At 38.9% G+C, this 288,358-nt stretch overlaps 1 protein-coding gene across 4 annotated transcripts; it reads right to left on the reverse strand.

The window, feature by feature from the left end:
- Positions 1-77,612: 77,612 nt before the first annotated feature.
- On the reverse strand, positions 77,613-202,517 carry PIP (proline iminopeptidase). Of its 4 annotated transcripts, XM_090013558.1 has the most exons (12): positions 202,305-202,517; positions 201,510-201,681; positions 200,361-200,566; positions 198,602-198,700; positions 198,402-198,512; positions 198,266-198,328; positions 198,026-198,119; positions 187,643-187,740; positions 139,362-139,463; positions 112,942-113,055; positions 78,354-78,428; positions 77,613-77,832 (listed from the first exon to the last, which is right to left on the reverse strand). In XM_090013558.1, exons 3-12 carry the CDS (start codon positions 200,493-200,495, stop codon positions 77,737-77,739), a joined length of 987 nt encoding a protein of 328 aa, XP_089869684.1. In that variant the 5' UTR covers positions 200,496-200,566; positions 201,510-201,681; positions 202,305-202,517; the 3' UTR covers positions 77,613-77,736. The 4 variants fall into 4 exon arrangements, with proteins under 4 accessions (XP_089869684.1, XP_089869676.1, XP_089869692.1 ...); XM_090013550.1 differs by lacking the exon at positions 201,510-201,681 and having other exon boundaries at positions 202,305-202,516; XM_090013566.1 differs by lacking the exon at positions 202,305-202,517 and having other exon boundaries at positions 200,361-200,469; positions 201,510-201,642.
- Between the last annotated feature and the right edge of the window lie 85,841 nt (positions 202,518-288,358).

Here is a 288,358-nt window from a genome sequence, read left to right on the forward strand (position 1 = left end):
GAATGGAATTGGATTCAAGATTTGGAATCCAATATGGTATTTGAATCTGAGATCCAAGATCCAAGATAGAGTTGGACTCTGGATTCTTAGATGGAATTGGATCTGAAGTCTGAGATCCAAAGTAGAATTGGAGTCTGGATCCTAGAATGGATTTGGATTTGAAGTCTGAGATCCAAAGTAGAATTGGATTCTGGATCCTAAGAATTGGAATTTGGATCTGAAGCCTAAGATCCAAAGTGAATTGGGGTATGGATCCTAAAGAATGGATTTTAGATCTGAATATGAGATCCAATGTAGAATGGGGATCAAAATCCTAAGTGGAATTTAGATCTGTAATTCGAGATCCAAAGTGAATTGAGGATCTGGATCCTAAATGGGATTTGGATCTGTAATCTAAGATCCAAAAGGGGAATTTATACTTGAAAATCCGGATCCAAGTTGATCTAACTTTAGATTTGGGTTTTGAAAGTCCAGATAGAACTTTGGAAGATGGATCTGGGTTTTAGAAACCCAGATTGAATTTAAAATTTAAGAAGAGTCAAGATTCAAAATCAATCTCAAACTTGAATTTGAAGATAAGAAGATAAACTTGATTTTTGAACTTGAAGATGAATCAGAAACTTCAAAGTTAGATTGAACTTTGAAATTGAATTTTGAATTTGAGTTGGAAATTTGAAGTTTGAATATAAAATAATTTTGGAATTTCAAAGTCAGATTGGACTTTGAAATTGAATTTTTGAATCTTTGAAGTGAGATAGAATTGGATTTGAATAAGGTTTGATCTGAGAAAGGAAGAAGACGAATCACTTGGAATTTTGAAAAGGAAGTTTTGAAAATATGATGCAATTCTATCCTATATGATGAATAAATTTGAATAAGTTGAAATTGGATTTGAAAATTATATTTCATTCTTTAAATGAATTTAAATAAGATTAATGATATAATACACTCCTGACTATGGTCATTGAATGTATTATATAATAGTCATATCTAAATTCAAATGAAGGATAAAATACCTTTTTGGTGCTTTTATAGAATTTGAAATGAAATTAACCCTCAATATACCCTGACTATGGCCATTGGTATATATTTTGAGTTAATTTTAAGTTAAATTCTGGTAAAAGAAGAAAATATTTTAGGAAAATGTAATGAATTTTGAAAAATGGATCCAGTGTGGATCCAGTGTTATTTTGTAAAAGATAAAAATGCTAAGTTTTGTCCACACCCTGACTATGGCCATTGATGTGGATCATCAACTTAGTATTTATTATCTCTTACGAAATGGTGCAGGTGCCATTCGTGTTTTACGATTGTGAGGATTTTGAGAAATAAAGAAAAATGCATGAAAACAAACAATTCATGATATTTTACAATGCTCATTCATTCTACCTAGAGCAGAAATGTAAATTTTCATTAAGATCTAGCTATTATATCATGGATATGACTTCTAAAGGGATGAAAAAAAATATCTAACTTGAAAAAGAAAAGAGAAAATCTATAACCCTGCCAAACAGGATTAACAATTTATGATATTTACGAGGCATAGAGATATAGAAGAAAATCATGCTGAAAGTCATACACATATGATCACTATTAAAGAGATGTCTATGCTATATATAATACATGGTGAAGATGTGATGTAGGTGATGGATATAGAAATATACATGTGTCATGCTAAGCTGGTGTATATTATGATATGCATGGTAACATATTAGGCAAATACAAAGGACTTAAATGTATGCTAAGGCTGATGCTAACATATGTTACAACATGCTGAAACTGTTAATGTATATATTTGACGGGAAAACATTAGGAAAAATGTTAAAGACTGATAACATATCTACTATGATGGTCAGCAATCAAAAGGGGATTGAAAATTACTTTTCCACGGTAAGCAAAGCACAACAATATTCAGAGATATCAAGCAGCCGACTCAATATGCCCATATGATCTGAAGTGATAGAAGCCACCGAGCCGTAACTAACCCGGCCACACAACTACCAACGTTGTCTTTGAAAATCTCCAGCCACACAACTACCAACGTTGTCTTTGAAAATCTAGCATGCAATGTATCTGCTCACAAATCCTTGATCTAGACTGATCGTCTATGAGATTTTTGCACAACAAAGAATAGTCTTCAATTCAAGCACCACTACTGAACATTTTTAGGGCATGGAGTAAGCAATCTTCAGGAACCGATAATTTATGACTATGGGCCAGTGAGCCGAATGTTGAAGTGATATTCGGAAGCATGATGTTATATTATAAGGAACACAACAACCGATGGCAGGTAACAGATGTGCTACAGAACTTTCACAAAATAGGATAGGTCACCCTTTTCATCAACGCCTTTGCGCACCAGGCCAAAGCATATTTCACCTGTGTGTTTTGTGCATATATATACTGTGAAAAACAACAAACAGGGTCAAATCATGGTAATTCTTCAAATATGTTCAGGAGATAAACTCTGAAGATGCAAATCCATGTAAAAGCAATGGCATTAAACTCCATAGTAAGACATTCAGAGATCCATTTCTGATTTATTCATAGGGTCTCACCTGAATATTGATAACATCACATCAACAGAAAGATTAAAAACAGATGTTCTTTGGTAATTTTTTGTTCCTTAGATATACATTCTAAAGAGGATGAGAAAATCAAGCCCATAACAGCAGAATCCATCAGATTTTTATACAATGCTCTGGATGCCAACATTCTAAGAAAAATTTAATCCGCGATGGTTAGGCAACAGGCAGTACTAAATATGGGGTGTGGATATAACAAACATGCATTTATGTTGTGTAGTGAAGATATGCAGGGAATGTGTTGTGAGTGATGGTGACAAGGTGCTAACGGGTGCTGTGCAGGGAGTGAGTGAATGAGGGTGTTGTAACTATTGGGATGTGAAAGGTATGAAGAAGATATAACAGTGGATGGAAATTGAAATATTTAGATGCCAAGGGACATAGTGAAACAACCACCTTGAATGTGATAAAATACATACAGTAAATCTAATATACTAACCATGAAAGAAGTGTATAAATAATGACAGATCATGCTACAGAAATTTGCAGATGCATATGAGGCAGTCATAAGGATTACACTTACCTGCAGAGAAATGTATGTTGAAATATAAGTCATTAGACATAGACACCCATAGAAAGAAAAAAAAATGGTGAGAGTGGCTGCCGATAGGTAGACATAAGAGAGTAGCCCTGTTGAACATCACCATAAGCAGCATCTCCAAAGCTCAGGCTAAAATCACGATTTTACAAAAAATGGTTTTCTAGAGCAAGGAGCCTCCGATTGAGGGAAATTGGGCTTCATTCTCCTGGAATTTCCCCTTTATTTTGATCCAATGAAGGTTTAAAACTTGTACCACCATAAGCCTCTGGCCTGGATCTCTGCAGAGTGCTCCTTTGATCAAATGGCGGCAGCATCTACTCAACCCTATGGATCTGGCAAACTGTCTTGGAAGACAAAATTTAGAAATATTGGTACAAATTACATTCCAAGGAAAAGCCATGTAGACCTGATATGTTCGTGTTCAATACCAATACAGAAGAGTCCATCATCTCCCTGACTTTCTAGTCAAATTACATAACTAGTCTAAACATGATACCTGCCCACGATGCTCCAGGTAATCTTAAAATGAAAAAGGGTACTACCTCATTGATGAGAAGCAACAAAACTTAGCTATTCCACCCCAATTCGCTTGGCCTTACTTTGGTACAAAGCAAGTAGGCTGGCATCACTCATACCTTTAATTATCTAACTTTTCATGATACCGGAGATCTGATCACTGATTTATCCACAGCATTAGGAACACTTGCTGCAGCTGTCTCAGGCCTTCGTCATTACACAGTGCCTCTTTTGCAACCGATGGATCTTTTGTTCTCAAGTAATCCAATACCAACTTCATAATCTCCAATAGTTGGGGTCTTTTCAATTTCTTTTCCAGATCCCATTTCTTTTGATGGTTTGAGAAATCTATCTACAGGAAAATAGAAGTAATGCTGCAACAGCAGCGGATGGCGCATTGGGGTTTTTTGTTATATACAGTGTAAAGCTAAAGAAAATAGTGACAACAAAAATAAAGAAACTAATCGTAAAGAGATATTGCAGGTAGTATATGAATATTAAAACAAATATAGCATGATTACATAACAGGCACCACCAACTATCCAACTTATCCAAGGATGGTACAGATAACAAGCCAGACCAAATAATGTATTTAGCCATAATAACAAAAGATCAAAAGAAGACATTGTGTAACAGAGGACATATGGATATGTGGATGCTACAGATAGTATTTGATTCTACATGGAAACATATGAGGTGCTTCACCAGGAACACATATACTTCAGAAATATTAAGAGATTCTCAATGGAATGTGAAAATAATGTTTTAACCATAAGTTAGTAAAATTACAGCAATGAATCGACAGCCAAAACCCAAATATAAAACAAATCCAATCAACAGGGGTGTAAAATGATTTATCATGGAGGAGCCAGGATTCCTTATGTAAATCAGGATGATAGAACGAAAATCTGGAATCGACTCAGCTATGGGTTATCGATCAACATAGACATAGAACCAACAAAAAGAAAAATAAAATCAAAAGAGAGGTATTGGATAAAAACAAGAGAAGGATGTTGGAACATGTTCCATTCATTGTAGCATTAGGTGGATCGGCATTGCTATATGCAAGCCGATCCTACCTATTTTGCTTTTATAATACACAGTAAAGAGAAAAATGATAGGGAAAGAGGAATAGGGTGCTTACCTGGTTGCTATGGGGGAGCAGGTTTCTTTCGAGCAATTGGTAGGAGAGGTACCTTACAGGGAGAGATTCTTCTTCCGCATGACTTTGCAAAAACAGAAAAAGAAGGATGATCAAAGTATGCCGAAGAAAAGTTGCTGCGTGAAGCGGTGGAGGCCTTCTTTTAAAGGAGCAGTGGAAGGTTCGAGTGGAAAACTCGTTGGAGATGGAAGGTGGAGGATGAAGGGGGTTCGAAGATGGGTGGCTCGGGAGAGGTGGTTTTGGTGGGTAATCGAGTAGAGAGAAAGAGAAGGGCGATGAAGAAGGGTGCGGCCATCCTTTTTTCCGAAGTCTCTCCAAGAGAAACCCTAAGAAGGGTTCTTTTGTAAAAAAAATTGGCTTTTCCAAAAAGAGGCTCCGTGTAAAAAGATTTTTCATAAAACGGTTTTAAATTGATTTTTTTAGCAAAATTGATTTTAAAAAGCTTAAACCCATTTGTTTTTCTCATAACTTTCCTAATCTTTTGGTTTTTGCATTATCTTTTTAATTTTTTTGTATTTTTATAATAAAAATCCTAGATTTTTACGAGAAACCAAAAGGTCAAAACCAATTTTTGTGTTTTTATAAAAATAGTGACAAAAAGGGATTTTTTCTGAGAATTTTAAAAGCTATTTTGAGGAAATTTCTTCAGAAATGGGTTTTGATCCGGATTTTTGGAGGAAATATGGATTTAGAACACTGGATTCGGATCCGGAATTGATTTGAATATATCAATGTGGAGTTTAATCCAGAAATCTGAAGAAAGACTGAAATTTAGCTTTGAAATCACTTTGATTTTCTCAAAAAAAATAGAGTCAGGGGAAAAAAGGTCATTTTTACAAAACTTTGAAAAATTTGGGGTGTTCATAATGTGTAATGCATGATTTCTTCTGTTATCTTTCATTTAAGTTTCATCTTTCCATATGCATGCCCTATTAAATGCACACATCTTTAAGTTCCTCTTTTAAACTACCGTGGCCCGCAGATACACCAAACGGGTACAAACCCCGAGGTCAAGTAGGTTCCCAGGGTAGCTTAACACACAATTTGTATTTTATTACTGGGTTCCGACTTAGCCCTCGACCGATATCAAGAAACAACACCATCCATCGAAACATTAGACCTCCACATCTAATGTCGGGGACACAAGGGACACCCCACGCCCACAAGTGCCACTTCCTTGGTACCATAAACTCACAGCTGTGACTAACACACCACTCCCGGGTAAAGTGGCGGGCTCTCCCTAAAACCGTGGCCAGGAGAAGAACCTCAATATCGGGTTCAGGGGCAACAACGCACATGGAGTTTTTGTATCCTCACAGTCTCCCCAAGACCGGATATCCAAGATTCTCATACTCCAGATGAGATATCCCAGAATGTATATTACACTGTTCTTATTTATTATATTTTTAATTAAGTCCATTTCTTTAAGTTTGCCACACATATACAAAAGTAAAGTGAAAACCCCGCATCCTCCCTTGCAGGGACCCATTCGGGACTCCAGCCCGTATAAACCATTAGAACAGTGTAGTAATGTGCCAAACCATCTTATGTGGTTTAAGTGATGCAGTTAAAACATATGTGAAAGAAAACCAAACCCACGGCTCTCCAGGACGATGATGGTCCATTTAGGCCATCGATGCATCGTATGCAAAAATCATAACAACTTGCAATGTATGCAATAATACCAACATAATTCCAAATGCACATTCATTCATACCATTTTAACAATGTGCATGAGCTTCCACAGACCTATGCATGTGTGACCATTCATGTGTAAGTGCTTTTATGTAATCACTTAACACACATGCATTCCTCCATAGTTTCATAAGTATATGAGAATATTTATGCATGATAATTAAACATGCCCCATCATGTAAATACATGAAACCTTTCATTCATAGCATGAGTTATCATCCCCACACAAGCACATGAACCGGATCTAGAAATTTATATGTCAGGGCTGCACGCATTCACATCATGTATGCACCTCCACCATCAAACTTTGTAATCATATTAATAGTACAAGACATTCAAGAGAAGCTATATCAATCATTCATAAGTAAGGAAAAGTAAACGAACTGGTGTAACCTAATACAAAATCCAATAGTCAATGTTATTTAAGTCTAGTGAAGTCAATTCCTACTGTTTTAAGAAAAATCAAAGTTGTGAAAAAAATTCATAATGGTGCAATAAAAATCAGTATGGAGAAAGCAGGCCATACTATTGCAATATTGTTCCACTGCAAAGGATAACAGGGTATGCTAGAAAATGGGGTATGCTAATCAGAATGTCACAGAGTATACAATTCTATTAACTGGTCAGCATACACCAAGGTATTCAATTGACACAAACTGTATAGAGGCATGCTGTTAACATTAAAAGACTGTTCAATTAACACAAATTGTTCATAACATAATAGTGTAGGCAATTAACACTAACCGATATTTATCTTAGCAAATATACTTCTAATGATTACTCAATTTTTGAACCTAACACTATACATGATGAGGTCCCAGATGGTCATACCTTTGCATTAAGAGTTTACAACCCACTGAGTAATTGCATAAACAGATAGAACAAAGTTCAAATGTGCAGATTCAATGTTTTTCATATTAAACCTATATTCGGTATATACATATTAAAGCTCTTTGTGCTATGAAATGAAAACAAAAAAAATGAGCCCTACACCAAGCAACAAGGAACTTGTCGTTCATATTGTCTTGCACAAGGACAATCACATATACATATCACTGGGCAGAACTTATGAGCACATATATTAACCTATCATGGAATGAACCGTATTATGAGCAACATTAGCCATGACGAACATAGGTATGCTATTGAGCGTGTTCCAACACGCATCGGACTGCTGTTATGCCTGTTACAGCATCAATCCAACCAACACACCCCCATAGTTTTATAACAGGAAGTTTATTTTCTGTTTGGCACCAAAAACAACCCACACATATACAGTTTTATAACAGGAATATCATTTTCTGTTCAACACTGGAATAGCCCACAGGAGGTGGGTACTTAACAAGTATTGTTCCAGTCAACATTTAGGTTAATCACTATACAGATTCCCCAAAATCATATGGTTCAGGGAAAACCCAAATCAAGCATCTATCGAACACCCTAAGGTTTCAGACCTGGACTATTTATATGTTTACAGGATATTCTTAAAATATACATGCTTTAATGATATAAAACTGTGTAAGACCATACATGATCGCATGAACTAAATTCTGATAATTAAGAAAATGAATAGAAATCAAGTCTGATAACAGGCAACTAAGACATATGTATTCAGATTAAATATCCATTAATAATCACACATGAATAGATTTGATATAACCAGCACCTTAATGTAGTCTTTTATTATAGCATAAATTTTAGTTTAATGACAAAACACAGTTTCATTGAACATGCAAATTTTGAATTTAAAACAGAATGGAATCTACGATGCATCTAACTCAACATCGATTTAACATACTTTGTTTTTTTTTCTAACATCTTATTAACTTAAACAGGTTGTTCAAACTGGCAGGAGTTAAGTCAATTGAACCCCCCTGTCCGGAATCTGAAACCAGGAGAAAATCCCCTTTTCAATATAGAAATCTGAAAAAAAAAAGGCCTCTACATTCCCTTACCTGAAACTGAAATCCCCAAATCAAATTGGGTTGGATGTGTTTTCGTTTTAGAGTATGGCACAGGAACCCCAACCATAACTAGGGTTTCGAAATGGGGTTGTCTGCTAAACCCCCAAATCGGGTGTCGTTACTACTCAAAACCCCCAAGATTTTCTCCTCTCGAAACCACACGCACGGAATCGAATCCCTATTCGATTCCTCACCCTATTTCCAAGAAGATCCGTACATTTTTTCTGAAGCTTTTTGGCAATCGGAGGCTGAAGTCACGTGGTAAGACCGGCTGGGGTTGCACCTTGCTGCTGCCGTGACAGGGAGCTCGCTGGAGGGCTTTTGATGGCTGCTGGCTGTCGCAGCTTTCCGGCGACCTCCTTTCCTCCGACGTGCGCGCACCGAATGAGAGAGGGAGAGACGAGGGAGAGAGATGAGGCTGAGTGAAGAGGGTGAGACCCCCTCTCCACTCCCTTCCTTTATCGGCCCCAGGCCTCCCCCTTCTTTGACGAGATGGGCGCGGGGTCGTTACGCTCTGCGTAACCCCCCTGCACCCCCCTTTCTGTTTCTGCTAGGGCTTTATCGGGCAACCCTTATCGGGTTGCCCTTTTCATTTAACAGGGCAGAAGAATATGGGGTGAGGCTCGGGTCCGAACCCGAGACCCGCAACCCGTCCCCAAGTCAAAATGGATCCACAAGTTGGATCCGAATGGATCCAACTGTGGATCCTCGGATTAAATTTTAAAAACTTAAAAATTTTATTTATTTTGAATCTCACATTAAACATAAAATTTTAACCCCCAAAATATGGATCCGCAAGTTGGATCCAAGTGGATCCAACTGTGGATCCTCAAATTTGCTTAATATATATATACATATATATGTATATTTCTATTTTATTACTAATATTAATATTATTTTAGTATAACGCAAACATTTAAGCGTAAATACCCCTTTATGGGTCCTAGATCCGAAATATGGATCTAGGCCCAATTTGAATTAATTTATAAAAATTTCGGGTTTTACATCCCTACCCCCTTAAAAGAATTTCGTTTGCGAAATTAGAATGTACTAAATGTGAGTAGTACTAAAATAAGTTATCACACGAGTACTAACGATTTGACAACTAAGAAGATACCTTAGACCAGATCAGTCTGATTGTCCTGAGTAGCAGTCGTAACAGCATAAACTCTCTCATTAGTCTTCCGCTGACCCTGTTGTGGTTGAGGTATCTGTTGTTGCTGATGTAGTGGTTGTTGTCCTACCTGAGCCGCTGGCTTGTTCGGACAAAAAGGAGCAATGTGCCCTGGTTGTTGGCACTGATAGCAATTTCCCTTGAACAACGGGCAAAAACCTAGTGGATGGTTCTTGCCACACCTACGACATGTTGGCGGGGCCTTTTCTTGTTGTTGCCCATTATAAGTTTGTTGCTTCTTGCCACCCTGAGTCTTTTCGCCTATAGGTGGATCCTTCCTCTTTCTGCCTGAAGCATCACCTCCATTTGTGCTTCTTTTTTGCGATGCATTCCTAGACCTCTCCCAGTCCTTGGTCAGAACAGTGGCTGACTCGATCGCATCGGCCAAGGTAGGAGGCCGACCTGACAGTACGCGAGCTCGTAATCCATCCTTTTGTAAGACCCACATTTTTTCAGAAAATATCTGAATAAAATTCATGAGGCATTTACCGGTAAAAATAGCATTTCTTCTCAGAATGCAAAACGAATCAATTCCTGCGAGCCAGCTATACTTAGGATATTCGTCGAATCGCGAATATATGCTCAAACACTCGGGAAGCCATAACTTCCTAACTAAACGAAATCAATAGATTCGTACGAGCCAACTTTCTTAGTTACGTCAATACGAAGAAAATGGCGTACTCAGAATTTTTCGAAAAAAATCGCCGGAAACCCGAAATTCTTGCGGGACCCACGGAAATATTGGTGGGACCCACAGAAATATTCCTCAGAAAATATCTGGTGGGACCCACAAAAATATCCCATGGAATATCCAAGTGGGCCCCACACCAAGGAACCTCTTGGAATTAAAAAGAAGCCAAGGGGGTAGTTTGGGCATGGAAAAACCCAAGAGGAGGTGGGCTTGGGCTATAAATAGCCCTCCCCACTCTCTCTCTTCTCATAAAAAATCGACCCCCCCTCTCTCTCTTGCCTTCTCTCTCTCTCCTAAACCTCCCCTACCTAGCCTAGCCCACCTGAGCCCACCTGACCTGGTCTGAGCCTGCCTGACTTAGCCTGAGCCTGCCTGACCTGGTCCTAACCCACCTGACCTGGGTCTGAACCCACTTGACCTGGTCCAAACCCAGTTGACTTGACTTGAACCTAGTTAGGTTTAAAGTCAAAGTCAAAGTCCTTTTTAGTCCTAATTCCGGTTTGGGTTTCTGAACCCAGACTTAGCCTACTTGAGCTGAGTTCGAACCTGCTGAACCCAGTTGACTTGGATTGAACCCTGTTAGGTTCAAACCACTTAGGTTGAGTAGCTTGACCTGCTCTACCTCTTTCTCAACTAAGTCAGCTTCATCTGACTTAGTCTGACCTCTCGAAGGAAGGCTCGAAGCCAAAGAAGCAACCCGGAGCCGTTTCTTCCACGATTTGAAGTAAGTTCGCTTCGTTGATCCATCTCTCTCAAGTATTTGATTGTTTGTATATAGAATATACTTTCTGAAGTAGTATCTTGCTTTAGTTCTTGGTTGAGCCCTCTAGGACGCTTCGGTGTTCACGCGCTCGCCTCGTAACTATCGTCGGATATATATGTTCGAATGCGCAGTATATGCGTTCTTCAAAAATAGTATCTCACCCTAGTTCTTGGTTGAGCCCTCTAGGACACTTCGGTGTTCACTCGCTCGCCTCGTAACTATCGTTGGATACAGATCTAGGTGTATATCTGCTGATTCTGCCGACGCGTCTTATATCGCACAGGCTATGTAATTTACCTTTGCCGTCGCGTCGTATGATGCCAAGGCTCCCTGTTTTCTGCACTTCCGATTATGCATTTACTTACGCCGTCGCGTCGAACGATGCCAAGGCTCCTGCTTTCTGCAATGTCTTTACTTACGCCGTCGCGTCGAACGATGCCAAGGCTTCTGCTTTGTTATATATGTAGAATATTTCGTTCAGTTACACACCCTGAACAATAGTATATGCATTTCTTTACGCCGCCGCTGTATAAAGCACAGGCTTCTGCTTATACTACATATATAGCGCATAAATGAGCGTTCAAATGGAGATCAAACTCCAAATCGCCCATGCGATTCCTTGACCGCTCCTCGTTCAAGATTCTGCTTGACGAATGAAGCCCCTATTGGAAAGGCTTTGGTTTTTTGGCAAAATGCTCTTTACGTAATGACTAAGCCAATTTCGTATGGCCTGGCTATGGCCAAGGGTTCCTGCAACCTTGATGGATGCAAAGTACGCACAACGGTGCGCATCCATTTCCCGAATTAAGCGTGGCGATTTCCTACCAAAGAGGGGAGATGCCGCTGAAATGGATAAAAGAAACGCACGCTTTCTCCGTAAAAGAGAGGAAGTGCTGCTGAAATTTCTGAAGAAGCTATGAATAGCTCAGAAAGAACGTAGCAGGATACTCTGACATATAGCAGAGTGCTACCCAGTTCATGGTTTGCCCTCTACAACGTAGAAGGGTTTGTCGCACCACTGCCGGTAGAGCAGGGGAGGTGCTGACGAAATGGTTGGCAGAAGAGCTGCCGGAACCAATGGAACGGCATAATGATGTCCGTTGATGGAACGATGCCAGATCGGCTCGTATCCTTGTGCCTGCAAGGGCACCTTGCTCGTAAGGGCCGCTGAGCCGGAGTAGAGGTTGCGCCTTGGCTAGGTTTGGACTCGTTGCGTAAAAATACGCCGAGTAGCCGATCTATTTAGATCGAGTCATATGCATGCTCATTGAGAACGGTTACACAACCAGACTCGTAAGGGCCGAAGAGCCAGAGTGTGTTGTTTCCACCCAAAGAGGTGTGATGCTCGTGGTGGCCGAAGTGCCAAAGAGCGGTGTTCTGCATGCATATGAATAAGACTTAAGGTCGCACATACCCCGCGGTTGAAAATCGTGTTAGGGGTACCCCCTCAGTAATGACTGTGTTGGGGAAGACTGAATGGGGTCGGGTACATACTCCCGTAGTGCTGAAAGCACGGGCTGCCTAAATGGCATGCAGATTCTGTCCAAGTAATTGTAAGACTGGCAGACCCCTTCAGAAATTATGCTCACTGTGGAATGACAGTGATGGTACAGCCTTGAGTGACATGTATTTTACTTTGGACCTGATAGAGTCCACGATGGCCTCAGTCACTCATGGGTTTTGGGGTCGTGGTTATCCTTAAGATCTAAGGATTGAACCCAACTACTGCAAGTAGAGGATGCATCCGAATATGGGCCTAGTAGGATTCTCCCAGTTGAAACACACTGCCCTACTATGGATAGGGTCAACAGGCCTCTGGGGTATCTAAAATACATAGAATAATCAACCCCCAGAACGTCGCGTTGATGCCCGGACAATAGCTCTACCTGCGTACCAAAGGCGGGAGCGGTTAATTATCAAACAATGCATTAGTTCTAGGTACAGCGATGTTTTGAATGTATGAGTGGATGACGTGTTGAGTCAGTCCTGCATAACCTTTGTGAAGGTGTCATGTTCGGTATACTACTGGACCGACTGGGCAAAGACCCGTGTTGTATCCGCACGACTAAGCGAAGCTCGAGGAGTTGTCCTTAGATGCGTGGGATACGGATGTGCCAAGTATGAAGACTTGAGCTAGACATCACTTTGAGACCCGAAAGAGGTCATGGCTAAGTCGTGGAGACTTATGCGACTATTCAAATCACAGCCCGGAAAAGGCTTGCTCTAAGTCATGAAGACTCGAGCGGATGTTCAACTCATAGCCCTGAGGAGGCTCTTGCGATATACGCTAAGTCTTGGAGGCTTGAGCGTCGTTATTGCGCATTGCGACCCTGAGTGGTCATTATTGTATTTGAGTTGAATGGATGTATGACTGCATACTTACCAGACCATCAGTGGTTCTGACCCCGTTTTATGGGGATTTCAGGTGTTGGACCTGCGTGGCGATATACGGAGCAAGGCGGCATCAAGTTCCAGGGTTTCTCTAGACAGAGTTGTACTGCTTCCTTTTATTGAACCTATACTGCTTTTCTAAGCAGTAGTGTTGTAATAAACATATGTTTTCGATAAAATGGAACACTTTGGTGGTCAATGAGTTGCTTGGCCACATACCTGCAACGTGCTTGGAGTTTTCTAAAACTGACGACTCATTATCGTCTGATTCCGCTGCTAAAAGCTTTTCTAAGTTCCGCTGCAAAAGAAAAAAAAAAAAAGAAATTCATGAAAATTTTAACTTAGCTTTGTTTTGGAAATCCGGGGCGTTACAGAATTGGTATCAGAGCATGAGTCTGAGAAACCTGGTTCAAGATCCGTCATGGTACCGATATCGCACTGTAAGTATATGTTTTTTTTCTTTTGTTCTGATCTGGGTGCATCTTTGTATAGATGGCAACTCATGACTCGCGTGGATATTGCTATCGCTGCAAGGTCATGCACGATGAGTGGATATGCCCGTATGAAGTCCAAGACTGCCAATATTGTGGCGAAGATGGGCATTCCGCCAACAAATGCCAAAGGAAATATACCGCCGATATGGGTCGGCGGGCTTCAAAGGGTCTCAGGGATGAGACTTCGCGTGTCAGTGGACCGCATCACTCTAGTGTTGGGAGCAACCATACCCCAACATCTTTTGATGAATTACCAAGGCTGAGGGATTTTGATTTGAACTTCCCTGCGGAGGTCTATCACTCGCCAAGCTACCATCCGGCACCACATATGCCGAGCTTAAATGGCAGGAACAAAAGAGGGGATTCTTTCTGTTCGCCAATCATTATTCCAGACTCCCAGAGTCTTGATCTTGCTGACTGGGAAAGTGGACTGGAGTCTCTCATATATCCCCAGTATTCGCTTGCTAGTGCGGAAGTGCCGCCCAAGCCAAAGCTAGTAGTGCCTGCACCAAGGCCATGTGGCAATAGATGGACCTTTTGGAGTTCGTCTTCATCAAAGAAATCCAAGTCTTAAAGAGACTGGTGATGCTTTGGAGTCAATAGACTCATGTATATAGTTTCTCAACGCCTAAAGTCTGCCAGTGCGGCATGACGTTTTGTTTAAGGCGATGCTTGTGTAAATGTGATGTATATTAAGTAAATAAAGCTTTTACTTCCTCATATACATCGAGAAACTAAAAACAAGTGCTTGTGTGTGCATAGATAAATGGCTCCTACGACGAGGAGAACCATACCAAGCGAGGAGTCTCATACGCAAGGATTCCTGTTGGAGACACTCAACAACCTGGTTACCGCTATCCGTGAAACAAGGCCAGAACCAGTCGCACCACGAAACGAGCACCTGGGAGGAGTGACTTATGAGAAGTTCCTCAAGCTTGACCCGCCAGTTTTCATTGGCAGAGCCGATCCTGAGCTCGCGGAGAGTTGGATCGAAGAGACAGAACGTGCCTTCTTAGTACTGAGAGTACCAGAGGAAAAGAAGACCAACTTTGGCACGTATCGATTAAAAGACAATGCACGGAAGTGGTGGGATACCACTAAACTTATCCAGTTCTCACAAGTCGAAGTCATTCCTTGGACTGACTTTCGGAGGACTTTTATGGATAACTACTTCCCGTTGCATTCCAGAAACAAGAAAAAGATGGAGTTTCTGGAGTTGGAACAAGGCGGTATGAGTCTAATGGACTATACCACCAAATTTCAGAATCTAGAGCGCTACTGCTCTCGATTGTTCGAAACAGACCAAGAAAGGGCCGACAAATATGTGAATGGTCTGCGCGAAGGGCTGCGATCTCGAGTGATAACAAGCATGCCTTCGACCTTTCAGGCTGCGGTAGCAGCAGCTTCAAAAATCCAAGAGGACTGGGCACGATCTAAAGTGATCGTAGCAAAGAAGCCCATAGTGAATGGTGGGAATCGTAAAAGGACATTCCCAAGTGGCCAGGGTTCACGACAACCCTTTCAAAAGAAGAAGTTTCAAGGAGGGAACAACACTCAACAAGTCATGAGGCCAAGACAGAACCCAACTCCGAATGGTCAGCAGTCCAACTTCAGCTGCCCAAGGTGTCGTATGAACCACCCTGGAAAGCCATGTCCTCGTGACATTGGTGGGTGCTTATATTGTGGCAAGATGGGCCACTTTATAAAGGATTGCGCCAAGAAGGCTGCAGATGAACAGAGGGGTAATGCCGGATCTGCCGGACCCTCTCGACCAGCGCCACAACGTTCTCAGTTTCAACGACCTCCACCTAGAGTAGAACAAAGGCCTGCTGCAGGTCGTGTATATGCTGTAACGACTGAACAAGTCGAAAATGGTGACCTGATTGAAGGCACCGTACCTGTTAATGGACATGCAGCTTACGTCTTGTTTGATTGTGGTGCTACTCATACGTTTATCTCTGACGATTTCACCGAACAACTCCACGCTTCGGTGCAACCGATTGATAAAATGATCGAAGTATATAACCCGTTGGGTTCACGCACCAAATGTATCCGGTGTGTGAAAAATTTGGATATTGAGATAGCAGGGCAACACTTGCCTACTGACGCCATCCTGATCGATATGATACAGTACGATGTCATTCTGGGAATGAATTGGTTGGCTCAGAATAATGCCAAGATTCTGTGCCGCGAGGGCAGAGTGATTCTATCTCGACCCGGATTCCCTAAGATGGAGTACCGATTATCCAAACCAGTTCCACAGAAAAGGCTCATATCAGCACTTAAGGTACAAAAATACCTTAGGAAGGGTTGTGTGGCCTTCCTGTTGAGTCTCTCGGTGGAAAAATCCAATGACCAAACCCTTGAGAGTTTGGAAGTGGTGCGGGAGTTTCCCGATGTGTTTCCTGAGGAATTGCCAGGACTTCCGCCACTTCGTGAGGTTGAATTTGGAATTCAATCCTTACCTGGAACAGCGCCGATATCCAAAGCCCCGTATCGAATGGCGCCAGCTGAACTCAGTGAGTTGAAGTGTCAGTTGGAAGAACTGATGGAACAAGGGTTCATCCGTCCTAGTGTGTCACCGTGGGGAGCCCCGGTACTGTTTGTAAAGAAGAAGGATGGATCCCTTCGGTTATGCATCGATTATCGGATGCTTAACCAGGCAACTGTTAAAAATAAGTACCCGTTGCCTCGGATTGAGGACTTATTCGATCAACTCAGAACAGCGAGGGTGTTCTCCAAGATCGACCTCAGGTCTGGGTACCATCAGCTCAGAGTAAAGGAAGAGGATATACCCAAGACTGCCTTCAGAACGAGATACGGCCATTATGAGTTCGTAGTAATGCCCTTCGGACTCACTAATGCGCCTGCTGCCTTTATGGATCTAATGAACCGGATATTCAGACCATATTTGGATAGCTTTGTCATCGTCTTTATTGATGACATTCTCGTATATTCTGAGAACAAGGAACAACACGTGGAGCACTTGAAAATCGTCTTGAAAACCCTTCAAGATAACCAACTCTATGCTAAGTTTTCAAAATGTGAATTCTGGCTAGATAAAGTGATGTTCCTTGGTCATGTGATCTCGAAAGATGGAATCGCAGTAGATCCTGCGAAGGTGGAAGCTGTGATGGACTGGAAGCAGCCAGAAAATATCACTGAGGTCCGTAGCTTCCTTGGACTTGCCGGATATTATCGGAAGTTCATACAAGACTTCTCCCGAATCGCCGTACCGATGACGAAATTGCTGAAAAAGGGAGTCAAGTTTGAATGGACTGACCAGTGTAAGGAGTGCTTTGAGGTTCTCAAACAGAGGCTTACCACTGCCCCTGTCCTTACCTTACCTTCTGGTCAGGGAGGCTTCGTGGCATATACCGATGCCTCAGGAACAGGTCTGGGTTGTGTGTTGATGCAGCATGGCAAAGTAATCGCCTATGCATCACGACAGTTGAGGGTCCATGAGAAAAACTATCCAACCCACGACTTGGAGCTTGCCGCGGTAGTGTTCGCGCTTAAAATCTGGCGACACTACCTGTATGGAGAGAAATTTGAGGTCATGTCGGACCATAAAAGCCTAAAATACCTCTTTTCTCAAAAAGAACTCAATATGCGGCAACGGCGATGGCTGGAATTCCTCAAAGACTATGAATTCACGCTTTCCTATCACCCTGGAAAGGCGAATGTTGTAGCAGATGCCCTTAGTCGCAAGACTGTTGGCACTCTGGCCAGCCTAACCGGACAATGGAAGTTGATGGAGGATTTCGTCAAGTGGAAGCCATTTTTGGCTGATTCAGGTAGAATCCAAATGTCATGTTTGACGATCCACATTGAGTTCCTCGATCGCATCGTAGCCAAACAGTTCAAGGATCCCCAGTACTTGGAATTAAAAGCTCATGCTGAAAAAGATGACACTTTCTTCCATTTGAAAGAAGATGGAGGAATATGGATGGAAGAAAGGATTTGGGTTCCAAATAACCCTGAGCTAAGACAGGAAGTACTCCAGGAGGCCCATAGTAGCAAATATACTATCCACCCTGGGGGTACGAAGATGTTCCGAGATTTGCAGAGAAAGTACTGGTGGAAGGGTATGAAGCGTGATGTGGCTACGTTTGTCTCGAAATGTTTGATCTGCCAGCAAGTTAAGATCGAACATCAGCGCCCTGGTGGAAAGATGCAACGGATCGAGATTCCAGAATGGAAATGGGAAGGCATTACGATGGATTTCATCATTGGATTGCCTCGATCCAAGAGACAGCATGACTCAATCTGGGTGATTGTGGACAGACTCACCAAGTCTGCTCACTTTCTGCCAATCAACACTCGATACTCAACAGAACGATTGGCGGAGATCTACATTCGGGAAATCGTTAGACTCCATGGAGTGCCGATTTCGATCATATCTGATCGTGACCCGAAGTTCACCTCTCACTTTTGGGAGCAGCTTCAGAGAGCCCTGGGGACGAAACTCAAGTTCAGTACAGCATTCCATCCCCAAACAGATGGGCAATCAGAACGAACCATACAGACTCTTGAAGATATGCTCAGAGCCTGTATGCTGGAATGGAAAGGTGATTGGGATTCCCACCTAGCGTTGGCTGAATTTGCTTATAATAATAGCCACCACGCTAGCATTGGGATGGCGCCGTATGAAGCCTTGTATGGACGACCCTGTAGATCACCGATCCATTGGGGTGAGGTGGGTGAGCGAACCTTGGACTCGCCCATTGTGTTGCAGCATTATACTGAGCAAGTCCACATGATCAGAAAGAAGCTACTGACTGCTCAGAGTCGACAGAAGAGCTACGCCGATCAGCGGCGTAGGGAACTCACTTTTGCGGTTGGAGATAAGGTTTTTATCAAGGTCTCTCCAACCAAGAGTGTGTTTCGTTTTGGAAAGAAGGGGAAGCTCAGCCCTAGATTCGTTGGCCCATTCGAAGTTTTGAGCCGGATCGGAGAGACTGCCTACCGAGTAGCATTGCCACCCCAATACGCGCAAATACATGATGTATTTCACGTATCAATGCTTAGAAAGTACGTTCATGATCCTTCTCACGTTATTCAACATGAAGACATTGACATCCGAGAAGATATGACGGTAGAAGAAAGGCCAGTGGAGATCATGGACCGACGGGAGCAAGTGCTAAGAACGAAGGTCATTCCACTTGTTAAAGTGAGGTGGCAGCATCATGGAATCGATGATTGCACTTGGGAGCCCGAATCGGATATGCGGGATAAATATCCTGAACTCTTCACCTTGTACTCTTAGCTGAATTTCGCAGACGAAATTCCTTTAAGGGGGTAATGATGTAAGACCCACATTTTTTCAGAAAATATCTGAATAAAATTCATGAGGCATTTACCGGTAAAAATAGCATTTCTTCTCAGAATGCAAAACGAATCAATTCCTGCGAGCCAGCTATACTTAGGATATTCGTCGAATCGCGAATATATGCTCAAACACTCGGGAAGCCATAACTTCCTAACTAAACGAAATCAATAGATTCGTACGAGCCAACTTTCTTAGTTACGTCAATACGAAGAAAATGGCGTACTCAGAATTTTTCGAAAAAAATCGCCGGAAACCCGAAATTCTTGCGGGACCCACAGAAATATTCCTCAGAAAATATCTGGTGGGACCCACAAAAATATCCCATGGAATATCCAAGTGGGCCCCACACCAAGGAACCTCTTGGAATTAAAAAGAAGCCAAGGGGGTAGTTTGGGCATGGAAAAACCCAAGAGGAGGTGGGCTTGGGCTATAAATAGCCCTCCCCACTCTCTCTCTTCTCATAAAAAATCGACCCCCCCTCTCTCTCTTGCCTTCTCTCTCTCTCCTAAACCTCCCCTACCTAGCCTAGCCCACCTGAGCCCACCTGACCTGGTCTGAGCCTGCCTGACTTAGCCTGAGCCTGCCTGACCTGGTCCTAACCCACCTGACCTGGGTCTGAACCCACTTGACCTGGTCCAAACCCAGTTGACTTGACTTGAACCTAGTTAGGTTTAAAGTCAAAGTCAAAGTCCTTTTTAGTCCTAATTCCGGTTTGGGTTTCTGAACCCAGACTTAGCCTACTTGAGCTGAGTTCGAACCTGCTGAACCCAGTTGACTTGGATTGAACCCTGTTAGGTTCAAACCACTTAGGTTGAGTAGCTTGACCTGCTCTACCTCTTTCTCAACTAAGTCAGCTTCATCTGACTTAGTCTGACCTCTCGAAGGAAGGCTCGAAGCCAAAGAAGCAACCCGGAGCCGTTTCTTCCACGATTTGAAGTAAGTTCGCTTCGTTGATCCATCTCTCTCAAGTATTTGATTGTTTGTATATAGAATATACTTTCTGAAGTAGTATCTTGCTTTAGTTCTTGGTTGAGCCCTCTAGGACGCTTCGGTGTTCACGCGCTCGCCTCGTAACTATCGTCGGATATATATGTTCGAATGCGCAGTATATGCGTTCTTCAAAAATAGTATCTCACCCTAGTTCTTGGTTGAGCCCTCTAGGACACTTCGGTGTTCACTCGCTCGCCTCGTAACTATCGTTGGATACAGATCTAGGTGTATATCTGCTGATTCTGCCGACGCGTCTTATATCGCACAGGCTATGTAATTTACCTTTGCCGTTGCGTCATATGATGCCAAGGCTCCCTGTTTTCTGCACTTCCGATTATGCATTTACTTACGCCGTCGCGTCGAACGATGCCAAGGCTCCTGCTTTCTGCAATGTCTTTACTTACGCCGTCGCGTCGAACGATGCCAAGGCTTCTGCTTTGTTATATATGTAGAATATTTCGTTCAGTTACACACCCTGAACAATAGTATATGCATTTCTTTACGCCGCCGCTGTATAAAGCACAGGCTTCTGCTTATACTACATATATAGCGCATAAATAAGCGTTCAAATGGAGATCAAACTCCAAATCGCCCATGCGATTCCTTGACCGCTCCTCGTTCAAGATTCTGCTTGACGAATGAAGCCCCTATTGGAAAGGCTTTGGTTTTTTGGCAAAATGCTCTTTACGTAATGACTAAGCCAATTTCGTATGGCCTGGCTATGGCCAAGGGTTCCTGCAACCTTGATGGATGCAAAGTACGCACAACGGTGCGCATCCATTTCCCGAATTAAGCGTGGCGATTTCCTACCAAAGAGGGGAGATGCCGCTGAAATGGATAAAAGAAACGCACGCTTTCTCCGTAAAAGAGAGGAAGTGCTGCTGAAATTTCTGAAGAAGCTATGAATAGCTCAGAAAGAACGTAGCAGGATACTCTGACATATAGCAGAGTGCTACCCAGTTCATGGTTTGCCCTCTACAACGTAGAAGGGTTTGTCGCACCACTGCCGGTAGAGCAGGGGAGGTGCTGACGAAATGGTTGGCAGAAGAGCTGCCGGAACCAATGGAACGGCATAATGATGTCCGTTGATGGAACGATGCCAGATCGGCTCGTATCCTTGTGCCTGCAAGGGCACCTTGCTCGTAAGGGCCGCTGAGCCGGAGTAGAGGTTGCGCCTTAGCTAGGTTTGGACTCGTTGCGTAAAAATACGCCGAGTAGCCGATCTATTTAGATCGAGTCATATGCATGCTCATTGAGAACGGTTACACAACCAGACTCGTAAGGGCCGAAGAGCCAGAGTGTGTTGTTTCCACCCAAAGAGGTGTGATGCTCGTGGTGGCCGAAGTGCCAAAGAGCGGTGTTCTGCATGCATATGAATAAGACTTAAGGTCGCACATACCCCGCGGTTGAAAATCGTGTTAGGGGTACCCCCTCAGTAATGACTGTGTTGGGGAAGACTGAATGGGGTCGGGTACATACTCCCGTAGTGCTGAAAGCACGGGCTGCCTAAATGGCATGCAGATTCTGTCCAAGTAATTGTAAGACTGGCAGACCCCTTCAGGAATTATGCTCACTGTGGAATGACAGTGATGGTACAGCCTTGAGTGACATGTATTTTACTTTGGACCTGATAGAGTCCACGATGGCCTCAGTCACTCATGGGTTTTGGGGTCGTGGTTATCCTTAAGATCTAAGGATTGAACCCAACTACTGCAAGTAGAGGATGCATCCGAATATGGGCCTAGTAGGATTCTCCCAGTTGAAACACACTGCCCTACTATGGATAGGGTCAACAGGCCTCTGGGGTATCTAAAATACATAGAATAATCAACCCCCAGAACGTCGCGTTGATGCCCGGACAATAGCTCTACCTGCGTACCAAAGGCGGGAGCGGTTAATTATCAAACAATGCATTAGTTCTAGGTACAGCGATGTTTTGAATGTATGAGTGGATGACGTGTTGAGTCAGTCCTGCATAACCTTTGTGAAGGTGTCATGTTCGGTATACTACTGGACCGACTGGGCAAAGACCCGTGTTGTATCCGCACGACTAAGCGAAGCTCGAGGAGTTGTCCTTAGATGCGTGGGATACGGATGTGCCAAGTATGAAGACTTGAGCTAGACATCACTTTGAGACCCGAAAGAGGTCATGGCTAAGTCGTGGAGACTTATGCGACTATTCAAATCACAGCCCGGAAAAGGCTTGCTCTAAGTCATGAAGACTCGAGCGGATGTTCAACTCATAGCCCTGAGGAGGCTCTTGCGATATACGCTAAGTCTTGGAGGCTTGAGCGTCGTTATTGCGCATTGCGACCCTGAGTGGTCATTATTGTATTTGAGTTGAATGGATGTATGACTGCATACTTACCAGACCATCAGTGGTTCTGACCCCGTTTTATGGGGATTTCAGGTGTTGGACCTGCGTGGCGATATACGGAGCAAGGCGGCATCAAGTTCCAGGGTTTCTCTAGACAGAGTTGTACTGCTTCCTTTTATTGAACCTATACTGCTTTTCTAAGCAGTAGTGTTGTAATAAACATATGTTTTCGATAAAATGGAACACTTTGGTGGTCAATGAGTTGCTTGGCCACATACCTGCAACGTGCTTGGAGTTTTCTAAAACTGACGACTCATTATCGTCTGATTCCGCTGCTAAAAGCTTTTCTAAGTTCCGCTGCAAAAGAAAAAAAAAAAAAGAAATTCATGAAAATTTTAACTTAGCTTTGTTTTGGAAATCCGGGGCGTTACACCTTTAGTCCATGCACGAACTTCGACGCTCTTGCCTTCTCATTTCTGAAGAGATTCGGACAGTACCTCTCGAGGTTCCCGAACTTGGTAGTGTAATCTACCAGACTCATGGTTCCCTGAGTCAAATCAAGGAACTCCCGTTGCATCTGTTCCTCAGCGTACGCGGGGAAATACATGTCTAGAAACTCTTCCCTGAACGTCTCCCAGGGGATCTCATCCCAATCGGCGAACTTCACTCTCCGCAGGGTGTCCCACCACTTCTTGGCATCGCCCTTCAGACGGTACGTGCCAAAAGATGTCTTTCTGTCCTCAGGAACAAACAAGACGTCGAACACCCATTCCAACTCCTCAATCCAGTGCACCGCTGCCTCTGGGTTTGCCTCTCCTGAAAAAGTTGGCGGATCCAACTTCAGGAACTTTTCGAAAGAAATTCCACCCGCGTTTGGAACAATATTGACAAGAGGGTCACGAGTCGATGCCTGCGCGGCTGCCTGTGCAGCCTCTGCCGCTTGGGCCGTTTGTGCAGCCTGTGCCGCCTGGAGGTTCTGGGCCGCTTGCAGCGCCTGCGCTGTTTGTGTTGCTTGAGCCGTCATGGTCTCGGTTAGGGTATGAATGGCCTCCATCATAAAGTCTCTTTGCTCCTGCCAGTTCGCTGGAGCAGCAGTAGAGGACGAAGCACCTCTGCGGGTATAATGCGACATCTACAATGCACATCCTTTCTACAATTTAGACTCCTACTGATCATACCCCCTTAGGGTTGATCACGAACAATAATTGTTCACGTAATCATACCAAGACTTATTAAATTCATACCAATAGACTATTCAACTATAATTTCAATCAATCACATAAAATTCACATGCTTTAAGTAAAAGTATTAAATAGCCATACTAGTGAAGAAGACTGCTTTGGAGGACGAGTCACACTTGTCGATGCTTCAAGACAGGGCTCAATTACCAAAAATAAAAATTTAACACTCAAATTATGACAAGATTGCAAATCTTTGTGGTGGCTCTGATACCAAACCTGTAACGACCCCAATCCAGACCCTTTAAAAATGCGAATATTTTTTTTTTCTAAGAGTGCGGAAACCTTCCCAGAGATTTGGGGTCCTCACAGTTCCACTTTCCATTGGATAGCCCATCCACCACAAACGAAGTTGCAATTATCATCCATATCAACCAACTAAAACTCTTTTATTAATGAGTAAGAAAATTTCAAGGACAAGGTTTTCTTCAACTGAAAGTAAAGTCACAATTGCAGAAATTAAAAGAACTAAAAGACAAAAGAAAGAGCCACTATATCCTCTACTGAAGCTGACAAGCCCAAGTATAACTCATTCATCCCCAGATGCATGTCCAACTTCACTGTTCACCATTACCTATGAAAAACCAACAAAGTAGGGTGTCAGAACTGAAATTCTGAGCACAGCTACTTCTAAAGAAAACAGGTGAGAGAAAGAACATGAATAAGATTTCATGCAGTGATTTGATTGAGTACAGATATAAATTTTGCAACATTCAAATATCTATAACTACCAACAATTGCATATACTCACCAGTCAAGAACAGTAAAGCAATGTCACGTATCAATAACTAAATAATCAAACCCTTCAGCATGATTTCACAAAGTAAAGCATATGCTACCACCAAATGATGTCATGATATCAAGAATGATCCAAACATGCATGATCTAATGCATAACAGAAAAATGCATGATTAAGTGCAATGCATGATTTCTTCTGTTATCTTTCATTTAAGTTTCATCTTTCCATATGCATGCCCTATTAAATGCACACATCTTTAAGTTCCTCTTTTTAATTACCGTGGCCCGCGGATACACCAAACGGGTACAAACCCCGAGGTCAAGTAGGTTCCCAGGGTAGCTTAACACACAATTTGTATTTTATTACTGGGTTCCAACTTAGCCCTCGACCGATATCAGGAAACAGCACCATCCATCGGAACATTAGACCTCCACATCTAATGTCAGGGACACAAGGGACACCCCACGCCCACAAGTGCCACTTCCTTGGTACCATAAACTCACAGTTGTGACTAACACATCACTCCTGGGTAAAGTGGCGGGTTCTCCCTAAAACCGTGGCCAGGAGAAGAACCTCAATATCGGGTTCAGGGACAACAACGCACACAGAGTTTTTGTATCCTCACAGTCTCCCCAAGACCGGATATCCAAGATTCTCATACTCCAGATGAGATATCCCAGAAATATATATTACACTGTTCTTATTCATTATATTTTTAATTAAGTCCATTTCTTTAAGTTGGCCACACATATGCAAAAGTAAAGTGAAAACCCTGCATCCTCCCTTGCAGGGACCCATTCGGGACTCCAGCCCGTATAAACCATTAGAACAGTGTAGTAATGTGTCAAACCATCTTATGTGGTTTAAGTGATGCAGTTAAAACATATGTGAAAGAAAACCAAACCCACGGCTCTCTAGGCCGATGATGGTCCATCTAGGCCATCGATGCATTGTATGCAAAAATCATAACAACTTGCAATGTATGCAATAATACCAACATAATTCCAAATGCACATTCATTCATACCATTTTAACAATGTGCATGAGCTTCCACAGACCTATGCATGTGTGACCATTCATGTGTAAGTGCTTTTATGTAATCACTTAACAAACATGCATTCCTCCATAGTTTCATAAGTATATGAGAATATTTATGCATGATAATTAAACATGTCCCATCATGTAAATACATGAAACCTTTCAGTCATAGCATGAGTTATCATCCACACACAAGCACATGAACCGGATCTAGAAATTTATATGTCAGGGCTGCACGCATTCACATCATGTATGCACCTCCACCATCAAACTTTGTAATCATATTAATAGTACAAGACATTCAAGAGAAGCTATATCAATCATTCATAAGTAAGGAAAAGTAAACGATCTGGTGTAACCTAATACAAAATCCAATAGTCAATGTTATTTAAGTCAAGTGAAGTCAATTCCTACTATTTTAAGAAAATCAAAGTTGTGAAAAAAATTCATAATGGTGCAATAAAAATCAGTATGGAGAAAGCAGGCCATACTATTGCAATATTGTTCCACTGCAAAGGATAACAGGGTATGCTAGAAAATGGGGTATGCTAATTAGAATGTCACAGGGTATACAATTCTATTAACTGGTCAGCATACACCAAGGTATTCAATTGACACAAACTATATAGAGGCATGCTGTTAACATTAAAAGACTGTTCAATTAACACAAATTGTTCATAACATAATAGTGTAGGCAATTAACACTAACCAATATTTATCTTAGCAAATATACTTCTAATGATTACTCAATTTTTGAACCTAACACTATACATGATGAGGTCCCAGATGGTCATACCTTTGCATTAAGAGTTTACAACCCACTGAGTAATTGCATAAACAGATAGAACAAAGTTCAAATGTGCAGATTCAATGTTTTTCATATTAAACCTATATTCGGTATATACATATTAAAGCTCTTTGTGCTATGAAATGAAAACAAAAAAAGTGAGCCCTACACCAAGCAACAAGGAACTTGTCGTTCATACTGTCTTGCACAAGGACAATCACATATACATATCACTGGGCAGAACTTATGAGCACATATATTAACCTATCATGGAATGAACCGTATTATGAGCAGCATTAGCCATGACGAACATAGGTATGCTATTGAGCGTGTTCCAACACGCATCGGACTGCTCTTATGCCTGTTACAGCATCGATCCAACCAACACACCCCCATAGTTTCATAACAGGAAGTTTATTTTCTGTTTGGCACCAAAAACAACCCACACATACACAGTTTTATAATAGGAATATCATTTTTTGTTCAACACTGGAATAGCCCACAGGAGGTGGGTACTTAACAAGTATTGTTCCAGTCAGCATTTAGGTTAATCACTATACAGATTCCCCAAAATCATATGGTTCAGGGAAAACCCAAATCAAGCATCTACCGAACACCCTAAGGTTTCAGACCTGGACTATTTATATGTTTACAGGAAATTCTTAAAATATACATGCTTTAATGATATAAGACTGTGTAAGACCATACATGATCGCATGAAATCGGATGAACTAAATTCTGATAATTAAGAAAATGAATAGAAATCAAGTCTGATAATAGGCAACTAAGACATATGTATTCAGATTAAATATCCATTAATAATCACACAGGAATAGATTTGATATAACCAGCACCTTAATGTAGTCTTTTATTATAGCATAAATTTTGGTTTAATGACAGAACACAGAGTTTCATTGAATATGCAAATTCTGAATTTAAAACAGAATGGAACCTACGATGCATCTAACTCAACATCGATTTAACATACTTTATTTTTTCTGTCTAACATCTTATTAACTTAAACAGGTTGTTCAAACTGGCAGGAGTTAAGTCAATTGAACCCCCCTGTCCGGAATCTGAAACCAGGAGAAAATCCCCTTTTCAATATAGAAATCTGAAATAAAAAAGGCCTCTACATTCCCTTACCTGAAACTGAAATCTCCAAATCAAATTGGGTTGGATGTGTTTTCGTTTTAGAGTTAGGCACAGGAACCCTAACCATAACTAGGGTTCCGAAATGGGGTTGTCAGCTAAACCCCCAAATCGGGTGTCGTTACTACTCAAAACCCCCGAGATTTTCTCCTCTCGAAACCACACGCACGGAATCGAATCCCTATTCGATCCCTCACCCTATTTCCAAGAAGACCCGTACCTTTTTTCTGAAGCTTTTCGGCGATCGGAGGCTGAAGTCACGTGGTAAGACCGACTGGGGTTGCACCTTGCTGCTGCCGTGATAGGGAGCTCGCTGGAGGGCTTTTGATGGCTGCTGGCTGTCGCAGCTTTCCGGCGACCTCCTTTCCTCTGGCATGCGCGCACCGAACGAGAGAGAGAGAGACGAGGGAGAGAGATGAGGCTGAGTGAAGAGGGCGAGACCCCCTCTCCACTCCCCTCCTTTATCGGCCCCAGCCCCCCCCCCCCTTCTTTGCCGAGATGGGCGCGGGGTCGTTACGCTCTGCGTAACCCCCCTGCGCCCCCCTTTCTGTTTCTTCTAGGGCTTTATCGGGCAACCCTTATCGGGTTGCCCTTTTCATTTAACAGGGCAGTAGAATATGGGGTGAGGCTCGGGTCCGAACCCGAGACCCGCAACCCGGCCCCAAGTCAAAATGGATCCACAAGTTGGATCCGAATGGATCCAACTGTGGATCCTCGGATTAAATTTTAAAAACTTAAAAATTTTATTTATTTTGAATCTCACATTAAACATAAAATTTTAACCCCCAAAATATGGATCCGCAAGTTGGATCCAAGTGGATCCAACTGTGGATCCTCGAATTTGCTTAATATATATACATATATATATGTATATTTCTATTTCTATTTTATTACTAATATTAATATTATTTTAGTATAACGCAAACCTTTAAGCGTAAATACCCCTTTATGGGTCCTAGATTCGAAATATGGATCTAGGCCCAATTTGAATTAATTTATAAAAATTTCGGGTTTTACAATTGGTGATTATCTTTCGATTTTGAATCATTAGGAATTGTGATGGGACTGTTTGTTGAAATCCCAATACTGACCGGATTATTGTTAATGCAATTGGATGCAAATTGATGCACATGAATGCACAAGTGCGTGAAATGAGGAATTTGTTTATCCTGCCTGCATACAGGACGAAATTTTAAAAATGCCTCAGTGTAACTGGGAAAGAAAGTTTGATCATTATTTAAAGAAAATAGGAAGATTACAAAGAAAGAATAGAGGTTTCAAGTATAGAACTTTTTCAAGTGTCGAGCATTAATGGGATCTGGTAATTCCACCCCATCGGCGTTGATGAGCCGATATGAATTGCGGGGTAATGCTTCTTTGACGACATATGGGCCTTCCCAATTTGGCGACCATTTACCGCTAGGATGATGCTTGAGATAGGCTGTGGATCGAAGTACTAAATCATTGACTTTGAATCTTCTTTCGATGACAGACTTCGCATATTGCCTGGCTACTCTCTGGCGATAGGATTGAGCATGCTCTGCTGCTTTTAGCCTTCTCTCGTCGAGTAAGTCTAGCTGTACCAGTCGCTGCTGCTGGTATTGATTAAGAGGTAATTGCAGAAGCGATGCGAATTTCAAAGCGAGCTTCTGAACATGTAGCGGCAACACTACTTTTGTTTCGTAGACCAATTCTGATGGAGTAGCATTCGTTGGAGTGCGGATGGTGGTCCGATAGGCCCATAGTGCATCGTGGATCTTCTCATGCCAGTCGCGGCCTGTTTCCACAGTTCGCTCCAAGATGCGAATTAGGATTTTGTTGGTGGCCTCCGCCTGACCATTCCCTTGAGGATAGTATGGAGCAGAAAAATGATGATAAATCTTGAACTTTGAGCAGAATATCTTCATTCTTTCATTCTTAAAATGACTACCATTATCTGACACGATGTCATGCAGGATGCCAAAACGACAAAGGATGCTCTTGTGAATAAAAGATACCACATGTCGGCCTTCTACTATGCGAAGAGTGATAGCTTCTACCCACTTGGTGAAATATTTTGTTGCGGCAAGAAAGTATTTGTTGCCATTTGAAGCAGAGGGAGTGATGGGACCTACGACATCGAAGGCCCACATAGAAAATGGCCATGGAGAGACAACAGATTGCAGATATGCTGCCGGAGCATGAATAGAAGGTGCGTGTATCTGGCATTGCACACTTTTTCACATAATGATAACAATCTTGTTGCATAGTCTTCCAGTAGTAACCTGCTCTGATGATTTGCTTGACAAGGGTTTGGTAGCCGATGTGGCCACCACAAATACCTTCGTGTGCTTCTCGCACGACTTCTTTGGCTTCTTCTTTATCTAAACATCTGGAATACTCTGAGCTGAATCCACGACGATAGAGGACATTGGCCAAAATGAAATATCAAGTGGACATACGCTGGATTGCTCGCTGCTCTTTCTTTGAGAGTTCTGGAGGAAATTCGTCAGTTTCTATGAAAGTTTTGATGTTGTAATACCAAGGCTTTTTCCTTTGCTCAACCTGGTTTACTTGTTCCGCTAGAAGGAAAGCAGGTTGGTCAAGTCTGCCAATTTCAAAAGAGTGACAAGATTCTCCATTTCTGAATGCCATAATAGAGCCTAAACTAGCTAGACTATCGGCCACTTGATTAAAATCTCTCTTGATATGGAAGAGCTAAAATTCTTTAAACTTGCTGACAAGAGCTGCAACAATTTTCTGATAGGGGAATACCTTCTGATCTTTGACCTGCCATTCAGCTCGAACTTGATTGACAACAAGTAGAGAATCGCCATAAACATGCACTCTCTTGACATTGAAGTCTAGTAGAATCTTTAGACCTTGAATCAGGGCTTCATACTCGGCCATGTTGTGGGTGCATCTAAAATCTAACTTGAGAGAAAATTGAATCATCTCCTTCTCAGGAGTGATTAATAAGATTTTAATGCCTATTCCAGCCATATTCTTAGAACCATCGAAAAATAAATTCCAGACTGGAGATTGCTGGATATTGCAAATTTGCTCATCAGGGAAGTCATCTTCGGCTTTCACTTCTTCTGCCAGAGGAAAATCCGCCAATTGATCTGCAATTGCTTGGCCTTTTATTGATTGCTGCGAGACATATTCTAAGTCATACTGCATCAATAAGACTTGCCATTTTGCGACTCGTCCGCTGAGGAAAGGTTGCTCTAAGATGTACTTGAGAGGATTGAGTTTGGACAAGATTTTGACTTCAGATGCCAGCAGGTAGTGTCTTAGCTTCTGACACATCCATACCAGAGCTTGGCAGGTCTTCTCTATTTGAGAGTATTTCTTTTCATAATTTATGAAAGTCTTACTCACATAATAAATGGCATGCTCTATCAAGCTGCCTTCTTTATACTGCGCCAAGAATCCACCGCATGCAACATGATTGATTGAGATGTATAACAAAAGAGGTTTTACCAATTCTGGCGGCTTCAAGATAGGAGGATTGAGAAGATACTTTTTGATTCGATCGAACGATTGCTGACATTCTGGTCCCCATTCGAACTTTACTCCTTTTCTGAGTAAGTGGTTGAAGGGCTCACATCTCATCGCCAAGTTGGAAATAAACCGCCGAATTGATTGCATGCGTCCCTGAAGGCTACGCAACTCTTTGAGATTTTTCGGGGGTGGCATATCAATGATAGCCTTTGCTTTGGCTGGGTCAACTTCAATTCCCTTTTTGCTGACCAGAAAACCCAACAGTTTGCCTGATTCGACTCCAAAGACACATTTTTGCGGGTTAAGCCTTAACTTGTAAAGAATGAGTCGCTTAAACACTTGGTCAAGAGCTTTGCGGTGATCTTCTTTCTCTTTAGATTTCACGAGGATATCATCAACATACGCATCCATGATTTTGCGCATCTGATCGTGAAAGATAACGGTCATTGCCCATTAATATGTTGCTCCAGCATTCTTGAGCCCAAAAGGCATAACTGTATAGCAGAAAGTACCCCAAGGCGTAGTGAAGGAAGTTTTTGACTGATCGCGGGCGGCCAACTTAATCTGGTTGTAGCCGGAATATCCATCCATGAAGGAGAACATGGCATGTCCTCCTGTGTTGTCAATCAGAAGATCAATGCTTGGCAGTGAATAGTCATCCTTCGGAGTTGCCTTGTTGAGGTCTTTGAAGTCTATGCAAATCCTGACTTTGCCACTTTTCTTTGGGACAACGACGATATTGGCTAACCAATCTGGATAGTCAATAGGTCGGATAAATCCTGCTTTGAGCAGATCTTCAAGTCCTTCTTTGACTTGTTGTTCTATTCTGGGATCCATTTTTCTCAGCTTTTGCTTAACTGGCTTTACATCTAGCTTCAAAACGAGTCGGTGTTCGACCAATTTGGGATCTAAGCCCGGCATATCTTCATATGTCCATGCGAACACTTCTTCATGTTGCTTGAGAAAATTTGTAAGCCTTTCTTTCTCTTCCGGACTTAGACTGGTACCGATCTTGAGAATCTTGGGATCTTCCTCTGAGCCGATATTGACATCTTTAGTAGGATCTTGTACTAGAGTAGATGATTCATCTTGCTTTTGAACTGAGGCAAACTCTGGTAATTCCTGAAGAGACGGATCAAATTCTGCATAATCATCTAACTGCTTTGCAACCTTGCTATCTCCTGTGCTTGCTTTGACTCGGTGAATTGCTGCCGATTTCTGGAAAGCCTTGGGATTGAGAATGAGTTTCTTGATTTCTCGGGAAGACATTTCTGAAATTTTGGATAAGAAATGGGATTCAGGAAAAATCGTCATCATACGACAAACAATCATTTAAAAAGAACTATGTATAAAATGACATTGAGTTATAAAATGAGGATATAGAGATAAAAGAGACAGATGGCATCCTGATAGACAAAGAAACTTGACATTTTATTGATTTGACTTTGATAAAAGACATTAAGACATTTATTTTGAAAGAAATAGAAAGGAAAAACAACAATTGATTCTCAATATGCCCCTTTAACAAAAACAGTCTTCTTTGGTGAGCTCCCGCCGGAAAACCCTAATCCTGCCCTATGGGGACGATGCTTTTGGATCATTGGCTCGACACGACCATCTTCATTTTTGCCCAGTCCTTTAAAGGGTTGATAACCATGCTTCGGAAGTAAATCAAATCCCTTTCTTGCTTTCATGAATTGTGGAAACAATGAATGATCTTTGACAGTATCGTAGCTGACACGACCTCTAATCTTGAAGAACTTGGGACCTCTCCATCGGGTCATGGCTACAGTGTGCAGAGATAATTCTGACGTTGCCTAGAGTATTTCTTGACTTTCTCCGAGACTGATTTCTTCACTCTCTCTGATGCTAGGAATATCTGCAGTGAATGATGGTCGAGGGATCATAGGTTGTGGGAGTCTTTCTTCCGGGTCCTCTCCGAGCACTGTTGTAATCATTCCACCTTTGGACCATTTTACGCATTGATGCAAGGTGGAAGGCACTACATTTGCATTATGAATCCACGTTCTTCCGAGCAACAGATTGTAGGTGGGTGGCACATTGACCACATGGAAAAGGATGGAGTGCACCGAATAGTTGATGAATACCTCCAGAAATATCTTCCCTTTTGTCGTTTGACCATGGTTGTCAAATCCGTAGATAGTGATAGGGTCTGGAATGTAATCTTCTTCCTTAATGCCTAGTGCCTTTGCGGTCATTTTGGGACATATATTGAGGTTGTTGCCTCCATCTACTAGCACATGGGGTACTGTCATTCCCCTTACCCGAACGACAATGTAGAGAGCATTATTGTGAAAGGAATGAGGCTTTGGAAGGTTCTCATCCGAGAAAGTGATCGGCGCATTGGTCATACCTGAATTCACAATTTGTGTCATGTCTTCAGGTGTGGTACTGGGTTTAACTTTGATCTTTCTGAGCAGATCATCCAGTACTTGCTGATGCTTGTGGGAACTCCTGGCCAGGTCTAATATTGAAACATTGGATAAAGCAGTCATCGGCTTCTGAGTTTCCTTTTCCGGCATAGGCTTGATGAACTGATTAAGGAAATCAGGAATTCCTTTTAACTTGGGGAATGACTTTACAGGTGCTTCAGAAACTCCCATCTTGCCGAATGCTGAGATCAGGTCCATTTTCTTAAAAGCGGGAGCTGCTTGTCGAAGCACTGACACCTGATGCTGAACTTGTAGATCTTGTGTGGAACATGGTTTGATGTGTTCGTGAGGTAAGAAGGGATGTTCAGATACTACTGCTGTAGTGTGTGAAGGAAAAGGCTGCTTTAAAATATCAATTTTCTCTTCTTCTTCTCCTTCTACCAATAAATTCTTGTCAATAAGATCCTGCACAATGTTCTTGAGAACGAAACAGTTCTCAGTGTTGTGTCCCACTGTTCTATGGAACTTGCAGAATTGATCCTTCCATTTCCCCATAGGCACAGGGGGATCGGCCAGTCTAGGCAACTTGACCATTTCTTTCGACAGCATATACTTTAGCACATCTTCGAGTGATTGGTCGAGAGGAGTGAATTTTCAGTCATAGCTCCATCCCTCATGTTTAACTTTTTCACGCTGTTTCGGCCCTTGATCTTGCTGAGAAGGCCTGCTATATTGAGGAGCAGGCTTCATTTTCTAATCTCCTTTATTATTAGAATTGCTTGTGCCGTAGCAGTAATCTTTCTTTTGCCCTTTGTATTGATTTCGGCTATTGTTGTTGTTGTTATTGGCAGAGAAGGTGAAGTGAGCTTTCTTTTTCTGTTCGCCTTGGGGGTTACTCTTGGAAAAAGTGAAGCCTTCATAGACTCCATTCTCTACGCTCAGCTCGAGCCATTATGCTCGCTCAGTTAATTCAATGAAGGTCTGCGACGGTGCAGTAGAGATTAATCCTCTTAATGGTTGAGAAAAGTTGTTGAGGATCAATGACAAGGCGTGCCTTTCAGATATGGGATCTCTCATTTTGTTGTAGGCTGACCTCCATCTATGAATGAAATCTCGTGCTTTTTCATTCTCATTTTTCCTCAGACTACAGAGATGACTTAATGTCAGGAGCGCTTCTGTGTTGAACAAGAAGCGTTCAATAAATAAATTCACCACTTTATCAAACTCCTTGAGCTCGATGGGATTAATATGCTCAGCATACCATTTAGCTGCAACTCCTTCCAAGCTGCGAGGGAAACATAGGAATAGTGCTCTGTTATCTCTCTTGAATCTTGAACACTCTGCGAAGAAAGTGGCGAGATGGGCTTTCGGGTCGCCAGAACCATCAAACTTGATGAATTTTCGGGGAAGGTTTTCGAGATCGTCATCCCCTTTGAGGCCGTCATAGAAGTCCTCACTGGTGAAGACTTTCTTGCCCTTGTCGCGGGCTTGGAGATCTTTAACCACTCTAGCCATTTCCCTGAATTGTGACTGCAGGGGTTCTTCTGTAACCTGATTCTTTGATTTGCGGCTCTTCCTTTGTTCTCGCCCACGTTTCTGAAATGCTGGAGGCACCTCATATTCTTCCTCAGTGTCTTCCGTTGATTCTGATTCATCTGAGATTTCTTCTGGCTGAACCTGCTTCTTGGAAGCCTTCTTATTCTTGTGCCCGTAGAACTTTTCTCTGAATTGATTTTTCTCTGCACTAGTCCCAGCTTGTTCACTTATCATTTTATTCATCATCTTTCGGAACATGGCATACATTTGCGGGTATATGCCATCATCCTCTTGTTGTTGATCTTGATTCACGGGATGATCCATTTCTCCTTCTGAGGCTTAGGTGATGTGGTTCTTCTTCCTGACCTTGTTCGAACCATCAAATGTTGCGGATGCTCTTTGCAGGGCAAAGACCTGATTAGATTCTGGAGGAATTGGCTTTTGGAAGAAATATGGCAGACAATTTGAAAAAAATTATCCCATTACTAGGGACTGAGTCATCGCATGAATCACGACAATTGTGTTGTTATTCTTAGAAAGAGAAATAAACAACAAAAATGTGCCTTGTTACCTAGGTGAGGTCGTCAAACCACAATAGAAAGAGAGAGAATTTTATTGAAATGAGAAAACATGATTTTATTGATCTTGACAAAGAGGTGGAGGACAGACAATTTGCCACCATTCACGATAATCAGCAGACACTCTAGGACCAGGAAAGATTTTAAGAGAGACAAAGGAATCCCAGCCATAGCGGGCAGAATGATATGCCCTGGACCATTGTGCGGAAGTGAGATCGAATTCCGCCATAGCTCCTGATAACAGTCGGGCTTCGACGTACTGCTGCCTCTGGGAAAACTGTCAAACACATCTCTTTGGTTGGTAGTAAGTGCAGAAGAATGGTCCCAGCAACTTGAACCTCTTGCCATAAGCATATGTGTATCTTGGAGGAGACAGTTGTCGATCAAAGAAATCCCAAATTACGTCATCTTCTTGAATGTTGTTGATCATAGACCGGTATTGTGCCACTGGAAGAAGTTCTTGACCATTGTATCTGAAAGAGCTTGCTCGGGCTGGAACATGCTGGAAGAACGAGGATTGAAGTGCGTAGATGCATCCTTCAACTAAAATGGATTCTCCAAGTGAGAATCGAGTCAAACCACGATATAGGAAGGCGAGCGCTGCCATGGCTATGGAGAGGCGATTGGTCTGTCGACTTCCCCATCTTCTCATAAGCTGGATTATTCTGATGTCCATGTAGTTTTGTCCATCTGGAAAGAGGGATAATCCTACAGTGCACAGGACCATTGCATTCTGAATCCTTTCTTTAGTTGTCCTAGATAGCGAACTGACTTCAACGAAGGTCCCGTACTGGCGATACAACTCTAGCAGATCAACATATTCATTTTCGTCCAACTGGATCAGGGGACAGGATCGGCGGCCTGTCATACGAGCTAATGAATCTTGGGGGTCCAAACCCTTGACATTGATAAGGAATTGATGTTCTAATGGATCGCCTGGTTGACCGGCTGGTTCTGGTAATCCCATGATTTCTGAAAAATCATCCATTAAAACGGTCATCTCTCCCCATGGGAACCAGAATGTACATGTCCGAGGATTCCATCGTTCCGCCATTGCGTGGATCAGGTTGCCGTTGATGGTCTGCTTTCCAACTGCTGACGCCAATTCTAATCTGCACTCGCTCAAATGGTCCGGGAACATTCGGGAAAAGCTTTTGAACCAAGAATAGTACCACCGGAGAATGAAAGTTTCGGTGCTAAGGGCTCGATGTTCAGGATGACCTTGTCGCACCTCGTAGGAGATGTGACCTTCAGGAAAGATAGGATCGACTTGACTGGATGCCATTGGACTGAAAAACTGGGAAAGACTCGGAATCAGACTTTAGGAAAATGTATGAAATTTTGAAAAATTTGCAGGCAGGATATAAAATGTAGCTGGAAATTCGAGATCCAGTAGAGTGATAGAATGGAAAGCCACCTGGAGTTTTGAAAAAAAAAGGATACTTGAGAAAATCATCCAGGGTTTGAAAAAATAAAAGGAAAAGATGAGAAATATGGGTATTTAAAAATATTTTTGGGAAAATATAAGGAAATAGAGGTAACATACAAACAATCACATCCTGCACAAATATTCATTCACATACAGCACTCCCTAAAAGGCTGACTCGAGATGCATTATTTTGAAAATAGTTGTAGGACCCTAATCCTAACTCTAAGTTCAGATCATCTTTGTCCAATCCAGTTATGCCGATATACCCGAACCGAAATTCGAGGTACGTGGCATATAATTTCAACTCTGGTTCTAAGGTAAGGTTTTCCAACATCCTTGAGCGCCTACTGATATACTTCGGACTGTGGCCCGCGGTACGTGGTAGGGGGTGTTAACCCAAATAGGTGGCCCAGTTGTGAGGCTCTGTCCCGAACTTGGGTTCTGGAAGAGAGCCCAGCAACGTGAAGACCGGGTAATGATAGGTAATGGAAATTTTGAAAAATGATCACATGCAAGAAATAGAGGGCTCTAAGTCCTAGAGAGATAGATTTTGAAAACTTTGAAGAAGCATACATTGTTTGCATTCAGATCCTAAATTGAGGAGAGTTGTATTTAGACCTAAGTCTATGTGAACATGAAAATTTCTCCTCAATCTGGTCCTACCAAACCATGCCTAAGCTATATGCATTCAATGTCAGCTAGGTCAGAATCTAGGCTCCTAGGTTCGCATGATATCAAAAGTAAAGAGCTGACATGTTGTGAACATAATTTCGATAATTGAACTAAGTCAAGCATAATTTAGGTCAGACAAGGACAGGTCCCATCACGGTCGCCAAACCTGTTATCGTCGCAAAATTTTTCCCGTCTTCCCTTCCTTGCGGAAGAGTGAGGAAAATGCTTTTGCGATTCAAACTTGATCGGATTTTTGGAAATTGTTTTGAAATACTCGCCTCCGTTTTGAAAATTGCGGGAAAATCCATAGGATGGGGCTCGACCTGTCGGTACGAGGTTCGACCGTTCCTGCCGCCTTTAACAGAGGTAATTGAACCAAGGACCAAAATTGTGCTTGACTTAGTGAAATTACCGAAATTGTGTTCTATCCTAAATGCACAGAGAATTCAGGCATGTGCTATGCAATTTTGTAAAATGCAAGTTGGAAAATATGATGTATGATTAGAAAATATTTGGAGTTGAAAAGCATTTCTCAGGAAAAAGAAGGAAATCAATCACTCAGAAAACTCAGACGAAGAAGATTTGAAATCTCGGGAAAGTTTATAAGATTAGGAAAATCTTGAAGAAGTGAAAATCTTGCGAAAATCTTGAGAAAGTTTATAAAGACTTGGGAAACCATGAAGAACTGAGAATCTCAGGAAAATTTTGAGAAAGTTTATAAAGACTTGGAAAACCATGAAGAGATAAGAATCTCGAGAAAATGGAAAGAATTCTTGAGAAAAGATGAATATTTGAAAAGGAAAACACTTGTCAGAAAACTCGGACTTTGAGAATTTTCTTAGGAAGATGAGGGAAAATCTATAGGAAAACTCATTAGAGAAGGAAATTCAGAACTTAGGAAATTGAAATCCTGAAAATATTGTCCTTGAAATATCTGAAAATCGTTTTTTGATTCTTGAGAAAGATGAAAATTCCTTTTGAAAATGAATCTTAAGAAAATAACATTTTAGGGAAAATCACGGGAAAACTTTGATTTGGGAAATCCAACTCCGAATATCTTCATAGTTTCTTGAGAAATCGATTCCATGAAGTGAAAATCTCTTGAGAAAATCATGGGAAAAACAGATGATGCAGATGATTTGAATGAATGAATGCATTTTGAAAAGATTTCTAAAAATTTGGTTGGAAAAATGTGGATTAAGCCAAAGTAAATCCTTCACATATTCTGACTGTGGCCATGAATATGTTCAGAGTTTACTTGAGTTAATTCACAACATTTTGAAAAATTGGAAATATGATGTGCATTTTTAAAATAGCCTAAGAGTGTAGGCTCAATGTGACTGGTAGAAAGATGATGGATCTGGGTCTCGTCCATATTCCGACTAGGGCCGTAAATATGGACTCCACCAAGTTCATCAACTCTTTAAGAGTTGGTGCACGTGCCATTCGTGTTCATACACGGTGAATTTTGAAAATTGAGATATATGCATCATAGAATCAGGATATTACTGAAATCAAACTATATGAGATGCGGCCTAATCTAAGCAGTAAAAGTAAATCTTATTCCAAGGTTTACATTGGATTGTTACATTGCTAACATAAAGTAAAAAAATGAAATGGAGCCAAGGAATCAGCATCTTCTAGATTTTCCTGCAAAATGAGAGTTAGTACAAGATAACCAAGGAAATGGGTATATATACTATATACAACAAAGATATACATGTAGATATAAAAATACTTGAATTTATGATAAATGATATATGATAATGAAGATATATTTGCAAAAAGTAAAAGAAAAGAAAAATATATGTGATAACAAGTGCACATGAAGGGATATGGGATATATATATATATATATATATATATATATATATATATATATATATATATATATATATATATAGACATATATATACATATAATGAAAAATATATACATATTAATGGAAATTCCATATAATGGGTAAAATCAGAAAATACAGGTATATACAGTTTCTGTAGGCGATTTTACACAGCCGTATTTCTCAAATTATAATGTATTTTTCAATAAAAATGGGTATGGAGCTTCCCTATATATCAATAACAAAACCTGTAAAAGATGGTCAAGAAATCATGAATGGATATTAAAATATCCATTCATGAACGTGGCCGAATATCCAGACTGCAGCAGAAGAGATGGTGAATACATAACATATATGATGTGCAGGAAATGCACTGTTGATGTGTTCCCATGAACAATTTTTATTCTTAAATCTGGAGGTTCTTGGACAAACAATGGGCCTCCTCCATTGAGCGTATGAATGAGAATAGATACAACGGCACCAGAGAGTCCCATGTGAATCAAGTTAAATGTTACAGGAATTCAAAACACTCGAGTTTCTGTGAAAGGAAGAGCTGCAAATCTTTATACCAAGGATCTAGGGGGTTTGACATGCAAAAGATTATGAGTATCAATATTTTCAATATATAGAGTAATTAGCACGATGGCCTGTTTCCAATACTCAGTAGCTTAATTGAACCCAACCCCTGCAATTTCAAAATCTTCCTGTCAAATGGTCTCTTCTGCCCTGTTGTAATCTTGGAGACAATCAAATTTAGAAAGGCTTTAGCCTTTAGTTGATGCTACTGTGAATATTGATCCAATAAAAACAAGGCTCAGGTTTGGGCATCATGTGAAAGATAACCAATTTCATGTATTCCTAAACTTTTGAGATCTGGTCTCTATTTTAGAAACATATGAGATCATGAATTTGAGATAGGACAATGGCAGTAGAAGAGAAAACTAGTGATAAAGATAGACCTGTTCCACCAACTGCAAAGTCATGAGCTGGTCTATTTGTTTATTCCTTTTATACGTCCATGGCCACTCAGATTTGGTTCTGAGTTGGTTCCAACACATGATTCCTGACAGAAAAAAAAAGGTACCAGGCTAGCTGGTTGGGCCCATTGCTGATGATCTGATCAGACAAACCAATCTTGTCTTGTTCAAAGGGCCTGATTTTTCTTTTTTTACAGACAGCAACAATAGTGACTACTTAGTAATACCCTTATCAGAGGCATCAAGCACCTAACAAAAAGATATACATTCATTTTATTTCCTGGATGTCAGGATCAATACTGGCACAGTTATGATACAGAAACCATACATGACTAATATTTACTTAAGGGAAAAAAAATGTCCACGATGAAATGAAATTCAGCAAGTATCTTATATATAGAAATTACATAAGTCTGGAAATTCATCAATGCAGACAGAGACATAATTCAATGGTATGTATGGGATGCTGATTTGAAAGGGAAAGAAGGATACAAAGATGAACTAAAAGTAAGTGCAGAGAAATAAAAAAAAAATTGATAGATTGTGTTCTTTTAAATGGATTCACATTGCCGGACCACAAAAAATGACGATGCAACACAAGATATGACGATTTCATCTGAAACTAACCTTGGCCCAATAGAGGTTAACAAGGGCATTTCCTTCAATGGTGGGTCAGTCCACGAAAGGGGAAAGGAGAACCACGCACTCCTTGGTTGTGCCTTGAAAGCTCTACTTAATCAGCAATAAAAGAGCTGATTCTTTTTTGCTTGGCTGAAGAAGGGTCTGGATAGCAACTGGCTGGGGCTGAAGGCTGAAGGAAAGGTGAAGGATGGTGCTGGTGGTGGCCTCTCTTGCGGCTGGGGCTGAAGAAGGATGAAAGATGGCGTTGGTGGTGGAAGACCTGCGGCTGGGGCTGAAGAAGGATGAAAGATGGCGCTGGTGGTGGAAGACCTGCGGCTGGGGCTGAAGAAGGATGATGCTGGTGGTGGAAGACCTGCGGCTGGGGCTAAAGAAGGATCGGATGGGCAACCTCACGCTTCAGAGCCAATCCCTGCAAAACCCCAAAAGAGAAATTTCAATCTGTCTCCTCCTTTTCTCTCGTGAATGCCCTGCCCCCCTTTTTAAAAACTTTCCCCTCTTTTCCAAAAAAAAAAACACAGATTTCCCTTCCGTTACATTTTCTGTTTTTTGAAAGCTTTTGAAAGTTTTGTAACCGAATTTTTGAAAACTCGCCATCTTAGCGGTGGACGAAATCTTAGGTTTTTAAAGGGATTAGGTTCATTTTCCTAAAGTTTAGGTAAATGAACCTTTTAAGCAGGTTCGGCTGTGCCATTTAAGGTTACTTCTTTCTTAAAAAAAAAATTTATTTAAACAAATCAATAAAAAGGAAAAATAAAAAAAATGAATGTTGAAATAAATGAGAGGCTTTTATGGAAATGCCACCTCAATCCACTTTTAAAATCCTTTTGAAAATAAAGTTTTTTTTTTGTTTGTTTTATTTTTGCAAGTCTTTTATTTTCAATTGGAGTGTCACATGTGTGTGGGCCCGCTCACTAAAAATAAATAAATAAATATTGAGAAATTAAGAAAAATTTGCAAATTGGTATGAACTTCGGGTGGGTCTCGCTTGAGAATAAACAACTTACCTGAGAGTCTGAGTATGATGCTAGTTCAAAGGCAGGTCCCGCTCCATTTATTTAAAAATACGAGATAAAACATTATTTGTTTTCAAGAATTTGGAAAAATTGGTTTTTCAAGGCAAAAATATGGATAAAAGTAAAAAATTTTGTAAAGAGATTTAAAATCTTTTGCAAAAAGTTTTGAGATAAAATCTTTAAAATCACTATCCAAATATCCAGATTGTTTTTCTTGAGAAAATTTTTGTAATTCAAAGTCCTGGGGGTAAAATGGGAAAAATTGGTAATTTTGAATACCCAGGGTTTTAAAAATCAATGTAAAAAAGTTTAAAAATCAAATCTGGATGGACGATTTTGAAAATCAGGAGTTCTGGATCTCAAACTGACATGCTATGCAGTGAAATGATGCTATGCAGTGAAATGATGCAATGCTATGCAAAGACATGTTCTATGAAATGTCACTCTGAGCTCGGACTTGGAAATTCTAGTTTTTTGTCCAGAAAAAGGATTTTGAAATTTTGCAATTTGAAGATGTCTCTGAACCTAAATATAGAAATTTTGGAGCTCAAGAATAAAATTTTGGACTTTCTGCAAGGTTCAATCTTGGAAAATGACCATTTTGCCCTTCATGGGTTCTGGAGAACCGAAATGTGGTGATTGAGGGCGATGTCAGGGAGGTGAGTGAAAAATTGGGGTGTTTACAGCAACAGCCTCAACATATGCCTGGAAATGACAGCCAAAGATTTGAGCATCAATGAGGAAGAATACATCCGAGACCCAATCACCATCTATGGGTTCGATAATCATGGCCAGACAGCGAAAGGAAAAATCTTCTTGGAAATCTCCATTGATTACTCAGTCCACTCAGTTCTCTTCCATGTAGTCAATGTACCGACAATGTACAATTTGTTGTTGGGATGACCATGGATCCACAACACGAACGCGGTGCCATCTACTCTGCATCAGTGTGTCAAGTGGTCAAAAGGTGGGATGATCACAACAGTCTTGGGCGAGGATCCGGAACAGAGGCTCGCACAACCCATGGTTCCTAGACACACTTTCACTACTGATATCCCTAGTATAAGGGGCATTGAAGAGGTCAATTTCGAAGAGAACTCATGAATACTGCAAACGGCTGAACAAATAGTGCATACAGTGGCCATGACTCGATGGAGAGGCCCATAGTTTTTCAAGATTGGAGGACAAATTGACTATAGCATATTCAAGGATCATCCTCTGTTCTCTCAATTTATGAAGGCCAAAAGGGGTTTTGATCTGTTAGTGAAGCATGGCTATCAGCCTTTTTAAGGCCTGAGCAAAAATGGAGATGGTCTTCTCGAGCCTGTAATTCCTCAACACTATCCTAAAAGAGTCGGATTGGGCTTCAATGGCAGAAGATCTCAGAAGGGCACTATTTTTGTCAAAGGAACGCACTAAGTGCATCTACTTGTCTTTTCATTTTTATTCTTTTGTTTTCGCACTGGGAAGATATCCCATTTCATTTTCATCATTGTCATTTGATCAATTCAATTTTTCAATAAAGTTGCAAATTTCTTTCATCTGTCTGGATGCCATTTGTCTCTTTACTTCTCAATATCAAATCTTTGCAAATTTGCCATTATTTTGCTCTCTTATTTTTCCGATTATTTTCTCAATAAAAGCAATTTGTTTTATGATGGGCGATTTCCCTAAATCAATTTATTCTTCAATTTTCAGAATGTCTTCCTGATCTATCAAGAAGCTCGTGCTTAATCCAAATGTCTTTTCAAAGCCGACAGTGATTCATCAGGTCAGGATGAGAGCAGAATGCAGTCAGACTACAAAGCAGTCAGAAGAACCTGCAGAGTTTGATTAAGCTCTTCAAGAATTACCAGAATTTACATCAATTCAAAAACAAGATGAGCCATCATCCTTAGTTCAAGATCCGACTGAGGATATCAATATCAGATCAGAAGACGATCCCAAAATTCTCAAGATTGGCAACAGTTTAAGCCCAGAAGAGAAAGAAAGGCTCACCCATTTTCTCAAGCGGCATGAAGAAGTGTTTGCATGGATGTATGAGGATATGCCAGGTCTGGATACCAAATTGGTTGAGCATCACCTCGTCCTAAAACTAGATGTCAAGCCAGTTAAGCAGAAACTGAGAAAAATGGATCCTCGAGTGGAGCAACAGGTCAAGGAAGGTTTGGAAGACCTACTCAAAGCAGGGTTCATTCGAACCATTGACTATCCAGATTGGCTAGCAAATATTGTCGTTGTTCCCAAGAAGAATGGCAAAGTTCGAATCTGCATCGACTTCAGAGATCTCAATAAAGCGACTCCTAAGGATGATTATCCACTTCCTAATATTGATCTTTTGATTTATAGCACGACGGGTCACGCCATGTTCTCTTTTATTGACGGATATTCCGGATATAATCAGATCAAGTTGGCCGCTCGTGATCAGTCCAAGACATCTTTCACTACTTCTTGGGGCACTTTCTGTTATACAGTAATGCAATTTGGGCTTAAAAATGCTAGAGCTACCTATCAACGTGCTATGGCCATCATTTTTCATGACCAGATACGCAAAATCATTGATGCATATGTCAATGATATTCTAGTAAAATCCAAAGAAGAGGAAGATCACATTGAAGCTCTCAATCAAGTTTTCAAGTGGCTCATTCTTTACAAGCTAAGACTCAATCCACAAAAATGTGTTTTGGAGTCGAATCTGGCAAGTTGTTAGGCTTTCTAGTCAGCAAAAAGGGGATAGAAGTGGATCCTGCTAAGGCCAAAGTCATCATTGACATGCCGCCCCTGACTAATCTCAAAGAATCGCATAGCTTTCAGGGACGTATGCAATCGATCCGGCGATTCATATCTACTTTGGCCATGAGATGTGAGCCTTTCAATCATTTGCTCAGAAAAGGAGTGAAGTTCGAATGGGGACCAGAGTGTCAGCAATCATTTGAGCGTATCAAAAAATATCTTCTAAATCCTTCTGTTTTAAAGCCGCCAGAATTAGGGAAACCCCTACTGCTATACATCTCAGTTAATCAAGTTGCTTGCGGAGGATTCTTGGCGCAATACGAAGAAGGCAGTCTGATAGAGCATGCCATTTACTATGTGAGCAAAACCTTTATTGATTATGAGAAGAAAAACTCTCAGATAGAGAAGACATGTCTAGCTCTGGTTTGGATATGTCAGAAATTAAGACACTATCTGCTGGCATCTGAAGTCAACATTCTATCCAAATTAAATCCTCTCAAATACATTCTCGAGCAACCATTTCTCAATGGACGGATTGCCAAATGGCAAGTCCTATTGATGCAATATGATATGGAGTATGTCTCCCAGCAATCTATCAAAGGCCAAGCAATTGCAGATCAATTGGCAGATTTTCCTCTAGCAGAGGATGTTAAAGCCGAGGATGATTTCCCCGATGAGCGGACCTGCAATATTCAACAATCTCCAATTTGGAATTTATTCTTCGATGGTTCCAAGAATATGACAGTCATAGGAATCGAGATTCTGCTAATCACACGAAAGAAGGAGATGATCCCCTTTTCTCTCAAACTGGATTTTCAGTGCACTCACAATATGGTCGAGTATGAAGCTTTGATACAAGGTCTGAAAATTCTACAGGACTTCAATGTCAGAAGAGTGCATGCTTATGGCGACTCTTTGCTAGTCATCAATCAAGTCCTAGCCGAATGGCAAGTGAAGGATCAGAAATTACTTCCTTATCAGAAGATCGTCTCAGCTCGTGCCAACAATTTCAAAGAATTCCAACTTTTCCATATCAAGAGAGACTTCAATCAAGTTCCAGACAGTTTAGCCAATCTGGGATCCATCATGTCTTTCAAGAGCGAAGAATCTTGTCGCTCCTTTGAAATTGGCAGACTTGATCAACCTGCTTTCGTCCCAGTAGAGCAGATAAACCAGGCTGAGCAAAAGAAAAAGCCTGGGTATCATGACATCAAAATTTTCATAGAAACTGGCGAATTTCCTCCAGGACTCTCAAAAAAAGAGCAGTGAGCAATTCAGCGCATGTCTGCTCGATATTTTATTCTTGCTGATGTTCTTTATCGTCGTGGATTTAGTCTGAGTACTCCAGATGTTTGGATGAAGAAAAAGCCAAAGAAGTTGTGCAAGAAGCACATGAAGGCATTTGCGGTGGTCATGTTGGCTACCAAACTCTTATCAAGCAAATCATTCAAGCAGGATATTACTAGAGAACTATGCAACAAGATTGCTATCATTTTGTGAAGAAGTGCGTTCAATGTCAGATGCATGCACCTTCCATTCATGCGCCAACAACATATTTGCAATATGTTGTCTCGCCATGGCCATTTTCTATGTGGGTTTTTGATGTTGTAGGCCCCATTACTCCTTCTGCTTCAAATAGCCACAAATATTTTCTTGCCGCAACAGAATATTTTACTAAATGGGTAGAAGCAGTCACTCTACGCACGATAGAAGGTCGATATGTGGTCTCATTCATCCACAAGAATATCCTATGTTGTTTCGGCATACCACATGATATTGTGTCAGATAATGGCAGTCATTTCAAGAATGAGAGGATGAGGACTTTTTGCTCAAAATTCAGAATCCATCATCATTTCTCTGCTCCTTATTATCCTCAAGGGAATGGTCAGGCAGAGGCCACCAATAAGATTCTTATTCGAATCCTGGATCGAACTTTGGAGACAGATCGTGACTAGCATGAGAAGATTCATGATGCATTGTGGGCGTATAGAACCACCATTCAAACTCCAACTAATGCTACTCCGTCAGAACTTGTCTACGGAACTGAAGTAGTATTGCCTCTACATGTTCAGAAACCTGCTCTGAAATTTGCATCACTTCTAGAATTACCTCTTGATCGGTATCAACAATAGCGGCTAGTACAGCTTGATTTGCTCGATGAAAGAAGGCTTAGAGCAGCAGAGCATGCTCAATCGTATCGTCAAAGGATAGTCAGACAATATGCAAAATCCGTCATTGAAAGAAAATTTTGAGTCAACGATCTAGTGCTTAGATCAACGACTTATCTCAAGCACTGCCCAGGTGGCAAGTGGTCACCAAATTGGGAAGGTCCCTATGTTGTAAAAGAGGCATTACCTCATAATTCATATCGGCTCATCAATATCGACGGAGTGGAATTACCAGATCCCATCAATGCTCGACATTTGAAAAAATTCTATACTTAAATTGTTCTTTGTAATTCCTCCAAATTTTGTTCAATAATGGTTAAATTCTGTTTTCCCAGTTATACTGGGGCATTTTTAAAATTTTGATTTTATCTACAAATACCCTGTATGCAGGCAGGATAAACAAATCTCACATTTTGCATGCATGTGCACTCGTTTATATCATCTTTATATTTGCATACATATGCATTCATTTGTGTAGATATTCATTGGCATGCATCTGCATCAAGTTCACTACCCATTCAGGATAAGGGATAATCTTGAGACCTCGACAATCATTCTCATTACCATTCCCAAATATTTTAAGAGCATAGGCCTCTTTCAAAAATTCAAGTCTCAAAATCCAGTGCTCGAACTGGTACATTTTTAAAACCAAGTGCTTGAACTGGTACATTCTCAAAATCCAATGTCCATATTGACACATTTTCAAAACCTGGTATTCATACTGGCATTCTTTCAAAATTAAGCACTCATGTTAATGTCTCACTGGTTGGTCATGTCAGTCGACCTCTTCGGTTCAGTCTTCGTGTTGATCATTCATCCAATTTCCAATTCCAATTTCGACCCTAGGGCCACCCAATTTCCAATTTCGACCTCCGGGTCAACCAATTTCCAATTTCGACCTTCGGGTCAGTCAATTTCCAAATTTCCAATTTCGACCTTTGGGTCGATCAATTCCAATTTCGACCTTCGAGTCAATCAATTTCCAATTTCCAATTTCCAATTTTCAATTTCCAAATTTCCAATTTCCAATTTCCAATTTCCAATTTCCAATTTCCAATTTCCAATTTCCAATTTCCATTTTCCAATTTCCAATTTCCAATTTCCAATTTCCAATTTCCAATTTCCAATTTCCAATTTCCAATTTCCAATTTCCAATTTCCAATTTCCAATTTCCAATTTCGACCTTTTGGTCACTGAATACCAATTCCAATCATTTCCTCTTTCGAGAGACCCTTTGTACAGGGAGAGTTCAAGGGAGCCCGTTCTTTTCGCATGCTATCCTTTGTTCACTTAGCCCCTTTTTAGGGAGAGTTTGAAGGGACTCATGTCTTTGTGAACTGTTTGCAAAACAAATTTCCAATTTCACACAAGGAACCCTTAGTTCAGGGAGAACTTCGACGAAAGTTCACTTTCCTTGTAATATCAATTTCATACTAGGCCATTTCATCATGGAGAACCCTCTTTTTCAGGGAGAGTGCGATGGACTCGCTCCTTCATGACCAATTCACCGACCTCACCATTACCGGCCATCTTTCCATAAGAGAAGCCTAATGTTAGGAAGTTTTGATGAAAGCTTAATTTCTCTTTGAAAGTTCGTTTTACAAACACCTTCTCTTTAGGGAAGAGAGGAGTAATTTCTATTTCTCATTTCTGAATCTTCTCCTTTGGGGAAAGGAGAGGAAAATTTTTGTCAGGGATGCGTTGCGTTGTGCTTCAAATGCTCGCTTTCACAAAAGGATTTCAAGAAAATTTTGCCAATTTGTCATTAAATCTTTGTTGATTTCAAAATCTTTATCGCACAAAAACATTACCTCAGAATACCTTCAGTATTATTTCTGAAAGGACAAAGCTTTCGCGAAAAAGGATTCAAAATTCAGAATCTTTCTATTGGCCAACCAAAAGGATGAAGAATAAATCCTTGATATGGCCAGCAAAGGAAATTCAATGTTGTTGCAAAGCCATAAGTGATCAGTATTGATCGTAGTCAATGACACATTTTTAAAGATCATTCTTAGAAAATAAGGCAGTCAAAATATCCTGGGTGGTACACAAAAATCCATTCAATTTCCATATCTCCTCAATCACATAAAGCTGCAATTAAATATCTGCAAAAGGAATCTCTCAATTGTCGTCAAGATGAAGACGAATTATGCGAGTTAGACCCCCGGGGACAAAGAAGATTTGAATCATCTCCAAGATGAAGGAGTTTGTGACAGATCTTTCTAGGGAAAGTTTAGATCATCGTCAAGATGAAGGCGACTGCAATGAGCCTCCCAACAAACCCTAAAAGATATTTAATTTCTGCTATCACCAAGAGATTTTCAACCAATGAGCCAAAACCGTCAATATAATCCCTGAGAGAAAAGAAGGATCGGAACATCTCTGAGATGAAGGAGTTTGTGACATACCCTCCCAAAAAGAGAGAGAAAAGTCAGGGCATCTCCAAAATGAAGGATGATGTAATAAAATCCCCAAAAACACAAGAGAGCTATAATTCTGCCAAAAAAAAAGGTGGGTAGAAAGATCATCATGAGAAAAGAATCCCAGGATATCAGACTGCCGAATCTGCCAAAGAATCCTCTTTAAATTTTGTGAAATTCTACTATCAATATTCTTTCACCAATTGCTTTCACAATATCAAGAATACTCTCTTTTCTATTCATATCAATGAAATTGATAGCTTCCTTGAAATAAAGTCAATCGCAAGCAATTTGAATTCGAATCTTGATTCTACGGAGTTAAGCCCAGTTGAAGGTAATACTTCAGGTAGAACAGAGAGAATATTTTCGCACCAATGTGCATCACTTTCAATCATTTTAAATCAACAATAATTTTCAACATTTTGATAATATTTTCTAGCTATCCAGGCGTGAAGCACGAGTTTTGAGGTTCATCTTTGGCACATCCTGACATCTGTTGTTATCCCTTTTAGGACTTGATAACGAGAGTTTTCAAGATTCCTTCCCTTCTGTTGGTATAATCTGAGCGCCTGGGTTCTCAGATTTGCACACTTCCCTGTGTCCCCACTGTCCCACCATAGACAGTCCAATTTCGGCTTGAGGTTAAGCCACCAATCGTTTTCTCGCAAAAGGTCATTCATTTCAAAAGTTATTTAGTCTCAGCAATGAGGCACCCAAAATCAAACCCCTTTTCAAGCTTTAAGGACCCCAATTTCATCCTTTTGCAAAACCCCTATTGGATTCATTGTGCGGAAGTTCGAAGGTTCCATCATGGGTTCTTCTTTCGAGAATCTCATCATTTTCACTTCCCAGTCAGGTTAAGGGTTAAATCTGAGCCTCATTTTGATGAGGTATTTCATTTCCCGGTCAGGTTAAGGGTTAAACCTGAGCCTCATTTTGATGAGGTATTTCATTTCCTGGTCAGGTTAAGGGTTAAACCTGAGCCTCATTTTGATGAGGTATTTCATTTCCCGGTCAGGTTAAGGGTTAAACCTGAGCCTCATTTTGATGAGGTATTTCATTTCTCGATATGGTTAAGGGTCAAACCTGAGCTTTGTTTCTACACGAGGTATTTCCCGTCCCATCCAGGTTAAAGGCAAAACCTAAATCTCACTTCTTTTGAAACAAATTTGTCTTTTTCATTCTCCATTTCATATCTATCATTCTCATCAGGGCTAATTTTTTCATAGCCAGTCAGATCCTTCTAACTGAGGCATTTTTATAGCCCAAATTTGGTGTGTTTTTCTTTGCCACTAAGCTCGGCCCTAAAACGACATAGTAGCAAAGAGGGGCATATGTAAACACCCCAAATTTTCTTCATCCATTCTCAAATAACCCTTCTCGTGCAATGTCAACCCTGTTAGGTCAGTGTAGGAGCCCAATCCTGAGTCAGTTTCAGAAAACTACTACTTTACCCCCCTTCTCATTAGGAAAATTACCATTTTACCCCTAGGACATCCCAAACCTCAGCCAGTCGGAGTCAACCAAGTTCATTGGTCAGTTCATAACATTTAGAATATCAGTCATTTCAAGCTCATTTGAACTCATGATAAACAAACCATTTTCATTTCTGACAATTCCTATCAAAATGGGATCATTTCTTCAGAAATGAACTCATTTCTCACTCAAATCCAAGTCAATTGTCTTTGAGTCAGTCATTCATAGTCAGTCATATTTTACAGAGTCTAACTTGAGCTCATCAGGAGTTTAAGCGCTCCAGTTTCAGTTCAAAACCATTTACAAGAGTATAGGAGCCCATTTCAGCTCATTCAGCTGAAATTGAGTTGAATCCAGTCAATTGAGCTAGTGTTCGAGCTTCAAATTTAGTTCATGTCAGTATTATTGACCTTTGTTCTAGCTCAAACCCAGCTCAGATTCATAATTCACTTCACTCCAGTGACCATTCTGTACCATTTCTCTAAAAATAGCAACTTTTCTTGAAAATTTAGTCGGAAAGGTCAGTTGAGTCAGTGTCTGGTCAGCTCAGTTGAGTTCTGAAACTCTAAAACCCAGTTCAATGCAGCTTATTTCAGTTCAATCTAGCTCAAACCCCAATTTTCAGTGTCACTCTAACCTAGTAGAGTCTAAAAACCATTTCTTGAACTATTTTGCAAATTTTATCAATTTTAAAGCTTTTTAAACTGGTGCAGCTGCCAATCGGGGTCTAACATCCAAAATTCTTCATTCAGGGTCTACAATTCGCATGTCAATTCTCATCATTTTATATCATTTCTCAACATTTCATAACATTTCATAACATTTCATCACATTTCATTTCATTTTCGAAGTTGAGAACTCTAGTTTTATAAATTTCAATCCAGATCGAGTTTCAAAAGCTTTCAGAAATCAATTTCAAACCCCGGGTTTTCAAAATTGACATTTTACCCCCGAGATTCTAAATTTGGAAATATTTTCTCGAGAAAAACAATCTGGATTTATTTCAAACTCAAATTTTTAAAATCTATGTTGGATTTGCTTCGCAACGGGGTATTGAACTTCAAAATCCGAGCTCGTTTTAAAAACTGTCCAAAATAGCTCGTTTCGTCTGGAAATTTTCTGAAAAGACTGTTTTACCCCTCTAATCATCAAAATGAATTTCAAAAGTGAAATTTGGACCCGCTCTGAGATGGTCCATCCATTTGCATTTCTCGTTTTAATTTATATAAAAAAAGAAAAAAATCACCTTTTCTTTATTTTCTTCATTTTTTTATTATTATTTTATTGTATTTCGCCTAAGGTGGGACCCACAAGGGGGTCGACCACCCTAGCCCTTCTCTTCTTCTCCATTTCCTTTCTTTCTTCTTCCACTTTCTTTTTTCTTCCTTCTTTTCCTTCCTTCTTTTTTTCTTTTCTTCCTTCTTCTTCTTCTTTCTTTCCTTTTCTTCTTTCTTTCCTCCTTTCTTTCCTCTCCCTCCACTCACGTACAGCCCTTCCAGCCCCCTCTTAATTCTTCTTTCTCTCTCCATTCTTCCCTTTTCTTTCCTTTTCCTTCTTCCCCTCTTCTTTCCTTTTCCTTCCCTTCCTTCTTTCCTCTTTCTTCCTTACTCCCTTTCTATTTCCTCTAAAGCCAAATGGCTGCAGCCATTCAGGTACATTCATTCATGAAATTATATTAGAAACTTAGGTTTTGAATTTATCAAAACCTAAGTTATCATAAAAGGAAGAGAACGGCTGCTCTATGAGGCCTTCTTCATGCCTCTCTCTCTCTCTCTCTCTCTCTCTCTCTCTCTCTCTCTCTCTCTCTCTCTCTCTCTCATATCCTCTCTTCTTTCCAGCTCTCTTTCTCTCCCTCGCATACTTACAGCCAGCCTATCTTCAAGAGGAACCAGCCCCTCAACTCATTCAACACCACCACTTCCAGCCACCAAAGGGGAGCACCCGCTAGCAGCCACCTTCAACACAACTTCAGCTGGACCTCCATCACAGACACCTCTTCACCTTCTTTCCTTCATCAAGGAACTCCTTCCTCCAGCCGTACTAGCTCCTTCAAGCACAGCTTCAATCTGCCACCATTGCAATCACCACACCAACATCTCCATTTCTCTTTCATGCCTAGCAGCATCCACCACCTTGACTCAGCATCTTCAATCATCACAGCACCACCTTGGCTCAACATCTTTGAACCTTGCAGCACCACAAGAGGACTTCCAGCATCTTCAAATCTTGCAGCCACCACGAGAGGAGTTCCAGCAGGTGTTTGCTTCCAGCCACCTCTTCCAAGGGCTCTTTTAGTTGCAGCCTCTTCCGCTTTGTAGCACCAACCATCACAACTCCCCAAGGTAAGCCATTACCTTCTTACTCCATGTATTTCATTAGTTCTTGTTACAGTCCTACGGTGTTCACCTTTGTCGTCAATCGACTTAAGGCCTTTAGGCTTCGGTTTTCATAAAGATGTTATGGAACCGAATCAAAGACTGGACCGAGGGTCATGTGAAGGTCATCTCCATGGTTTAAAATTAATAAATATCACAAGATCTTTATCTTCTATATTGAAGCTCTATAAACAATAGGGTTCATCCATCTCATGGGTTGAATCTTTCATTTTGAATGCAACATCAAAATAGGTCATACGCCTCTCATGATGGTTTTGATTTTATTTTAATGTTCTATATAATTTTACATTTAAAATTTGCATTTAGTTCAATTTCATTATGCATTTTATTCATTTTGTACAGTTTTATTAATAGTTGATTTAGAATCCATAGAATTTCAATTTTGTGCAAAGTCCATGCGTTATTTTAAGTGAGTTTCTGCATTAATAAATTCTGTAAATTTTAAAGTAATTGGGTTTATATGTCTTTGTTTTACTTCCGAAAATTTGATTCAATTCGGGTTTCGGAACTTTTCTAAACCAATCGAATCCCAAACTGGGATTTTACATTTTCAGAACTTTCAGTTTCTGCTTTAGCAAACAAAAACCCATGAAATCACCCTTGTGGGAGATTCAAATCGTCCTCCAAAAATCACAGTGGATTCAAGATGGAATCTACTAAATATCTGGAAATTTTGAGATCTGTATAAGCATATTTACCTTCTGTAAAAAATCAATTTTCCCAGTCCTTTGGGAAAATCTCGATTTTCCTTTGTCAAGGTATAGACAGACCCTAATGCACTGAGTCTGCTTAACCCGTAGCTCGTCTACAAAAACGTTCAACATGAAAGTTGTTTCTAACCCATTTTCCTGTCATTTTCCAAAATGTGGAGATTTTTAAAATTGTCTCAGTATTTTTCCCAAAATTTTCTTTTCTGTCTGATAGATTCCAATACCCAGAAATTCCAGAGATTTAGGTCTTTGATAACAGTGTGCCTTTTTCTAAATCGTAACCCTAATCCCAATGATGTGAAAAAAAAATTTATATCTGTCAGGAACATTTTCCCACAATTTCAGACATTTTCCCATCTATTTGCTATTTTTCCTATATTTGCTCCCGAAACCTGTCTGTTTGCCCTAAATCCTAGAGTCGTCGGATTCTGATCCAACTTGCTGGAGTTGTACAGATCCACCCATAGGTCAAAACCAGAAAGTGTAAAAGGCAACAATCTTTTCCTTATTGTCCTCTATCACCCCATAAAATTTGGGAAATTTTTATGAAAGTTTGATATCCGAAATTCCATTTAGAATCAACATTTTAGGCAAAATTCTGATTTTTTAGGATTTTTAGCTATTTTTCATATTAATAAAATACAAAAAAATAGATTTTCGAGCTTCATTCTGTTCCTAAAGTTATTCTAGGTGTCCATGCCAAATTTGGATTAATTTCAAGTTCATTTGCTTTATATGTTAGTTTATCTTTAAATTTAGAAGCGAAAATCAGGCGAAAATCAAGTTAAATTTGATATTTTATGATATTTCCACCATTTTAGGGTTTAATTCATGTAAATAAGCATATAATATCGTATTAGGGTTAATTTAAATCTCATTTGCATTTCAATTTTTCATTTTTGCAAAACTTATTTTAGAAAACCCTAGTTTCAAGGCCATAGTCTTGTTATCAGGGGTATTTTGGTTATTTTGACCTAAATTTCAAAATTTCAATTTCTAATTCCATAAATTTTCAAGCATATCATCATATTTCATCATATTGTGTTTGATTTATTTCATTTGATTTATTTCATTTGATTTTCAAATTTCCAAAATTTACAAAATTTCTTTCAAAAAACCCTAATTTCAAGGTCATCAGAGGCATTTTGGTCATTTTGACCCCAATTTCGAATTTCCAAGCTTATTTTCAAAATTTATTCATTATTTATCATGTTTATATCAAAAAGGGTATGAATTTGGGTTTATATCTGAATAATATCCGATAATTTCCTATATTTTCGGATAAATTCAGAAAAACCTACATTTTTATGCTAACACGGTTTTCTAGTTTTGCAGGAACTTCAAGAAGAAGACTTAGCTTTTATTATTTTAATTCAATTTAATGTAACATTAAATGTAATAATTTGGAATAAGAGTTATTTTTCTGCTTAGAATAGGATTGCATTGCATATAGTTTGATTTCTGCAAAATTCCAATGTCTGAATGTATCATTCATACACATTTTTCCAAATCCACTATGGTTGACACGAATGGCACGTGCACAAGCTCTTATAGAGTTTATAAACTTGGTGGAATTTGTATTTTTGGCCATAGTCAGAATACGAATGAAACCTAGATTTATGATCTTCATATTAGCCACATTCAGCATACACTCTTAGGCTAACTTCAAAAATGCACTCCATTTCTCAAATTTTCAAAAGGATTTCTCAATTCCTCAATTGAAATTCCCTTTCAAATTCATATTCATTCATTCATATCATTCAAATTGCATTATTTTCAAATTCATTTTCCAATTTCAATTTCAAAAAAATCAATTTTCTCAAGGATTTACCAAGTCTTTCTCAGAATTAGATTTTCTCAGAATTCTGAGTTTTCAAATGACATTTCAAAGCATTTCCCAAATTCAAATCAATATTTTCCAATGTTTTAAAATTCTCAAATTTCAAAATCCCAAGTTTTCAAAAATTGATTTTCTCAGAGTTCCCATTTTCCTGAGAATCCATTTTCCATTTCAAAAATCATTTTCCAATGAACTTTCTTGATTTTCTCAGAATTCTCAAATCTATTTCCTCAAAAAAGCAATTCAAAGCTCAAAATCGATTTTCCCAAAGTTCAAGTTTTCCTGAGAATTCATTTTCCAATTCAATTTCCGATTTCCGATTTTCGATTTTCAATGAAATTCAATGATTTTCCCAGGAATTCAATTTTCAAGTACTTTTCCAATCACTCTCCAAGCATATCTCAATTTTCCAAAGCAAGCATCATATTTCTCAAACTTGCATCTTTTTAAAATTCCATAGCACATGCCTGATTCTTTGTGCATTCTAGGAAAATAGAGCATAATTTAGATAATTTAACTTAATCAAAGCGCATAATAGATCCTTGGTTCAATTACCCCTGGTAAAGGCGCCAGGAACGGTTGAACCTCGTACCGACAGGCGGATCCCATTCCATGGAATTTTCTTGCAAATTTTCAAAACGGAGACGAGTAATTTTCAAAACCAATTTTCAAAACTTTGGTCGAGTTTGACTCGCAGAATCGTTTCTTTCTCGCAAGAGAGGGGAAAAATTATGCGATGATAACAGATGTGAGCCTTTCAATCATTTGCTCAGAAAAGGAGTGAGGTTCGAATGGGGACTAGAGTGTCAGCAATCGTTCGAACGCATCAAGAAATATTTGCTCAATCCTCCTGTTTTAAAGCCGCCAGAATTAGGGAAACCCCTACTGCTATACATTTCAGTTAATCAAGTTGATTGCGGCGGATTCTTGGCGCAATATGAAGAAGGCAGTCTGATAGAGCATGCCATTTACTATGTGAGCAAAACCTTCATTGATTATAAGAAGAAATTCTCTCAGATAGAAAAGACATGTCTAGCTCTGGTTTGGATGTGTCAGAAATTGAGACACTATCTGCTGGCATCTGAAGTCAACATTCTATCCAAATTAAATCCTCTCAAACACATTCTCGAGCAACCATTTCTCAGTGGACGGATATCCAAATAGCAAGTCCTATTGATGCAGTATGATTTAAAGTATGTCTCCTAGCAATCTATCAAAGGCCAAGCGATCGCAGATCAATTGGCAGATTTTCCTATAGCAGAGGATGTTAAAGCCAAGGATGATTTTTCCAATGAGCGTATTTGCAATGTTCAGTAATCCTCAATTTAGAATTTATTTTTTGACGGTTCCAAGAATATGACAAGCATAGGAATCGGGATTCTACTAATCACACCTGAGAAGAAGATAATCCCCTTTTCTCTCAAACTAGATTTTCAGTGCACTCATAATATGGCCGAGTATGAAGCTTTGATACAAGGTCTGAAAATTCTACAGGACTTCAATGTCAGAAGAGTGCATGCTTATGACAACTCTTTGCTCGTCGTCAATCAAATCCTAGCTGAATGGCAAGTGAAGGATCAGAAATTACTTCCTTATCAGAAGATCATCTCATCTCTTGCCAGCAATTTTGAAGAATTCCAACTTTTCCATATCAAGAGAGACTTCAATCAAATAGCCGTCAGTTTAGCCAATCTGGGTTCAATCATGACTTTCAGGAGCGGAGAATCTTGTCGCTTCTTTGAAATTGGCAGACTTGATCAACCTGCTTTTGTCCTAGTAGAGTAGATAAACCAGGCTGAGCAAAGGAAGAAGCCCTGGTATCATGACATCAAGAGTTTCATCGAAACTGATGAATTTCCCCCAGAACTCTCAAAGAAAGAGCAGCGAGCAATTCAGTGCATGTCTGCTCGATATTTTATTCTTGTCGACGTCCTCTATCGTCGTGGATTCAGTTCTGAATATTCCAGATGTTTGGACGAAGAAGAAGCTAAAGAAGTTGTGCGAGAGGCACACAAAGGCATTTGCGGTGGTCATGTTGGCTATCAAACTCTTGTCAAACAAATCATCCGAGCAGGATATTACTGGAGAACTATGCAACAAGATTGTTATCATTTTGTGAAGAAGTGCGTTCAATGTCAGATGCATGCACCTTTCATTCATCCGCCAGCAACATATCTGCAATATGTCGTCTCTCCATGGCCATTTTCTATGTGGGCCTTTGATATGGTAGGTCCCATCACTCCTTCTGCTTCAAATGGCCACAAATATTTTCTTGCCGCAACAGAGTATTACACTAAATGGGTAGAAGCAGTCACTCTACGCACGGTAGAAGCAGTCACTCTACGCACGGTAGAAGCTCGACACGTGGTCTCATTCATTCACAAGAATATCCTATATCGTTTTGGCATACCGCATGATATTGTGTCAGACAATGACAGTCATTTCAAGAATGAGAGAATGAGGACATTTTGCTCAAAGTTCGGAATCCATCATCATTTCTCCGCTCCTTATTATCCTCAAGGGAATGGTCAGGTAGAGGCCACCAATAAGATTCTGATTTGAATCTTGGAGCGAACTTTGGAGACAGGTCATGACTGGCATGAAAGGATCCATGATGCATTATGAGCATACAGAACCACCATTCGAACTTCAACTAATGCTACTCCGTCAGAACTTGTCTATGGAAGTGAAGTAGTACTGCCTTTATGTGTTCAAAAACCCGCTCTGAAGTTTGCATCACTTCTGGAGTTACCACTTGATCAGTATCAGCAACAGCGGCTAGTACAACTTGATTTGCTAGATGAAAGAAGACTCAGAGTAGCAGAGCACGCTTAATCGTATCGTCAAAGAATTGCCAGGTAGTACGCAAAATCTGTCATTGAAAGAAAATTTCGAGTCAATGATCTAGTGCTCAGATCAACGGCTTATCTCAAGCACCGCCCGGGTGGCAAATGGTCACCAAATTGGGAAGGTTCCTATGTTGTCAAAGAGGCATTACCTCGTAATTCATATCGGCTCATCAATGCCGACAGAGTGGAATTATTAGATCCCATCAATGCTCGGCATTTGAAAAAATTCTATACTTAAATCATGTCTTATTCTTTGTAATTCCTCCAAATTTTCTTTAATAATGGTTAAATTCTCCTTTCCCAGTTATACTGGGGCATTTTCAAAATTTTGTTTTTATCTACAAATACCCTGTATGCAGGTAGGATAAACAAATCCCTTATTTTGCACGCATGTGCACTCATTTATATCATTTTCATATTTGCATATATCTGCATTTATTGGTATCGGTATTCATTGGCATGTATTTGCATCAAGTTCATTACCCATTCAGGATAAGGGATAATCCTGAGACCCCGGCAATCATTCCTGTCATAATGCTCGAATATTTTTAAAGCGCCGGTCTCTTTCAAAAATTCAAGTCTCAATTTAAAAACAAAGTATGTTTTCAAAACCAAGTGTTCGGACTGGTACATTTTCAAAATCCACTGTTCAAACTGGTACATTTTCAAAATCCAATGCCTATATTGACATGTTTTCAAAACCTGGTATTCGTACCAGTGTTCTTTCAAAAGTGAGCACTCATGTTAGTGTTTCACTGGTTGGTCATGTCAGTCAACCTCTTGGGTTCAGTCTTTACGCTGATCATTCATCAAAATTCAAGTTCCAATTACCAATTTTGGCCCTCGAGCCATCCAATTACCAATTTCGGCCCTTGGACCATCAAATTACCAATTTCGGCCCTTGGGCCATCCAATTACCAATTTCGGCCCTCGAGCCACCCCATTTTTAATTCCGACTTCGGGTCACCCAAATTCTAAATTTCCAAGTTTGACCTTCGGTTCAATCAATCTCCAAATTTTCAATTTCGACCTTTGGGTCAATCAATTCCAATTTTGACCTTCGGGTCAATCAATTTCCAATTTCCAATTTCCAATTTCCAATTTTCAATTTCCAATTTCCAATTTCCAATTTCCAATTTCCAATTTCCAATTTCCAATTTCCAATTTTCAATTTTCAATTTTCAATTTCCAATTTCAATTTCCAATCTCCAATTTCCAAATTCCAAATTCCAATCTTGACCTTTTGGTCACCCAATACCAATTTTATTCATTTCCTTTTGCAAGAGACCCTTTTTACAGGGAGAGTTCGAGGGAGCTCGTTCTTTTCGCATGCTATCCTTTGTTCACTTAGCCCCTTTTTAGGGAGAGTTTGATGGGACTCGCATCTTTGTGAATCGTTTGCAAAACAAATTTCCAATTTCACACAAGAAACACTTAGTTCAGGGAGAGCTTCGACTGAAGTTCGCTTTCCTTGTTACCCCAATTTCATACTAGGTCATTTCATCATGGAGGACCCACTTTTCAGGGAGAGTGTGATGGACTCATTCCTTCATTACCAATTCACCGACCTCACCATTACCGGCCCCTTTCCATAAGAGAAGCCTAATGTTAGGAAGTCTTGACAAAAGCTTAATTTCTCTTCGAAAGTTCGTTTTGCAAACACCTCCTCTTCGGGGAAGAGAGGAGTAATTTCTATTTCTCATTTCTGAATCTTTTCCTTTGGGGAAAGGAGAAGAAAAATTTTGTCATGGATGCGTTGAGTCATGCTTCAAATGCTCGCTTTCACAAAGGATTTCAAGAACATTTTGCCAATTTATCATTAAATATTTGTTGATTTCAAAATCTTGATTGCACAAAAAGAATTACCTCAGAATACCTTCAGTATTACTTTCGAAAGAACAAAGCTTTCGCGAAAAAGGATTCAAAACTCAAAATCTTTCTATTGGCCAACCAAAAGGATGAAGAATAAATCCTCGATATGGCCAGCAAAGGAAATTCAATGTTGTTGCAAATCCATAAGTGATCGGTATTGTTCGCAGTCAATGGCATATTTTTAAAGATCATTCTTGGAAAATAAAGCAGTCGAAATATCATGGGTGATATAGAAAAATCCATTCAATTTCCATATCTCCTCAATCACCTAAAACTGCAATTAAATATCTGCAAAAAGGATCTCTCAATTGTCGTCAAGATAAAGACGAATTATGCGAGTTAGACCTCCGGGGCCAAAGAAGATTTGGATCATCTCCAAGATGAAAAAGTTTGTGACGGATCCTTCAAGGGAAAGTTCAGATCACTGTCAAGATGAAGGTGACTGCGATGAGCTTCCCGACAAACCCTAAAGGATATTTAATTTCTGCTATCATCAAGAGATTTTCAACCAAAGAGCCAATAACCATCAATATAATCCCTGAGAGAAAAGAAGGATCATAATATCTTTGAGATGAAGAAGTTTGTGACGTACCCTTCTAAAGAAAAAGAGAGAAAAGTCAGGACATCTCCAAAATGAAGGATGATGTAATCCCTAAAAACCCAAGAGAGCTCCAATTCTGTCAAAAAGAGAGTGCAGAAAGATCAGCATGAGAAAAGAATCTCAGGATATCAAACTACCAAATTTGTCAAGAATCTTCTTTAAATTTTGTGAAATTCTATTATCCATATTCTTTCACCAATTGCTTTCACAATATCAAAAATATTCTCTTTTCTGCTCATATCAAAGAAATTGATAGCTTCCTTGAAAGAAAGCCAATCCCAAGCAATTTGAATTTGAATCTTGATTCTACAAAGTTAAGCCCAGTCGGAGGTAATACTTCAGGTAGAAAAGATGGAATGTTTTCGCACCAATGTGCACCATTTCCAATTATTTTGAATCAACAACAATTTTCAACATTTTGACAATATTTTCTAGCTATCTTGGCGTGAAGCGAGAACTTGAGGTTCATCTTTGGTGCATCCTGATATCATTTGTTATCCCTTTTAGGACTTGATAATGGGAGTTTTCAAGATTCCTTCCCTTCTTTGGTATAATCTGAGCGCCTGGGCTCTCAGATTCGCACACTTCCATGTGTCCCCACTGTCCCACCATAGACAGTTCAATTTTGGCTTGAGGTTGAGCCACCAATCATTTTCTCGCAAAAGGTCATCAATTTTAAAACTTATTTAGTCTCAGCAATGAGGCTCCCAAAATCAAACCCCTTTTTCAAGCTTTAGGGACCCCAATTTCATCCTTTTGCAAAACCCCTATCGGATTCATTATGCGGAAGTCTGAAGGTTCCATCATGGGTTCTTCTTTCGAGAATCCCATCATTTTCATTTCCCGATCAGGTTAAGGGTTGAACCTGAGCCTCATTTTGATGAGGTATTTCATTTCTCGGTCAGGTTAAGGGTCAAACATGAGCTTCGTTTCTACACGAGGTATTTCCCGTCTCATTCAGGTTAAGGGAAAAACCTGAATCTCACTTCTTCGAAGCAAATTTTTCTTCTCTATTCTCTATTTCATATCTATCATTTTCATCAGGGCTAATTTCTTCATACCCAGTCAAGATCCTTCTAACTGGGGCATTTTTATAGCCCAAATTTGGTGTGTTTTTCTTTGCCACTAAGCTCGTCCTCAAGCCGGCTTAGTAGCAAAGAGGGGCATCTGTAAACACTCCAAATTTTTCTTATCCATTTTCAAACAATCCCCTTCGTGCAGTGCCAACCCTGTTAGGTCAGTGTAGGAGTCAAACCCCGGGTCTGTTTCAGAAAACTACCATTTTACCTATTTTTCATTAGGAAAATTACCATTTTACCCCTAGGACATCCCGGTCCTCAGTCAGTCGGAGTCAACCAAGCACATTGATTAGTTCAGAAAAGTCAGAATATCAGTCATTTCAAGCTCATTTAAGCTCAGAGTGAGGTCATTTTCATTTCTGACCATTCTTGCCAAAATGGGATCATCTCTTCAAAAATGAGATCATTTCTCACTCAAATCTAAGTTAATTATCTTCGAGTCAGTCATTCACAGTCAGCCATACTCCCTTGAGTCTAGCCTGAGCTCACCAAGAGTTTAAGCGCTCCAGTTTCTGTTCAAAACCACTTCCAAGTGTCTAGGAGCCCATTTTAGCTCTTTCAGCTGAAATTGAGCTAAGTTCAGTCAATTGAGCTAGTGTTCGAGCTTCGATTTTAGTTCATGTCAGTATTACTGACATTTGTTCTAGCTTAAACCCAGCTCAGATTTGTAATTCACTTCACTCCAATGACCATTCCGTACAATTTCTCTAAAAAATGACAGCTTTTCTTGAAAATTTAGTCGGAAAGGTCAGTTGAGTCAGTGTCAGATCAGTTCATTTGAGTTCTGAAACTCTAAAACCCAGCTCAATCCAGCTCATTTCAGTTTAATTCAGCTTAAACCTTGATTTTCAGTGTCACTCTAGCTCGTTGGAGTCTGAAAACCATTTCTTGAATCATTTCGCAAATCTTATCAATTTTAACACTTTTTGAACTGATACAAGTGCCAATCGGGGTCAAATATCCAAATTTCTTCATTCAGGATTAGCATTTTGCATATCATTTCTCAGCACTTCATAACATTTCATTTCATTTTATTTTTGAAGTTCAGAACTCCAATTTTATAACTTTCAATCCAGATCGAGTTTTAAAAGTTTTCATAAATCAATTTCAAACTCTGGGTTTTCAAAATTGACATTTTTACCCCTAGGAGTCTAAATTTGGAAATATTTTTTCAAGAAAAATAATCTGAATTTCTTTCAAACTCAAATTTTCAAATTCTACACTGGATTTGCTTCGCAACGGGGTATTGAACTTCAAAATCCGAGCTTATTTCAAAAACTGCCAAAAATAGCTCATCTCTTCTGGAAATTTTCTGAAAAGACTCTTTTACCCCTCTAATATTCAAAATGAATTTCAAAATTAGAAGTTGTACCCGCTCCGAGATGGTCCATCCATTTGCAATTTCCTTTTAATATATGTATAAATATATATATATATATAAAAGTTTTACTTTATTTTCTTTTAGTTTTTTTTTCCTTTTCTTTTTTTTTTTACCTAAGGTGGGACCCACAAGGGGGTCGATCAGCAGCCCTGTCCCTTCCTCTTTCTTTCCTTTTTTTTCCTTCCCCCTTTTCCTTTTTCTCCTTCTTCTTTCTTTCCTTTTCTTTTTTTTTCTTTTTCTTCTCTTTCTTCTTCTTTCTTTTCTTTTCTTTTCTTTCTTCTTTTTCTTCCTCTTTCTTCCTTCTTTCCCCTCTCCAGCCCACTCACGTAAGGCTCTTTCCCTATTCTTTCTTCCTCTTTTCCTTCCTTTTCCCTTCTTCTCTTTCTTTTCTTCCCTTTCCTTCCTTCCTTCCCCTATTGGCCAGCCATTACATGCCAGCCCATTTGACGTAAATCCCTCTCTACAACTCCTCTTTCATGGGATCTACCAAAACTTAGATAAGAAAAAGATTTTTCCTAAGTTAAAAAAAACAAAAAAAAAACACCATACGGCTGCCCCCATCCATCTCTCACGCCTCTCTCTCTCATCTCTCTCTCTTTGCTGCCTATTGACTGCAGCCTCTCACCTTCAAACACCCCCATCAACAACCTCCATCTCCAGCCATTGAAGCTCCACCAAGCTTCCACAACTCCAGCCATTGCAGCAGCTTCCTCCATCGGTTCAACGCAGCACCTCCAACACAACTCCAGCCACCCCTTTCACTCCCAGCAGCTGCTCCACAACCATACCAGCTCTGTTGCAGTCTCCCATCCCTTCCAGCCATTTTCTTTCATTTCCCGCAGCCACTTCAATCATCACAGCACCACCACCTCGACTCGGCATCTTCAAGCACAGCCAATCCACCACCTTCTTCCTTCAGCCGGTCTGCTCAGCTCCAACCAACGGCTCCAAGCTATCTGCCTCTTCACCAACTTTCAAGCAACCGTAGTCATTTCCTTCAACCACTATTGCAGCCCACCTTTTACCTTCAAATCCCCTCCATCGGCGGCAGTAGATTAGTTGTGAAAAAAGGGTAATCCAAGGCCCACCTTAGTTGCAAAACTCCTCAACCGATCCAAACACTTTCCCTCCAAGGTGAGAATCTTCATTTATTTTAGAACTTATTCTTCTAAAATCGCATGGTATCACTCATATCATTTTTTTTAGGATATGATCCTTAAACTAAGCTTTCGTGTACATGATGTGAAATCAGTTTCAAATTGGATCTGTGATAGCGTAAGGATTTTTTTGGTGATTTTGAATGATAGAAATAGGAAAACTTATGTCTTATGTATTCGAGCTACTTAAGTGGTGAGATCCATCGATTCAATGGATCGGATCCCACTCACCAATAGCCAACATCAAAATTGATCATACCCCTATCATTTATCATTTTATTTTCGTTATCATGTAGTTTTTATGTTGTATTTAGAGAAATTTTCAATTTCATGAGCATTTAATGTAGTTTTATTGATATTTAATTTAGGTTTGATTTATGCATCTAGTCCAATTACGATCTTATGTATAATTTTCGGTTAAAAAATCCAAAAAAAAATACATAATAGTCTTAGTCATTGGTCTTTGTTTTCATGCCAAAAATCTGGTTAAATTTGGGTTCCAGAACCCTCTCAAACAAATTGAATCCCAAATCGAGATTCTACTCTTTTGGAAATTCCAAATCTCCCTTTAGCAGACAAAAACCTCCAGGATCTCCTAAATGGAAGATTTGAATCTCCCTTTAAAAATTACAGTAGATTCACGGTGGAATCTACTAATTGTATAAAAATTTTGGGATCCTTATAAGTAGATTTGATCTCTGTTAAAAATCAATTTTTTCAGACCTCTGGAAAAACCTTAATTTTTCTTTGTCAGGGTATAGACCGACTTTAATGTGCTGTGTCCGTTCAATCCATAAGTCTTCTGTCAAAACTTCCAACATAAAAGTTGTTTCTAACCCATTCCTCTATCATTTCCCAAAATTTGGGAATTTTTTGGATTGTCCAAGTATTTTTCCTGAAATTATCTTTTCTGTCTGACAGATTCTCATATCCAAAATTTCCAGAGATCTAGGCCTCTGATAACAGTGTGCCCATTTCCAAACCGTAACTCGAATCCCAATACTGTAAAAAGATAAAATTTGACTTTGTTTGTCAGAGACATTTTCTTTAATTCCAGCCATTTTCCCATCTGTCTTCTATTTTTCCCACATTTTCTCCCGAAACCTATATGTTTGTCATAAATCCTAGAGTCGCCGAATTCCGATCCAACTTGTCGGAGCTGTCCAGCTCCGACCATAGGTCAAAACCAAAATCTGTAAAATGAAAAAATCATTGTCTTACTGTTCTATGTCACTCTATAAAATTTGAGAAATTTTTATACAACAACAACAACAACTACGCCTTCATCCCAAAACAACTGGGGTCAGCGATATGAACCAAAAAAAGAAATTCATTTTGGGTCTTCCACATGAATCCTTTTCCTCCAATCATTTCTATCCAATGCCATGTCCTCGGTGAGGTTCAAAGCATTCATATCCTTTCCTATCATCTCCATCCAAGTCTTCCTAGGCCTACCCCGACCTCTTTTAACTAATATATTTTCCCATTTCTCCAACCTTCTAACTGGAGCATCATTAGGCCTTCGCCCAATATGTCCAAACCACCGTAAACGATTCTCTCACATCTTATTTTCAATGGGTGCAACACCTACCTTATTACGTTTCTCCTTGTTCCGAATCTTATTTTTTATTGTATTTCCACACATCCATCTAAGCATCCGCATCTCAGCTACACTCATTTTTTGAATATGATGTCTCTTGGCAGCCCAACATTCCGTACCATATAGTAAAGCAGGCCTAATAGTCATCCTATAAAACTTTCCCTTCAACCGCAATGGCATTCTACGATCGCACAGCACTCCAGTTGCACTTTTCCATTTCATCCACCCAACCTTTATCCTATGATTTACATCTCCATCAATTTCTCCATACTTTTGAATGATGGATCCCAAATATTTGAAATAATCATTCACCGGTATTTCTTGCTCATCAAGCTTCACTACACTCCCATCACTACTTCGTTGCTTAGTAAACCGACATTCCATATATTCAGTCTTACTCTTACTCAACTTAAAACCTCTAGCTTCCAATGTTTGTCTCCATAATTCTAACTTAGCATTAACCCCAGCTCTAGACTCATCAATCAAAACAATATCATCAGCAAACAACATACACCACGGTACATTTTCTTGAATTGATCTCGTAAGCTCATCCATCACTATCGCAAATAGAAAAGGGCTTAAAGCAGATCCTTGATGTAACCCAACTGTTATCGGAAAATTGGTTGTCACCCCTCCACAAGTGCGAACATTGGTTACTACTCCTTCATACATATCTTTAATTATACTAATGTACTTGAGAGAAACACCTCTCTTCATCATTGTCCACCAAAGAACGTCCCTAGGTACTCTAATGTATGCCTTCTCTAAATCAATAAAAACCATATGCAAATCTTTGTTTCTCTCTCTATATCTTTCAATAAGTTGTCTAAGAAGATGTATAGCTTCCATAGTTGATCTTCCAGGCATAAAACCAAATTGATTCTCCGATATCATGACAACCTTCCTCAACCTAGACTCAATCACCCTCTCCCAAAGTTTCATAGTATGACTCATGAGTTTTATACCACGATAGTTTGTGCAATCTTGTATATCACCCTTATTCTTATATAAAGGCACCAAAGTGCTCTTCCTCCACTCATTAGGCATCTTATTTGTTTGCCAAATCAAGTTAAAAAGATTTGTCAACCATTCTAAACCTTTCTCTCCCAAGCATTTCCAAGCCTCGATAGGTATATCATCTGGGCCAACTGCCCTTCTTGATTTCATTTTCTTCAAAGCCTCTGCAATTTCTTTCTTTTTAATCTTACGCATGAAGTCACGATTTATCTCATGAAAAGGAATGGAGAAGTCTCCAAGATCTTGAGCATGACTATCATTAAATAGCTTATCAAAATAATCTTTCCATCTCTCCTTAATCTCCTCATCTTTGACTAAAACCCTTTGCGTTTCATCTTTGATACATCTAACCATACCCAAATCCCTCGATTTCCTATCTCTCATCTTTGCAAGCCTATAAATATCCTTCTCGCCTTCTTTGGTATCCAACTTGTCATAAACCTCCTTATATACCTTAGCCCTCACGTTTCGAACTACTTTTTTAGCTTCCTTCTTTGCTATCATATACTTCTCCAAATTCTCATTATCACGACTCTTACTTAGATTTCCATAACACTCTCTTTTAACCTTAATAGCTAATTTGACATCCTCGTTCCACCATGATGTATCCTTACCTAGTGGTGCACCGCCTTTAGACTCACCCAATACCTCCTTAGCCACTTTTCTCATGCCACCCGCTATCTTATTCCACATTGATTCTGAATCCTCCTCGAGACACCAATCAACTTCCTTAACTACCTGCTCTACAAACATTCCTTGTTTAGCTCCTTTCAGTGCCTACCACTTAATTCTAGGATCTATCCTATGTCTATCCCTTTTGCGGCATTGTCTAATTCTAAGATCTAAAATTAAGACTCTATGTTGTGTAGCTACACTTTCTCCCGGTATAACCTTACAATCGATGCAACAACCCCTATCTCTCTTTCTAAGTAGAAAAAAATTATTTGACTCGTATTAACCCCACTTTTAAATGTTACTAGGTGAGACTCCCTCTTCCTAAACCAAGTGTTTGCTAAGATCATATCATAGGACAAACAAAAATCTAAAATCCTTTCTCCACTTTCATTTCTTTCTCCTATACCATAGCCTCCATGGATACTCTCAAATCCATCCCTACTAATGCCTACATGTCCATTAAGGTCACCGCCGATGAAAAGCTTTTCTCCATAAGATATCCCTTGTACTACTCCATCTAAATCTTCCCAAAATTGATGCTTAATGGAATCATCTAAACCTACTTGAGGTGCATAAACACTAATAATATTAATAATATCCATACCTAATACTAATTTAATAAGTAAAATTCTATCACCCTTCCTACGGACCTCAACTACATTATCTATAAATTGATGACTCATAACAATCCCTACTCCATTCCTATTCCTATTTATTCCTGTATACCAAATCTTATATCCCCAAGGTTCTATCACTTTTGCTTTCTCACCTACCCATTTGGTCTCTTGTAGACATAAAATATCAATCTTTCTCCTACACATAACATCTACTAACTCTACCAACTTACCAGTTAAAGACCCTATGTTCCAAGTGGCTAACCTAATTTTATGGTCTTGGACTAACTTCTTTACCCCCACCCGTCCAACAAAGTGAGGGAACCCTTGCCTATTTGACACCACACCTGGGCGCCGGTGTGACGCGTCGCTTCTGGGCGACGACCTAGCAACCCTTGCCCATTTATCACTGCCTCCGGGCCTAGAGAGTACAGGTGTCGCTCAGTAGGGAACGCCCCAACGAAATTCTCATATTGGTTCATTTTCATAGGGTATGACTAAGTTTTTATGCTGGCTGTCACAGGCCTACCGCAACCCTCCTCCTTTATCCGGGCTTGGGACCGGCAGTGTATAACTAAACAGTTATACACAGGCGGAGTTATTTGAGAAATTTTTATGGAAGTTTGATATTCAAAATCCCATTTAGAATCAACATTTTTGGCAAAATTCTGATTTTTTAGGATTTTTAGCTATTTTCCATATTAAGAAAATAACAAAAAAATAGATTTTAGATTATATTCTATTCCTAGGGTTAGTCTAGGTGTCCAGGCCAAATTTGGCTCAAATCCAAGTTCATTTTCTTTATATGTTAGTTTATCTTTAAATTCAGAAGCGAAAATCAGGCGAAAATCAAGTCAAATTTGAAATTTTATGATATTTTTTCCATTTTAGGATTTTATTTGTATAAATAAGCATGGCATGTCATATTAGAGTTAATTTCAATCTCATTTTCATTTCAATTTCTCATTTTTGCAAAATTTATTTCAGAAAACCCTGGTTTCAAGGTCATAGTCTTGTTATCAGGGGCATTTTGGTCATTTTGACCTAAATTTCGAAATTTCGAAATTCCAAACTTCAATTTTCCAAATTTTTATGCATATCATTATATTTCATAATATTGTGTTTGATTTATTTCATTTGATTTTCAAATTTCCAAATTTTACAAAAATTCTTTCAGAAAACCTTGATTTTAAGGTCATCAGGGGTATTTTGGTCATTTTGACCCCAATTTCAAATTTTCAAGTTTATTTTCAAAATTTATTCATTATTTCTCATGTTTATATCAAAGGGGGTATGAATTTGGGTTTATATCTGAATAATATGCGATAATTTCTAATATTTTCGAATAAATTCAGAAAAACCTACATTTTTGTGCTAACATTGTTTTCTAGTTTTGCAGAAACATTCAAGAAAAAGACTTAGCTTTTATTCTTTTATTTTTATTCAATATAAAGATGTAATAATTTAGAATAAGAATTTACTTTTCAACTTAGAATAGGACTGCATTGCATATAGTTTAATTTCTGAAAAATTCAATGTCTGATGTATGATGCATATGCATATTTTCCAAAATCACTATGGTTGACACGAATGACACATGCATAAGCTCTTATGGAGTTTATAAACTTGGTGGGATTCATATTTATGGCCATAGTCAGAATACGAAGAAAATCAAGATTTATGATCTTCGTATTAGCCACATTCAGTCTACACTCTTAGGCTAACTTGAAAAATGCACTGCATTTCTCAAAAACTCAAAAAGATTTCTCAATTCCTCAATGAAATTCTCTTTCAAATTCATTCATATCATTCAAATTGCATTGTTTTCAAATTCATTCTCCAATTTCAATTTCAGAAAAATCAGTTTTCTAAAAAATTTCCAAGTCTTTCTCAGGATTTGATTTTCTCAGAATTCTGAATTTTCAAAAGAGATTTCAAAGTATTTCCCAAGTTCAAATTATGATTTTTCAAGATTTTTACATTCTCAATTTCATTTTCAAATCCCAAAAATCAATTTTCTCAGAGTTCCCATTTTCCTGAGAATTCATTTCCCAATTCAATTTCTGATTTCCAATAAAATTCAAGGATTTTCCCAGGAATTCTATTTTCAAGCACTTTTCCAATCATTTTCCAAGTACATCTTCAGTTTTCCAAAACAAACATCATATTTCTCAAACTTGCATATTTCAAAAATCCATAGCACATGCCTGATTCTCTGTGCATTCTAGGAAAATAGAGCATAATTTAGAGAATTAAACTTAGTCAAAGCACACAATTGATCCTTGGTTCGATTACCCCTGGTAAAGGTGTCAGGAATGGTTGAACCTCGTACCAACAGGCGGATCCCATTCCACGAAATTTTCCCACAAATTTTTAAAACGGAGGCAAGTAATTTTCAAAACTTTGGCCGAGTTTGACTCGCAAGATCGTTTCTCTCTTGCAAGAGAGGGGGAAATTTTTGCAATGATAACAAAGTGATGCTGCAAGAAGTGCAGCTGGGAGCCTAGAAGGTTTTATATGGTGAATGATGGATGTGAGTTGTGGGGAAATAGCCATGTGTGGCAAGGTGATGTATAATGGGGAAAGTGCCGAAAGATGGTGCACAGTTATATGCTGTGAAGTTAGAGATAGTTGTAAAGGAGGGGGATGGATGCAACAGTGGATTGTGTGCACAATGAATGTGTTGTCATCAGGTAAGGTACTGCTATGTTGTAAAAATGAGTGAAGAAAGATGGGGACAACAAGGGTAGTTTTCTAAGAAGGTCCATTGAAAATTCTCCTAGGGAATCATATCGTATCCAGATAAATGAATTCCCTTGATGGTTTCCCACCATTTTCTAGCATTATCTTTTAACCTATATGTGCCAAAGTCTGTCTTCTTGCTTTCTGGTGCAGACAATACTGAGAAAGCTCATTTAATTCTCTTTACCCAGCTTGCTGTTATTTTTTGGGTCGGCCTTTTCAGCAAACATCAAAGGTTCTAACTTTAGAAATTTCTCGTATATAACCCCCCTGGGTTACAATTCCTGGGTACGACCTCCTGGCCTTGCCTATCACGGGCTTGATCTCGAATAACCATGCCAAGAGTATTGAGGATCTCCATGACAAACCCTCGTTACTCTACCCATTCATTAGGTGGAGTCGGATTCATTCTCGTGTGGCAAGTCATCATTTTTACATTAGAATGACTCGATTATTATATGTAACAGATATAGACACAAAACAACAGGAAATAACATTGATAATATTCGCAATAAATACAAAATTACCAGCAAGGCTGGTTAGTAGAAAAAAAAACCATCTATCTATTTAGAGTTTAACAAGTTGACTCCAAAACAACCACTCCTAAATTCCTCCTATGGGTGTCGGAGAGTACAATTCCATGTATTCTCTTCTATTTCCAATGCGCCTTGCCTTGCGTTGAGGGTAGGACGATGAGGATGGATTATGGACTGGAGATGCCGGTGTATAAATTGGTGTGTTTGGAGAGTACTTAAAATCATCCCGATCATAGATCGATGAGTAGGGAGGTGTTGCAGGTGTATATTCGGGTGATATCAGAGGGTTGACAGGTTCTCCTAGATTTCTCATAGTCACAGATGAATCTGAAGAAATGATTTCTATCTCTAGACCATTGATATGTGATGATACATCAGATAAGTTTTTTGTTGCTTGTTGCCTTCATTCATAACCAGGAAATGTGGCACTCAATGTGAGTATGCCCTTGTTCTCCACAAAATTGGCAGTCTAACTACTCCAGTGGACATATGTGTTTTAGATGCATTATATGGCATCGATTACATTCACCCAATCGCTCGGGGTTGGGTGTCCTACAACGTTGGGTGTCCTACAACGTTGGGTGTCCTACAAACTAACTCTTGGGCTTGTAGTTTCACATTGCAAATATTCGTTCAGTGGTGTTCGACTGCCTCAGTCAGGGCATTCATAGCCTCAATCATGTCATTGTAAGACATCTATTCAAAACAACTTCTTAGCATTTCTAAGTTATGCTAAGTTAGATAATATTAGTAAAATATTAGTGAAGGTATAATACGAGAGATCTGCTTATGCTAAGGGCAAAATTGAGAAATCCTCTAGGTAGAAATATTATATGAATTTTGTATTTAGTGAGATTTAGCTTGATTAGGAAAGTGTTGCGATGTAACATGCGAAAATCGAGAGATTTGCTTGTGCTAAGGGTAAAAAGGTCCTAAAAAGTTAGGAACCTGCAAAATTGGTCTTCGGGCATATTTCAAAATTTTTGAATCATTTGGAAAAATGCATTAAATTTGTCACACAATAAGTCATTTTTCAAAAAGAAAAAATAACAACATATTTACATGGTTCAGCCAAAGGCCTACATCCATGAGAAAAAGCATATGTTTTCTCTTTCTTTCTCATTTTATTCAATCCTTCAAGTCACATATTTATACAGATTTAAGATCTAAATATAAAAAGTTTATCTATAACTTATAGAAACAAATCTAAAATCATAAGGATAATAATGGATGAAATCTCAGCTAATCCATCAAATTTTGAAAAGGTTAAACCAAAAATCTTGCTTTCCGTAGCTTGCAATAGGAGAAGACAACTTACATTCCTCTCATATCTTGGTCATGCCTTCCATCAAACATTAGGCATGTGAAAGCTATCCATATGAAATATTAATGACAAAAGAATGCAGTCATGGTGGAGATTCCTCTATCCATTCTCATCATTAATATTTAAATCAGCAAGAACTTATTTACAGTTGTTTCAATCCGGCTATCATCCATAAAAGTATTCAATGAGGCTTAGATTCCAGAGATTGACACAAACATTCTTCATAGTTCGGTCAGTCATCATGGCAATGATTTCTCCATCATGGTTCTTTGAGGGGAATCCTTTCCTTCTAATCAAAGTAAGCAACTCCTACTTGAGCACTACGGAAACCTATAATGCCCCGAAACTCCCCACCTAAGATTTTTATGTAAAAAATTGAAAATTTTTGTTTCAAACTTTTGAATAGAGAAAAACGGGGTTTTATGACTTGAAGTTCGGATCAGACGATTCCGGTGAGTGACAGATCAAGGAAAAACACTTCTCAGATATCAAAGTACATTCAAAGTTTCATAACAAAATTTGCACATGTATATATATATATATATATATATATATATATATATATATATATCAAAGTTTCAAAAATAGTTTTACATCTTCAAGAAGGCTTAAGATTCAAAATAATACAAAAAAGTTCCTAAGCTAGTCCCAAGATCCTGGAAGTTGTTGGTTCTGAATATTGCTCTTGCCTCACGCCATTTCCTGTTCATTACTCACCTGAAATTTTATAATAATAAGGTCAGACTTGTGATAGCCCGATAGATATATTATCAATTTCAAGTAAAAAACATAACATTTAATATTTATAATTCAGTGTTCATAAATTCAGAGAGTTTGGTTTGTGTTATAACAGTAGTGTGATTCAGATAAACTTATGTTTCGATATTTAAGTCTCATTGTTGATACTCACAAGTAAGACTTTGAGTCAGCTGAGACTGTATGGGATTTTATTATGTTGTGTTTTAATACCTTATAGGACTAATTGGCTATATGACTCTGCAGGGGGCGGTTCAATAACCAAGAGAGAAGTCCACCCTAGGTCATAAACAATGATGCACCCTAACTTTTTGCAGAAGTATAGAAACTACCCACCTAGGATACATTTGTGGTAGATCCGGTCTCATATCTCCGATAGTCGAGGATGTCGAGTCATTATCACTTGAGGGGCATATTAATAACAGTATCCATCAGAGTTTGTACCTCTTACGCTCTCCATGATAGGCCTAGATCTGAATGAGAAACAAAGATTTTTTCTTTCTTAGTAAGTGCTTTACTTTTGTGTTTGCTTCTTATGGACTTTTCAAGGCAATGATGGTCTGCGTACCCCATTTGGGTAGCTAATATTTTATGACACAGTTATGCGTTTCCTCTCATTTAGTGATAGCTTTATATATACAAGCTTGTGCTTGTGAAGGCGGATGTCACTTTAAATGTGTGTATGAATTATCTTATCTTTCAAGTGTTGCTCTAGCACTTTTGGCCTTTCTAAGTACTTTGCCTATCTAGGCGGATCTCGACTATCGTATGTTTCACACACTTCAAGTATTTAGGTTGAATCTCAAAGGTTCCTTGGCTCTTATTCTTAGAGTCGACTGTATGTTTATTAATAGAGGTTGTTACTACGACCTTTAGGGTTTCACAAATCCTAACTTAGTATTATTGAACTATCCAAAAAGACTCTTTGTGATTTCACATGGGATATTTGCCAAATATTTGTTTCCTTAAGGGTTGTTTCCTTTAGAAAACTTTAACTTGTGAAATATTTTTCTAAAAAATCATTTATCCTTTTAAAGGTGAATGCTTTGGAAAGTATTTATCTTTTTTAAAATACTTTACTTTTCTTTGAGAATATCATTTTTTTAAGAAGCATTCTTTACTTGTAAAGTATTTATAAAATATTTGTATTTCTCGAAAAAAAATGCCAATAACTGATTAATAGTTTCAAGAAATCATATGGGAGTAAATATTCAAAGAAAATAATTGTATAAGTCTAATTGCATATATCAAACATTATACTCTTTTCGAGCATTTGACAAGAGAAGATCCTACCTTTGAATGTTTGTTGAGAAAAACAGAAAATTCTAAAAAGAACCCGAGGGAATTCTCCTCCAAAAATATTACAAAGACTTCGATGATTCCTCTGAGGGCGTAACTTCATTGAGGAAGTTTGGCGAAATCGAACCTTGCTGGGCCAAGCTAACTTGAGCAGAACGTAGCTAGGGTGTAGAAAGGTGGAGTCAAACTTAATTGTGTTTTGGTCAAACCGAGTGCACTTAGGAGAACTAGGTAGGTCAAGGCTAAAAAAAAAAAAAAACAGGGCTAGGTCTTAAGAGAAAGTAAGCTAAGTTAGGACTGGGTTCAGACCAAAGGTTTTACTATGCCTGAATCTAAGGGGTGTCGGGTTTAGACTAGTGGTTGTGTTGGATTTAGACTAGTGGCTAGGAGGGAGAGAAGGTGGATAAAAGAGGGAAGGAACCACCAAGGGGGGCTAGAGGAGAGAGAGGAAGAGTGGGAGTGAGGAGCTTGAGCTGAGAATGAGGGAAAAGAGAGGAGGGGTATTTATAGGGGGTAGAGAGGCAGCCAAGTGACAAGAGTCACTTGCCACTTGGCATTGGCTTTAGGGGGGCACCCTTCCCTTTTGAATAACATGGGCATGAGTGGGAAAAAGTGAGTCTCGGCCTTTGGGTAAGGCCTAGATCTAGTCCATCTAGATATTAACTAAGTTAGTTTTAGTTTGGTTAGGTTTTAGTTTAGTTGCTTAGGCTAGTTTAGTTACCTTTTTCTATTAACCTCTATTAATTAAGTTTAATCTTAGTTAAAGGTAAGATTATTAATAAAGCTGGTTGATTTTGCCTGGTCAACGAGGGTTCGACAACTATAACCTTCATGTCATATTTGTCTCCGAAATTTAGTAAAATTATGAACTTGCCGAAAGCACTCCGAATGATTTTTATGAAATCAACAACGTTCTTAAAATTTCAATACGAATGCAATCCCACATTCAAAATTCTAAAAATAGATCAGAAAAATTATGATTTTGCCTTTAACCTCCTTTTTTCTCTAGAATGGCATATATATATATATATATATATATATATATATATATATATATATATATATATATATATATATATATATATATATATATTGACACAAACACATTAAAACAAGAAATTTCTCTTTTATTTATTCAAAAATTGTGGACTAACAGAGGGAATGTGCTGTCTGTGCGTCCAATTCTTTTAAACTCACTGTATAAAGTTAAAACCGAATTATTATTTGTTTTTTTCTATCTCATTTCTAATGCTATTTTTTTCGTCTTTTTGGACTAGAACCTTTTTAATCATAATTGATTCTTCAGCCAGTTTTCGATGTGACACATTGTTAACTATGGTCGTAACTGCTTTTATGTAGAATTATCTTTTGGGCTGTCAGACTTCCGTAATTGCCACACCACAGAAACAAAAGTCTAAAAGAGTCGTTAACTGCAAAATATTCTTTTGAATTTGTCGTAGTTTTTTTAGCAGCGTTTTTAATAAGTTTCAAGTTTATAATTTTTTGAAAAAATGGACATGAGGACACGTTTTCTTTTCTTTGATTCTTAATCAATAAAAGCCTATTTTCTGATATATTAATATATAAAAATGTGTTTTTGGTTGAAATATAATTATTTTTTTTTAAATCGTTAAAAATTTATTAAAATAATGTATCTACATAATCGGGTCATGTCAGGCGTCTTATAGCGTGCCCGATTCTTGCCACTGGTATGCGGCCAAAATAGCATGTACCTATGACAAAGCTTAGGGATGGTGTGCAGGCCAATAGGATGGAAATTTTGTGAAGTCAAATCAGGTTTAAAATTGAATTTGTTGATGTAATTGGGTCAAAAGCTGTATTTTGGCCAAAAAAAGATAATACTCTTTGAAATTGCCGAGTCCATAAGTTTCGGGTATCACCATTGCCAAAAACTGTTATATGCTTGCCCGCACAATCAAGTATACAAGATTAAAGATACGCAAAGTGTCACAGAAAACTATTATTTTACCAATCGCAGTACTATATGAATTTTTTGAATCATGGCAAAAACACAAAGTGAAAAATTCAAGAAAATTGTAGACCATTACCAATGGCCAAAAATTATTATGTTAAGCAATGAAACAGATGCCTTCCATTCTTTTTTCCTTTTTTGAAGACTCTAAAAAGAAGAAAGTTTGAAAGAGAAATATGTTTTGTAAATGTGAAGTACAATAAAATACTGGTCGGGGAACCAAAAGCCAGGAGATATTTGCTGTTTTCTCGTAACATAAAGTTTGAATCTCGTTCCATAGGTCTAATATGGCTCAAACCAGTATCCGAATATCAGAAAATATGCCACTCCATTAACTTCATAGCAGATCATGTAGGCCATAAACTACCACTGAAGAATGCATTTGAGTTTCTCATTGGCTGCCACTAGCTCTGCTGTTATTCCAGGTTCATTCGCAGAGTGTCCAGCATCAGCAACTATCTGCTCAACACATCATTTAGAACATGTTAGTTGTTGAACCAATAATGCACATGCATATGTGTACACACGCACTCACACATCCATGACAGACTTAGGACACATCAGATAGCTGATCTCAATGTCATGGTACAAAGTCGCTTCTAGTTTAACCAAACAGTTCTTTGTTTGTTTTGGTGCCAAGATGCAGAAAAGAAATGGTCACCATGGTGAGAAATTTTGATCATGAGAAGACTTGCCAAGAACACTTTACACCTAGAAAACTAGAGATTGCAAAGTTATCATGTATACAGCAGGATCTTTGAAAACATGTGAAAAGAATCTTTATGAAGTTTAAAAATGATCAAGGTTTCAAATATGAAAAAAGTGCAGGCAAATGCAAGGCAATCTTGATGAACATGATATTAATTCCCTTGTGGTACGTTAGGAAGAGAAACTTTCGGAGAGTATAACCATTAAAACCAATTCTATTGAAGTTTTACGGATAATATGAACATATATAAAATCAGAACGTCTGTTCTAACCTTAAACTCTGCCTCCGGCCATGCTTTATGAAGCTCCCATGCTGACATCATTGGGCAGCAGACATCATACCTTCCCTGTGATTATGCGATCTATGTAACCCTTATCAAGCATACTATCATGATTTAACCAATATCTTCAATGATAAACAGAAGTTGTATATTTAATAAGGAAACTTCTAAAACATAATTTGAAGAAAAATTACTGAAACATTTGCAGCTTCTAGATCCAGACAATATTTGAAGATATCAATTTCTAGGATTAATGCACGAAAATATGACATGGCAGCAAAAGATCGAAATCAACTGAAGCCTCTCACAACATAAACCTTTTTACAAATTATAAACAAGATATTTGAATATAATACAGGTAAAAAGGCATAAAACTAATGCCATTTGAAGATAGAATTGAACTGAAAAAGCAGAAAAACTTGTTAATTGATGATAGAATTCTCTCAACACTCCTCAAACTTGAGATGATGGAAGAGGAATCATCCCAAGTTTGGAAAGGAATGTCTTGAAATGTATAGATGCAAGAATCTTAGTGAACACATCCACAATTTTCTCTTTGGAATTGGCGTGCTCTAAGGAAATAACCCCATCTTTACATGCTCTCCTAGTGACAATCTATCTCAATATGCTTCTTTCATGAAATTCTAGATTTTTTCCAATATGAATAACACTGATATTGTAACAATACAAGAAGGTTCTTCCACGCATAGACACTCCTAGTTCACTTAAAAACCACCTTATCCAGATGATCTTAGTTGTAGCCTATGTCATAACTTTATAAGTTGTTTCAGATGTAGATAAGACAACTCTTTGCTACCTTTTGCTCTTCCATGAACCAAGAAGCTTCCAATAAAGACACAAAACCCCATGATAGAGAGAATTTCGAGTAGATCCTCCAAAATCTACATCACAAAAGGCCTGAAGATCTGTGGTGGAGGATGTTGAGAAGTACCAAATGACTCTCTCACATATCTAATGATCTTGAGAACAACAAGATGAATTGATCTTGGATAGCTCGTGAATTGACTAACCACATGAATTGCCTAGGTAATATATGACCTGCAATAGTCAGATATATCAGGCTGCCAACAAGTTATGTACACACTACTGGATCCTTAAGCTTGACACCATCTGTTGTCCTTAGCTTTGTGTTTGCTTTCATGGGAAACTCGACTCTATTAAAGTCATTTTCTAGCTTTGCTTTCACAATTAGATCAGTTGTATACTTATGTTGTGACAAATATAGTCCTCTTCTTGGGTATGCAATTTTCAAACAAAGGAATACTTAAAATTTTCAGTCTTTCATCTAAAAAATACTTACCAATTTTTTATTAGTATCTTCTACTTTTTGCAAATCATCTATAATAATCATTTCATCCACATATATTCCTCTAGAAGAGGACGATACAAGGTTGAATTATGATAGCGTTGCTAAAATCCAAGAGACCTAACAGTTGTAATATAGTTTTTAAACCAAACTCCTGGTGCCTACTTAAGCCCATATAAGGCTCTTCTCAACCTACATACTTTGAGTCGGTATCTTTGAAGTAACTCCATGTATACCTCATCATCCAAATCACCATTCAAAAAGGCATTCTTCGCATCCAATTGTCACAAGTTTCATTGTCATATGGTAGTCATATGTGTTGTTCGAGCAAATGTCTTAGCAAAGTCAATTTCAAACTGCTAAATGTAATCCTTTGCTATCAACCTTGTCATGTATCTAATTTGGTCTTTATCTTATAAACCCACTTACACCCAACTACATTTTTTTCAAGTGGAGGTTTCACAAGGTTCCATGTATGTGTTCTCTTCACTGCATTTAACTCTTGCCATAACATGTCACTCTTTAGAAGCTACCTCTGCATAAGAATTGGGTTCGACATGGGAATAAATCAGGGCCAAATGCATAATGCTTAGAAAAAAAACTCATGATACAAAGCGAGAAGAAAAATAGATATTCTAAAGCTATGATGTATTTGAAGAAGAGAAGTAGAAGATGGAGATAAACAAAATGACTGCACTCAAGCTCAATTGAAGGAGTGAGGGATCAAAATCAGCCTTTGTATTTCCTATCTCCATCAACTCCATTTGGTCCAAGAATGGTATCGCTATAACATTCTCATATCTTCTAGAATAGATTTGTCCAAACCGATTCTCTCTAGTTTGAACTTGCTCCTCGTGAACCTCCAAATGCTTATCAACTCCCCTTTTCTTACAAAATAGTACCAAGAAAGAAAAATCAATCTCATCTCCTTCCTTATCTTTAACCTCACTTAAGTAAAGTGTATCCTCATGAAAAACATTCCTAGATATTCAAATTCTTCTTTCAATAGGATCATAGCATTTATCGCCCTTTTTCAATTTGAAAATCTCAAGAAACAACATTATATGGCTCTAGGAGAAAGTTCATCTCTATATCTATCAAGCAAAAGTACAAAACAGGTATATCCAAATACTTTCATCCAAGGTTGTAAGTATTGTATCGTTACCCGTATCAGTCATGCCCAAAATAAGATACGTATCGTATTGTAGTGTATCGTAAAAAACCAAATAATTTTTTAATAAATTTTTTATTAAAAAATCTAAAAAATAATGAAAATAAAAACTAGCAAAAATTCTAAAGAATCATAATATATGAAACAATGATGAATTGCACAAAATACAATCATAAAATCACATATGAAGCATTTATGTCTCTATGAGTTGCATAAGATATCAAACATCAACTATTTCACAAGAACAATGCAAAATATTAAATATCTTGCAATTAAGAACATGCCACAAGACTCATACTTTCATATTACATAAACAAAAATATTATGGCAATAGTTGCACTCGATTTTCAATCGGTTTTCACTCATTATTTGAGTATCCCATTGCAATGCCGAATCATCTAATGTCATCTTTGTTGGAGGAGTGTGGAGCATGATTTCTACCTTGATATAAATATCTAATTTTTGTGAAAAGTTGTCGAGGGTTGTAAGGAGTAGAGCCCCTTGAGGCAAAAATTTTTTGGAGGGTAGCATTGTAATTTTATTCATAATAAAGATTTTTTACCTTAACCCACTTCCTTGAGTGTAAAAATGGTGGAAATGCACTTTTACTTTAGAAAACTGCAAAATCCCTCTCTTGCGCACGGATCGGCCCCCAAATCGCTCTCACGAGTCTTAGGGTGCGTGGATACCTCTCTAATGGCTTTTACACAAATGAGGGAGTCGGCCCCCAAGAGGTCGTTAAAATCCAAAATTAAAAAATTATGATTTGGCCCTTTTTTAAGTGTAGCTGAGATGCGGATGCTTAGATGGATGTGTGGAAATACAATAAAAGATAAGATTCGGAACGAAGAGATACGTAAGAAGGTAGGTGTTGCACCCATTGAAAATAAGATGCGAGAGAATCGTTTACGGTGGTTTGGACATATTCGGCGAAGGCCTAATGATGCTCCAGTTAGAAGGTTGGAGAAATGGGAAAATATATTAGTTAAAAGAGGTCGGGGTAGGCCTAGGAAGACTTGGATGGAGATGATAGGAAAGGATATGAATGCTTTGAACCTCACCGAGGACATGGCGTTGGATAGAAATGATTGGAGGAAAAGGATTCATGTGGAAGACCCAAAATGAATTTCTTTTTTGGTTCATATCGCTGACCCCAATTGTTTTGGGATGAAGGCGTAGTTGTTGTTGTTGTTGTTGTTGTTGGCCCTTTTTTAAGTGTACTAACACTATATCGTACGATATGGGCTTGTATCATACGATACATATTGTACAGTTACGATACGTAGTCGTATCATGATACGAGTGTGTATCATATCGATATTTCTTATAGTAACGATATGTATCATACGATACGATACGTGGTGATGATTTTTAAAACAATAATTTTTAAATCAAGAACTGCGTACCAAATAATAAATTAAAAATCAGTTCTTGCACTCGTTGCAGAGTAGCAAGTCGGATCGTCTCCACACAGGGAATGAAACTTAGGCAAAATAAATTCACTGATAACTTTATTAATAACTGAGAAAAAAATTACACTATTTCTTAATTGCAAGCTAATACAAATAAAAAGGGAACAAAAATAATAAAAATCCTAATTATGCTCGGGCCCTCAAATGAATCACAGAGAGTTTTAAGAGAATAGTATGACACGTCCACCTTAGCCCACCCTCGTTCTTATGTTGGCACAGTAGGGACCTGTAATATATAAAAATAAAAAGCCAAGGGAACTACTACCCAAACATATTCAAACTAAATAATAATTGATAGTATAATTAAGAGGGACAATAAATAAAAATGAGACCTACCCTAAAGGTTTACAAAATTAAGGAAACTAAATTACGAAGGGCTCTTAAAGAGGGACATTAATTATTCTAATTCACTACCCTATTGAAATTAACTAAATTAATCAAATAAGTAAAAACGTTAATTTAAAGAATGAATCTAACTACAACTAAAAGACAAAAATTAACTAACTAACAAATCAAGAGAACTAACCTAACTAATCAAGAACAAGAAAATAAGAAATAACTAACTAATTTAACATGAACTTTAACAAGAAAAGTACTAACCGTATAACAAAGATCAAGAATTGAAATAGCTAACAAAGTACTTAACAAACTAACAAATTAACTAATTTAATAACTAACTTATCTAACTCAGCTGTACGGAATCCAAACTATCTAAGAAAATTGATTAACAAACAATAAAAAAGAAAGCTAATCGAATTTACAAGAATTGAACTAATTAATTAATTAACTAACCTTTCTAATAATTATGCTAACATGCTGTACGAATTTTAAAAACTGAATTAATCTAACTACCAAATGAAAATAAGAAAATAACTAAATTGTCTAATCTAATTAATTGAATGAATTAGGAACAAAACAAGAAACCGACTATATGCATTTTATGCTAATTTATATATACAGGATTGAAAATTTCAAAACATGCACTAAACAGTTAAACCTAAAATGACGTAAAGTAATTTAAACTAATGCTAACTTTGACTAACTGGAATAAATTAATATTAAGCTATAGAAACACGTGATTGAAAAAGAATCTAAATTATTCTAAAGAAAATGATAGTTAAGAAAAAGGAAGAAATCGGCTAAATTATTTTTAATATAGACTAATTGTAAATTAAACTAATCTAAACTAATATCATTAAGCTGAACTAACACTAATCTAATTACTGTGAAAATGAACTTTTACATGAATTAAAAACTACAATAAAGAAATTAAATACAACTATCTACTCGGCTAGAATATGTAAGAAGATGCAACCCACAATTCGAATCCTCAAATGATTCTCACAAAAGATCTTCCACAAGAACCATAAAGGTTCATAAGCAAAGCTCACTCACAAGAATCAATAAGATTCATAAAAACACCACCCAAGAAAGAATGCAAATATAATTTCATTCAAGTGGGATATAACCTACACAAAAAGATACAATTACAATGGGGTGAGACCCCACATTTATACAAGTAATAAAGAAGAGGGAGAGGGAGTCGTTGGGCTCCCAACGGCTCTATTTAGAGATGTTGGGAGTCCAACGACTCTCTTAGTGCTTTATGCTTTTTGACTAAGTCAAAAAAGGCATAAAGCCTATTATATGTCCAAAAAGTAAGAAACGATGCTTTATGCTTTTTGACTTAGTCAAAAAGGCATAAAGCCTATTACATGTCCAAAACTGAAAAAAAAGAAAAGCTAACTAAACTAAAAAGATAAACTAAACTAAACAAAGATTACATATGATAGTGGTATATTACATATGAGATTAGCTATGAGATTACAATTTTAACATGTGTGAACGAGTACATGTATTTTAACACCCCTCAAACTTTACAGAGAAATTTATCCCGAAAGCTTGAAAATACCAAAAAGAATCTTGGGAAGAAATCAAATTCTTCAAAAGTCTTTAAGGAAAATCTCCATCTTTATGACATCTCAGCAAATTCTTTCAAATATAAGTCTTCAAAAATATCTTTATTGGTGATCATCCCCAAGTACCTTCATTGGTTGAATCCATGATGTATCTAAGGCACCACATCTTAACAATCCTGTATAGAAAGAACAAACCAAAAGAAGACTCCAAGTACACGAGAAATATTCTAGCCCAAGAATTGCAAAAAAATTTAACCGCAATATATTATAAAGCAAGAATAACATGGTTTAAATAGTAATAACTTTTTGAATCATTAAATATTAAGAAAGACAAGAGGCACATCCCTCAAGGATGAGATTAAATCACAATCAACTTATTTTTAGAACATGATCCATTAAGACAAGATAATTACTTATGCATAAAAAAATGTTTTTAGAAGAAATAGTGGTCTTCTAAGAGTCATACTAATCTCTCGAACGAGTGTCTATTAGAGATATTTCAAACAAATCCTATAAAAGGATATACAAAATGGAAGATCACAATAGACAAATGAATCTTTAGTTATCCCAAAAAAAAAGGTTTAAGCATTTCAAAAATGTGCACTATGTGAAAATGTCTTTAAGATAATCAAACTTAAACACAATTTGATAAATTATCTATATTCTTAACGAAAGATATGTGCACTAAGGCACAAGAAATTGCTCACAAAGTAGATCACATATTATATAGTTAAAGCATGTTCAATAGTCATAAATCAATAATGAAGAGATAATTAATTTTATCAATAAAAGATGAGTTAATAATGACTCGCACATCTTAAAATGAAATATTGGGAAAATACAAAAGCCCACTTAGAAAGCCGAAAAACCACAAGCACTTAATGTGCAAAATACCCAAATTCCCTATAGGATAAATTCCAAAATGTAAAAGTGATTTCCAAATATGCATATCAATGATATGAACTTTTATCGATAAATCTGTTTCTATGCAAGGAAGAAACAAGTAGTAAGGATTAAAATTTAGAAAGAAATCCCATATGATAAATGGAATGATACATCCAAATCAAGACTAGGTTAAGAATTCCCATAAATATGGAATTTTGCAAATCTCAATAATAATTCAACCTATTACAAGCAATCATCTCATTAGACCTCCAAAACCCACAAATCAAGTGTATAAGTGACTAGAACAAAAAAATAAATATAATGCCACTAAAGGGCCAAAAACACACACGAAGGTGTGGATAAACACCTCTTGTCTACATATAATGATACTTGAAATGAGTGTATCAACGACTAGAACAAGAGTACAAAAGCCAACCATGGGCCGAAAACACGAGATCTTACAAGTTTGGCCCCTACCGGTCGAACACGCAAACAAGCAGGGGCGAAGCCCCTGCCTGACGCCCGAGAAGAGGGAGCAGGGAGGGGCTCAGCCCCTCCCCTGCCGTAACAGTAAGCAGGGAGGGGCTCGGCCCCTCCTGCATGCTACGAAGGTAGGGAGGGTCCAGCCCTCCCCTACGAAGATCTAAGGCAGGGAGGGCTCGAGCCCCTCCCCACGATAGACAGAGGCAGGGAGGGTCAGACCCTCCCCTACGCACCTAAACAGGGGAACCGAAAAAGGGGCAGGGGCCTTCAGCCCCTGCTAGAACAATAAAAAGGGCAGGGGCCGATGGCCCCTGCTAGGAAAATTAGCAGAGAGGGAGAGAGACGCAGGAGCCCCCCCCCCCGCTGCGGCTTTTGGAAGAAGAGGCAGGGGCCAAAGGCCCCTGTCGGCTTGCTTAGCAACGAAACAAGACAAGGGCCAAAGGCCCCTGTCGTTTCTAAGAGGAAAAGAAGACGGGGAGCGAGGGGCAGGGGTTGGAAACCCCTGCTGACCAGGCAAAAACAGGCGACAGGGGGGGTGTCGCCCCCTGCCGGCTCTTTGAAAGGTGAGAGGCAGGGGCAAAAGCCCCTGCCAACCAGCCGAACTGGCGGTAGGGGGGGTGTCGCCCCTTGCCGGCCTATCGACTGAAAAGGAGAAGAAAGGGGGAGAGGAGAGAAAACAGGAGAAAGAAAGAGAAGGGGCGTACCTGGTGGTCATCGACGCCGGCGGCAGCGGCGGCGGCGGCGGCGAAAGGAGGTCGCAGGTGGCGGTAGGTTGACCGGGGTCTCCAGCGATAGAGAGGGTGCAGAGACAAGTCGGGGGGAGAAGGGAAGAGAGATGGTGAGGGGGGTTTCGCAGAGACTGAGAGTCGAGAGGGTCGGTCGGGGGAAAGAGAGACCGAGAGACGAGAGGGTCGGTCGGGGGGAAAGAGAGACCGAGAGACGAGAGGGGGAAGGAGGTTTCCAGAACCTCCCCCCCTTCGTCGTTGCGTGCTTTTAAAAGCACGCAGCCGACCTACTTACCCGGGTCGGATCCGGGTCTAAATCCGGCCCGGATCCAATCAAAATTTTTTTTTCCGACTTTTACATTAGATCATGCATATTTACTTATGATATATGAATAAATGCATGATATGTGTTTTCTTTCGCATAATAGCATGTATTTAATGTTTGGTTAATGTTTTCTATTGATATAAGATGTTTTCTCTTCTTTAGCAATTGTTCTATATTAATTACATGTTTGCCTAAATTATAGATCTATCATAAATGCATTTCCTCTAAATTATTGCATGAATTTTTATCTGTTTTCTTTATGCTCATTTATTTCATTAGAGGGATTCGTACACATAATTTTTTGGATTTCTAACACCCCTACTTTTGTAGTTTTCACAGCCGTAGGGGATCAGTGAAATGATTTGCTTCTGAGAGAGCTATAAGCGTTACACGGTTGCTAAACAGCTTCACAGATGGACAACGTGACTCTGTATATGTAACGGCAAAAAAAAAAATGTTTTGATTCGGGCCGGATCCGGACCACTGCCTCTCGCTGTCTTTTAAGACAACGAGGCAGGCGGGAGGAGGGTTACAAAACCCACCTCACCGCCCTTCCACCTTGACCCTCTCATCTCTCTCCCCGACACCCACCGCCTCTCGTCACCCTCGATTCGCCGGAGACCAGCGTTAGCCGATCGCCGTCGGCGACTCTCTCCGACGCCGCCGCCGACCACCAGGTACCTTCTTCTCCCTCTTTCCGTCTCTCTCTCTCTCTCTCATTCCTTCCCCCTCGTTTCTTCGTTACACAGGGAGGGGAGGGCTGAGCCTCCTCCCTGCTTTCGTACGGCAGGCGAGGGGCGGAGCCTCCTCCCTACTTCCGTACGGCAGAGGAGGGGTCGGGCCCCTCTTCCCTGCTCTCTGCTACGGCAGGGGAGGGGTCGAGCCCCTCCTCCCTGCCCCTTTTTGTTGCGCCAGCAGGGGCCTCCTGCCTTTCTTTTGTCAGCAGGGGCATAGGCCCCTGCCTTTCGTTTGCCAGCAGGGGCCTATGGCCCCTGCCTTTCTTTTGTCAGCAGGGGCATAGGCCCCTGCCTTTCGTTTGCCAGCAGGGGCCTATGGCCCCTGCCTTTCTTTTTGTCAGCAGGGGCCAGGCCCTTGCCTTTCTTTTGCCAGCAAGGGCCATCGGCCCCTGCCTTTCTGTTTGCTAACACGGGCCATCGGCCCCTGCCTTTTTGTTTGCCAGCAGGGGCCGATGCCCCCTGCCCCTTTGTGCGCGAGCCTATACCCTTGGTCGACAGGCCCGGGGAATCTTTGGAAGCTACATCGTAATGGGGACAGATCATTACAATTGTTGATCTCCAGCGAGAAATTCCTAGTGAACGTGAGTCATATGCTCGCATTGACTACATCCCTCTTTGGGCGGCAAGGCTCATTTGGCCCTGCCCCATCCTTTTCTTTTGAGAGTCATTTGGGACTGTTGGCCCCAGCTCTAGGTATTGGAGAAGTTGAGTCTTTGCCTTGCTTTTGCTTTTGTCTGGGTTTGCATGTTAATATCGCATATTTGCAGCTACGACGGATCTCACTCGCGCTCCGCGACCCGAGCCGTCAATTGTGTACGTCCGCAGACATCAGCAAGCTCGTAACCCTCCAAGGTAGGGGAAGATTGTACGGAAGACTTGGATAATTGAATTAAGTTCAATTTAACTAAAAACGATCATTAAATGAATATATATATATATACAATATTATATATATATATTTATACGAGTATGCACTTAACTCAAGGACGCGGTTTCGCGATCCTTGCCCTTTACCTTATGTCAGTCTATACTTGCCATCGTGTATCACGTCGAGATCTCGTGTTGCATTCTTGCTTATGGTTTGTATGTGTTGTCACGCATCGTGGCGAGGTTCAGCGTTGTACTTCTGCTTACCGCCTTTACCTTGTCGTCGCGCTTTGCGCCTAGGCTCTTGTTTTTTTATGTATTATTATTGCTTTGCTATTGCAGATGCCGCACAGGTTTTTGCTCCTTGCATATGCCTTAAAAGCATTCTCAGGCATTCACCTCTCTCTCTTGCGACGAGAGTTGAGATAGAAGCTAGCGTTACATCCCCGTCTAAGGAGGGGGATACCTTGCAAGGATCCTGACTCCTTGAGTATGCAATCCTGCAGATGAGTTGGAGGTTCTGTTGAGAAACCTGTATCACGTCTATCGAGGCCGGTGTCGAGTCATGCGAGGCATGTAGATACCCGGATAGCGAATGAGGTTCTAGAAAATCGCAGGCATAATGTTGGCACCAGGTACTGCTGTTTCAAAGGATATAGTAAAGTTGATAAACTTTACATCTTTGTGAAACACTCTTGTTGAGGCTTCTTTTGAGGAGCTATACCCCCTTCATCCTAGAGTACTTGTAGTCGTGCACGACACGTCTAGTACTGCGATGATCGGATGAGACGGTCGTGCGACCTCAAACAGTGCGAAATGCACAATGCTGGAATCACATAAATGGCCTCGCATTCGCCTTCACAGGCAAGATGCTCATGTGGTTTAAAGACCACAGCATAGAATGGGTCGTTAGTTAAGCAACCCCTAACGTACCTATTCGTTTCTAGTGGTCTGTCAAGGGAGAGGACAGAGCGGTACAAACTCCAATGGACAGGTTGTTAACAACCACCCTACGGGCAATGATCTGGCCTCCCCAGTCATTGGAGTTAGGGGAAAGGGGCTACAATAGTTAGCTCAACACTTCTGCAGAAGTTGGATGCATCCGTGGCACTGCCTCCTTTGGGGAATCCTCTCTCGGCTAAAGTCGTCCCTTTGGAGCAGACTCAACTAGCTATTCGGGTTATTCAAAATACATAGAATAACAGACGCCCGAACTAGTCTCAGTTGTTTCTACGTTTTGCCTGCGCGTACCCGTAGGCCAGTAATATCGAAACATAAAGTTTGTTCACACTGGTTGTTGAGTAGTGAGACTCACTTGTACTCGCTTGCACTACTGACTCCCTTGCACTCGCTTGCACCACTGACTCGCTTGCACTACTGACTCGCTTGCACTACCTATTCGTTTGCACTACTGATTCGCTTGCACTACTTACGCGTTTGCACTATTTACCTGCTTGCATTGCTTACCTGTTTAACTGCATATCTGCTTTAAACTGCGTAACCTACTGAATTAAATGTACATAATTCAGTTTCCTTGTAGTCTCTCTTGTGCACCTACTAGTTTTTTGCGAAACTAACCCATTCTATGGGTACAGGTGATGAATAGGTACTCCACGGGCGATGGCGCGATGGCAAGATGGCTTCAAGACTTTCTTCTTCCTGCTCTTAGCTCGCGTCCTGATGTTTTTGGGTCTTGTAACGGATTTTCCTTGGGACATCCGAATTTTGTACTTTTGGAACCTTCTTTTAATGAAAGTGCTTTTTTCAAGTAGCATGGGTTGTATGTTTTGGTTCTTCAGCTAACGTGCCCAAAGTGGTCAGCTTGCCTTTCTAAAATTAACAAAAGGATGGTCTTCCGCTGATTTCATAAACCAACTCTGTAATAAAGAGATTATTTTAGTCTCTTGCCTGTTTTCTGAAAGGTTCGAAAGTTTGAAATTTTGGGGCGTTACAACTTGGTATCAGAGCTAAGGGAAGCAAGGATTCTTGACCATTAAGCATCCGCATCGCGCTGTAAGTATACCTTTCTTTTTGCTTAGTAGGTGTATTTTGCATTGTTAAGCTAAGAGGCTTGACGCGTTCTGCTTATGTACCAGCATTGCTGGGTTTTCCTAAACTACTCATGTTAAACATGAATAGTACTTATGTTTCTGGCCTATTTCGAGCTTCCTGAAAATTCTAATTATTGGTATTCCTTGTTTACTCCAAGGATGGCAAGAAACTCGAATGAAGGGTCTGCTGACGATTGGTCAGATCAGCGGGGATTCGTGTTGGATTCCATAAGTTCCCTAGCAGCGGCTATGCGAGACCAGATTCGTTCTCAAAGGGAACCAGCGCCCGTTCCTGAGCCGAAGCCGCATACCGCAGTGACGTATGAGAAATTCCTGAAGCTTGACCCCCCGACCTTCGACGGCAAGCCCGACCTAGACATGGCCGATAACTGGGTGAAGGAGGTGGAACGAGTGTTTGAGGTCTTGTCAGTGCCCGATGACAAGAAGACGTTATTCGGGACCTTTAGGCTGAAGGAGAATGCCCGCAGTTGGTGGGACATGGCCCAGAGTGTGCAGTTTTCGGGAATTTCGCCCATTCCTTGGGAAACTTTTAGAAAGGCTTTTTTGGAGAACTACTTCCCGCCTCATGCGAGGGAGAAGAAGAAGGTGGAGTTTTTGGAGCTCAGCCAGGGCAATTCGAGTTTGGCGGATTATATCGCCAAATTCCAGCGCTTAGAACCCTATTGTCCCAACCTGTTCGCGGATGATCGCGAGCGAGCAGGAAAGTTTGTTCGGGGGCTGAAGGAGGGGCTCATGCATCGGGTCCTAACCAGCATGCCCTCGACCTTCTCTGCGGCAGTTGCTGTTGTCACCCTCCTGAGTGAGGCCTGGGACCGCACTAAGAGTACACAGGGCAGGAGGCCACCCGCTACGGGTGGTGAGCCGAAGACACCTTCCGGTGACCCAGGCAAACGATCGTTCCTTCCTGTGAAGAGCGAAGGAGGAAGGAAACGATATCCTCCTTCGAAGCGTCAGCGGCCTCAGGGCAACCCTCCAGCCAGGCAGCAGACGGGCAATGTGTGCCCCAGGTGCGATCGATCCCACATTGGGCAGGCGTGCCCGCTCGACACAGGCGGATGCCTGTATTGTGGCAAGATGGGCCACTACGCCCGCGACTATCGCAAAAAGGCGGCTGACGACGCCAGGCAGACCAGCGGAGCACCTCTGCTCCCTCGGCCACCACAGTCGCAACAGCAGTATCAAACGCCGCAACCGCAGGCAAGCGGTCAAAGGAGGGCACCGGGACGCGTCTACTCAGCCAAGGCCGAGCAGCTGACCAAGGGCGACCTAGTGCAAGGTACCCTTTTTGTCGCTAACCAAGCGGCTTTTGTGCTTTTTGATTGTGGTGCCACACACTCTTTTATTTCGGTAAATTTTGTCAAGTTTTTGCGCGTACCTGTAAAACCCTTTCATAATACCCTTGAAGTGTATAACCCGATTGGGAAAAATACTGTTTGTGCGACCTACGTACCAGAGTTGGACGTAGTCCTAGCAGATTGGCATTTACCGACTTGTGCTATCCTGCTAGTGATGACGGAATTTGACGTCATCCTAGGCATGGATTGGCTGCACAAGTATCATGCCAAGATTTTTTGCAGAGATAGCAAGATTGTTTGTCTCCCCCAGGAATGCCCAAGGTGGAATTCAAGATCATGAAACCTGTTCGGGCAAGCAAGTTGATTTCGTCGCTGAAGGCGCAGAGCTACCTCAGGAAGGGATGCACTGCCTTTTTGGTTAGTGTCGTCCAGTCTGAGCCGACGCGAGTCTCGATGGGATACTTGGAGGTTGTTCAAGATTTTCCAAACGTCTTCCCGGAGGAACTGTCAGGCCTTCCTCCACCTCGTGAAGTGCAGTTCAACATCGAGTTGCTACCGGGTACTGCGCCAATTTCTAAGGCTCCATATCGGATGGCACCAGCCGAGCTCGAAGAGCTCAAGAAGCAGTTGATGGATCAGGGATTCATTCGCCCCAGCGTCTCGCCTTGGGAAGCTCCTGTCTTGTTCGTGAAGAAGGACGGATCATTGCGATTGTGCATCGACTATCAGATGCTCAACCAGGCGACAATAAAGAATAAGTACCCGTTGCCACGCATCGAGGATCAGTTTGATCAGTTGCAGAGGGCCAAGATCTTCTCAAAGATCGACCTTAGATCTGGGTATCATCAACTCAGAATTAAGGGAGATGATATCTCCAAGACGGCCTTCCGGACCAGGTATGGGCATTACGAATTTACGGTCATGCCCTTCGGACTCACTAACGCTCCTGCAGCGTTCATGGATCTCATGAATAGGGTGTTCAAACCCTTCTTGGACACCTTCGTGATCGTGTTCATCGACGACATCTTGGTGTATTCCGATAGCTGGGAGCAACATCGTGAGCACTTGAGAGTTATTCTCGAAACTTTGCGAAATGAGCGTTTGTTCGCTAAGTACTCTAAGTGCGAGTTTTGGCTCGAGGAGATCATGTTTTTGGGACATGTCATCTCCAAGGAAGGTGTGTCCGTGGATCCAGCGAAAGTCGAGGCTGTACTCAGTTGGCAGCAACCGAGGAATGTTCGTGACATTCGGAGTTTTCTTGGATTAGCTGGGTATTATCGAAGATTTATCCAGGACTTTTCTAAGATATCTCTACCCTTGACGCAGCTCCTGAAGAAAGAAGCTAAATTCGTGTGGGACGACATGTGCGAGAGCAGTTTTCAGATGTTGAAGGAATGTCTTACGACTGCTCCTATTTTGGCCTTACCTTCGGGTCAAGGCGACTTCGTGATTTACACCGACGCTTCCGGGACAGGCTTGGGTTGCGTCTTAATGCAGAACGATAGAGTGATCGCCTATGCATCGCGCCAACTTAAAATACATGAGAAGAATTATCCGAATCATGATTTGGAGTTAGCAGCGGTGGTCTTCGCATTGAAGATATGGTGGCACTATTTGTATGGGGAGCGGTTCGAGGCTTTTACAGATCATAAGAGCCTAAAATATTTGTTCTCGCAGAATGAGCTGAATATGAGGCAGCGACGTTGGCTGGAATTCCTCATGGATTACGACTTTACCTTGTCCTACCACCCGGGAAAAGCGAACGTTGTGGCCGACGCGCTGAGCCGCAAGTCTCCCAGCGTTTCCGTTAATTTGTTATTTGCGGGGTGGAAGCTGATCGAAGATCTGATATCGTGGGAACCGTTTGCAGTCACTCCAGTTTCGATCAGTCTTTCCAGCATGGTAGCTCAACCTGAGCTATTATCTAGGATCTTTGTTAGTCAAAAGATCGATGAGCGGTACGAAAAGCTGAAGGCTCTAGCGCAGCGGGCCGATACCCCGTTCCATCTGAGTGAGGAAGGAGGTGTATGGCGTAAGGATCGTCTCTGGGTGCCAAAAGACCCTATTTTGAGAGATGAGATTCTCGCTGAAGCCCACAAGTCCAAGTACACGATTCACCCGGGCGGCACAAAGATGTTCAAAGATTTGCAGCGCAGATATTGGTGGAGTGGAATGAAGCGGGACGTAGCCGAGTACGTTTCGAAGTGCTTGACTTGCCAACAGGTTAAGATCGAGCACCAGCGACCAGGCGGAGTGATGCAGCAGATGGAGATTCCACAATGGAAGTGGGAGGACATCACGATGGACTTCATCGTCGGTTCGCCGAGGACGCGGAGGAAACACGATGCGATTTGGGTGATCGTGGATCAACTCACTAAATCGGCGCATTTCCTCCCTATTCGGCTCAGTCAGTCACTGGACAGCTTGGCAGACCTCTATGTCAGGGAGATTGTGAGATTGCACAGTGTTCCTGTGTCAATCATCTCCGATCGTGACCCGAGGTTCACCTCTAGGTTTTGGGGACAACTGCAGTTGGCCTTGGGCACGAAACTGAAATTCAGCACCGCTTTCCACCCTCAGACCGACGGACAATCTGAACGCACGATTCAGACTTTGGAGGACATGCTGCGAGCGTGCATGTTAGACTGGAAGGGAGAATGGGACTCTCATACCGGGTTGGCAGAATTCGCGTACAATAATAGTTATCATGCGAGTATCGGTATGGCCCCGTACGAAGCTTTGTACGGGAAGCCTTGTCGATCACCTGTTTACTGGGATGAGGTTGGTGAACGGATGTTAGATTTGAAAAAAAGTGTTTTCTCTGGTTACGGGTCATGGATCTGAAGATCCAGACCCGTGACACCCACTTCCTCATTAATGGCATTATGTAATATTGATTATTGTAAAAAGGGTATTCTAGTACCCTAATTTTGTTTGTAATCTCATGTTAACATAAAGTAATACACAACAGCCGACCTATGTACAGCAGGGTATCGGTTTTTCCAAAACCTCTCTCTCCCTTCCTCTACCTCTCTCTGTTTTGCAGCTCCAACGTGGAACGGACTGGAGGTTGCAAAACTAACATGGTATCAGAGCCACGCTTCAGCTGAAACTGGGATCGATTCAAAAGACACGTCTGAAGATCCTTTTCTCCTCTAATTCCTCTTCCAAAGTCTGAAAATCAATAATAAAAAAAGGTACGGCTGTTCTTGTTTTCTTTTCTTTTTGGATTCACGACTGACCTAGTCAGTTTCATTCCAAAGTCTGAAGATCCTACACCTGTTTCCTATTTCTTTCTGGAATCACGACTGACCCAATCAGTCTCAGCAGATCCTACACATGTTTCCTATTTCTTTCTGGGTTCACGACTGACCCAGACAACTGAGATTTCTTTTTTGGTTTCTGGGAATCACGACTGACCCAACTAATTCTTATTCACCCCTTCTTTTCTCACCCAGCCAACTTATTCACGTCTTATTCACCCAGCCAACTTTGGATTCACGTCTTATTCATCCTCTTCTTTTCTCAATTTTTCTTCCTACAGTTTCCTTTTCTCCTACGTTGGTGGTGGCCGAACCTTGGTTTCGCCACTGTTTATTTTTATCTCTTGAGTGCTTCAGCCCAGATTCCCTCATTCTGCCATTAACAAGCCGACATTAGGAATACATATGCACATTTTTTTTTTGGATTTTCATATCCGATATTCCATTTCATATACAAATCAGAAATCTGATTGTCTTTAAATTTCTGTTTCGTATCAGCAATCTGAATTAGTTCCTGCAAAAAAAAAAGAAGGAAAAATTATAGAACTGCAGGTGTAAGCAGATTGTGCTGAATACATTCTTCATTCTGTGAAACATGAATTCTCTTCCTAACCAGTCAGTTCTTTCTTCAAGTTTCCTCAGCCAACTTGTGTCTGAAAAATTAAATAATGGTAATTTCTTTACTTGGAAGAGGCAAATCATACCTTTCATTAGGAGTCAGGATCTTTCTGGACATCTGGATGGATCCATTCCAGTTCCTCCTGAGTTCATATCACAAGAAGAAAGGGACAGCAAAGGGGAATCTACTACCGTATATGTTAGAAATCCTGAATTTGTGGCTTGGATAAAAAGAGACCAAGCGCTTGTTGCTTATATTACACCAACACTCTCACAAGAGGTTCTTGTAGCCATTCCAGATGACTGCACTGCCATGCAACTTTGGAACAGACTTGTTCAGACATACTCACAGGTTTCTCAGGCCAGGATTATGTTTCTTAAAAGAGAATCTCAAATGTTAAGGACTCCATGACCATCATGGAATATTTGAACAAAATGAAGGTCATCACAGATCAGTTAGCAGTTGTTGGAAGTACAGTTTCTGATAAAGATTTGGTACAGCAAACCCTCAGTGGATTGGGACACGACTATCATATGATTGTCACTTCTCTGTTATGTTTACCTGAGCTGCCCAATTTTGAAGATCTGCGTGCAAAATTGTTACAATATGAGATGAATCTAAAGGGATTTTCTGAAGAATCATCTATGCATACTGGGGCACAAGAAGTTCTTGCTACAGGGGTTACTTATGCACGAGGACGAGGAAACTATGATATCAAGGGAAAAGGAGCACAAGGTAGAAGTGGTCATGGAGGTTGTGGATTATTGCCTACCCCCAACTCATATACCAACCCACAAAGACAGAGGCCAATCCCTACTTGCTTTCTGTGTAATAAAAGGGGGCATATCAAAGCTAACTGTTGGTTCAATCCCCTAAATAAAGGAAAATCAACACAAACTGAAGCAAAAAGAGGCACAGACAATACAAGGACCAACGGAGAAGTAAAAGAGTTGTTGTTGTCAGCCTTAGCAGAATTGAATATGAAACAAAATGAGCAAGGTACTTGGTATGTGGACTCTCGCGGAACGACTCATGTTACTGGTGATGCAGGTAAGCTCCTAAAACTTGTTCCTTACATTGGTAGAAGTAGTATAGTTACTGGAGATGGATCACACCACTCTGTTTCGCATATTAGAAACTCCATCATACCCTTACCTGAATCCTCCATCAATCTTTCAAATGTTCTTTATGCCCCTAATATCAATAAAAACATTGTTTCAGTTGGGTATGGTCTCATATATAAACGAAAGACAAATGGGCAAAGTGCACATGAGATCACTATTTATTCTGATGCGGACTGGGCGGGAGATCCAGATGAACGCAGATCAGTATCCGGTTATTGTGTATTTATTGGGATGAATTTGGTTTCTTGGAGTAGTAAGAAACAAAAGGCTGTTGCCAGATCCAGTACAGAGGCTGAATACAGGTCAATGGCAGCCACCACTGCTGAGGCTACTTGGGTTAGACATCTACTGACAGAAGTAGGAGAATCGATATCTCGTTTACTTCTTTTGTGTGACAACCAGAGTGCCATTAGTATGTCTTTTTGTAACGCCCCAAAAATCAAGGACTTGTAACTTTTTAGAATAGTTTAGAAAGCTTTGAAATCATACAATTATCAGAGTTTAAATAATACTTCTGCGGAAAATGATATTTTTAAAACCACAAGTCAAAGGACCTTGAGCGCGTTACAACGTAAACTTTCCTTTTGTCAAATCTCGCACAACCATTGAAATCAAATGGTTTAGAAACAGAGTTTCAATAATTGAGAATTCATTTGTTGAAACCAAGAAGAAGCTTACTAAAACAGTTTTATTAACTCACGGTTTAATAAAAGAGAAATTTCGAAACACACTTTATACCAAATTTACCAACATGTCCTCAGGAGCGAAACGTCAGGGAAAGAGCTCTATCTTGATCTCATCACGCCATCATGCCATCGCGACAGTATTACAAATCCATTACCTGCCCATAAAATGGGTCAGTTTCACTAAAAACTGGTAGGTGCACAGACAGGACAATATTGAACATAATTAAGCAGAATAATTTAATATGTCAAATAGACAGGCAATTATATAGCAATTTAATTTCAACAGATTCACAGAGCAACTATCATGAGCACAATGCTAAAATTATTACAAGCATTTTACTAGCACAAGTAGGCTAACTATTACAAGCAAAGCACTGCACAAGAAAGTTAACTAGCAAAACACAATGCTTCATCAACCACACACCCAATTCCATAAGTATTGAACATGTTGTACCCTATAACTTTCATACGTGCATAACTGAACACATTGTGTGATCGGATTTAAATTATGTTTCGATATTAACTGGCCAAGCGGGTACGCACAAGGCACGACTCTAGAAACAGCTTAGACTGATCCGGGGGTTTATTATGCTATGTATTTTATGATAACCCGGATAGCTGACTGAGTCCGCACCTAAGGGGACGGTCGGTGACCAAGAGAGAAATCCCCGAAGCAGCATAAACAATGGATGCATCCCAAACATGGAGAGCTACCACCTAGGATAATTATGGTAGTCTCATTCCCCTAACTCCGATGACTGGGGAAGCCGAGTCTTTTGCTCGTAACTGCCATTAATGGCCTGTCCATCGAAGTTTTGTACCTTCCTGTCCTCTCTCCTGACAGGAGTCAGCGATTCGAATGAGTACATCAGGGGTAGTTAGCTGAAGACCCATTCTACATACTCTAGTCTTTCGACCCACTCGAGTATCTTGCCGGCGAAGGCGAAAACATCACTTATTTAGGTGATCATAACATTTTGTTATTTGCACTCATCGAGGTTGCCACAACCTACTCATCCAATCATCGCAACGTAAGAAGACGTACTTGTCAAAAAGTACGGTCGTACATGTCATAAGTACGACTACGATGAAAGGGATGTGGTTCCACAAAAGAAACCCCAACAGATATTATCTGCAAAAGAATTAATACAACACAGCCTGGCAAGATAAGTTTTGAATTCACTTCAACAACATTTTTCATATTTCATGATGCAAGGTCATCTCGGATCTCTCGTCCGATCAACAAAGTACTTAACATGTTGTGCATGTCTAAAAGTACGCTATATTGAACAAGGGAGGTATGTGGGCTTCTCAGACGGAATACCCAACACCCAACTTCATAACCATTCAAAGAATATAGGAGTGCTCATTTGGCACGATTAATCCTTAAAAGCCATAATGTCACATTACAAGACACAACACTATCAATCTTACATTCAAAATTTATCTTAGTATCGACATGTGACACTAGATTGATACATAAAGAATGGGTCCTTCAATAGAACCCCACTCATTCATATGCTCATGCCTCTAATCGGGGTTATTCGAATTGAGCCGCAACTTGAATCAAGGTTATAAAACATTTCTCCCAAGTGTGTGGACTTGGGAGGACTCAAATGCAACTTCGAAATCCTGCGATGATTAAAACTTAACTTTGCAAAAGTTGTGCCATTTGAAGAGCACTGGGTTCGCAGGAGGAAACCCTCTTTTAAAAGAACTATAGCGCACAAGTGCAACTTCTAATGTTTTGAAAACAAGTGATATCAGGATAGGTACAAGACTACATTTATGTAAGTACATATTTACCATGAGTGTGGGCATATGCAGGTTATAACATGTCAACAAAGAACTCTCTACTTGCGATGCCGCACATCGAGGGAAAAGACATAAGTAATTACACGAGGTACCAAAACCATACATTGACCACTTAGACAGGCAAAACATATAAGGTCATAAGTAATACACAAGATACGAAGTCGTACCACACTCAAAGGAAATGTGCAAGCAAAAATGGTTGCAAGCAAACAAGGGCATATGTATTTCAAGAAATACGAAACCACACCTCAACTCATAAGCAACTATGCAAAATAATGATCGAAGAATGAAATTGTACATCGACCCATAGGAACGTACAGGCAAGTATATATGCAAGCAATTAAGGGCATAAGTATTGCAAAAAGTATGAAACCACCTTCAACCACATAAGCAAATACGCAAATTAATACTCAAAGAGTAAGATCATACATCGACTCATAAATATGCAGACAAGAAAATATGCAATGCAGAAGCAATATAAATCTAAGCATATCTAGCATGGGCATCTTAATTATTTCAACTTAACTAGGTTCATTTATTGCCCTCTGTGCGACTTTACCCTACCTTGGGATGTCGTGCAGCTGCGTACGCCTACGCGAGAGGATAATACGAGGGTTGAGCCGTGGAGCACGATCGGGACCTGTTGCGTAAATAGGCAAGAGTGTTAAATATTCAATTTTTGCTAATATAATTAATAGTGCAACGGGGCAAGGGTAGAATTAGGCGATGGCGGCACCGACGACAACGGGGCGACAGGGAATGAGCCACTGTCAAAAACAGCAAGGCGGCAGGGGGTCAGCCCCTGCCGACAGCAACGAGGCGGCAGGTGCCTACCCCTGCCGACAGCAGCGAAGCGGCAGGGGCTGAGCCCCTGCCGACCGCAACAAAACAGCAGGGGCTGAGCCCCTGCCGACAACCATGAAACGGCAGGGGGGCCAGCCCCTGCCGACAACACGAGACGACAGGGGACCAGCCCCTGCCGACAGCATCGATGCGGCAGGGGAGGCAGCCCCTATCGATAGCCACGAGACGGCAGGGCTAGCCCCTGCCGACAGCAACAAGGAGGCAGGGCCCAGCCCCTGCCGACAGAGAGAGGGAGAGAGCTCGGGACGGGGGGGACAGGGGGACAAGCCCCCTGCGTGCAGAGAATCAAGGGGCAGCAGGGGGGGTTATCCCCTGCCCTCCCAGAAGCCAAGAGGCGGCAGGGGGGTGAGTCCCTGCCAGCCCCACAAAACAAAGGGCGACAGGGGCATTGCCCCTGCCAGCCAAGATAGGAAGGCGACAGGGGCACTACCCCTGCGCGCCAAAACCCCAGAGGCAGCAGGGCGAGCCCCTGCCTGCCGGGAAACATGAAGCGGCAGGGGCATTGCCCCTGCCTACAGGTGATCTAGGGGTGGCAGAGGGACTGACCCCTGCCAGAAGAAGAGGGACCGGGGCGGGGGTGATAGGGAGGGCAACCGACCTTCCGTCGGTTTCCCTATCACCCATAGGGGTGAGGGGGTGTCGCAGGGGCCATTGGTCCCCTGCCGGCACTCCGGCGCACCCCCAGAGGGAAGAGGGGACGACAGGGGCCCATAGGCCACCTATCGGGCCCCCGATGGGCACAGGGAAGGTGGGAGGCCGCCGCAGAGGCTGTGAGCCGCCTGTCGGCCTCCCGACGAGGTGACGGAGAGAGGGGGGTGAGGAAGAGAAGAGGGAGGAGGAGAAGTGGCGTACCTGGGAGGCGAGGTGGCTGGCGATCGCCGGCGTGCGCAGGGAAGGAGGAGGCGTCGGTCGTGGTTGCCGCCTGCAGGGAACGAGAAGGGGGGCGGGGCATCGTTCCTCCCCTCCCGCAATGCTCTTAAAGAGCTCGGGGAGGGCGACAAAAGGGGAAACCCCGATGGGTTTCCCTATAGGGCAGAAGGCGCGATGGGGGGGGGGGGCGGCGCTCGGGAAGAGGATTTAAAATCCTCTTCCTACGTCGGGTTATCTTAAAACCCTATCGCAGGCGGGCCCGGGTCGGGTCCGGACCCGACCCGGCCCGGGTCCGTTAAAAAAAATTTTTTTTTTTATGAAAAACGTGGGTTTTACATCCTACCCCTCTTAAAAGAATTTCGTCCGCGAAATATTTATTAAAAGATTATCTGCGACAATCTGGTTCTTAGATACTCGTTGTTAATGAGGATATACTATATGTGTGAGTGATCTTGAAACACATATGCTTATTAAAGTAATCAGGATAGCACATAGTAAATTCTTGAGAAAGGTTCGAAGCCAACAACTCGATCGAACAAAATGTGAGCAATTTTGTTAATAATTTATGTCTTCGCAAGAGTTTATACGGAGTCCCAAAAAGGGTTTGGCAGAAGACTGTAAGAATGTTTATTCGTCACCTTCTACTAGATTCGATACGAATGAAGAGACACAACAAGACATTGCTCTAGTTTGTTTACGTTCCTTGAACGGAGGTTTCTGTACTTTATCATAATGAGGTTGTCGTTCGTTACCCTTACTATTTCTAACAGACTCTATGTCCGGAGTAGCCTCAACTTATCCCCATAACTCAAGGCCTTACATGGCCAGTTGTCCTATCTTCGCTTAAGTTATCAATCGTAGAATGACCCTAACTTTCATAGAAGACAAAAACATAACCTCGTATCAAGATCTAGAATCAGCAAGGATCCAACTTTCTAATCTAAAACCAATATATAATCATGCTACACAGAAGGTCAAATTTAAAGATTCATAACTAGCTATATCAAATGCTCTCAGAAGAGCATCGAAACACATCATAATTCTCTACGAAATCAAAATTTATAAGTTCCACGCTGGATCACCTGGTCTGGGAAATGTACGACCTCACAAGGAATTACCACCCTAGAAGGTTCACCTGGTCTTGGACAATATACTTCCTCACAGGAATTCACCGTCTTTGTGGCTACCCGATCTTGGACAGTGTACTTCCTCACAGAGATTCACCACTTTAGTCGGATTACCTGATCTTGATCATACATACCCTCACAGAGAATCCTTTGCGGACAAGGTCCTCAACTGGTACCGAAATCAATGATACATGCATCAAAACAAACGACGACTCCCAGGGTCGATAGCCACCAATAATGGGCAAAAGCATCACATCACTTCATCTGGTATTCAATTCATAAAATTACTCATTTCACCAATAAGGTTCCATGAACCATAGCTCACTTAAACATATAACGCATACTTTCAAAAATTTTAAATCACATGTATTTCAATCATATCATGCAAAAGCATATTATCCTATGCATTATACCATTGCCACCAAGAGCATTTCATTATCCAAATCTAACCTCAAAGCATGAGTTTTATACAATGTGATCATGTAATATCAAGAATCTTACTAAACTTCAAGATACGTAACTTGCACACAGGATTCAAATCATATATGCATCTAAGACATCCAAATCATGGCACATCATATGCATATATATTTTTACCTCAAAGCACATTGCATTCGACCATATCAGTGTGAAACACACGCACAGATCTACAAGACATTTTAGTCCAATATGATATCCATCAATCATGTTATACAGGTATGATATATTCTCATAAACAATCATAATGCAACTCCCTGCAACACCGCTATGTAGGCGTGATGTATCATAAAAACTAAGTGTTTGTAGTCGTGTGGTGTCATTCCTCTAAATAGTCTAACTAATGATTTGTAGGCGTATAAGTCAACCACCTAAAAGTTAATCATTTGTAGGCGTAACAAGTCAACTACTCAAAAACTAATCAGTTGTCGGTGTAACATGTCATTTACCTGCATAAGCATCATACTCATAAGGGTCTGGGTTGAACAAACTTGATACGTAATTTCATTAATAAACTTTTACTACAAGATCCGTACTGGAAAATAAAAAGTCTTACCCGAACTTATTAAAGTGTTTATTTGCTAATTCTCTACCTAACCCGTCATGACGAAAATAAAAATGGTTTTCTACTCTAGTTGCTACTAATGGGGCAACTTGGGTTGTTGTTGCTGACTTTCCTTCGCGGTTCGCTTCTTCAGATCTGCTTCCTTCTTGCGACAAACTCTGGCGAAATGTCCCATCTTTCCGCAATAGAAACAACCTCCAGTGTCTCGAGGGCATTGTTGTCCCGGATGACCATAATTACACTTCGAGCATTTACGACTAGACGATCGATGTAGCTTGATTCTTCTGCCTTGCTTTTGTTTCTTAGGTGGGGATCCCTGCATTCTATCATTGGCAAGTCGGCATTTGCTAACTTCCTTACTACCAACTGACTTATTGTTCTGAATATCTTTAACTTGCTTCCGTTGCTCCAAGCCTTGTGTGGCCAGCTGCCACCCGTCGTACTTTCGCTTATGGCAGCATTCTTTCCCTGAATGGTCCACCTTACCACAGAAAGAGCAAACAATAGAATTTCGGGAGTACAATAGATTAGGGGTAACTTGATGGTTATCCATCTGTTTATCGCACTGACCCTTGAAGGTGTTCTCGCAAGCCACACTATGACTCAGGTTCTGAACCATAGATTGGAGATGCATAACGGCTCCAGTCAAAACATTTATTGCCTCGCTCATCTCATTATACGACATCTAAATTGCAGCAAAAATTTTAATCAAATTAAGTACAAAACAACAAAATCAATAGTACTTACTGTGCGATGCAGATGTCGCATGGTCAAGAATCACTATTTTCCCTGTCGCTCTGATACCAAGTTGTAACGCCCCAAAAATCAAGGACTTGTAACTTTTTAGAATAGTTTAGAAAGCTTTGAAATCATACAATTATCAGAGTTTAAATAATACTTCTGCGGAAAATGATATTTTTAAAACCACAAGTCAAAGGACCTTGAGCGCGTTACAACGTAAACTTTCCTTTTGTCAAATCCCGCACAACCATTGAAATCAAATGGTTTAGAAACAGAGTTTCAATAATTGAGAATTCATTTGTTGAAACCAAGAAGAAGCTTACTAAAACAGTTTTATTAACTCACGGTTTAATAAAAGAGAAATTTTGAAACACACTTTATACCAAATTTACCAACATGTCCTCAGGAGCGAAACGTCAGGGAAAGAGCTCTATCTTGATCTCATCACGCCATCATGCCATCGCGACAGTATTACAAATCCATTACCTGCCCATAAAATGGGTCAGTTTCACTAAAAACTGGTAGGTGCACAGACAGGACAATATTGAACATAATTAAGCAGAATAATTTAATATGTCAAATAGACAGGCAATTATATAGCAATTTAATTTCAACAGATTCACAGAGCAACTATCATGAGCACAATGCTAAAATTATTACAAGCATTTTACTAGCACAAGTAGGCTAACTATTACAAGCAAAGCACTGCACAAGAAAGTTAACTAGCAAAACACAATGCTTCATCAACCACACACCCAATTCCATAAGTATTGAACATGTTGTACCCTATAACTTTCATACGTGCATAACTGAACACATTGTGTGATCGGATTTAAATTATGTTTCGATATTAACTGGCCAAGCGGGTACGCACAAGGCACGACTCTAGAAACAGCCTAGACTGATCCGGGGGTTTATTATGCTATGTATTTTATGATAACCCGGATAGCTGACTGAGTCCGCACCTAAGGGGACGGTCGGTGACCAAGAGAGAAATCCCCGAAGCAGCATAAACAATGGATGCATCCCAAACATGGAGAGCTACCACCTAGGATAATTATGGTAGTCTCATTCCCCTAACTCCGATGACTGGGGAAGCCGAGTCTTTTGCTCGTAACTGCCATTAATGGCCTGTCCATCGAAGTTTTGTACCTTCCTGTCCTCTCTCCTGACAGGAGTCAGCGATTCGAATGAGTACATCAGGGGTAGTTAGCTGAAGACCCATTCTACATACTCTAGTCTTTCGACCCACTCGAGTATCTTGCCGGCGAAGGCGAAAACATCACTTATTTAGGTGATCATAACATTTTGTTATTTGCACTCATCGAGGTTGCCACAACCTACTCATCCAATCATCGCAACGTAAGAAGACGTACTTGTCAAAAAGTACGGTCGTACATGTCATAAGTACGACTACGATGAAAGGGATGTGGTTCCACAAAAGAAACCCCAACAGATATTATCTGCAAAAGAATTAATACAACACAGCCTGGCAAGATAAGTTTTGAATTCACTTCAACAACATTTTTCATATTTCATGATGCAAGGTCATCTCGGATCTCTCGTCCGATCAACAAAGTACTTAACATGTTGTGCATGTCTAAAAGTACGCTATATTGAACAAGGGAGGTCTGTGGGCTTCTCAGACGGAATACCCAACACCCAACTTCATAACCATTCAAAGAATATAGGAGTGCTCATTTGGCACGATTAATCCTTAAAAGCCATAATGCCACATTACAAGACACAACACTATCAATCTTACATTCAAAATTTATCTTAGTATCGACATGTGACACTAGATTGATACATAAAGAATGGGTCCTTCAATAGAACCCCACTCATTCATATGCTCATGCCTCTAATCGGGGTTATTCGAATTGAGCCGCAACTTGAATCAAGGTTATAAAACATTTCTCCCAAGTGTGTGGACTTGGGAGGACTCAAATGCAACTTCGAAATCTTGCGATGATTAAAACTTAACTTTGCAAAAGTTGTGCCATTTGAAGAGCACTGGGTTCGCAGGAGGAAACCCTCTTTTAAAAGAACTATAGCGCACAAGTGCAACTTCTAATGTTTTGAAAACAAGTGATATCAGGATAGGTACAAGACTACATTTATGTAAGGACATATTTACCATGAGTGTGGGCATATGCAGGTTATAACATGTCAACAAAGAACTCTCTACTTGCGATGCCGCACATCGAGGGAAAAGACATAAGTAATTACACGAGGTACCAAAACCATACACTGACCACTTAGACAGGCAAAACATATAAGGTCATAAGTAATACACAAGATACGAAGTCGTACCACACTCAAAGGAAATGTGCAAGCAAAAATGGTTGCAAGCAAACAAGGGCATATGTATTTCAAGAAATACGAAACCACACCTCAACTCATAAGCAACTATGCAAAATAATGATCGAAGAATGAAATTGTACATCGACCCATAGGAACGTACAGGCAAATATATATGCAAGCAATTAAGGGCATAAGTATTGCAAAAAGTATGAAACCACCTTCAACCACATAAGCAAATACGCAAATTAATACTCAAAGAGTAAGATCATACATCGACTCATAAATATGCAGACAAGAAAATATGCAATGCAGAAGCAATATAAATCTAAGCATATCTAGCATGGGCATCTTAATTATTTCAACTTAACTAGGTTCATTTATTGCCCTCTGTGCGACTTTACCCTACCTTGGGATGTCGTGCAGCTGCGTACGCCTACGCGAGAGGATAATACGAGGGTTGAGCCGTGGAGCACGATCGGGACCTGTTGCGTAAATAGGCAAGAGTGTTAAATATTCAATTTTTGCTAATATAATTAATGGTGCAACGGGGCAAGGGTAGAATTAGGCGATGGCGGCACCGACGACAACGGGGCGACAGGGAATGAGCCACTGTCAAAAACAGCAAGGCGGCAGGGGGTCAGCCCCTGCCGACAGCAACGAGGCGGCAGGTGCCTACCCCTGCCGACAGCAGCGAAGCGGCAGGGGCTGAGCCCCTGCCGACCGCAACAAAACAACAAGGGCTGAGCCCCTGCCGACAGCCATGAAACGGCAGGGGGGCCAGCCCCTGCCGACAACACGAGACGACAGGGGACCAACCCCTGCCGACAGCATCGATGCGGCAGGGGAGGCAGCCCCTGTCGACAGCCACGAGACGGCAGGGCTAGCCCCTGCCGACAGCAACAAGGAGGCAGGGCCCAGCCCCTGCCGACAGAGAGAGGGAGAGAGCTCGGGACGGGGGGGACAGGGGGACAAGCCCCCTGCGTGCAGAGAATCAAGGGGCAGCAGGGGGGGTTATCCCCTGCCCTCCCAGAAGCCAAGAGGCGGCAGGGGGGTGAGTCCCTGCCAGCCCCACAAAACAAAGGGCGACAGGGGCATTGCCCCTGCCAGCCGAGATAGGAAGGCGACAGGGGCACTACCCCTGCGCGCCAAAACCCCAGAGGCAGCAGGGCGAGCCCCTGCCTGCCGGGAAACATGAAGCGGCAGGGGCATTGCCCCTGCCTACAGGTGATCTAGGGGTGGCAGAGGGACTGACCCCTGCTAGAAGAAGAGGGACCGGGGCGGGGGTGACAGGGAGGGCAACCGACCTTCCGTCGGTTTCCCTATCACCCATTGGGGTGAGGGGGTGTCGCAGGGGCCATTGGTCCCCTGCCGGCACTCCGGCGCACCCCCAGAGGGAAGAGGGGACGACAGGGGCCCATAGGCCACCTATCGGGCCCCCGATGGGCACAGGGAAGGTGGGAGGCCGCGGCAGGGGCTGTGAGCCGCCTATCGGCCTCCCGACGAGGTGACGGAGAGAGGGGGGTGAGGAACAGAAGAGGGAGGAGGAGAAGTGGCGTACCTGGGAGGCGAGATGGCTGGCGATCGCCGGCGTGCGCAGGGAAGGAGGAGGCGTCGGTCGTGGTTGCCGCCTGCAGGGAACGAGAAGGGGGGCGGGGCATCGTTCCTCCCCTCCCGCAATGCTCTTAAAGAGCTCGGGGAGGGCGACAAAAGGGGAAACCCCGATGGGTTTCCCTATCGGGCAGAAGGCGCGATGTGGGGGGCGGCGCTCGGGAAGAGGATTTAAAATCCTCTTCCTACGTCGGGTTATCTTAAAACCCTATCGCAGGCGGGCCCGGGTCGGGTCCGGACCCGACCCGGCCCGGGTCCGTTAAATTTTTTTTTTTTTTTATGAAAAACGTGGGTTTTACACTTTTAATCCGATTCATTACAGTCGTGCCAAGCATATTGAAATAGACCAGCATTTTGTGAGACAAAAGGTAGAAGAGAGAGATTGAGCCTGAATTTGTTAGAACTACAGATCAAGTGGCGGATATATTTACAAAAGGATTGACTAAAGACAGATTTTGGATGTTAAAAGGCAAGTTGTTCATGATTCAAGATCATGCACAACTTGAGGGAGGGTGAAAAGAAGTGTTTTCTCTGGTTACGGGTCATGGATCTGAAGATCCAGACCCGTGACACCCACTTCCTCATTAATGGCATTATGTAATATTGATTATTGTAAAAAGGGTATTCTAGTACCCTAATTTTGTTTGTAATCTCATGTTAACATAAAGTAATACACAGCAGCCGACCCATGTACAGCAGGGTATCGGTTTTCCCCAAACCTCTCTCTCCCTTCCTCTACCTCTCTCTGTTTTGCAGCTCCAACGTGGAACGAACTGGAGGTTGCAAAACTAACAAGATTCACCTATAGTGCTACAGCACTATACTCAGCAAGTGCAGATGATCAGGGAACGTTTGCGTACCGCGCAGAGTCGGCAGAAGTGTTACGTCGATCGTCGACGTAGAGAGCTCGAGTTCTCAACAGGAGATATGGTTTTTGTTAAGGTATCTCCTACAAAGAGCGTTTTCCGTTTTGGGAAGAAAGGAAAGTTGAGTCCCCGGTTCGTCGGACCTTTTGAGATCCTAGATCGGATCGGTGAGGCGGCTTATCGTGTTGCGTTGCCTCCTCAGCACGCTCAGATCCAGGACGTCTTCCACGTATCTATGCTGAGAAGATACGTTCACGACCCATCACACATCATTCATTATGATGATGTGGATATCCAAAAAGACTTGACGTTCGAGGAAAGACCAGTGGCAATCGTTGACCGTCGAGACCAAGTGCTCAGATCGAAGACGATTTCTCTTGTAAAAGTACGTTGGCAACACCATGGAATAAATGAATGTACATGGGAGCCTGAGTCGGATATCAGGGAAAAATACCCTGACTTGTATTTTGACCTTTGCATGGAATAAAAATTTCGCGGACGAAATTATTTTAAGGAGGGTAGGATGTAACGGCAAAAAAAAAATGTTTTGATTCAGGCCGGATCCGGACCCGACCCGGACCACTGCCTCTCGCTGTCTTTTAAGACAACGAGGCAGGCGGGAGGAGGGTTATGAAAGCCTCCTCACCGCCCTTCCACCTCGACCCTCTCATCTCTCTCCCCGACACCCACCGCCTCTCGTCACCCTCGATTCGCCGAAGACCAGCGTCAGCCGATCGCCGCCGGCGACTCTCTCCGACGCCGCCGCCGACCACCAGGTACCTTCTTCTCCCTCTTTTTGTCTCTCTCTCTCTCTCTCATTCCTTCCCCCTCGTTTCTTCGTTACACAGGAAGGGGAGGGTTGAGCCTCCTCCCTGCTTTCGTACGGCAGGCGAGGGGCGGAGCCTCCTCCCTACTTCCGTACGGCAGGGGAGGGGCCGGGCCCCTCTTCCCTGCTCTCTGCTACGGCAGGGGAGGGGTCGAGCCCCTCTTCCCTGCCCCTTTTTGTTGCGCCAGCAGGGGCCATCGGCCCCTGCCTTTCGTTTGCCAGCAGGGGCCTATGGCCCCTGGCTTTCTTTTGTCAGCAGGGGCATAGGCCCCTGCCTTTCGTTTGCCAGCAGGGGCCTATGGCCCCTGCCTTTCTCTTTTGCCAGCAGGGGCCATCGGCCCCTGCCTTTCTGTGTGCCAGCAGGGGCCATTGGCCCCTGCCTTTCTGTTTGCTAACACGGGCCATCGGCCCCTGCCTTTTTGTTTGCCAGCAGGGGCCGATGCCCCCTGCCCCTTTGTGCGCGAGCCTATACCCTTGGTCGACAGGCCCGGGGAATCTTTGGAAGCTACATCGTAATAAGGACAGATCATTACAATTGTTGATCTCCAGCGAGGAATTCCTAGTGAACGTGAGTCATCTGCTCGCATTGACTACATCCCTCTTTGGGCGGCAAGGCTCATTTGGCCCTGCCCCATCCTTTTCTTTTGAGAGTCATTTGGGACTGTTGGCCCCAGCTCTAGGTATTGGAGAAGTTGAGTCTTTGCCTTGCTTTTGCTTTTGTTTGGGTTTGCATGTTAATATCGTATATTTGCAGCTACGACGGATCTCACTCGCGCTCTGCGACCCGAGCCGTCAATTGTGTACGTCCGCAGACGTCAGCAAGCTCGTAACCTTCCAAGGTAGGGGAAGATTGTACGGAAGACTTGGATAATTGAATTAAGTTCAATTAAACTAAAAACGATCATTAAATGAATATATATATATATATATATTTATACGAGTATGCACTTAACTCAAGGACGCGGTTTCGCGATCCTTGCCCTTTACCTTATGTCAGTCTATACTTGCCATCGTGTATCACGTCGAGATCTCGTGTTGCATTCTTGCTTATGGTTTGTATGTGCCGTCACGCATCGTGGCGAGGTTCAGCGTTGTACTTCTGCTTACCGCCTTTACCATGTCGTCGCGCTTTGCGCCTAGGCTCTTGTTTTTGTATGTATTATTACTGCTTTGCTATTGCATATGCCGCACAGGTTTTTGCGCCTTGCATATGCCTTAAAGGCATCCTCAGGCATTCACCTCTCTCTCTTGCGACGAGAGTTGAGATAGGAGCTAGCGTTACATCCCCCGTCTAAGGAGGGGGATACCTTGCAAGGATCCTGACTCCTTGAGTATGCAGTCCTGCAGACGAGTTGGAGGTTCTGTTGAGAAACCTGTATCCCGTCTATCGAGGCCGGTGTCGAGTCATGCGAGGCATGTAGATACCCCGATAGCGGATGAGGTTCTAGAAAATCGCAGGCATAATGTTGGCACCAGGTACTGCTGTTTCAAAGGATATAGTAAAGTTGATAAACTTTACATCTTTGTGAAACACTCCTGTTGAGGCTTCTTTTGAGGAGCTATACCCCCTTCATCCTAGAGTACTTGTAGTCGTGCGCAACACGTCTAGTACTGCGATGATCGGATGAGATGGTCGTGCGACCTCAAACAGTGTGAAATGCACAATGCTGGAATCACATAAATGGCCTCACATTCGCCTTCACAGGCAAGATGCTCAAGTGGTTTAAAGACCACAGCATAGAATGGGTCGTTAGTTAAGCAACCCCTAACGTACTTATTCGTTTCTAGTGGTCTGTCAAGGGAGAGGACAGAGCGGTACAAACTCCAATGGACAGGTTGTTAACAACCACCCTACGGGCAATGATCCGGCCTCCCCAGTCATTGGAGTTAGGGGAAAGGGGCTACAATAGTTAGCTCAACACTTCTGCAGAAGTTGGATGCATCCGTGGCACTGCCTCCTTTGGAGAATCCTCTCTCGGCTAAAGCCGTCCCTTTGGAGCAGACTCAACTAGCTATTCGGGTTATTCAAAATACATAGAATAACAGACGCCCGAACTAGTCTCAGTTGTTTCTACGTTTTGCCTACGCGTACCCGCAGGCCAGTAATATCGAAACATAAAGTTTGTTCACACTGGTTGTTGAGTAGTGAGACTCACTTGTACTCGCTTGCAGTACTGACTCCCTTGCACTCGCTTGCACCACTGACTCGCTTGCACTACTGACTCGCTTGCACTCGCTTGCACTACTGACTCGCTTGCACTCGCTTGCACTATTGACTCGCTTGCACTACCTATTCGTTTGCACTACTGATTCGCTTGCACTACTTACGCGTTTGCACTATTTACCTGCTTGCATTGCTTACCTGTTTAACTGCATATCTGCTTTAAACTGCGTAACCTACTGAATTAAATGTACATATTTCAGTTTCTTTGTAGTCTCTCTTGTGCACCTACTAGTTTTTTGCGAAACTAACCCATTCTATGGGTACAGGTGATGAATAGGTACTCCACGGGCGATGGCGCGATGGCAAGATGGCTTCAAGACTTTCTTCTTCCTGCTCTTAGCTCGCGTCCTGATGTTTTTGGGTCTTGTAACGGATTTTCCTTGGGACATCCGAATTTTGTACTTTTGAAACCTTTTTTTAATGAAAGTGCCTTTTTCAAGTAGCATGGGTTGTATGTTTTGGTTCTTCGGCTAACGTGCCCAAAGTGGTCAGCTTGCCTTTCTAAAATTAACAAAAGGATGGTCTTCCGCTGATTTCATAAACCAACTCTGTAATAAAGAGATTCTTTTAGTCTCTTGCCTGTTTTCTGAAAGGTTCCAAAGTTTGAAATTTTGGGGCGTTACAGTCTATCTTTACTTTTTTTTTACATTTAATTGTTTATGCAGTCTGATTGTCTTATGCAATTGTCTTGAGACCATTATTACTTAATTAATAAAATTTGGCTTACTATGGTGTGGGTGATAAATGTAAGATCTCTAGTGGGTTTTTTAGTTATCCAACTGTGAGTGAAACTGTAAAGGCCCCGAGTCTCTGGAAAGATTTTCACAATAGTTTAAAAAAAAAATCGCATTTTTAAGAGGTATGAGTTGGGGTCGTTACAGCAATATAGAACAAAGTTTATCATGGTTCCCTTCATTGATCACATCCTCATCTCAAAACCATGAGTTAGATGCTAGTTAGTGATACTATGGCTTTTGATCCCCAAAGCGACATCTTAGGGTGAAATGAGAACCTACAACTAGCGACGTTTTAGGGTGAAATGAGAACCTACAACTAAGTAAGAGATGCATTGCATAGGTACATCATGTTCAAGCTGCAACAATAAACTGTATACACAAAAATTCACATGCAATACAAATTTCATGACACAAGAAGTCAGAATATGGACAAATTTAAGGAATCAAGCATAGGTTGGTCAGCATAAAGTAAATTATGCCATCTTATAAATAAAATAAAGATAAACTTCAGTAGGCAATAGAATATCACAACTTATAGGTAAAGTTGAAACAAAAAACTTGATGAGATTAACTGATGCACCATACCTGAACGATCACATTTGGAATATGTCGTATCTTGTCAACATTATCCAATAGGTGTGATTCACAAGGAAGAAATCCTTTATTTACAAAGTAATGATTTTCAATTCGTGCAAATGCCTGTCAATAACAAGATCCAACATAGTCATTCGCTATGAACAGCTGCTAATCATTTAGAAAAGAAAAAGAAATCTGAGAAGGATAAACAACTGCTTTATTGATAATTCCTATAAGATATTTAGTGTTAATAAATAGCTAAGGGTTGTATGAAATGCAACTAACATGATAATACATATAAAAATGCACAAAAAAACTTTTAGAAATTTGTTGACTAGGACCAGTAAAAGATGCTCCCCTCCTGACACTAACAAGCATAAATGCATCCATGATTTCAAGCATCTCCATGCCCAACTACTACTTGGCAAGTAATGCCTATCCAAGTGGTATGATGAATATCTTGTTTGAATCAAGATATTTCAATACTTATATAGTAAAAACTAAAGGTTGCAGATGCAACTGCTCACATACACATGCATGTGCAGGCAGACATCGACATTGATGCATGCACATGAACACACAAACTAATCTAAAGCCTGCACCAAAATAACTTGTTAATTTGACGTTTCACTAAGAGTACAGCAAGGCTTCATTACTTGTTGTGGAAGCCATGTTTTTGTGGTTGTAATCTGGTCATTATCAAGGTTGGCATTGATCAAACAAGAACTTGTTGGAGTTGCAGACTGAATTGAAGTGTTTCAAAATATCCCAGTTATTGCAATTGAATTTCCATGTTTAGATTCCCCATGTTATTGCTGTTTAAGTTTGATAAAGTAACATCTAAATTTTCTGGAGCATGCATGTGATATGCTCCCACCTGGCGAGCGGTGCCAACCGCATGCATTGGCCTAGCCGGCCATGCGCGCAGGTCACTTTCAGGCATGCCTTGAGCCATGCCCCTTGCCAGGGACCAGGAGTAAGCAAGGGGGGGGGGGGGGGGGGGGGGGGGGTCCGGCTAACAGAACCTGCAGTGCAGGGAGACGTGCGCAGGCATCCCAGACCAAAGAAGGCAAGCAAGCCCCCCTGCGGCAGGGGGACAGTTTTGGCAGACAGGCGCCCCGTCCTGGGTGCCTGTGTTCAGACTTCGGCAGGGCAGAGGGCCCGAGTTTTTGACCAAGCAACCCGTTGGGGTTGCTCCCCTTTTTCAGTGTAATGAAGCCCATAGTGGGCACTTTTTGTATTGGCTATAAACGCCTCTTTTGTATCAGGGCTAGGCCCTTATGATGATTTTGGAATAGAACACCCTGAACGGGTTTCTTCTCTCCCTCCTCCTCTCAAATTATTTTGGGTTTGATTCACAGTTGGACCCCCCATTTGGATCCAACCTGTGTATCCACCTTTATAACATGATCGGATCCACGTTAGGTTGGATCCAACGCTATAAAGCCGACCCGGATCCACGTTAGAGTGGATCCGTCATTGCGGGTCACGGTTCGGACCCGGACCCGGGCTTTGTTTTATAAAACACCCGAAAACAAGAATCGTGCCTAGGGCACGATTCTTGCAAGTTCGAAAGGGGAGGGGGAGGTTACAGCCAGCGTAACCGACTCCACCTTTCGTGGAGGAAGGGCCTTCGTTCGATAAAGGGGAAGGGAGAGGGTCTCGCCCTCTTTCTCTCATGCTCTCTCATCTCTCTCTCTCTCTCTCCCACTCTGCTTCTCTTTCTCCTGTTTCATTCTCGGCCACCCGCCGCCGGCAGCGCCGCTGCCGTTCCCTCTCCCCTCACGTTCTCCCTCGACCTCTTCGGCTCGTCGGAGGAGCCGTGGCGCTGGCAAGCCTTAGGTCTCTCCCTCGTTCACGGTTCAAGGAAGGGATTCCTCAGAGTCACGGCTGATCGAGAATACGATGACGGGAAACTCAACACAAAGGGGGAAAAGCTGCGAATAAGGTAGGTTTTCCTGTTTTTTTTTCTTTGGGGTATTCTGTGGGTCAAGCATGGGGTGCGGGTACAGTGAATAGGGATTTAAGGGTGCTGCAAATCCCCAAATCATGGGAAAGGTTTTAATGGCTGCCGTAAACCCCAAATCGACAGATTTAGGGATTTCGGCTGCTATGAAACCCAATTTGAGGAAAGTATGTCGTTTTTACCCTATGTGTTTACCCAAACCTCATTCTGAGTTGGGACCGGATAGTGGTTTCATTCATTTTACCCCGGTGTGTTTTATTTTGTATGTCATTTCCTTTTCGTTCATGATGTTAAGTGAATAATGATATGTGTATATACATTCTAATGCAGCCTGCGTCAGTCTGTGTGTTGAAATTGATGTTCTAAAACCTATTAATCTAGGTTCAACGAGTATGATAATCAACAAGTCACTCGTTCAGAGGGTTCCTATTTGGGAATATATGTTAAACCCCCTTAAACGAGTCCTGACTCGCGTATGTGTAACTCGTTGAAATGAGGCAGAATGGACTGTGGTGGGAAATTATCGAGCTTGGGTTGGGGTCTTGATCCTCGGTTGTACTATCCATCTTCGTTTCTGTTTTGTTAATTCCTGCTAGGACTGACCCTTAATTTACTTTTATGAGCCAACCTTCATCACCCTGTAGAACTCGGGCTTGAGCTCTTGATTTCCACTTATAACTACAGGTCGCATTAACTTTCTGTTTCACAGCCCCTTGCGAGGATCAGTAGCATATACTGCTACTATTATCATGTTTTGGCCTTCATGTCTGCATGAATAAATGCCTTTGCCTATGTGTGTTTATTCACGCACATGTGGTTTTTGTTCCGTATTTCCTATACCTGTTGCTGGATATGTGAAAAGTAATTTCATGCATATTTTAAAAGTTCCTGTCATATTCGTTGAATTGATCTGCTTACTTATGCGTGTATTGGCGGGTGCATTTGAAGAAGACCGATGCAATTATGTTGACCAGTCTGGGTGCTTTCATGTGCTATATGTTGCGTATTTAAGAAAATGTATGAGTGTATATAGTGATGAGTCCGCAATTTTGCATCTTATTTACATCTGAACATGTAAGAGTTATCTATTACTGAGTACGCCTTATTACAGATTTTTGTCATTACAGGAACCCTGAGTAAAATCCTATGTTCAGCTCTTGGGTATTTCCCCAAACCGAAAAAAAAAAAGAAAAAAAAATGATAGAAAAGATGAACTATACCCTTGGGAAGTTTAGTGGTTGATGATAGCCCCCATAAAATAAATAGCAAATGGACTGTATAGGAAATTCATGAATTCAGGGAGGGCATAGAGTGCTATAAGTTATTATCTATGAAACTTTACAAGGTCCTTTATATGATTGACTTGAAAATGTATATTTCCTAGAAGTGAACTAATAACCGAACCTGTAGGTCGATTGCGGTGGGCACTTGAATTGCTATGTCTGGGAATCAGGGGTTCACCTTTTGTACCCTGAGTTAATAAAGTTAATACATAAGTCAATGTAAATTTGATGTTTTTGCCCGACTGGTTTAAAGGTACCGGGGCATCGGTGTTTGTGCTGTAGAAATTGTAACATGAGAAATATTTGATTTTTGTTAATATGTTATTGCTTTGGTACAGGTGCATACATGATATGAATATGTACAACCCTGAAATTTCAAATTCTAGATCCGGGTTATGTTCAAGTGTGTGGATGTTAGCATATGTTATGAATGAAAATTTTCATGTGTCTACATTTATGGGACATGTTTGATTATCGTGCATTTATGCATTGATTTCCAGTACATGTGCATACATGAAATCGATGTGTGTTTGGCATGTACAATCATGAATGAATGCATGTGTGTTAAGTGATTTCATGAAAGCACTTACACATGGATGGTGAACACATGCATATGACTGTGGAAGCTTATGCACATTGTTAAAATGGTATGAATGAATGTGCATTTGTAATCATGTTGGTATTATTGCATACATTGCAAGTTGTTATGATTTTTGCATACGATGCATCGATGGTCTAAATGAATCATCACATGTCTGGAGAGCCTTGAACTTGGGTTTGCTTTTTCTTTAATTGTTTAAATGCATCGCAAAAATCATACTTTATATTATTGTTCTATATTTCACTGTTCGATGTGTTTCCATGGGCTGGAGTCTCGTGATGGTTCTCGCAGGGGTTGATGCGAGCTTTTGCCTTGTTTTTGCATGTGGAACTGCAAAACTCAATAATTGGCTCTTAATAAAAAAATAATGAATAAGAACAGTGTAATATACGTTCTGGGATATCTTATCTGGAGTATGAGAACCTTAGAGTTCCGGTCTTGGGGAGACTGTGAGGATACAAAAACTCTGTGTGCTGTAATTTTGTCCTCTGAACCCGATATTGAGGTTATTTCTCTTGGCCACGGTTTTAGGGAGAGTCCACCACTTTACCCGGGAGTGGTGTGTTGGTCACAACTGTGAGTTTGTTTGGTACCAAGGAAGTGGCACTTGTGGGCGTGGGGTGTTCATTGTGTCCCCGACATTAGATGTGGAGGTCTAATGTTCTGAAGGTGATTCGGTCGAGGGCTAAGTTGGAACCCAGTAATAAAATACAAATTGTGTCTTAAGCTACCCTGGAAACCTAACTTGACCTCGGGGTTTTGTACCCGTTTGATGTATCCGCGGGCAACGGTAATTAAAAAGAGGAACTTAAATTGTATGCATATGGAAAGGGAAACTTAAGAAAAGATAATAAGAGGATTCATGCATTACACATAAGTCATGCATTTTCCTGTTATGCATTAGAACATGCATATGTTATCTATTTTCTTAGTTGTTATATGTTTGATGGATGCGTGATGTTTAACTTTCAATGTATGTTAAATGTCTTGTTGTACCAAAATTGTGCATCATGGTATGGTTTAATATTTCTTTATGCATAATGGATGTATTTTGTGATATGAATGCGTACCTGAATTATGAATTGTCATAATTGCATGCCTTTGGAATTGTTGTATGAATTTATATCTATGGTTATGAGATATTTCAATGCTGCTATTGATGTTACCTGTCAGTTAGTGTCTGATAAATTACTGACTGTCGTAGCGTAAATCTTTACTTATTCTAGTATATGCTGAAAATCATACATGACACCCACATCACATACTTGACACATGATATACCTGGAAGAAGAATTACAGTAATTTCTACTTAGACAGTTGTAGTCTAATTCCTATAAATTTTCAGGTGAAGAGTTGGATTTAAGAGCGGCTGCGGGATGAGGTTTCGATCAGGATTTTGGATTTACTATTCCAATGATAGTGTGAGAACTCTGATCTTAATTTTCATTGATATTGAAATGAAAAGAATGTTTTGGTCTTGCTCCATCTGTAATCTTCTGGAATGCTTAGCCCTACGGTATGACTGGTTTCTGCTGTATTGAAGAAAAAAAATCCTCAAAATTTGGGTTAAGATTTCGAAGCGTTACAAGTCATGTTCTTCCTTTTGATATTATTAATAAAAGAGCTTCAAAGCCATTTGAGATTGTTTGTTCCGATGTGTGGGGACCTGCTCCTATTCCTTCTCTCTCTGGCAGTTGTTACTATGTTATATTTATTGATTCTTATTCCCACTATACTTGGATATATTTCTTGAAGCATAAGCATGAAGTTTTCCAAATATTTCAGGAATTCCATTCGATGGTCAAAACAAAGTTTTCCTGTGATATTGTGCATTTATCGAACGAGTTTATTGTATTTCTTCGGGATAAAAGAATAAGTCGACAGGTTTCTTGCCCCCATACCCCTCAACAAAATGGGGTTGCAGAGAGGAAACACAGGCATATCGTCGAAAGTGTGATGAGCATGTTAAATGACAGCAATGTGCCCATTAGTCTCTGAACATAAGTTTTTCACACATCTGTTCATGTCATAAATCATCTTCCTATGGCACTTCTGGATCAGAAATCCCCTTATACTTTGTTTGGGCAACATCCTTCTTATGATGAGAAGCGTGTTTTTTTTTGTGTATGTTATGTGCATATTTATTCATCTTTGCGAAACAAGTTTCAGGACAAAGCTGCTAAGTGTAGATTTGTTGGGTATGCGGATGAATACAAAGGCTATCGATGCTATGACTCTACTACAAAACGTATTAGGACCTCCAAGAATGTTGTTTTTAATGAGCAGAATTTTCAGATCAATGACTCCGAACAATTGCCATCTCGAAAAGTAGAGGTATATGATCCATGGATGAGCGCAGATCTTTTTGCAAATACAGGAGAGACATGTCAGGCGACTTGTCCTTCCTTCGATTCGAGTAGGGAGTTGGGTGACTCGCAGATGCATGTCGAGCCATCTTCAGTTGAACCACCTCCAGTTGAACGCTTTTCTGGACAGATCTACACTAGAAGGGACAAAAATACAGGGCCGAAGGATGTGAAAATTGTCTCTAGTGATCCGGCTCGAAGGTCGTCACGTATCAGGCATCCTATTCAGCGATGGGTGAGTTATGAGACCTATTCTCTTGATTTACAATTGTTTATGTGTCAGCTCACAAAGCATAATGAACCCACTTGTTTTAATCAAGTTATTCAATCCAGTCATTGGATTGAGGCTATGAATGAAGAAATGGAGGGTCTTCATGAGTGTCATGACTTGAAAAATAGTACCTCGACTAGAAGGAAAGAATGTAGTTGGCTCAAAATGGGTTTATAAAACAAAATATAGGCCCGAAGTATTGACAGATATAAGGAGTGGCTTATTGTTCAAGGATTCACGCAACAATATGGTGAAGATTACAATGAAACATTTAGTCTGGTAGTCAAAATGGGCACAATTAGTGTCATCATATCCTTAACAGTCGACCGAGGATGGAAGCTTAGCCAGATGAATGTTAAAAATGCATTCTTGCATGGGGTTTTAAAGGAGGAAGTATATATGGAGCAACCTCCTGGGTATGCCGAGAAGGATCCTACCGCTTGGGTGTGCAAGCTAAGGAAATCTATATATGGATTGAAACAGGCGTCTTGCTCTTGGTTTGAAAGTTTCTCCATGCAAATTCAAGGCTATGGTTTTAGAAGATTTTCACTGGATCACTTGCTCTTTATTTACCAGAAGACAGACATTGTTACACTTCTTCTTATATATGTTGATGATATTGTGATAACTGGGAGTTCAGATAATCATATGCAAGAAGTAAAGCGGTTTTTTATGAAAACTTTCAAGATGAAAGATTTAGGGGAGTTGAGGTACTTCCTTCGTGTGGAGGTTGATAGACAAAAAGACACACTGGCACTCATGCAAGAGAAGTACACTCTTGATCTTCTGGAACGAGCCGGGATGACGAATTGCAAACTAGTTAACACTCCGAGTGTATTACATCAAAGGCTGAGTTCTAAAGATGGCCACCTTTGCGTCAACCCTACAACATATAGAAGTCTTGTAGGGATGTTGCAGTATTTGACTTTTACCAAACCTGATATAGTTGATGTTGTCAATCAGGTATCTCAGTTTAAGCATGCTCCCAAGGAAGGTTATATGAACTTTGTTAAGCGTATTCTACGCTATTTAAAAGGAACTATAGAAGACGGACTTGTTTATCGCAAGAACGATAACCTACATAAAGGACATGAACTCATCATTGTTAGATTTCACTAGAATTTGTCACATGTGAAATAGAGATGGAAGAGAAAGAAGGAGTTGCGGCTGTCACGGTTTTCAATAATGAAATCGTGACCTAAAACATGTATATATATCATTCGTTTACAGTATGGGTCGGGTATTATATATTATCCAGACCCGGAATACAAAATAACAAATACAAGTAAAGAATAAATAGGCAAATAGACTTTTTCACTCCCCCCCCCCCTTCAAGTTGATCATGGTGTTGAACCATGAAAAACTTGCCTTTAAGCATCCAAAAATGATCCTTGGTCAAGCCTTTTGTGAATATGTCTGAAACTTGTCTTTCAGTGTTAACAAATTCGGGCTCGATCTCCTTTTCTTCAACCTTTTGTCTCACAAAATGTTGATCTATCTCAATGTGCTTGGCATGACTATGATGAACCGGATTGAATGACATGTTGAGAGCACTTTAAATGTCGCACAGCAAGACAGACTGAGATATCACTTCTCACACTTCAGTTAGCAAATGTCGTACCCATGTGACTTCAGCAATAGTGACAGCCATAGAATTGTACTCAGCCTCAGTACTTGATCTAGCAATGGCTTTTTGTTTTCTATTGCTCTAGGATACTAAATTTCTTCCAATAAAGATGCAATATCCTGATGTAGACCTTCATTCATCTGGATCCCCTACCCAGTCCGCATCACAATATACAATAATCTCGCGCATGTCCTTGCCAGATGGTTTTGGAGAATATATCAATTCATCCCCAATTGTTTCTTTCAGATATTTGAGTATCCTTTTAGCAGCCTCCAAATGCCCAGTACGCGGTTCATGCATGAATTGGGACACTTGATTGATTGACTGAATAAACAATATCAGGTCGAGTGAATGTGAGATACTGTAACATCCCTATTAGATTACGGTACCTAGTGGGATCCTCACACAAGTCTCCATCATGAGCGCTCAGTTTTTGGTGAAGAATACTTGGAGTCCCTAGAGGTTTACAATCCTTTGTACCTGCTTTGGTTAGAACGTCCATCGTATACTTGTGTTGGGTGAGAGTCAAACCATCAACTCGGCTATCAACTTCAACTCCAAGAAAATAATGCAGGGCACCAAGGTCTTTCATTTCGAATCTCTGGCTCAGTAGTTTCTTTACTTCTTTGATATGATCCTCAGAGTTTCCTGTGATGACAATATCATCAACATAAATTAGCAATAAGGTGATCACATTTTGCCCTCTAAAGATGAACAATTAGTGATCTAGTGGGGAGTGAGCAAAGCCATGCTTCTGAATCTCAAGAGAAAAGCTATCAAACCAAGAGCGAGATGCTTGCTTTAGGCCATAGATAGCCTTTTTCAGTCTGCATACATTTGTCTTACAATCTTCCTCATAGTATTCAGGTGGTTGTTCCATGTAAACTTTCTCCTTCAAATCTCCATGCAAAAATGTATTCTTAACATCAAGCTGACTCAGTGTTCATTCATGTTCAACAGCTAAGGAAAGAATGATTCGAATCGTTCCCATTCTCACCACTGGACTAAAAGTCTCATCATAGTCTTGTCATGCTTCTTGTGTGAAACCCTTTGCCACGAGTCTTGCCTTGTATCGTTCAATGGTCCCATCTGGTTTATATTTTATTTTGTAAACCCATTTGCATCCTTTGCATCCTACCACATTTCTGTCAGGCAGTCTGGGAATAATTTCCCAAGTTCCACATTCATGCAAGGCTTGTATCTCATCATTCATGGCTTCTACCCATTTCTTAGAAGTGATTGCCTGGTAGTACATAGTAGGTTCATCTTCCTTGTTGAGAGCAGTCAAAAAGAGTTTAAAATCCATGGAGAAATTGTTGTAGCTGACCCACCTATCAATAGGATGCCGCATGCGACTGGATTTCCTGGTGTCAAGGGTGTGTGAGGAGGTAGGTGCAGCCTCTTGAGCCCGATTTAGGAGTCTTGAAGCAGTCGTTCTCTGTCTAGCGTAGGAAATTCCCTTATACCTTCCTGATTCCAATGGTGGTGCTGCTTCACAGTTCTGTGACTCCGATGTACCAACGATCTTGGGACTCTCTTCTTCGTATTGCATACAGTCTGAATGACATTCTTCATTTGAACTATCAAAGAGGTCTGAATTCAGCCAAGGGTAATAAACTTCAACTGAGGTAGAGGACATGTCACCTGTGCCAATTTTATGATCGAAGTTCAGCTCGTCAAAAATGACATTTCTCGAGATTTTGATGCATCTGCTAATGGGATCATAACATCTGTATCCTTTGTAGTCATCCACATATCCCACAAATCTACACTTCTGAGCCTTATCCTGAAACTTGTTTCTCAATGATTGATCAATATGCACATAACAAATACATCCAAAAACATATAAGTCATGATAATCAGGATGAATTCCAAAAAGGCAATGATAAGGAGACTTGTTTTCTAAAACAACCATGGGCAGTCTATTTATCACATGTACAACAGAATGAAAGGCTTTTGTCCACAGATTAATAGGAAGATGATTGTCATGAAGCATACTCATCGCACTTTCAATAATATGCTTATGTTTGCGCTCAGCAATCCCATTCTGTTATGGCGTGTGTTGGCAGGACACTCTTCTTCCTATCCCATTATTTTGAAGAAAGGAAATAAAGTCATTGGATGTGAACTCCCCTCCTCCGTCACATTGGAAAAATTGAATGAACTCGGAGAATTGATTTTTTACTAAAGTCAGGAAATTCTGAAACAAAAGAAAAGCTTCAAGACTTATTTTTCATAAAGTATATCCAGGAATATCGAGAGTAACTGTCAACAAAAATTAGATAGTACTTGCTTTCAGATCCAGAGATGACTGGAGCAGGCCCCCATACATCAAAACATATTATCTCAAAAGGCTTTGAAGCTCTCTTATTAATGGAACGAAAAGGTAATATATGACTCTTGCATAAAAGACAACTGGAACACTTTTAACTTCTCTCTTCCACATTGAGACTTTCTTTTGGAATGAGATTATTAGAAACAAGTTTCTCAATAAAATGACTCCCACAATGCCCTAAACGATTGTGCAATAGAGAAGGCTTATTACATTCAGAAATACTATGAACATTTTCAGAAAGACATAACTCGAATGGAGACTTCAAATCTGGGTGAGCAGGACAAACCGAATGACATGGATCTTCTTGAAAGACATACATATTGTCTTGTCTCTTTCCTTCAGCGAATGTTTCCCTCGTACGAAGGTCCTTGACCTGCACAGAGAAGGGAGTAAATTCGACTGAAGAATGATTATCATCAACAAGTTCAGAAACAGAGACAATATTTTTCTTGATATTGGGAGCATGAAGGACATTGGAGAGTTCAAGAGTACAATGTGACATGGGATGATAGACTTTTCAATGTGAGTAACAGGGTGGTAAGATCCATCTCCGGTGACAATCTTACTTTTTCCAAAATAGGGAATAGGTTTAAAAAGTTTACCTGCATCACCGGTCACGTGAGTTGATGCCCCAGAGTCAACGAACCAAGTTCCTTGTTCATTCTGCTTTAGATTCAATCCCGACAAGGCAGATATTAACAATTCTTTAATCTCTCCAGTGTCTTTGGTGTTGCTGGACTTCCTTTTGAATGTTGCCTAATGAGACTTTCCTTTATTTTCAGGATTATGCCAACAATTTGCCTTGATATGCCCCCTTTTGTTGCAAAAGAAGCATGTGGGAATAGGTCTTGATCCCTGAGTAACGGTGGGAGTGGGAAGTAATCCACGCCCCCGTGTCCATTTTGCCCTTGTCCTCCTCGCCCTCGTCCTCGATCATAAGTCATTCATGTGGCAAAGACCTCTTGGGTATTCATATGAGTGTGATTATCCTCAGAAAAGCCTTTCAGAGTCATTTCATACTGAATTAATTTAGTCTGAAGCTCATCAAAGGTGGGAAGAGCAGGCAAACACAGTAATGAGGTAACAATCATGTTATATTCTGATCACAATCCACTAAAGGTTTGTTGCATCATATCACTGTCACTCACTGCACATCCTATAACCGCAAGTTGATCTGTGATAGTCTTCATCTTGTTTAGATACTCTTGAAAGTTTGAGAAGAACCTGTGAAATGAGAAAAGAGGAGAAAGAAATAGAAGAACAAGGGTGCGACTGTCACGATTTCAATCAATGAAATCGTGATCTAAACATTGTATTAATAGGTTTGAATGAACAGTATGGGTTTGAGTCTGGTGTAATGTCTAGACCCGAAAGACCCAAAAGAAATAAAATGACACACACTGTACATACTTAAGACTCGGGTCCTAATATTCAGACTGTACATACAATGGACCCGGGTCTTAATATCCAGAATATATTCAGAATACACTTTTTCACCCCCCCTCCTCAAGTTAATCATGGTTTTGGACCATGAACAACTTGCCTTTAAGCATCCAAAAACGATCTTTTGTCAAACCCTTTGTAAATATGTCTGCAACTTGTCTTTCAGCATTAACGAACTCAAACTCGATCTCTTTTTCTTCAACCTTTTGTCTTACAAAATGTTGATCGATCTCAATATGCTTAGCACGACTATGATATACTGGATTGAATGACATGTTGAGAGCGCTTTGATTATCACACAGCAAGGTAGAGTGAGATATCTTTTCTCCCACTTCAGTTAGTAGATGACTGATCCACGTGGCTTCGACAATAGCGGCAGCCATGGATCTATACTCAGCCTCAGTGCTTGATCTAGCGACAGCCTTTTGTTTTCTACTACTCCAAGAGACTAAATTTCTACCAATGAAGACACAATATCCTGATGTAGATCTTTGTTCATCAGGATCTCTTGCCCAGTCTACATCACAATATACAGTAAGTTCATGCTCATCCTTGCCAGATGACTGTGGTGAATATATCAATCCATCCCCAATGGTTCCTTTCAGATATCTAAGGATCATCTTAACCGCTTTCATATGTCCAGTACGTGATGCATGCATAAACTGAGACACTTGATTGACTGAATAAACAATATTAGGACGAGTGAATGTGAGATACTGCAACATCCCTATTAGACTGCGATATCTGGTGGGGTCCTCACACAGGTCTCCATCATGAATGCTAAGTTTTTGGTGAATCACACTTGGAGTTCCTAGAGGCTTGCAGTCTTTCATACCTACCTTACTGAGAACATCTATTGTATACTTGTGTTGAGTGAGAGTCAAACCATGAGCCTGGCTGTCAACTTCTACACCAAGAAAGTAGCGCAAGACACCAAGATCTTTCATTTTGAACCTCTGGCCTAGCAAGTTTTTTACTTCTTTGATGTGAGCTTCAGAGTTTCCTGTGATGACAATATCGTCAACATAGATTAACAGTAGGGTCGTCACATTCTGACTTATAAAAATGAATAATGAGTGGTCCAGTAGAGAACGTGAAAATCCATGCTTTTGAATCTCAAGCGAGAAGCTGTCAAACCAAGAACAAGATGCTTGTTTTAGACCATAAATAGCTCTCTATAGCCTGCACACATGGGTTTTACAATTTTGTTCTTGATATCCAGGGGGTTGTTCCATATAGACTTCCTCCAAATCCCCGTGCAAAAATGCAGTTTTTACATCAAGCTGACTCAGCTTCCATCCATGTTCAACAGCCAGGGAAAGAATGATTTGAATCATTCCCATTCTCACCACCGAGCTGAAGGTCTTATCATAATCTTGCCCTGCTTCTTGGGTGAACCCTTTTGCCACCAGTCTTGCCTTGTATCGTTCAATGGTTCCATCTGGTTTATACTTTATTTTGTAGACTCATTTGCATCTGACAACATTTTTCTCAGGTGGTCTGAGAACAATTTCTCAGGTTCCATATTCATGTAAGGCTTGCATTTCATCATTCATGGCTTCTACCCATTTGGTAGAAGTAGCTGCCTGATAGTACATAATAGATTCATCTTCCTTATTGAGGGCCGTTAAAAAGAGCTGAAAATCCAAGAAGTTGTTGTAGCTCACCCACCTATCAATAGGATGTCGTATGCGATTTGATCTCCTAACTTCAAGAGTATGAGAAGAAGTAGGTGAAAGTTTTCCTCTGCACCTGCGTTGAGAAAGAGAAGATAGAGAGAGAGGGAGAGAGAGATCGATACGGCTGTCACGATTTCAGTAAAATGAAATTGTGACCTAACTTGTGTATTTAAGTTACATTACAGTATGGGTCCGAGTCTGGTGTATCCAGACCCGATAAATGTAAAAATAGTTACATGGTTACATGGTCATTACATGGATCGGGTTACATGTTACATGGATCGGGTACATGGATCAGGTCAGATCCTATGCACCTTTTTCACCCCCCCCCTCAAGTTGATTATGGTTTTGAACCATGAACAACTTACATTTAAGCATCCAAAAGCGGTCCTTGGTTAACCCTTTGGTAAATATGTCTGCAACCTGTCTTTCAGTGCTGACAAACTCAGGCTCAATCTCTTTTTCTTCAACCTTCTGTCTCACAAAGTGTTGGTCGATCTCAATGTGCTTGGCACGACTGTGATGTACTGGATTGAAAGACATGTTGATGGTACTTTGATTGTCACAGAGCAAGGTAGTGTGGGAGATCTTTTCTCCTACTTCAGTTAGAAGATGCCTGATCCATGTGACTTCGGCAGTGGCAGCAGCCATGGATCTATATTCAGCCTCAGTGCTTGATCTAGCGATAGCTTTTTGTTTTCTACTGCTCCAAGAGACTAAATTTCTTCCAATGAAGGCACAATATCCTGATGTAGATCTTCGTTCATCAAGATCTCTTGCCCAGTCTGCATCACAATATACAGTAATTTCGTGCTCGTCTTGGCCATATGATTGTGGTAAATATATCAATCCATCCCCAATAGTCCCTTTCAGATATCGAAGGATCCTCTTGACTGCTTCCATATGTCCAGTACGTGGCGCATGCATAAATTGAGATACTTGATTGACTGAATAAACAATATCAGGTCTAGTGAATGTGAGGTATTGTAACATTCCTATTATGCTACGATACCTGGTGGGGTCATCACACAGATCTCCATCATGAGCGCTAAGTTTTTTATGAAGTACACTCGGAGTTCCCAGAGGTTTGCAGTCTTTCATGCCTGCCTTTCTGAGAACGTCTACGGTGTACTTGTGTTGAGTGAGTGTCAAGCCATGAGCCTGGTTATCAACTTCTACACCAAGCAAATAGCGTAGAACTCCAAGATCTTTCATTTTGAACCTTTGACCTAATAAGTCTTTTATTTCTTGGATGTGGTCCGCAGAGTTTCCTGTGATGATAATATCATCAACATAAATTAATAATAGAGTGGTCACAGGCGGGCTTTTAAAAATAAATAATGAGTGGTCCAGCATGGAACGTGAAAATCCATGTTTCTGAATCTCTAGCGAGAAGCTATCAAACCAAGAGCGAGATACTTGCTTCAGGCCGTAGATGGCTCTTTTTAGCTTGCATACATGGGTTTTACAATTTTGTTCTTCATATCTAGGGGGTTGTTCCATGTATACTTCTTCCTTCAAATTCCCATGTAAGAATGCATTTTTTACATCAAGCTGACTCAACTTCCATCCATGTTCAACAGCCAGGGAGATGATGATTCGAATCGTTCCCATTCTTACAACCGGACTAAAAGTCTCATCATAGTCTTGCCCTGCTTCTTGAGTGAATCCTTTTGCTACAAGCCTTGCCTTATATCGTTCAATGGTTCCATCTGGCTTGTACTTGATTTTGTAGACCCATTTGCATCCGACAACATTTTTATCAGGTGGTCTGGGAACAACTTCACATGTTCTACATTCATGCAAGGTTTGCATTTCATCATTCATGGCTTCTACCCATTTCATAGAAGCGGCTGCCTAATAATACATGATGGGCTCTTCGTCCTTATTGATGGCAGTTAAAAACAGTTGAAGATCCAAGGAGAAGTTGTTATAACTGACCCACCTGTCAATAGGATGTCGTATGCGGTTTGATTTTCTAGCTGCAAGAGTATGAGAAGGCGCAGGATTAGCGACTAAGACATGATCTGAATGGCTTGATATTGTCGGTTTTTGTCTAGAATAGACAATACCTTTGTATCTGCCCAGTAATTCCTCTGCATTCTGTGACCCCGACGTCCCAGTGTTCTCAAACACCTCTCCTTGTTGCACACAATCTGAGGAACATGCTTCATTGGAGCCAGCAAAAAGTTCTGAGCTCAGCCAAGGATAGTAAATTTCAGTTGGCATATTCATTGTGTCAGCTCCGTGATCAAAATTTTGTTCATCAAAGACAACGTTTCTTGAGGTTCTGATGCGTTTGTTGGTGGGATCATAACACCTATATCCTTTGTAGTCATCTGCATATCCCACAAATCTGCACTTTTGGGCCTTGTCTTGAAACTTGTTTCTCAGGGACTAATCGATATGCACATAGCAGACACATCCAAAAACACGCAGATCATAATAACTAGGATGAGTTCCAAAAAGACAGTGATAAGGAGACTTATTTTCCAGAACAACCATAGGCAGTCTATTTATCACATGCACGGCAGAATGGAAAGCTTTTGTCCATAGGTTGATGGGAAGATTGTTGTCATGAAGCATACTCATGGCACTTTCAACGATATGCCAGTGTTTTCATTCAGCAATTCCATTTTGTTGAGGGGTGTGAGGACAGAACACCCTTCTTCCTATTCTGTTATTTTGAAGAAAAGAAATAAAATCACAGGATCAGAATTCCCCACCTCCATCACATTGGAAAAATTGAATGGACACAGAAAATTGTTTTTTGACAAGGGAAAGAAAATTTTGAAACAAAGAGAAGACTTCCGACTTATTTTTTATGAAATATATCCAAGTGTATCGAGAATAGTTATCAACAAATATTAGATAGTATTTGCTTCCAGATCCAGAGGCAATTGGGGCGGGTCCCCATACATCAGAACAGATTATCTCAAAAGGTTTTGAAGCTCTCTTATTAATGAAATGAAAAGGCAATACATGACTCTTGTAGGAAAGACAACTGGAACATTTGTGATTGTTCTCATCCCTATTGAGACTTTCTTTTGGAATGAGATTATTAGATACAAGTTTCTCAATAAAATGACTCTCACAATGTGCTAACCGACTATGCCATAAGAATGGCTTATTACATTCAGAAATACTAAAAACATTAGCAGAAGAGGATGAACACGACTCTAATGAGGGCTTTGAATTCAAGTGGACAGGGCGAACAGCATGACAAGGAGCTTCTTCAAAGACATACATATTGTCTCGTCTCTTTCCTTCAGCGAATGTTTCCCTCGTGCGTAGGTCCTTGACCTGCACAGAGAAGGGAGTGAATTCAATTGAAGCATTATTATCATCAATAAGTTTGGAAACAGAGTCAATATTTTTCTTAATGTCAGGAGCATGAAGAACGTCTGAAATAGTAAGAGTGGAATATGACATGGGAATGACAGTTTTTCCAACATGAGAAACAGGATGGTGGGATCCATCTCCAGTGACAATCTTACTTTTTCCAAAATAAGGAATGGGATTAGAAATCTTCCCTGCATCACCTGTCACCTGAGTCGCTGCCCCTGAGTCGACAAACCAAGTGCCTTCATCACTCTGCTTCAATTTCAACTCTGACAAGGCAGATATCAGCAGATCTTTAATCTCTCCACTATTTGATAACTTTTGTTTTTTGTTTGTGGACCCTTTCCTTTATTCTCTGGATTATGCCAACAATTCGCCTTGATATGCCCCTTTTTGTTACAAAGGAAGCAAGTAGCAATGGATCTTGATCCCTGCGCATGAGCTAATGTATTTGGAGTGGGAAGCAGACCACGCCCTCCATGTCCACTGCGCCCTTGTCCTCCTCGTCCTCGTCCTCTACCATAAGTCACTCCTGTGGCAAAAACTTCCTGAGAATTTGTGTGAATGTGAGATTCCTCAGAGAACCCTTTCAGAGTCATCTCATACTGAATCAATTTTGCTCGCAACTCATCAAAGGTAGGAAGGGCAGGGAGACACAATAGTGAAGTGATGATCATATTGTAGTCGGATCCCAATCCACTCAGAGTCTGTTGTACCATATCACTGTCACTCACCGTGCATCCTATAACTGCAAGTTGGTCTGTGATAGTCTTCATCTTGTTCAGATATTCCATGATGGTCATGGAATCTTTTCTCAGCATTTGAAATTCCCTCTTGAGAAAAACCATTCGTGCCTGCGAAACTTGTGAATATGTTTAAACCAATTTTTCCCAAAGTTGCAGAGCAGTACAATTGTCGAGAATTGCAACAAGGACCTCTTGGGACAAGGTGGAAGTGATATATGCAACCACCCACTGATCTTTCCTTTCCCAGTTGAGGTACTCTACATTCTTGACATACACAATTGAACTTACTCCTTTGTCATCTTTTTCCTCTCTCGTAACAAATTCTAGTGGAGCGGGAGTGGTTCCATCAAGGTGACCTAAGAGACCTTGACTCCTTATAAAAGGAATGATTTGTCTCTTCGAAATCAAGAAGTTTGAGATAGTTAACTTTTCATAAACGAGTTGAGTGAGAAAACTTGAAGAAAGATTGAATGAAGAAGAATGAAGATCCATGAAGAAGAGTTTTAACAAGAAAAAGGAACCCCTTTTTGTGTTACCAGAGTATCCACAGAGTGCTCAGTCTGCAGCCAGAGAGGTTTGCTGATCGTTTTTGTTTTGTTTTTTTCCCGGCTGAGAAACTCGAAAATTGGCGACCAGAGGCTGTCAAAAGAAATTCAGACTGTATTCTAAGACTGAAGAAGAAAAGAAGATGGGAGATGAACGAATCCTCAAACCTTTGATCTGTCGCACCTTTGGAATCCTCTTCAACCCCTAGATGGATCTACGCTTTGATACCATGAAAGTTTTCCTCTGCACCTGCGTTGAGAAAGAGAAGATAGAGAGAGAGGGAGAGATCGATTACGGCTGTCACGATTTCAGTAAAATGAAATTGTGACCTAACTTGTGTATTTAAGTTACATTACAGTATGGGTCCGGGTCTGGTGTATCCAGACCCGATAAATGTAAAAATAGTTACATGGTTACATGGTCATTACATGGATCGGGTTACATGTTACATGGATCGGGTACATGGATCGGGTCAGATCCTATGCACCTTTTTCAGTAGGCTCGGTTGCTGAGACGGGATTTAGATGACTTGATGTTGTCGTTCTCTGTCTAGAATAGGAAATGCCCTTGTATCTGCCCGGTACGGATGATGATACTTCTTCCTCATTCTGTGGTCTCGATGTCCCAGTGGTCTCAAACATTTATTCTTCTTGTTGCACACAATTTGGAGGACAAACTCCATTGGAACTAGTAAAAAGTTCTGAATTCAGCCAAGGATAATAAACTTCAGTTGTGTTAGAGGACATGTCCGTTGTGTCGGCTCTGTGATCAAAATTTTGCTCATCAAAGACAACATTCCTTGAGATTCTGATGTGCCTATTGGTTGGATCATAACACCTATATCCTTTGTAGTCGTCTGCGTATCCCACAAATCTACACTTTTGAGCCTTGTCCTGAAACTTATTTCACAGGGACCGATCAATGTGCACATAACAAACACATCTGAAGGCACGCAAATCATGATAACTAGGATAAGCTCCAAAAAGGCAGTAATAAGAGGACTTATTTTCCAGAACCATAGGTAATCTATTTATCACATGTACGGCAGAATGAAAAGCTTCTGTCCACAGATTGATGGGAAGATTACTGTCATGAAGCATACTCATGGCACTTTCAACGATATGCCTATGTTTTTGCTCAGCAATCCCATTTTGTTGAGGGGTATGTGGACAGGACACCCTTCTTCTTATCCCATTATTTTGAAGAAAAGAAATTAAGTCACTAGATGTGAACTCCCCACCTCCATCACATTGGAAAAATTGGATAGACTCAGAGAATTGATTTTTTACTAAGGAAAGAAAAATTCGAAACAAAAAGAAAACTTCCGACTTATTTTTTATGAAATATATCAGGTGTATCGAGAATAGCTATCAACAAAGATTAGGTAGTATCTGCTTCTAGATCCAGAGGCAACTGGGGCGGGTCCCCATACATCAGAACAAATTATCTCAAAAGGTTTTGAAGCTCTCTTATTAATGGAATAAAAAGGCAATACATGACTTTTGCATAAAAAACAACTTGAACAGTTCTGACTTTTCTCATCCCCATTGAGACTTTCTTTTGGGATGAGATTATTAGATACAAGTTTCTCAATAAAATGACTCCCACAATGTCCTAATCGACTATGCCATAAGAAAGGCTTATTACATTCAGAAATACTAAAAACATTTGCAGAAGAAGAACACAACTCTAATGAAGACTTCGAATCCAGATAAGCAAGGCGGACGGAATGACATGGAGCTTCTTCAAAGACATACATATTGCCTCGTCTCTTTCATTCAGCGAATGTTTCTCTCGTACGAAGGTCCTTGACCTGCACAGAGAAGGGAGTGAATTCAACTGAAGCATGATTATCATCAATAAGTTTGGAAACAGAGACAATATTTTTCTTGATGTTGGGAGCATGAAGAACATCAAAAAGTTCAAGGGTAGAATGCGACATGGGAATGACAGTTTCTCTAACATGAGAAACAGGATGGTGGGATCCATCGCAAGTGACAATTTTACTTTTGCCAAAATAAGGAATAGGGTTAGAAAGTTTACCTGCATCACCAGTCACGTGAGTTGCTGCCCCTGAGTCAACAAACCAAGTGCCTTGATCATTCTGCTTCAATTTCAATTCTGACAAGGCGGATATCAACAGATCTTTAATCTCTCCACTGTCTCAGATATTGGTGGACTTTCTTTTGGGTTCTGTCTGTGGAGCCTTTCCTTTATTTTCTAGATTGTGCCAACAATTCGCCTTAATATGCCCCCTTTTGTTACAAAGAAAGCAAGTGGGGATGGATCTTTGTCCCTGTGCATGAGTCATCATGTTCGGAGTGGGGAAAAAACCGCGTCCTCCGTGTCCACTTCGCCCTTGCCCCCCTCGTCCTCTTCCTCGACCGTAAGTCACCCCTGTGGCAAAAATTTCTTGGGAATTTGTATGAACATGAATTTCTTCAGAAAAAACCCTCAGAGTCATTTCGTACTGAATTAATTTAGTTCGTAACTCATCAAAGGTAGGAAGGGCAGGCAAACACAATACTGAAATGACGATCATATTGTAGTCAAATCCCAATCCACTCAGAGTTTGTTGCACCGTATCACTGTCACTCACAGCACATCCTATAACTGCAAGCTGGTCTGTGATAGTCTTCATCTTGTTCAGATATTCCATAATGGTCATGGAATCTTTTCTCAGCAACTGAAATTCCCTCTTGAGAAAAACCATCCTCGCCTGTGAAACCTGTGAATACATCTGAACCAATCTCTCCCAGAGTTGCAGGGTTGTACAATTGTCGGGAATTGCAACAAGAATCTCTTAGGATAGGGTAGAAGTGATATATGCAACTATTGACTGATCTTTCCTTTCCCAGTTGAGATACTCTACATTTTTAACATACACAATTGAACTTGCCCCTTTGTCATCTTTCTCTTCTCTCGTAACAAATTCTAGTGGTACTGGAGTGGTTCCATCTAGGTGGCCTAAGAGTCCTTGGCTCCTTATAAAAGGGATGATTTGTCTTTTACAAATCAAGAAGTTTGAGGTGTTTAGATTTTCAAAAACAAGTTGATTGAGAAAACTCGAAGAAATGCTCGATTGAAAGGAATGAGAATCCATGAAGAGAATGAAGGGAAGAGAAAAATAACAATAATAATCACGAAGTAAAATGCTCAATTTGTTGCCGAGAAGGGTACTGGTCACCCTTTTTTTTTTTGCGGCTGCCACTTTTCAAGAGACTGACGATCTGAGTCTGTCAAATCCAAAAAGTTCCTTTCCTCCTTTTATAAGGCTTATGTTTGAAGCAATAAAAAAAAGTTGAACAAATAGCAGACAAAACACAGATAAAATAACATGGACAGTTAACTGTTTTCTGAATATCAAATGAGACAGCAAGAATAAGGAGACAAAAAATGGAGATGGAGACGCTGATTAGGAATGAATTTATACTTCAATCGAAGAAAAGGAACACGCAGAAGGGAAAATGCCTCAGATCTATTGCAAAGATGCGATCAGATCTGGATATATCAGACGAAGAAGGAGGAGAACTGAATATTGGAGAATATTTGACATATTTCCAAATACCAGACGATCAGACCAAAATAGATCGACTTTAGGGACTCACGTGAAACGTGAGTCCACCAGAAAATAAGGGAGAGAAATGAGGGATGAGAGAACTGGTCCTTTTGGATGTTTCAGAGATTCACGTTATCGTGATGAAATTAGGGATTTCAAGTGAAACTTTCCAGTGGAGCTGAAGCGGTTCCATCCAGATGACCTAAGAGACCTTGACTCCTTATAAAAGGAATGATCTGTCTTTTCCAAATCAAGAAGTTTGAGGTGGTCAACTTTTCAGAAACAAGCTGATTGAGAAAACTCGAAGAGAGACCAGATTGGGAAGAATGGGAGAAGTCCATAGCTTAAAGTTAACAAGGTGTTCACGAGATGCACAGTCAACTGCTTGAGAAACTTGTTGGCCGCCCCTTCCTGCCTTTTTTGTTTTGCTGTGATAAATGCAGGAAAAGGGAGCTGAACAACTCACGCTGAACAGATTTTAATAAATCACAGATGGGAACTATGTTGGTTCAAGAACAAAGGGTTTCGTGAATATGGAATTTGACAACAGGTGTATTTCATGCACAATGATTTGCAGACATAACGATTTACAGGCACAACGATTTGCGGACACAGCGATTTGTTGGCATAACAATTTATAGGCACAACGATTTGTAGGCACAATGATTTGTATGCACAACGATTTGTAGGCACAACGATTTATTGGCACAGCTATTTGTAGGCACAACGATTTGCGTGATTTAGCAATCAAGAAATGTGGTATTCCAGATCTGATATTGATGGATGATCAGATCCGATGGTTTCATACAAGGTTTGGCAATAAAAGGAATTACGAGACCAAGAATATTCATGATCAGATCTGAGTATTTCAAATCTGACAGAATGAGGAAGTACGAGACAGAGAATATTCACAATCAAGAAAATTTGGGATCTGACGCAAGGATTGAATATTTCAGATCTGACGCATGTACACGATCAGATCTGAATATTCAATACGAACCGTGAGACGAGAATAGAAAGAAGAACGGAAGTCTTTCGGGTCTAATGCAAATTCATGTCAAATTTGAATATTCAGGCACGAAGAATAATAGAGGAGTAAATGAAAGAAAGAGAAAGATGTAAGAAAAGTATGAAAGAAGAAAACCTCTTGATTGGATGCAGGTCGATCTCTCAGGTCAGACCTTCTGGAAGCAGCTTCGAAGCCCTAGATGGATCTCTGCTATGATACCATGTTAGATTTCACTAGGATCTGTCACACGTGAAAGAGAGATGGAAGAGAAAGAAGGAGCTACAACTGTCACGATTTCCAATAATGAAATCGTGACCTAAAACATGTATTTATATCCTTCGTTTACAGTATGGGTCGGGTCTAATATATTATCCAGACCTGGAATACAAAATAACAAATACAAGTAAAGAATACATAGACAAATAGACTTTTTCAGGTATGTCTCAAAAGAGTCCAAAGAGGTCAATAAACACTCTTTGGATAGCCCTACACCAAGTTACTTCCCCGATATTATGGCCCATTTCAGATTGAAAAGAAGATTGGCAAGGTGGCTTACTTCCTTGAGTTACCTCAAGAAGTTAAGATCCACCCGATTTTTCATGTATCAAAACTTAAACCCTACTATGGGGCGCCCCCTACCTCCATCGAAGTTCCTCAAGAGGATGATGCCCCCCTTCCCACCAAAATCCTAAAAACTAAGAGGATAAGGTGGGGAGGTGGGAGGTTGGTAAAGAAGCACCTCGTGGAGTGGGACAGCGGAGGCACCAAGACGGCAAGTTGGATGTGGGAGAATGAACTCTGAAGGGACTATCCGGGCTTTCTTTTCTTGAGGGCAAGAAAGGGTAGAAGCATAGTGGGACTTGATACGCTCCCACATGGCGAGCGACACCAACCGCGCCCATTGGCCTAGCCGTCCATGCGCGCAGGTCACTTTCAGGCATGCCTTGAGCTCTGCCCCTGCGAGGGACCAGGAAGAGTAAGCAAGGGCGGTTCCGGCTGACAGAACCTGCACTGCAGGGAGACGTGCACAAGCATCACAGACCAAGGAAGGCAAGCAAGCCCCCTGCAGCAGGCGCATGGCAGGGGGACAGTTTTGGCAGACAGGCGCCCAGTCCTGGGTGCCTGTGTTTAGACTTCGGCAGGGCGGCGGGCCCGGGTTTTTTGACCGAGCAACACGTTGGGGTTGCTCCTCTTTTTCAGTGTAATGAAGCCCATAGTGGGCGCTTTTTGTATAGGCTATAAAAGCCTCTTTTGTATCAGGGCTAAGCCCTTATGATGATTTTGGAATAGAACACCCTGAACGGGTTTCCTCTCTCCCTCCTCTCTTCAGCCCCATTCGGCGCAAGCCCTGGGAAGAACCCACCTCCTACGGCAGGTTACCTGGGGCATGGTTCTCCTCAGGTCGGTTGGCGATTGCGTGGCTCTCGACCCTGGAGTTCCTTCAGCTGCATAGTCAGAGGGGCGTGCACTCAATGTCTTGTCCTCGCGTGCATCAGACTGCCTCGCTCAAACCACAGGCCATCCGCAGGCTCCGCGGCACCTGGTTGCAAGGGTTGTGCGGTCTACCCCTTACACACGCACTGGAAGTGCGTCGCACCGCAAAGTGGCCTCCCTTGGCATCGCCGCATGCCCGCTTATTCCCCGCTTTCTCTCGCGTGCGCAAGGAGTGCACTGCACGAAGAACCTCCCTAGGGGTCGTCGTGCGCCCGCCCGCCGTCCATTCTCTCACTTGCGCAAGGAGTGCGCCGCGTGGGGATCCCCTTCAATGTGAAGCCCGCACAGCGGAAAGCCTCCCTTAGCGTCGAGCGCCCCGAGTCAACAACAAGGCCCCTCCATGCGTGCGCCAAGTGAGCGGTGCGCCATCCGCCATCTCTGCAGCGTGCGGTGACAATGCCCGACGCTCCCTCCTTCAGATCCCTGCCATCATAGGGCGGGGCAGATCCTTTTCGCACGTCCCAAGGGGGCAGCGTTCCGAAGCCAGACCTGTGATGCAGCTGCGACAGATCGGCATTGAGCTACTCCACCCGACGGTTTCTCCTGTGCTCATACCCCCAGACCTGTCGAACGAAGATTTAAGCTCTCCGCCGTGGCCAAAGCTATCACATGTCTCATGTTGGCACATGTTGGACACTTAGTGACTCTTCATGGACACGGTCAGCCTTGTGTTGGACACGGTCAACACCATGTCTTTAATGATATAATATATATAGAGAGAGAGTCATGCGAACATGCTAAATGAAATATGCTAAACAAACATGCAAAATGGGTTTTTTTGGCTTGTCCGGTGCTTTTTCGCGATTCCGACCCTATACATGTGTTTGGCATGGTCGATTTACTAGGAATGGACACCCGGATCATGTGTTTTTGATGAAAAAAACAATATTTGGAACCTCAAAAATTTACAAAGATTTTTTACCTTTGATTTTTCGAACCTTATAAAAACACACCCATGTGTCGAATTGAATGCTCCAAGAGCTTATACATATAAAATGAAGTAGATCACACCTGTATGGTCAGAATTTAAAAGTAAAATGAAAAAAGCCCGAAAAACCCATTTAGCATGTTTCATTTAACATATTTCCATTAAGCATGTGTGCATCAATATATATATATGGGAAAATTTCAAAATACACCTAAGGATTTGGTGATGATAAAAAACATACCTAACTTTTTGATATTGTTAAAAACACAACAAAATTTATGCTTCGTTAATCAAAAACACATTTCCGCCAATTTCACTTGGGTATCTTTAACCCAAGTTGAATTAATAGAATAAAGTCACTGATTTAACCTCAAAACAAAATCCTTCTTTTGGAAAAAATTTCAGAAACACCTAACTTTTGGCAAAAATAAAACCCATACCTACGTTTTGGTAATTGAAGCATTTATTTGATGGCAACCATTAATGGGAGCAAACCCTGAGTTTTTTTTATTAGCCATGAAAAGATTAGGTGTGTTTTTAACAATATCGAAAACTTAGGCATGTTTTTTATTATCACCCAATATATTTTTATTTATTTATTTATTTATTTATTTATTGTATGAATGTGCCCTGTGTCCTAGATTCATAAAACTCTCATGTAGTAACAAGCATGTCCGTATTGTGTTTACTCTTGTCAGTGTCTGTGGCATCATACCAATTCAAACGCCACATGCACACACAACTAAAAATTGCCTTACTAATTTAAAAATATGTTACCATCATAACGTTTTAAACATACATATGCATATAAACAGGTCAATGGCTAGTGCAGAAAAGTACTTTGAGGGACCAGAAATATCAATACTTGAGCCACATAAACCATGACATTTAGAGAGCAACTGCGTGCCACAGAAACTATTATTTCCATGGGAACACATGGAAGTGGGAGTCATTTCCGTCAGCCTCACAAATGCCTATCGTACATGGAATGCCCAAATATCCACGGTAATATTTCCTCTGTGTATGTGTGTGTTGGAGGGGGAGGGGGAGGGGGTGTGGGAGCCAGAATCATAATCTGTGGAGTGGAAGGAGAGAACACTTCCTTGGGACACAAGTATACCCTTAGAGATTCTTATGCCCATGGTTTATATTTACCCTAATCGACTATTTACTCCTTTGTTGTTACGGGGAATATCTTAATAAGAACATGAAGCAAAACAAATATACAACATACCAGTGAAAAACTATCATCTTCTCCCCTTTGGATGTTCTCTTCATTTGGAAGAAGATGTGCTGTCATCAACTCCCATTTAGTCCAGAGTTTAGCAGCCATGTTCTGAAAACAAACATTAGTAGGCATCAAGTAAACTTTAAGGAAGAGAAATCTGCACATAATAAAATAAACGTTTACATGTTGCATGGATATCTAGGGATGATTCTTTCAATTTTACGTTTTTACCATAATTTCTTCCTTTTCCTTTTGAGGGAAGGAAAGCCATTAACCCATAACAAAGTGACAATGAGTAATCAGACAAGAATCATGAAGAAAAAAAGTATTTTGTAGGAAACATAAGTTAGGTCATCAAGAAAATTTTAAGACAAATATTCATAAAGTACATCACATGGTGCTAAAGTATTGGTGCATTCCATGAACTTTGGGGACGATATTACAATTTTACATTTTTATCATCATTTCTTTCAGTTATTTTTTCAAATAAGGAAAATTACTAGATAACTAGTTAATAAACAAAGAAACAAAGGTGACAATGAGTAACAGGACAAGAAATCGTAAACAAAAAAGGGATAGTATCTAGTGGGCTTGCTTTTAAAGCAGTTCTTGCTTCTCAACCAGTCAAAGTTTCATCATTTCCTCCAGCTTTATAGTACCATTTATTATGACTGCTTTTTTATTTTTTTATAATTGTTTACTAATAATAATAATGGTACAATTCAAGACCCACCTTAACATATACAAAAATTACATATATCCATTGTCAAATGTTTTTCTCATATTCAACCTTCATTGGGAACAAGCAACACAACAAATTGATCCTTCTCTCATTCCAAAATTTTAAAACCTACAAAACCCTATTCATCATTCTACATCATCCACTTACAATCAAATAACTTTGCTTCCACTCTCATTCAAGGATGAGCAAAATATCAAGCTTTTGGAGTAATATTTCATTTCAATCTTTTTTCTTCTTTCTTTTTTCAGTTCATTTTTTATTTAGTGTGTTCACTTTATATAATAGAAAACTTTTATTTAGTTTTGGAAAAATATATTATGTATTGAGCAATGTCAAAAAACTAGTGACTCGTGACTTGAATTGACTAGACATGACTCATGAATTGGCTGCGTCAGGTTATGTTAACTTTTTATTACATATATTATGCATTTTATGCACACACAGATATCAATATAAAGTATATATCTCGGTGTGTTTTTTGACATAGAAAGAAATGGTCTTTTTGAGTATTTATTTCACTGAACTAGAAAATAGCCCATTCTTATGAATGTGTAATGTCATGCATTTTCATACTTAGTCAATTTGAAATTTCTGAAAAAATTGTCTAAGTATAAGGGGAAATTGATGAACCTCCAATATTAGGAATGCGTTAATGAAGTCTGGGCTTGGCCCAGATCCCATCGACAAGGTCGATATGAGCCAACAAAATGGTACTAATGAGTTTTATTTTTTACCTTTAAATTCAAGCGAATTTCGAGCGAAATTCAGGTTAAAATTGGGCGAACTTCGAAAGTGAAATTTAAAGTATATGTTGTTGGATGCGTCTCAAAATCCTGAGCCCAACGATATTTTACTTTTGCCAATCCGAGCTACGGTTGACCCGAAAATCATTTTTTTCAAAAAGGGATCCCCTCGACAGACCGGGTCCGGATTTGGATCGGACTGATCCAAATCCATGTGATCAAAATTAATATGGATCTGGACTCAATCCAAGACCCATATTAAATTAAAACTCATCCAGCTTGGGATCCAATTGAATTTTGAATATGAATTTGGATCTTAGATTCGTATCCAGATCCAAAATCCATACCCAACGACAATATAGCTTTAAATTCATTATTATATTCAAATTAAAGGTAAAGGGGCCTCGGGTGAATAAGATACCCTCTGGAAGCTTCTGGATAATTATTTAGTAATAAATAATTAATAAATAATTAAATTATTATTTAATAGGTATTAATTATGAATTTTAAAAGTTACTTTATGGTTAATCTTTAGAAGAATCTACCCCAACGATGAAATGAGGAGAGAAAAAGGTAAGTAAAAGGGTAAAGGACAATAATTAGTGAAAAAAAAGAAAAGTAACAAATGAGGTTTGAAAAAGTTAACAAAAGAGGAGGTTGAGGAAAAATAGGAAAAGTGGGATTTAGCAGCCCACCATATGGGGAAACCCTAGAGGGGCATCACCTTTAGGGCCTTAATAAAACAAAAAAAAATCGTGAACTATAGAAAGGGAGAGAAAGAAGAAAAAGAGGAGAAAAAGAAAGAGAGGGAGAGAGAGAGAGAGACGCATGAAGAAGAGGAAGCAGTCGTCTTCCCCTTTGGGTTCTTTTCCAACTTCAAAAAAAAGAGGTATGGTTCTCTCTCTCAGTTCAAATGAGAAGAAATAGCATGGATTTAGTTTTATGCAATGTTTTTATGGTGAAAAGAGAAGAGGAGGAATGTATGAGACTTCCTGTTTGGAATACGTATCTTTGTACATATATATGTTCATATGATGATGTCCTCTTCCTTTTCGGCTAGAATATATATATGCATGGACCAATCACCAAAATAATAAGTTTCAGAATGGACTGTAAGCACTGTTGATCCTTGAGCACTCAGTGAGATCTGTCCTGCTGTCAAAAGGGACAGATCTGTCCCACGGTGCGTGTACAGATCTGGCCAGATCTGCCAGTTTCGAGGGGGTGCACAAATCGGGTCCAGATATGTGGACTGATGGGTGCATGCAAATCCATCGTTAGATCTCCAGCGTGCGGTGCATGATAGTCGAAAATATATATACATATAAGTGTTGATGTCTCTTTTTTTATTTTGTTGATCTGTCACGTGAATCATGTCAAAAAAAAAATCTAGCCATCGGCTGTGTTCCCTGAGAAATATTATATTGAATACTCCTATTTCTTTTAACAAAGAAAACTGTGTGACCTTATCTAATGCGGATCAGACCCCTGTCATGTACAGGGCTGGGTGCTGATCAGACCCGAGAACTTGACTGATTCCGACCACTGATCAGACCCGAGGTTTATACAAGACCGGGTGCTGATTAGACCCAAGAATGGGTACCGTTCTCGGGTACTAATCAGACCCAGTTTTTTTTTTGGGGCAGACTTAAAAGTTTGTCAGTCCAGCCGACTGAAGATTACGTGTGAAAAATTATTAAAACTGCTTGTTTGTTAGTAGTTTGATTGATTTCAATTAAACTGTAAATTGAGCAAATTGAGCCCTCTTTGAGTCTTTTAGCAAAATTAAATAAGTTTTTATAAAATTCTTTTTGAAAAAGGAGTCTTTTAAAAATTTTGAAAATTCTATGGACTCTTAGAAATTTCTTCTAAAAAAACAGGTTTAACCCTAATAATGGGTTATAAATCACAACATTGAGAGAGAGGAAGACGTTTTTCCCACATTAGATCCATGCCTCCCCCTCTCTTCTACCTCTTCTCTTTCCTCTCTCTCTCCTCTCTTTCTTCTCCAACGGGTTTCCTCTCCTTTTCTTCTCCCTTCTTCTTCTTTTTCTTCTTTTATTCTTGCCCTCATCGTCATCGGTTTCTCGTATCCCCATCATCGGAGAGGGTGGCACACGTGTGATCGCTATGGAAGACCGCTCTTCTTCTCAACCCGTCCGTCGGAGACAAGCCGTTCGGTAAGTCTTCTCCCCCACTTCTTTATTCTTATGCACGTAGTTTAGATTTCAATTTCGTTAAATACATCGAGTCTATCTTAGTATTGTATAATGCATAGCATGATTCATTTTTTCGTTAGCGCATATAGAGTTGAATAGGATTTACGTTCATACAGCATCTAGTTAGTTGTTTTCTTTTTCTTGCGTTTTAGTTTTTGTTATTAGTTGTTTTTTTTAGCAAACACGCAGAGTGAACTCAGTCGGAAGCCATCAAACAGACCTGCGTTTTCACGCAGATCTGTTTGCATTCGTGGATATTTGGAACTTGCGTGAACCAGCGTGTTCACGCAAGCTTTGGTCTGATCACGCCTTTTATTTTGGTATTGCTGATTGACGTGAACAGTGAAGCACATGCACTTGCTCGTTTCATAAATTGCATATTCAGATCTGGGTGGAACCCATAGATCCAATATGCAAATGTAACGTTTCTTTCGGGGATTCAAGTGCAGCAAATCACAGCGGAATCCACCTGAGCTGAGTGCGGTGCTACCAGAACTCACGTGATCTGGTCAGCGCACACAGTGGATTTGTGCACACGGGTTGCCGGTGTTGGCTGTTACTGATCAGCCAATTATTGGCCATAGTGTGACCAGCAACGGATTCGTCTGGTTCATAAGAATATTTCTGTTCGGTCGGTGATCAGTATTTGTTTCAGCAATCCAGCCTGTTTAAGTGTGACCTCATATTCAGCATATCACAAACAACATGAATTGCGGCTGTTGATTTTTCGATTGACAGAACAGCATGGTTGCATTAGGACAATCTTCTTTGGCATCCACCGATTTTTACCAACTGCGTAATTAGTTGGATTTGTTCAGCACTAGTTAGACGTCATAGAGTTCCCTGTTTTCTTTTAATTAATTCACTTATGTTATGTGTAAGTTTTAATCAGGTTATCTAGTTAGAAGTTCTTTTATATTGTTGCATGTTAATCGTGAGCAGTTATAGGTAGCAATTTAGGTGGTTAAACTAATGTTATTAATTAAGGTTTGTTTCTTAGTTTGTTAGCATTAGTTAGGGTTGACGTGTTTTTGAATTGCAAGTAGTGCTTGCTTTGTTCTAGTTAATTCTCCCAAGTAATTAATCTAGAGCAGATAGCTTTAATCTTCGCTTTTATTTCTTTGATATAACTAACCTTGTTTGTTTAGAAAATTGTTCCTTTGCTTTCTTTGTTTTTGTTTTTGTTTTGTTTTTGTGTCTTGCAGGAGGGCTCAACATTGAGGGACAAAAGCGCGATAATGAGGAACCGTGCACGCATTACGAGAAGGCTAAAGCACTTGGGAAAGAAGCTCTGCAATTTTTACTTTTCTTATTTTTATTTTTTTAGGACCAAAGGGTCATTTTAATTAATTGGGTTGTAATAAGGCCATTTTATTCTTTGAGCCCTCTGTAGAGGGTAACTCTTGTAATTAGTTAATTATTCTTTTTATTTTTATTGAAAGGCAACAAAATCCGTCTTGTGTGGGGTACAGAAGTGATTAAACCCGTTCCCTGAGTTCGACCCAAACTTCACCACTAGTATGAGCCGGTTTTTATGATTTGATGCACAGTTTACACGGGCACTTTTATTGAAAATTATCTGTTAAAAATACTTTATTGAAAAAGTTGAATCACCGAATGGGCTCCAGCTGACCATAGTCAGTTGGGCAAGCCTGCCAGCTCAGCCGATTGTCTGGTAGGAGCAGCTAGTGCATGTCACCTGGTGTTGGGACATTGCAGGTTCAAAACCCAATGGTATAGTGTTTAACTAGTAGGGGTCTGCCTAACCCAAGCTTGTTGTCTGCTTATAAAAAAGAATGGTCCAGTTAGTATATGAAGTGGGGTATAGTTTGTGAAATTTCATACCAGTCCTACGTCAGTTTGGTTTAATACCCATAATCTTTATATGTTCTTGGGTCTGTTCACAGCATGCCAGGCCCAACCGACCTGAGTTCGGCACGCCAGACATGTGGCCTTCTAGGTCCAGCCGAGCTAGGCTCTGCCGGACATGGGGGTAGCCTGTTAGGCTTAGCGAACATGCAAATGAAAAAAATAAATAATGAATACAATATAAACAGTACATGGCAAAACAGGAAATTCTGGGTAATGAAAAGAAATCTACATGTACATAACATATTAAACAGAATATATAATGATTTCTGAAAATCTATGAAAGTAGGTATATCTGCCAAAATTCCAGATTTTGAACATGTCAAGCATACAACTAGGTAAAAGTGTTGAATTCCCAAATGTTATATGTTCAAATTTCTCCTTGTTGCTTGTTTAAGATTTGAACCGGGCAAGCATTGGAATTATACATGATTAATGTACAGATTGGGCATGATTAGAATCCAGTTTTGTGTAGCTTTATCCAGTTTTAATAGTGCTGCATCTACTTATGTTCTGAATGCCCAGCATTTAATATGCATTATGTGTTAATTGCATATGTCAGTGATATGTTAATTTCATAATGCTAAAGGGGATTAACATGCATGCATGCCAATCACGTGTCACAAAGTGTCACCATCCATCATTAGTGTCATAAGAGATTCTTCACGGTACAAACATGTACAATTCATGGTTGAATTCTTGACGATGGCTTATAAAACATTAATATGGGCATGTGCAGATTTGAATGAAATGCACGAGACAAATTCTATGAAACAAGAAGTGTGTTTCCAAGCCTATGATCATGTGCTTATAAATTTATTTAAACATGTGCCCTCTTAATGTGTATGAAAGTATATGCATTTGTGAGCATGTTGAATAGTTGCATAAATTACATGTTCACCATGATTTTTGCATTTGATGCATCTATGGTCAAAAGTGAGCAACTGTAGGCGATGTGGGCTTTAACAGGTGTTGCTCCATGTTTAGTGTTATGCATCACAAAAATCAACTTAATGTTTTTAAACTAATTGCACTGTTGCATATGATAATGGGTTGTGGTCCCATGATGAGTTTCGCATGTTGAATTGCGAAACGAATGTTTGGTTTTTGCATGTTGAATTGCAAAACAAAGAATTTAAATAAATAATTATTTTAAAATGAAAAGAAAAACGAGAAAATAGTGTAATTAATGTTCTCCTGGATGTCCCTTCTTTAGTGTGAGAATCCTGGACTACGGTTTTGGGGAACCATGATGATACTAAAACTTCGTATGTGATTATGCCACTGAAGGTAACTAGGTGGTTCATCTCCCGGCCACGGTTTTAGGGAGATTCTGCCACTTTGCCTGTAGGTGTTGTGTAGACACAACTCTTGTTATTGGTATACCAAGAAAGTGTCATTAGTGAATGTTGATTTCCCTAATGTCCCGACATTAGATGCTGAATTTTAATGTTCCGATGAATGGTGTTGAATCCTGAAGTCGGTCGAGAGCGAAGTAGGAAACCCAATATTAAAATACCAATTTGTGTGTTAAGCTATAACTGGAGACCCAACTTGAACTCGGGAATTGTTTAACCATTTTGAGTATCCCAGGGTTATGGTAATAAAAAGAGGAGCAAAAATGTGTGCATTAAATAGGGACATGCATAGAAAAAGAAAACTCTGATAATAACTTAATAAGTTATTCATGCATGTGCATTAAATCCATGTATTTTACTGTTCTACATTAGATCATGCAACTTTATTGTTGTCTGGAATGTGATATCTCCTGTTATATAATTCTTATTCTTAGAATATATAAATGATCAATTGAAGCATGAGATAGTTGTTATATTTCTTCTAAAAATATTGCTTGAATCTAATTTATGTTTTTTCTACTTATTTGAATTTATAGAGAAATTCGTACGCAGGATCTCGCATTCTGATACCCCATTTCTTGTATTTTTCACAGCTGCTGAGACTCAGTGATGGAACTTGCTACTTCGAGGAGCTATGAGGACTACATGACTGCTAAACATTGTTCAGTTTGGACAAAGGGGCTCCACTTTTGAGACTTATTATTTTTATTATTATTATTGCTCATGTTCTTGGTCTCTAGACATTACAAATTCTATTGAATAAAGTTGATTTGCTTTCAGTGATGGTAGTGTAAGATCTCTTATGGTTGGGGATGTGGTTACGATTGTAAGACCCCAGGTTTCTGAGAATGTTTCCGCAATTGTTTTCAAAAAAAAAATTGTCACTTTTTAACGGGTAAGAGTTGGGGTCGTTACAGAATGAGTCACATGCATACGCACACACAGACAAAGATCAAACATGATGAGAAGCAAGTCCAGGTAATAACTTCATGTGTTTGGAGCTACTTAAATAGGTGAATTTTTAGATGTATCCCGTAGACATCCAACTTTGAATAGGTTTCTTATGGTAAGAATAGGATAATGTAAGATTTGTATATAGGATGTTTTCCTGATCTCTATCCCCATATATATAGTTTTGCTAATCTCTCTCTCTGTAAAACCCGGAAAAAATAAATAAATAATTGAACTTGGATTCGGGTTGGATCCGAACCCGAACCTAGACCTGACCCGGACCCAACGGAGGCACCGACTCTCGTGCCTTCTAAAGACAGCGAGGCAGGGGTTTCAAAGAGAACCCCCCCCCCCCTTTTCCTCTCTCGTCTCTCTCTCTCCCTCGACCGCCTCTCCCACTCTCCTTGTGTCTGCCGAGTAGCCGTCTCCGGCGAGCTCTCTCCGGCGACCTCCAGGTACGCGCCGCCCTCTCTTCTCCTTTTCATCTGTCTCTCTCTCTCTCCCTCTTTTTCTGCGTTCACCGGAAGGCTGGCAGGAGGCCAGTGGCCCCTGTCGTGCCTTCCCCTACCTCTCTCTCGCTCTGCTACTCCTTTGACAGGCAGAGGAGCTCCGCCCCTTGCCTTTGCTTCCATTTTTCACAGGGAGGGTTGAGGCTCCTCCATGTTCCTCGGTACCTCGAACAGCAGGGGAGGGGGTCTAGACCCTCCCTGCTCCTTGTTACGACAGGGGAGGGGGGTGAGCCCCTCCCTGCTCCTTGTTACGGCAGGGGAGGGGATCGAGCCCCCCCTACTCCCTGTTACGGCAGGGGAGGGGGTCGAGCCCCTCCCTGCTCCTTTTTACGGTAGGGGAGGGGGTCGAGCCCCTCCTTGCACCCTCGTTGTTCGGGAGAGGGGTTGCGACCCTCCCTGCACCTTCCAGCGATAGGGAAGGGGCGGAGCCCCCTCCCTGTACCCCATGTATGCAAGGGAGGGGTTGAGCCCCTTCCCTGCGTACCATTTGGCAGGGATGGGGCCAAGCCCCTCCCTGTGCACCCGTTTTGCAGGGGAGGGGCCGAGCCCCTCCCTGCACCCTCAGTTTGGCGAGGGAGGGGCCAAGCCCCCTCCCTGCGCCTTCTCCTTCTAGTAGGCAGGGGCATCGCCCCTGCCTTCGCTAAATTCGGCAGGCAGAGGCGAAGCCCCTTGCCGCCCCCTTTATGACTAACGGGCAGGGGCAAGCCTCTTTGCTTTTCGACTGGCAGGGGCAGAGGCTCCTTCCTCTCTCCTGGCATCAGGCAGGGGCTTCGCCGCCTACCTGTTCGCATAATAGCTAGGTAGGGGACAAGTCCCTGCCTCCTTGCATGCTCGACAGATAGGGGCGAAGCCCCCTGCTTCCCCTTCATTGTTGACAGGCAAAGCCCCTGCCTCTCTTCTACTTTGTTAGGCAGGGGAGCAGCCCTACCTGCCCTCGCTTTCTGAGGGCAGGGGTGCACCCCCCTGCCTCCTCGTAGTTTGCTGACAGCAGCAGGTCAGCAGGGGGTCAAAGCCCCAGCCCCTGCTTCTTGCGCTTATAGCAGGTGCGCAAGGGCACGATGCCCCTGTCTTTGTTTCCTTCACGTTAGGTTAGTGGCAGTGCCCCCAACCTTTTGTTTTTGGTGTTAGCTTGCTAAGATTGTCGCTTTTACAGCTCGTACGACGGATCCCGCTCGCGCTCCGCTACCAGAGCCGTCAATCGTTTATACCCGCAGGCGCCAGCAAGCTTACAACTCCCCAAGGTAGGGGAAGATTGCACAGAGGACTTGGACAATTGAATTGAGTTCAATTAACAAAAAAGGACAAATAAATAAATATATATACATATATATATTTATACAAGTACGCATTTAACTCAAGGACGCGGTTTCACGATCTTTGACCTTTACTTTCTATCATATCTTTCATTTGTAGTCGCGCTTTGCACCCAGACTCTTGCTTTTGCAAATGTTTCATTATTGCCTTGTCATTGCAGATGATGCTCAGGTTTTCGCTCATTGTAAGTGTTATAAAGGCATCCTAGTGAAGGATGCAAAGGCATTTATCGCTCTCTCTCTCTCTTACGACAAGAGTTGAGTCGAGAGCTTAGCGATACATCCTTGTCTAAGGAGAGGGATCCCTAGCAGGGATCCTGGCTTTTCGAGTGAGCAATCCTGCAAAGTAGACTTGGGAATTTAGGGAGTTGTGCAAAAGCATCAAAACTGTCCAAATCGAAGTATTTGGAAGGATGTGATTGGTTGGTTCTATTCGTCTATTTGACATATCTCGGGTAACCCCGACCCGAATTGGAGCCTGAGCAAACTTCTGAGCGGGGGTTTTGTTGAAAAACCTGTATCCCGTCTATCGAGACTGGTATCGAGTCATGTGAGGCATGTAGATACCACGATAGCGGATGAGATTTTAGAAAATCGCATGTCAAATGTTGGTTGTTTCAAAAGATAAAGAATGTCAAAAGTAAAGTTTGACAAACATTACATCTTTGTGAAACACTTTTGTTGAGGCTCCTATTGAGGAACTATACCCCTTTCATCCTAGAGTACTTATAGTCGTGCATTACACGTTAGTACTGCAATGATCGGATGAGACGGTCGTGCGACCTCGAACAGTGCCAAGCGCACAATGTTGTAAACACAAAAAAATGAAATCGCCTTCACAGGTGAGATGCTCTGTAAGAACCACAAATTTTACACTAAAACTTAAGAATTATGTGGATTTGGGCCTAGGATCCGTTATTGGACCCAAAAGAAAATTTCGGAAATTAGAATATTTTAGTAATATTATATAAATAAATATTTAAGAAATTAAATATTTCAAATCCTCGGTTCAGACCCAAGTGGATCCAACCCTTGGGTCCACTGCTGTTTAAGCGACCCGGACCCAAATCAAAGTTGGGTCCAGCATTTCGGGTCGTGGTTCGGACCCGGACCCGATCCACCCCCCCTGTTAAAATTAAAGAGGGGTTAATAAAGGGGGCAACCCGATATGGGTTGCCCGATAAAATTCTTTTGAGGGGAAACCCTCTCCCCTGCGATAACGAGTGTTAGGGTTCAGCCGAACCCTAACACCTAAGATGATGGGAGGTGGGGGGGAGCACCCCGCAGCCGCCGGGAGGGGGTGCTTCCCTTCCTTTTCGGGGGGCCACCCACCTACAAAGGGGGACCCCGACCTCTTCCTTCTCCCTCTCTCGCTGTCCCATTCTCTCTCTCTCACCCTTTTCTACCTTTCTAAAACTCGAAGCTCCCCCCAATCCCAAGCCGCAGCTCGAGGCCTTGCAGTGAGGAGCCAACCTCGCCGGTGGTGGTGCTGTCCAGGCCGACCGACCCCTCTCGTAGCTGCCGCAACAACCTCACCGGGAAAATGGTAGGGTTTCTGTGATTGTTTTTCAGGTTAATCATGGGTTTGGTGGGGTACGGGTTGTCTAAAACCCAAATCGACTGATAAAATGAGGGGGTGCGTACAATAAAAGGAAAGGGACTGCGAATGGGATAAAATGTTGGCTGAGTCCTGTCAGGGGATTCTCGAACCCCAAAATAGCTGTATATGTTCCTTGTTGTTCAAGGAGATCCCCAATTTGGGATCGTCTGCCACCTCCAAACCGAAAACCCCAAATCTACGATTTGGGGGTTTTCAGATTGTTATGAAAAAAAAAAAAAGGGAAAATGGTTAATTACATCTGGTATGATTTAGTAGTATATCCTCTTTTGTTAAGCTTAATAGGCCATACAGATGACCCATAGGTTATGTAGTTCCTACATTTTGTTCTTTTGAATGTGAATCCCTTATTTTTTCGCATCTTAGAAATCTGTACATGGAATATTGTTATTACTAAACCAAATGGGTAACTAGTAGGATTATTAGCTTGTTGATAACGTACAGAGAGGGCACTCAATCAGATTACATAGTTTTAATTAGGGTTATGTACTTAATTAATAAGTTTTATTTGGGTTTTCACATATAAACCAGGCTTTGTCTTATTGTATCCCCATTAGTTAACCTTAACTGCATACATCGATATATTCTAATTGGTTAACAACAACTGTTCATATGGATTCGTTCAATTTAGTTAACAATAACTGCTCGCCTTGAGATATTCTAATTAGTTTATGATAACTGCATACATTGGTAGATTCTGATTAGTTAACTTGAAATGCATGCGTAAGTTTGTTGTTTTCAATTGATGAATCATTGTGCGATACTGCAGGCAGTTGTACCAGCCTTGTGACCTTTTGTCATCTGATCGATTAATGTAGAATGCATGCTTAATTCCAGTGTTTTCATTTAATTCATTTTTTTTTATCAAAGTACAGGTCCTGCTCGAGTTCTGGTTATATGTTACTTCATGCCCAACACAGAGTAGAGGTTTTCGGTTATATTCTATTTCATAAATCGCACATATACATGTTTTTTTTTACATTGCGCAGTTATATGTTCAGATTATACCCTATTTGATTATACATGGTATTGCACGAAAACACATATGTAGTTGCTGAATAAGTACAGTAATCAAATTAGCTCCTCTGCTGCTCATTCTTTAGCTATTATTGGATATTGCGTACCTTTATATCAGCATGTTGTTTTGTTAAAAGCAATGACAATTGGAGAGTTGGCATTCAAGATAGTGGCTGAACTTAGCATAGTTTAGGATTAACCGATGTTGATTGTTTTAGTTTGTAAAGCTATGTTGAACTATCATAGTTTATGATTGTCTGATGATGATTACTTTATGCTGTAAAGTTATGCTGAACTTATCATAGTTTATGATCAGCCAATGTTGATTATTTTATTCTGTAAACCTATGTTGAACACAACATAAATTATGTTGACAGATGCTAATGGTTTCATCCTGTAAAACATGGCATGCTTATGATAACTCATGTCAACTATTGAAGATACTGGTAGTTACCAGGTTTGTTGGAAATTGTCATAATGAGACCCTACATGATAATAAATTATGCTGAGCATACATAGAAGTGGTTACATATTAGATGTTGATTCAACACATAACTTGGTGTACACTGAAATCTTTAGACATGTGCCTTGCCTAATGGGCAAGACAGATTGGACTACCCGATCCGGGTTAAGTACCTAATGAAGGTGTGTGGTCTGGTTCAAGTATATTGGTAATGAAACTAAATAATAACTTTTGTGCTCGACTGGTTTAAAGGCACCGGAGCACTTTGGGTGGGTTATGCAATTAATAAGACAAATGATTGGGACTACTCTGCACCTTGGTAAGATGACTAAGGTTGAGGATCCTACTACTATGATAGTAGAAAGAAGTTGGGGAAATGCCCCATACTTCGGGAAATTAATTAAATGAAAAGATTAACCCACTCAGATTCGGGCTTACCTTGGAGAGGGTGGGTGGTACAAAACTCTGGGGACATGTGTTAGTTTCGAGCGTTAAGCGACTCATTGGTCCCAGTCCTCAGAGTCGAGGGACCCGGACTACAAATTTTGTCCTAGGTGGTAGATCCATGTTCTTCTGCAGAAGTTAGGGATGCATCCTGTTTTGGTTTTGGCCTTTGGGAGTTTCTCTCGGTCACTGGCCGCTCCCTTGGGATTTCAGTCACAGTTAGAATGTTCGGGTTAATAAAACAACCCCGAATAATATACCCCCAGACATTTTCTTCTGTGATGGTTGCCTTGGCCCGTGTGTACCCCCGGGATAAGAAAAGATAAACACTAACTAGAACAGTTAGGTATCACTGTGTGGGAGTCATTAAAGAGACAATTGCTTACTCTTTCATCATGTTTTATATTCGGTGCTTATGATGAAACGACATCCTAAATTGTGTATTTATTAGTTAATTGAATTCATATTATGGATGTTGTTCATGTTAGTGTAAGTTCTGCTTTAATTGCTTAATACCTTGCTTAATTGTTGTAGTTGCATAAAATGCTTCTTGTGCTTAAGTATAATTGTTACATAATCTACCTTTCTATTCAGATATATATCTATGATTGTTATTGCATCGAATTCCTTATGTGTTTATGTTTAGACTGTAATTCAAACACGACACCCACATCACACTTGACACATGATCTACTTGCAAGAATAATTACAGTTTTCCTACTTAGACGTGGTAGTCTAATTCCTATAATTTCTATTATTTTCAGAAGAAGAGTAGTTCTATGAGCGATGCGGGATGAGGCGCTGACCGAGACTTGATCTATTTGTTCCCTGGCGGTTCTGCTTACTTTCAGATTGAGATTTTTGTTTTGAGACTCAATGTGAAAACTCTGATGTTGGATTTTATTATTATTGAAGTGGAAATAAATGGTGTGGTTTGCTTTTACTTTCCTGTATCGTTCTGAAATGCTTAACACGAGAATTATTAGTTGTTTCCGCTTTAAAAAAAAAAATTTGGGTTAAATTTCGGGGCGTTACATGCTCATTTGGTCAAAAGACCAGAGCATATAGAATGAGTTGTCAGTTAATTTACCCCTGACGTACTCATTCGGCCCTGTGTTTCTGTCAAGGGAGAGGATGGATCGGTATAAAACTCCAATGGACAGGTTGTTAACAACAACCCCACGGGCAAAGATCTGGCCTCCCAGTCATTGGAGTTAGGGGAAGGGACTACCAGACATTATCCTAGGTGGTAGATCCCTGACTTCTGCAGAAGTTGGATACATCCGTTGCCAAGTACCTGCCTTTGGGAAATCTTTTCTCGGCTAAATTCATCCCCTTAGGAGCGGACTCAACTAGCTATTCAGGTTATTGAAAATACATAGAATAACAAACGCCTGAACTAAACTCCGCCTGTGTAGTTATACACTGCCGGTCCCAAGCCCGGATAAAGGAGGAGGGTTGCGGTAGGCCTGTGACAGCCAGCATAAAAACTTTGTCATATCCTATGAAAATGAACCAATATGAGAATTTCGTTGGGGCGTTCCCTACTGAGCGACGCGCTGTACTCTCTAGGCCCGGAGGCAGTGATAAATGTGCAAGGGTTGCTAGGTCGTCGCCCAGAAGCGACGCGTCACACCGGCGCCCGGGTGTGGTGTCAAATAGGCAAGGGTTCCCTCACTTTGTTGGACGGGTGGGGGTAAAGAAGTTAGTCCAAGACCATAAAATTAGGTTAGCCACTTGGAACATAGGGTCTTTAACTGGTAAGTTGGTAGAGTTAGTAGATGTTATGTGTAGGAGAAAGATTGATATTTTATGTCTTCAAGAGACCAAATGGGTAGGTGAGAAAGCTAAAGTGATAGAACCTTGGGGATATAAGATTTGGTATACAGGAATAAATAGGAATAGGAATGGAGTAGGGATTGCTATGAGTCGTCAGTTTATAGATAATGTAGTTGAGGTCCGTAGGAAGGGTGATAGAATTTTACTTATTAAATTAGTATTAGGTACGGATATTATTAATATTATTAGTGTTTATGCACCTCAAGTAGGTTTAGATGATTCCATTAAGCATCAATTTTGGGAAGATTTAGATGGAGTAGTACAAGAGACATCTTATGGAGAAAAGCTTTTCATCGGCGGTGACCTTAATGGACATGTAGGCATTAGTAGGGATGGATTTGAGAATATCCATGGAGGCTATGGTATAGGAGAAAGAAATGAAAGTGGAGAAAGGATTTTAGATTTTTGTTTGTCCTATGATATGATCTTAGCAAACACTTGGTTTAGGAAGAGGGAGTCTCACCTAGTAACATTTAAAAGTGGGGTTAATACGAGTCAGATAGATTTTTTCCTACTTAGAAAGAGAGATAGGGGTTGTTGCATCGATTGTAAGGTTATACCAGGAGAAAGTGTAGCTACACAACATAGAGTCTTAATTTTAGATCTTAGAATTAGACAATGCCGCAAAAGGGATAGACATAGGATAGATCCTAGAATTAAGTGGTGGGCACTGAAAGGAGCTAAACAAGGAATGTTTGTAGAGCAGGTAGTTAAGGAAGTTGATTGGTGTCTCGAGGAGGATTCAGAATCAATGTGGAATAAGATAGCGGGTGGTATGAGAAAAGTAGCTATGGAGGTATTGGGTGAGTCTAAAGGCGGTGCACCACTAGGTAAGGATACATCATGGTGGAACGAGGATGTCAAATTAGCTATTAAGGTTAAAAGAGAGTGTTATAGAAATCTAAGTAAGAGTCGTGATAATGAGAATTTGGAGAAGTATATGATAGCAAAGAAGGAAGCTAAAAAAGTTGTTCGAAACGCGAGGGCTAAGGTATATAAGGAGGTTTATGACAAGTTGGATACCAAAGAAGGCGAGAAGGATATTTATAGGCTTGCAAAGATGAGAGATAGGAAATCGAAGGATTTGGGTATGGTTAGATGTATCAAAGATGAAACGCAAAGGGTTTTAGTCAAAGATGAGGAGATTAAGGAGAGATGGAAAGATTATTTTGATAAGCTATTTAATGATAGTCATGCTCAAGATCTTGGAGACTTCTCCATTCCTTTTCATGAGATAAATCATGACTTCATGCGCAAGATTCAAAAGAAAGAAATTGCAGAGGCTTTGAAGAAAATGAAATCAAGAAGGGCAGTTGGCCCAGATGGTATACCTATCGAGGCTTGGAAATGCTTGGGAGAGAAAGGTTTAGAATGGTTGACAAATCTTTTTAACTTGATTTGGCGAACAAATAAGATGCCTAATGAGTGGAGGAAGAGTACTTTGGTGCCTTTATATAAGAATATGGGTGATATACAAGATTGCACAAACTATCGTGGTATAAAACTCATGAGTCATACTATGAAACTTTGGGAGAGGGTGATTGAGTCTAGGTTGAGGAAGGTTGTCATGATATCGGAGAATCAATTTGGTTTTATGCCTGGAAGATCAACTATGGAAGCTATACATCTTCTTAGACAACTTATTGAAAGATATAGAGAGAGGAACAAAGATTTGCATATGGTTTTTATTGATTTAGAGAAGGCATACGATAGAGTACCTAGGGACGTTCTCTGGTGGACAATGATGAAGAAAGGTGTTTCTCTCAAGTACATTAGTATAATTAAAGATATGTATGAAGGAGTAGTAACCAATGTCCGCACTTGTGGAGGGGTGACAACCAATTTTCCGATAACGGTTGGGTTACATCAAGGATCTGCTTTAAGCCCTTTCCTATTTGCGATAGTGATGGATGAGCTTACGAGATCAATTCAAGAAAATGTACCGTGGTGTATGTTGTTTGCTGATGATATTGTTTTGATTGATGAGTCTAGAGCTGGGGTTAATGCTAAGTTAGAATTATGGAGACAGACATTGGAAGCTAGAGGTTTTAAGTTGAGTAAGAGTAAGACTGAATATATGGAATGTCGGTTTAGTAAGCAACGAAGTAGTGATGGGAGTGTAGTGAAGCTTGGTGAGCAAGATATACCGGTGAATGATTATTTCAAATATTTGGGATCCATCATTCAAAAGTATGGAGAAATTGATGGAGATGTAAATCATAGGATAAAGGTTGGGTGGATGAAATGGAAAAGTGCTACTGGAGTGCTGTGCGATCGTAGAATGCCATTGCGGTTGAAGGGAAAGTTTTATAGGACGACTATTAGACCCGCTTTACTATATGGTACGGAATGTTGGGCTGCCAAGAGACATCATATTCAAAAAATGAGTGTAGCTGAGATGCGGATGCTTAGATGGATGTGTGGAAATACAATAAAAGATAAGATTCGGAACGAAGAGATAAGTAAGAAGGTAGGTGTTGCACCCATTGAAAATAAGATGCGAGAGAATCGTTTACGGTGGTTTGGACATATTCGGCGAAGGCCTAATGATGCTCCAGTTAGAAGGTTGGAGAAATGGGAAAATATATTAGTTAAAAGAGGTCGGGGTAGGCCTAGGAAGACTTGGATGGAGATGATAGGAAAGGATATGAATGCTTTGAACCTCACCGAGGACATGGCGTTGGATAGAAATGATTGGAGGAAAAGGATTCATGTGGAAGACCCAAAATGAATTTCTTTTTTGGTTCATATCGCTGACCCCAATTGTTTTGGGATGAAGGCGTAGTTGTTGTTGTTTGTTGTAACAAACGCCTGAACTAGTCTCAGTTGTTTCTACGTTTTGTTTGCACGTACCCCAGGCCAGTAATATCGAAACATAAAGTTTGTTCATACTGGTTGATGGGTCATGAGACTTGCTTATTGTGTGGTAGTTCACAACTTACGATCAAATGAATCGTCATGCTGCGTTCGACAGTTGCACTGCCTACTTGCTTTGAACTACTTACTTGCTTGAACTACTTACTTGTTTTGAACGGCTTACATGTTTAATTGTATATCTGCTTTAAACTGCTTAGCATACTGAATTAAATGTACTTAATTCAGTTTCTTGTAGTCTCTCTTGTGCACCTACTAGTTTTTCGTGAAACTAACCCATTTTATGGGTACAGGTAATGATTAGGTACACCACGAGCGATGGCGCGATGCAATATGGCTTCAAGATTTCTTTTGTTCTGCTCTTAGCTCGCGTCCTGGACGTTTGTGGGTTTTGTAATGGATTTTTCTTGGGATATCTGAATTTTGTACTATTTGGGAACTTCTTTTAATGAAAGTAGTTTTTCCAAGTGTTTTGCAAGTAACATGGATTGTGAGTTTTGGTTCTTTTAGCTAACGTGCCCAAAGTTGTCAGCTTGCCTTTCTAAATTTAACAAAAGAATAATCTTTCGTTGATTTCATAAACAAACTCTGAAGGAAAGAGATTTTTTCTAGTCTTTGTTAAAATGTATCATTCAATCTTTGTAATCTTATATATATTTTATATATATAAATGATGATACATATACATATATGGTATATATACATATGTATCTTCTTAATTATATATATAAAATATATATTTCTCTATTATTAGGCATAAGGGTAGTTTAATCATTTCCCCTTTTTACATATATTCCATTTGGAATATGTTTGTTATTTTATTTTTTATTTTTATTTTTTTTTTATTCATTCTTGTGGTTTGCACCACCTAGAGAGGCTCCCCAAAGAGTCGTTGGGGAGCCCCCAACGGTCACAAATGTGACCGTTGGGGGCTCCCAACGACTCCTTTGGGAGCCCCCTATATGGCTCCTCTCTTGTGTTATAAATAGGGGTCTCCCCCTTGTAATTCTGACACTCCTTTGGAGGAGCCTTTGCTCCATGTAATGGGTGTTACACCCTTCCTCTTTTCAATAATATCAACTTATGCCTTATAGGCATTTTTGCCCCTTTGTGGGTTTATGTGTTAGCACATTATGTGCTTGTGTTTTCCCCTTTAGTGGGTATAGTCGCACTTCATGTGCATGTGTATTGGTTCATTATTGAACCTAATATATTCAAAGTTGTTTCCTTACATGGTATCAGAGCAAGGTTGGAATTGAGCTGCTCTTTGTTGCATTGGGAAGCGTGTTATTCAAGAAATTTTAAAGAATGGTGAAGTTCTCGTTTCTCTCTTTTACTTCTTAAAATTATCTGATATGCATTATATTTCTTTAAGTATTATGCATTATGAAGAATTATATGTTCTTTCATATGTGTTTCTCTCTTTTGCTTCTTAAAAATGTTTGGTATGCATTATATTTCTTTAAGTATTGAGCATTATGAAGAATTAGATATGCTTTTGCATTTGTGTTCTTCATGTTATTATGAGTTTGGATTCTTAAACAATTCCATTGAACTTTTTATATTATTCTCTTTCGTATGTCTTTTCTTGAAAAATAAGTTTTTTAAAGAAAGTTATGTTAGAAGTAAAATGTTTGTGAGAGATGTAGCATTGCTCACATACTCTCATCATAATTATTTCATATTAAAGGTATGTGTTTACCCTCTAAAATGTCCTATATGAGGGTTTTTCATAATAACATGTGTCTTTGAAAAATGATGTTTTATTTTCCTACCTAATGAGTTCTTTTTCATACGAGCAATGTTTGATTAAGAAGGCATTTTTATAATATCGGTTGAATTAAGTTTTAAAAATGATCTCATAAAATATGGTTATCCTCTTTTCATTCTTCAATTCAATTTCAAAAATATGTTTTATTATAAGATTTATGGTCTTCATTAATGTTGCATACTTATTACATATGTTTTAAATATTTCATGTTGTGTTTATTTAAAACATATTCATGCCATTGGTTATAATCTATTAAGTCATATAATATTATGAATTTTTGTTTATAGATTTATGCCATAACGCAATCCTAGTATTCTCTTTGGGGATTTTCTCCACTTTAATAAAGTTTTCCCTCTTCCTTTCGTATGTATCCTCATTTGAAAATTTTGTTTGTTCGATCTCTCTTTGAGAGGCCTTTTTATCCTTGTGAATCTTCTTATGAGTATATACTCTTTGAGAAGATTTCATGATTGTTATAAGCTTCTTTTTAATATTGGTTTTTTTATGAGATTTTTTTAATATTACCATCTTTGTGAAAGCTTGAGAGTCTCAAGCATTTGCTCCTTGTTTATACATGCAGTATATACTCTTTGAGAAGATTTCATGATTGTTATAAGCTTCTTTTTAATATTGGTTTTTTTATGAGATTTTTTTAATATTACCATCTTTGTGAAAGCTTGAGAGTCTCAAGCATTTGCTCCTTGTTTATACATGCATTATTGCATGTTTGCTATTATTATGTTTTTTGCGTATTTTGTTCAAATGTTGTGAGAGTGTCTTCGTACACTTCTTTTATAAAGTATTCATGCTTGTATGTGTATTGTCTATTCATAAACATTTTCACATGGTACTCTCTTTTCAATAAAGAGATGATATATATTGCCTTCCTTAGGGCTTGTTTTGTCCCTTAGTGGACTTGTGAGATTGTTCCTTTTATCATTATAAGTGCTTCTGCAATTTCTTGTTACATGTTGTCCTAAATTTGCTCATTTAAGATTAGTCATTCTACATCTTGGTATACATATAATTGCAATTTATAGAGGCTTGATTTGATTCTTGGATTATTCCAAATCCGTCCTCACAACATGACATTGCTTAAATATTTCATGTTGTGTTTATTGAGTCTTTTGATAATGATCATGATTGAACATAATTTCGTATTTATGCAAAATTATTATAAGGATATTGTTGTGATTAATTATGTTGGACCTTTGAATCGGCCCTCTTTGTAAAATCACATATTTGGAAAATGATTTTCCTAAGTGTTCATTGCCTTTTTATGACATTTATCACAAGTTATATGATGCATCAATCCTTTTTGTATGGCCTTATTGTTATATTAGAGATAATTGTTAAGGTGATATAAGGGCACCTTGTGTTATGTCATTTTAGATTGTCCAATTACCATATTAAAGATGGTTGTTGAGGTGTGTTATGGGCACCTTGGGACTCTAGAATGATATCTCTAATTATGAGTGTGTCACTCGTTTTCTTTTGGCCATTGATCTTATGGATGCTCTTATTTATATATAAATGTGATGGATATATGGTGTCTTGGAACCTTTAATGTTTTAAGGTATTTTTAATTCAAGGGTGTTGGGGATTATTGCCCAACCTTTTATTGCTTATGAATCTTATGAGTGCATTTGCACATTTGTGATTTCGTGTTTTGTGCTTTTGTGCACAAGTGTTCCAAGTATTATAGTATCTTGTTAAAGATACTTTTACATGCTTTTGTGCACAAGTGTTCCAAGTGTTATTGTTGTGCGTATGTGCACATATTGATTTTCAAAATATTGTTCAAGATTTTATTTATATGTTTGTCATTACAAAGTTTTATTGCCTCAAAAGTCTTCTCTTATACCTCTTATCTAAGTGTCATCATATGTAATAACCGCATTTTTTTGGGGAATTAATTGGATTTTTATAGATATAATGCGTAAACGGTTTGATTTGGGTTTGGGATCCAAATCTCGGATCCAAGACTCATAAAGGGATATAAAATAAATTAAATATCACACGTGGATCCAATCCGCGGATCCACGCTATTGGAGAACTTCGGACCCAAATCGCGGACCCAGGAAAGCAAAGGATCCGCTGATCCAGATCGCAGCAGGCTCGCGGGTCTCGAATCCGGACCCGGGTCGCGCCCTGCGATACCGATAAGTAATAGAAAAAAAAAACGTAAATTAAAGGGCAGGTGTCTGCTCCGATAAAATGGAGGGAAGACTACAGTTAGGGTTCTGAAAGAACCCTAACACGATGGAAGCAGGGGGCGGGGTCGTGCGAGGCCGCCGAAGGGAAAGGGGGGAAAACCTATCCCCTCCCTTTTCATGGGCTGCCCTCCTGCAAAAAGGGAGTCCTGGATTTCTTGCTCTCCCTCTCCTCTGCCCCTCATCACCCTCTCCACCGGCATCGCGGTTGCGAATCAGCAGCCTCCCAATCGCGCCCTTCACGCCGGCAGGAGCTCTGTCGTCGGCAAGCCTCCCGGCCACCTGCTGCCGCCATCGCCTGCCACCAGAATCGCCGACGGCCTTCTTCTTGCAGCAGCGTCAGCCACCTCCTCCTCCAATCGCCGGAACAGGTAGGATTTCTGCACTTTTTGTTTGGTATTGATTGTATCCTGTGTCTGTGTTGTGGGTCGGTCAAGAAAACAAGGCATTAGGTGCTCGGTCGTTCTTGATAGGGTTCTTGGCTACCGGAAAACGCAGGCCCGTGAGTTGGGGTTTCTGATAGTCGTGATTTTCGATTTGGGGGTTTTCTTGCTTAACCCTAACTTGGAAAATCTCAAATCAAACCGATTTGGGATTTCGGTTGAAGCTTTGGATAGCCCAGCCGTGGGGTTTCGATTTCTTGGATTTGATAACCCCAGATTTGGGGGGGGGGGGGGGTCCTACAATCAGAATGCTACGGTCATGATTATCGCTTCTTTTAATTGTATTCTTGGTTTTTATGTGTAGAATTTGGGGGTTTTTATTTTTGTTCCGATTTCTATTAAGAAATTGGGGGGGGATTTCGGTGGACATTGAAGAAATCCCCAAAATCAACATAAATTGGGGTTTCTTGTCCTAGAAACCAATGATGGTTCTTGCAATGGAATGTGGTTAAGAGAGTGGGGGTGGGTTGCGTGTTTTATAATCGGAATCTTGAAAAAAAAAAAAAAAAAGAAGTGTTGATCGAAGCTTTCCCGTACAATGTTTTTTTTCTCTGGAGGTGTTGATCATGAATATGCACCCGCATAAGTTCTGAAACTGGTTCAGAATGTGAGTTGTAAATGTGGATCTTGGACTGATATAGATAATTACAACATTTCCTTGATTCCTAGTATGTTCTTGAAATACAAAGCATATATCCTATCAGATCCGAAGAAAACAGTGTTATTAAATGTGATTTGAAGCCTTCATTATCAGAAGTCATGGTTAAACTTAGTCACGGGAAGATGGTTATTGTTTTGTTGGTGATCTTGTGGGTTTGACACTATTTGTTCAATACGGTAATGAGCATTTTCATTGTGTATTTGGAGCAACAAAGATGATAGGAATTTCTTATGAATTATGTTCTTTATACGAAATTCTACTTCTTATATTGTGTCATTAGTATTACACTTTAGCGTTGTTCCAATGTGATATTTTCTTCTTTGATATTGCCTGAGTAATGGTAGATGCTTTTATGAGCAAAATGAAAGAACAGAATCAATGTTATCATCTGTTTATACAGTGGCTCATCACTTTTACACACCAGTAATGCTATTGCCCATTACATTGAATGCAGTGCAATTTTACACAGGTTGTATAGTCATTTTTATTAGGAAATGAAGTGACAGATCTGGTCCAGATTTGTCCAGAATTATCGGGTTATGACCAACTGACAGTCAGCAGTCAGAAACCCTGTTATGCAATCTGGTTTCTTAGTCGGCTGGACTGAATTTAGTTGGATGGACTGAATTTAGTCGGGTGGACTGAATTTAGTCGAATGGACTGAATTTAGTCGGTTGGGCTGAATTGATTATTTTTTAGCTAGAAAGATGGGGGTACGGGATTGGTAAGCTCGACCATCTTCCTTAGCCTATGCAAAAACTTATACTTTTGCCCGACGAATACGTGAAATGTTATCTTAGCATTTCATTGTACTGGTTGTGCATTTATGAATGAAATCATGGCTCGGTTAGTGATATTTTTGATGTGCGTGTGTAATTTATGTGCACACTCACACACTCAAAGGAGATATGTATTGGTTAATACACGTATGTGATGTAGGTAACACACATAGTGAGGATGCATATGATTGGGAAATGACATGCTTATGATTGGGTTTGTATGTGCGTGGGTGCACATGTATTTGGCACATGTCAGCATGCTTTATAGTTTGCAACATGTGAGGTATTTGGTGCCTGTTAACATATTATTGCAAAGTTGGCTTTGGAAAGTGCATACATGAAATAAATGTGTGTTTAGCATGTAAAATCATGCATAAATGTTCTAATGTACTTATGAATTATAGATGAATGCATGTGTGTTAAGTGATCACATGAAAGTACTTACACATGGATGGTGAACACATGCATATGACTGTGGAAGCTCATGCACATTGTTAAAATGGTATGAATGAATGCGCATTTAGAATCATGTTGGTATTATTGCATACATTGCAAGTTATTATGATTTTTGCATACGATGCATCGATGGTCTAGATGAATCATCACAGGCCTGGAGAGCCTTAAGCTTGGGTTTGCTTTTTCTTTAATTGGTTAAATGCATCGCAAAAATCATACTTTATATTATTGTTCTATATTGCATTGTTCGATGTGTTTCCACGGGCTGGAGTCTCGTAATTGTTCTCGCAGGGGTTGATGCGAGCTTTTGCCTTGTTTTTGTATGTGGAACTGCAAAACTCATTAATTGGCTCATAATAAAAAGATAATGAATAAGAACAGTGTAATATACGTTCTGGGATATCTCATCTGGAGTATGAGAATCTTAGATATTCGGTCTTGGGGAGACCGTGAGGATACAAAAACTCCGTGTGCTGAAATTTTATCCCCTTAACCCGATATTGAGGTTCTTTCTCCTGGCCACGGTTTTAGGGAGAGTCTGTCACTTTACCCGGGAGTGGTGTGTTGGTCACAGCTGTGAGTTTGTTTGGTACCAAGGAAGTGGCACTTGTGGGCGTGGGTGTCCCTTGTGTCCCCGACATTAGATGTGGAGGTCTAATGTTCCGATGGATGGTGTTGTTTCCTGATATCGGTCGACGGATAAGTTGGAACCTAGTAATAAAATACAAATTGTGTGTTAAGCTACCCTGGGAACCTACTTGACCTTGGGGTTTGTACTCGTGTGGTGTATCCGCAGGCAATGGTAATTAAAAAGAAGAACTTAAATTGTATGCATTTAATAGGGCATGCATATGGAAAGGGAAACTTAAGGAAAGATAATAAGATGATTCATGCATTACACATAAGTCATGCATTTTCCTACTATGCATTAGAACATGCATTTGTTATCTAATTTCTTAATTGTTATATGTTTGGTGGATGCGTGATGTTTAACTTTTAATATATGTTAAATGTCTTGTTGTACTAAAATTGTGCATCATGGTATGGTTTAATATTTCTTTATGCATAATGGATGCACCCTGTGGTATGAATGCGAACTTGAATTATGAATTGTCATAATTGCATTTCTCTGAATAATTGTGTGGATTCATATTGTGGTTGTGGGATATATAAATGTTGCTATTGATGTTACCTGTCAGTTAACTTCTGGTCAATTGTTGACTGTCACAGTATAGACCTTTGTTTATTTTTTGTATATATACTGAACATCATACTTGACACCCATATCACATACTGGATTCATGATGTACCACATTAAAAGTTACAGATTTCCTACTTAGACAGTTGTAGTCTAATTCCTATAAAATTTCAGGTGAAGAGTTGGATTTAGGAGCGACTGCGGGATGAGACTTCGATCGGGATTTTTGGATTTACTGTTCCAAGGATAGTGTGAGAACTCTGATCTTAATTTTTATTGATATTGAAATGAAAAGAATGTTTTGGTCTTGCTCCATCTGTAATGTTCTGGAATGCTTAGCCCCACGGTATGACTTGTTTCCGCTGTATTGAAAAAAAAAATTCCTCAAAATTTGGGTTAAGATTTTGGGGCGTTACATCATATGTAGACAAGACATATTATTACACCATTGTGTATTTGTAGCCCTTTGTTGGCTTTGCTCTCTTGGTCTAGTAGCTGAACACACTTATCTTGAGTGTTATTATATGTAGACAAGGCACGTTGATTCACACCATGGTGTGATTTTAGTTCATGTTGGCATTTGTGTCCTTGTTCTAGTCGCTGAGATGTATGCCCATGGTTGGCTTCTTTCACTCATTTCAAGTGTCATTTTATGTAGACAAGAGATGTATTGTGTTTTAGCCCATGGTTAGCTTGATACTCTTGTTCTAGTAGCTGAACGTATTGGTCTTGAGTGTATTTTTACGTAGACAAGAGATGCTTTTGGTCCATGTTGGCGTGTATTCTCTTGGTCTTATCGTTAATGCACTCATTTCAAGTATTATTACATGTAGACAAGAGGTTCTTTTACACACTGTTGTGTGTGTCCTTGGCCTTTAATGGCATTATTTTTATGTTCTTGATCTAGTAGCTTACACACTTGATTTGTGGGTTTTGGAGGACTAATGAGGTAGTTGCTTGTAATGGATGAATTATTGTTGAAATTTGTGAAATTTCATTCATATTTTGTTTTTTTAAGATACAAGTGAATCATATCATTAATATGCATATTTTAAAATCAAATTGATTTTTTTTTGTCACCTTTTATATTTGATATGCAAAATGAGTTTTTTGTAATTGCAATCATTTGAGTGAGATGTTCTTAAAGGTGTAAGGTTCTCTACTCAAATAACTCTAAATATTTTGCCTCTTAAGTGGACTTAAAACCTTTTTGAACTCTTGTGTTTTATACACTTTTTTGAGTATTTCCCTCTTGAAATCGCAAAACACTTGTCTTTCTATCTTATCGGTTCATATTGAAATGAAATGGGGGATCTTCGAAACACGAGCTTAGATTAACAAGGGCAAGTGTCAAGAATGACACTAAAGCATAACCCTTAAAAAGGGTATAACTGGAAACAAAATAAAAATAAAAATGTATTTTTTATTGATATGAAAAACCAATTGCTTAAGAAGCATTGGAGTAAAATACAAGAGGGGTTGCACCCCTTTATATACACAGCTGAAAGAGGACTCAATAGAGCTGTTGGGCACAGTCCAACAGCTCTATTAAGAGATGTTGGACTGTGTCAGTCCAACAGCTCTATTGTTAGTCAAGTCTGGACAGGACTTGACTAGCAACAGTCATTCTAGTTCAAACTGAACTAGATGACATAAAGACAAAAAATAAAAATAAAGGAAAAAAATTACAGAAATGAAAAATGTATTTATATATATATAATAATATAATATTATTATATATACATATATGTACAGTTTTACATTTTAACACTCCCCCTCGAACTTACGGTACAATGAGCGAAAGTTTGTCTAAGAGAAAGTGAAATCGGGGAGCAGCGAGAGGCTTTGTAAAGAAGTCTGCTAACTGATATTCTGAAGTGACATATGGCAGATCAATTATCCCGTGTAGATATTCCTCTCTGACGTAGTGACAATCCATTTCGATGTGTTTGGTGCGTTCGTGGAATGTTCTGTTACTGGCAATGTAGATCGCACTTTTGTTGTCACAACACATTTGTGAAGCCTTTGTTGCTTCAGCTCCCATGTCAGCAAGCAGTCGTCGGAGCCAAACTACTTCCATGGTCGTGGTTGTCATGGCTCTATATTCAGCTTCGGTGGATGAGAGAGATACCTTCTGCTGCTTTTTACACCTCCACGAGATTAATGATTCCCCTAAAAAGACACAAAAGCCAGTGGTTGAGTGTCTGTTATTGGGATCACCTCCCCAATCAGCATCAGTATATGCAATTAAATCAAGAGAAGAGGAAGAAGATAAGAAAAGTCCTCGTGAAAGAGAAGACTTGATGTATCTGATAATACGCATGACTGCTCCCATATGAACAGAAGTAGGAGCATGTTAAAATTGACTTGCTGTATGAACAGCATGTGCTATATCTGGTCTGGTAATGGATAGATAGGAAAGTGCCCTGACAAGTTGTTTGTAAGGAGTAGGGTCTGCAAGAAGTTCTCCATCATCAATCTTCATTTTAACATTAACAACTTCTGGAGTGTCAACTTTCTTATCATCAGTAATACCAGACCTGAAAACAATATCAAAAGCAAATTTAGTCTGAGATAATAAATATCCTCTAGGAGAATAAGCAACTTCAATGCCTAAAAAGTATCTCAACAAGCCCAAATCAGTCATTTCAAAATGAGATTTAAGAAGTGTTTTGATTGTTTCAACTCCCTGTTTATCGCTTCCGGTGATGATCATATCATCCACATAGAGAAGAAGCACAATGATCCCTGCATCAGAATTCTTAATAAACAAAGCAGTGTCAGTTAAACAGAATTGAAAACCAATATCAATCATAACACGACTAAACCTATCATACCAAGCTTTTGGTGCTTGTTTAAGTCCGTAAAGAGTTTTTTCTAAGCGAAGTACTTTACCCTTAGGAATACTTAGACCAGGAGGGGGTTCCATGTATACTTCTTCAACTAGCTTTCCATTTAAAAAAGCATTTTTGACATCCATTTGAAAAATAAACCATTTTTTGATAGAAGCTAAGGCAATTAAGGTTCGGACAGTAGTCATACGAGCCACCGGAGCAAAGGTTTCTTCATAATCAATCCCATATTCTTGGGCATAACCTTTGGCTACTAAACGGGCTTTATATCTTTCAAGAGTACCATCACTCTTGGTTTTAATTTTATAAACCCATCGACATCCTATAGTTTTCTTCCCTGGAGGAAGATCTTGAATATTCCATGTAGAAGCCTTTTCAAGTGCATCTAATTCAGCTTTCATGGCTTCTATCCATTTGATAGCATTTTTTGCTTGAAAATATGTGGATGGTTCTTCATATGAGTGAATTAATGCAATAATTGCCCTATATGTGGGTGAGAAAGACTCGTATGATACAAACTTTCCTGGAGGCCTCAAGATTCGGGATGATTGTCTAGTTGAAATGTTAGAATATTTCTGAAGTGCACATGGAGGATTAGACTCTTGTCGCCTAGAATATTGAATACTAGTATCTCTATGAACTTCTTCATTTTCAACATTAAGATCAATAATTCTTTGATCATCACCAAAGTTACAGTCGAGGTCATATTCATCAGATGTTGATGTTAGATCTAGCAAAAAGGAGTACTCAGTGACGTCTTTTAATTTTCTAAAATCAAAGAAGCTCTCCTTTGATTGATGAGTCTAGAGCTGGGGTTAATGCTAAGTTAGAATTATGGAGACAGACATTGGAAGCTAGAGGTTTTAAGTTGAGTAAGAGTAAGACTGAATATATGGAATGCCGGTTTAGTAAGCAACGAAGTAGTGATGGGAGTGTAGTGAAGCTTGGTGAGCAAGATATACCGGTGAATGATTATTTCAAATATTTGGGATCCATCATTCAAAAGTATGGAGAAATTGATGGAGATGTAAATCATAGGATAAAGGTTGGGTGGATGAAATGGAAAAGAGTTACTGGAGTGTTGTGCGATCGTAGAATGCCATTGCGGTTGAAGGGAAAGTTTTATAGGACGACTATTAGACCCGCTTTACTATATGGTACGGAATGTTTGGCTGCCAAGAGACATCATATTCAAAAAATGAGTGTAGCTGAGATGCGGATGCTTAGATGGATGTGTGGAAATACAATAAAAGATAAGATTCGGAACGAAGAGATACGTAAGAAGGTAGGTGTTGCACCCATTGAAAATAAGATGCGAGAGAATCGTTTACGGTGGTTTGGACATATTCGGCGAAGGCCTAATGATGCTCCAGTTAGAAGGTTGGAGAAATGGGAAAATATATTAGTTAAAAGAGGTCGGGGTAGGCCTAGGAAGACTTGGATGGAGATGATAGGAAAGGATATGAATGCTTTGAACCTCACCGAGGACATGGCGTTGGATAGAAATGATTGGAGGAAAAGGATTCATGTGGAAGACCCAAAATGAATTTCTGTTTTGGTTCATATCGCTGACCCCAATTGTTTTGGGATGAAGGCGTAGTTGTTGTTGTTGTTGTAAAGAAGCTCTCCTTTTCAAGAAAGGAAACATTTCTAGACACATATAATTTATTATTTTTGAAGTCAAAACATCTATAACCTTTCTGGTTTTCAGCATATCCTAAAAAGGCACAGGGAATCGCACGAGGGGAAAGTTTATCATTTTTGTCAGTAAATATGAAACATTTGCACCCAAATATTCTTAGTCTAAAGTAGTCTAGAGAAATGTTCATAAGTTTTTCAATGGGAGTGATATTTTGTAACGAAGAAGATGGCATCCTATTAATAAGATAGGTGGCAGTTAAGGCAGCTTCTGCCCAAAAGTCTTTCGGGACTTGATTTGCTATTAATAAAGTCCTAGTGGTTTCTATAACATGGCGATGTTTTCGTTCTGCCAGTCCATTTTGTTGAGGTGTATAAGGACAAGATCTTTGATGTGTGATGCCATGCAATTTAAGATAATTTTGAAAATCTGTGGATAAAAACTCTCCCCCTGAATCTGTGCGAAAAATAGTAATATCATTTTGAAACTTGTTTTTAACCATATTATGAAAAGTTTGAAAGTATGAAAATACTTCAGACTTATGTTTGAGAAAGTACATCCACGTATGTCGGGAGAAATCATCGACAAAAATAACATAGTAAACAAATCCTCCTTTAGAAATTACTGGTGCAGGACCCCAAACATCCGAGTGTATTAGTTCAAGTGGTCTTGAAGAGAAAAAGGTTCTGTTCTGAAATGGTAATCTTTTCATTTTGCCGAGAATACAATCTTTACAATCAAATGATTCAGAGTTACAAAATTTCCCTAGATTTGGAAAATGTTGGATTTTGGCTATATGTGGGTGACCAAGTCTCTTATGCCACAGTTTCAACTCTATTTTTTGAATATTATAACAAAAAGCTTTCTTCGGCATTTCCAAGAAATCCATGTAATAGAGTCCTCCTTCTCTATGGCCTTCCCCAATCAGCTTGCCTGACTGGCGATCCTGTACCCAACAACCATGAGAAGAAAAAGAAATATTACACCCATAATCAGAAATTTGAGATACAGATAAAAGATTTAAATTTAATTTGGGAACATGTCTAATTTCTGAAATAAAAAAAAATTTTGTTTTATAAATTTTTTCAAAATTTCCTATTCCTTCTATTTTAAGAGAAGTCTTATCAGCAATAAAGACCTTTGACACACTTGTTTTATTTTTAACACATTTGGATAGACTTTGATTATTTGGGGTCATATGAAAAGATGCACCAGAGTCAAGAAGCCAAGAAATTTTACCTAGATCAGAAAAAGATGAGGCTGTTGCGCCGGTTGAAGCTTCAGATGAGGAAGAGGCACCTTTGATGAGAGGCTGAAGAATCTCCATTAGTTGGGCCAGGGAAACTGGTGCATCCTGATCTTTAGGCTCCGATCCAGCAATTGCAGCTCTTTTTTCTCTCAGCTCCTTAAGTTTGGGACATTGTGGCCTGTAGTGTCCCGGTTTATGACAGTGATGACAAATAACTTTCTTCTTATCATAGTCACCATTTTGTCGGTTAAAGTGAGGAGGCCTATATGATCAAACATGATTCCCTGGTCTAGACACGGCTAAAACGGAATCATCTTCAATTTTTAAAGAACCTTTCCGGAGACGATTTTCTTCCATTGTTAACTCTTCAATAGTTTCAACAATAGAAGGAATTTTTCCCCGGTGAAGTAGGGTCGATTTAGTGGTTTCAAATTCCGGCCTTAATCCAGTGATAAACTGGTAAAAATGTTCAGCATCGAGTTGTTTCTGACGAAGCTCGATGTCTTCGGCACAATGCCACTTTGGTTCTAAAAGGGAAAGTTCTTCCCAAAATTCGGACAACCCATTGTAATATTCACGAATAGTTTTGTCTCCTTGTGTAATCATTCGAACTTTTTCTTGGAGGTTGCACACGTGTCCAATATCTTTCAGGGAATACATATTCTTAAGGTATTCCCATGCCTTATCGGCATGATCAAATTTGGCAAGACTTGAGCATTTTTTAATGTCAACGCTATTGATAAGCCATGACATTATCTTCGCATGAGATATTCTCCATTCTTTCCATTTCTTGTCGTATGAGGCAATAGCCTTGATTTTCTCTTCTTCCGATAGAGGGACCTCTTTATCTCCCTCCTTTTTAGTAAGAGATAGCTTAGGTTCCGAATCGAAACCATCCACAATCCCCCATAAGCCTTTTCCCCATATATGGTGCTTCATGATTGAAGCCCATGTTACATAGTTCGTATCGCTTAGTTTCACAGGCATGATGGTGACTTTATCATTGTCATCCATCGATTACAAGGAGAGAAAGAATAGAGATAGAAGAGAAACAAGAAGGAAAATGAAAAAGAAAGAAAAAAAAACAATACAACAAGATGTGAAATCTTCTCCAATGAAGTGATAAAACACTTCTCTTCAAGTGGCGAACACTTTTGCAAACGGGCACGGAAACCGAGGCAGCTTTTCCTCAAGATTTAGTACTTCTGCGGCTCTGATACCATGAAATGAAATGGGGGATCTTCGAAACACGAGCTTAGATTAACAAGGGCAAGTGTCAAGAATGACACTAAAGCATAACCCTTAAAAAGGGTATAACTGGAAACAAAATAAAAATAAAAATGTATTCTTTATTGATATGAAAAACCAATTGCTTAAGAAGCATTGGAGTAAAATACAAGAGGGGCTGCACCCCTTTATATACACAGCTAAAAGAGGACTCAATAGAGCTGTTGGGCACAGTCCAACAGCTCTATTTAGAGCTGTTGGACTGTGTCAGTCCAACAGCTCTATTGCTAGTCAAGTCTAGACAGGACTTGACTAGCAACAGTCATTCTAGTTCAAACTGAACTAGATGACATAAAGACAAAAAATAAAAATAAAGGAAAAAAATTACAGAAATGAAAAATGTATTTATATATATATATATAATAATATAATATTATTATATATACATATATGTACAGTTTTACATTTTAACACATATTACTTGACTAAAGTATGATTGAAGCATGATCATTAATGACTCTTTTAGGTATTGATTCATTTCATGATATTTTATGCATATGCTCATTATGGCCTTTTGGCCCTCATTCAATAAATTATGTGCAACTTATGCTTCTTCGTGGGCTTCTTGTGGTGTCCCTTGTGGACCATTATGTTATTCCTCGTTATGAGGTTGTGTTTGTCCAATGTTGGACTTTATGAATACATTATGCATTCTTGTAATTTGTTTCCGCGCCCTCTTCAACATGTTATATTATTATAAAAATTTGGTTTTCTAAAATCATTTTGCATACACAAGTAATTATCTTGTTTCATCAAATCCTGTGATGAATTATGCATAGAATATCTTTTTGCACCATTACTTTTGGATGAATTATATGATATGATTTTTTTGGTTAATTCATCTTATTTGAAATATTTCCTTGATTAAAGTGCAAAGATATCTTTTACTTGGACATCTTCTTGATTTGTTCCAGAGGATCTTGAAGATGAGAGGAAAAGAAGTACCTTGGATAGATCATGAAAGGTGCTCATTGTTAAAGACTTTGGAGGAAGACATTTGCAAATTTCAATGGCATTCGGACTGAAGGCTCTTGAAGCCTTGAGATTCTTCCTCTTGCATTCTTCAATCTTTTCGTTACCTCATGCAAAGTTTGAGGGGGGGTGTTAAAATGTATCATTCAATCTTTGTAATCTTATATATATTTTATATATATAAAGGATGATACATATACATATATGGTATATATGCATATGTATCTTCCTAATTATATATATATATATATATAATATATATTTCTCTATTATTAGGCATAAGGGTAGTTTAGTCATTTCCCCTTTTTACGCATATTCCATTTGGAATATGTTTGTAATTTTATTTTTTATTTTTATTTTTTATTTTATTCATTCTTGTGGTTTGCACCACCTAGAGAGGCTCCCCAAAGAGTCGTTGGGGAGCCCCCAACGGTCACAAATGTGACCGTTGGGGGCAACGACTCCTTTGGGAGCCCCCTATATGGCTCATCTCTTGTGTTATAAATAGGGGTCTCCCCCTTGTAATTCTGACACTCCTTTGGAGGAGCCTTTGCTCCATGTAACGGGTGTTACACCCTTCCTCTTTTCAATAATATCAACTTATGCCTTATAGGCATTTTTGCCCCTTTGTGGGTTTATGTGTTAGCACATTATGTGCTTGTGTTTTCCCCTTTAGTGGGTATATTCGCACTTCATGTGCATGTGTATTGGTTCATTATTGAACCTAATATATTCAAAGTCGTTTCCTTACAGTCTCTTGCCCGTTTTCTGAAAGGTTCGCAAGTTTGAAATTTTGGGGAGTTACTCTCTCTCTCTTATATAAATAGGGAAATGGAAACCTACAAAATACAAAACCTACTAAATGAACATGATAGTGGATTTCCAGTGTCTTTCGAAATTTCAACCCCATAGATGTGTTCAGCACGATTGATTTACTAGAAATTGACACTTGGACCATGCATTTTGGATGGATGGTATTTGGAGCTTCAAAAGGCTGTTGATTTTTGAAACCTTATAAAAATCTATCCATGCATCAGAATCAAATATTCCAAGAAGTGATTCAGATAAGAACAAGCACATAGATCACGTATGGCCAGAATTTCGAAAAAACACCGGAAATTCATGAAAATCCAATAGCATGTTTCATTTAGTAGGTTGTGTATTTTGTAGGTTTCCATTTCCCTATATATACATGTGAGTAATGTGTTCCTTAGGCCCCCTTTTTCATTAGGTCGCTTCAAAAATCATAGTTTTAAGTATTTTTTCGCACGTCTAAGACCGTAGATGTGATCTATAGGTTTTGTTTAATGGGAGTTGGCTTTTGAATCGCCAAAATCTGACCTATATACAGGTTTTTCCGGTGATCCAAAATCAATGGCTATGAAGGTATCAGTTTTTCCTGGCTCATAAAAACATGTATTTTCATCGAAAAAACATGATACAAGAGTCGATTCTCACTAAATTGATCATGTTAAACACATCTAACGGTTCAGATCTATCATAAAACACTTAAAACCTATAGGGTAGAACGGGACATAACAAGAAATGGGGCCTAATTAATATGTTCAGATCTCTCTCTCTCTCTCTCTCTCTCTCTCTCTCTCTCTATATATATATATATATATATATACTAAAAGACCTAACCACAAACAGCTTAATAAATGACAATAAAAACCACAAGTCAGACTAGGAAGCGGTAGCGGGAAACAATACAGGAAGCGAAAAAAAAAAGTGATGCATTTTAAAATGTATAGGAAGCGGGAAGCAAGGAATAAAAAAAAAAATATAAGAATTGAATGAGAATCAAATAAAAGTGAAAATATTAAATTTCATGGTTTTTTAGTGTAAGAATTAAATTTTTAACAAAATCTAAAAATGATGACTACCAATTTAGAGAAAGCACAAGTGAGTGAGAAGAGTGAGAGAAAACACATAAAAAACAAGAAAAGTTGAATGAGAGAACATATAAGAAGAATAGATGAAGTGTATGGAAAGCATAGGAGAAGCGTGGGGGAATCAAGGTTCTCATCAAGTTTCGGAAGAGAGTATCACGCTTCCGAAGCGAGTTTCCGAGAAGCGAACTTCCTACCTATCTAAGAAGCTTCTGGTAACTTTGGTATAGCTATAAATGTATAGCCTCTTATTTGTACATAAATAGAAATATAAGAATAACATATGACATTATATATGTTTTGCATAAAAAGATATCCAAATATGCCATGTATTTGTATATTGTTATATTTATGTGCATCCTAAACATACATCTTCATTTGACATATAAAAGAATATGCACACATGCACAAAAAAAAAAGAGTGACCTAGTGGGTCAACCCAGTGACTCAGCTGGGACAAACTGGTAACACGGCTGAGTCAAGCAACTCTTATGTGAGTTTGCCAAAATTCTAGTCAATCCACAAGATATGATGTTGAGTACAACAAGGGAATTTGAATCAATGGTGTTGAGCAATGTTGTGAATAGTGTTGAAGCACAGTGAGGCATAAGACCTGCTCATGAAGGGAGGCGTAAGCCGTAAGCTTCACAAAAAAGATTAAAAAATTGACCAAATTAAAAAGCAAAAATAAAGATGCATAATTTATGTACTATTAATAAATAATTGGATATTAAGTGGAGAATCTAAACTAAATTATAAAATGAATTCCAAGCAATGACTACAACGCAATAATTTAACTGATCCAACAAAGATGTGATTATTTAACCAAGGAACAAGAGACAATTAGTATAAATACAATATAAAAATAATTAATAAACAATATTCAAAAAAATCACAATAACTAGCAAGAATCCATCTACATATTTGTATAAAGGACAACATAATGTTATACAACACATAGTTATACATAGTAAACACAATTACATAATACAAATAACACACTGCTTGTATAAAGCACAAATAAGCAACAAATCAATGAATTATTAAATCAATATATATATATAATTAATTAATTAATTAACAAAAACAAAGTAATTTTCTGATTAACAGGCTCGATTGTTCAAGAAGAACAGGGGAAGAAGAAGAACAAAGTAAGGGAAGAAAGGGGGGAAGAAGAAGATCGGCAGAGGAGAAAGAAGGGAAGAAGAGAGAGAGCCCTAAAAAATCGGGCCTTCCTCGCTTTTTTTAATTTGAGCCTATAAGGAAAAACGAGGGAAGAAGAAGAATAGAGGAAGGGAAGAAGAAAAACGAGGAGGGAAAAAGAAGAAGAAGAAAAGAAAGTAGGAAGGAAGAAAAAGAGGTAAGAGGGAAGAAGAAGAATATCGAAAGAACAAGAAGGCGAAGACCCGATTGGCAAAAGAAGAAGATGAAGTAGAAGATTGGCAGAAGGTAGAAGAAAAATAGAAGAAGATAGGCAGAGAAAGGAGGAGGAGAAGAACATAAGAAGAAGAGACGAAAGAGAGAGAGAGGGGGGGTACGTAGCGAATGGGCCCTTCTTCTTCTTCCTTTCGGTAGAAGCGAAAGAAAGAGAGAGAGAGAGAGAGCTTTGGCTTCTTCCTTCCGGCAGAGGCGAGAGAGAGAGAGAGACCTTGTTCTTCTTCTTCTTCCTTTTGGCAGAGGCGAGAGAGAGAGCCCTAAACAATCAGGCATCCTTCTTTTTCTTTTAAAAATCCCTTTTTTTAACTGAAAACTATAAGACGTGTGCCTCAACCTTGAAACGTGTCTCGCCTTGAGGCGTGCGCCTAAAGGCCTATGAGGCCTGCACACCTCATAGGCACTTACGTTTCATTAATGTGCCTTTTGCCCTTTAAGGTGTGCTTTTCACAACACTGTTGTTGAGCATGGCCAGTTTCTCAACAGCTAGCTAATGCTAGCAAAAAGATAAAAGGATGTCTTAAAAAGAAAAAATCTAACGGTTAATTTTCCAATAGCTGGTCCTAAAAAAGAAAAAAGATAAAAGGTTGTCCTAGAAAAAATAAATACAAAGAAATGGAATCTATATAAGCTATTAAAAGTGCATATAGCATATGACCAGAGGAAAAGAACATTGTACATAAACGCTATTCCAACAAAAAAATATTAGATACTATATATATATATATATATATGTATATATATATATATATATATCATAGTCACCTCCTGTGAAATTGTCTACGAAGAGACAATACATAAACAAGCATAAAAACCTTATAAAAGAAGTGCACGAAAGCACTCTCACAACACTTGAACAAAATACACAAAAAGTGTATAAATAATAAACATGCAATAATGCATGTATTTCAATATATAAAAGCAAATGCTTGAGACTCTCAAGCTTATCCTACAACAAGGGGGAACACCCCTATTTATACAAGAAAGAAGAGGGCAAGAGGGGGCTCCCCAAAGGAGTCGTTGGGGAGCTCCCAACGGTCACAATTGTGACCGTTGGGGGCTCCCCAACGACTCTATTGGGGAGACCCCCAATGCCCCTTTTTGAATGTGCAAAAAGGCAAAAATAAAAGAAAAAAAGAATTACAAAAAATAAAAAGAAAAGGGAAAAAAAGTACAGCATATTCCAAATGGGATATGCGCAAAATGTGGAAAGACAAAAATACCCTTATCGGGTAAAAAGAGAAAAATGTATAAATATATATACTTATATATAGATATACGTATACATATAATATATGTATACGTATCTCTATGTATATAAGTATATATATTTATACTTACAATAATGCTTTTGTGTATACATTTTAACACCCCCCCTTAAACTTACGGTGTGATAACCGCAAGTTTGTCAAGGAGGAAATGAAATCTAGGCGAACAAAGAGCTTTTGTGAAGAAGTCCGCAAGTTGATATTCAGACGTCACGTATGGTAAATCAATGACCTTCTTCAAGTATTCTTCCCTGACATAATGGCAGTCCATCTCAATATGCTTTGTTCGCTCATGAAATGTGTGGTTTTTGGCAATATAGATTGCACTTTTATTGTCGCAGCACAACTTAGTTGGTTCTCTGATAGGCACTCCCATATCTTCCAAGAGGCGTCGAATCCATACAATTTCCATGGTAGTGGATGCCATGGCTCTGTATTCGGCTTCAGTGGATGATAAGGATACCTTCTGTTGCTTCTTACATCGCCACGAGATCAACGATTCTCCTAAGAAAATACAAAAACCAGTGGTGGAGTGACGGTTACTAGGGTCACCTCCCCAATCTGAGTCAGTATAAGCAAGCAATTTTAATTCAGAAGAAGAAGATAGGAATACTCCCTTATTCACCGTTCCCTTTAAATATCTGATGATGCGAAGCACAGCACTCATATGAACGGTTGTAGGAGCATGCTGAAATTGGCTGGCGATGTGTATAGCATGTGACAAATCGGGTCGAGTAATGCTAAGATACATTAAAGAACCTACCAACTGCCTGTAAGGAGTAGGATCCGTTAGAGGAACACCGTCGTCAATCTTCATTTTTGCTCCCACAACTTCAAGAGTTTCGCATACTTTGTCTTCAGAAATCCCTGATCTGTCAATAATCTCACAAGCAAGCTTAGACTGAGATAGAAAATAACCACGTTGCGAATAAGCAACCTCAATTCCAAGAAAATATGTCAGAAAACCCAAGTCTGACATCTCAAATTTTGAAGTCAAGACGGACTTAATACCCTTGACTCCTTGAACATCATCACCTGTAATTAACATGTCATCAACATATAGTAACAATATTACAATCCCTGCCTTAGATTTTCTAGTAAATAGAGCAGTGTCAGTATAACAGGAGGAGAAACCATTTTCCAGCATTACACTGGTAAATCTGTCATACCAAGCTTTGGGGGCCTGTTTCAAACCATAAAGGGCCTTTCGAAGATGAAGAACTTTATCTTTAGGGATCTCCATGCCTGGTGGAGCATCCATATACACTTCTTCGTTAAGATCACCATTTAAAAAAGCATTTTTTACATCCATTTGAAAAATATTCCAAATTTTAATAGATGCAATAGTGATAAGACATCTAACTGTAACCATTCGGGCTACAGGAGCAAAAGTTTCTTCATAATCAATTCCATACTCTTGCCCATATCCTTTTGCAACTAAGCGAGCTTTATACCTTTCAAGGGATCCGTCACTCTTAGTTTTAACCTTAAAAACCCATCGACAACCTATAGTTTTCTTTCCTATGGGTAGAGTTTCGAAATCCCAAGTTTCAGCCTTTTTAAGAGCATTAAGTTCATTTTTCATAGCTTCTTGCCATTCTATACATTTTTTAGCTTCTTCAAAATTTCTAGGTTCAAAATAAGAATGAATGGCACTAAGACAAGCCCTATATCGGGGTGAAAAGGAATCAAAGGAGACAAAACGAGTTTGAGGTCTCCTATTCCTCTCGGATCTACGGTGATCGAGAACAGGAACAAGTTCACTATATTGATCAATAGCACTTCTAAAGGTGTCTTGGTTTCTACGTGAGTATGTTATTGGATCACTTGAAATCCTGCCTTCTTGTTGGTTATGCTCTTCGACATTACCCTCAATGTCCTCATCATGGTTTGATGATACATCATCATCACTAGATATATCATCATTACTAGACAATAAGTCAAAAAGGAAGGAATAATCAAAAGTTTCTTGTTGCGAAACATTTTTTTCAAATCCACTTTCATTTTCCAAAAAAGTTACATTTCTAGAGACATATAACTTATCTTCTCGAAGATCATAACACTGAAATCCCTTTTGAGTTTCAGAATAGCCAAGAAAAGCGCAGGGGATAGCCTTGGGAGAGAGTTTGTCATTCTTATCCGTAAGTATGAAACACTTACACCCGAAGACTCGTAACCTATTATAATCTGGTTCAAGTTTATATAAAATCTCAAAAGGGGATATTTTTCCTAATAATCTAGAAGGCAAACGATTTATCAGATAAACAGAAGCAAGAGCAGCTTCAGCCCAAAAAAATTTTGGTATGTTCTGGGAAATAAGAAGGGTTCTAGTGGTCTCAATAATATGTCTATGTTTTCTTTCGGTCAACCCATTCTGTTGGGGGGTTTTAGGACAAGATCTTTGGTGAATGATTCCTTGATCTTCAAGATATATTTTAAATTGGTTGGAGAGATATTCTCCTCCAGAATCACTTCTAAAAATCTTTATGTTACTATTAAATTGATTCTTGATCATCGAATGGAAAGTTCTAAAGCATGAAAAGACTTCATATTTGAATTTAAGAAAAAAGATCCATGAATATCTAGAGAAATCATCCACAAAAATAACATAATAAGAAAAACCTCCTTTTGAGACAACAGGTGCCGGTCCCCAAACATCGGAATGAACAATTTCAAAGGGTTTTGATGAGAACATAGTTCTTTGCTCAAAAGATAAACTTTTCATTTTTCCGAGAATACAGTCATTACAAGAAAAGGAACTTTTACATAGGTCTTTTGCAAAATGTAAGTAAGACAACTTGGTGATATTAGGATGACCAAGTCTTTTGTGCCACATGTTTATATGTTTGTTTCGGGCAACATTACAAAAAGATTTTGGAACTCGAAGAGATTCCATGTAGTATAAATCGCCTTTTCTAAAGCCTTCCCCAATCAATTTCCCGGACAGGCGATCCTGTATTAAACATTTATCACATGAAAATTTAATATCACAACCATGATCCGAGAGTTGAGAAACAGAAAGAAGATTTAAATTAAGTTTAGGTATAAATCTAATTTTTGGAATAAAAAAATCTTGAGTTTCAAAATTACCTATTCCTTTAATTTCAAGAGAAGTTCCATCCGCAGTGGAAACAAAGGATGGAGAAGCATTTTTTGAATAATCGGAAAGTGAAAACATGTTTAGGGACATATGAAAGGATGCACCTGAGTCCAAAAGCCAAGGGACTTTACCTGGAATGGAAGAAGTAGACACGGCGGCACCGGATGTAGCTCCCTTGAGAAGAGGTTGAAGGGCTTCCATTATTTGGTTCAACGAGAGTGACCCACTTGATGATGCCTCTTCCTTTTGTGGTGCGCCGGTGGTGGCCATAGCAAGGAGCTTCTTCCATTTGGGACATACCGGCTTGATATGCCCCGGTTCTTTACAAAAGTGACATATAGTCTTGCTATAGTCCCGCTTCCCTCTTTGTCCACCATCTCCTCCTTGATTTTGGAATTTAAAGTGAGGAGGACGATAGGTCTTTACATTATTTCCGGGTCTTGATACGGCATTAACCTCATTATTTTCTTCATAATTACAAGGAACCATAAGAACACTTGGTCCTTGTTTACATAAATTCATACGAGTCTCCTCCCCACTTAATTTGGTGAGAACATCTTCAAGAGAGGGAGGAGTAAATGAGGATAGAAGTGATGACCTTATTTGCTCAAATTCCGGTCTCAACCCATTCAAAAAATTGAAGAAACGATCTTCTTCAAGTTGCTTGTGGCGGAGTTCAATTGCCTCTCCACTCCATTTTGGTTCAAGCATAGAGAGCTCATCCCAAATAGAGGAAAGATCGGCAAAATATTCCCTAATAGACATTTCACCTTGAGTAAGGGAGAGGGCCTTCTTTTGAAGGTAATACTTATGAGATAGGTCTCTTGATGTATACATCTTCTCGAGATAATGCCAAGCTTCCGATGCCTCTTTGAATTTGATAATGTTGGCATTAATCTTCGTTTCGACGGATGCGAAGAACCAAGAAAGAATCTTGAAATTCTTCATTTCCCATTCGTCGTGTTTCTTTGAGTATTCTTCAAGAGCTTTGATCCTTTCCTCTCCCTCAAGAATCTTGATTTCACTTCCGTCCATTATGGTTATCTTGGGTTCCGGTTCCGGAATTGTTCCTTGCACATAACCCCACAATCATTTTCCTTTTATGTGGGCCTCCATATTCCCGGCCCAAATATGATAGTTGGACCCATTCAACTTGAAGCCAAGGGCAAAGTGAGACTCTTTCTCACCCATTAAGACGTAGAGAGAAGAAGAAAAAAGACGTACCAATACGATGTTTCAACTTCTTCTTAGCACAAGATCCTTCTAAAATATTTGAGAAGCAAGATCCACCACTTCAATCTCAAAAAATCCGAAGGCACGGTTTTCGAGGCACTCGAACAAAGGCGGATCTCACGATCTCCAATCACCAACCGAGCTCTGATACCATGTGAAATTGTCTACGAAGAGACAATACATAAACAAGCATAAAAACCTTATAAAAGAAGTGCACGAAAGCACTCTCACAACACTTGAACAAAATACACAAAAAGTGTATAAATAATAAACATGCAATAATGCATGTATTTCAATATATAAAAGCAAATGCTTGAGACTCTCAAGCTTATCCTACAACAAGGAGGAACACCCTTATTTATACAAGAAAGAAGAGGGCAAGAGGGGGCTCCCCAAAGGAGTCGTTGGGGAGCTCCCAACGGTCACAATTGTGACCGTTGGGGGCTCCCCAAAGGAGTCGTTGGGGAGCTCCCAACGGTCACAATTGTGACCGTTGGGGGCTCCCCAACGACTCTATTGGGGAGACCCCCAATGCCCCTTTTTTAATGTGCAAAAAGGCAAAAATAAAAGAAAAAAAGAATTACAAAAAATAAAAAGAAAAGGGAAAAAAAGTACAGCATATTCCAAATGGGATATGCGCAAAATGTGGAAAGACAAAAATACCCTTATCGGGTAAAAAGAGAAAAATGTATAAATATATATACTTATATATAGAGATACGTATACATATAATATATGTATACGTATCTCTATGTATATAAGTATATATATTTATACTTACAATAATGCTTTTGTGTATACATTTTAACAACCTCCATCATTCAAGGTAATTTCTCGGTGAGGGTTTTTCTTGGAGATATTTTCAAAAGGTAGAAAATCCAAGAAGCATAAAAAATTGAAAAAAATATAAATAATAGTAAGAAAGAATAGGTTTTCTATTATTTTTCTTAAAAAAATATAAAGAAACAAGTTTTAAAAGTTAAAGTTTTTAAAATACAAAAGAAAACAAAAAATAGAAAATTTGAACTTAAAATATATAAAAATATGATTTAAAAAAATGGCAAAAATCTAGTGAGAATATCGCACTATTTTCATTTTAGCAATGTTTTAAAGATGTCGCCAATATCGCTATGTATATATATAGGGAAGGGGGACTGTGCAACCAAAGGAAGGTGCAATATCTACAATCAATGATGATCGGATGGCGTTTTTGCTCTAACGATCGAGTTTTTTATCGATTGGGCTCTACATATTGCATTTTATCATTTATTTAGTAAGCAATATATTTTAGAATAGGAATTTTGGATATTTAAATGTATGTTAAGCACTAAAATCAACCACCAACAATACTTTGTATTGTATTGTGAGCCATCCGTTTTTCATGTTTCGAAAAACATGTCTAGATGTTATAAAACCTTCATGTAAAGCATATTTCTTATTAAATACATTATAAAAAACAAATATATAAGGTATGATCGATGAAACACTCAATCATCGGAGAAGGAGAGTCGTCTGATCATCATTGGTTATAGATGTTGCACCTTCCTTTGGTTGCACGGTCCCCTTTCTCATATATATAGTAGGCGAGGAAATGATAGACAATCCAATGCCCTAGAAAAATATTTCAATTAGAAGGACAACAACAAAGTGACTTGAGAAAATCTGACAGAATCTCTAGACCTCTTGATAGATTTGTATCATATGAATCATTCTCACCCCAATATAGTGTTTGTCTAGCTACAATTTTGTCTTATTTTGAATTAACCACCTATAACTAAGCCAAAAATTATCTTGAATGGATAGGAGCTATGAATAATGAATTAGAGGCACTTGAGAAATCTAAAACTTGGGAGATAAAAGATTTACTCAGAGGATAGAAAACAATAGGTTGTACATGGGTTTACAAAGTCAAGACTAAAAGTGACGAGACATCAAAAAGGTATAAGGTGAGATTAGTGGCTAAAGGTTATTCATAAGAATATGGTATAGATTATGATGAAACTTTTGCACCTATAACCAGGATGACCTCTAGTAGAACTCTCATAGTTGTAGCGGTTGTTAAGGGATGGGTCATTTATCAAATAGATGTAACAAATGTCTTTTTGGGAACTGAAAGAAGTCTATATATGGATTCACCTCCTGAATGTGAGATTTCATCTAGAAAGGTCCTTCATTTAAGAAAAGCGTTATATGAGTTGAAACAGACACTTAAGGCCTGGTAGATAGATTCAGCTTTGTGATGATTAAACTTAGATTTGACTATTGTTATACTGATATTGCTATGTTTATTAAGAAATTTGATTCAGGTATCGTTAGTTTGCTTCTCTATGTCGATGACATGATCATTACTGGTGGACACAAACAGGGAGTTAGCTATATTAAAAGTATTCTTAAGGAACATTTTGAAATGGCTGACCTTGGTTTTCTTAGATTTTTTTTAGGAATTGAAGTGGTTTATTTCCGCGAGGATTTTTTTTGTTTTTTGAATAAAGACGCTGGGGGTTACCTTGAATTGCTATTAAATATGATAAAGAAAATTACAATCGATCTCCCATCAATGGAAGCCAATCTGGTGGCTTGTCCTCCCATGATAGATTATTACAAGAATGCAACATTAAAAGAACATAACCCATGGACAGCAATGGGCCCCTACATGAAACAATTTCAACTTGAAAATCACATGAAAAACGGGAAGCAAAACGAATAACCAACCTGTCATCACCAACCATCCATGTTTGGTCCGCTACAATACCACTCTTAGCAAAGAAACACACCTGGTCTTGGAACCCTGAAGGTCATTCCAACGAAATGATATGATCAGAACATGCTGCCCAAATAAGCTCAGGGATTACTTGTCTCCCCGGAAGCTCTCCCTCATGAGACAACGAGTTCCGCAATATTTATATCCTCTAGAAAATAATATGAAATATTGTATCCCAGCATGCCTTAAGCCAAGATTTCTCAAAACGAACCGAAGTCCATTTAAGTTCAACCATAAACTCTTGAAGGGGGTCCTACATTTCCCAAACAAACGTATATATAATTCCATATGCTGCTGGACACAGGGCATAAGAACATAAGGTGAGAGTGATTTCTTGGATTTAAAACACAAGGGGCAGCAATTAGGTAGGGAAACTTCACAACCCAAGACGCCCTTGGGGGAACCTTCTTAATCCACACAAGGCTATGCCAAGGAACAGATGCAACACCATGTCGAATTGCAACCCAAATATCACCTCTCAAAAGCTCAGCAGCACTATGAGTCCCTTTCCACCACAATCGATCAGCTCCATGGGACATCTGAGGAACAAACCTACTGCCACAACGGGTCTAAACTTGGAAAAGGGGCATTAGCATGAAAACTAGAAATCCGTAATGCATCATTCACACACTACTTGATGTTGCGGAGCTGCACTTTCTCCCTACGAGAGATAAGAGAAACCAATGGTGGTCCAAACCACGGGTTTGTCCAAAAACGAGTGCACGCACCATCTTGGATTTTACAAGACAGAAATATTTCAATATTCATCCATCCCCAATAAATCCCCTTCCAAGCACCAGAGCCAACATCTGGATTTGCACCCCAAAAACTCCTATTGCATAGGTACTTATTCCTCATGAAACCAGCCCACCACAAATCACTGAAATATATGTCAAGAGATAACTTATCAAGGTATGCAGCGTTCATTTCCTCAATTCTCCTGAGCCAATGCCCCCCTCACTTTTGGGCTTGCATATGACCTCCCAAGCAATAAGGTGTGGTCGCCTCCCAGAGTCATAGTCCTGCCATAGAAAATTACGAAATAAAGTCTCCAATTGAGCAATTAGGATTTTTAAATGAGAGAAGCCAAATTACCGGGATGGATGATAAGGTATTCTTGATAAGAAGAATTCTCCCAGCATAAGAGAGCATTTTCCACGAGGATATTTGCTAACTCAAACCAAGTTTGCTAAAGAAATTATTGATAAGTTAAGGATTATTAATGAGAAAAGGGTGGATACTCTAGAAGTAATTAATGTCAAGATAAAGATAAATGATAGATCACCTCTATAAGATCCCACTCCATACAGCCACATGATTGGAGCAATGACATATTTGACTATTACTCGACCTAATATAGCTCATGCAGTCCATACTACAAGCCAGTTTCAGCACTCAGCTTCCACAGTTTACATGAGTGTTGTGATAAGAATTATTAGAATATTTATAAAATTTTATTTCTAGGGGTATTTTGTTGTCTTCCTCCTCAAATTAATTGCTTATTCTGATTCAAATTGGCGAGGAGATCATGACAGACACTCAACTATTGGTTTCAATGCCTTTTTAAGTGATTCTCTAGGGTCTTGAAAGTGCAAAAAGCAACAAAAAGTATCATTATCATCAACTGAAGCTGAATATCTTGATATGAATACTCCAACACCAAAGATTGTGTGGTTAAGGAGATTACTTAAAGACATAGGGGTTTACTTGCAGACACCCTCGAGACTATGTTGTGACAACAAGAATGCAATATACATAGCTAGCAACCATACATTTTACGAAAGGACTAAACATATCAAAATGGATTGTCACTATGTGCGTGAAGAATTTTTTAAGAAGACTACCACTTTGCCTTATGTCAGTTCTAAATATCAGTTGGCTGATTTCTTCACCAAGACGCTTCTATTACCTCGATTTCACTTACTACTAAGACAAACTTTTGGTTATCACACCGTAAGTTTGAGGGTGAGTGTTAATTTGTATGATAAATAAATATATATATATATATATATTGGTACATATATACATATAATATATGTAATAGGTTATGCCCTTTAGGGGCATTTTTGTCTTTTCTATTATGTAAGAGGCCCTGCCCATTAAGGGTAGTTTTGTAATTTCGTTTTTACTTTTTAATTTTTCTGTTATTATTTTGTAGCAGTTGGGACTAGCCCAATGGCAAGTTGAAGTAGTCTCTTGCTCCTTTCATTTCCTATATATATGGGATCTCTCCTATAGTGTAACGCATGCTTTTCTTGAGCATTTTATGATAAACAAAGATATTTATTTTTATGTTTTTGCAGCCCTTTAGTGGTGTGTGCCTGTGTTATTCTTTGTGAGTTTGTATCTTGCCCATAAGTAGCTTATTGTATTTGTCCACCTTAGAGGTATCTATTTGTGCACTTTTTGTTTCATTACAATATATAGGGTTCATATTTGGTACAATCGATTGTACCAACAATCTAGTTTGAATCTCATGATGTGAGTTATTTTGACATAATCTAACCTCATAGATGTGTTCAGCATGCTTGATTTAGTAGGAATCGACTCTTAGATCATGTTTTTTGGATGAAAAAATATTTTGAAAAACCGATGCCTTCATAGCCATTGATTTTTGGATTGCCAGAAAAAAACTGTATACAGACCAGATTCTGACCGTCCAAAAACTGGTCCCCACTAAACAAAACCTGTAGATCATATCTATGGTGTTAGATGTGAGAAAAATACCAAACAAGGGGGTTCCGCCCCATTTGCTAAGTCGTTTCCGCATACAAACTACCATAGCAAATCTTAACCCATATATATAAAGAGAGAAAGAGGGAGCAAACACTTGAAGGAAACTTCATTAGAACTAACCAAGAAGGAAATAGAAAAAAATAATCATATAATGGGGACGACTCCCCTACTCACAAACAGACAAAAATAGTTTATTTTACAAAAAGCAGAATAAAAGTACAAGAATACGCCTGTAAATAATAAAATGTACAAGAGGAAGGGCTGGCACACTAACTATGGTACATGCATTACATTTCTCAACACATCATTCATAGTAAAAAAAATTAAATGAATCTGAAGGATGTCCGCAAATGAAATTCCAACAACATGAAATGAATTTATGACCTGTATCTCGATATCCTCAGAGTTTAGCCTCTTGTTGTAGGCCTTAATAAAACTATCTCTCTCATCCTCTGGAATAAAATCTCTAAAAGGCTCCCAAGCTGCAGCGCAAAGGTTAACAGACCAAGTACATTTCAAAAAGATAACTAAACAATGTTCATAAAACCATCAAAAATTTATTAAATAAGCACAGATAATTATTTCAAAATACATGGTAACAAGATTTTCACACCACCTATACCTACTCAAGAAATGCAGCAGTGTCAACGCATGTTCTTTAGGTACTTTTGAGAGTATTCTAGAGTTCTTATATATTCTTATCAAAGGTGAAAACAGTACTTAAGATTTTGAGATGTCATTGATATATAGAAAAATGTGGAATTAGACTGGCTGCAGACTGAGATAATGATACTCCTCTTTTTAACCAACAACACAACAGATAATCTCAAGGTTGTAAGTATTGTATTGTTACTCGTATCGGTCGGGTCCAAAATAAGAAAGGTATTGTAACACATTGTATCGTAAAAAATCATAATTTTTTAATAAAAATTTCCAAAAAAATCAGGAAAATTTAGCAAAAATTTGAAAAAAATCATAACACATGAAACAATTGCATAAGACATCATAATCAAGTTCTTTAAAAATAATACATGAAACAATAACCAAGTTTTTTAAAAAATATATTATCAATCATCATCATCATTATCTTCTTCTTTTTCTTTAACCGAGAGATACCACCCGAAAAAATAGTATGGCAATAGTTGCATTTGATTTTTAATCGGTTTACAGTCGTTACTTGAGTGCCCCATTGCCATGTAGGATCATTTAATGTCATCCCCCCCAAAAAAGGTCAATAAGAAGCAAATAATAGGGTTTTTTTACTTTAACCAACTTCCTTGAGTGGAAAATTTGTGAAAATGCACTCTTACTTGAACAAACTGCAAAATCCCTCTTCCTTACACACAGATCGGCCCCAAGTTGCTCTTATGAGTCCAAAGGTGCGTAGATACCTCTCTAATGGCTTCTACACAAATGAAAGAGTGGGCCCTCAAGAGGTCCTTAAAACCCATGGCAAAAAGATGATTCAGCCCTTTTTAAAGTGCATCGATAATGTATCATATGATACACATCGTATCGTACGATACGGGCATGTATCGTACGATACATACAATTAGGGATGGCAGTGGACCGGGGCGGGGGACAAGGTCTCCACCCCTGCCCCGTTACAAAATCTGAACTTTCATCCCCGCCTCCATCCCTGCACGGGGATGGATTTTAACCTCCACCCCCGCCTCCATCCCCGTTTCATGTCCTCCATCCCCGATCCAAACGAGGGTGAGGTGGGGCAAGGCCCCGTTTCCCCTCGGTCTATAGTCATTCCTTAAAGGATTGGGGATGGGGCGGGGAAAGGCGGGGATTGAGATGGGGAGGGGACGGGGCGGGGCGGGGCGGGGGAAAGCGTTATGAGATTCTGTGTGGGGTTCAACCTTCACTGCAGAAAATAAGAAAAGAGAGAGAGAGAGGAGGGAGATTCACAATGGCTGGGGGCGGCGCACGTTAACCCAACCTCCCAGCCCTAAACTTTATAAATAGGTAAAAATACAATAGCTAAGATAACAGAAAATTTACAGGAATGCCATTAATGAAATGGCATTGAGCATGTGTTAAAACATACCATATTTTAACACCCTCCCTCAAGTTGTACGTGGTCTTGGAGCATGTACAACTTGCTCTTCAATAGCCAAAATTGATGTCCTGTTAACCCCTTGGTAAACAAGTCTGCCACTTGATCTTCTGTTCGAACATGACGTAGTTCTATCTCCTTCATCTCGACTTTCTACCGTATAAAATGTTGATCAATCTCAATGTGCTTCGTTCTGCTATGCTGAATAGGATTACATGCAATGTTTATTGCGCTTTGATTGTCACATAGAAGAAATGATCGAATAATTGTCTCTCCAAGATCACTCAATAAGTGTTTAATCCATGTAGCGTCTGCCGTGCCTGCAGCCATCGACCTGTATTCAGCCTCTGTACTCGACCGTGCCACTGCCTTTTTGTTTTCTGCTGCTCCAGGACACTAAATTGTATCCAATATATACACAATATCCAGAGACAAATCGTCTCTCATCTGGATCCCCTGCCCAATCTGCATCTGTATAAGTGATAAGTCCATGCCCTCTATGCAGGTTATTGTTCTTGCGATAAACAAGTTCATCTCCTATAGTTCTTTTTAAATATCGTAGAATGTGTTTCACAGCTTCCATATGACCTTCCGTTGGAGCACGCATAAACTGAGATACCTGATTGACAGCATAAACTATATCAGGTCTGGTAAAGGTCAAGTACTGCAGCATCCCCACAAGACTTCTATACGTTGTTGGGTTGACACAAAGATGGCCATCTTCAGAGCTCAGCCCTTGATGTAATACACTCGGAGTGCTGACTGGTTTGCAATTCGTCATCCCGGCTCTTTCTAGAAGATCAAAAGTGTATTTTTGTTGCATGAGTGTCAATGTGTCTTGTTGCCTGTCAACTTCCACACCAAGGAAGTACCTCAACTCCTCTAAATCTTTCATCTTGAAAGTTTTCATTAAAAACGGTTTCACGTCTTGCACATGATTATCTGAGCTCCCAGTGATCACAATGTCATCAACATATATAAGAAGAAGTATAACGATGTCTGTCTTTTGGTAAATGAAAAGCGAGTGGTCCAGAGAGCATTTTCTAAAACCATAGCTTTGAATTTGCATAGAGAAACTTTCAAACCAAGAACGGGACGCCTGTTTCAACCCATACAGAGATTTCCTTAGTTTGCACACTCAGGCAGTAGGATCCTTTTCGGCATAACTAGGAGGTTGCTCCATATACACTTCTTCCTTTAAGGTTCCATGCAAGAATGCATTTTTAACATCCATCTGGCTAAGCCTCCATCCTCGGTCGACTGCTAGGGATATGATGACACGAATTGTACCCATTTTGACTACTGGACTAAAAGTTTCATCGTAATCTTCACCATATTGTTGTGTGAATCCCCGAACAACAAGTCGCGCTTCATATCTGTCAATACTTCCTTCAGGCTTATACTTTGTTTTATAAACCCATTTTGAGCCAACTACATTATTTCCTTCTGGCTGAGGTACTATTTCCCAAGTTTGGCACTCATGAAGTGCTTCCATTTCTTCATTAATAGCTTCAGTCCAATGACGAGATTGAAGAGCTTGATTAAAACAAGTGGGTTCATCATGTTTTGTGAGCTGAGACATAAACAACTGGAAATCAAGAGAAAAGGTCTCATAACTCACCCATCGTTGAATAGGATGCCTAATGTGTGACGGCCTTTGAGCCGGATCATTAGCGATGCTTTCCACATTCCTCTGCTTTATATTTTTGTCTCGTCTAGTGTATATTTGTCCAGAGAAGCATTCTACTGGGGGTGGTTTTACTGGAGATGGTTCAACACGCATCTGTGAGTCATCCAACCCCCTGCTCAAGCAAAAGAAAGTACAATTCGCATGACATGTTTCTCCTGTATTAGCAAAAAGATATGCGCTCATCCATGGATCATATACCTCTACTTCTCGAGATGGCAACGCTTCAGAGTCATTTACCTGAAAATTTTGTTCATCAAAAACAACATTCCTAGAGGTCCTAATATGTTTTGTAGTAGAATCATAGCATCAATAGCCTTTGTATTCATCTACATACCCAACAAATCTGCACTTAACGGCCTTGTCCTGAAACTTATTTCGCAGAGATGAATCAATATGTAAATAACATACACAACCAAAAACGCGCAACTCATCATAAGAGGGATGTTGCCCAAATAAAGTATAATATGGAGAGTGTTGATCCAGAAGTGCCATAGGAAGACGATTTATGACATGAACAGATGTATGAAAAACTTTAGTCCAGAGACTAACGGGCACATTGCTATCATGTAACACGCTCATCGCACTCTCGACAATATGCCTGTGTTTCCTTTCCGCAACCCCATTTTGTTGAGAGGTATGAGGGCAAGAAACTTGTCGACTTATTCCTTTATCCCGAAGAAAAGCAATAAACTCGTTTGATGAATACTCGCCCCCACCATCACATTGTAAATGCACAATATCACAGGAAAACTTTGTTTTGACCATCGAATGGAATTCTCAAAATAGTTGAAAAACTTCATGCTTATGTTTCAAGAAATATATCCAAGTATAACGGGAATAAGAATCAATAAAGATAACATAGTAACGACTACCGGAAAGAGAAGGAATAGGTGTGGGTCCCCAAACATCAGAACAAATAATCTCAAATGGCTTTGAAGCCCTTTTATTAATAATATAAAACAGAAGAACATGGCTTTTGCAGAGTTCGCATCAGGAACATTTATTATTATCTAAAAATGAACATAAACTAGACTCTAGAAGAAGACCATCAGATATAAGACTTTCAACGAAGCCCCGATTACAATGGCCCAAACGACTGTGCGAAATATCTGGCTTATTACAATGAGATGAATTAAAAACTTCCAACGAAGGGAAAAACAAAGACTCTGAAGGCGAAGACATTGAAGAATGCTTGGACGACTTCAACTGGAGGACTGGGGCTGAAGGTGAAGACATTGAGGGAATCTCCTTGAAGACGTACATGTTTCCTTGTCGCTCCCCCTTAGCAAACGTCTCCTTCGTTCGTAGATCCTTAACATAAACAGAAGAGGGAGTAAATTCGACGGAAGAATTCATATCGTCAACAAGTTTAGATACAGAAACAATGTTCTTTTTAATATTAGGCGCAAGGAAAACATTAGAGAAGTGAAGTGAGGACTCTGACATAGGGATATGTGCACTGCCAGTATGACTAATGGAGTGATAAGTTCCATCTCCCGTAACTATACTACATTTTTCAGAATAAGGCAATAAGTGAGATAACTTATCGACATTACCCGTAACATGAGTGGCAGTGCCGGAATCAACATACCACTCGCCTTGTTCATTTTGCTTGATCGTCATCTGTGATAATGATGATAACAAAAGTTGTTGCATATTTGTAGATGGCGCTTTCGTATCCACAGTAGTAGCTGACTTATTTTCAATTTTGTTTATTTTTCCTCTATTTTGTAGATTAAACCAACAATCAGCTTTCACATGTCCTCTTTTGTTAGATAAGAAACAAGTGGGCACTCTCCTTTGATTCCCTATATTAAAAACACCAGAAATATTAGGTGTAGGCAAGATACCACGACCTCCCTGCCCAAAACGTCTGTGGACTCTGCCTCCTTGATGCCCTCCATTTCCTTGTCCAAAACCGACAGAAGTGTCCATGGCCAAAACTGAATGAGAACGAACTGATTCATTTCCTTCTGCTCTTTGTTTCATAATCATCTTATGCTGGAGAAGTTTCACTTGAAGATCGTCAAAGGTAGGCAAGTGAGGAAGGCATGACAAAGCTGTGGTAAACATGTCAAAATCAGGGCCCAATCCATTGAGGAGTTGTTGAACTTTATCTTTATCTGAAATAGCACTTCCAATAACCGCCAATTGGTCAGTAATACTCTTCAAGCGGCCTATGTATTCCATGACTGACATGGAGCCTTTCTTCAAACTTTGAAACTCATTTTTTAAGTACATAACTCGAGCTTCTGATATCTGAGAGTATGTCTGAGACAACTTACTCCACAGATCCGCCGCAGTGCAATCATCTGAAAGAGTAACCAACACTTCTTGAGATAGTGTTGACGTAATATAAGCAACCAAAGACTGATCCCGCTTCCTCCAGGCTGTATACTCTGGATTCTTAAAGGAAATAGTAATGGTGTCACCCTTCTCATTGGTGGTTTCCTGCAAAATAAACTGTGGTGGTATAGGAACCAAACCATCCAGATGTTCATCGAGATCCTGACTCCGTATAAAAGGAAGTATTTGTCTCTTCCAGGTCAAAAAATTAGATTGAGTAAGTTTTTCTGTAACAAGCTGACTCAAGAAATTTGCAGAGGGACCGGAGGACAAGGTCGATGACGAAGAGTAATCCATATCAATGGAACAACGAATAAACGAACAAGACGAATGAAGAGAAAGAAAAGAAAATTGAAGATCACTTAATCAATCAATAGAACTTTAATAAGGGATGCACCCGTGATACTAATAGACGTAAACCCCTTTTTTTTCTTTTTTTTTAGGGTCGAGATTATAGATTGTTATAACCTGCCTATAGGCGTCGCACAGAAAACATTAAACAGTAATAGAAAAAGGAAACTTTTGTAATCAAAGAGGAAATAAATCAAAAAATACTCAAAAAACTGCAGTAGATTTGATTGCAATCAAAAGGAGACTGCAATCAAAGAGGGAAAACACGAATCAAAGGGATTGCAATCAAAGAGACTGCAATCAAAGAGAGGAAAACTGCAGTCGTTGATGGTGAAGAGGGGCGTTAAATGTGAAAAACTGCAGACGTTAATGATGTTGCAGACGTTAATGATGAAGAAGAGAGATAGATGGTGATGATAACGAGTACTGTGAAGAGAGGAATGAATAAGAATCAGAAAAATGAACGAGTGCAGAAGTTACCAGGAAGAAAGAAGAATGGACGAAGAGGTGAATCAAAAATTGTTCCTTCAGAAATCTTCAGATCTCGCTGAACACACGTCTGGTAGGGTTCCGCAACCTGGCGCTCTGATACCATATGAGATTCTGTGTGGGGTTCAACCTTCACTGCAGAAAATAAGAAATGAGAGAGAGAGAGGAGGGAGATTCACAATGGCTGGGGGCGGCGCACGTTAACCCAACCTCCCAGCCCTAAACTTTATAAATAAGTAAAAATACAATAGCTGAGATAACAGAAAATTTATAGGAATGCCATTAATGAAATGGCATTGAGCATGTGTTAAAACATAACGTGCGTATGGATCTGGACATATTTTAACAAGCGTAAGTCCATCCCCGCCTCTATCCCTGCACGAGGATAGATTTTAACCTCCATCCCTGCCTCCATCCCCGTTTCATGCCCTTCATCCCCGGTCCAAACGGAGCGAGGCGGGGCGGGGCCCCGTTGTCCCCCGGTCAACTGCCATCCCTACATACAATACAGATACAATACGGACTCGTATCGCAATACAAGTGTGTATCACACTGATATTCCTCATAGTAATGACATATACAACATTGGATAATCTAACAATGCTATTGGTTGCAGGCTCCAAGCTTTAACCTTTCCTTATAAATAGTGTTTAAAAACTCACTTGGTGACTCGACCATTCACATAGTCAAATTATTAAATGACCTAGGAATCAACAAAGCTAGGTTGAGTCTGTGGTGCAGACCGGCAGCAGGTCGGTCTACAACGGACACCCTAAATCTACTAAAATGCGAAAGCTTCTTTTGAAAACTGGCATTGCTCACAAACAGAATTTGTTTTTGCTGGATTTCGGCCCAGAAGAACTCAAAATCAGGGAAAACGCCCAACATGGGAAATATGCGAGACACAACGATCTTTCCAATGGATCCTAAATTGCCTAAAACGGATATCTGGTTGCAAAGATATCTATAAAACACTGGGACAGAAAATTCCACGAGAAAATGATCCTGAGGCAGGCAAACAACAGACTGTTCACGACCAGTTTCAGAGATAGTATGGACTGAATCTGCAACTGGTCCAAACACGAAAGTTTTAGACAAATTAGTTATCTTTCCAATAAAATAAAAATCAAAATTTTTTGATTTCGGATGGTTCAGATATGATTTAATCAATGAGGCGGACTGACAAAGGACAGAACAGTCACCCGAGTGGTTGTCCTTCCTGTTTCGAGCTGTTTTCGACAGTGATAATGCCGAAAACAGGGAACAGCCAGAACACGAAGATTGTTGAGAAAGTCGACATCTTTGCGATGAAATAAACCACACAATTTTTGGGTTTTTAAGTTGCAGTATCTCACCGTGAAGAACCTCAATCATACAATCAGGCCTCAAAATCCAACAAATGGATTGTGGGTATAAATGAAGAAATGCAAGCTTTATATGAATGTAAAACATGGGATGTTGTAAAAAGACATGTATAAAAGAATGTAGTTGGATTAAAATAGGTCTTTAAAATAAAATATAAACCAAATGGCAGCATAGAGAGATACAAGGCAAGGCTGGTTGCAAAGGGTTTTACTCAAGAACATGGATTGGACTATGATGAAACATTTGGTCCAGTAGTGAAGATGGGAACTATGAGAGTTGTTCTTTCTCTAGCAGTGGATCATAGTTGGCAGTTAAGTCAACCGAATGTTAAAAATGTGTTCTTGCACGAAGACCTCAAAGAGAAGACGTACATGGAGCAGCCACAAGGAAGGATCCAGACAACTATGTGTGTAGATTGAATAAAGCTCTATATAAGCTAAAACATGCTTCTCGATCATGGTTTGAGAGTTTTCAATTGAAATCCAGGAGCATGGTTTTCTCATATCTCATTTGGATCATTCTTTGTTTATCTACAAAGGTGACAAATGGATTACAATATTACTCATTTATGTTGATGATATCATAGTTGCAGGAAATTTCAAAGACCATATTGATGATGTCAAGAGTGTACCAAATAGTAGATTCAAAATAAAAGACTTGAGAGACCTTAAATATTTTTTGGGCATTGAGGTTGATCGAGGAAAAGACTCATTAGTGTTGACACAACGTAAGTACACTATTGATTTACTCAACTAGGTTGGAATGAAAGATTGCAAGTTGATACTCACTCCAAGTGTTTTGCAGCAGAAACTTGGACATGATAAAGGAGACATTTTTTATGATCCTACTAGGTATAGGAGTATTGTGGGTATGCTCTAATATCTTACTTTTACTCATCCTGATATTGTTTATGCAGTCAATCAAGTTTCTCAGTTTATGCACTACCCTCGTGTGACCCATGTTGAGGTTGTCAAAAGAATCCTTAGATATCTGAAAAGCATTCTTGGTGATGGGCTTTGTTATTGGAGAAATGATACCAATAAAGTTGTTTTATCAGTTATAGCCTTTTCAAATGTTGATTGGGTAGGGGATCCGGATGAAAGAAGGTTTGTCTCCGGGTATTGTGTTTTGATTGAAAAAAACCCGGTCTCATGAAGCAGTAAAAAGCAAAAGGTAGTAGCTCAGTCGAGTACTAAAGCCGAATACAGGTCAATGGCAGCAGCAGCATCTGAAATCATTTGGATCAGATACTTATTATCTGATTTATATCAACAAATTTCAAGTTCTATCTTATTTTGTGATAATCAAAGTGTGATCAAGATATCTCTCAATCCTATTCAACATGAAAGAACGAAGCATATAGAGATAGATCAGCACTTTATTAGAAGCAAAGTTGAAAGTGAGGAGATTTCTACTCAATTCATTGGGACTCATGATCAAGTTGCAGATTTGTTTACAAAAGGATTAACTAAGGAAAGGTTTTGGTACTTGAAGAGCAAGTTGTTTATGGTTCTTACCATGCATAACTTGAGGGAGAGTATTGAGACGTGAGCTTCTGGGTCTAGATTCAGATCCAGATTGATTGACGTGTTTTGAGTATTATGTTTCTGCTTGTAACTGTATTTTAATGTTTCTTTTGTTGCCCCTATTATGTATCTTTTCTATATATTATAACTAAGGGCATTATTGAAATGTAACCTAATGGTTAATATAAAGAAACCCATGACCCATGAGGAAGGGTGTGGAGAATCAGTGCAGCCTTTTCTTCTTTCTTTCTCTCTTCTTTCCTACAAACTGTGTTTCTAGTGCAGATCTGCAGATCTTACAATGATATCATATGCAAGAGAGATAGAACCAATCACAAACTCATCAGTCTGAGCTTCAACATTTCATGATAAAAAGTAGAGCTGTATAAAGTAATCAATGTGCATCTAGAAGCAGAACTGGATTTGACTTGGCTTCCATTTAGATCCAGACTAAAACTCAATTAGTTCCTTTGTGTTCATTCTGACTCCAAGCATGTGATCAAATCAACGAAAATGGTACTTGTATCTAGTTCAGGTCTTCCGAACCAAGTCTGACGAAGAATAGTCTTTTCTTGCTTTAAAAGGTCAAATTACTGTCAGGGTCAAGCATAACAACCTGATTGATAACAAGTTCCATGGGCTATGATTAAGATTTCATGTGGCCAAGTAAAGAAATACTAAAATTTCATGTGATCAAGTTTACATACACATATATATACCTATATCTGAAGTGGTGAATTAGTGGAGGTCTCCACTTCCATGAAATCAAGGCCTTTGAGTTTTTTAATGCTTTTGAAAGTAACATGCATGAAGTTGAATTCACATAAGGATCATCAGTAAGCATGATACAGCCACAAACTTTTACAAAATTAGGCTTTGTAGCCCTTAATGCATGATATATAAGCTTTACAAAACATACACGTGCTCATTCATACCATCCGGAAAAATAGCAGCAGCACCTCCCTCGTAAAACCAGTCCAGCTCTTTCTTCCTTAGCAAAAAAATACCTCGAAGAACAAGGCCAGTGACCTTGAGGAATAATTAGGAACTAAAAGGTTAAAAGAAAAGCAAAAAATACAAGATCAAAGAGACATTTTCTCAAAGTATAGGCCCAATGATATCTCCAAGGTGCCCTGAGAATGAGGGAGAAGCAGAAAGTTAAAAACTTTTCTCACCTTGTCAGGGTGGGATTGGCTGTAAGCCAGTGCTAGTGTACTTCCCCAGGACCCACCAAAAACCTGCAGAGTTTTAATATAGACAGTCAATAAAGAAAATATGTTTGAAATAACATTGAAACAAGCATGAAATTGCCTGCCACTCTGAGATGCTCAAGTATTCCCTCAGCTTTTCAATGTCTGAAACAAGGTCCCACATTGTGTTGTCTTCTAAGCAGGCATGTGGTGTGCTTTTTCCTGCACCACGCTGTAAAGGTAGAGCCATTTCAGAAATGAAGTTAATCTGAATTTATTGGGCACCATGTCGAATCAAGATATTAGTGACAGCTATTGAACCTGATCAAAGAGAATGATTCTGTAATATTCTGGGTCAAAGAATTTCCTATTGCTGGGTGATGTTCCAGCTCCAGGTCCTCCGTGGAGGAAGACAACTGGCTGCATAAAAGAAAATGTAAAATGGAAGAGAATCAATTACATTTGGGAAGTGTAAAAACATATTAACAACTGAAATAACACTCAAAATCTTCTAAGAAGCACGCTACACCCCAAAGCATAAGAAATGGCATTCGAAGGGATCCATTTACGACTACCCTAAGGGGGAATTTGTGTGCCGAAGAAACAATGCCATTTCTGTGGAAACACATGAAAATAGCTGTTGTTTCCAAAGTCTCAGAAGCCATGCACAAACATGGGATTGTCATCCTCATAGTCTGCAATATTTCATCTTCATAAAACTCTCTTTCCTCTCAATCTAAACTTTAACATGTGCATTTACATGCACCCCATCATCCTTGATTTGGCTAACAGGTCCACTGTGTTATGCTAGGTTAAGATAAGCAGATACATTTTCATATCAATACCTAGGAAATATTAGTCTCCCTAGATCTTTCATCAGGAGCCTGTCATTAACCACACTTTTGACTTCAGCAACGTGCTTTTCTAAGTTACATATGATAAGTATGTCATCCATATCCATGAGTACTGATGTAGTGCCATGTCTTCTAATACAAATAAATAACTAATGTCCCAGAATAAGTCATTGAAAAGCATACTTCTAAACTTCCAAAGGAGAGCAGGTAAACACAGTTCAAGAAGATTGCTTTAACTTCTGTATCTCCATCTTTTTTCCTACACAGATTATTGTTGAGATAATTTTTCTTCAAACCTAGCATAACAGGGATTGTGGGACTTATCATGATTCCCATGTACCAAATACATGCATTGTCTCAGTTAACTCCGTTCAGGGATTTTGTCCATCTTTTGTTTGTGGCTTACCATTACATAATTGATAAGTTACATTCAGCATTCAACACTAGAGTTTCATAAATTCCCCATCTATCACCTAGATGCTTCAGCCTACTTGATCTTCATGGTGCTCATCCCAAAATCTATCTGAATTATCTTCAGCTTCATTGGTGTTTGTGACACTTTCTGCTTGTTGGTGATTATTTCATTCTGTGCAGATTATACTGGGTTCCTCCTTGTTCAGAAACTTTGCATTGTTTTGGTGACCAATTTACATCTTATAATGGATGAAATAACTCCATATTTCTGTTTTAAATTAAACCTCCTATTGGAACATAAATTGAATTACTTCACTAACTTCAGGAGAAATTTTCCAGTATATTAGATATATTGGTAGAATGCGTCATTCAGTCACTACTTTGCCCAAAACATTCTGATAATTCAAGTAGGTACAACAGTTTGAAAAATCTTAGAAAGTAAGAAAACAAAAGCATGAAAATGTAAAAACAAAGCCCATCATCTACAACTAAACTGGTGAATAGGCCAAGTCACTCAAGTATGTTAAATTTTCTATTTTAGATCCTATAAGCATTCGGATTTCAAGATCCAATCAAGCCCTGCAAAATGAGTGGTATGGTCAAAGAAAAATACGGTTGATTCCTTGGATGTTTTCCACATTACATGAAATTTTAACTCTCAAGGTTTATTCTAAAAAAATATAAGTTCACATCACAGGAAGCAACCGGTTAACCAAATGAACCAGTTAGGAGAGAAAACATAATCAGGTTTAAAATTTTATGTCAAAGCATTACATCATGAAGAAGAAAAATGAAAAACACGAAGTACTCACATGCCCACTTGGATTTCCAGACTGCTCCCAATACAAAGAGTGCTTCTCAGAAACCTTCAAAAATCCAGAACTGTATGGCTCCATATGGGGATAAGGATTTCTGTTCAAACTACGTGAATTCACTGTATCAACCATTGTTGCTCTACAATTTTGAACCCTCAATGAGGTAAATATTTTACCACCCAACAACAAACAACTTCCTCTTCCTGCATATGACCCACAAAAGATCAAACCAACAAAAGAGAAAACATATACAAGCGTGATGGCAAACGAAATTGTTCCTAGAGCGTCAAGATTAACGGTCATTGTTAAAATTACAACAAACCATCAAATGTTGTGGCAATAATCCCAGAAATCCGTCGTATGTGCATGTCAACTTCTGAGATCTAAAAGCTAAAGTCCAAGCACCCACATATGAACAATATGGTAGAAAATTTGCTACTATTGAACTCCAAAATCAACAACTGTTGTAAAATTATAGCATCCTATCATATATGCAAGCAACCCAACATAAACCTAGAAATTAATGGTTCCATGGAACATATCTTTAGTTTTAGTTAAATTCTGACATTTGAGGGAGCAAAGCGGCAGGTAGAGTGACATTTGAGGGAGCAAAGCGACCGAGCAGTAAAGATTAAACCCCTAAAGGAGGAAGAAACCCTCACCTCGCCTAAGTGAGATACTGGTTGGGGACGTCACCCCTACGTGGGTCACTATTCAATACCTTGTTTTCTAAGGGCTAGCTAACTTATAAATAACTATACGAGATCTTAAGGGAAACGAACTCGTGTGGGGGCTCCACACGGTTAACGTTTTTTTTTTCATTAGCTTCTCATTCATTTATAGAAGCCCGCTTCCAGGCCTGGGACGGGTAAAGCCCAAGGAGAGACTCAACGAAATCCATGGAAATTTCAGTCCATGCCCTCTACGGAATAGGCAACATGCTTGTTATTTTGACAAGTAGGGAACTCTCTCACACACGGGTTGTTTTCACCTTTTGTATAGCGCCCAGCATTTGCCTACTTAGCCACCGGCCACTACCAGCAGAGAGGCTACCCCTCAAGACAAAGAATAAAAAACCAGAGCTTATCAAGCCAAAAAAAAAAAAGTCACCACATTCTTATTTACTTTAAAAAAGAAGAAAAAGACCTTTAATAAGATTCTCCCGTGGCACAGAACGACAGTCTCAGATCCGGTTACGTCAAGTTACCAAGGCTGCAAAGGGATAGGCTCTCCCTCCAAAGTATTTTCGTCCGGTCATTCCCTCGCGCTCCACTCTTCTCTCCTACCCAGTCTCTGCTCGCGAAAGAGATAGACTATTCTGAAATGAGGATTTAAAAATGAGTCGGGTATAGGAGGAGCGATAAGGATGAAATACGGCCCACCCAGCTCAGTCCTCAAGATCTTTGTCCTCGAGTCAACGCCTTCCCCCTAGTAGATCAGTAAAGTATGACAGATACGAGGGAGACCCAAACCAACGATTTTCCATATCTAGTGCATCAAAGAGGATTGTTTTACTTACTGCGCCAGTAAAGGCGCAATGAAAACCGGATACTTTGACTCTAGAGCAGCAATCAACCAGACTCGTGAACGCTGAAGTCTTTTAAGGTAAGAGAAGGTCAAAATGTTTTCTGAGAATGGTCAGCAGAGAAAGAAAAATCTGTCCGCAAAATATCCATAGAGCTCTAATCCACAGGGAGAACAGAACACGAATATGATGGTAATTCAAAATTATGCTAAAATTAAAAATCAAAGAACCCATTTTCCATCAATCTAAAACATTGGAAGGTGATGCCAATAGGTTTTTTTTGTTTGTATATTGACTTCTAAACACACAGCCAACAAAAGCTAGCAACACATGAAGAACATTTACGTATTAGAACCCCAAATTAACAACACCAATCATCGATATTAATGGTTAGAACACACTGGGGGAACTCATACCTCCAGAAACGTTCTTGGTGGAGGAAAAAAGCGGTCCCCCTCGGAGCGAACCTTTCCGCCTGTGAGAATGGAAGGGAAGAGCCCCAATGGCAGAAGGAAGCGCAATACGCGTCGTATGATTGGCGCTGGCACGCATTTCTCCAAATTCGTTAACGTGTGTGTGCTACCGCTACCGCTACCATTTTTTTCTCAATTGAGAGTCGCATCCGCACAAGTCCGATACCGCAGCATAACGAGACGGGTAAATACTATGTCGGACGAAGGCACTCACAGACGCGGATCCGACACGGGACACCAATGCAGATATCAGATTTTGCTGGTTAGTAAAAGAGTAATTTACAGGAAGCGTAACGTTTTAAATTGAGGCATACACAGATTCATCAGTTGCTTACAAAAAATCTGCCTAACGTTTTAGCTATTACATATAAATGCCCGTTTGTAAAACCAGTAAATTTTCTCAGTTTTATAAATGAATAAAAAAGAAATCCTTTCCTAGGTTTTATGTGCATTTAATTAATGTATCTCGTGCTTATTTGCTCATTTCTCGCTAACAAGGGTAAAATTATTATTTTTAAAATTATTTTGACTATTTAATAATTAATTATATTAATTTATAATAAAAAACAACTTTTAAAGAGGTTTGTAATATATCGAATTTTGGAGCTAACTAGATGAATTTAGCAAGTTAAAATCTTAATTTTTAACCTAAGGGCATTTTAATTATTTAACCAAATAACTATTTTTTTATTTCATCAAAATGCTTATCAAATTATTGTTAAAATAAATATCTTTGAAGGATTTTATAAGTCCTAAATACATTTTGAAGTTTTAAAAACAAAATTAAGATTTTTGTTGAAACTTGTCTTACAAATGGGTTCAAACCCAAATGGAACGACCCAATTTTATGGGTTTTAAATAACTAAATAAAATTATATTTAATTTTAATTAAAACTTCAAAGCAATATTTATAGAAATATATTATTTACTAGTTATTTTAGCTTTAGTTTTATTTTTGAAATCGATAATTGGGTCTTATTTCATTTTGGACCCAAACTGTGTCCAATACGGACCTTTTTGGATTTGGAGCGCAATGGGGACTAGGTGGGGCCCACTAGGGCACCCCAATCCCATAACCCCTTTCTTTTCTCCCCAAGGAGGTTGACACCCTCTCTTTTCATCTCTTTTCCCTTTTGAGTTTTTAGAGAAAACTCTTTCCCTTGTTCTCTTCACCTTAGCCGATTGCCTAGGGATTTGTGCCCATCATTTTTTCTTGTGATTGGTGCCATCCACAGCTCCAAACACACATAGGTGAGTGTTTTTTTTTTCATTCCCCTTCTTCTTATTTCATTTCTTCTTTTTTTTAGTAATACTTGTGAACTTAATTTATTTTAACTTTTAAATTTGAGCAAAATATAAGTTAAATTCATGTTAAATTCAAGCAAAATTTGAGAGTTTAAGTTGAAGTAGGACTCTAATTAGGTCCATTACGAGCCGTAGATCTCATAGGAGATCAAATTTGATTATTCTAGTTAACTGTTGCTTAAAAAATGCAATTTTTAAAATTAACTGACCTCTATTTTGAGTTTTTCAACTTGGATCTGATTCTAAATTCATTTGTTTTAAGCTGACGTATTTTGGACTCAAACTAGGTTTCAAGAATGGCACAGGGGGGTCACGCTCAGCCCAGTGGTGTGCCAAGTGCTGCTATTACTACACTATTTAAACTTACTAAAACTATTTCTAATTCTAATACCTACCTTAAAACAAAAATTAATTCTAACTATAGGTTACACTATTCACTATTTACAACTAACTACCTAAATGCTTGATAAGGAAGGAGGTTTTGGTAAAAGTTCATGAAGTGCACCTTGGATCACGTGAGTTTATGGATATTTTGGGTTTGGATCTAAAACATGATGCAATATTTCACCTTTGGATCGGATCTGAATCCACTTTACCATGATGTTCGCTCTAATTACCCTGAAAATGCTCAATTTTCTTCATTTTAGCTCAGATTCGAGTGAAATTTGAACTATGGCTTCTTTGCACCTAAATCCACAATTACATAAGTTTTTATTCTCCAAAATAATGTATTAAATGCATAAATAATATATTTAAATGATATGCATTTCATGCATCATCAATGGGTCTTTGTTCTATCGATTTAGAAGTATATTGATCTCAACACCTTCTACAAGTTTATATAAGACTCATCAGAATAACGCACATTCATTTATACATTCATATATCGCTGAAATTAGAATTAATGCATTGTTTCGATATTAATCGGTCACTCCCTAGTACATGAGAGAAGCTTGAACTTTGACATCAACGTGACGTTTTAGAGGTTTATTGTTCTATGTATTTTAGATAGCTGAGAGTCCTAATGACCATATCCATGGTAGGACGGTAGAACTCATACTAGGCTAACTCGACCATGCAATTTCGGATGCATCCTCTACTGCAGTAATGATGTTCAATCCTTAAATCTTAAGGATAACCCGACTTTCAAACCTCCTGAGTGACAGGAGGTCCCTTGATCTCTTTGGTTCATAATAAATGTGTCACTCGTGGACTATACCATCACCGTCTTCCATGGTGAGTAATAGTCATGAAGGGGTTTGGTGGTATAATCGTGTTTTATAAGACATTCAAATGTCACTCGGGCAAACCAGTGCTTTCTGCACTAAGGGAAATGTGTACCCCAACCCCATCTAGTATTCCAAAGTACGGTCTAACTGTGTGACCATGGGACTATCGTTAAGTTTTATTCATATGCATTTATGACTCCGCTCTTAGCATCTATGGCTTTCATGAGTGCTTCACCTCTTTCAGGTGGACAACGAACTTTGGCACTCCGACCCTTACGAGTCTAGTTGTAACAGTATTTCACATGTTGTGTGAAATATAAAATGTTCTCCCGTTCCCTAAGTTTGACCCAGATCTCACCCTAGTGTCAGTCAGTTTTTATTATTTGGTGTCTGGCTCTCACAAAACCGTTTTTACCAAAAATATCTTTTAAAATTTTATTTCATAAATTTTACACCAACAGGCTAAGGCAGTGATGGCCCTTAGGAGTTGGTGAGAATATCAATCAGTCTCGAGAGAGACAATAGATGGGCCAGGTGAGGCCATGCCATCTACTTCTGCTCAGTTGTCTACCCCTGAGAGAGGCAAGAATAGAGGTGGGTCTCCTTAAAAGGAGGAGGATCCCCTATCATATATTCCTAAAGCACCCTATCCCAAAGCCTTAGAATCTTCAGGAGGCATTGGTAAGCAGGGGGGTTCAAGATGCAAGACATGCTTGAAGTCTTCAAGCATGTGCAGATCAATTTGCCACTGCTAGATGACATTCAACAAGTACCGGCCTACGCCAAATTTTTGAAGAAGCTTTGCACGCATAAGTGTAAATCAAGAGGCAAAGTTTTTACCAAGGTTCTCTTAACCGAGCAGGTGAGTTCAGTGCTTTAGCACCAAACTCCACCTAACTCAAGGGCCCTCGCGCCCTTATCATCTTGTGTTATAGGGAATATCAAGATTGAGAGAGCATTGTTAGATTTTGAGGCCAGTGTGAATATCCTACTAGGATATTTTTATGATTCATTCAGGTTGGGAGAGATGAAGTTGACTCCTATGACCCTGCAACTATTAGATCGTTCTGTCAAGGTTTCGAGAGGAATCCTAGAGGACATGCTAGTTAAGGTCGATGAGTTTGATTTTCTCGTCGATTTCATCATCTTGGATATGGAGTGTAACACTCCAATTTTTGAAACCAAAAATTTAAGATTTTTTTTTCTTTCTTTAATGCAATGGTCTCATCAACAGACTCGTTACAACCATATCAAGTACTAGATGACCCGCATAAGCGCAAGCGTGAGCGTGTCTTAGCCTCCTAGTACAAGGTCCCATACGAAACCACCGTCAATGAATCTGATTGAACCATTATATATAAGAAATTCTTTAAAATCAGTATTTCATCATTGGCCTTCCCTTAACCAAATTTAGCTCTAGGGAGTCAGCCTGTGCATGCACCGGCATTTAATAGCTCCGTAGAACCAAGTTCGAAATTAAAGCATCCAAATGACAAATCCTTAAATTGTTACTTTTCAAGAAACACAGCGAAAATTCTTTTTAAATATGGTTCAAGCCTTGGGCGGGTTACATACACCACACACGTATGAAACTATAATAATTAAATCAAACATTGCATTTAATAAATCAAATACTAGTCTCAAACTTTATCAGAGTTAACAAGACTTAATCAAATAAACAAATTTCAAAATATTAAGTCCTCTCAAAACTGTAAAGAACTGTGACCCTCTTGATACCACCCTGAGCCTGCGGTCATCACCCATAGGCCTACTCATTACCTAAAATATTAAAAACAGAGGTATAAGTTTACAACCTTAGTAGATAATCACCAAGCACATGAACACAAATATTCTAATCACATAAATAGGCATTGACATATTTTTATATATCATTTAAATCATGCAATATCACAATATCATAATTAAGCATAATTTACAACTATACAACTAATCATGCTTGCATTCATATTTTAGAAATAAACATATTATACTGCTTCATGCTAATGAAATAACAATTTATGCACAAACTGAATATTACAATGATTTTATTCTAATTTCTTATATGTTATTTTTTCTCATGCCCGAAGGTACACTCTTGGGTTTTTAACTCCGATTCATCCAATCCAATGAGGGGTATATTATGCCATGTATTTTATTAATATCACCGAACTGAAAGAACCTGCAATCTCACCTCGAGGTACCACTGGAGCGGTCTGTAACTGACAGAACTTTTAGTCGTTCAGCGCAGAATCGATTCCTACTCTGCAGAGATTTTGGACATATCATCTATGACACATGGTAGTCCGACCCCCTACGATCGGAGACAAGGGACAAGGAGACGCCGCCGCTCTCTAAAATAAAACAATGATTACCCGATCGTGTGTACCTGCACTTTCTCCAAAGTGGGCTCCAGTCCAAAAGGACCTATTCTGAATGGGTCATGGGTGTTATTTAATTATTAGGCTCATAAATTAAATTACATGTGCTCACCGCACGCACACCCGAGCTCACCAACCCAATCTTCCCACTGAAGAACTCATAAGCAAGTCTGTTTTTGACCCATCTAGATCTCACAGTTTACACTCTGAGCCCGACCTCCACGAGACAATTATATGATTATGTGCATGAATATCTTTTTCTGTCTCTAGTGCACCACAGGCACCCATAAGTTCCACTGAACCCTGGCTCACACTGAGCCCTATACACATGCTCATATTACACATCATTATCACTATGTCATATGCTCACATGCATAAATAAAGACTGCAACTACAGGCAATTCATGATCATGCTTAAACAAGCAATGTGTAACAATTCACTTTACACTGATTATAACTTATAATATTCAATGTTCATCAACATGCATGTCATATGAATGGTTATAAAATAAGGGTAACATGAAATACATTCAGTTTGTATGCATATCAGCTCAAATTTTAAGATAAACATCCATAACCATGCTGAATAATGTAAAATACATTTAAATAATCATACATGACCTCATGTATAAATTTGGGTCCCTGTTAACCCATCTTTGGAAAACCCACCAAAAATTTCAGATACCGAATTATACTTTTACAATTTTACTAATAATGCCCTTATATCTTATAAAAAGAGTCCAAGAAACAAAACCTAAAAATTCATTGTACAAAAATCATGGAAATTCCTAGACTAAACCCTGTTCATGAACAATATAAACCAGATTCTGTTGTCTGCAGAAATTTATCCTGATTTGGGAAATTTCTTCAGGCCTACAGAAAAAAAAAATTATAAAATTATTTTTACAATCTTTCTCTTACATTTTTTGTAATTTATTTTGATGAGTTTTCATTGGGTATTTAAAATCAACAAAATCGTGAGTTCGAACAGTCTTGCAGACTGAGTAGAAAACTAGTGCTTTATTGTGAAGGACATTTTGGCCTCTGTACCGCTCCAAACGAAGCGATTCAAGAGTTTAAATTCAAGCCCTAAATGTGTAGAACACGCCAGTATTTTTATTTTAATTTATTGACTTTGTTTTCAATAAATTATTAAATTTTTTCTGAAATAGGTTGAGATAAAAATGATGACAGAAAACCAAGATCCAAAATCATGCAAGATTCATCAAGACAGAACAAGATTCAAGATAAAGATCCATATAATCATAACTTTTTGATGCTCTAATCATATTTATATCATCATACAATAATTATTTGCTTAGATCCATGTTAATCTTGCTAAAATAAATAAATACATCATTCAGGAATAGTAAAAACCATTAAGAAATAGCTCGAATAAGGTTTTATCTATGCAAAAATCATAATAAACCCTAATCAATGATGAAAACATGGATTCTTTATACATTAACATGCAGTTTAATCATGCTAAACATGAAATAATTCATCATATATGTTTAGATCAACTTTCTTTATAAAAAACAACAACGCCTTAAATACGTTTTTGCCAAAACCTTCATTAAAACGATTTTTTGCATACAAGAACATTGATTCAAGCATATAACAAATTTTTAGATCATATAAAACCTATGTTTCATTATTATAAACTAAGATTAACATATTAATCATGCTAGAACAATAAGATCTAATAAAAACATTAAAGAACCTATCCCCAAATCATTTGTTTTCTTTACAAGCCCGTAAATCATCATGTTTCAAATTCCACTTTTCTTTTTCTATTCTTTAATTACATATATCTATAAAAATATATTCTCTAGATTGAAAATCAATCATAGAGAGGTGTTTCAAGGTCTGATCCACCATTGGTTCAGATCTGAAAATCGTCCCACACATATTTTATGCGTAAAAAAAATCGGTGTCTACGATTGATGTACCTACCTTAATCGAGTTTCTAACCATAGATCGACCTTCATCTCCCATCTTAGAACCTTGGTAAATATCTAATGACTGCCGAAAAGGTCTAAAGAAGAAGAAGAAAAGAGTTGGAAATAAGAATAAGAGAACTCTTTTTTTTTGTTTATATATTAAAAATCCACCAGGGGGGGGCTTCCCCTCCTTGAAGCACCAAATCACATGGTATACTCTAGGACTAGTTCCTAAGAGTCCTAATCCTTGTATATTCTTACTATTTTCTTTAACTAATTAAGTAATTAAAAATAAGTATAAGTTTACAGGACAAATTCAAATTTTTGGTGACCCTATTTTACAAAATCTGTCAAGAATAGCAAAATGCTTATAAAATCATGAGAGTTTAACCATATGTACCTGTTATGAATACAACCCAATAAACCATTTGTAAAAATAATAAATATAAAAATAATTATAAATCATTTATAAAACTCTGTCCTGACAGAGTTTTGATCCAGAATCTGCAATCTATAAGATTTTAATCTGATTAAAGTATTTCTTAATTTTTTTCAGAACATTTTTAACAAAACCCTTTTTACACAGTTTGATATTAGGTATTAAAATTTACCCAAAAATTTTATAAAATATTTGGAGTTGTTTTTCATACGCGTTTATAATTTTTATTAAAGATGGGTTGAATCATCCTGTAAACAGGGCCATAATTTGAAGCTCTGTTAAAATAGGCATATCTACATTAATACGGATCCAAAGTGAGTGAAACAAGATTCTAAATTTAAGATCAAGTAGTGATTTTATTTATATTTTTTGAACTGGTATTCATAGAGTTGTCAATTTATTTCTAAAACTAGTCAAAAAAATATATCAGATGCCATATTTTAGGTTCATCAAAAAATGATTTTGTAAAAACCCTTTTTAAAATCATAAAACTTTTAGAATCTTATTATTATTTTTTATCCAATTTAATATAGGTTAATACATGAATTGTAACACCCCAATTTTTATAACCCGAAAAAATGATAGAAATTATTTTTTGAAATGTTTTAAATCTTTTAACAATTAACAACAGAAAAACACATCGAGTCTAAAACTTGGTGTGCTACTTCACATGATCACTTGTAACCATACAATTATGGAATTTAGAAATTAACAACTAATTAACCATGCATAAAATAAAATCAACATTTTACAATATCTAAAATTAATTACAATTATCCTTGAATTGAATTAAAATAAAAATCAAAGTTCAAAATTCTTGTAAAGGCAAAGGAAAGGTAGGCTCGGTCCCCATCGCAACCTTCCACCTTCACATGTAAGTATTTACTCGTCACCTGAAAAACATTAAACCATATAGGGTCAAACACAACATGTCTTAGTAGAGTGAAATATACTAAACTTGTAAAGCAGAAAATATGAAACAAAATTTTATTAGGCTTCTCATAATTTAACATTTAAAATTAAATAAACTACTTACACATCTGACATGCATATTTAATTTACTAAATTAAATACTTGTGCATCTATTTATTCATTTAGAGAAATTCAAATGCATGAGCAATTAATATGAATGACTTACCATATGTAGAAGAAACTGAATGCATGGGTAAATTCTTATATTAAATTATATTTTTTTCTTAAATGATGCATGCAATGCCTAACTAATGCATATACATCTTTAAGTTATCACTTCTTAGCTCTGCTGATATGACACACGCTTAACTCTCAGACCATAGCCATGGCTTAGGCAGTGTTTTAGATACAAGGGTGGCTTTAACCTGATCGGTCTCTTTCACCAAGACAAGGTGAGAGATGATAGTATGAGAGAGATTCTCAACACCTTTCAACCTGACACATCATTTTTTTCTCATGAGTATCTTTTCCTCTGCATTGCAGTCTAATGCAGAGGTTTTTTCATAAAATCGTGGGAGGGGAGGAGTGACCTTCTGTGCTCAAAACTTGCTTGCCCCACAAAGTTTCGTATCACTTGTCGTTCTCCTAGCAAGTATCTTAAAATTTAAATATCACATATTTACTTGATTTAACTTATATGTTTTATGCAACATCTAAATTTTTGGCCACTTTACGGACAATGGATGCATTCTTATAAAGCATTGAAATTTTTATTAAATTATGCTTTTAACATAAACTTGAGCATAAAAAATCTCATTCGTTTCATGCTTAGATTAACACATATGCATATACATGGTGAATGCAATAAAGAACACAAATTTGAGAATCCATAACATCACATATCATCTTCATCATCATCATGAACATGTCTGCAGTCAATACCATATTCGAAATAAAATCAGAAACTTGCATTCATTGGACCACTTTGGTCCTTTATCTTTCGTTGTAGGCTTTCTTAGACATCATGCCTAACCATCTCATTTAGCAACATGTCTTATGCTAAACACATGAACTTCTGCATAAAAACAGGTCTGCATATGCATTTACACACTACGTACTCCTCAAAATTAAAAAAGTTATGCGACATACATGCAACTATGTGAAGATTAACTCTTAGTCTAAAGACAGGTCTCAATTTGTGAAATCCTCAACTTTGTCCGACTGTTATAGAGTTCACAAAAAAAATTATATTCGACAAACAAATTTGAGATTTTCACAAAATACAGAAAATTCTATCAGGTTTTGTAGGAACAAACCATTCATAAGAATTCCTCTGTATGAGGGAGATACGATCATTTTACTAAAGGTATGTCAGATTGTGTTCCAACTATTGCTGAACTAAATTAAGATAATAGAAAGAGTTCAAAATTTTACAGTAGATAGAAAATTTTGTTAGCTTTTCAACACAACAAACTGATTGTTAAAACTTTTCTAGACGAGAAAGTTATGAGCATTTTACTTATCGAATGTCTGACCAGAAAACTAGGTCACCCGAATCCGTACACTCATAATTTTTTTGATAAAATTTAATTAAAACCACAATAAAACTGCACATCTAGGTCTGATCTAATATCTTTGAGACAAATCCTATTTTTCCTCATCCTTTTGGCCAGAAAAGTTGATCCATCTCTCGCATGCATTATTTCCTCAGAAATTAATTCAGAAAAATACACAATTAAAGAAATAAATCATTGAATTTATGTGCAAAATAAATTCAAAAAAATCTACAAAAATCATAAAATACTTTTATGCACATATTCTACCAACTACAAAAATAAAATTACATGGGTTCATACACGAAATTCATGATATTCTCTAATTTACCAAAATCTTTTCTAAAAAAGCTGATTTGACTAAAATTGCAATATCTCAAGATTTTGACCATGGAAATTCATAAATTTTTTATAGAACATCTACAACATCATATACTACCAACCCAATTTTATATTTATACTAAAATCATAGCATATTTCATGAAATTTTAAAATTTATAGATTTCTTTTTTGAGAAACCTATTTTTGAGTAAATCGTGTTTTTAAAGAGAGTTTTCCTCTGAAAAACCCTTCTTTTTCCATGGTTTTATAACCCTAGTCCAAACCCACGTGTGTAAGGGTTTGTTTAGGGTCTATGGATATGAAAAACCCATAGAATTCATACCACGAATTCTGTTTTACAAGTAGAGTATAGATCACCTGTCTTTTCATCAAAAAATTTGTTCTTACGAATCCAGTGGGCCTTTTCGCACAAACCAAGTGATTCACACATACCATGACCTCGAATGTATCCTCCTTATGACTCCTTAAACCATGTAAAGGTCTCTCTTGTAGATCCAAGGGTGAAAACACCAATAGACTTGGTGTAGGAAAAGAAGAAAAAGAAGAATAGATTTGGGAGAGAGAAAGGAGACGCTCTAAACTAAAAAGGGGCAAAGAGGGGCGGGCAGCCCCTCCTCTATATTTATAATGTCATGAATTAGGTCAAGGGCTGGGGTTAACCTCAGCTCTTGATCTAACCTTGATGGAGTTACCATATCATGAGTCAAGTCCTTTCCTTTTTTTTTGTTATTTAATGCTTAGGTACTATATATATATATATATATATACATATTGTATGAGGTCAAATAAGCCTATGGGGCCCATAAGCATGGAACGTCTCCCTCCCTTGGCTTACTAATTTTCAAAACACGGCTTCCTTGTTTGGCAAGCCATTGACTTACTAAGTTTTTTTTTTTGTTTTTTTTGTTTTTTTCTTTGTTTCCTTATTTTATTCATGGGTCCAGCCCTTGCTGGACCCTTTTAGAACTCACTAAAAAAGGGCATCACCCCTTATGGGGCCTTATTTTTAAAATTTGGAAACTTTTGACTTTTTCTACCTTGGTTTTAAGTTTTGGTAACTTTTAGTTTAACCTCAATTTAAAGTTTTTTTTTGTTTTTATAGTTTTAAACTTTAAATTAGGATGCCAGATAGGATGGGATGGCCCATCTATGGACTCCTACCATTTTATAGATTTTAGTTAATTTTTGAAATCCATTCCATGAAATTCAAACTTAATTCTATTTAAATTCATTTTAAATCCAAATGAAATTTTTCCTAAATGGACTTGTAATTCACATGAAATGCTTATGCATGTAACTTAATTAAATTCAACCCTAATTAAATTTTTTAAATATATTTTAAAAGTTCTAAACATTTAATTCATTTATTTAAATTAATTCCACTAAGGCTAACTCTGAATTTTACAAAGATTATGATTCAAAATCATAATTCACCTTAAATTGTACTTAAATTCTAAATGCCATTTAAGCCTAAATTAACTTTAAATTTTAATTAAATTTAAATTCAAATATAAACATCCATTTATGTAAATTATTTATATTTCTTAAGGGTTAATTTGAATTCTTCAGAAATAAATTTTAAAAAATTCGAACCTCAATGGGGTCGATGAGACCCAGGGGCGTGTAGGGGTTCCTTTCACAAATTATTATTATTTTCTAAACCCTATAGCCTTATCATTATGAAGATTTCCTTTCGAAAACATCATTTTCTCAATAATTCACTTCGAAATGATTCCTACCTGAGTCGGCAAGACCTGTTGTCATATTGACTATTTGATTTCATTTTGGTTTCGTACATTAGGTTTCAAACTTGAATTAACATTCAATTACGTCTCAAATCTAATTATAATGTTTGAGACACATTTATAAAATTCGAATTCAAATCCAAATTCAAATCCGTTCCAAATTGAAATTTTTGAATAAGATTTTAGATTGAGAAAACTTCAGAAATTGAAATTGAAATTGAAATTGAAATTCAATAATATTTCAAATTAAAATATATACTTAGTTTGAATCCTTACTAATATTAAAACTTGAATTAAGATCCAGTTAGGTTCAACTTAAACTCAGATTAGATCTGATAAAAAATCAAAATCCTGATTCAGAATAAATTCTCAAATCAAACTTTATTCTGAATCCCAAATAATACTTGAATTATAATTAAATTTATAACTAAAATTTGAATAATATTTTAGCCTTAATTTACTATTATTTGTCGTAAAGTATCAAAAAATTATGGGTTTTACATGAATAATAGCATAAAGGATCATATTCAAACACCAAATCCAAAACAACACTAGATCCAACTCAGGTTTGGATCCGAACCTAATTCCATCCAAGAGCCATAATACAAATGTATACGCAAAATCATTTATTCACTTTTTTAAGTCACACATTTTAAATTCTATAATTATTCTTAAAATATTCTTCATAACTTGAGTCTTAATTTCATAATCACTCGAAATCAAGAAAATCAAGAAAATAAAAAAATTCAAGAATTTCAAGAATTTCAAGAATTTCAAGAAAACCAAGAAATTGCATTTTTTTTAAACCAAACAAAATCCAAAATTGCTTAATCAGATCTCCTATGAGATCTATGACTCATAACAGATCTAACTAGAGTCTTAGTTCAACTTAGACTCTTGAATTTTGCCTAAATTTAGCCTAATTTTAACCTCAATTTAAAAGTTAAACTACATCAAAATCGTAAGTGTTACATGGGGGGCATAGACAACCATCGTCGGACTCTGATTATTTTAGGCTGGCCATTTTTGGTGACGGCCAATGCATGTATCAACTATCATACTGGAGCAATGGATATCTCTTTTGGCAACAAAAAAATAAGATTGAATATCTTTAATGCTACCATGGGACCCACCGGAGATGAGGCTTGCTTCCATGCGAATATTGTACACGAGTTGATGGAAGAAGACTCTAACTTGCTTTTGTGTAGTGATCCACTAGATATAAATTATGCAGTAAAAGATATCTTAGATAAGGATTTTGTAGATGTGTCTTCCATAATGACGAATACCCTTCCTTGGAGGGTAGGATTCAAACATCTCCCAACCTTAGTTGAGATACCAGCTTCGTCTTTAATCGATTATCCTCTAGAGCTTGAGTTGAAGGATTTACCAGCCTCACTCAAATATGCATATCTCATATACAACCATACATTGCTCGTTATCATCTTTGCAGACCTCACTGATGATCAAGAGAATAGATTGATTGAGATTTTGCAAGAGCACGAGGCAGTGGTAAGATGGGAAGTGACTGATCTCAGAGGGATAGATCTATCCTTTTGTATGCATAGAATTCACTGTGAAGAAGGATTTAAGCCTGCGTGAGACATGCAAAGAAGGTTGAATCCTAACATAAAGGAAGTGGTAACTAAAGAAGTGGTCAAGTGGCTTAATGGAGGAATAATTGATCCTATCTTAGATAGTCCATGGGTGAGTCCAGTTCAGGTGGTCCCTAAGAAGTATGGACTCATAGTAGTTGAGAATGAGAAGGGGGAGAGTATTTCTATGAGGACCATGACAGGGTGGCGAGTCTATATTGATTATAGAAAGCTTAATGCAACAACGAGGAAGGACCACTTCCCATTGCCATCCATTGATCAGATCTTAGAAAGACTTGCCGAACAAGGCTACTTCTGTTTTCTGGATGGTTATTGAGGATACCACCAAGTAGCAGTACACCCCAATGACCAAGAGAAGATGACAATTACATATCCCTATGGCACCTTTGCTTTCAGGCGTATGTCGTTTGGGCTTTGCAATGCCCCGGTTACATTTCAGTGGTGCATGATGACAATCTTTTCAAATATGGTGGATGATGTCATGGAGATATTTATGGATGATTTCTCTATTTATGACTCTTCTTCTGATGATTGTCTCCACAAGTTGACGATATTGCTTAAACATTGTATGAAGACAAATCTCATTCTCAGTTGGGAAAAGAGTCACTTTATAGTCCAGAAGGGGATAGTGCTCAAGCATATTGTGTCCAAGAGAGGGATTGAAGTAGACCAAGCCAAGGTGGAGTCGATCTCATGTTTGACTCCACCAACTACTGTGACACAAGTGCATTCATTTATAGGGCATGCAAGATTTTATCGATGGTTTATTAAGAATTTTAGCAAAATTTTAAGACCGTTGTGTGCTTTATTAGCTAAAGATTAGCCCTTTGATTTTGATGAAAAGTGCAGGGAAGCATTTGAGTCTCTGAAGGTTACTGATGGTACTTTTGTCTGTTGGAAATTTTAGAAAAATGTTTTCAATAAAAGCAAGTGAAAATCGTCCATCAAATACTAAAAACTGACTTTCACTGTTGTAGTGAGTCGGGTCGATCCACAAGGAACGAGAACTATTCAAAATCCTTAATGCAATCAAACTGCACTTTATTAATATTCAAACACAATAATGATGAAAATACACTAAATACAAACGTTCATATTATAAAACAAAAAGAAAAAAATAAATACAAATTCTAGCTAGCCGGTAGGAGCACTTGGAAATCTCAATTCAATTTTTGCCTTCTTCTTAAGAGATATGCTTTCACGTCTAAGATGTTGATCTTGACTTGAAGGTTGCACATACCTTGCAGACACTCAAGAAACAGACGTTAGAGTCATAGCTAGATTAGAATAAAAACTAAAAACAAATTATTATAAATAAAGAAATTGAAAATGATATGCTAATGACTATACTTTATCTCTGAATGCATTACCTAATGACCAAACATGATATCTGAATAAATGGATGCTCATACTGGGTTATAACAGACCTACTCTAATCCCATGCATAACTGGAAATCAAGGAGAATAAAACAATTAATGAAAATCGTTAAATGCAAATTTATACCTATTTCTAATTTGAATTAATGCAAGATGCTATTATAATTATGCAAAAGTAAAACGGCTAAGACTAAGTGTAACGCCCCGGATTTCCAAAACAAAGCTAAGTTAAAATTTTCATGAATTTCTTTTTTTTTTTTTTCTTTGCAGCGGAATTTAGAAAAGCTTTTAGCAACGGAATCAGACGATAATGAGTCGTCAGTTTTAGAAAACTCCGAGCACGTTGCAGGTATGTGACCAAGCAACTCATTGACCACAAAAGTGTTCCATTTTATCAAAAGCACATGTTTATTACAACACTACTGCTTAGAAAAGCAGTGAAGGTTCAATAAAAGGAAGCAGTACAACTCTGTCTAGAGAAACCCTGGAACTCGATGCCGCCTTGCTCCGCATATCGCCACGCAGGTTCAACACCTGAAATCCCCATAAAACGGGGTCAGAACCACTGATGGTCTGGTAAGCATGCAGTCATACATCCATTCAACTCAAGTACGATAATGACCACTCAGGGTCGCAATGCGCAATAACGACGCTCAAGCCTCCAAGACTTAGCGTATATCGCAAGAGCCTCCTGAGGGCTATGAGTTGAACATCCGCTCGAGTCCTTATGACTTAGAGCAAGCCTTTTCAGGGTTGTGATTTGAATAGCCGCTTAAGTCTCCATGACTTAGCCATGACCTCTTCCGGGTCTCAAAGTGATGTCTAGCTCAAGTCTTCATACTTGGCACATCCGTATCCCACGCATCTAAGGACAACTCCTCGAGCTTCGCTTAGTCGTGCGGATACAACACAAGTCTTTGCCCAGTCGGTCCAGTAGTATACCGAACATGACACCTTCACAAAGGTTATGCAGGACTGACTCAACACGTCATCCACTCATACATTCAAAGCATCGCTGAACCTAAGCTAATGCATTGTTTCGATAATTAACCGCTCCCGCCTTTGGTACGCAGGTAGAGCTATTGTCCGGGCATCAACGCGACATTCTGGGGGTTGATTATTCTATGTATTTTAGATACCCCAGAGGCCTGTTGACCCTATCCATAGTAGGGCAGTGTGTTTCAACTGGGAGAATCCTACTAGGCCCATATTCGGATGCATCCTCTACTTGCAGTAGTTGGGTTCAATCCTTAGATCTTAAGGATAACCACGACCCCAAAACCCATGAGTGACTGAGGCCATTGTGGACTCTATCAGGTCCAAAGTAAAATACATGTCACTCAAGGCTGTACCATCACTGTCATTCCACAGTGAGCATAATTTCTGAAGGGGTCTGCCAGTCTTACAATTACTTGGACAGAATCTGCATGCCATTTAGGCAGCCCGTGCTTTCAGCACTACGGGAGTATGTACCCGACCCCATTCAGTCTGCCCCAACACAGTCATTACTGAGGGGGTACCCCTAACACGATTTTACACCGCGGGGTATGTGCGACCTTAAGTCTTATTCATATGCATGCAGAACACCGCTCTTTGGCACTTCGGCCACCACGAGCATCACACCTCTTTGGGTGGAAACAACACACTCTGGCTCTTCGACCCTTACGAGTCTGGTTGCGTAACCGTTCTCAATGAGCATGCATATGACTCGATCTAAATAGATCGGCTACTCGGCGTATTTTCACGCAACGAGTCCAAACCTAGCCAAGGCGCAACCTCTACTCCGGCTCAGCGGCCCTTACGAGCAAGGTGCCCTTGCAGGCACAAGGATACGAGCCGATCTGGCATCGTTCCATCAACGGACATCATTATGCCGTTTCATTGGTTCCGGCAGCTCTTCTGCCGACCATTTCGTCAGCACCTCCCCTGCTCTACCGGCAGTGATGCGACGAACCCTTCTACGTTGTAGAGGGCAAACCATGAACTGGGTAGCACTCTGCTATATGTCAGAGTATCCTGCTACGTTCTTTCTGAGCTATTCTTAGCTTCTTCAGAAATTTCAGCAGCACTTCCTCTCTTTTACGGAGAAAGCGTGCGTTTCTTTTATCCATTTCAGCGGCATCTCCCCTCTTTGGTAGGAAATCGCCACGCTTAATTCGGAGAAATGGATGCGCACCGTTGTGCGTACTTTGCATCCATCAAGGTTGCAGGAACCCTGGGCCATAGCCAGACCATACGTAATTGACTTAGTCTTTACGTAAAGAGCATTTTGCCAAAAATCGAAGTCTTTCCAATAGGGGCTTCATTCGTCAAGCAGAATCTTGAACGAGGAGCGGTCAGGGAATCGCATTGGCGATTTGGAGTTTGATCTCCATTTGAACGCTCATTTATGCGCTATATATGTAGTATAAGCAGAAGCCTGTGCTTTATACAACGGCGGCGTAAAGAAATGCATATACTATTGTTCAGGGTGTGTAACTGAACGAAATATTCTACATATATAACAAAGCAGAAGCCTTGGCATCGTTCGACGCGACGGCGTAAGTAAATACAGTGCAGAAAGCAGGAGCCTTGGCATCGTTCGACGCGACGGCGTAAGTAAATGCATAATCGGAAGTGCAGTAATCGGAAGTGCAGAAAGCAGGGAGCCTTGGCATCATACGACGCGATGGCAAAGGTAAATTACATAGCCTGTGCGATATAAGACGCGTCGGCAGAATCAGCAGATATACACCTAGATCCGCATCCAACGATAGTTACGAGGCGAGCGGGTGAACACCGAAGTGTCCTAAAGGGTTCAACCAAGAACTAAAGCGAGATACCATTTTGAAGAACGCATATACTGCGTGTTTGAACATAAATATATCCGACGATAGTTACGAGACGAGCGGGTGAACACCGAAGTGTCCAAAAAGGGCTCAATCAAGAACTAAAGCAAGATACTACTTCAGAAAGTATATTCTATATACAAACAGTCAAATACTTGAGAGAGATGGATCAACGAAGCGAACTTACTTCAAATCGTGGAAGAAACGGCTCCGGGTTGCTTCTTTGGCTTCGAGCCTTCCTTCGAGAGGTCAGACTAAGTCAGATGAAGCTGACTTAGTTGAGAAAGAGGTAGAGTAGGTCAAGCTACTCAACCTAAGTGGTTTGAATCAAACAGGGTTCGATCCAAGTCAACTGGGTTCAGCAGGTTCGAACTCAGCTCAAGTAGGCTAAGTCTGGGTTCAGAAATCCAAACCGGAATCTGGACCAAAAAGGACTTTGACTTTGACTTTAAACCCAACTAGGTTCAAGTCAAGTCAACTGGGTTTGGACCAGGTCAAGTGGGTTCAGACCCAGATCAGGTGGGTTAGGACCAGGTCAGGCAGGCTCAGGCTAAGTCAGGCAGGCTCAGACCAGGTCAGGTGGGCTCAGGTGGGCTAGGCTAGGTAGGGGAGGTTTAGGAGAGAGAGAGAAGGCAAGAGAGAGAGGGGGTCGATTTTTATGAGAAGAGAGAGAGTGGGGAGGGCTATTTATAGCCCAAGCCCACCTCCTCTTGGGAATTTTCATCCCCCTTCTACCCCCTTGGCTTCTTTTTAATTCCAAGAGGTTCCTTGGTGTGGGGCCCACTTGGATATTCCATGGGATATTTTTGTGGGTCCCACCAGATATTTTTTGAGGAATATTTATGTGGGTCCCACCAATATTTCCGTGGGTCCCGCAAGAATTTTGGGTTTTCGGCGATTTTTTTTCTGAAAAATTATGAGTACGCCATTCCCTTCGTATTGACGTAACTAAGAAAGTTGGCTCGCAGGAATCCTTTGATTTCATTCAGGTAGGAAGTTATGGCTTCCAGAGTGTTTGGGCATATATTCGCGATTCGACGAATATCCTAAGTATAACTGGCTCGCAGGAATTGATTCGTTTCGCATTCTGAGAAGAAATGCTATTTTTACCGGTAAATGCCTCATGAATTTTATTCAGATATTTTCTGAAAAATTGCGGGTCTTACATCATTACCCCCTTAAAGGAATTTCGTCCGCGAAATTCAGCTAAGAGTACAAGGTGAAGAGTTCAGGATATTTATCCCGCATATCCGATTCGGGCTCCCAAGTGCAATCATCGATTCCATGATGCTGCCACCTCACTTTAACAAGTGGGATGACCTTCGTTCTTAGCACTTGGTCCCGTCGGTCCATGATCTCCACTGGCCTTTCTTCTACCGTCATATCTTCTCGGATGTCAACGTCTTCATGTTGAATGACGTGAGAAGGATCATGAACGTACTTTCTAAGCATTGATACGTGAAATACATCATGTATTTGCGCGTATTGTGGTGGCAATGCTACTCGGTAGGCAGTCTCTCCGACTCGGCTCAAAACTTCGAAGGGACCAACGAATCTGGGGCTGAGCTTCCCCTTCTTTCCAAAACGAAACACACTCTTGGTTGGAGAGACCTTGATAAAAACCTTATCTCCAATCGCAAAAGTGAGTTCCCTACGCCGCTGATCGACGTAGCTCTTCTGTCGACTCTGAGCAGTCAGTAGCTTCTTTCTGATCATGTGGACCTGCTCAGTATAATGCTGCAACACAATGGGCGAGTCCAAGGTTCGCTCACCCACTTCACCCCAATGGATTGGTGATCTACAGGGTCGTCCATACAAGGCTTCATACGGCGCCATCCCAATGCTAGCGTGGTGGCTATTATTATAAGCAAATTCAGCCAACGCTAGGTGGGAATCCCAATCACCTTTCCATTCCAGCATACAGGCTCTGAGCATATCTTCAAGAGTCTGTATGGTTCGTTCAGATTGCCCATCTGTCTGGGGATGGAATGCTGTACTGAACTTGAGTTTCGTCCCCAGGGCTCTCTGAAGCTGCTCCCAAAAGTGAGACGTGAACTTCGGGTCACGATCAGATATAATCGAAATCGGCACTCCATGGAGTCTAACGATTTCCCGAATGTAGATCTCTGCCAATCGTTCAGTTGAGTATCGAGTGTTGATTGGCAGGAAGTGAGCAGACTTGGTGAGTCTGTCCACGATTACCCATATCGAATCGTGTTGTCTCCTGGATCGAGGCAATCCAACGATGAAATCCATCGTAATGCCTTCCCATTTCCATTCTGGAATCTCGATCCGTTGCATCTTTCCACCAGATCGCTGATGTTCGATCTTAACTTGCTGGCAGATCAAACACTTCGAGACAAACGTAGCTACATCACGCTTCATACCCTTCCACTAGTACTTCCTCTGCAAATCTCGGAACATCTTTGTACCTCCAGGGTGAATGGTGTACTTGCTATTATGAGCCTCCTGGAGTACTTCCTGTCTTAGCTCAGGGTTATTTGGAACCCAAATCCTTTCTTCCATCCATATTCCTCCATCTTCTTTCAAATGGAAGAAAGTGTCATCTTTTTCAGCACGAGCTTTCAATTCCAAGTACTGGGGATCCTTGAACTGTTCGGCTACGATGCGATCGAGGAACTCAATGTGGATCGTTAAACATGACATTTGGATTCTGCCAGAATCAGCCAAAAATGGCTTCCAGTTGACGAAATCCTCCATCAACTTCCATTGTCTGGTTAGGCTGGCTAGAGTGCCAACAGTCTTGCGACTAAGGGCATCTGCTACAACATTCGCCTTTCCAGGGTGATAGGAAAGCGTGAATTCATAGTCTTTGAGGAATTCCAGCCATCGCCGTTGCCGCATATTGAGTTCTTTTTGAGAAAAGAGGTATTTTAGGCTTTTATGGTCCGACATGACCTCAAATTTCTCTCCATATAGGTAGTGTCGCCAGATTTTAAGTGCAAACACTACCGCGGCAAGCTCCAAGTCGTGGGTTGGATAGTTTTTCTCATGGACTCTCAACTGTCGTGATGCATAGGCGATTACTTTGCCATGCTGCATCAACACACAACCCAGATCTGTTCCCGAGGCATCGGTATAAGCAACGAAGCCTCCCTGACCAGAAGGTAAGGTAAGGACAGAGGCAGTGGTAAGCCGCTGTTTGAGAACCTCAAAGCACTCCTTACACTGGTCAGTCCATTCAAACTTGACTCCCTTTTTAAGTAATTTCGTCATCGGTATGACGATTCGGGAGAAGTCTTGTATGAACTTCCGATAATATCCGGCAAGTCCAAGGAAGCTACGGACCTCAGTAATATTTTCTAGCTGCTTCCAGTCCATCACAGCTTCCACCTTCGCAGGATCTACTGCGATTCCATCTTTCGAGATCACATGACCAAGGAACATCACTTTGTCTAGCCAGAATTCACATTTTGAAAACTTAGCATATAACTGATTATCTTGAAGGGTTTTCAAGACGATTCTCAAGTGCTCCATGTGTTGTTCCTTGTTCTCAGAATATACGAGAATGTCATCAATAAAGACGATGACAAAGCTATCCAAATATGGTCTGAATATCCGGTTCATTAGATCCATAAAGGCAGCAGGCGCATTAGTGAGTCCGAAGGGCATTACTACGAACTCATAATGGCCGTATCTCGTTCTGAAGGCAGTCTTGGGTATATCCTCTTCCTTTACTCTGAGCTGATGGAACCCAGACCTGAGGTCGATCTTGGAGAACACCCTCGCTGTTCTGAGTTGATCGAATAAGTCCTCGATCCGAGGTAACGGGTACTTATTTTTAACAGTTGCCTGGTTAAGCATCCGATAATCGATGCATAACCGAAAGGATCCATCCTTCTTCTTTACAAACAGTACCGGGGCTCCCCACGGTGACACACTCGGTCGGATGAACCCTTGTTCCATCAGTTCTTCCAACTGACACTTCAACTCACTGAGTTCAGCTGGCGCCATTCGATACGGGGCTTTGGATATCGGCGCTGTTCCAGGTAAGGATTGAATTCCAAATTCAACCTCACGAAGTGGCGGAAGTTCTGGCAATTCCTCAGAAAATACATTGAAAAACTCCCGTACCACTTTCAAACTCTCAAGGGGTTGGTCGTTGGATTTTTCCACCGAGAGACTCAACAGGAAGGCCACACAACCCTTCCTAAGGTATTTTTGTACCTTAAGTGCTGATATGAGCCTTTTCTGTGGAACTGGTTTGGATAACCGGTATTCCATCTTAGGCAATCCGGGTCGAGATAGAATCACTCTGCCCTCGCGGCACAGAATCTTGGCATTATTCTGAGCCAAGCAATTCATTCCCAGAATGACATCGTACTGTACCATATCGATCAGGATGGCGTCAGTAGGCAAGTGTTGCCCTGCTATCTCAATATCCAAATTTTTCACACACCGGATACATTTGGTGCGTGAACCCAATGGGTTATATACTTCGATCATTTTATCAATCGGTTGCACCGAAGCGTGGAGTTGTTCGGTGAAATCGTCAGAGATAAGCGTATGAGTAGCACCACAATCAAACAAGACGTAAGCTGCATGTCCATTAACAGGTACGATGCCTTCAATCAGGTCACCATTTTCGACTTGTTCAGTCGTTACAGCATATACACGACCTGCAGCAGGCCTTTGTTCTACTCTAGGTGGAGGTCGTTGAAATTGAGAACGTTGTGGTGCTGGTCAAGAGGGTCCGGCAGATCCGGCATTACTCCTCTGTTCATCTGCAGCCTTCTTGGCGCAATCCCTTATAAAGTGACCCATCTTGCCACAATACAAGCACCCACCAATGTCACGAGGACATGGCTTTCCAGGGTGGTTTATACGACACCTTGGGCAGCTGAAGTTGGACTGCTGACCATTCGGAGTTGGGTTCTGTCTTGGCCTCACGACTTGCTGAGTGTTGTTCCCTCCTTGGAACTTCTTCTTTTGAAAGGGTTGTCGTGAACCCTGGCCACTTGGGAACGTCCTTTTACGATTCCCACCATTCACTATGGGCTTCTTTGCTACGATCACTTTAGATCGTGCCCAGTCCTCTTGGATTTTTGAAGCTGCTGCTACCGCAGCCTGAAAAGTCGAAGGCATGCTTGTTATCACTCGAGATCGCAGCCCTTCGCGCAGACCATTCACATATTTGTCGGCCCTTTCTTGGTCTGTTTCGAACAATCGAGAGCAGTAGCGCTCTAGATTCTGAAATTTGGTGGTATAGTCCATTAGACTCATACCGCCCTGTTCCAACTCCAGAAACTCCATCTTTTTCTTGTTTCTGGAATGCAACGGGAAGTAGTTATCCATAAAAGTCCTCCGAAAGTCAGTCCAAGGAATGACTTCGACTTGTGAGAACTGGATAAGTTTAGTGGTATCTCACCACTTCCGTGCATTGTCTTTCAACCGATACGTGCCAAAATTGATCTTCTTTTCCTCTGGTACTCCCAGTACTAAGAAGGCACGTTCCGTCTCTTCGATCCAACTCTCCGCGAGCTCAGGATCGGCTCTGCCAATGAAAACTGGTGGGTCAAGCTTGAGGAACTTCTCATAAGTCACTCCTCCTAGGTGCTCGTTTCGTGGTGCGACTGGTTCTGGCCTCGTTTCACGGATGGCTGTAACCAGGTTGTTGAGTGTCTCCAACAGGAATCCTTGCGTATGGGACTCCTCGCTTGGTATGGTTCTCCTCGTCGTAGGAGCCATTTATCTATGCACACACAAGCACTTGTTTTTAGTTTCTCGATGTATATGAGGAAGTAAAAGCTTTATTTACTTAATATACATCACATTTACACAAGCATCGCCTTAAACAAAACGTCATGCCGCACTGGCAGACTTTAGCCGTTGAGAAACTATATACATGAGTCTACTGACTCCAAAACATCACCAGTCTCTTTAAGACTTGGATTTCTTTGATGAAGACGAACTCCAAAAGGTCCATCTATTGCCACATGGCCTTGGTGCAGGCACTACTAGCTTTGGCTTGGGCGGCACTTCCGCACTAGCAAGCGAATATTGGGGATATATGAGGGACTCCAGTCCACTTTCCCAGTCAGCAAGATCAAGACTCTGGGAGTCTGGAATAATGATTGGCGAACAGAAAGAATCCCCTCTTTTGTTCCTGCCATTTAAGCTCGGCATATGTGATGCCGGATGGTAGCTTGGCGAGTGATAGACCTCCGCCGGGAAGTTCAAATCAAAATCCCTCAGCCTTGGTAATTCATCAAAAGATGTTGGGGTATGGTTGCTCCCAACACTAGAGTGATGCGGTCCACTGACACGCGAAGTCTCATCCCTGAGACCCTTTGAAGCCCGCCGACCCATATCGGCGGTATATTTCCTTTGGCATTCGTTGGCGGAATGCACATCTTCGCCACAATATTGGCAGTCTTGGACTTCATACGGGCATATCTACTCATCGTGCATGACCTTGCAGCGATAGCAGTATTCACGCGAGTCATGAGTTGCCATCTATACAAAGATGCACCCAAATCAGAACAAAAGTATAAAAACATATACTTACAGTGCGATATCGGGACCATGACGGATCTTGAACCAGGTTTCTCAGACTCATGCTCTGATACCAATTCTATAACGCCCCGGATTTCCAAAACAAAGCTAAGTTAAAATTTTCATGAATTTCTTTTTTTTTTCTTTGCAGCGGAATTTAGAAAAGCTTTTAGCAGCGGAATCAGACGATAATGAGTCGTCAGTTTTAGAAACTCCGAGCACGTTGCAGGTATGTGACCAAGCAACTCATTGACCACCAAAGTGTTCCATTTTATCGAAAGCACATGTTTATTACAACACTACTGCTTAGAAAAGCAGTGAAGGTTCCGCATATCGCCACGCAGGTTCAACACCTGAAATCCCCATAAAACGGGGTCAGAACCACTGATGGTCTGGTAAGCATGCAGTCATACATCCATTCAACTCAAGTACGATAATGACCACTCAGGGTCGCAATGCGCAATAACGACGCTCAAGCCTCCAAGACTTAGCGTATATCGCAAGAGCCTCCTGAGGGCTATGAGTTGAACATCCGCTCGAGTCCTCATGACTTAGAGCAAGCCTTTTCAGGGCTGTGATTTGAATAGCCGCTTAAGTCTCCATGACTTAGCCATGACCTCTTCCGGGTCTCAAAGTGATGTCTAGCTCAAGTCTTCATACTTGGCACATCCGTATTCCACGCATCTAAGGACAACTCCTCGAGCTTCGCTTAGTCGTGCGGATACAACACGGGTCTTTGCCCAGTCGGTCCAGTAGTATACCGAACATGACACCTTCACAAAGGTTATGCAGGACTGACTCAACACGTCATCCACTCATACATTCAAAGCATCGCTGAACCTAAGCTAATGCATTGTTTCGATAATTAACCGCTCCCGCCTTTGGTACGCAGGTAGAGCTATTGTCCGGGCATCAACGCGACGTTCTGGGGGTTGATTATTCTATGTATTTTAGATACCCCAAAGGCCTGTTGACCCTATCCATAGTAGGGCAGTGTGTTTCAACTGGGAGAATCCTACTAGGCCCATATTCGGATGCATCCTCTACTTGCAGTAGTTGGGTTCAATCCTTAGATCTTAACGATAACCACGACCCCAAAACCCATGAGTGACTGAGGCCATCGTGGACTCTATCAGGTCCAAAGTAAAATACATGTCACTCAAGGCTGTACCATCACTGTCATTCCACAGTGAGCATAATTTCTGAAGGGGTCTGCCAGTCTTACAATTACTTGGACAGAATCTGCATGCCATTTAGGCAGCCCGTGCTTTCAGCACTATGGGAGTACGTACCCGACCCCATTCAGTCTGCCCCAACACAATCATTACTGAGGGGGTACCCCTAACACGATTTTCAACCGCGGGGTATGTGCGACCTTAAGTCTTATTCATATGCATGCAGAACACCGCTCTTTGGCACTTCGGCCACCACGAGCATCACACCTCTTTGGGTGGAAACAACACACTCTGGCTCTTCGGCCCTTACGAGTCTGGTTGCGTAACCGTTCTCAATGAGCATGCATATGACTCGATCTAAATAGATCGGCTACTCGGCGTATTTTCACGCAACGAGTCCAAACCTAGCCAAGACGCAACCTCTACTCTAGCTCAGCGGCCCTTACGAGCAAGGTGCCCTTGCAGGCACAAGGATACGAGCCGATCTGGCATCGTTCCATCAACGGACATCATTATGCCGTTTCATTGGTTCCGGCAGCTCTTCTGCCGACCATTTCGTCAGCACCTCCCCTGCTCTACCGGCAGTGATGCGACGAACCCTTCTACGTTGTAGAGGGCAAACCATGAACTGGGTAGCACTCTGCTATATGTTAGAGTATCCTGCTACGTTCTTTCTGAGCTATTCTTAGCTTCTTCAGAAATTTCAGCAGCACTTCCTCTCTTTTACGGAGAAAGCGTGCGTTTCTTTTATCCATTTCAGCGGCATCTCCCCTCTTTGGTAGGAAATCGCCACGCTTAATTCGGGGAAATGGATGCGCACCGTTGTGCGTACTTTGCATCCATCAAGGTTGCAGGAACCCTGGGCCATAGCCAGGCCATACGTAATTGACTTAGTCTTTACGTAAAGAGCATTTTGCCAAAAATCGAAGCCTTTCCAATAGGGGCTTCATTCGTCAAGCAGAATCTTGAACGAGGAGCGGTCAGGGAATCGCATTGGCGATTTGGAGTTTGATCTCCATTTGAACGCTCATTTATGCGCTATATATGTAGTATAAGCAGAAGCCTGTGCTTTATACAGCGGCGGCGTAAAGAAATGCATATACTATTGTTCAGGGTGTGTAACTGAACGAAATATTCTACATATATAACAAAGCAGAAGCCTTGGCATCGTTCGACGCGACGGCGTAAGTAAATACAGTGCAGAAAGCAGGAGCCTTGGCATCGTTCGACGCGACGGCGTAAGTAAATGCATAATCGGAAGTGCAGTAATCGGAAGTGCAGAAAGCAGGGAGCCTTGGCATCATACGACGCGATGGCAAAGGTAAATTACATAGCCTGTGCGATATAAGACGCGTCGGCAGAATCAGCAGATATACACCTAGATCCGCATCCAACGATAGTTACGAGGCGAGCGGGTGAACACCGAAGTGTCCTAAAGGGCTCAACCAAGAACTAAAGCGAGATACCATTTTGAAGAACGCATATACTGCGTGTTTGAACATAAATATATCCGACGATAGTTACGAGACGAGCGGGTGAACACCGAAGTGTCCAAAAATGGCTCAATCAAGAACTAAAGCAAGATACTACTTCAGAAAGTATATTCTATATACAAACAGTCAAATACTTGAGAGAGATGGATCAACGAAGCGAACTTACTTCAAATCGTGGAAGAAACGGCTCCGGGTTGCTTCTTTGGCTTCGAGCCTTCCTTCGAGAGGTCAGACTAAGTCAGATGAAGCTGACTTAGTTGAGAAAGAGGTAGAGTAGGTCAAGCTACTCAACCTAAGTGGTTTGAATCAAACAGGGTTCGATCCAAGTCAACTGGGTTCAGCAGGTTCGAACTCAGCTCAAGTAGGCTAAGTCTGGGTTCAGAAATCCAAACCAGAATCTGGACCAAAAAGGACTTTGACTTTGACTTTAAACCCAACTAGGTTCAAGTCAAGTCAACTGGGTTTGGACCAGGTCAAGTGGGTTCAGACCCAGATCAGGTGGGTTAGGACCAGGTCAGGCAGGCTCAGGCTAAGTCAGGCAGGCTCAGACCAGGTCAGGTGGGCTCAGGTGGGCTAGGCTAGGTAGGGGAGGTTTAGGAGAGAGAGAGAAGGCAAGAGAGAGAGGGGGTCGATTTTTATGAGAAGAGAGAGAGTGGGGAGGGCTATTTATAGCCCAAGCCCACCTCCTCTTGGGAATTTTCATCCCCCTTCTACCCCCTTGGCTTCTTTTTAATTCCAAGAGGTTCCTTGGTGTGGGGCCCACTTGGATATTCCATGGGATATTTTTGTGGGTCCCACCAGATATTTTCTGAGGAATATTTATGTGGGTCCCACCAATATTTCCGTGGGTCCCGCAAGAATTTCGGGTTTCCGGCGATTTTTTTTCCGAAAAATTCTGAGTACGCCATTCCCTTCGTATTGACGTAACTAAGAAAGTTGGCTCGCAGGAATCCTTTGATTTCATTCAGGTAGGAAGTTATGGCTTCCAGAGTGTTTGGGCATATATTCGCGATTCGACGAATATCCTAAGTATAACTGGCTCGCAGGAATTGATTCGTTTCGCATTCTGAGAAGAAATGCTATTTTTACCGGTAAATGCCTCATGAATTTTATTCAGATATTTTCTGAAAAATTGCGGGTCTTACACTAAGCTTCCTAAGTTATGACACATCAATTATGGGGTCCATATATGCTAAGTGTCAACCAAGGATGGATGACACGTGGCTGGAGTGAGTCCCTTACAAGATACATATGAGCTATTACTAGAAAAATAAAAAGAAAGAATAGAAGCAAATCTTTCTAACTAACCTAATTAAACCCATCCATCAAAAGTAAATCTTGAAATTAATAAAAATTGTTACTTAATTAGTCTAATGTGGGGCCTACCAAGCTGACACCTAAGAGAGAGAATTGGAAGAGATTGAAGATAAGGGAGAGAGAGAGAGGAGTTGGCGTGTGGAAGGGAGAAGAGAGAGGGAAATTCGTCAACCTACAGGTTCCCACATGGTTTACTAAAATTAATTTTACCTAAAGTTAATCTAATTAATTTGAATAAGATTTACTAATATAACTTACTTTAAATAACATGTTAGCTACAAATTAGGGAAAGCAATAACTAAATAAAATCTATTTTTTAAAACAACCAACTAAGACACCCTATAAATTAGGCAACTCATTGACCCACGATTTTCAACTTTCTAAATTAGTGCTAAGGTGAATCTAATTTAACTAAGGTAAGTCTAAATTAATGACCTATCTAGAAGTTAATGCTAAAAATCTTCTTTACATAAAACGTAAATCTAGATTTAAGGAAATTAAAACTCAAGATTTTCTAAGAAAAACAACTAACTCACGCCCCTACTAGTTAGGGAACTCTTTTTTTTTTCTTTGGATCTTGACTAAGACTAACCCTAATGGATATTTTTCAAGGAGGTCGACCTCCTTGAAGGCTGTCTACTAAAATAACAAATTTTGAAATTTAAAGCTAGTCAGCAATTTCTAAAAATAAACTACTATTTATTTTTTTGACCAAAATGGCCATGAAAGAATATTCAATGCCCAAAAACTCCTTTACATGTATGGCCAAGACTGAATTCTGATTGAATAGACCAGAATTCATGGCTAATATGCCGAAATTTCTATGGTGCACTCCAAAATTTGGAAAAAAATGGTTTTATCGATTTTTTCAGAAAATCGTGCAAACTTCAATCGAATGTCATATTTTGCAGCCACTTAATGTAAATCAGATTTCAGCCATTAAAATCTTCTCCATGTCATAAAATAATTAGATCTGCAATAAAATGAGGGATCTTGATAGAAAAAAATAATGAAATAAAAACACTTACACGATTTTATGTTTTTGAATCCTAAACTACGAAAGGGATGCAAGAAGGCTTACCTTTCAGAAGCTTGATGAATATAGGTGCAAGAAGAGTGGACCACAACTTCGAAGAGATTCAATCACGTCCTTCAATGGCTGCTTGAAGGTATGCAAAATTTCTAGCAAGTTCACAGTGGATGGGTGGAGGATAGAAGAGCAAAATGCCCGAAAATAATCTAGCTATTAGATGCAAGAAGGTCGGCTAAATCTTTGAGAATGCTTGATTTCTCAAGCACAATTCACACCCTTCACCTGCAAAAATCTGAAAAAATACAACAAACTTTCATGAAGAATAATGACACGAAGAATTAGAGAAGGATAAAAATGAAGAGGAAAAGAAGGATGAAGTGATAGAGAGGAAGTTTTTTGGCTGAATTTCCGATGAAGAAGAAGAAGATAGATGCAAGGCATACACAAGGGAGCTCTTCCTTCAACCATGAACAAGAGTTCTCATATGGAAAACACGTCCCTTATGAGGGAGGTTCAGAAAATGAGTTCCAAAAAATTCAAAACACCTCTTATTTTTCAGAAAATTTCATTTTCACTTGAAAAATTCCTTAAAATTTCCTATAGCCCAAAAATGCCCCTTTCTTTTGAGTTATTTTTAAATTGTAAAACATAAAGTTAGATAGATTTGGGTTTTGGAATAGATATTAAGATCTTGTCTGATAACCTACAATGCTAAGTTTGGGTCGAATTTGGATATGATCCATTGTCGAATTCGCTCCAGAACATTGAAATGCCTCTAACTTTTTCATTTTAACTCAGTTTTTGCTCAAATTCGAAATATAGCTCCTTGAACCTTACAACGACCTAAACATAGATTTAAATAATGAAAATACACTTAGATACATGTAATTATTGGCTCAAATATGCTGCATTTCATGCATCATCAAAATCACCCATGCTTACTCGTTGCTAGACCTCGAGCAATGCTTAGGACAAAAACACAAACAATACACTATTTACTCTGAAAACAAAAAAAATCAAAGATTATCAAATCATAAAACATAAAACAACTATCCTAACTCACTTGCGCATACATCACGATTGCATTTAGCACATGCAACAAGCCTTTTAAACCCCTGGGTTTCACCCACAATGGACGAGTGAGGTCTCATGAGGGTTTCTAGTGATGCTACCCCCAAACATCAATGTCATGCATTTCATCTATTTTCTAAAAGTATTGGGCCTACAAGAAAATCAATTTTTAACTTTAACATGTGTGATCATCGCAAAAATTTTCCTATTCTCTCTTTTGGTTTCTCTCTCTTCCTTCTCTATTTTCCTTTTCTAACCTCTATTTTCCTCCTTTTTGAAGGGAGAAAAATAAAAAGACAGAAAAGAAAGAGAGAAGAGAAAAGAAAGAAAGAAAGAAAGAAAGAGAGAGAAGAGGAACTATTTTGCGTGGTCTCACTTGACCTTGATTTGAAAATATTTAGAAAATTACTCGCCTCCGTTTTGAAAATATTGCGGGAAAAATGGAGAGACGGGATTCGCTCGTCGGTACGAGGTTCGACCGTTCCTGGCGCCTTTACCAGGGGTAATCGAACCAAGGATCGAATCTATGCCCTTTGCTTTGCCTAAATATAATCTAAGAATTTATTCTAACTCTAAATGCACAAAGAATCATACTTGTGCAATGCAAGGATGTATGCTCTTTTGAAAAGAATGTTTTAGAAATTTCCAAGTATTCTGAGATGAATTTGATAAGGGAGTGAAGAAATGATTGAATCTAACTTAGAACTTGAGATAAATCAGATAAGTTCTAAGTTTTTGAAGTAAATCAGAGTTGGAAAAATAAATCTTTTGCCTTTGAGAAAGAAGGATTTAAAGCTTTGAAAATGAAAGGAAATGAAGTTTCAAAATCGGAAATGAACTTTGAATTTGAACTTGAATTTAGGAAAGGAAATGAATACTTGAGATGGAATTGAATTTAGATTTTAAAATTGGAAATCTCAATTTTAGAATGGATCTGAGAAATCTAAATGGTGTAGAAATGAATTTAAGAAATCCAGATATGATCTGTAAGTGGATTTAGATTTGAAATCTGGAAATGAAATGGAATTGGATTTTTAAAATAGATTTAAAATAGATGTGGATCTAGGAAATTCAGATGAGGTTTGAAAAGGGAATTGGATTTAAAATCTAGAATTGGGAATGGAATTGGGTTCTGGATCCTAAAATGGATTTGGGTCTGAAATCTGAGATCCAAAGTGGAATTGGATTCTGGATCCTAAGATGGATTTTAGATCTGAAGTCTGAGATCCAAAAGTGGAACTGGATTCTGAATCCTAAGATGGATTTTGGATCTGAAGTCTGAGATCCAAAAGTGGAACTGGATTCTGGATCCTAAAATGGATTTTGGATCTAAAGTCTGAGATCCAAAGTAGAGTTGGATTCTAAAAAAAACATGGATTTGGATCTGAAGTTTGAGATCCAAGACAAAATTGGGTTCTGGATCCTAAGATGCATTTGGATCTGAAGTCTAAGATCCGATATGAATGTTGAATCTTGGATCCTAAAATATATTTGGAATTTTGTTAAATTCAGAAGATGAATCAAGAATTTCCAAATTTGAATTGACCTCGAAATATATAATTTGAATCTTGAATATTCAAAATGAATTTCAAAGTCAACTTAGACTTTGAATTTGAAGTTTGAATTTAAATTTTAGAAGACGAATAGAATCTCAAAGTTAAATTGAACTTTGGATTTGATTTGGAGTTTTGAATATAAGTGAATTTGGAATTTCAAAGTCAAATTGAACTTTGAAATCCGTTTTGAAATTTGAATATCAAATGAATTTGAAATCTCAAAGTTAGATTGAACTTTGAGATTTAAAAATGAAATAGAATTTTGAAAATTGAAAGAATGAATTGGATTTGATAAGGATTGAAGATAGATTTGAAGAAAGTATTTACATTACTTGGAAAAAAATGATGCAATTCTATCCTAAATGATGAATGAATTTAAATTTTTGAAATTGGATTTTGAAAAGCTATTTCATTCTTTAAATGAATTTAGAATAAGATTGAAGATATAATACATCATTGACTATGGTCATTGAATGTATTATATAATAATCTATATTTAGATTCAAGTGAAGAATAAAAATACATTTTGGTGCTTTTATAGAGTTTAAGATGAAATTAACCCTCAATATACCCTGACTATGTCCATTGGTATATATTTTGAGTTAATTTTAAGTTAAATTCTGATAAAAGAAGAAAATATTTAAGGAAAATATGATGAATTTTGAAAACGGATCCAGTGTGGATCCAGTGTTATTTCATAAAAGATAAAAATACTAAGTTTTGTCCACACCCTGACTATGGCCATTGATGTGGATCATCAACTTAGGATTAATTTACCTTTTACAAAATGGTGCATGTGTCATTCGTGTTTCACCATTGTGAGATTTGGAGAAATAAAGGAAAAAAAATGCATGAAAAAGAAGTAATTTATGATATTTACAATGCTCATTCATTCTATCTAAACTGGAAATATAAACTTCTCATTATATCTAGCTATTACAACATTGGAATTTAAAAATGTCAAAATTTTCCAATCTAAGAAAGAGATTCAGGCTTTTCACATATTTCTGCGAGACTGAGTTAGCATGAAACAAGAGGTAAAGCATAGAGAGGATTTAAGATGCTATATTGAAACTGAAATGCATACACTGACGAGAAAATGCATGTGCTAAATGTTATGAAAAAATATATATTGGAATATATGTATAATGCATTGAACTGATAAAGAAATGAATGCTAAAATGACATATTGAGCTAGTGAGATAATGCAAGTTATAATGCATATATAATGATAATGAACAAAAAACATGCATTATGCCAATGATTGATGCACAGATGATCTGGTATGTGTAAAATGATGAAACGTAAGGAAACAAGTAATATCAAGTGATGCCACCAGATATGAACAAAATGCCTAAATGATAGAAGCAAAAGTGAAATGAATGGTTAAAGTAAAACTACAACAGTAGTATAAACAGCAGCTGGTGCCTAGGTGTTGCTGGAATGTAGTGGGTGGGGGTATGCAAAATAGTGATGTGTGATAGAATGTGTATATGATACATTGCATTAATGAGGGAGTGCCTATTATAATACATGTATGAGAAAGGCTTATTAAAACATGTATATATATCCTATATATATATATGAAACAAGAAAGAAGATGTATGATACGCAAATGGCATCTTCAGCTTCATTCAAATGGCAGAAGGCAAATCTGCCAACCAACAATACTTTAAAGGTTCTTTTCAATAGAAAAGCTATGACAATTTCAAATATTACTTTAGAAAGCAGATATCTTGCTTTTGTAACATGCAAAACTTTGTCCTGGGTTTCATGTCTGTGTCTCAAGGCACATGCTCAACAGACAATAGCTAAAAAGGCTACTAAATAGTCTGCATAAATGAGTACCATAGTGAAGATATTGTTTCTGAAAAAGGTATGAATAAAATACAAGCTGAAACTTCAAGACGAGCATGAAAATGCCGCCAGCTATAGACTGTCAGAATGAAAGTAAGGTGCTGTACAAACATTAGGATCCACTGAAATCTATTTATAAACAAAGCAAATTTGTTCAAGAAATATAGAAAGAATAGCACTCATCAAAAATCAAAGAATGCTGACTAATATACAAATGAAAGCAAGATTCATGTCACTCTGTCAACCCGGGAAATCATCAAATAAGAAAAACATTAAAGGAAAACATACCTGTTGAAAGCTAGTATAGCTAAGAAAAAAACTCTTCGCTATCCAAAAGTGCAGTTTGAGGGCAAGTAACATGAATGAACACATCACATTCTGGAAAATTTGCAAGTTTTGCAGGGTCAGGACTTCCCACAGCAAATGTACAAGGCTTCTTTCCCGCTTCCTTAATCAATGCTTTGATTCGACGAATCATATTCAGATATCCAGCTTATTCCTGGGAAGCGAATCAGAGTTTGACCTTTACTTTCAGCAGGTCGTCCCCAAAGCTGGAATAACCAGTGTATTATGATGGACATGGGGGTGGTGACAAGTCTGCAGGTACTTTGACAAAGAAATTGCCATACATTGCTGGAACAAACTAATGGCTGATGAATCCTAGCAATGTATTTGAATAGCCCATCAACCAGGGAATTTGGCAAACGAATGACTGCATCCCCTGAAGTGTGAGAATCCAAACCCTATGTCTTGGTGATTTGATGAAAGTCCAAAGTAACCATTTGCTTGTATAGACAATCCTGGCCTCATTGGTAGAGGCAAAACACAAAATGCATAACCATTCAAAACTCCTCGTTCTTTGGAGAGAGCTTGGTGGCCACTGAAGTTTGGCCAAGAAAAGACGTGCAGCAATACTTACCCATGGCTGGCTTTCAGCTTCTCTTTATCACATGAATCTAGATGTGCATCAATACTTACCCATGGAATGAATTTACAAGGTCTATGTTCTGAAGATACAGGCCATCCAAACATTCACTTCTCTAGAAATGCATTTTGTCAGCAACAGAAGTGTGCTCTATTAGCGAAATCTTCTCACAGTTCCAAGGCAAATCTCTATCAGCAATTTCACTCAAAAAAAAAAATTTTTGTGGAACTGAACTTTATTCAGTAGATTCAATTGATTTTCATAAAATCGAGCAACAAATCAGAGGAATGGGCTTCACTTCTGGATTGTCGGATGCTTGCTCCATAAGGGACACCACAAAACAGTAAATGGAGTATACTTGCAGGTGAAGAAGGATTGCTACAGGGTAAACCCAATCTGATATTGGATTAGATTGGGTGCTACCGTGAGGGTAATTTCTAGCTCTATGTAAACAATGCCGTGTACGCACCGAAAAGTAAAAAGTGAAAGCAGAAATCGGTTACCAAAAAAAAAAAAAAATGGAATAAGGATTCAAATGAACTATGTAAACCCACTGAATCGGATAGTACAAACAGGATAAACCAAATAACTTACAAAACGAGGGAAGATGTTGGGATGTATTCGTTCCTCCTTGATGTTGCATGTTTACATAAATCGACGCTTGCTATATGCAAGATCAATGTTATGTAGATGCTTTAATGGGGCAAAAACAGAAGAATTTAAAGACAATAAGGGGAATGAACATATATCAGAGCTATGAAGCTAAAGAAATCGTCAAGAAAAATAACAATAACACAAAAGAAGATGTGGGAATGGGGTCATTCCCTTGCTATTGCACATCTGTAAATTGGTTTTTTCCACAGGCAAATTGATGTGTTAGGGTGCTTTAATGAAAGAAAAAAAAAGTTGAAAGAGAGAGGGCAGACGGCATTTACCATGACCTTATGCTTTAAGCTCACCTTCGGCTATTATGGCTGGAATGGAAGTTTCTTCAATCGATCAACAAGGAGAAATGGGAAGATCGAAGCAGTGGATGAATGGCTTGATCTATTGACAATTGCGATGAATGATGAGAACCAGATCGGATGAAATGAAATGACATTACCCGTGAATTTGGTCCTTTGAAAGAGGGGAAGGCATCACTGCTGAGTTGATCTTCGTGGCTTTGCAGGGATTCTGCTAAGATTTCTTCAGTAACCTGGAGGCCTTTTACGAGACCCCATTGTTGTTGAGAATCCGCTTTCTCTGGTTAATTCCGAACAACAAAGGGGCTGGAGCTCCGCTGATTCTCTGATCTTTGATTTAGGATGGAGCAACACCTCTTGTAGGGTATTGGAGTATGAGATCGGTCGCCTCCTTCAGCCAAATCGGGAGAAAAGAAGAAGATACAATAAGGGAAGAAGAAAGTCGGGAGAAGGGTAAGGAGGAGAAGGGATCGAGAAGAAAGGGGAAAAGGGAAGCAGTGAAGAACGTAAGTGGCGGGGTGAGAACGGATGCGTGAAGGAGAAGAAGGTGGAGGGGTAGAAGACAGCCCGGTTTAGGGTTTCTTGAGCTACTTTTTAAAGAGGCAAAAAGGAGATTCGGTTGAAGATGGGAGGCTGGAGATGAGGTTGTTGGTGATGAAGGGCCGAAGATGGGGAAATTGGAGGGCGATGGAGGAGCTCGCACATGGGGGCGTGCGGCTGTTTGGAGAGGAGAAGCCGCAAGAGAAAAAACTCCAGAGGGTCTGAAACCCTAACCCGATTTTGCGAGCTTTGCAAGAGGTTTTACTTTTTCCAAAAGAGGCCTCCTTATAAAAGTTTTTCAAAAACAGGTTTCTCTTAAAAAAAACTATTTCTATTTTTTTTTTTTGCAATTTTCTTTCATTATTTTTGATTTTTTGTTCTTTTCTGAGTATTTTGATTTTTTTGTATTTTTGGAATAAAAATCTGAGAAAATAAAGACTAAACCCTAATTTTTTGTATTTTTCTAAAAAGAATATTTACAAAAGTATCTTTCTGAGAATTTCAAACCATTTCAGGAAAATTTCTTCAAAAAAAGAGGGTTTGGACCCCGGTTTTGAGAAAATGTTTAAGTTTTGACACTCGAATCGAGAAATATGATTTGATGGATCCAAACAGATGTCGGATGGACTGTCCGAGCTATTTAAAACTATTTTTAGTATTTTTTGTATTTTTAATTTTAAAATTTGAACAAGGAGGCTCAGATTTGGATCTGGACAATGGATCCAGATCCGAAATCAATTTAAACATATGAAATGAATTTAATTTCAATAGAACTAGAGAAATGAACTGGAATTTAGATTTGAAATGACTCAATTGCTTCAAAAAATGATATTAGGGGCAAAAAGGGAATATTTAAAAGTTTTTTGAAAAATTTGGGGTGTTCACAGATGCCCCTCTTTGCTACTAAGCCGGTTGAAAGCCGAGCTTAGTGGCAAAGAAAACACTCCAAATTTTGAAAAATGCCCCTGTTAGCAGATCTGAACTGGGTGTGGAAGAATTATGGCTTTTCAGGCTTAAAGCCTTGTCCTGAATGACTTGGGGGGACAAAATCCTCGACAATGATATGAGTGAATGATAGAGATGAGGAAATCATGATGGGACTTTGGGTGAAGATCCCGAAATGATAAAAGGTAAGAATTTAGATCAAGTCTCGTGGGCGAGACAAGATCAATCTTTTGAAATGACTCAGGTTTGGCCCTTAACCTGGATGGGACAAAGATATATTAAAATAACCTGAATGGGGAAAGGAATATATGAGGACTTTGATGGGACATTTATGAGAGAAGGCTTTGTGAGATGGAGTTCAAATAGGATCCTGTCCTGGATGGATATACAAAGCATGAATTCTTCGATGGGAAGAACCATGATGGGACTGGAGAAAGAAACACCTTGTCGAAATGAGGTTCAGGTTTAACCCAAACCTGAAAAAAAGGAAGATACCTCGAGGTACGAGGTTCAGGCTTTAACCCTTAACCTGAAGGGGACGACCATATGGAATCCTCGAGTGAAGAGACCATGATGGGACCTTCGGAGTTTGGACGAACAAATCCGAAAAGGGTTTGCGAAAGGAGGAAGATATGAAGTTCCCTAAAGCTTGAAAAAGGGATGAACATGGACGTCTCACTGCTGAGACTAAATCAGCTTTTGAATTTAATGACCTCTCGCAGGGAGTACAGGTTTTGACCCTTAACTTGAGTGGGAACAACCATACGGATTTCTCGAAACCGTGATGGGACAGGAGAGATACTTCAACTGAATGGGGTAACTCTTCTGGAAGATATAAACAACGCTAGGTTGCATCAAAATGGATATTGAATATTTATTTCATTCTTAGAATATCTAGAAAATTTTGCCAATAAGATAAATTTATAGTTGACTTCAATGCTTGAAAATGTGCGCATGTGTGCAAAGATATTCCCTCTTTTATCTAGAGTATTTCCTCCAACGAGGTTAACTCCTCGGTTTTAAGAGTCAAATTCAAAATTTTAGCGCTGATGATTTTCTTCAAGGAGGCTATCCATTTCCTTGATATAAGAAAAGAATAAAATATTCTCAATTTCATAGAAGCAAGTAATGAAAAGACATTGATAAAAGAATTTTGCATGAGAAAATATGACTTCTGGCAATTTCGGCAGTTTGATATCTGGGTGTTTTCTCACGATGATCTTTTTGCACTCTTTTTGAGTCATTGAGCTTTTTCGGGCTTTTACATCATCCTTCATTTTGGATGTTCCTGACTTTTCTCTTTTTTTCAGGGAAGGGTACATCGCAAACTCCTTCATCTCGGAGATGCTTCGATCCTTCATTTTCTCAGGGATTATATTGAGGATATTGGCTCAAAAAAGGTCTTTAGAGGATAGCAGAAATCAAATATCATTTAGGGTTTGTCGGTAGGTCCATCACACTCGCCTTCATCTCGACGGTGATCTGAACTTTCCCTGGAAGGATCCTTCATAAACTCCTTCATCTTGGTAGATGATCCAAATCTTCTTTGGCCCCAAGGGTCTACTCGCTTAATTCGCCTTCATCTTGACGACAATTGAGAGATCCCTTTTGCAGATATTTGATTGCAGCTTTAAAATGAGAGGATATGGATTAAGTGAATTCTTTTATAGCTCAGGATATTTCCACTGTCTAATTGCCAGAAAATCATCTTTAAACATGCGTCATAGCCATGATCAATATCAATTCGTTTCTGGCTTTTCAACATCATTGAACATTTCTTTCACCAATCATACCGAGGATATTTCTTTCATCCTTTTGGTTGATCAAACAGGGAAAAAGATTTGAATTTTACCTCTTTTTCGCAAAAAGTTTCACCCTTTTGGAAAGAAATACTAAAGGTAAAAAGAGGTGATTCTTTTGGTGTAGTCAAAATATTGGAATCAACAAGTATCTTTAGCAAATTGGCAAAGTTTTCTAGGATCCTTTGTGAAATAATCACTCAATATAAATTTTGACGAAACCTTGAGTCGAAACTTGGGAAGGAATATTTAGATTTTTGTTTTGACCGACCAGCTCGAAAGTAGGATTTTTTGGAAGTACCAGCTCGAAAGCAGAATTTTGATGGAAGTACCAGCTCGAAAGCAGGATTTCTTTGTCCGACCAGCTCGAAAGCAGGATTTTAATTGCCCGACCAGCTCGAAAGCAGGATTTGTTTGACCGACCAGCTCGAAAGCAGGATTTTGTTTGACCGACCAGCTCGAAAGCAGGATTTTTTGGAAGTACCAGCTCGAAAGCAGGATTTGTTTGACCGACCAGCTCGAAAGCAGGATTTGTTGGAAGTACCAGCTCGAAAGCAGGATTTGTTTGACCGACCAACTCAAAAGCAAGATTTTAATTGTCAGACCAGCTCGAAAGCAGGATTTGTTTGACCGACCAGCTCGAAAGCAGGATTTTGTTTGACCGACCAGCTCGAAAGCAGGATTTGTTTGATCGACCAGCTCGAAAGCAGGATTTTGATTGCCCGACCAGCTCGAAAGCAGGATTTTGATTGCTCGATCAGCTCGAAAGCAGGATTTGATTGACCGACCAGCTCGAAAGCAGGATTTGTTTGCCCGACCAGCTCGAAAGCAGGATTTGATTGACCGACCAGCTCGAAAGCAGGATTTGTTTGCCCGACCAGCTCGAAAGCAGGATTTGTTTGACCGACCAGTTCGAAAGCAGGATTTTAATTGCCCGACCAGCTCCAAAGCAGGATTTGTGGAAGAATGATTGACATTGATAGAGTTGTGACCCGAAGGTTTGAGTATGATGGATATTTGATGAGATTGTAACCCGAAGGCTTTGGACTTGAAATACATTGATGAAGTTGTAACCCGAAGGCTTGAAAAGGATATACATTGATGAAATTGTAACCCGAAGGCTTGAAAAGGATATATATTGATGAAATTGTAACCCAAAGGTTTTGAAAAGGATATACATTTGATGTAATTGTAACCCGAAGGCTTGATAATAAAAGACCTTTGATGAAATTGATAGACATTTGGTGAGAATTTAGGATATAATAGACAATGATTCAGGTTTATCCCTTAACCTGAAAGGGAAAAGAGAGATTTTTGAGGATATACTTGAGACTTGAATTTAGAAGAGATATGACAAGATTTATGATTTATGATTTAGGATTTAGATGGACCAACACATTCGGCTATATGGGGTCCAATTTTCAGGATTAACCCCTTGTCCTGAATAAAATTTAAACAGATAGAAGGAAAATAAAATTTGATGAAATATTGATAAACAATGGAGAAAATTTTGAGGGAATTTATTTACTTTGTGAAAGAATTCTCACAAGCAGTATTTGTTGCTCCTATGAGCGATCTCAGGATTATCCCTTATCCTGAGAAAGAATACCTCGAATGTCGAGGTTCAGGTTTATCCCTTAACCTGAAAGGGAAAGAATAGAATTTAAGAAAAGAAATTTAGAAAAAGAATTCTCATAGGTAACATCATTGCCCCTACGAGAGGTCTCAGGATTATCCCTTATCCTGAGTGGGAAAGGCAAATTTAGTGAAGGGAAATTGATATAAATCTAAAAAATCAATAAAGATTGATAAAACTTGTATTTACAAAAGAATTCTCCTAGGTAGCGTTATTGCTCCTACGAGGGGTTTCAGGATTATCCCTTATCCTGAATGGGAAAAAGAATTTAAAAGAGATTTAATGAAGGAAAATTGATATAAATCTAGAAAATCAACAAAAACTTGTATTTACACAAGAATCCTCATAGGTAGCGTTGTGGCTCCTACGAGAGGTTTCAGGATTATCCCTTATCCTGAATGGGAACACCTCGGACAACGAGGGTCAGGTTTATCCCTTAACCTGAGGGGGAATAGGAATAAAGGAAATACCTCATGGGAAAGAGGCATCAGGTTTATCCCTTAACCTGAAAGGGTAAAAGAATTTAAGGAATTTAAATGAAGGAGAAATTGATATAAATTTAGAAAATCAGATGAAGGTTTATGAAACTTTGTATTTACAAAAGAATCCTCATAGGTAGCATTATTGCTCCTACGAGGGGTTTCAGGATTATCCCTTATCCTGAATGGGAACACCTCGGACAACGAGGGTCAGGTTTATCCCTTAACCTGAAAGGGCAAAGAATAAAAGAATTTTGGGGAAAATTAAAAGAGAAATTGATAGAAATTTACAAAAATACGGAGAGATTGAAGAAAAATTGTTTTGCACAAAGAATTCTCACAGGTAGCAATATCGCTCCTATGAGGGGTTTCAGGATTATCCCTTATCCTGAATGGGAACACCTCGAACAACGAGGGTCAGGTTTATCCCTTAACCTGAGGGGGAAAAATAAGAATAAAGGAAATACCTCGTGGGAGAGAGGCATCAGGTTTATCCCTTAACCTGAAAGGGTAAAAGAATTGATAAAATTTAATAGAATTGAGGAGAAATTGATAAAACTTGATAAAAACTTGATAAAATTGATATAAACTTTATAAAAACCATGAATAAAATGAATGAAACTGATATAAATATCAAATTTAACTGAAAATTTATAAGATTTAAGAGAAAAAGGAGTTTTTCTGATCCTTCCTGCATATGGGATCTTGAAAGGAAAATGTTTATTTAACAGATAAATGAGAAATCATTTTGGGAAGAAAATTCATTTGTAAGAAGAACGATCAGTGTGAGATCTGATCCTTTTTAAAAGGAATCATCATGAGAGATCATCATGAGGGTTAATTTTGAAGATAATGGTTTGAAAAACCCATTTAAGAAAAATCAATGTAATAGTTTACTTTGAAGAAGATTTGATCAAAAATATTGAATTTTCGGTGATTATGAAGAAGTTTTTGCAGAAATTCTCAAGATTTTTATGATTTCGAAAATCCTCATAGGTAATATCATTTCTCTCATGATGATGTTTTTAGGATTGTCCCTTAATTTAAAAAGAATAGGAGAAATACAATTTTTTCTAAAATAAATGCCCCATCGTGACAAAAGATAGAGGTATTTGATATCAACAGGTATGAAGAAAATTTTGACATTTTCATTGATAGGAAAACATTAATAACAACGACTGAAATATTTACAAGCCTGTTGACCAAAGGTCACAAAAGACTGGGACTGAGTTGTCCCTATTAGGTGATTGAAAAAGAGAGAAAGCAGAAAAATATTGACATGATTCGGGAAGCTAGGCCAGGACGGGTAGCTACTCTTCTACCAGCAGCTTTTTGTCAATGCAGTCTTGAACAATGTTTTTGAAAACAAAGCAGTGCTCGATGTCGTGCCCCATCGCCCGATGGAATTTGCAGAACTGATCCTTGAACCTTCCCATAGTCACAGGTGGATCTGCTACCTTGGGAAGTTTAACCATCTCTTTTGTTGTCATATACTCAAGAACTTCCTCAAGTGTTTGCTCTAGGGGGGTAAACTCACGGTCATATCCCCAACCATCGTGCTTTGGTTTTCCTTGAGGCTTTGACTCTAACTGGATGCTCGAGGGAGGGCTGCCATTCTGCCTGCTGATCCCACTCTTTTGACTGAAACAGTCATCTCTACCTGACCCGCCAGTGTGGTTTTTTCGGCCACCTCTTTTGTTTTTTCCATTGGAGGAACTAGTAGAAAAGGTAAAGTTGGTTTTCTTTTTCACATCCTGACTGCTTCCTGCCAAGGTGATGCCATGATAAGTTCCATTCTCTAATCCCATTTCGAGCCATTCGACTCGCTCTATTAACTTGATGAAAGATTTAGATGAAGAAGTAGAGATCAGACCCTTCAGAGGTTGAGAGAAATTGTTCAAAATCATTAAGAGTGCATGCCCCTCTGATATCGGATCTTTCATCCGGTTGCAGGTGGATCTCCATCTATGAATGAAATCTTTTGTCCTCTCATTGTCATTTTGCTTTAAGTTGAAAAGATGATTGAGGGTAGGCGGAGCCTCAGTATTGAAGAGAAACCTTTCAATGAACAAGTTGATGACTTTGTCAAATTCTCGCAGTTCAATCGGGTTGATGTGGTCGGCATACCATCTTGCTGCAACTCCTTCCAGACTGCGTGGAAAGCATAAGAATAAAGCCCTATTGTTCTTTCTGAATCGGTTGCATTCGGCGAAAAATGTGGCCAGATGAGCCTTGGGGTTGCCGGTCCCATCAAATTTTATGAATTTACGAGGAAGATCTTCCCAGTTGTCATCCCCTTCTAGGCCGTCATAAAAATCTGCACCGGTGTAGACCTTTTTGCCTTTGTCCTGGGTTTGTAGGTCTTTGATTGCACGAGTCATTTCTCTCATTTTCTCCTGCATCGGTTCTTCTGCTGGGATCTGACCTTTGGCTTTGCTTGCTGACTCGTGCCCCTCATTGACTTTCTTGGGCCGATACAAGGGATTGTGAAAATAGGTCGGCTGCTCTTCCTCTGAGTCCTCCTCTGCTGACTCTGAAGTGCTGTCATACTGAACTTGCTTCTTGCTGACTTTTCCCTTGGCTTTGCTTTTAGAAGATATTTTCTCAGGGTTTTCCTCAGCCTGTTCAGACATCATTTTGGCCATCACTTTCTGAAACAACTTGTATGTAGCTGAATCAACATTGTTTTCTGCTTCTTGACCCTGCTGCTTGGATGACTTGATGGAGTTCATTTCTTCTCCTTCACTGTTGCTTTGCTGGGGCACTGTTTCCTTTCTATTCCTCGCCCGAACCATGATGAAATATCAATGTCCTCTCTGAATGTAAGAATGGGATATTTAGGAATTTTTTTGGAGGAAAAATTATGATAAAGGAGGAAATCAAAGTCTGATAATGAAAATATCCCATTACGAGGGATTGGGTTGTCACCAAAAATTTGTGACAACCACATTGTTTTTTTTTTTTTAAAAAGAATGAACAAATACTTAATTTTGAAAGGGACATATCCTGACAAAAATTTATTTTATAAAAGAATTTGAAAGGGGATATCTAAAGAAAATTTGAAGAATTTGCAGGCAGGATCAAAGAATTTGAAGAAATCAGAAAAGGGAAAATACGCCTTAGTTTAAAAAAGAGAAAATTTTGAATAATATATACCCAGGGTTTTGAAGAATATAGGGAAGATATAAGATATCATACAATCACAGATATACAAACAAGGATGTACAAGCAGTATTCCCTAAAGCTGACTCTATATGCAATATTTGAAATGACAAATAGGATCTTAACCCTAACTCTAAGATTTAGATCATCTGATTCCAATCAATGTATGCCGATATACTTAAGCCGAAGCTCGAAGTACGTGGCATATAAGATATTTCTTCGGTTCTAAGGTAATGGCTTCCCAACATCCTTGAGCACCTACCAATATACCTCGGACTATGGCCCTTAGGTACGTGGTAGGGGGGCGCGAACCCAAATAAGTGGTCCAGTTGTGAGGCTCTCTCCCGAACTATGGTTCAGTGAGACAGCCCAGCAACATGAAGACCGGGACAATATAGGTAGGGAGGTTTTCAAAATATGATCAACATGCAATAAAATCAGAAGGCTCTAATGCAAGTCCTAAAGAGATAGATTTAAATAAAGAGAAGCATACACTTGCATACATTGTTTTGCATTCAATCCCTAAAATTGAGGAGAGTTGTATTTAAGACCTAAGTCAAATGTGAGCATGGATAATCTCCTCAATATGGTCCTACCAAACCATACTTAGATCCTATATGCAATGATGTCAGCTTAGGACAGAGTCTAGGCTCCTAAGGTTTGCATGGAAAAATGAAGCTGACATAGAAGAATAAAGACTTAGAAAATATTAAAGCAAAGCAAAGGCATAAATTCAACCGGACGAAGACGAGTCCCATCACGGTCGCCAAAACTGTGATCATCGCAAAAAATTTCCTATTCTCTCTTTTGGTTTCTCTCTCTTCCTTCTCTCTTTTCCTTTTCTAACCTCTATTTTCCTCCTTTTTGAAGGGAGAAAAATAAAAAGACAGAAAAGAAAGAGAGAAGAGAAAAGAAAGAAAGAAAGAAAGAAAGAGAGAGAAGAGGAACTATTTTGCGTGGTCTCACTTGACCTTGATTTGAAAATATTTAGAAAATTACTCGCCTCCGTTTTGAAAATATTGCGGGAAAAATGGAGAGACGAGATTCGCTCGTCGGTACGAGGTTCGACCGTTCCTGGCGCCTTTACCAGGGGTAATCGAACCAAGGATCGAATCTATGCCCTTTGCTTTGCCTAAATATAATCTAAGAATTTATTCTAACTCTAAATGCACAAAGAATCATACTTGTGCAATGCAAGGATGTATGCTCTTTTGAAAAGAATGTTTTAGAAATTTCCAAGTATTCTGAGATGAATTTGATAAGGGAGTGAAGAAATGATTGAATCTAACTTAGAACTTGAGATAGATCAGAGAAGTTCTAAGTTTTTGAAGTAAATCAGAGTTGGAAAAATAAATCTTTTGCCTTTGAGAAAGAAGGATTTAAAGCTTTGAAAATGAAAGGAAATGAAGTTTCAAAATCGGAAATGAACTTTGAATTTGAACTTGAATTTAGGAAAGGAAATGAATACTTGAGATGGAATTGAATTTAGATTTTAAAATTGGAAATCTCAATTTTAGAATGGATCTGAGAAATCTAAATGGTGTAGAAATGAATTTAAGAAATCCAGATATGATCTGTAAGTGGATTTAGATTTGAAATCTGGAAATGAAATGGAATTGGATTTTTAAAATGGATTTAAAATAGATGTGGATCTAGGAAATTCAGATGAGATTTGAAAAGGGAATTGGATTTGAAATCTAGAATTGGGAATGGAATTGGGTTTTGGATCCTAAAATGGATTTGGGTCTGAAATCTGAGATCCAAAGTGGAATTAGATTCTGGATCCTAAGATGGATTTTAGATCTGAAGTCTGAGATCCAAAAGTGGAACTGGATTCTGAATTCTGAATTCTAAGATGGATTTTGGATCTAAAGTCTGAGATCCAAAAGTGGAACTAGATTCTGGATCCTAAGATGGATTTTGGATCTAAAGTCTGAGATCCAAAGTAGAGTTGGATTCTAAAAAAAACATGGATTTGGATCTGAAGTTTGAGATCCAAGACAAAATTGGGTTCTGGATCCTAAGATGGATTTGGATCTGAAGTCTGAGATCCGATGTGAATGTTAAATCCTGGATCCTAAAATATATCTGGAATTTTGTTAAATTCAGAAGATGAATCAAGAATTTCCAAATTTGAATTGACCTCGAAATATATAATTTGAATCTTGAATATACAAAATGAATTTCAAAGTCAACTTAGACTTTGAATTTGAAGTTTGAATTTAAATTTTAGAAGATGAATAGAATCTCAAAGTTAAATTGAACTTTGGATTTGATTTGGAGTTTTGAATATAAGTGAATTTGGAATTTCAAAGTCAAATTGAACTTTGAAATCCGTTTTGAAATTTGAATATCAAATGAATTTAAAATCTCAAAGTTAGATTGAACTTTGAGAGTTAAAAATGAAATAGAATTTTGAAAATTGAAAGAATGAATTGGATTTGATAAGGATTGAAGATAGATTTGAAAAAAGTATTTACATTACTTGGAAAAAAATGATGCAATTCTATCCTAAATGATGAATGAATTTAAATTTTTGAAATTGGATTTTGAAAAGCTATTTCATTCTTTAAATGAATTTAGAATAAGATTGAAGATATAATACATCCTTGACTATGGTCATTGAATGTATTATATAATAATCTATATTTAGATTCAAGTGAAGAATAAAAATACATTTTGGTGCTTTTATAGAGTTTAAGATAAAATTAACCCTCAATATACCCTGACTATGGCCATTGGTATATATTTTGAGTTAATTTTAAGTTAAATTCTGATAAAAGAAGAAAATATTTAAGGAAAATATGATGAATTTTGAAAACGGATCCAGTGTGGATCCGGTGTTATTTCGTAAAAGATAAAAATACTAAGTTTTGTCCACACCCTGACTATGGCCATTGATGTGGATCATCAACTTAGGATTAATTTACCTTTTACGAAATGGTGCACGTGTCATTCGTGTTTCACCATTGTGAGATTTGGAGAAATAAAGGAAAAAAAAATGCATGAAAAACAAGTAATTTATGATATTTACAATGCTCATTCATTCTATCTAAACTGGAAATATAAACTTCTCATTGATATCTAGCTATTACAACATTGGAATTTAAAAATGTCAAAATTTTCCAATCTAAGAAAGAGATTCAGGCTTTTCACATATTTCTGCGAGACTGAGTTAGCATGAAACAAGAGGTAAAGCATAGAGAGGATTTAAGATGCTATATTGAAACTGAAATGCATACACTGACGAGAAAATGCATGTGCTAAATGTTATGAGAAAATGTATATTGGAATATATGTATAATGCATTGAACTGATAAAGAAATGAATGCTAAAATGACATATTGAGCTAGTGAGATAATGCATGTTATAATGCATATATAATGATAATGAACAACAAACATGCATTATGCCAACGATTGATGCACAGATGATCTGGTATGTGTAAAATGATGAAACGTAAGGAAACAAGTAATATCAAGTGATGCCACCGGATATGAACAAAATGCTTAAATGATAGAAGCAAAAGTGATACACAAATGGCATCTTCAGCTTCATTCAAATGGCAGAAGGCAAATCTGCCAACCAACAATACTTTAAAGGTTCTTTTCAATAGGAAAGCTATGACAATTTCAAATATTACTTTAGAAAGCAGATATCTTGCTTTTGTAACATGCAAAACTTTGTCCTGGGTTTCATGTCTGTGTCTCAGGGCACATGCTCAACAGACAATAGCTAAAAAGGCTACTAAATAGTCTGCATAAATGAGTACCATAGTGAAGATATTGTTGCTGAAAAAGGTATGAATAAAATACAAGCTGAAACTTCAAGACGAGCTTGAAAATGCCGCCAGCTATAGACTGTCAGAATGAAAGTAAGGTGCTGTACAAACATTAGGATCCACTGAAATCTATTTATAAACAAAGCAAATTTGTTCAAGAAACATAGAAAGAATAGCGCTCATCAAAAATCAAAGACTGCTGACTAATATACAAATGAAAGCAAGATTCATGTCACTCTCTCAACCCGGGAATCATCAAATAAGAAAAACATTTAAGGAAAACATACCTGCTGAAAGCTAGTATAGCTAAGAAAAAAACTCTTCGCTATCCAAAAGTGCAGTTTGAGGGCAAGTAACATGAATGAACACATCACATTCTGGAAAATTTGCAAGTTTTGCAGGGTCAGGACTTCCCACAACAAATGTACAAGGCTTCTTTCCCGCTTCCTTAATCAATGCTTTGATTCGACGAATCATATTCAGATATCCAACTTATTCCAGGGAAGCGAATCAGAGTTTGACCTTTACTTTCAGCAGGTCGTCCCCAAAGCTGGAATAACCAGTGTATTATGATGGACATGGGGGTGGTGACAAGTCTGCAGGTACTTTGACAAAGAAATTGCCATACATTGCTGGAACAAACTAATGGCTGATGAATCCTAGCAATGTATTTGAATAGCCCATCAACCAAGGAATTTGGCAAACGAATGACTGCATCCCCTGGAGTGTGAGAATCCAAACCCTATGTTTTGGTGATTTGATGAAAGTCCAAAGTAACCATTTGCTTGTATAGACAATCCTGGCCTCATTGGTAGAGGCAAAACACAAAATGCATAACCATTCAAAACTCCTCGTTCTTTGGAGAGAGCTTGGTGGCCACTGGAGTTTGGCCAAGAAAAGACGTGCAGCAATACTTACCCATGGCTGGCTTTCAGCTTCTCTTTATCACATGAATCCAGATGTGCATCAATACTTACCCATGGAATGAATTTACAAGGTCTATGTTCTGAAGATACAGGCCATCCAAACATTCACTTCTCTAGAAATGCATTTTGTCAGCAACAGAAGTGTGCTCTATTAGCGAAATCTTCTCACAGTTCCAAGGCAAATCTCTATCAGCAATTTCACTCAAAAAAAAAAAATTTGTGGAACTGAACTTTATTCAGTAGATTCAATTGATTTTCATAAAATCGAGCAACGAATCAGAGGAATGGGCTTCACTTCTGGATTGTCGGATGCTTGCTCCATAAGGGACACCACAAAACAGTAAATGGAGTATACTTGCAGGTGAAGAAGGATTGCTACAGGGTAAACCCAATCTGATATTGGATTAGATTGGGTGCTACCGTGAGGGTAATTTCTAGCTCTATGTAAACAATGCCGTGTACGCACCGAAAAGTAAAAAGTGAAAGCAGAAATCGGGAACCAAAAAAAAAAAATGGAATAAGGATTCAAATGAACTATGTAAACCCACTGAATCGGATAGTACAAACAGGATAAACCAAATAACTTACAAAACGAGGGAAGATGTTGGGATGTATTCGTTCCTCCTTGATGTTGCATGTTTACATAAATCGACGCTTGCTATATGCAAGATCAATGTTATGTAGATGCTTTAATGGGGCAAGAACAGAAGAATTTAAAGACAATAAGGGGAATGAACATATATCAGAGCTATGAAGCTAAAGAAATCGTCAAGAAAAATAACAATAACACAAAAGAAGATGTGGGAATGGGGTCATTCCCTTTCTATTGCACATCTGTAAATTGGTTTTTGCCACAGGCAAATTGATGTGTTAGGGTGCTTTAATGAAAGAAAAAAAAAGTTGAAAAAGAGAGGGCGGACAACATTTACCATGACCTTATGCTTTAAGCTCACCTTCGGCTATTATGGCTGGAATGGAAGTTTCTTCAATCAATCAACAGGGAGAAATGGGAAGATCGAAGCAGTGGATGAATGGCTTGATCTATTGACAATTGCGATGAATGATGAGAACCAGATCGGATGAAATGAAACGACATTACCCGTGAATTTGGTCCTTTGAAAGAGGGGAAGGCATCACTGCTGAGTTGATCTTCGTGGCTTTGCAGGGATTCTGTTGAGATTTCTTCAGTAACCTGGAGGCCTTTTACGAGACCCCATTGTTGTTGAGAATCCGCTTTCTCTGGTTAATTCCGAACAACAAAGGGGCTGGAGCTCCGCTGATTCGCTGAGCTTTGATTTAGGATGGAGCAACACCTCTTGTAGGCTATTGGAGTATGAGATCGGTCGCCTCCTTCAGCCAAATCGGGAGAAAAGAAGAAGATACAATAAGGGAAGAAGAAAGTCGGGAGAAGGGTAAGGAAGAGAAGGGATCGAGAAGAAAGGGGAAAAGGGAAGCAGTGAAGAATGCAAGTGGCGGGGTGAGAACGGATGCGTGAAGTAGAAGAAGGCGGAGGGGTAGAAGACGGCCCGGTTTAGGGTTTCTTGAGCTACTTTTTAAAAAGGCAAAAAGGAGGTTTGGTTGAAGATGGGAGGCTCGAGATGAGGTTGTTGGTGATGGAGGGCCGAAGATGGGGAAATTGGAGGGCGATGGAGGAGCTCGCACATGGGGGCGTGCGGCTGTTTCGAGAGGAGAAGCCGCAAGAGGGAAAACTCCAGAGGGTCTGAAACCCTAACCCGATTTTGCGAGCTTTGCAAGAGGTTTTACTTTTTCCAAAAGAGGCCTCCTTATAAAAGTTTTTCAAAAACAGGTTTCTCTTAAAAAAAACCATTTCTATTTTTTTTTTTTGCAATTTTCTTTCATTATTTTTGATTTTTTGTTCTTTTCTGAGTATTTTGATTTTTTTGTATTTTTGGAATAAAAATCTGAGAAAATAAAGACTAAACCCTAATTTTTTGTATTTTTCTAAAAAGAATATTTACAAAAGTATCTTCTTGAGAATTTCAGACCATTTCAAGAAAATTTCTTCAAAAAAAAGGGTTTGGACCCCGGTTTTGAGAAAATGTTTAAGTTTTGACACTCGAATCGAGAAATATGATTTGATGGATCCAAACAGATGTCGGATGGACTGTCCGAGCTATTTAAAACTATTTTTGGTATTTTCTGTATTTTTAATTTTAAAATTTGAACAAGGAGGCTCAGATTTGGATCTGGACAATGGATCCAGATCCGAAATCAATTTAAACATATGAAATGAATTTAATTTCAATAGAACTAGAGAAATGAACTGGAATTTAGATTTGAAATGACTCAATTGCTTCAAAAAATGATATTAGGGGCAAAAAGGGAATATTTAAAAGTTTTTTGAAAAATTTAGGGTGTTCACATGTCGTGCTTATGTAGGACCGAACATATAACAACAATTCACACCTCCACAATAAAAACATTTTCCTTAAATCTCACTAAAATTTATAATAATTTACATAGCAATCGTAGAAAATCAAACATAAACATGCCAACACCCTTCAATTCATACTTGTATAATTTTTGTATGACTTCCTTTCTTTTCTAAGACTGTTTTTCTTTTTTTTACTCTTTTTTTTTCAATGAGCTTTACATGAATCTCAACCCTAACAACCTGTCATGCTATTAGGCTTGAAATGTCAGTAGTATTTGTGTAGCCCTTGCCGTGTGCAATGTTAATGCCTATTAGACTTTCTACTACATTCTTATAATGAGCTTTGGGTCGGCAGCTCCCAGACCAGTTGGCCTTAGGGTACTAGGTGTAAACACCCTTCAGGCTTACTTGCTCGAACACAATAGGCTTCACTGACATCAACTAGGTAAGGTGTTCATTCATCTAGTGGCCCTTGTTTATAGAGTGGAAATAAATCAACTATACCTCCACCCCCACTACATGAGTGCACCTAATAAAGAGGAACAACTACACTTGCTCTTTTCTCAATTTTTTTCTGCTTTTATTTTACGGGGCATACATGATCATACAAGTACTTCACTTAGGTGTTACACATTCTTATGTTATCTTTTCATTGAAAGTTACATAAAAATTCATGCATTTTAGCTTGGTTTTTGAAATTTTTTGTCTATGGACTTAAAATTATTAAAATATGTTAAATCCTATAACTAGCGCATTATATAAAGCTAACAACTGATTTTTTTTAACCTCAATTATACCGTTTTTTTTTAAATGAACACATGGACTAAATTTTTTAAAAGATTCTCTCCCCATGCTTAAACCAATGTTATCCTCAGCAACTCTCCCCCATGCTTAGACTAATGCTAATATCATAAACAAATAATGCATGCTGACAACAATAATTAATAAAGGATAAGGAGTAATACAACCTGATGGGATATAAAGGTCATCTACGCACCCACACACCACCACAATGCACACTTCGATGCTTTGTTTTTTGCTGAACTGACTTGTAGGTCTTTAATCCGTCCATCTGTCCTCAAAATTCTAAAACTGCACACAATATTGCTCAAAAGATTAGATAAAATGTCAATGATATACAATAAGAGGAAAAAAATCAATGATAATGGTAGCGAAAACAAAAGCAAGCAATAAATAAAAAAAAATCAAAAGCAATTGCTATGCTAACTAATTTACAACAATTACCGCGCCATCCTCACTCATCAATGAGGTCAATGATATCACACTCCTCCGACTGTGGGCCTCCAAAAATGTACTGCTTAATCTCTGTCCATTCAAAGTAAATTTGAAACACATTACATTATCATCTTTGTCAAAACTCTTTAATAGCATAACATTAGTTTTGTGTGCATACGATAAAAAATGCTTTTTTGTGAAACACACCCATGCATACTCATTCCAATAACATAATTGTCAGAATAATAAAATAAACATTCTTTTATTATTTTACCAGGTTTTCAAATGTAATGACCACCTGGTTGAGTGCATGACAATACTTTTGTGGATCCATGCATGCAACCAATCCATATAGAAATTGAGCATTTTATTTCAAATATATTATTCTATTTTTTACCAGAACCTTATGACAAAAATAAGTGATATGTATATATATGTATGTGCTTCACACACAGACACATATAAATTGACTGGGTTGCAGCAAACCACCTTCGGTGGTATCGCACACCCATCATGGATATGCATATTAGGCTAGTAATGTATGTTATCAGTTACACATTTTTTTCTTTTACAAAGATTAATGACAAAAAAATATCCTTTTTCATATGCATGTAATAAAATTTGGATTTTGTGAAACTATGCTTAGGTATATTCATTTTACTAACAAGATACCATATGGGCAGAACATAAAACAACCAATCTTACATCATTTTACTAGGTTTTTGAATAGAACTACCGTCCTGATTGAGAGTATCATGATACCATTGAAGATCGGGACAATACAAAGTGATATGCATCAATCAAATTAATAACAGCCTTGTTGTTGTATACCTAATATATATATATATATATATATATATATATATATATATATATATATATATATATATATATATATATATATATATATATATATATATATATATATATATATATATATATATAACCAGCTAGGCTATGGTAGACCCCATCAGACCTGCAGTCTGCCACATGTTGTGGCCTATAGCAAAACAGTAAAAGAACAGTAGGCTGGGGTTGTTCAATCCCCCAACCTGCTGCACCCAAACAGGGTGTAGTGCACTGCAGCGCACCCCAAAGGAGCAGCAAGCTGAGGTCAGGCAGACCCCTGCCAGCAGTACCCAGTGGTGCCTCGCTACGCCCAACCAATGTGACGTACATTGGTTGTGCGTCAGCTGCAACCTGCGCTCTGATGCGCCCAACCAGCACGCCTGTGCTAGCTATGCGTCGAGATCGGCATCGAGCAGAACCCCCTGCTGGAAACGTCCAGCCAATCAGGAAGTGGTTGTTCACAAAAAGAAAAGTACACAGGCTGGGGACAAGCAAACCATAGCCCACATTGTCCCAATAGTGATGCAGTAGGTTGGGACTGAACAGACCCCTATCTATTTTTCATTTTCAACCCATAATCAGAAAAAAATAAAACACAAGTTATAGGGCATATATATATATATATATATATATATATATATATATATATATATATATATATATATATATATATATATATATTAATCTAAATACAAAACGCACCAATGAATCATGTAAGATTTAGTGCATGAACACATTATCTTTAGATGGAATTCTAATTCGTGATAGAAAGTAACGTAGGTTTAACACTATATTATATAATATACATTGTTTTTTTTAGAATCTAATTTCAACAACCAGACTATGATCTCATGCATGGTCATGATCATATTCATCAATAGACTTAGATAGATGTATGCACCTTGTATGATAAAGCCGGTGTATATATATATATACTTTATTTTCTTTAGAGAAATTTAATTTAATCGACCATACCAGAATCATTCTTGGATAAAAAAAACCATATGCATCAATGAATGTGTGTCAAGCTAAGATCTTTATGCAACTATTAATTTTTTGTTTGTTTGTATAGGCTGTCATTAATTGCACTCTATGTATCTCTTAGAAGACTTTGGTAATCAAACTAATAACAACAAACATGCAGATCTAGCATTTTGAGCATATATGTTTATTATTATTATATTTTTTTTCATATGATACATGTATGTTAGCATGATCTGGCTACTTGAGTTATGCCTACGATCTCTCTATTAAGGGCAGATCAACATCCCATGACATGAGATCCAACCATCACATATGCAAGTTTATTATTTGCCATACTAAGGACCAATTAGATCTCACATCCGCCACAACTAATTCACATGGATAGATATATGCATTTTCATACATATATTTGAAGGGTGTGCAACATACGTGTGCTACAGAGCACACACATAAGAATATAATGACCTTACCTTTTTTTGAAGAATTGAATCACCGACCATGACCAGGGTATGGCTGGGTCGATAGGATGTCGTCCTCCTCCCAACTGCATGTTGTCCAGAACCTCTAAAATGGGTGGAAGAAAGGGAAAAATGAAGAGTAAAAGAAAAGAGCAAGAGGAGGAGAAGAAGAAAGAGATGAAATAGGGAGATAGATAAATGAGACATGCGATAGGAGAGGTGAGCTATGTTCACACGAACCCTAAAGAGGTCAAAATAAGGGAAGTCTTTTTAAGGTAGAAAATGAAAGATTACAAAAAAAAAGGAATACTATGTTGAAAAAAAAACTAAAATGGAAAGAGGAAAGGTCTTAGATTCTCTTTCCTAATTCCTAAGAGACCAATTGATTTTAACGTGATTGTGAATCATGTTAGTTTCTTCATTGCCTTTCTATCCTTTCAAATATATAAAACGTGATTGAGGTAAGATTTCCTCCTACCTTTTTTTTTTCTTATTATACTTTATTGCCTTTTTAAATGCTAAGTTTTTCAACCTTTCCATATTACACATTTTTTTCCAGCCATGCTTATATGGCAGCTAACTTAAAAAAAAACCATGAATCTCAAAAGGTGAGTGAATGCTTACCTTAATGAGATCTTTATTCCTTCTTTCCCCCTATTTTACCCATTTTGTTTTTGGTTATCTCTCTCTCTCCCTATTCTCTTGCCTCTTCTTTTTTCTTCTTCCTCTTCTATTTTTTTCTAGTTTTCCTCTTTCACATAACTAAAAGGAGTACCCCCACACGTTGGAGGGGGGCTGAGCATTGAGCTGCAGCCACCACACAAAGCAGAGAAGCCAATTCGATAGAATAAACTCAGTTTTTCTACTAGAAGAGGTGTTTTCTCAAAAAAGGCAGGGAGTTTTATTCTTTACACATAGATCAGAACTTGTATGCATGAGTTTATTTCGATTTCTAATTAGATAAATCCTGTACCAAACCTCTCATGCAAAGATTCAACATTGAATTCATCAAAATCAGAATAGAGATGGTTTTCTAAAGAAAACCCTCTCAAAAATTAGTTTTTCTTGGATTCTAATTAAAATATATATGACACAAATATGTGTGTATACACTCAGAATCAAAGGTGTACACACACATATATGTGTGAGGAAGGCTTTGGTTTAAGCCTTAACAATATATATATATATATATATATATATATATATATATATATATATATATATATATATATATATATATATATAAATATAACATGCATTGGGTTCGAATACGGGCAAGTCGGGCATAGCCAATTAGCCTGGATTCGATGTATTAAGTGATGTTGGGTCGGCAACGAAGCCGATCCACAATCCGAGATTCCAATGGATCTCCATGCGTGAAAGCTTAATGTTTTAATAGTAGAGTCTGAATAGGACTCAAACGATCTTCGTTTAGAGGTAGAGGCACTCGGTTTCGGTAATTGGTGTTAACACAAAAGAGATGCGCAATGAGCACACCTTTGCAATGGATCTGAGAACACAAATTTTGGATCTGTGATGACCGAGATATGATAATTTCACTGAACCAAACACACAGATTGCTATGGTTCAGCTGAGGGATAAGCTGTCAACTTCGGGAGGGTTTTCAGACCCTCAGATGCCTGAGCTTGAAAAAACTCAAAACAGACAAGTTATGCAGATTTTTCTTATCTTTCAGCTAGCCAAAATTTGTAATTTTTAGATTAAAACACAAAGAGTTATCAAAATATGTTGATATATTTTCAGAGCCAAACTACTTGAGAAAATGATTTGGGATTTAGGCATGCAGGAAACAAGCTAACTTTTGAGGTAGTAGACAATCGATTCATCAAATTTTTATAACATGAAAATTGTTAATCAAGGTATCATTTCAAAACATCAATCAGATTGACAAACATGATAATATTGAGCAAGTTATGACTGAAACACAAAACTCTATCAGGGAATAGAATAAGCAGGCAGTCATGTAGGTCACATTCTAACAATAGAATTTGCTAGACTTTATAGATACTTTAAAAAATAGATTTAGATAAAATACTAAACATGAAAGTTGACAGGTTGGATGTCAGCTTTCCAACAAGCCAAAGTTCGTAATTTTTTGTTCAGCCTTTTAAAAGAACTGAATAAATTATTGGACTTTGTCAGAGGGTTTTAGTCACTTGCATCCAACTAAAACACAAACAGAATCTTAAAACATATTTTTAGATTTGGTGACAAAGAAATTCTAACAAGTGATATAACAAGTTAAGAAATCTCTATTCCAACTTAATCACAATCAACAATTACTCAACAAGTTCAACACAGTCTAGAATAACAAGATATCACAAAGCATAAACTTTTTGTCATAAAATTTCAGGAAATGATAAACAAATTAGCAAAAAATTATATCTGTTTTTGTAGCCAACAAGAACTCAATCTTCAGCAACAACACAGATCATCCACAATGAGCTGGGGCTGATGAAACCATAAACACTGACTCCCAGATCACTTGAACAAACACAACAACTTTTCTTCATGCCAAGGTTCACACACAATACTCCATAACAAAAGGTCTTCTCCCTTGTGAACCAGCAGTCTACCACGTCTAGCACCTTTTCCTTTTCCTTTCAGAATTTTCTTTCTTCAAAAAAACAATCCTAAGGCTGGTCGACCCCCCAAAGTTATTAAACTCTAGGGAAGATACCTCATAAAGAAGGTGGAACTTCTCCAAGGCTGCCGCCCCCAAGGCCAATCAAAAAGCTTTTTTTGAAATAAGTCATTAACACTTTTCAAGAGTTATAAGACTTTCAAAGTCAAGGTCGAATTCAAATGGGGCCAAAACTGTCCATAAGAAGGGGCGCCACTTTGGATCAAACATGGTTTGGATCATGGGCAAGATCCATCATCATGCATAATTTCATACATTTCCATGCATGATCATGTGCAATAATTGCTTAAAAATGTTTGTTTGTAAAGATTTTTATCGTTTTTCATTAAATTGGAATTTGAGTAAATTTGAGCCTTTTTGAAGTAATTAGGGGAGAATAATTAAGTTTTTAGAAATTACTTTTTAAAAGAGAAGCCTTCTGGAAATATTGAAAATTTATTGGACTCTTTTTGAAATAATTTCTCAAAACCTAATTACACATTATAAATAGTAGCTTTATGAAAGAGAGGGTTTTTTTCTCCTCTTGAAGTTGACGCCCCCTTGCTCTCTCTCTCTCTCTCTCTCTTCCCTCTTCTTTCACTCTTCTTCCATACCATCTTCTTCTTCTCTCTTCTTCTTCTTGCCCCTATCTTTGCCGGTTCTTCTTTCTTTTTTGTTGGGAGGTGCACTGTTCAACAAAAAAACCAGTCTTCTTCTCAAGCCCTCCATCGGAGGCGAATCAAGGTTTACCTCCTCTCCCCCATCTCTGTAGTCTGAATAGGACTCAAACGATCTTCTTTTAGAGGTAGGGGCACTCAGTTTCGACAATTGGTGTTAACACAGAAGAGATGCGCAATGAGCACACCTTTGCAATGGATCTGAGAACACAAATTTTGAATCTGTGATGACCGCGATATGATAAATTCACTGGACCAAACAAAAAGATTGCTATGGTTCAGCTAAGGGATAAGCTGTCAACTTCGGGAGGGTTTTCAGACCCTCAGATGCCTGAGCTTGAAAAAACTCAAAACAGACAAGTTATGCAGATTTTTCTTATCTTTCAGCTAGCCAAAATTTGTAATTTTAAGATTAAAACACAAAGAGTTATCAAAATATGTTGATATATTTTCAGAGCCAAACTACTTGAGAAAATGAGTTGGGATTTAGGCATGCAGGAAACAAGCTAACTTTTGAGGTAGTAGATAATCGATTCATCAATTTTTTATAACATGAAAATTGTTAATCAAGGTATCATTTCAAAACATCAATCAGATTGACAAACATGATAATATTGAGCAAGTTATGACTCAAACACAAAACTCTGTCAGGGAATAGAATAAGCAGGCAGTCATGTAGGTCACATTCTAACAATAGAATTTGCTAGACTTTATAGATACTTTAAAAAATAGATTTAGATAAAATACTAAACATGAAAGTTGACAGGTTGGATGTCAGCTTTCCAACAAGCCAAAGTTCGTAATTTTTTGTTCAGCCTTTTAAAAGAACTGAATAAATTATTGGACTTTGTCAGAGGGTTTTAGTCACTTGCATCCAACTAAAACACAAACAGAATCTTAAAACATATTTTTAGATTTGGTGACAAAGAAATTCTAACAAGTGATATAACAAGTTAAGAAATCTCTATTCCAACTTAATCACAATCAACAATTACTCAACAAGTTCAACACAGTCTAGAATAACAAGATATCACAAAGCATAAACTTTCTGTCATAAAATTTCAGGAAATGATAAACAAGTTAGCAAAAAATTATATCTGATTTTGTAGCCAACAAGAACTCAATCTTCAGCAACAACACAGATCATCCACAATGAGCTGGGGCTGATGAAACCATAAACACTGACTCCCAGATCACTTGAACAAACACAACAACTTTTCTTCATGCCAAGGTTCACACACAATACTCCATAACAAAAGGTCTTCTCCCTTGTGAACCAGCAGTCTACCACGTCTAGCACCTTTTCCTTTCAGAATTTTCTTTCTTCAAAAAAACAATCCTAAGGCTGGTCGACCCCCCAAAGTTATTAAACTCTAGGAAAGATACCTCATAAAGAAGGTGGAACTTCTCCAAGGCTGCCGCCCCCAAGGCCAATCAAAAAGCTTTTTTTGAAATAAGTCATTAACACTTTTCAAGAGTTATAAGACTTTCAAAGTCAAGGTCGAATTCAAATGGGGCCAAAACTGTCCATAAGAAGGGGCACCACTTTGGATCAAACATGGTCTGAATCATGGGCAAGATCCATGATCATGCATAATTTCATACATTTCCATGCATGATCATGTGCAATATTTGCTTAAAAATGTTTGTTTGCAAAGATTTTTATCGTTTTTCATTAAATTGGAATTTGAGTAAATTTGAGCCTTTTTGAAGTAATTAGGGGAGAATAATTAAGTTTTTAGAAATTACTTTTTAAAAGAGAAGCCTTCTGGAAATACTAAAAATTTATTGGACTCTTTTTGAAATAATTTCTCAAAACCTAATTACACATTATAAATAGTAGCTTTATGAAAGAGAGGGTTTTTTTCTCCTCTTGAAGTTGACGCCCCCTTGCTCTCTCTCTCTCTCTCTCTTCCCTCTTCTTTCGCTCTTCTTCGATACCATCTTCTTCTTCTCTCTTCTTTTTCTTGCCCCTATCTTTGCCGGTTCTTCTTTCTTTTTCGTTGGGAGGTGCACTGTTCAACAAAAAAACCAGTCTTCTTCTCAAGCACTCCATCGGAGGCGAATCAAGGTTTACCTCCTCTTCCCCATCTCTGTAGTCTGAATAGGACTTAAACGATCTTCATTTAGAGGTAGGGGCACTCGATTTCGACAATTGGTGTTAACACGGAAGAGATGCGCAATGAGCACACCTTTGCAATGGATCTGAGAACACAAATTTTGGACCTGTGATGACCGAGATATGATAAATTCACTGGACCAAACAAAAAGATTGCTATGGTTCAGCTGAGGAATAAGCTGTCAACTTCGGGAGGGTTTTCAGACCCTCAGATGCCTGAGTTTAGAAAAACTCAAAACAGACAAGTTATGCAGATTTTTCTTATCTTTCAGCTAGCCAAAATTTGTAATTTTTAGATTAAAACACAAAGAGTTATCAAAATACGTTGATATATTTTCAGAGCCAAACTACTTGAGAAAACGATTTGGGATTTAGGCATGCAGGAAACAAGCTAACTTTTGAGGTAGTAGACAATCGATTCATCAAATTTTTATAACATGAAAATTGTTAATCAAGGTATCATTTCAAAACATCAATCAGATTGACAAACATGATAATATTGAGCAAGTTATGACTCAAACCCCAAAACTCTGTCAGGGAATAGAATAAGTAGACAGTCATGTAGGTCACATTCCAACAATAGAATTTGATAGACTTTATAGATACTTTAAAAAATAGATTTAGATAAAATACTAAACATGAAAGTTGACAAGTTGGATGCCAGCTTTTCAACAAGCTAAAGTTCGTAATTTTTTGTTCAGCCTTTTAGGAGAACTGAATAAATTATTGAACTTTGTGAGAGGGTTTTAGTCACTTGCATCCAACTAAAACACAAACAGAATCTTAAAACATATTTTTAGATTTGGTGACAAAGAAATTCTAACAAGTGATATAACAAGTTAAGAAATCTCTATTCCAACTTAATCACAATCAACAGTTGCTCAACAAGTTCAACACAATCCAGAATAACAAGATATCACAAAGCATAAACTTTCTGTCATAAAATTTCAGGAAATGATAAACAAGTTAGCAAAAAATGATATCTGTTTTTGTAGCCAACAAGAACTCAATCTTCAGCAACAACACAGGTCATCCACAATGAGCTGGGGCTGATGAAACCATAAACACTGACTCCCAGATCACTTGAACAAACACAACAACTTTTCTTCATGCCAAGGTTCACACACAATACTCCATAACAAAAGGTCTTCTCCCTTGTGAACCAGCAGTCTACCACGTCTAGCACCTTTTCCTTTTCCTTCCAGAATTTTCTTTCTTCAAAAAAACAATCCTAAGGCTGGTCGACCCCCCAGAGTTATTAAACCCTAGGGAAGATACCTCATAATGAAGGTGGAACTTCCCCAAGGCTGCTTCCCCCAAGGGCAATCAAAAAATTTTTTTTTTTTAAAATAAGTCATTAACACTTTTCAAGAGTTATAAGACTTTCAAAGTCAAGGCTGAATTCAAATGGGGCCAAAACTGTCCATAAGAAGGGGCGCCACTTTGGATCAAACATGGTTTGGATCATGGGCAAGATCCATGATCATGCATAATTTCATACATTTCCATGCATGATCATGTGCAATAATTGCTTAAAAATGTTTGTTTGCAAATATTTTTATCGTTTTTCATTAAATTGGAATTTGAGTAAATTTGAGCCTTTTTGAAGTAATTAGGGGAGAATAATTAAGTTTTTAGAAATTACTTTTTAAAAGAGAAGCCTTCTGGAAACATTGAAAATTTATTGGACTCTTTTTGAAATAATTTCTCAAAACCTAATTACACATTATAAATAGTAGCTTTATGAAAGAGAGGGTTTTTTTCTCCTCTTGAAGTTGACGCCCCCTTGCTTTCTCTCTCTCTCTCTCTCTTCCCTCTTCTTTCCCTCTTCTTCCATACCATCTTCTTCTTCTCTCTTCTTCTTCTTGCCCCTATCTTTGCCAGTTCTTTCTTTTTCGTTGGGTGGTGCACTGTTCAACAGAAAAACTAGTCTTCTTCTCAAGCCCTCCATCGGAGGCGAATCAAGGTTTACCTCCTCTCCCCCATCTCCGTAGTTTAGGATTTCAGCATCACATGCATGGTTAATTTTTTTGTTTTCATTGCATATGGCATAGTTAATTGTATATATTGCGTTTTAGATAGATTACAATAGTTTTAGTTGCTGCCATTTTTTTTTCGTAGATTGTTTAGTTTTCTCATTTTGTTTTTGTGAAGATCAAACAGATAATGCATTAGCGAAGCCATCAAATGAATCTATGTGAGTTCTTATTCATGCAGATCAAGTTGATTGACTTCAATCATAACCACATGATTGCGTGTTTGATCATGATCAAAATCACCACACCAGCGTCAATCACGCTTGTCCGCTTGATTTACGATAGCCATATATCTAAAACAAATTTTTTTGGTGACATTGATTCGTGATCCACAGGTAGGTATAGGCATAATTAATTTTAATATATTTTTGTACCCAGCACAGTGTGAGACGTTGTGGCTATGAGCCACACGGTACATGACTTTCCATTTTTTTAGTAAGTTAGATATAGTTTATAATTCATAAGACGTTAGAGTTAGCATACCCAATACTGAAATAAGTTGTTTAATAAATTTTTTTTTTAACCTTTAGTTATTGTTATTAGCCAATAAGCATGCAAGTGTTTGACATTTTTTTTATATACCAGTTGGTTGTCAATTAATAGGTTATATTCCATATAGTGTTTAGTTTATAGTCTTTTAATTCTTTAAGTGTTTATAGTATACATTAGTTAATTTTATTTCATTACCACTCACGTTATTAGTTTATTTCATTAGTTGTTTATACATGTTTCATGTCATTAGTTATTTTCCATTAGTTGTCTTAGTTAATTTAGTTTGATTATAGTTAATATACTTTAGTGTTTTACCAATAAGACGTTTTATTTTTTGTTAGCTTTAATTCATGTAGTTTAAAATAATAGCTTAATTAATCTTTCGTGTAGTATTTGTTTCCATTCATTAGGGCCTTTCTTGTTTCGCGGTTTGCTAAGTAGTTAGTTCACTATTTGACATCTTCCTGAATTAGTATTAGATAATTTGTTTCATACCCATTTTGTAGTTAGATATCTTTAGCTCATTAGATTGTTTGATTAGTTCAGATTAGTAGAGCGATTTATTTACATGTTTTTATGGTCCAGATCTAATTTGTTTTATATTTGTTTTTAATAGTTAGAATTTGCACAGTTAGTTTCATAATTTGTTATATGTTTTGCTATTTTGACTTTTAGTGTAGTTAGTTTGTGTAGTTTAGATCTTTTTTTTCTTGCTGATTTTTAGTTTATTAACTATTAGATTTTGTTTAGTTCTATGCGTTAATGCGGCATTTATGCTTGTGATTTTTGCAGGGAAGCGATTGAACGTGCAGTGAGACCTCAAAAGTACCCTCGAAGAGCCCTCTAAGGTCCCCTTAAAAGGTCCTTCAGACCTCTCAAAGAGCAAAAGTTCAAGAAAACAAGTATAACCTCAAGGAGACTAAAGACTCAAAGCATTGAAGACTTTTCTCTTCTTTTAGATTAGGTTTTTATTTTATTCAATTCAATTTAGGTCTGTAATAAAATCAGTTATTGTTATTTGTTTAAGCCCTCTACAGAAGGCCACACTCTCTTTGTTATTTATTTATTTAATTATTTTTATTTTTGGCAATAAAGAGTAGTTAATTATTTGCTTGAATACAAAGTATTTTTTTCGTTCCCTGAGTTTGACTCAGACTTCACCACTAGTGTGAACCATTTTTTATTATTTGATGCACGGTTTGCACAAACAATTTCATTGAAAATATATATTTTAAATGCTTTATTGAAAAAGTTGCATCAAATTTTGGCATCGTTGCCGGGAAACGATGATTAAAATACAAGTATTCACTTTATTGCCATCATGTGTTCTCGTTTACTTAGGTTGCTAGTTTTCTTTATGCATACTATTTAGGATTGCTAGTTCATTTTCTATGTTACTTAATTAGGATTGCTAGTTTGCTTTTGTATTTAGGATTTTTAGAACCACGTTGCTTGTAAGCCCTAGAGACCAGTTTACTTTTCCTGCATGGCCCACCTATTAGGTTTCCCCTTATAAGGTAACTGTGCACGATTGGTACTGTGCTTATAGTTTGCTTTTTCGCAAAATATCTATTTGGGTGCAAGTGAGTGATGCATGTTTATTGCTTGTTAGTTTTCTTTTTCTTTACCTACTTTATGGTTTGCTATGGTTTGGCCGCTTTGCACATTAGGTAGATAGAAAACCAGTTCCTTAGGACGGTTGTTGTATTGGTCTACCCTCAGGTGCATGCAAGGGCGACACTCGCTTGACCCTGAGCTTGTAGAGACTTTAGAGGACTCTGAGTCCCTCATTAGAAGAGCCCGCAGACCTAGCCCCATGGCTCAGGATCAACAATTGACCCATCCCCTCAGTGAGTACTTTATTCTCAATGTTTACACTCCCGCCTTCTGCATCACGAGACCTGATGTAGGAGCTAACCATTTTGAGATCAAGGTCAGTGTCATTCAAATATTATCATCCTTTTATGGCCTAAGCAACAAAGACCCCTACCACCATATCGATGAGTTCCTCGAGATCTACTCTATGGTGCAGATCAATAATTTTGGGGATGACATATTGAGGTTGACGTTGTTCTCTTTCTCCCTCAAGGACAAAGCCAAACACTGACTGAAGGCCTTAGATACAATTTATATTAACACTTAGGAATATATGCAAAGAGAGTTCCTCAAGAAATACTTCTTGATTGGTAAGAGAAACCAATATCGAAAAGCCATCACCAACTTTTCAAAAATTGAGGGAGAAATGTTTCATGAGACATAGGAAAGGATAAAAGATCTTCTCCAAAAGTGTCCCCACCACCAGATGCTCTGTTGGCAACTGGTGCAATTTTTTTATGACAGGTTGACCGAGAAGAACCATCAAATGGTTGATGCTTCCTTTGGGGGCACTTTCATGCTGAAGAGTGAGGATGAGGCATGAGCCCTATTTGAGACCCTGAGCGAGAATTCAATGCACTGCGCTTCAGCCTCACGATTTGAGAGGGCTTCACCTGCACAAAATAGAGTGAAGAAGGCAGACATTTACGAGATAGGGATACACCTTGAGTTGCAAAACAAGGTTGACATGCTGACCCAGAAATTAGAACAATTGTTGTCAAATCCCTCACAAGCCGTGCATGTGTGTGGATTGTGTGCTAGCCAAGCACACCATGTGTTTGACTTCCCTATGGTGCCACAATACCCAAAGTTTGTCCAGGAGCAAGCCCAGATGGTGCAAGGTTTCGTTAAACCCTTGCCCAACCCATATTCCAATACTTATAACCCGGGTTGGTAAAACCATCCCAATTTACCATGGAGGAATCTACAACATCTCTCTATACCTTCTCAGAACCCACCCAGACAAGGCAATTATGTTTTCGTCAAAACTCCCTAACTTTAGGCTTCTCTTATGAAAAGGCAGCCGATTGGACAAGGTCGATAAATTATCATAGAGGAGCGAGTCCATCACACTCTCCCTGGAAAGAGGGCCCTCGACGAAGGGGGTGACCTAAAAAAAGACATTGGGGGGCCACAAGGAAAATGAGCTTTTGTTGAAACTCTCCCTGAAAAAAGGGTTTCTTGTGTGACAACAAAGTTTGTTTTGCAAATTGTTCGCGAAGACACGAGTCCCTTCAAACTCTCTCTGAAAAAGAGGTTCAGCGAACGAATAATAAAGACATGTGAAAGGAACAAGCTCCCTTAAACTCTCCCTAGAAAAGGGTTCTTTGCAAGAAAAGGTGATTGATATATGATATTGAGCCAATTGACAAATGAGTTTGACACAAAGGTTGAACCTCAAAAGACCATGATTGGCAAATGCAACCCAAAGGTTGGAAAATAATTGACTTTGATAGAATTGATAACCTGAAGGTTGAACTCAGTACTAAAGCTGGATTTGGCAGTAGCAGCTGCTCCAAAAATATTTGAGGATTATGATGGGAATTTTTTTAATTTTGCTTTCACCATGAGTCATCATAAAAGACTATCAAGGTCTCAAGATTTATCCCTTATCCTGAATGAGAATCAATTCGATGCAAAAGGATGCAAATCGATGCGAATGAGCACCGATTAATGCAAATGAATGCAGATCAAGGCAAATTGGTGTCGATCGATGCAAGTGAATGCAGATCAAGCAAATAGAGGCCGATCAATGCAAATGAATGCAGATCAGGCAAATTGAAGCTGATCAATGCAAATGAATGCAGATTAGGCAAATAGAGGCCAATCAATGTAAATGAATGCAAATCAGGCAAATTGGTGCTGATCGATGCAAATGAATGCATATCAGGCAAATTGAAAGACAATACTTGAGAATGCTTGACGAAAGAATTTACTTGATCTTGCCTGCATACATGACGTTTGAAATAAAAGACAAGTTTTCATAACAAAAGATGCCCCAGTATAGCCTGGGAGGAGAATATTGGATCATTATTAAAGGAAACTCATTGAAGAATACAAAAAACATAATAGGCGTTCTAAGAATACAATTTCTTTAAATACAGGGCATTGATGGGATCTGGCAATTCTACCCCATCTGCATTAATAAGACAATATGAGTTACATGGTAATGCTTCATTGTGTGATCATTGCAAAAATTTTCTTTTTCTTTTTAGGGAATGAGAAAACTCTCGCAAGATCCACTTGACCTTTTGAAAAGATTTTGAAAATTTACTCGCCTCCATTTTTAGTAAATGCGGGAAAATGGGGAGACAGGGCTAGCTCGTTGGTACGAGGTTCAACCGTTCCTGGCGCCTTTACCAGAGGTAATCAAACCAAGGATCAAATTTATGCCTTTGTTTTGCCTAAATTTGCCTAAGAAATTTTTCTAAATCCTAAATGCACATCGAATCAGGCTTGTGCTATGAATTTGAGCTTGAAAATATGTATGTTTCTAGAAATGCTTCAAAAATTTAGATTTTTCAAGTGATTTTGAAATGGATTTAAAAATATCCATTAAGAAATGACTTTGAAGTTCAAAAATTGATTTTGCATTGAGAAATTGGAATTTGAAATGAATTTGAATTGAAACTTTGAAATTAAAGATTTTAAAATTGAATTCAAAGTTAAGTTTTGAAATTTGAAATATGAATTGATTTGAAATAGAAAATCGAAATTGGAGTTTGATTTTTGAATTGAGAATTGAATTCAGAAATCAAACTTGGAATTTTGAAATTATATTTAGAATTTTAGGATTTGAAGTTGAAATTGAACTTTGATTTGAAATTGAAGAATTTAAAATCTAAAATTGAAAATGTAATTGAATTTGAAACTTAAACTAAAGAAATTGAAATTAAAATTGAAATTGAAATTTTGGAAATGAAATTGGAATATAGAATTGGAAATTCAAAATAAATTTTGAAATTTTGATTTGAAATTAGAATTGAGGATTGAAATGAAATTCAAAATTAAGAATTGATGTTTTAGAATGGAATATTTTGAAATTGAGATGAAAATAAAATTTGAAATTTGGGATTTTGAAAGAAATAAAGAATTGAATTTAATATTTGAAATTGAAATAAAATTCAAAGTCAAAATTTGAAATTTGAAAATGGAAAATAAGGTTGATATCTAAAATTAAAATAAATAAACATTTGAAATTTGGAAATTGAAATTAAAACTTGGAATTGAAAATAAAATTCAAGGTTGAACTTAGAAATTCGAAAATAGAAAGTTAGAATTGAAAATAAGAATTAAAAATTGAAAATTGAAAAATAGATATTTGGAATAAGATTCAAAATTGAAAATGAAATCTGAAAAATAACTTTGAATTTAATAATGGAAATCGAAAATGTCTTTGAAATCTTGAATGAAAATTGTTTTTGAAAATCATTTCAAAAATCACTTGAAAACTTGAAAATAAAAATAAAAATAAAAATAAAATGATGCAATTCTATCTTAAATGATGAATATGCTATTTCTTTGAAAAATCATTTGAATTTTAAGGAAGATTTCATACTTTACAAAATTAAAAAGAGATTAATTTTCATATATTCATGACTAGGGCCATAAATATACTTTAAATTAATCTTTATTTAAAATTTTTATAAAGAAAAAAAGAAAGAAAAAGATTTTGTGCCTTTATAGAATTAAAATAAAACAAATTTTAATATATTCATGACTAGGGCCACAAATATATTTTGAATTAATTTTTATTTGATTCAAATAAAGAAAGAAACGGGAATTATGAAAGAAATGATGATTTTCAAAAATGACCTGAAGGTGTAGGTCATTTTTTTTATTTAATAAAGAATAATAACTCTAAGTATTATTCATATTCCGATTAGGGCTAAAAATAAAAACTTTACTTAGCTTTATTCATTTATTATTAAATGGTGCACGTGCCATTCATATTTTACATAGTGTATTAAAATAAAAAAGAAAATACAACAATTAATTATGAAAAATTAATCTATATGCTCATTCATTCTAAACTAAGCATAAAATAAAAATTCTCATTAATGTAATTATTACAACACTTGAATTATTTATAATAATTGAAAGGAAAAGAAAAAAAAATTCTGCAAAATGAGCAAACATGTTAGAAATGTAGGCATTTATGGATTTTCTTCAATTATTAAAAAATTGAAGAAAATCCAAAGTTAGCCTGATATGCCCCAAAAAATAAAGGAAAAATCAAAACAAAATTCAAATGATGTATGATTTTTTTAAAAGTATTTCAAAAGATGTTTTTAGAGTTTTGTATTTTTGAAATTGGGGTCTAAACATACAAATCCATTTTAAACTTTGAATTCAAAATGAATTTAACGTTGAAATTGAGATTTTAATGAAAATACCTTGGAAATGATTGAAATAAAAAGCAAATAAACTCCAAAAATTATTTAAAATTAAGTTAACACATTCTAAGTTGGAAAATGATATTTAATAATTGAATTAAAAATGTGTTAAAATGCCTAATTTGACTTTATTTTAATAAAATAATGCCTTTTTCAAAACTGATTTTGAAAAATGCAATAGATAATGGATCAAATGACCATAGAAATTTATGAAATTGAAATGAATAAACTAGACTTAAAATAAAAAAAAACCTTTTTACATATTTTGAAAATGAGTTTTCATTAGAGAGGACACATTCAAACAAGTTGAGATGAAAGTTAAGAAATGCTTAATGAGGCCAAATGACATTGTTCCCATTTTTTTATTAGAATAAGATATGAAAACTTCATAGAAATTGTTGAAAATTTATTGAGATAAATTAAACATTTAGAGAAAAAATATCCAATTTACAAAACTAAAAAATAATCTCCCATTGAGGAGATCCATTTTGATCAAGTTGGCCAAAAATCTGAAAAAGCCTCTGAAAGAAAAATCAACAGGGTTTTGGTTTTTGATCCGAATGACAAATGAAAAGTTAATGAAAGTTTATGAAAATTGACATGCATAAACTACACATTTTAATTAAAAATTTTCATTTTACAGTTTTGAAAATGATCTTCCGTTAGGGAGATATGAATACAACAAGTCGATTTTAAGTCTAAATAATGTCTGAAATTCAAAATAGATAGTGTCTCGACTTAAAATATAAAATAAATATAAATACTCTATAGAAATGGCTGAAAATTTACTAAGATGAACTAAACACTTAGATGAAAAAATTCCTTTTTACATATCACAAAATAATCTCCCATTAGAGAGATCTGATTATGACAAATGAGCTAAAAACCAGACCCTAAAAGTGACATAGTATAATAGGGTTGAGGTTTTTAACCACAATAAAGCATGAAAACACCATAGAAATTAATAGAAATTGTTTTGCAGAAACTAGACTCAATTTTGGAGGCATTCATTTTTACATATTTGAGAAATCATCTCTGGTTAGGGAGAAATCACTCAAACAAGTTGGTCTAATTTTGGGTCAAATTTGGACAAGGCCAAATGGCAGGGTCCGAATTTCAATTTTTTTTGGAGAACCAAACCAACTAAGTTTGATCTAATTTTTTTATGGAGATTCAGAAAAAATATTTATAAATATGTGATAAAAAAATCAGTTCAAAATAAAACCTAATTATATGCAAAATGATGAAAACAAAAATGGACCAAAATTGAAAATATCATCTCAACATAATTGAATGAAATAGAATCTCATAAGTTATTTGATCCAATGATCAAACATGAGATCTATCATTCTAGATCATAGATGATGATAAAAATGATGCAAAAACATAATTAAACTATCTAAAATTAAAATTGAAAGCATTGGGGCATAAATTGAAATTGATTTTACCCATAGAATATGAAATTTAATCTATTGAAGATCAAATCCCAATTCTAAATGGCTAGAATGAAAATGCACAAAGTAAATAGCAAATTGAATGGATTAAAACATGAAAATAGAAATTAACATTGAACTAAGATAGATCTACATTGCTATCTTTTGAAATTAGCAAGAAATTTGACAAAAGATCTAATCTACAAAATCAAAAATTATAAAAAAGAAAAGAAAATCCAAAAGAGGGAAGACAGAGGCTTACCTTGGGCTGAAGAGAGCTTGAATCTTCCAAAAAAAGCGTCAACTTCAAGAAGAAAAAAAGGAGAGAGAGAGAGGAGAAGATAAGAGAAGAGAAGAGAAAAGAAAGAATTCTTTGATTCTCTCAATTTCTCAAACTTCAACTTGTGGAAAAGAGAGACCTCCAAGGGGTTTATTTATAGTTGAGATTGGGGGTAGCTTAAGCAAAAATGAGTGATGTGGGACTAAAAAAAAACTCCAAAAAGGTGGTGTCAATCCCATGTGGGCATTTTTTTTTCAAATGGGTGAAATCGACATTTCATAAAATCTTTGACACATGGCACCCCTCTTGCACATGGGTGCCCATGTGGGTCTTTTTTAAGTTCTGTAAATGGTAAAATAGGATTTTATTCAAAAATTTGACACATGGCATCACTTGTGAGTGATGCTCATGTGGGTTTTTAAAAGTAAAGAGGTTTTTAAAGATATATTGAAAAAATGATTTTTGATTTTTGAATCTTGAAAATGCCAAGTGACGCCCCTCTTTAAAAACAATATTTTTGATTTTTGATTTTGAATTTAAGGAAAAAAGGGAAATAAAACACGAAAAATGAAAAGGGGAATTTGGAAATAGTTGGATTTCAAAAATCCAATCTTGATTTATGAAATCCGAATTGGGCAAAAAATGGATCCAGATTGAATTTTAGAGAGATTTTGCAAAAATACTATTTTTGGATTTTGAAATTCAAAGATTATTTTGAAATTGAGGATAAAAATTGGATTTTGATTTTTAATTTGGAATCCTCAAATTGATTTTGAATAAAAATTGAATTTTAAAACTGGATCTGGATCCATTTTGATATTTCAAAATCCAAACTAAATTTTGAACGAAATCCAGGATATTTTTCAAAATATTTTTGCATAATGATGGATTTTGAAATTCAAGAATTGATTTTGAAATTAGGATAGAAATTGAATTTTGTAAAGGATCTAGATCTGAGGTTTAGAAAAAGACTAGATCTCGATCTCGATTTGAAGGAAATTGGTTCGAAATGGGAATTGAACCTTGAATATGGATTTCTAAAGAATTGAAAATGGAAAAAGCCCCAAATTCATAATAAAATTGGGATTTTTGATTTTGTATCTTGGATTCAGTTCAGAGAAATGAAATTGAATCTTGGATTTGAATCAGAATCCAAGAAGTGAATACTAAATCTCAGATGTTAGATGAATTAGAGTTCAAAAATTGATTAAAATGAATTTCTGAACGGATCAAAAGGTGGATCTAGACTGAAATGGATCCAAAATGGCTTAATTGGATCTTGGATATCTGATTAGATATTCTAGGTTCAAAGAATGATTTGGACTCTGGATATAGATTTCTGAATGAATCGGTTGAAAAATCCAGGTCTTGAATGAAATTAGATACCAGATCCAACATTAGATTCAATATCCAAATTAAAATAGATTGGATCTTGGATATTGATAAGATATTAGATGAAAGAATTAATCCGAGTTGAATTAGGACTTGTCTTAGTTTAAAAAAAATGTCAGAAACAGTGTCCTAAAGAAATTTGTATTTTTTATTTTTTCCCTATAGGGGGTAGAAACACGGTACAAAACTGGTCTGAACTGATTTGAGCTAGATTGGATCGAAATGAACTGAATCTGAAGCCAGTTATACTAAGATAAACTAAATTTGGAACCAGAACACTAGCTCAACCAGCTAGAGTCAGCTCGATTTAAATTGAATTGAGCTCAAATGAGGTGAAATGAGTAAAAATAAAGGTTTGAGTGTGTAAACAAGTGACTTTGAACTAGAACTGGACCATTCAAACTCTTGATGAACTTAGGTTAGACTCTTAGAGATAGGATCTACTGGGTTTGGCTAACTCGGGGATAGTCTGGCTAAAATGCGAGCTAAAAATGAGCTCATTTCGCGAGAAATGAACTAATTTTAGTTGAAATGGACAAGAATGATGAGGATTCCTTCATCGTAAGCTCAGGGGAGCTAGAAATTACAAATATTCTAACTGTTCTGAACTTAAAATGAGCTTGACTAAGTCCTACAGATGAAAGGCTAAGGGTAACTCAGAGGTAAAATGATAATTTTTATTGAAAATGAGGGTAGACCGATCTCTAGATTGGGGGAAACCGAGGGGTGAGACTCGATACTGCCCTATAAGGGATTGGCATCTATGAAATGGAGATGTCAGGAATGGTTTTGAAAAATTTAGGGTGTTTACAGATGCCCCTCTTTACTGCTAAGCCGGTTGAAAGTTGAGCTTAGTAGTAAAGAAAAACATGCCAAATTTTGAAATAATAAAAAATGACCCAGTTAGAAAAATCCAGATTGAGTGTGGGAGAATGATTGTGTGAATGATTTTCATGAAGTGAGGTTGTGAGAAAATGAAATTCCCTAAAGCTTAGAAAAGAGAGATTGATAGAAGATTGGTCTCGCGTTTGAGACAAAATAAGCTTTTGAAATGAGTTTTTTTGTAGAAAATTTAGGTTTTAGCCCTTGACCTGGATGAGACGAAAATACCTCATGGGATGAGGCTCAGGTTTAACCCTTACCTGAACGAGGGATAAAACAAATTTAAATTGCCAGGATAAATTAAAATGGACATCAAGTTCTTGCTTCATGTCGGGATAACCAGAAAATATTGCCAATGAGATAAAAGTTATAGTTGATTCAAAATGATTTGGAATATGCACATTTTGTGCAAAAATATTTTCTTTTCTACCTAGAGTGTTAACTCTAATTGGGCTAGCTTCGTAGAATCGAGAATCAAATTTAAATTTGTTGTTGTTAAGTTTCTTCAAGGAGGCTATCCATTTCTTTGATATGAAATGAGAGGAAATATCCTTAGTTTCATAAAAGTAAGTGGATGAAACAATATTGATAGAAGGATTTCACATAGATGAAGATGATTTTTGGCAGTTTTGGCAGCTTGATATCTGAGGTTTACCCATGATTAAGGATGACAGTGGATTGGGGGACAACGGTCCCCGCCCCGCCTCGCCCCGTTTGGACCGAGGATGAAGGGCATGAAACAGGGATGGAGGTGGGGATGAAGGTTAAAATCTATCCCCGTGCGGGGATGGACTTACGCTTTTCCCTGCCCCGCCCCATCCCAATCCCCGCCTAGCCTCGCCCTGCCCCATCCCCAATCCTTTAAGGGATTACCATAAACTAAGGAGAAACAGGGCCCCGCCCTGCCTCACCCCCGTTTGGACCGGAGATGGAGGACATGAAACGGGGATGGAGGAGGGGGTGGAGGTTAAAATCCATCTCCGTGCAAGGATGGAGGCGGGGGTGGAGGTTCAGATTTTGAAACGGGGCGGGGGTGGAGACTTTGTCCCTCGCCCCTCGCCTCTGCCCCGGTCCACTGCCATCCCTACCCATGATGATCTTTTTGCACTCTTTTTGAGACATTGAGCTTTCTTGGGGTTTGGCGAGAAGTTCATCACATCATCTTTCATCTCGGAGATGTTCTGATTTTCTCTGAAATGGTACATCACACGCTCCTTCAACTTGGAGGTGATTTGATTTCCTTGGGAAGGGTACATCACACACTCCTTCAACTTGAAGGTGGTCTGAGTCTTCTTTGTCTGATGATATTGTCGCTTTGATTGAAATCTTTTGATGATAATTAAATATCTTTTAGGGTTTATCGGGAGGTTCGTCACATCAACCTTCAACTTGGCGATGATTTGAACTTTCCCTAGAAGAATATGTCACATGCTCTTTCAACTTGGAGATGATTCGAGTCTCCTTTGGCCCCGAGGGTCTAACTCATATATCAGTCTTCAACTTGACAATAGTTTAAGAGAGCCCTTTTGTAGATAGTTGATTACAGCTTGGATGACTGGAGAGATATTGAGATTGAGTGGATGCTTTTTATCGTATGGGATATTTTCACTACCTTGTTACAAGAAAAATTGACTTTAAGAATGTGTCATAGATATGATCAATATCAGTTCATTTATGACTTTTCAACATCATTGAATTTTTTTTGCTAGTCATATCGAGGTTTTTCTTCATCATTTTGGTTGATCAACAAAAAAAGCTTAAACTTAGGTTCTTTCTTCGCAAGAACTTCACCCCTTTAGAGAGAATATTGAAGGTAGCCTGAGGTAAAGTTTTTGTGCAATAAAAATTTGAGATCAACAACTGTTTTGATAACAAATTGGCAAAATTTTCTTAAAATCCTTGGTGAAAGGAAGTGCTTGACATCAAATTGACACATTTGTGACTAAATTCTCCTCTCATTTCCCCAAAGAAGAGACTCAAGCTTGACCCTTGACCTGAATGGGTGAAAAATAGTCCTCTCTTCCCTAAAGAGAAGGTGTTTGCAAAATGAAACTTTTGAAGAGAAATTAAGCTTTTGTCAAAACTCCATAATCTTAGGCTCCTCTTATAGAAAGACGGCCGGTGGGTAAGGTCGATGAATATCATAGAGGAGCGAGTTCATCATACTCTCTCTGGAAAAAGGGTCTTCTTCAATGGAGAGGCCAAAATGAGAAATTGGGGGCCACAAAAGAAAACGAGCTTCCATTGAAACTCTCCCTAAAAAAAGGGTTCTTTGTGTAAAATAGGTTGTTGTTTTGCAAACAGTCTGCGAAGAAACGAGTCCCTTCAAACTCTCCCTGAAAAAAGGGTTCTTTTAAACAAAATTGATTGCATGTGAAAGAAACGAACTCTCTCAAACTCTCCCTAGAAAAAGGTCATTCACAAGAGAAAATTGATTTGGTTTTTGAAATGTTTGGCCAAATGAAATCGAGTTCGATATGAGGGTCAAACCCTGAAACACTTGATTGGCGAAATTTGCAACCCAAAGGTTGGAAAATGATTGAATTTGATAAAATTGCAACCCGAAGGTTGGAAAATGATTGAATTACAACCCGAAGGTTGAGAAATGATTAAAATTGATAGAATTGCAACCTGGAGGTTAAAAAAAAATGATTGGAATTGATAGAATTAGTTGATCTGAAGGTTTCATTGTAAAAAGCATGGCATTAAGCACGAAACTAAATTCAAAAGTTCGACCCGCTCGAAAGCTAGATTTTGAAAAAAAGCCCAACTCGGAAGTTGGATTTTTGAAAGAAAGTCAGAATTGGAATTCGGTTTTGAGAAAGTCCGAGTCGAAACTCATTTTTGGAAGAAAATTGGAGTCAAAACTCAGATCTTCAAAGGAAAATTAGATTAATCTTGAAAGAAGGTCCGAGTCAGAACTTGGATCTTCAAAGAAAAATTAGATTAACTTGAAAGAAGATCTGAGTCAAAACTCGGATCTTCAAAGGAGAGTTAGATTAACTTGAAAGAAGGTTTGAGTTGGAAGTCAGATCTTCAAAGGAGAATTTGATTAACTTGAAAGAAGGTCTGAGTCGAAACTCGGATCTTCAAAGGAAAATTAGATTAACTTTAAAGAAGATCCGAGTCGAAACTCAGATCTTCAAAGGAAAATTAGATTAATCTTGAAAGAAGGTCCAAGTCGGAACTCGAATCTTTAAAGAAAAATTAGATTAACTTGAAAGAAGGTTCAAGTCGAAACTCGGATCTTTAAGGAGAATTAGATTAATTTAAACGATGGTCTGAGTCAGAACTCGAATCTTCAAAAGAAAATTAGATTAATCTTGAAAGAAGGTCCGAGTTCGAACTCAGATCTTCAAAGAAAAATTAGATTAACTTGAAAGAAGATCTGAGTCAGAACTCGGATCTTCAAAAGGGAATTAGATTAATTTAAAAGAAGGTCTAAGTCGGACCTCGGATCTTCAAAGAAAAATTAGATTAATCTTGAAAGAAGGTCCAAGTTAGAACTCAGATCTTCAAAGAAAAATTAAATTAACTTGAAAGAAGATCTGAGTCGGAACTCAGATCTTCAAAAGAGAATTAGATTAACTTGAAAGAAGGTCTGAGTCAGAACTCAGATCTTCAAAGGATAATTTGATTAACTTGAAAGAAGGTCTGAGTCAGAACTCAGATCTTCAAGGAGAAGTAGATTAATTTAAAAGAAGGTCTGAGTCAGAACTCGAATCTTCAAAAGAAAATTAGATTAATCTTGAAAGAAAGTCAGAGTCAGAACTCAGATCTTCAAAGGAAAATTAGATTAACTTGAAAAAAAATCTGAGTCAGAACTCAGATCTTCAAAGGAGAATTAGATTAACTTGAAAAAAGGTCTGAGTCAAAACTCGGATCTTAAAAGGAGAATTTGATTAACTTGAAAGAAGGTCCGAGTCAAAACTCAGATCTTCAAGGAGAATTAGATTAATTTAAAAAAAGGTTTGAGTCAGAACTCAGAACTCAGATCTTCAAAGGAAAATTAGATTAATCTTGAATGAAGGTTCGAGTCGGAACTCGAATCTTCAAAGAAAAATTAGATTAACTTGAAAGAGGATCTGAGTCAGAACTCAGATCTTCAAAGGATAATTATTCCAACATGAAAGTTGGGTAACTTGAAAAAAAGCGACCAACATGAGGACTGGGTTTAGGAAATGATTCGATTGAAAATTTTGAACATAACTAGTACAAGCACTGTATTTTGAAAAAGGATTCGATCTGAGATTAAATTTTGGGAAATATTAGTTAAAATCATAAACTGAATCTGAAGATTACCAACTTTCTGAAGACTCTATGATGATTAAGATAAAAAATTCTTGACCCAAGATAGATTCGAATAGAATTGCATTGTTCAGGATTATCCCTTACCCTGAATGGAAAATTGGTGAAATTCAAAAATTGATGAAGATTGATGAAATTTGATAAAAAATAATGAGAATTGATAAAGATCGATGAATATGGAGCTTGTTTAATCTTGCCTGCATATGGGATATTTGAGGTAAAATGAATTTTTCTAAGAGATTAACCCAAAAGTTGAATTTAACCGGTTTGAAAACATAAAAAGTTCAACCCCAAAGTTGAGTTCAGAAGGACTGTTTTGAAAATATGATTTTGAGAAAAAATGTTTAACCCTAAGGTTGAGTTAGAAATGACTGGTTTGAATCATTTTTTGAAAAGAGGATCGATCCAGGGACTGATTTTGAAAAAGACCGATAAAAACTAAATTTTGAAAAAGAGATCAACCCAGGGGCTGATTTTGAAAAATGATCAGTTCAAAACCAGTTTTTATAAAAGAAGATTAACACGAGAGTTGATTTGAAATGATCGATTTGACACCAGTTTTGAAAAAGGAAGATCAGCACGAGAGTTGATTTGAAATGATCGGTTTGACACAAGTTTTAGAAAAAGAAGATCCACATGAGAGTTGATTTGAAATGATCGATTTGACACCAGTTTTGGAAAAAGAAGATCGACACGAGGGCTGATTCGAAATGACCAATTCAAAACCAGTTTTGAAAAAAGAGACTCAACCTGGGGATTAATCTTGAAATAGTTTCGTAAAAAAATTATTTTTTGACGAAAATACTCAACTCACGATTTTGAAAAAGACCGTTTCTTCGAAAAACTCTCGGTGATCATGATGGAGATTTTACAAAAAATTTCAAAATTCACAATTTTGGACAAACCCCTATAGGTAATCCTATCGCTCTCATGAATGATGTCAGGATTGTCCCTTATCCTGAAGGGGAAAATAATAGGAAATTGATGAAAAATTAATAGAAGTTAAATAAAATTGATAATGAAAAGATTTTGTTCGGTCTTGTCTGTATACAAGACATTGGAAGTCAAAATAGAATTTTAAAATAAAAGATGCCCCAGTATAACAAGGGAAAGAAATATTGGATATCAGAAATGCAAAGAAACTTAATGCTTCATTACTAAAATATTAACAAGTAATTGGGGAATGAAATGACATCCTAAAGAGGACATAAAAGAACTGGGACTACACTGTCCCTTTAAAACAACAAAAACAAAACGAAAGGAATGAGAGAGCATTGACATCATCATCCTCCTGAGTGGCCAAGGAAGGTATCGACAATATAGCTGGCTGACTCTCCTCCTCATCTTTTACAAGAAGCTTTTTGTTGATGTAATCCTGCATAATATTCTTGAAGATGAAACAATGTTCAATATTGTGCCCCATTGCTCGATGGAACTTGCAAAATTGATCTTTCCATTTTCTCATAGTGACAGAAGGATCCAAAACCTTCGAAAGTCTGACCATGTCCTTTGCCAGCATGTATTCGAGGATACTCTCGAGTGTTTGATCCAGTGGGGTAAATTTGTGATCATGGCTCCAACCATTGCACTGTATCTTTCGTTGAGTGCTTGGTTTCTGCTAAGGCTTGGTCAGGACAGTTGACTGATCCTCTTTTTTATCTTCAATAAGGAGATTCTTATCGATGCAGTCTTAAACGATATTTGGGGGTGAAACACCATACTAAACTTAAGCTTTGTTCCCAAAGCTTTCTAAAGTTGCCCCAAAAAATTTGATGTGAATCTAGGATCTCTGTCTGAGATGATCGAAACAGGTACCCCATGTAACTTGACGATCTTGTCGATGTACATATCAACTAAATTCTCCAATGTCTGATTCTCCCTGGTCGGTAAGAAGTGCACCAACTTCATAAGGCAATCCACAATCACCCAAATGGTGTCATACTGCTGGTGCATCTTAGTTAAACCTACCACAAAAGCCATAGTAATGTCTTCCCACTTCCACTGCGGGATCTCAATTGTCTACATCGTGCAGCTAGACCTTTGATGCTCTATCTTGACTTGCTGGCAAATCAAGCATCTCAAAACATACTCAGCGACATCCTTCTTCATGTCGGGCCACCAATAATTCCTCTGCAGGTCTTTATATATCTTGGTGCTCCCTGGGTGTATAGTGAACCTGGTGCGATATGCCTCGTCTAAAAGCTCTTTCCTCAATTGAGGATCTGCTGGCACCCAAAGCCTCTGGCTATACCAGATGCTTCCATCTTCCTCTAAGTGCAACGCTGACTCATCTTGCTTGCATACTACAATCATCTTAGTGAATCCAGGGTCATCCTTCTGCTGGGCGATGATCCTGTCCATGAGCTCTGTCCTCACTGCTTCACTAGCAATCTTAATGCGACCTGATTCCATGTCAAATGGTTTCCAATCAATCTCCACTCACTACTGATAAAACTTGCAAGACTTCCAGCCTTTCTACTCAAAGCATCAGTCACAACATTGGCTTTGCCTGGGTGGTATGAAATGAAGAAGTCATAATCTTTCAGAAATTCTAACCACTACCTCTGCCTCATATTTAGATCCTTCTGTGAGAAAATGTATTTGAGGCTTTAATGATCATAGAAAACCTCAAATTGCTCCCCATATAAATAATGCCTCCACACCTTAAGTGCAAAAATTCCGGTAGCAAGTTTCAAAAATTCCACTCATGCACCTTCAGCTGACGAGATACATAGACGATCACTTTGCCATGTTGCATCAACACACATCCTAAACCAGTATCGGATGCATCACTATAAACCACAAAGCCTCCTTGTCCCGAAGGCATTGTGAGTACGGGGGCTGTAGTGCGCCTCTTCTTAAGCTTCTGAAAGCTCTCTTCGCACTGCTAAGTCCAGACGAACCTGATTCCCTTGCAAAGCAGCTTTGTCATGGGTGAAGCAATCTTCGAAAAATCCTGAATAAACTTTATGTAGTATACTGCAAGACTGAGAAAACTGTGTATGTTTTTTACGCTCTTAGGTTATTTCAAGTCTAAGACCGCTTCCACATTAGCAGGGTCCACTAACACCCCATCTTTGGAGTTCACGTGACCCAAGAACATGACTTACTTAAGCCAGAACTCAGACTTTGAGAACTTAGCATACAACTGATGTTGCCGAAGTGTCTCAAAGACAATCCTCAAATGCTCTTTGTGATCATCCTCGCTCTCTGAGTAAATTAAAATGTTGTCTATGAAAACGATCACAAAGAGGTCCAGGTAGGGCCGAAAGACCCGATTCATCATATCCATAAATGCTGTAGGAGCATTGGTTAGCCCGAAGGGCATCACCAGAAACTTATAATGGCCGTATTGCATCCTGAATGCTGTCTTCTGCACATCTGATTCCTTGATCTTCAACTGATGATATCCTGATCGAAGATCTATTTTGGAGAAGACCTTAGCACCTTGAAGTTGATCAAACAAATTGTCGATCTGGGGAAGGGGATACTTATTCTTGACCGTCACTTGGTTTAGCATACGATAGTCGATGCACAGGCGCATCAACTCGTCCTTCTTCTTGACGAACAAGATTGGAGCTCCCCAAGGTGAAACACTGAGCTGAATAAAACCCTTGTCCAGAAATTCCTGCAACTGCTTCTTCAATTCTTCCAACTCTGCTGGGGACATCCGGTAGGGTGCTCGGGATATCGAGGTCATTCTAGGCACTAACTCGATTGCAAAGTCCACCTCTCTGTCAGGCAGTATGCTTGGCAAGTCATCTAAGAAGACATCTGTGTATTCCCGAACTACATCCAAGTCCTCCATTGGGGTAGTGCTGGAGTCAATCAGAGACACACTAGCCAAAAAGGCCTCACATCCCTTTTCCACACATCGGTGCGCCTTTAAGGCCGAAATAAGTCATCCCTTTCTCTCCTTTTTGCAGGCCTTGTACTCAAGTACAAACTGATCAGGGTGAGCAAACTAGATGCATCGCTCATGATAGATCATACAAGCATAGTGCTCGTACATCCAATCTATGCCGAGTATAATATCATAACCCACCATATTCAACAAGATAAGATTGGCAGGGAGGTTTTGCTCAGAAATTATGACCTCTACTTTGGGTAGGTAAGTACGAGCGATAGAGCTATCACTCGAGGGTGTGATTACCTCAAGAATATATTCAAGTGAGATCAGTGTAAGATCAATCAAACTTGCAAATCGTGTAGACACAAAAAAATGTGTCGCGTCAGTATCAAATAGAACTTTAGCATCAAACTTTGCAATCAGAATTTTACCTTCAATGACATTTGCATCATCCTGCAAGTCTTCTGCCAAAGTCGCGTAGACACGTCCTATGGCTTTCTTCTGTCCCTGAGCCTGAGGCTACTGAGGTCACTACTGCTGGGGTCACTGCAGCCCTAGAGGTGCAGAAGTAGCTCCTTCCTGAGCCGTCTTCTTGGGACAATCCTTGATGAAGTGCCCCATCTCTCCACATCTGATGCAGGCACCAGAGACTCTGTAGCAAACTCCAAGGTGCCTCTTCTTATAGTGCTCGCATATGGCATGCTGTGAACACCCCAATTTTTTAAAATTTCAAAAATTTTCGCTTTTGCTCCTGGCCCCTACCTTCTGATGCAATCGAGTCAATTCCTAACTAATTCTTGGATTCACTTCCTTATTGAAGATCCGAAATCCAATTTCATTTTTTTTTGTTTGACACAATCTTGGATCCAGATCTGATATCCGAATCCAATTCTGAGTCTGGATATTCTATTTTTCAAAAAGTAAAAAAAAAATCAATTCTCTGTATTGGCTCAGGTATTTTGCCCAGATCCAATCTCATTTTATTTTCTCAGTTCAAGATCCAAACTCGATATTTTTCTCAAAATCTCGGATCCAGATCCGTTTTGAAACCCAATTTTTAAAATCAATTCCGCTATTTCATAAAACCCTTCTTTTTGTAAAATTCTCAAAATTTTGAAACAAAATATTTCTACAAAAGCTCTTAAAACTTCATCTGAACTCCCCCTCTTTTTTTATATTCTGGATTTTTCTTTCGAGAAAATAGAAAAGGGTGAAATTTAAGAAAAAGTATTTTAGGGTTTTGAAGTTTTCATAAATTAAAACCCTCTATTTGAAAATTTTTGAAAACTCAATGGACCCCTTTTGAAATGTTTGTAACGGTCTCCTCCGTTATAGACCAACGCAGGGGGGAGACCTTCGATCATCCATCGGCCATCTCCCTCATCTCACCTCATCCATCTTCTCATCTCCCAGCTCTCACACCCCCCATTGAGCTCTCCTCCTTCTCCTTTTCTCTCTTCCTCTCCTTCTTCCTTTTCCCTCTCTCCTTTTCTTTTTCTTCTCTTCTTGATCGACTGAAGGAAATCACTTCTATGGATACAATAGGAGCCCTCCCCTCTACTTTGTCTTTCTTTTTCACTGTCTCGAGTGACTGATCTAGGGGAGTAAATTTCTGATTATAGCCTCACCCCTCACGCTTCGGCTTTTCTTGAGGTCTTGACCCTTGCTCGAGAGTCTGTTGTGGTTGTCTGTCATACTGAGGGATCAACTTACCTTTTTGTTCATTTTTGCTGGGGTTTTGACCCCCTGATCCATAACTGTGGTCTTTTGCTTTCCCCTTATGATGGTTTTTACTGTTGTTGGTGGAGTAAGTGAAATGGGCCTTCTTCATGGATTCTTGCTGGTTGCTATTCTTGGTGAAGGTGAAACTCTTGTAAGATCCATTTTCCATACTCAGTTTGAGCCATTCGGCCCGTTCTGTTAATTCGATGAAAGTCTTTGACGGTGAGGTAAAAATCAATCCCCTTAGGGGTTGTGCAAAGTTACTTAGGATTGAGGATAATGCATGCCCTTCTGATATTGGATCCCGCATCTTATTACAAGTCGATCTTCATCTGTGAATAAAGTCTCTGGCCTTTTCAGTGTCCTTCTGCTTCAGATTATAGAGGTGATTCAGGGTTGGTAGCACCTCTGTGTTGAACAAAAATCACTAAATAAATAGATTAACCACCATGTTGAATTCCTTCAGCTCGATGGGAATGATGTGCTATGAATACTATTTGGCGGCGGTGCCCTCCAGACTGCGAGAAAAACATCTAAACAAAGCGTGATTGTCTCTCTTGAATCTATTGCATTCCACAAAGAACATAGCTAGGTGGGCCTTGGGGTTGCCAGTCCTATCAAATTTGACAAATTTATGGGGGAGATCCTCTAGGCAGTCATCCCCTTCCAAACCATTGTAGAAATCCTCACTCGTGAAGACCTTCTTTCTTTTATCACGAGCTTACAGATCTTTGACTATTTTAAGCACGTCTCTAAGTTGTGATAGGTCAGGGTCATTAACAGATTGATCCTTGGACTGATTGGCTGACCTCTGCCCCTGAGACATCTTCTAAAAAGTTTGCTGAGCTTCACACTCTTCTGACTCGGTTTCTTCTGAAATATCCTCCTGCTGAACTCTTTTCTTTAAAATTTTTGGGTGCTTTTTCAGAACACGACCCTTAATCTTCTTTTTGGTGGGATCTTGTCGGACCCAATGGGAAATCATTTTTCAAATATGTAAAAAGGCATTTCTTTCTTAGAATGTCTAGTTTATTCATGTCAGTTTTCATAAACTTTCATCTCCTTTTCACCTATCATTCAGATAAAAAACTAAAACCCTATTAATTTTCTTTCACAGGTTTTGAACCAACTTGTTCCATCCAAGATCTGCAAATTCAACATTAGGTTTTGGTGCTACGGCAAGCACCCCCAACCACTAAGAAGATGGATATAATTTCAGCATTTGGCAAGCTGAAAGTATCCGAAGAACCTATAAGGACATCCCCAAAGAAAGTAAAAGAAATTCCCGAATTCCTTAACCAGTTCATCAAGCCCATGCCAGAAAAGGGAGAAATGTCAACTCAAAAGCCATTAATTGCTTTGTCCAATGTTTCAATTTTGGACTTAGCTAAAAACTCTTGCAAGCACCAACAAGTACTGGACGATTTGCTTAGGAAGATTAAAGTTAAGCTCAGTACCACGCCTGAAGACATGGCTCAAATTGTAAATTCAACCATGACAAATGCGCCAATCACCTTCTTAGATGAAGACCTTTCAAAGCCTCACACTTTCCATAACAATGCCCTGTACATCGTCATTCGAGCAAGGGGAATGACAGTAGTCGATGGAGACAACAACCTCAATATATGTCCCGAGATGACAATGAAGGCGCTAGGCATCAAAGAAGAAGAGTATATTCCAGATCCCATAACCATTTATGGATTTGACAATCATGGCCAAACAGCAAAAGGAAAGATCTTCCTGGAGGTCTTTATAAATTACTCAGTGTATTCAATACTCTTTCATGTGGTCAATGTGCCACCCACCTATAATCTGCTTCTCGGAAGACCCTGGATTCACAATACAAATACAATGTCTTCCACTCTTCATCAGTGTATAAAGTGGTCCAAAGGTAGGATGATCACAACTGCGTTAGGAGAAGACCCAGAAGAAAGGTTCCCACAACCCATGATTCCTAGGCCCGCATTCACTGCAGATATCCCTAGCATCAGGGAAAGAGAAGAAGTCAGTCTCGGAGAGAGTCTAGAAATACTTTAGACACCAGAGCCATCCATGCATACCATGGCCATGACCCGATGGAGAGGCCCTCAGTTCTTCAAGATTGGAGGTCGACTCGACTACCGCACTCTCAAAGACCACCCGCTGTTTCCTCAGTTCATGAAAGCAAAAAAAGGATTCGATCTGCTTCTGAAGCATGGCTACCAGCCCTTCAAAGGATTAGGCAAAAATGAAGATGGTCGCTATGAACCAATGATTTCGAAGCCTCATCATCACAGAGCAGGATTAGGATTTTCTGGCAAAAGCTCACAAAAGAAGACTGTCTTTGTTAAGGGGGCACATTGAGAACCATTTTTTTATATTTCCTTTCTATTTTTTTCAAAATAAATGTCTTAGTCTATCAATATCTTTGATCAATTCAAAATCAATAAAATTTCAAGTTTCTTTGTCTATCTGGATGCCATCTGTCTCATTAGTCTATCTCCTTATTTTACAATTTCATTGCCATTTTATTCATGGTTCTTTTCAAATGATATTTACTATGGATGATTTTCTCTGAATCAAGTTTCTTCTCCAAATCTCAGAATGCATTCCCGAGCAATCAAAAAGCTCATTCTCAATCCAAAGGCTTTCCAGAAGTCGGTAGCAATTCACCAAGTCAAATCCAGCACAGAAGATGGAAAATCTGCAAAGCAGTCAGATGAGTATGCGGAATTCAAGCAGTCTCTTTAAGAATTGCCAGAATTCGCCTCAGTTCAGAAGCAGGACAAACCATCCACTCTAGTCTAAGATCCGACTCAGGATGTCAATATCGGTTCAGAAGAAAATCCCAAGATTCTTAAGATTGGCACCAGTCTGAGTTCAGAAGAAAAGGAAAGGCTCACCAATTTTCTCAGACAACATGAAGAACTATTCGCATGGACATATGAAGATATGCCGGGCCTAGATCCTAAATTGGTCGAACATCGCCTCATTTTGAAACCAGGTGTTAAGCCAGTCAAGCAGAAACTGAGGAAAATGGATCCCAGAATAGAACAACAAGTCAAAGAAGGACTCAAAGATTTGCTCAAAGCAGGATTCATTCGAACTATTGACTACCCAGATTGGTTAGCCAATATTATCATTGT

This window comes from Nuphar pumila, chromosome 1, assembly GCF_984573655.1.
Source record: "Nuphar pumila chromosome 1, dmNupPumi1.hap1.1, whole genome shotgun sequence".
NCBI classification, from domain to species: Eukaryota; Viridiplantae; Streptophyta; class Magnoliopsida; order Nymphaeales; family Nymphaeaceae; genus Nuphar; species Nuphar pumila.

What these genes read in the sequence shown, in the direction of transcription:
- PIP (XM_090013550.1), bottom strand. Translation starts at nt 202,440, where the DNA reads ATGCGTGCCAGCGCCAATCATACGACGCGTATTGCGCTTCCTTCTGCC. An exon ending in GAATCATTCTCTTTGATCAG is followed by an intron (nt 198,513 to 198,601) that starts GTTCAATAGCTG and finishes CTACCTTTACAG; the next exon opens with CGTGGTGCAGGAAAAAGCAC. An exon ending in TTCCAAATGTGATCGTTCAG is followed by an intron (nt 78,429 to 112,941) that starts GTATGGTGCATC and finishes GCATAATCACAG; the next exon opens with GGAAGGTATGATGTCTGCTG.